Source organism: Oncorhynchus clarkii, chromosome 13, assembly GCF_045791955.1.
Source record: "Oncorhynchus clarkii lewisi isolate Uvic-CL-2024 chromosome 13, UVic_Ocla_1.0, whole genome shotgun sequence".
In the NCBI taxonomy this organism is placed as follows: Eukaryota; Metazoa; Chordata; class Actinopteri; order Salmoniformes; family Salmonidae; genus Oncorhynchus; species Oncorhynchus clarkii.
The window spans coordinates 31114755-31403112 of NC_092159.1; the positions used below are offsets into that span (position 1 = coordinate 31114755).

General features: G+C 42.1%; 5 protein-coding genes across 9 annotated transcripts; 1 reads left to right on the forward strand and 4 right to left on the reverse strand.

Moving 5' to 3' along the window:
• Window positions 1-71357: 71357 nt before the first annotated feature.
• Window positions 71358-183699, reverse strand: LOC139364537 (signal-induced proliferation-associated 1-like protein 2). 4 transcript variants are annotated; one of them, XM_071101343.1, is made up of 23 exons: window positions 183489-183672; window positions 139202-140917; window positions 135739-135866; window positions 133858-134046; window positions 130318-130492; window positions 124639-124742; window positions 122036-122193; window positions 115354-115933; window positions 113505-113779; window positions 106859-107074; window positions 98948-99097; window positions 96864-96961; window positions 96195-96292; window positions 94322-94740; window positions 90119-90343; window positions 84523-84634; window positions 83193-83433; window positions 81343-81474; window positions 78998-79024; window positions 76506-76568; window positions 74342-74462; window positions 73338-73419; window positions 72071-72778 (listed from the first exon to the last, which is right to left on the reverse strand). In XM_071101343.1, the coding sequence occupies exons 2-23, from the start codon at window positions 140586-140588 to the stop codon at window positions 72629-72631; spliced, it is 5130 nt and encodes a 1709-aa protein (XP_070957444.1). In that variant the 5' UTR covers window positions 140589-140917; window positions 183489-183672; the 3' UTR covers window positions 72071-72628. The 4 variants fall into 4 exon arrangements, with proteins under 4 accessions (XP_070957446.1, XP_070957445.1, XP_070957444.1 ...); XM_071101345.1 differs by lacking the exon at window positions 78998-79024 and having other exon boundaries at window positions 71358-72778; window positions 76524-76568; window positions 183489-183699; XM_071101344.1 differs by lacking the exon at window positions 78998-79024 and having other exon boundaries at window positions 71358-72778; window positions 183489-183683.
• On the reverse strand, window positions 164445-171669 carry LOC139423542 (RNA polymerase-associated protein LEO1-like). Its single transcript, XM_071175139.1, has 2 exons — window positions 171500-171669; window positions 164445-164943 (listed from the first exon to the last, which is right to left on the reverse strand). Exons 1-2 carry the CDS (start codon window positions 171667-171669, stop codon window positions 164445-164447), a joined length of 669 nt encoding a protein of 222 aa, XP_071031240.1.
• Window positions 183700-184260: 561 nt separating the features above from the next.
• On the reverse strand, window positions 184261-216923 carry LOC139364538 (myosin-10-like). 2 transcript variants are annotated; one of them, XM_071101347.1, is made up of 19 exons: window positions 216138-216923; window positions 211255-211419; window positions 210787-210905; window positions 206642-206756; window positions 206255-206332; window positions 205432-205547; window positions 201276-201429; window positions 200826-200968; window positions 200633-200726; window positions 200173-200325; window positions 197298-197447; window positions 196866-197075; window positions 195844-195996; window positions 192901-193118; window positions 192534-192717; window positions 192185-192343; window positions 191505-191837; window positions 187787-189487; window positions 184261-185784 (listed from the first exon to the last, which is right to left on the reverse strand). In XM_071101347.1, exons 1-18 carry the CDS (start codon window positions 216624-216626, stop codon window positions 187811-187813), a joined length of 4710 nt encoding a protein of 1569 aa, XP_070957448.1. In that variant the 5' UTR covers window positions 216627-216923; the 3' UTR covers window positions 184261-185784; window positions 187787-187810. The 2 variants fall into 2 exon arrangements, with proteins under 2 accessions (XP_070957448.1, XP_070957449.1); XM_071101348.1 differs by having other exon boundaries at window positions 184261-185623; window positions 189035-189487; window positions 216138-216912.
• Window positions 216924-225494: 8571 nt separating this feature from the next.
• Window positions 225495-229460, forward strand: LOC139364520 (ribosomal RNA processing 36). Its single transcript, XM_071101309.1, has 8 exons — window positions 225495-225623; window positions 226199-226637; window positions 227002-227134; window positions 227387-227453; window positions 227767-227871; window positions 228089-228166; window positions 228262-228379; window positions 228780-229460. The coding sequence occupies exons 1-8, from the start codon at window positions 225621-225623 to the stop codon at window positions 228914-228916; spliced, it is 1080 nt and encodes a 359-aa protein (XP_070957410.1). The 5' UTR covers window positions 225495-225620; the 3' UTR covers window positions 228917-229460.
• Window positions 229461-284407: 54947 nt separating this feature from the next.
• LOC139423879 (transmembrane protein 264) lies at window positions 284408-285542 on the reverse strand. Its single transcript, XM_071175518.1, has one exon. It carries the CDS (start codon window positions 285540-285542, stop codon window positions 284514-284516), a length of 1029 nt encoding a protein of 342 aa, XP_071031619.1. The 3' UTR covers window positions 284408-284513.
• Between the last annotated feature and the right edge of the window lie 2816 nt (window positions 285543-288358).

Here is a 288358-nt window from a genome sequence, read left to right on the forward strand (position 1 = left end):
TTTGTTAGCGAGCCAGTTTCAACCTCTCAAGAGCCCTGTCAGACCTCGTTTTCCTGCTACCCTCATAAATAAGAATCAGAGTTTAGCGATTAACGCTTTCATCGATTCAGGTGCCGATGACAGCTTCATTGATGCCGACTTAGTGTAACAGCTGGGGCTTTCCAAGGAGCAATTACCGGAAGCCATTGAAGCAACCACTCTGAACGGCAGTATTCTGGCACGGATCACTATGAGGACTGAACCGGTTAAGATGTTGTTGTCGGGGAATCATTCAGAGGTTATTTCTTTTTTCATTTTGCCTTCTCCCCATGTTCCTCTGGTTCTTGGATACCCCTGGCTAAGAGAACACAATCCTTTGTTCAATTGGGTGACTGGTAAGGTAACTAGTTGGAGCATTGAGTGCCATGCTAACTGCCTCAGGACTGCCTGTTCTCATGCTGTCCCCAGTCGGGTCAGTGAGTCGGCTCCTCCTGATTTGTCCTTGGTTCCTGAAACATATCACGAGTTGGGTGAGGTGTTCAGTAAGCAGAAAGCTCAGTCACTTCCTCCCCACCGACCTTATGATTGTACAATTAAGCTGTTCCCTGGAGCTGCCTTTCCCAAGGGACGGTTATACAGTATTTCTCGACCTGAGCGGGAAGCCCTGGAGACCGTCGTAAAGGAGTCTCTTGCTGCAGGTCTCATTCGTCCCTCGTCAGCACCCCTGGGAGCTGGATTTTGTTTTGTGAGTAAGAAGGATGGCTCTCTTCGACCGTGTATTGATTATCGGGGGTTGAATGATATTACGGTCAAGAACAAGTACCCCTTGCCCTTGAAGAGCTCAGCTTTCGATTCTTTACAGGGTGCTACTGTGTTTACGAAGCTTGATCTACGCAATGCGTATCATCTGGTTCGGATCAAAGAGGGGGACGAGTGGTTGACTGGATTCAATACACCTATGGGACATTTCGAGTACCAGGTGATGCCGTTTGGACTTTCCAACGCTCCAGCAGTGTTCCAAAGTTTGGTGAATGACGTGCTGAGGGATATGATCGGTCTGTTTGTGTTCGTTTACCTGGATGACATCCTGATTTTCTCCAAGGAGCTTTCCAGCCACATCCAGCATGTTAAGCAGGTCCTGCAGCGGTTATTGGAGAACCGTCTGTTTGTGAAGGCAGAGAAGTGTGATTTTCACGCCCACACTACATCCTTCCTCGGGTACATCAACTCCAGGGGTGAGATCAAGATGGACCAAGAGAAGGTTCGGGCGGTTCGGGATTGGGCCCGGCCCGGTACGAGATTGCAGCTCTAGAGATTCCTGGGATTTGCGAACTTCTATCGGAGGTTTATCCGTGATTACAGCCGGGTGGCCGCCCCCTTAACTGCTCTGACGTCTTGCACCAGAATTTTCTGTTGGACTCCTGAGGCAGACCGAGCATTTCTGAACTTGAAGAGCCGATTCACCAACGTGCCGATTCTCTCTCAACCTGACACTTCCCATCAGTTTGTTGTTGAGGTGGACGCGTCTGATGTGGGGGTGGGCGCCATCCTGTCCCAGCGTAGCTCCACTGACGGTAAACTCCATCCCTGCGCCTTCTACTCTTGTCGTCTTTCACCAGCTGAGAGAAACTACGATGTGGGTAACCGGGAGCTTCTCGCTGTGAAGCTTGCCTTGGAGGAGTGGCGTCACTGGTTGGAGGGAGCGGAGCAACCGTTTGTGGTCTGGACTGACCACAAGAATCTGGCTTACGTGCAATCGGCTAAACGTCTCAACTCCCGTCAGGCCAGGTGGGCTTTGTTTTTTGGACGCTTCAATTTTTCCCTGACGTTCCAACCTGGGTCGAAGAACGGCAAAGCGGACGCCTTGTCCCGGATGTTCTCCAAGACGGATGAGAGTGGGGCCAAGACTGAGACGATTCTTCCCCAGAACCTTGTCGTGGGAGCCGTTACATGGAGGATTGAGGAGGATGTGATGGCGGCCCTTCGGACGCAGCCCGGCCCCGGTCCACGCGGTCGGTTGTTCGTGCCTGAGTCGGCCCGTTCTGCTGTTCTTCAGTGGTCCCACGCCAGCAAGATAGCTTGTCACCCTGGCGTTGCTCGGACTATGGTGCTACTGCGCAGACGATTTTGGTGGCCTGCCATGGGAGAAGATACCTGGAGGTTTGTTGCCGCATGTCCTGTTTGTGCTCAGAACAAAAGTACCAATCGGTCCAGCTCTGGGCTTCTTCACCCCCTACCTATTCTTTGGCGACCTTGGTCGCATCTGGCCCTGGATTTTGTCACGGGATTGCCCCCTTCTGTTGGGAACACGGTCATTCTGACCATTGTGGACAGATTCAGCAAGTTTGCTCATTTTGTCCCTCTCTCCAAGCTTCCATCTGCCACGGAGACGTCCGAGATCCTGGTTAGGGAGGTTTTCAGGGTCCACGGATTGCCCAGTGACATTGTTTCTGACCGTGGTCCTCAGTTTACCTCTGCTGTCTGGAGATCCTTCTGTTTGGCCATTGGAGCTACAGTCAGTCTCACTTCTGGATTTCACCCACAATCTAATGGTCAGGCGGAGAGAGCCAACCAGAAGATGGAGTCCACGCTGCGTTGTCTTGTCTCCTCTGATCCCACCTCTTGGTCATCTCAATTACCCTGGGTCGAGTATGCCCATAATACCCTTCCTTCATCTGCCACTGGGATGTCCCCCTTCCAATGCCTGTACGGATACCAACCTCCCTTGTTTCCTTCTCAGGAGAGGGATCTTTCGGTTCCTTCTGTCCAGGCCCACATTCGTCGTTGCCACCGGACCTGGCATCGGGCCAGGAAGGTCCTCCTTAGAGTTTCTGACCGGTATCAGATCCAGGCGAATCGTCGCCCTATTCCTGCTCCCGCTTATACCATCGGAGATAAGGTTTGGTTGGCTACACGGGATCTTCCTCTACGGACTGAATCGAGGAAACTGTCACCAAAGTTCGTTGGTCCGTTTGTGGTGGAGAGAATCATTAACCCTGTTGTGGTCCGACTTAAATTGCCGGCAACGCTTCGAGTACACCCCACCTTTCGAGTCTCCTGCCTCAAGCCGGTTCTCCTCAGTCCTCTGTTGCCCCCTCCTCCTCGTCCTCCTCCTCCTCGGATGATCGGAGGTGGTCCTGCCTACACGGTGCGCCGCATAATGGATTCCAGATGGCGGGGTCGAGGTTTCCAATATCTCGTGGATTGGGAAGTATATGGTCCAGAGGAGAGGAGTTGGATTCCTCGGCGTCAGATCCTTGATGACGACCAGCTTCGTGACTTCTACCGCCTCCACCCTGGCGCTCCAGGTAGTCCGCCCGGTGGCGTTCAGGTAGTCCCGCTTCCTGAGTCTGTGTTTGCCTGTGTTTCTGTCCTGGAGTGTGTTTCCGGTGTCCTGGAACGCACCCTGTCTGGTTGCCGGGCGAATTAGCTTGTTGGGAGATCGATGTTCACCCGCACCTGTATCCCATCAGTAATCTGCACACCTGTCCTGATCATCACCTCTCCCCTTCAAAAGCTCTGACCTGACATCCATTCCCTGCCGGATCGTTAGCCATGAACAGTATGTTGTGCCATAGTATCAGCCTCAAGTTGGATAGAATTTGTTTTGTTGTTTTTTACGTATTGCTTGCCTTAAACTTACCTCCGTTTGTTCTATCTTCAGTTACTCACCCGGATCATTTACCCCATTCCCGCCTGGTCGTCGGAGGATTCCGCTACCCCATTGGATCCACCTATTTACTCCCATCAACTCACCACCGCTGCCCGCTACGCCACCTGGATATATCTACCCATTCACATTCACTTGTAAATAAATACTCACCTTCTTCCTACTCTCCTTGTCCTGGTCTGCTTCTGGGTTCGATTTTGAAAGAACGTGACATTTTAGGTTCTCTACCTCTAAAAACAGGGGGGGGAAGTAAGGAACTTGTCTGTCGGCCCTGCATTAATGGTGATTAAAAATGGTGATAGATGAAAAATATATACCAGTTTCATTTAAGGACCAACAAATTGACAGCTGTGCCATATAGATAGCAAAATAGTTGGGAAGAGATTTTCGATGTACCGATTCCATGGCACATGGTTTATGAATTGACATGCAATTTCCCGTTTATTATAACCTACTGCAGGCCTAAAACCTATAGGTTTAACCTTCTGAATTAATGACTAGATTGAAGATAGAAGCCGCCTCTTATTGAGTTCCGAGAGCCAGGCTGTTATCCAACGATTTATTATTATTATCAGTATTATTACTGAATGACAGAGCATGGGGACTGGTCTTGATAAATCAATCTGATTTTTATTTGGAAATGTTAGGATTGTTTTGCTCGTCACTTGCAGTCACTTAGTAACTTGTACAGAGCCGTATTTTCTGAACTGAAATCCTTAATTAAATCACTTTAGCCGTGAGTGTCAAATTAATCAGCTGATGCATTGTTCCAGAGACAGATTGTGTTGGTGGAGAGTCACGTCATTGGCGGAGAGTCAGGTGGAGAATGACGCGTTGAAGAGGGCAAGGAACGAGATGGAGTCACAATCCGTGCCAGGCACACCTGTGAGCTCTTGAACGCCACCTCCTGTTTGTTGACTTGATGAAAATACCTATCTATTTGTGGAAAAAATCACCCCGATTAACTCTTTAGTCAGATCACAGTTTACACATTTGCTTATGGTTTTGCCTACACCTAGCAACCTATTTAAATTATATGAGTGTCACGCCCTCACCATAGAGAGCCCTCGGGGTTCTCTATGGTGTTTTAGGTCAGGGCGTGACGAGGGGGGTTTCTAGGTATTATATTTCTATGTTGGTGTGTGTGTGTGTGTGTGTGTGTGTGTGTGTATGGTTCCCAATTGGAGGCAGCTGATGATCGTTACCTCTAATTGGGGATCATACTTCGTGTGTCCTTTTTCCCACCTGCGATGTGGGATATTGTTTTGTGTGAGTGCCTATGTGCGCTACGTATTTCACAATCATATTTTTGTTGTTTTGGAAGTTTCACCATCATTATAATGTGGAACTCTACTCATGCTGCGCCTTGGTCTAATTATTCATATGACGGTCATGACAATGAGCAAAAAATATATTTTATTTGAAATGGCAATCTAGACAAAATGAAAAGGGCCTATTTAGATCATGAATAATTTGAAATGACTTTACTATTTAATTTGAAATTACTAATTAATTATTATTAATTATTTATCAAGTGGAAGGGGGGAAAAGTAAGGAACTTGTCAGTTAGCCCTGCATTAAAGAACAAAATTGGTTAAAGAAAATTGTGAAAATAAAAGTACAGTGCCTTGCGAAAGTATTCGGCCCCCTTGAACTTTGTGACCTTTTGCCACATTTCAGGCTTCAAACATAAAGATATAAAACTGTATTTTTTTGTGAAGAATCAACAACAAGTGGGACACAATCATGAAGTGGAACGACATTTATTGGATATTTCAAACTTTTTTAACAAATCAAAAACTGAAAAATTGGGCGTGCAAAATTATTCAGCCCCTTTACTTTCAGTGCAGCAAACTCTCTCCAGAAGTTCAGTGAGGATCTCTGAATGATCCAATGTTGACCTAAATGACTAATGATGATAAATACAATCCACCTGTGTGTAATCAAGTCTCCGTATAAATGCACCTGCACTGTGATAGTCTCAGAGGTCCGTTAAAAGCACAGAGAGCATCATGAAGAACAAGGAACACACCAGGCAGGTCCGAGATACTGTTGTGAAGAAGTTTAAAGCCGGATTTGGATACAAAAAGATTTCCCAAGCTTTAAACATCCCAAGGAGCACTGTGCAAGCGATAATATTGAAATGGAAGGAGTATCAGACCACTGCAAATCTACCAAGACCTGGACGTTCCTCTAAACTTTCAGCTCATACAAGGAGAAGACTGATCAGAGATGCAGCCAAGAGGCCCATGATCACTATGGATGAACTGCAGAGATCTACAGCTGAGGTGGGAGACTCTGTCCATAGGACAACAATCAGTCGTATATTGCACAAATCTGGCCTTTATGGAAGAGTGGCAAGAAGAAAGCCATTTCTTAAAGATATCCATAAAAAGTGTCGTTTAAAGTTTGCCACAAGCCACCTGGGAGACACACCAAACATGTGGAAGAAGGTGCTCTGGTCAGATGAAACCAAAATGGAACTTTTTGGCAACAATGCAAAACGTTATGTTTGGCGTAAAAGCAACACAGCTGAACACACCATCCCCACTGTCAAACATGGTGGTGGCAGCATCATGGTTTGGGCCTGCTTTTCTTCAGCAAACCATTCAGAAGATGGTTAAAATGGATGGGAAGATGGATGGAGCCAAATACAGGACCATTCTGGAAGAAAACCTGATGGAGTCTGCAAAAGACCTGAGACTGGGACGGAGATTTGTCTTCCAACAAGACAATGATCCAAAACATAAAGCAAAATCTACAATGGAATGGTTCAAAAATAAACATATCCAGGTGTTAGAATGGCCAAGTCAAAGTCCAGACCTGAATCCAATCGAGAATCTGTGGAAAGAACTGAAAACTGCTGTTCACAAATGCTCTCCATCCGAACTTACTGAGCCCGAGCTGTTTTGCAAGGAGGAATGGGAAAAAATGTCAGTCTCTCGATGTGCAAAACTGATAGAGACATACCCCAAGCGACTTACAGCTGTAATCGCAGCCAAAGGTGGCGCTACAAAGTATTAACTTAAGGGGGCTGAATAATTTTGCACGTCCAATTTTTCAGTTTTTGATTTGTTAAAAAAGATTGAAATATCCAATAAATGTCGTTCCACTTCATGATTGTGTCCCACTTGTTGTTGATTCTTCACAAAAAAATACAGTTTATATCTTTATGTTTGAAGCCTGAAATGTGGCAAAAGGTCGCCAAGTTCAAGGGGGCCGAATACTTTCGCAAGGCACTGTATATACCAGTATAATTTGGATAATAAAGCATTTAAAGGCTAACATTGGTTGAAATACTTCTGACTGTCAAACTTCTAACTCCACCCATAACTTTTGGACTTTTAAAAATTCCCAGAAGGCATGGATTATTATTTTTATTTGATTTATTTAACCTTTATTTAACTAGGCAAGACAGTTAAGAACACATTTTTATTTACAATGAGCCCTTAGAAAACGGCCTCCTGTGGAGACAGGGGCTGGGATTATAAATATAGGACAAAACACACATGACAAGAGAGACAAAACAACACTACATAAAGAGAGACCTACTGCAACACAACATGGTAGCAACACAACATGGAAGTACTACAAACATTACTGGGCACAGACAACAGTACAAAGGGCAAGAAGGTAGAAACAATACATTACACAAAACAGCCACAACTGTCAGTAAGAGTGTCCATGATTGAGTCTTTGAATGTAGAGATTGAGATCAAACTGTCCAGTTTGAGTGTTTGTGGCAGCTCGTTCCAGTCGCTAGCTGCAGCGAACTGAAAAGAAGAGCGACCCAGGGATTTGTGTGCTTTGGGGACCTTTAACAGAATGTGACTGGCAGAACGGTATGTTGTATGTGGAGGATGAGGGCTGCAGTAGATCTCTCAGATAGGGGGACTGAGGCCTAAGAGGGTTTATAACTAAGCATCAAACAGTGGGTCTTGCGACAGGTATACAGAGATGACCACTTTACAGAGGTGTATAGAGTGCAGTTATGTGTCCTATAAGGAGCATTGGTGGCAAATCTGATGGCCGAATGGTGAAGAATATTTAGCCGCTTGAGAGCACCCTTACCTGCCGATCTATAAATGATGTCTCCGTAATCTAGCATGGGAAGGATGGTCATCTGAATCAGGGTTAGTTTGGCAGCTGGGGTGAAAGAGGAGCGATTACGATAGAGGAAACCAAGTCTAGATTTAACTTTAGCCAGCAGCTTTGATATGTGCTGAGAGAAGGGCAGTGTACCATCTAGCCATACTCCCAAGTACTTGTATGATGTGACTACCTCAAGCTCTAAACCCTCAGAGGTAGTAATTACACCTGTGTGGAGAAGGGCATTCTTCCTACCAAACCACATTACCTTTGTTTAGGAGCTGTTCAGAACAAGGTTAAGGGTAGAGAAAGCTTGTTGGACAATAAGAAAGCTTATTGAGGTGCTAAATGAGATAAGATGGTATCATCTGCATAAAAATGGATGAGAGAACTTCCTACTGCCTCAGCTATGTTGTTGATGTAAATTTAGAAGAATGTAGGGCCTAGGATCGAGCCTTGGGGTAATCCCTTACTGGCTGAGACAGCAGGTTTTCTGACTTTATACACTGCACTCTTTGAGAGAGTTAGTTAGCAAACCAGGCCAAATACCCCTCAGAGACACCAATACTCCTTAGCCGGCCCACAAGAATGGAATGGTCTACCACATCAAAAGCTTTGGCCAAGTCAAGAAAAATAGCAGGACAACATTGCTTAAAATCAAGGGCAATGGCGACATCATTGAGGACCTTTAAGGTTGCAGTGACACATCCATAACCTGAGCGGAATCCAGATCGCATACCTGAGAGAATACTAAAGACATCAAGAAAGCCAGTCAGATGATTGTTGACAAGTTTTTCCAACACTTTGATGAACACAGAAAAATAGAAATAGGCCTATAACAGTTAAGATCAGCTTTATCTCCCCTTTAAATGAAGGATGACCCGTGGCTGCCTTCCAAGGAATGGGAACCTCTCCAGAAAGGAGAGACAGGTTAAAATGGTCGGGGATAGGCTTGGCGATGATAGGGGTAGCAACCTTAAAGAAGAAAGGGTCTAAACCATCTGACGAAGATGTTTTTTGGGGTCAAGTTTAAGGAGCTCCATTAGCACCTCTGACTCAGTGACTGCCTGCAGGGAGAAACTTTGTAGCAGGGCAGGGGAAAAAGAGGGAGAAGTATTTGGGAAAGTCACAATGGAAGGGGTGGGAGATGAGGAAATGTTGGACGGGCAAGGAGGTATGGTTGAGTCAAATAGGAATCCTGACTTAATGAAGTGGTGATTAAAGAGCTCAGCCATGTGCTTCTTGTCAGTAACAACCACATCATCAACATTAAGGGACATGGGCAGCTGTGAGGAGGAGGGTTTATTCTCCTGGTCTTTACCCATTTTCCAGAACTTCTTGGGGTTAGACCCACAGAGAGAGATCTGCTCCTTAAAACCTCTTAAGGATCTCTAAAGATCAGCGTCCCACCCACGGGACGGTTGAGCTAATGTGCGCTAATGCAATTAGCATGAGGTTGTAAGTAACAAGAACATTTCCCAGGACATAGACATATTTGATTTTGGCAGAAAGCTTAAAGTCGTGTTAATCTAACTGCACTGTCCAATTTACAGTAGCTATTACAGTCAAATAATACCATGCTATTGTTTGAAGAGAGTGCACAGTTATGAACTTGAATAGTTATTAATACATCCATTAGGCACATTTGGGCAGTCTGGACACAACATCTTGAACAGAAATGCAATGGTTCATTGGATCAGTCTAAAACTTTGCACATGCACTGCTGCCATCTAGTGGCCAAATTGTGCCTGGGCTGGAATAATACCTTTCTCTTGCATTTCAAGAATTGTACAAAAAAACATTTTTCTTTGTATTTTCTTTTACATCTTTTCCTACATTAATTTCACATTTCCACAAACTTTTTTGTGTACCTTTATTTAACTAGGCAAGTCAGTTAAGAACAAATTCTTATTTTCAATGACGGCCTAGGAACAGTGGGTTAACTGCCTGTTCAGGGGCAGAACGACAGATTTGTACCTTGTCAGCTCGGAGATTTGAACTTGCAACCTTTCGGTTACTAGCCCAACACTCTAACCACTAGGCTACCCTGCCGCCCCAAACTTCAAAGTGTTTCTTTCCTTTCAAATAGTATCAAGAATATGCATATCCTTGCTTCAGGTCCTGAGCTACAGGCGGTTAGATTTGGTTATGTAATTTTAGGCGAGGTAACTAACTTTGGCCTTCTTTTAGCCTGAGTGTACTTATTTCTCATTTGCCTGAACAAGTGCCAGTCATCCTGAGTATGCTGAACCATTTGCCAAATGCAATTTTTGAGGTGGAGTAACTCTGCAAGATCACAGTTGACCCAGGGGCTGAATCCGTTTTTAATTCTCATTTTCTTTATGGGGGCGTGTTTGTTAACAATACCACTGAAAATGTCAAAAAGGAAGGTCCAAGCGCCTTCAACAGAGGGGATCAAGCTGATTCTATACCATTTTACAGAGGCCAGTTCATGAAGGAAGGCTTGCTCATTAAAGTCTTTTAGCAAGTGTCTATGACAAATCAGGACAGGTCATTTCACTGAGCAGCCATTGCGAACACAGGCTGTTAAACAGTGATCTCTAAGGTCATTACAGACAACACCACAGTATAGGTCACCTAGCAGGACAAATTCAGACATCGTGTAAGGGGCAAGGACAGAGCTTAGGGCAGATAGGGGTGCTTATGGAGGGCGATAGCACCCAGCAAGTCAACAAAGAGCTATTTGAAAGTTTAATGCTTTAAACCAGCAAATCAAATTGTTTGGGGACAGACTTGGTGGAGACAACCGAGCACTGAAGGTGATCCTTGGTAAAGATTGCCACTCCACCAACTTTGGAAGATTTGTCTTGCCGGAAAAGGTTATAACCAGAGAGGTTAACATCAGTATTCAATACACTCTTCCTTTTAACCACGTCTCAGTATTGACCAACCCACACGTTGATCCATTTTAGGTATTGACATTCTAATGTTAACCTGCAGAAAACCCAGGCTTTTATGAGAGCATAAATCAGTGACGCAGATATTAGAGCACAAGTCAGAATTGGGGACAGTAGATGGGCCAGGGTGTACATGCACATTTCCAGATATCATCAACAGTAATACAATCAAGGCACGGCATAGGACCGGGACAGCTCTGCAGTGCTGATTTCTGACGTCTGAATGTGCATCAGATGGCAACAAGATCACATTGTACATTAAATGAATCTGGTAACATGAATACAAAGCCGGCGAGAGGTGGTTAGAATAGGATGGGAGGTCAAAAGTCTGTGTAACCAATAGAGAGTCAGAGTCGCAAGTGTGGGAACAAACATTGTCTGTCCCACGGTTGGGTAAAGAAAGTGTGTAGTCCACAAAGTATGCAGGAGTCATGAGGCACATAGCAAAATAGCAAAAAGCAGAAGAAGAAATGAAATACATAACGACTTGGGGCTAGCCATTGTAAGTTCAGAGTCACCCGCCCCAACAGTGTGTGTGTGCTGGAGGCGAGCGAATGCTCGGGAAAGAGGGGGGAGTGTGGTGGGGGTACCTGTACCAGACGGGGGGAGACAGGCCAGGGCAGATGGTGAACAGATCGCCAGGTGGAATCCAAGCAGCAGTGCAGCAGGCAATGGGAGTAGATGTCAAACCCACTTGGGAGAAGCTTTTATTTCTGGAGGCAGATTTCTTGAAGAAAATGTCACAACCTCCTGCAGGCCTAAAACCTATGGGTGCAAACAATGTTTCCATGATGGGCTATTAGCAGGACAATAGTCTCTTCAACCTTTACAAAATGATAGCTCAGGCTAGGTGTGAAAAAAAACTCCCCCAATACTTGCAATGTATTAAGTACTCCGAAGCTTTACATTTCTAACAACAAACATCATGAAACCGCAAATTGTCAGGCAAAGGATATACTGTACAGTATTTCTTCATCAACATATTTATGCTTTCGTTAATAAAACATTTATACATTTTCTCTTTTAAAATGCAGATGTTTATTTCAACTATCAGCAGGACAATAGACTCTTGCCGGATTTAGGGACTTTAAATATATTAATGGATCCATAACGAATTACTATGGGAATAAATATCACTGAATGACATAGCATGGGGACTGGTCTTGATAAATCAATCAGATTTGGAAATGTTAGCATTATTTTGCTCTTCACTATCACAATATTATAAACTTTCAAATGCATTCATGCATTAAATTGCTTTAGCCGACATGTTGCGGTTCATCTGATGAATGTGCACATGGGCCTATTTATATAATGAATATGAAATCGGAGGGCAGAAATGATTAAATATTAAAGCATTAGACCTCTGAATAAAGGCGTCAGTCATACAAAAGTTATACTTAAATACAAACTGGTTTTGCAGCACGCAAAGTTCTTTGTTTGTCAGACGAATCATTGGGTCGAAACTACAGAGCAGTACAAAACAAGAGACACATGGTTGATGTTCTGGAAAAAAATACAAAAATATATAAAATGTCTTACAGAGCCTTTCCATAAGTCCACTTAAGTTTCTTCACCTGTCTTCCGACTGTGATTAGAGCGTTGTTTTTGTTTTTTATTTTTCTCCCCAATTTAGTGGTATCCAATTGTTGTAGTAGCTACTATCTTGTCTCATCGCTACAACTCCCGTACGGCCCGCCACAGGAGTCGCTGTTGCGCGATGAGACAAGGACATCCCTACCGACCAAGCCCTCCCTAACCCGGACAACGCTAGGCCAATTGTACGTCGCCCCATGGACCTCCTGGTCGCGGCCAGTTACGACAGAGCCTGGGCGCAAACCCAGAGTCTCTGATGGCACAGCTGGCGCTGCAGTACAGCGCCCTTAACTTCTTGATTCTACTTGAGACGCATATGTCTCAAGTAGGCACCTGGAAATGCAAATGCGCTACGCTAAATGCTAAATGTACTCGTTAAAACTCAAACCTTGATCAAAATTCACAAGCAGGGTATTGAATTAAAGCTACACTCGTTGTGAACCTAGCCAACAAGTCAGATTTTTAAAATGCTTTTCGGCGAAAGCATGAGAAGGTATTATCTGATAGCATGCACCACCTGAAAATGCCTGAATGCGACGTAAACAAAGACTCTGCTTATCCGACGCAGCACAAAACGCAGAAATAAAATATAAAACATTCATTACCTTTGACGAGCTTCTTTCTTGGCACTCCTATATGCCACATAAACATCACTATTGGGTCTTTTTTTCGTTTAAATCGGTCCATATATACCCAAAATAGCTTTCTATGGAAGCTGTGTCATTCAGAAAAAAACATCGTTTTTTAACGCTGCATCATTTTTTAAAATTAAAAAAGTCGACGATAAACTTTCACAAAACACTTCGAAATCCTTTTGTAATCCAACTTTAGGTATTAGTAAACGTTTATAATCTATCAAAATGATTACAGGGCGATGTATATTCAATAGCTCCTCGTCTGCAAATCAATGGCTGCCATTGTCCACATTTACAGCGTCCTGGTGGAGACTGGAAGAAACGGAAGCCAGATACTTGGATTTTCCAACAAAAAATTCTATTGAAAATGACGACAATGGCGACATCGTGTGGAATTTGTATGAATTGCATGCAGGTCGATATTAAATTTTGTCCTCTTTTAACAAGTGACTTATGGAAATTATTTTTAGCTTTCAGAGAGCAGTTTTTCTTGCGTTTTTCAATGAAACACACGATCTGTTATAGTCACAGCCGTGATTTAACCAGTTTTAGAAACTTCAGAGTGTTTTCTATCCACACATACTAATCATATGCATATACTATATTCCTGGCATGAGTAGCAGGACGCTGAAAAGTTGCGCGATTTTTAACAGAATGTTCGAAAAAGGAGGGGGAGGCCCTGATTAGAGCGATGTTGATGTTGTGTGGTGATGCCAGCAGATTACAGATTGCCTTTGCCTACCGCTCATCATCTTCAACTATCAGTGAGTCGACGGCTTGAATAATCTCGCTGGAAATGGAATTTCACGGTAGATGCTGTGTTTTTGGTTGATGGCCAATATTAAAAACAGTGGAATGCATTTGTGAATTCAATCGCTTTATTGTTTAATTAATTAAGGCTCCTTTCTCTTCTCTGTGCTGGAGTTATTTTAAGAATAAAGTAGGCTAATGAAGGCAACAAATCCTTGCTTACTGGAACACCCAAAGTTATCCAATTGTTATAATAGGATTTGAAGCAATAGCCTACGCCCGTGTGGTCAACTATTTCAGCACCGGAACTGGTCTTGATAAATCAATGAGATGTTTATTTTCACTTAATCTCCATTTGGGTATTGGTTAACCTACAATTAGGGTGTGGAAATATTAGGATTATTTTGCTCTTCACTCGCAGTCACTTAGTGCCTACTCCCGACCGGTCACGTTGTACAGCGGCAACTTTTGAAAGCTAGTCACCGCGCTCTCTTTCTTATTCTTAATTTTCTCATCGCTAAGTAAAAGGTACTGTAGTTGCCCAGATACTTCCCACCTTTCCTTCAGCTATACATCCATGGCTCTTCCTAAAACATCTGCCTCCATCTAATCCTTGCTTAGTGTTACTGAATCAGGCGCTGTCTGTCAGATGTATAATTTTTCATTTTTCTTGGAATAGAAACACCATAATCTAATTAATTAAGCTACATTTCTTAAAATCAATCCCATATATTACGTACAATAACAAAAAAGGTTTTAAATTCTCTATTACAGACAATAGTAAAAACAGTCAAACGCTTCTCAAAGATGCCCTCTGGTGGTCAAACTAGCACTATAAGCAGCATTAATGGCAACAATGGCTAACACTTTAATAACATGCCATATAATTCTGCGGCAAGCTGTGCTGCAGTACGACGCAACTTTTAAAGGAAGAACCACCACCATGTCGCAAGTCTTCACAGGAGACTAGTTTTAACGTATTTAATTTTTTAAATTCTGGAACTTTCATGTGAACTTTCATGTGCCTTTTAATAACAAACATGTATGCCATCTGTAAATACGGACAAAATGGTTTAATTACGTGCCTTGTTGGTTAAGCCACAGAAAAAGTCAGCAAACCTTCTCACTAGACATGATTGGCTGAGATAATGAATGGGCTGGACATACAGAGAAAAGAGTTCGGATTGGTCTGCCATATAGAAGGCTGCTGTCTATTTGAGCTGGTCAGTCTGTGCTGGTAATCCTGTCAAACACGGCTTTTAAAAACATGCATTGTGTGGCGCTGCATAAGTGTTGCTCTCCACTTTCTGGAGGATCAAGTTTTGAAATCAGTGGAACTTGAGTATGATACAACCTCTCCCTCAATGTGAGCAAGACAAAGGAGCTGATCGTGGACTACAGGAAAAGGCAGGCCGAACAGGCCCCCATTAACATCGACAGGGCTGTAGTTGGGCGGGTCAAGAGTTTTAAGTTCCTTGGTGTCCACATCACCAACGAACTATCATGGTCCAAACGCACCAAGACAGTCGTGAAGAGGGCACAACACCTTTTCCCCCTTAGGAGACTGAAAATATTTGGCATGGGTACCCCAGATCCTCAAAAAGTTCTACAGCTGCACCATTGAGAGCATCCTGACCTTTTGCATCCTCGCATGGTATGGTAACTGCTCTGCATCTGACCGTAAGACGCTACAGAGGGTAGTGCGTACGGCCCAGTACATCACTAGGGCCAAGCTTCCTGCCATCTAGAACCTATATACTAGGCGGTGTCAGAGGAAGGCACAAAAAATTGTCAAAGACTCCAGTCACCCAAGTTATAGACTGTTTTCTCTCCAACCGCACGGCAAGCGGTTCCGGTGCGCCAAGTCTAGGACCAAAAGGCTCCTTAACAGCTTCTACCCCCAAGCCATAAGACTGCTGAACAATTAATCAAATGGCCACCCGGACTATTTACATTGACACCCCCCCCATTTGTTTTTAATACTGCTGCTACTCGCTGTTTATTATCTATGCATAGTCACTTTAACCCTACCAACATGTACAAATGACCTTGACTAACCTGTACCCCCGCACACTGACTCTGTACCGGTACCCCCTGTGTATAACTCTTTCTTGAACTGCACTGTTGGTTAAGGGCTTGTCAGTAAGCATTTCACGGTAAGGTCTATCACTTGGTTGTTTCATTTCAGAGAGACGAATAACGTTTTTTCAAAACACTACTGTACACATCCGCCTCACACTCAGAGAAATAAGTAGTACTGATAGGTTTTACACAGTCAAATGTAACAAATAACTTACATTTTTTTTATAAAGAACTGTAGAAATGATACATTTGTAACAAATATTTAATACAGTAATATTAGATGTGTATGTAAAACATTTACATTTGGAATTTTAGTCATTTAGCTGGATAACTGGATAACCACTGTGGATAACCACACTGGATAACCACTGCGTGAAGCCAAGACACAGTGGTAAAAAACAAAAGTCTGAGCACAAAGTAACTTCACTGTAATAAGACAAAATGTTAGACATGAGGAACACATAACTTTTCTGTTCACGCAATTAAAATTAATAGAATAGAATTTGAATTTCTTTCCAAACACAGAGTAGGGGACCACACGCTAGTCCCCAAAGGCCTTCTTCACTCAAGGACACTCCAGTCTAGATTTCTCTACAGTCTTTCACCAGAAGCTCAATCCAATTGCAATGATTAAGATATCAGTCTGAGCGCCTGCACGTTTTCAAGTGCCCACCAAAAACTACTCGATATCTGGCAATTCAGAAAACGCCCTGTATCCCAAATGACACCCTATTCCCTATTTAGTGCCCTACTTTTGACCAGGACCCATAGGACTGGCAAAAGTAGTGCATTACAGGGAATAGGGTGCCATTTGGGACGCAACCCACTTGCGTGTTGATGAATCAAAAAACACCAGATGGTCATGTACTATCAAGCCATGAAAAGTGATCAAAACAATGCAGCCAAAGTGCTTGGAAATGTTCTAGTGGTTGTACTGCTGATTCTGGACCAAGCATGTCCGCCTTTGTGACGTGAGTTTGAATCCCCAATTGGCAACTTTCAATTCTGTCATTTCTGCTCTATTTGTCTCATATCTACCATGCCAACTGTCGCAATAAAAATAAACACAGCCATATTGATGAAAGGAGACCTATAACAGAGATTTTGCTAATTCTATCAAATTGACTTCAATTTGATATTTACATTTTCAAGTCAATTCAAACAATGATTTCAAAAGACCTTATGTGAAATAATCATGAATCATGATTTGAATTTGAATTTAGCTCCTGAATTGACTTTAGAGAATTGAATTGACCCAAACCCTGGCTAATTACGGAAAAAGTTATTTCACCTTGTCTTGACCTGGGTTTTGGATAAAGCGCGATTTTGTCAAACTGTGCCTAAAATGTTTGAATGATCTTGCAGCACAGCATGCCATCTCTTGGGCACCGTAGTTTCAGTTTGTTAATATGATCTCACACCTCTAATTTACACTTCGTGGCACACCAATAGTCACACCCGGTTGTGTTACACACACACACACACACACACACACAGGTACTAACACCCAGACCGAGGGTTGCCATAGTAACCTAAACATAATTCACTTCTTTCAAAGGTGTTAGCAAAACCCTAAGTGAGGTGATAGGAAGCCAATTATCTATAATGGGGTATTTCACTTTCGTTGTCTGAAGGTTGAAATTAGATTACCAGAGAATATCTCATGGCTATGTCTGGGTGGATTATAATAAGGTAGATATTTTGGCCACCCATTGCCTATTCACATACATTTCTTGATTTACTCCATTGCCTCAAAGCAGTGACAGGGACTAAAGTGAGTCGGAACCACAAATTGAAATGGGTTATTTTTGCTAACTTTTGATGTGAACACTTAAGTGTTGATTACAGTTTTTCGATTGCTTGAGCACATTTGTCCAAACATAATTAACTTTTTCAAAACAATTAACACTCAGCCCCAAACAGAAACATGTTGGCCAAAAATGACACATTTCACTTGCAAAATGCATTATGACTCTCAAAACAGTAAATACATGACACAAAAATGTATCTAATGAAAAGTTATTTCAATCTATCTTTACACAATGGCCCAATAAATACTAACTACAACTATCAATATACCCTAGCATGGTTAACCCTCTTTTATATGTCTGTGCCATTTGTTGATACTATAATTATAGCATACACCAAAAAAGGCAGGTTAACATAATATCAGCATGGGCTATAATCTTCTTTCTCTAAAATGATTTTACCAAAAGTGATCAATGAAGAAAGAATGTCACTCAAGAGCATGAAGATCCAGAAACAAAAGGCTGTATTGGACATTTTTCCATTTTAACTGGGAGCTGAACTATCTTCCTCTATGGGTCCCTTCTTTGTCCTTGCCCTCGGCCTCTTACTTGGTCCATTCATGCAAAAAGCAACTCATAGGTGACCTCTTTCATGCATGAATAAGGAATGATTGCTGATTAAACATCTGTGCAAAGTTTTTGCACAAATGCAGAAGAGGTTCACAGTCATGGGAGTAATTTGTATCAGCTGTGACCAAATGTTTTAATTTAGTTTGACATGATTTACTCAACTGACTTTTGTGTCTTTTGTAGAGAGTTGTGTTTACTCTTTGCAGAAATGTGTTTAACATTTGCATTGTGTGTGAAAGCAATTAGAAATGAATTACAGTTTTGCAAAAAAGAATACTGTCTTGCTCATTAGGTTATGATACAGATCAAGTGGACCCCAGTTTCATTCAAAGTGTTTTAGCAATCGAGAAAAGCTGTAGTAGGCACTGTCCCTGTCAAATAAACAATTTAGCAAAAATATAGTTCGAATTTGGTTTCCTGATTATCTGGGGTCATTAAAGAGCCTGTACCTCTTCTTAAATGGGTAAGAGTGTGATTTGATCAATTCTTGTTCTGGATGCCCATTGAATAAACGGGGTTGTGTGGACAACAAAAACGTGTGTTTCAAATACCTCTTGTGCCGGCCAGATGGCAGACAGCGTGTTTGGTGTCGTGTGGGCAAACAGCTTGCTGATGTCAATGTTGTGAACAGAGTGCCCCATGTTGGCGGTGGGGTTATGGCGTGAGCCGGCATACGCTATGGACAACGGACACAATTGCATTGTCTCTATGGCAATTTGAATACACAAAGATGTGTATGAGATCGTTGTCGTGCCATTCATCAGCCACCATCACCTCATGTTTTACCATGATAATGCACAACCCCATGTCACAAGGATCTGTACACAATTGCTGGAAACTGAACATTTCCAAGTTCTTCCATGTCCTGCATACTCACCAGATATGTCACCTATTGAGCATGTTTGGGATGCTCTGGATCGACTTGCACGTTCCAGTTCCCGCCAATATCCAGAAACTTCTCACAGCAATTGAAGAGGAGTGGGACAACATTCCACAATCAACAGCCTGATCAACTCTATGTGAAGAACATGTTGCGCTACATGAGGCAAATGGTCACACCAGATACTTACTGGTTTTCTGATCCATGTCTTTTGTTAAGATACCGGTGACCTACAGGTGCATATCTGTATACGCAGTCATGTGAAATCTATATATTTTTGTTCAGTGTAAAATTAATAAACAGAAAGGAAAGATATTGCAGTGAAATGCTATTTGAAAGGACAATTTAAACGTGCCCATTCGAAATATCCAAAACAATAAATGTTTCACATCTCTACTAAAGATGTATTAATCTATTAAAGGATTGGATAGGCATCAGCAAAATGGTAATAGCACCACTTCACCTTCTGATAGGCCAAGAGAAATGAGACCAATTCAAACCTTTCAGATCTACACAAGTGCCTAAAGGCCCTGGTGGTGGGAGCAGGGCTATTGACTGACAGCAACTCTCAACTACCTTGTCTCACTGTCCTTAACACAGCTCAGGATATGACCCAGATGCAGACACAGGAGGCAGACAGTTAGAATCTCAGATGTTTATTACAAAACAGGGGGCAGGCAAAAGGCAGGCACAGGGCAGGCAGGGGTCGGTAATCCAAGAGAGCATCAACCAGGGACTGAATGGCAGGCAGGCTCAGGGTCAAGGCAGGCAGGGGTCGGTAATCCAAGACAGCATCAATCAGGGACTGAATGGCAGGCAGGCTCAGGGTCAAGGCAGGCAGGGGTCGGTAATCCAAGACAGCATCAATCAGTGACTGAATGGCAGGCAGGCTCAGGGTCAAGGCAGGCAGGGGTCGGTAATCCAAGACAGCATCAATCAGGTACTGAATGGCAGGCAGGCTCAGGGTCAAGGCAGGCAGGGGTCGGTAATCCAAGATAGCATCAATCAGGGACTGAATGGCAGACAGGCTCAGGGTCAAGGCAGGCAGACAAGAAAACAGAAACTAGAGATACTGAAAAACGGGAAAACACGCTGGTTAGACAAGACGAACTGTCAACAGACCAACAGAAAACACAGTTATAATTACACAGGGGATAATGGGGGAAAATAGGAGACACCTGGTGGGGGGTGGAGACAAGCACAAGACAGGTGAAACAGATCAGGGTGTGACAGTCCTGTCAGTGCAGTAACCAACTAATGGCTATGTTCCACATCAATCTGTGTGCGCACACACGTGCTTGTGTGTCCAGTTAAGTAATTAGGCAGGTTTCCATTAAACCCAGGGTATTTTCGACAAAAATAATAATATCAAATAATATATTTTTTGTCTCACCTAGGGCGGCAGAATGGCCAGAACAGGCCCGGTTAATTGAACTTTCTTTACTTAGACAAATAATGATGGAAAATGTGTTTTTATCGACACAAGATAGTTCAATGGAAACGCACCATAGCAAGCAATTGTCTCATTTACTTTCTATGCAAAATATCTAAATGTAGACCCCCCCAAAAAATCAATGGACAAGGTCATAGAAACATAGCTAGTGTCAGTTTAATAAGGGCTTAAGGCAAGGGAAAGAGAAGAAGTGATTCGGAGGGTGTCTACTTGGCTCTGCAAGCCTGCAATCAGATGTATCCAAGCAAACAGCTGGATTTAATCTTGTACTCCCTTCATCTGGGTCATGTTCACTGGGCACAAAATGGATGAAAATGGAGAGGTATAATAAAACAGGGAGGTTTATAACCTGAACTCATCCTATGAGAAACAGTTATTACCGTTGCATGTTTTTATTTAACCAGGAAAAGCCCATTGAGACCCAGAGTCTCTTTTTCAGTGGAAACCTGGCCAAGAAGGCAGCAACAATCAATACATTACATAGTTAAAACATACAACATGATCCAGCCTAAAAAAACAACATTTACACTCCTCTATAACGGAGTCTCCCACCAATATTTAAAAATGTTGCTATGGTGTTCTCTAATGAATACAACCTACAGTAGTTGTGTGTTTCTTTCCCTGTGTGTTTCTTTCCAATATTGTAAAGGATAATCTTTCTCTGTTGGGTCGTGCTTGGATGTGAACTATATGTGACTGTTTTTATTTTTCTTCCCACGATCAGATTGAGCAAGGGTCAGTTGTGCTAGCACAGTATATTTTTAATTGTGTTGTGGTGTGTTGTGTTGGACTTCAGTCATGGAGCTACGGATATATTGCTTTACATCTATGCAATAAAAATGATTAAAGACGTTTGGGTCCACAGTATATAGATCCTTGAGATCCAGGTTTAGATTACAGCATGTTTTCCTTCACGACACTACTACTAAGAGCAGTCTATTTATAATTCATAATCTATCTTGGCACTATGGACGCAGGGACAGTTATTTTTGTTAGTTACTGAGAGAGAGGTGTGTGTAGAGAGGTTGTCAGTGGGTCACCCAACTAGCTCAGAAGAGCTTATTTAGTATGACATCCCGTTCCACAACAATAAACACAGCCAACATCCTCTTAGCTTGGGCCCTGAACCCTCCCTGGTTTTACTTATTAGTCTTCCTCTGATGGAGGGAGGTGGGAAGTTGAACTCAACTAGTGAACACTATGTCTGGACGCAGTAAGCCCTGGGCCACCCTCCCTATCTTCCACAGTGATCAGCCAAATTAAGCCTTACCATCATTCTACTCAGTTCTGTCCGCTTTAGCCAGCACTGGGCTCTGCTGAAATATGTGGTCGAAGGTCGCACAAATGTTTTGGGTATGACCCCTTCTTCAGCGTTCAAGGCAACGCCAATCAATGTCACAACAATAATATCGTATAGGTGGGCATAATTATAAATTCACAGTCAGTATTGGCCCAATCAAGAGATCCCAGCAGAGGGAGCTGTGGGGGAAACATAAAAATCAAATAAAGATAGACACACAATATAAATTCATTATGATGCAATTACCTAAATGTTTGGCCTATTTATAACCTACTACAAAAAACAAGAAAAAGACCATTCCTCATTAAGGCCTGCTGGGGCCAGAGTGCCCAAACAATCTAGCCAATATGTATCTCTTTGGAGAAGTAATTTATCCTTATCTCTTCCCATGTGTGGCACCTTCAGCAATTCAATACCTGTATTAACGTAAGGCACTTAAGTCCATGATTATGGCTATTGAAATGCCTGGCAACAGGTGATTTTTTTCATCATGGTTGCGAATGGAGCTCTTATGCTCACATATCCTTGTAATAAGTTCACGTTTGGTCTTACCCACATAATAAGTTACAAGAACACTTATATACAACATATTTCATGTTACATGTTATTCTACCTAAACTCTTGATCAACTGACCTGAATGGGGATGGATAAGAGAGTTCCCTCTGATCATGGCATAACAGTGGACACAGTTGTGACAAAGGAAATTGCCATCGGGAATGATAGATATAAAATGTGATGCTTTTTTTCTTAGGCACCTTACTAAACAATCTCGTGTCTAGCGAGCAAAACCTCAGAGGGGGATTCAAACGCCATTCCAAAGCTGGGGTCACTATGTCAAATGTGCCAAAGTCTATCATTAATTTCCTTGATCGACCTTGAAATAGGACTAGGAGGTGGACATCAAAGTTGGAGAGGGATTCCTTTGACGTGGTTGCAATAATGCATTCCGATCAGTTTTTCCCAATTGTTTTGAATCGTTCACATAGAAGGCGAGGCCCCCAGCAGACTATGTAGGGAATGAATGGATTAACGTCAGTGACATCTATAGCTTCATAGCCTTTAGGAAGGAACATGAACTACGCACTGGGCAAAACTGGTTGAATCAACATTGTTTCGCCGCCATAAAAAAAACATGTGATGACGTTGAATCAACGTGGAAAACTGATTGGATTTGCAAAAAGTCATTGACGTAAGGCAATTTGGTATTTTTTTTCACAAAACTCTTAACCTAAATCCAATGGCAGGGTGACATTTTTTAAAATTAATTTCACATTGAATTCACATTAGTTGACAACTCAACCAAATGTAAATCAAAACTAGATGTTGAACTGACATCTGTGCCCAGTGGGTAGTTTTCAACGCAAAGACGCCTTTGCGCCACTTCCTGGACGTCAACCAAGTCAGGAGGAGAAGTGGAAGCACTGGCAGGTGAAATCCTCAATGAACATTGAGAAGAAGTTCTGGACAGAGTGGCTGACAAAGATGTCGACTGCTTCATTGAGAGATATTGCACCATTCCACAGCCAGCTGTGAAGCCCATAGATAAGTATGGTAGCTGGTACAAAGTGAGAAAGTACAGGGTGAAGTTGAAGAGGGTAAGGACGGGAGAGCTGTCAGAGGTGCTGAACACAATCGCCTTGGGCCCCTACAGTCTTAGGGTTTTCTACCCCGGACATGTCCTATGCTGCTTCATCTGTAACCTTGCTGACCATCAAGCCAAAGAACTCACAACCATCAAGCGCAAGCGCTGTGGATCCCTTGGCCACAAAGCCAGAAAATGTAACACCACTAGCAAATGCACCCTATTTGATAAAACCAGCCACTTCTTCATCGACTACCCAGAGTCCTATGCAAATAGGACTATATACAGTGGGGCAAAAAAAGTATTTAGTCAGCCACCAATTGTGCAAGTTCTCCCACTTAAAAAGATGAGAGAGGCCTGTAATTTTCATCATAGGTACACTTCAACTATGACAGACAAAATGAGAAAAAAAATCCAGAAATCACATTGTAGGATTTTTAATGAATTTATTTGCAAATTATGGTGGAAAATAAGTATTTGGTCACCTACAAACAAGCAAGATTTCTGGCTCTCACAGACCTGTACCTTCTTCTTTAAGAGGCTCCTCTGTCCGCCACTCGTTACCTACAGTGCCTTGCGAAAGTATTCGGCCCCCTTGAACTTTGCGACCTTTTGCCACATTTCAGGCTTCAAACATAAAGATATAAAACTGTATTTTTTTGTGAAGAATCAACAACAAGTGGGACACAATCATGAAGTGGAACGACATTTATTGGATATTTCAAACTTTTTTAACAAATCAAAAACTGAAAAATTGGGCGTGCAAAATTATTCAACCCCTTTACTTTCAGTGCAGCAAACTCTCTCCAGAAGTTCAGTGAGGATCTCTGAATGATCCAATGTTGACCTAAATGACTAATGATGATAAATACAATCCACCTGTGTGTAATCAAGTCTCCGTATAAATGCACCTGCACTGTGATAGTCTCAGAGGTCCGTTAAAAGCGCAGAGAGCATCATGAAGAACAAGGAACACACCAGGCAGGTCCGAGATACTGTTGTGAAGAAGTTTAAAGCCGGATTTGGATACAAAAAGATTTCCCAAGCTTTAAACATCCCAAGGAGCACTGTGCAAGCGATAATATTGAAATGGAAGGAGTATCAGACCACTGCAAATCTACCAAGACCTGGCCGTCCCTCTAAACTTTCAGCTCATACAAGGAGAAGACTGATCAGAAATGCAGCCAAGAGGCCCATGATCACTCTGCATGAACTGCAGAGATCTACAGCTGAGGTGGGAGACTCTGTCCATAGGACAACAATCAGTCGTATATTGCACAAATCTGGCCTTTATGGAAGAGTGGCAAGAAGAAAGCCATTTCTTAAAGATATCCATAAAAAGTGTTGTTTAAAGTTCGCCACAAGCCACCTGGGAGACACACCAAACATGTGGAAGAAGGTGCTCTGGTCAGATGAAACCAAAACGGAACTTTTTGGCAACAATGCAAAACGTTATGTTTGGCGTAAAAGCAACACAGCTGAACACACCATCCCCACTGTCAAACATGGTGGTGGCAGCATCATGGTTTGGGCCTGCTTTTCTTCAGCAGGGACAGGGAAGATGGTTAAAATTGATGGGAAGATGGATAGAGCCAAATACAGGACCATTCTGGAAGAAAACCTGATGGAGTCTGCAAAAGTCCTGAGACTGGGACGGAGATTTGTCTTCCAACAAGACAATGATCCAAAACATAAAGCAAAATCTACAATGGAATGGTTCAAAAATAAACATATCCAGGTGTTAGAATGGCCAAGTCAAAGTCCAGACCTGAATCCAATCGAGAATCTGTGGAAAGAACTGAAAACTGCTGTTCACAACTGCTCTCCATCCAACCTCACTGAGCTCGAGCTGTTTTGCAAGTAGGAATGGGAAAAAATTTCAGTCGCTCGATGTGCAAAACTGATAGAGACATACCCCAAGCGACTTACAGCTGTAATCGCAGCAAAAGGTGGCGCTACAAAGTATTAACTTAAGGGGGCTTAAAAATTTTGCACGCCCAATTTTTCAGTTTTTGATTTGTTAAAAAAGTTTGAAATATCCAATAAATGTCGTTCCACTTCATGATTGTGTCCCACTTGTTGTTGATTCTTCACAAAAAAATACAGTTTTATATCTTTATGTTTGAAGCCTGAAATGTGGCAAAAGGTCGCAAAGTTCAAGGGGGCCGAATACTTTCGCAAGGCACTGTATATTAATGGCACCTGTTTGAACTTGTTATCAGTATAAAAGACACCTGTCCACAACCTCAAACAGTCACACTCCAAACTCCACTATGGCCAAGACCAAAGAGCTGTCAAAGGACACCAGAAACAAAATTGTAGACCTGCACCAGGCTGGGAAGACTGTATCTGCAATAGGTAAGCAGCTTGGTTTGAAGAAATCAACTGTGGGAGCAATTATTAGGAAATGGAAGAAATACAAGACCACTGATAATCTCCCTCGATCTGGGGCTCCACACAAGATCTTACCCCGTGGGGTCAAAATAATCACAAGAACGGTGAGCAAAAATCCCAGAACCACACGGGGGGACCTAGTGAATGACCTGCAGAGAGCTGGGACCAAAGTAACAAAGCCTACCATCAGTAACACACTATGCACCAGGGACTCAAATCCTGCAGTGCCAGACGTGTCCCCCTGCTTAAGCCAGTACATGTCCAGGCCCGTCTGAAGTTTGCTAGAGAGCATTTGGATGATCCAGAAGAAGATTGGGAGAATGTCATATGGTCAGATGAAACCAAAATAGAACTTTTTGGTAAAAACTCAACTCGTCGTGTTTGGAGGACAAAGAATGGAGGACAAAGAATTTTGAGTGAAAACCTCCTTCCATCAGCAAGGGCATTGAAGATGAAACGTGGCTGGGTGTTTCAGCATAACAATGATCCCAAACACACCGCCCGGGCAATGAAGGAGTGGCTTCGTAAGAAGCATTTCAAGGTCCTGGAGTGGCCTAGCCTGTCTCCAGATCTCAACTACATAGAAAATCTTTGAATGGAGTTGAAAGTCTGTGTTGCCCAGCAACAGCCCCAAAACATCACTGCTCTAGAGGAGATCTGCATGGAGAAATGGGCCAAAATACCAGCAACAGTGTGTGAAAACCTTGTGAAGACTTACAGAAAACGTTTGACCTCTGTCATTTCCAACAAAGGGTATATAACAAAGTATTGAGATAAATAAGTATTTGGTGAATAACAAAAGTTTTCCACCATAATTTGCAAATAAATTCATTCAAAATCCTACAATGTGATTTTCTGGATTTCTTTTCTCATCTTGTCTGTCATAGTTGAAGTGATGAAAAATTGATGAAAATTACAGGCTTCTCATCTTTTTAAGTGGGAGAACTTGCACAATTGAAGGCTGACTAAATACTTTTTTGCCCCACTGTATAAGAGGGAGACCGAGCAAGACCACCAAGAGCCCCCCCCAACCAAGAGAGGAAAGGCAGCTTCCAGCGAAGAACCAGCAGAACAGGAACGCAAGCAGCCAAAGCCCGAAGACAAGCAACCCGAGAGAGAGCAAGCAGTCAGTCATTGAGCGAGAAGGAGAGTGACAGTGTGGAAGAAGAAGACAACTACGAAAATAGAGACACTTAAAAGCCAATGCCAATATTACTTTAGAACTCTCCTTGAAAGATCTAACAGAAGTGGACCAAATTTAAAAATGAGTCAAAGGAAAATCTGAGTTTGGAACTTTTACGCGTAGGGTATACGGTCATTAAGGGTTACCCCCTTTTTTTTCAATTATCACCTAAAATGACATACCCAAATCTAACTGCCTGTAGCTCAGGCCCTGAAGCAAGGATATGCATATTCTTGGTACCATTTGAAAGGAAACACTGAAGTTTATGGAAATGTGAAAGGAATGTAGTAGAATATAACACAAACGATCTGGTAAAAGATAATACAACCGTTCTTTTGTATTTTTTTATTGTACCATCATCTTTGAAAGGTAAGAGAAAGGCCATAATGTATTATTCCAGCCCAGGTGCAATTTAGATGTTGGCCACTAGATGGCAGCGGTGTATTTGCAAAGTTTTAGACTGATCCAATGAACCATTGCATTTCTGTTCAAAAATGTTGTATCAGTACTGCCCAAATGTGCATAATTTGTTTATTAATAACATTTCATGTTCAAATGGTGCACTCTCCTCAAACAATTGCATGGTATTCTTTCACTGTAATAGCTACTGTAAATTGGATTAGATTAACAAGAATTTAAGCTTTCTGCCAATATCAGATATGTCTATGTCCTGGGAAATGTTCTTGTTTACTTACAACCTCATGCTAATTTTTTAGGAGGTGATCTAATACTATAACAGAAACTAATGACCGGGAGGCAAGGTAGCCATTGAAATGAAGTGTGGAAGGGGGGAACGATGGGAGATTCTTGTTTTTTTAATTCCTTAAAATCAATTCTCAATACTTTTTGTATTATTAGTGTTAAGGTTTTCTTCCGGTGAAGGGGAGGAGGACCAAAATGCAGCGGGGTTATTTCGATTCATGTTTAATAAAAAGATAAACACGAACAATACAAATAATAAAAGTATCGCGAAAACCTAAACAGCCTCTCTGGTGCAAACAAACACAGAGACAGGAACAATCACCCACGATACACTCAAAGAATATGGCTGCCTAAATATGGTTCCCAATCAGAGACAACGATAAACACCTGCCTCTGATTGAGAACCACTTTAGGCAACCATAGACTTTTCTAGACAACCCCACTATACCACAATCCCAAAACCTACAAAAACCCCAAGACAAAACACACCACATAATAAACCCATGTCACACCCTGGCCTGACCAAAATAATAAAGAAAACACAAAATACTAAGACCAAGGCGTGACAATTACATGTACAGTACCAGTCAAACGTTTGGACACACCTACTCATTCAAGGGTTTTTCTTTATTTTTACAATTTTCTACATTGTAGACTAATAAGGAAGATATCAAAACTATGAAATAACACATATGGAATCATGTAGTAACCCAAAAAGTGTTAAACAAATCAAAATCTATTTCATATTTGAGATTCTTAAAAGTAGCCACCCTTTGCCTTGATGACAGTTTTGCACACTCTTGGTATTCTCTCAACCAGCTTCATGAGGTAGTCAGTCACCTGGATTGTATTTCAATTAAGAGGTGTGCCTTGTTAAAAGTTAATCTGTGGGATTGCTTTCCTTCTTAATGCGTTTGAGCCAATCGATTGGGTTGTGACAAGGTAGGGGTGGTATACAGAAGATAACCCTATTTGGTAAAAGACCAAGTCCGGATTATGGCAAGAACAGCTCAAATAAGCAAAGAGAAATGACAGTTCATCATTACGTTAAGACATGGTCAGTCAAGGCGAAACATTTCAAGAACGTTCAAGAATGTCAATTTCTCCTGTCTGAAAGTGGAAGAGAGATTGACTTCAACACTACTTTTATTTATGAGAGGTATTGACATGTTGAATGCACCAAGCTGTCTGTCTAAACTACTGGCACACAGCTCAGACACCCATGCATACCCCACAAGACATGCCACAATAGGTCTCTTCACAGTCCCCAAGTCCAGAACAGACTATGGGAGGCACACGGTACTACATAGAGCCATGACTACATGGAACTCTATTCCACATCAAGTAACTGACGCAAGCAGTAAAATTACATTTAAAAAGATTTTAAAAAACACCTTATGGAACACCTTATGGAACAGGGACTGTGAAGCAACACAAACATTGGCACAGACAAATGCACACACACACACACACACACACACACACACACACACACATACGATAACATACGCACTACAGATACACATGGATTTTGTACTGTAGATATATGGTAGTGGTGGAGTAGGGGCCTGAGGGCACACAGTGTGTTGTGAAATCTATGAATATATTGTAATGTTTTAAAATTGTATAAACTTCCTCAATTTTGCTGGACCCCAGGAAGAGTAGCTGCTGCTTTGGCAGCAGCTAATGGGGATCCATAATAAATACAAATACAACGTTTCTTCAAGAGCATGAGTACCGCTCTCATGAGTACCGCCACAGGAAAGGAAGACCCAATATCTGGTATGAAGGTAAGACCCAGATGCAGACACGTTGAATTAACAATGGTTTAATAATCCAACAGGGGCAGGCAATAGAAAGGTAAGGGAAGACCCCCATGAAATGGACAAAAATGAATGGCAACTTATTGCCATTGAGTGAAACATATACACAATCGCAAATACCACTCAAATGGATGGCAAGTGGCATATGGCAAATGCCAAGTGTCATACAAAAAAAATCCCAAAGATGGCGAGCGCGCTCCACCATAGATTTTCATATTGCAAATGGACATAAATTCAAGACCAAAGGGTCAAATTTGGAAAATGTGATTTTTTAAAAATGTATTTATTTTATTTCACCTTTATTTATCCAGGTAGGCAAGTTGAGAACAAGTTCTCATTTACAGTTGCGACCTGGCCAAAATAAAGCAAAGCAGTTCGACACATACAACGACACAGAGTTGCACATGGAGTAAAACAAACATACAGTCAATAACACAGTAGAAACAAGTCTAAATACGATGTGAGCAAATGAGGAGATAAGGGAGGTAAAGGCAAAAAAAGGCCATTGTAATGGCATTCTTCCTCATCTTCTGAGGAGGAGTAGCGAGAAGGATCGGTGCGCAGCGTGGTAAGTGTCCATAACATTTATTTTAAGACATAAACTGAACACTATGAAATACAAAACAATAAATGTGAGCATGAACGAAACCGAAACAGTACCGTGTGGCAACAAACACTCACACGGAAACAAACACCCACAACTCAAAAGTGAAACCCAGGCTACCTAAGTATGATTCTCAATCAGAGACAACTAACGACACCTGCCTCTGATTGAGAACCATACTAGGCTGAACTCAAAACCCCAACATCGAAAAACACACATAGACTGCCCACCCCAACTTACGCCCTGACCATACTAAATAAAGACAAAACAAAGGAAATAAAGGTCAGAACGTAACAGCCATGGTGGCAAAGTAAATACAATGCAGCAAGTAAAACGCTGGAATGGTAGATTTTCAGTGGAAGAATGTGCAAAGTAGAAATAAAAATAATGGTGTGCAATGGAGCAAAAATAAATAAATAAATAAAATAATATAAATACAGTAGGGAAAGAGGTAATTGTTTGGGCTAAATTATAGGTGGGCTATGTACAGGTGCAGCAATCTGTGAACTGCTCTGACAGCTGGTGCTTAAAGCTAGTGAGGGAGATAAGTGTTTCCAGTTTCAGAGATTTTTGTAGTTCGTTCCAGTCATTGGCAGCAGAGAACTGGAAGGAGAGGCGGCCAAAGAAATAATTGGTTTTGGGAGTGACCAGAGATATATACCTGCTGGAGCGCGTGCTACATGTGGGTGATGCTATGGTGACCAGCGAGATGAGATAAGGGGGGACTTTACCTAGCAGTAGGTGTGTAGGTGTGCAAAGTTTCAGACTGATAACTTCAGGAATGGGTGAGCTACATGACATTTAGCATGAAGTCACCCAGGTGTCCCACACAAGTTACCCAAATGTACCCAAGTGGCCGAATTGGTGAAATGACCTATAACTACATACAACAGTGCAAATAACTATATACAACATATCAAAAAGCAATTTTAACACACACACAAAAAATATGTTTAGAAAATAAATATTTTTTAAAAACAGTACACCCTTTGGAAGACCTCTACACAATATTTTGCTGCCTGTGCCATGTCCCATAGCAGTCTCTTTCTGGTGTAAAGCAGAGGCAAACTGAACAAGTGGTGCAGTTCAGGCAACACAGAACACAACGACGCCTCCATGCTGCGCCCTTTTGGCCCTTGAGGCACAGTCATGCCTGCAGTAATGAACTGTGGCATATGAACACTACTGGGGGCAGAGGTAGAGCGGGCAGCTTGGCACCGGGGGCTCCCAGTCGGAGTCGCTATCACTGTGAAAGAAAACATAAAAAATTATTTTTATTGTATGAGCCTTTTATCATCACATAAAATAAACAGATATGTATTGTATAGAGCAGAGGGAACAGTCACTAAGGTCAAGTGCTGTTCCATTCAACTCCAGCCATTGTTGTGGGCTTGCCCTCCCCTGAACAGCACCCAATGGCTATTTCATATGGAAATGGAGAGGAGTAGCAGGCGCAGTGCCCATGTGTGTGTTTGCTGTTCTACTCCATTCCATTTGAATAAAAAAATTGAAAATATATGTACAGTATATGTATATATACATATATACATGCTCTAATATACTGCAGAAATGCCAAATTGACTGGCCCATTGAACTTGGGATGGCCGGGCAGTGATAGTGGTTCCTCTCTATCGCTCGTTGGTGTTGATTTCAGCATGTCAATATGGTGATGGTTCATCACTGTTTAAACGTATTGCAAACGGACAAAATCAGCCATCAAGTCAGCGTCCATCAGTCAATAAGATATCATTCTGACACCAAACTGATACATTCTGACACCAAACCCACTTTGTCCAACACGTTTAGAAGCCAACTATCACATTTTTCAGAGCAGGCCCAAAACTCACAGCGCCATCTGTTGAAACCATAATAAAAACTTAAAACACGTAGTTATGTTCTAGCTGCGGGTCCAGTTCTGATATTATGTGTAGGCCTAGCTGAGACGAATCCCAAGATTCGGCTCGATAGCTCATTCGGAGCCCGAGCAGCGACCTTAATTAGTGCTGAAAATCCACTTTTCCGGTTATTGCTACGAGGACCTTGAATGAGCTATCGGAAAGAAACTTTAGGGTCTGTCGCTATGGGCCGAGGCGGTTTCAATGCACCTAGTCTTGTGACTCTGGGACTTTGCTAAAACTCTAAATGTTATTTTCGCAATGGTAAAAATGTATTGAAGTCATTGCGAATGTACGAGGCTGTTTCTCAGCCTGAGAACCTTCTAGAGCCTTATAACTCACTGTGCACTATTGACTTAAGCTCTAGAACAGATTTATCAAGTTTCAGAGCTCTAGTTCTGACGGTTCTTTGATGGTGCAAACGCCGGTATCTATTGCAGGCTCTGTGTGTCTGTAAGCCCCACACTGTGTTAATCCATCCATGCTGTGTGTGAGTTCAGAAAATCACAGAAAATCACAAAAATCATGTAGAGCACCGAAACCTGCCTTAACGGATTCGTCTGAAAACACCGCAACTGGATCTGTAACTTTTTTGGAAAAGAAAACACGTCTTTAACCATCACCAATTGTACATTGTACGATTTCTCGTAAATTCCGATAGATAAACGTCTGGTTCTTTTTTTCCTTACACCGTAGGTTCATGTACTTTGACGTGAAGTAGTCAAATTAGCGCTCTATTACCATTTTTGACCTTTAATCCCAGAAAATGGGCCTTAACTCAAAAAGAACTGAGGCTTTGATGCCAACTTGTTTCTGGGCTAAAAGCCCATTTGGCCAAACCTGTGCTCACCGAGTTTCATCTTCAAAGTCTTTTCCGTTTAGGAGAAATGGCCATGTCACTTTGGTGATGTTTTGTCCATTTGCAATAAGCAGCCAGTCGCCATCTGGTGGTATTTTCCAGAACAGTTCAACAATTCAAAATGGTATAAAACGGAAACCAAATGTCCAAGATACTTTATTTGATGACTTGCCGGAAGACCTGACCCTGGGGAACGACCTGAGGCCATCGGCCTATTTTTTAAGCATTCGTGGACATCTACATTTTCAATATGGAGATCCTCATCAATCATACGGGAAATGCCATCCCTATGTAAGGTCGACGCAGGCAGGGGTCAGTAAACCAGAAGTAGGGAAATGGTACCAGATGGCAGGCAGGCTCAGGTTCAGGGTAGGCAGAGGTCAATAATCCAGAGGTGGGGCAAAGATACAGGTCGGCAGGAGGCTCAGAGGCAGGGGCAGGCAGAGTGGTCAGGCAGGCGAGCTGTGGTTATGGCGCTCAGCCAATGTTTGGACCCCATCCATTAAGACCATGAAGCAATTCCTTGTGCCTACCAATGGAGGCTCCTTGGGAGGAAATGGCGTTGCGCCTGCTGAGTCATGGCCAGTTCGTACTATCAGGTATGAAGGTAAGACCCAGATGTAGACATGTCGAATTAATAATGGTTTAATAATCCAATAGGGACAGGCAATAGACAGGTCAAGGCAGGGGTCAGTAAACCAGGTGGGGCAATGGTAACGGAAGGCAGGCAGGCTCAGGTAAAGGGTAGGCAGAGGTCAATAATCCAGAGGTGGAGCAAAGGTACAGGTTGGCAGGCAGGCTCAGAGTCAGGACAGTCAAGGGTCAAAACCAGGAGGGTGAGAAAAAGAGAGACGGGGAAAAGCAGGAGCTGAAAACAAACATGCTGGTTGACTTGATGAACTGGCAACAGACAAACAGAGATCACAGCTATAAATACACAGGAGATAATGGGGATGATGGGCGACACCTGGATGGGGGTAGAGACAATCACAAAGACAGGTGAAACAGATCAGAGTGTGATACCCAGAGTTACCTCTGCTGCAGAGGATAAGTTAATTAGAGTTACCAGCCTCAGAAATTGCAGTCCAAATAAATGCTTCACAGAGTTCAAGTAACAGACACGTCTCAACATCAACTGTTCAGAGGGGACTGTGTGAATCAAGCCTTCGTGGTCGAATTGCTGCAAAGAAACCACTACTCAAGGACACCAATAATAAGAAGAGACTTGCTTGGGCCAAGAAACACAAGCAATGGACATTAGACTGGTTGAAATCTGTCCTTTGGTCTGATGAGTCCAAATTTGAGATTTTTGGTTCCAACTGCCGTGTCTTTCTGAGACGCAGAGTAGGTGAACATGTATGGTTCCCACCAGGAAGCATGGAGGACGAGGTGTGATGGTGTGGGGGTGCTTTGCTGGTGACACTGTCTGCGATTAATTTAGAATTCAATGCACATTTAACCAGCATAGCTACCCAAGCATTCTGCAGCTATACGCCATCCCATCTGGTTTGCACTTAGCGGGACCATCATTTGTTTTTCAACAGGACAATGACCAAAGACACACCTTCAGACTGTGTTTAGGCTATATGACCAAGAAGGACAGTGATGGTGTGCTGCATCAGATGACCTGGCCTACACAATCATCCAACCTCAACCAAATTGAGATTGTTTGGGATGAGTGCTCAGCATATTTGGGAACTCCTGTTGGAAAAGCATTCCTCATGAAGCTGGTTGAGAGAATGCCAAGAGTGTGCAAAGCTGTCATGAAGGCAAATGGTGGCTACTTTGAAGAATCTCAAATATAAAATATATTTTGATTTGTTTCACACTTCTTTGGTTACTACATTATTCCATGTGTTATTTCATAGTGTTGATGTCTTTACTGTTATTCTACAATGTAGAAAATGGTCAAAATAAAGAAAAACCCTTGAATGAGTAGGTGTGTCCAAACTTTTTACTGGTACTGTAAATGTAATGTTTTGTATCAATGCTTATTGCCTTTTTTGATCCCAAAAACTATCAAAATAACAAAAAAATACAAAGCCTTTTGAATCTGAAATAAATATTTTTAATACACAAAAAACAACAAATCAAGAGATGATGCAAAATAACAGTCTGTATCTCATGAAAGAGAAAACTAATCAGAGAACTATGTTTTTAAAGCTGATCTTGTTCAAATCAGTCATATAGAGTCATTTATGCCCACAGCCTTCCGTGGAAATCGTGAGTTGTGCTCTGCCCCCCACCTCATCCCTCCATCTGTCTCTGTAAGAGAGAGAGAGAGATAGAGAAAGAGAAATAAGAAGCTTGGCTAAAATAACAAAGCAATAGGCAAAGGGGGCGGAAAGGAAAGGGGGGGGGGTTGTTTGTTTGAGGAAGGTTACTGTGCATTCCAAATGGCACCCTATTCCTTATATACTTTTGAACAGAGGACCCTGGTCAAAGAAGTACACTTTATAAGGAATGGGGTGCAATTTGGGACGCAGGCTACATATCCGCTGTCTTCCTCTGAAAGGGAGACACAGTAAAGGTTTTAATGGTAGAGTTAGACGGACAGTGTTGTTTGTGATGGCCTACAAGTGCCTCGATCTCGACACAGACAGTGTGACCTCTATTGTCTGGTTCTAGCTGCAACATCTATCGCCAAATTTGGTGACGTGAGAAGGGGAGAATACGGGTCTCTTGGGCACCACAAGAATGTGTTAGCCCTCTGAGCCAATGCCTAGTCATTTGCTTGGGGAGCTAACATGAGTCTTCAGGTTAATGAAGATGGTAATTTTGCACATTAGAAATGTTGAATGGGATGCTCTTTGTGACCATGTTAGTTATCACTGCTACCTTTTTTAATTGGGGAGCAAGGTTGCTGTTACCTCAGCATCTAGGAATTCTATATATTTTTTGATACCATATGTTATTATTCGCTGTCTGCTTAACCTTGTGAAATGAAATACAGATAATTGGCTCAACATGATAGGTGTTCCAGCGTGTTGGGATTATTTTTAAATGGGTTTGTGTGTGTATATGTGAGTGTGTGCTGTATCTTTAATTACAATTGCTTTTCAAAAATAACTCCTGTTGCCTGCTGCTGCCTGAAGCCTCAGCCAATCTGTCGGCAAACAAGCAACCATGATTGACTTCAATTGCCGGAAAACGCTGTTAGTTTCATTTCATTTACACCTGCGAATTTCCATTGTCCTGTTTTCCTTACATTGTTGTTGGAGGCATTTGCAATATCATGTTAAACCTGTCTAACAATGTCGATTTTTTTCTTCTTTCCGTTCCATATGACAACTGTAGATAAAATAAGTGGAGTTGCAGAAAGAAAATCACTGTATTACAAGATAAATATTTCCATGCACCTGTTTGATTCTCATGATCTCAAAAATAGTAGCCATTCTTGCTCTTCTACTCAGCCAACAGCAAGTCTCAGTTCTTAGCTTAATAATTGAATGTACAAATATGACGTGTCTACTCTTCACAGGATAAGCTGGCACTGGGCATTTGGAAACTCTTCTGTTCAAAGCGAAACACTGCTTTGAAGTCAAACCATTCTGACAGCGGGGGCATTTTGCTACTTAACACATGGAAATGTGTTCTATTTAGGGCCCAGATAGCCTGGCTCCACTCATCGCTCCTCGTGCCCCTCCTCACCTTTCTTTTTAGGCTACTGTTCAGTCCCCAGACTTCTACTCCTCCCTTCTGCACCTTTATCCGTCATCTCAAATCCTCCTCTCTGTCAATGACTAATCCATCAGCCAGGAGCTTAGATATGTGGATGGAGAGAGAGAGAGAGAGAGAGAGAGAGAGAGAGAGAGAGAGAGAGAGAGAGAGAGAGAGAGAGAGAGAGAGAAAGAAAAGAGAGAGAGAGAGAGAGAGAGAGAGAGAGAGAGAGAAAGAGAAAGAGAGAGAGAGAGAGAGAGAGAGAGAGAGAGAGACGTCCCCACGCAATCTTCTGTGCAAACCCAAAGCAGTCGTCACCGGTCTCAATTTCATATTTCATTAGATTTATTCGATATTAAAACACTTGAGAAGTTATTAAACCTACTATATAAAAAAAAAAAACGTTTCAGATGCTGCGAAAATTGTGATATACTTTCATGCTACAATAAAAAAAATATAAAAAAATAAACATAAAGTACATTATAATGATATATTTGACTTTATAGGGACTGAATGCTGAGTTAAGGCTCCCAGGCTTGCAAGGACAGACCAGATACAACTTCCAATAGCACAAAGGTGCGAAGTAAAAGGTGTCGAGGCCTTTTGATCCAACAAGTGGCAGGAGTCTTCTGAAGCCCCATGCTGCTGTTCAAAGACCATTCACTGGCATTTTCTACAAGAAATCTGCCTCCAGAAATGAAAGCTTCTCCCAAGTGGGTGTGACATCTACTCCCGTTGCCTGCTGCACTGCTGCTTGGATTCCACCTGGTGATCTTTTCACCATCTGCCCTGGCCTGTCTCCCCCTGTCTGATGCAGGTACACCCACTACACTCGCCCTCTCTCTTCTGTGCTTTTGCATGCTTCCAGCACACACGCACTGTTGGGGCGAGTGACTCTGAACTTTGAACTCTGAACTCTGAACAATGGCTAGCCCCAAGTCGTTATATATTGAAAAGTTTTCTTGTGCATTTAGCTATTTTGCTATGTGCCTCATGACTCCTGCATACTTTGTTGACTACAAACTTTCTTTACCCAACAGTGGAACAGACTGTTTGTTCCCCCACTCGGGACTCTGACTCTATACTGGTTACACAGACTTTTGGACTCCCATCCTATTCTAACCACCTCTCGCCGGCTTTGTATTCATGTTTCCTGATGAAATTGCTGTACAATATGATCTTGTTGCCATCTGATGCACATTCAGATGTCATAAATCAGCACTGCAGAGCTCTCCCTGTCCTATACCATGCCTTGATTGTATTAATGTTGATGATATCTGGAAATGTGCATGTACACCCTGGCCCATCTACTGTTGCTAGCCCCAATTCTGACTTGTGCTCTGATATCTGTTTCACTGATATCTGCTCTCATAAAAGCCTGGGTTTTCTGCACGTTAACACTCAAAGCTTATTACCTAAAATGGGTCAATTGAAAGTGTGGGTTCACAGCTCCAATCCAGATGTGTTGGTCATTACTGAGATGTGGTTAAGGGAGAGTGTTTTGAATACTGATGTTAAAACCTTGTAGGGCGCATGAACCGCTAGCGGGACACCTACGACAACATCTGGTGAAATTGCAGAGCGCAAAATTCAAAATACAAAAATCGTAATATTAAACATTCATGAAAATATAAGTGTCTTACATAATTTAAAAGCTTAACTTCTTGTTAATTCAACCGCGTTGTCAGATTTCAAAAAGGCTTTACGGCAAAAGCATACCATGCGATTATTTGAGGACAGCGCCCCACATCAAAATACTTTTTCAACCAGCACAGGCATCACAAAAATCACAAATAGCGATTAAATAAATCCCTTACCTTTGAAGATCTTCCTCTGTTTGCAATCACAAGGGTCCCAGCTACACAATGAATGGTCATTTTGTTATATAAAGTCCTTCTTTATATACAAAAAAGTCTGTTTAGTTGGTGCCAATGATCTCAGTAATCCACTCGTTCAACATGCATACAAACTAATCTAAAAAGTTACCGGTAAAAGTTTGTCCAAAAAGTCAAACGATGTTTCTAATTAACTCTAATATATAATTAAATTATAATATAAAAAAAACATACATATATATATATATATATATATAGCTAGACGGTACACTACCCTTCTCTCAGCACATATCAAAGCTGCAGTTAAAGTTAAATCTAGACTTGGTTTCCTCCATCGTAATCTTTCCTCTTTCACCCCAACTGCCAAACTAACCCTGAATCAGATGACCATCCTACCCGTGCTAGATTACGGAGACATCATTTATAGATCGGTCAGGTAAGGGTGCTCTCGAGCGGATAGATGTTCTTTACCATTCGTCCATCAGTTTTGCCACAAATGCTCCTTATAGGACACATCACTGCACTTTATACTCCTCTGTAAACTGGTCTTCTCTGTATACCTGTCGCAAGACCCACTGTTTGATGCTTATTTATAAACTGTCTTAGGCCTCAGTCCCCCCTATATGAGATACAGTGGGGCAAAAAAGTATTTAGTCAGTCACCAATTTTGCAAGTTCTCCAACTTAAAAAGATGAGAGACCTGTAATTTATCATAGGTACACTTCAACTATAGGCCTCTCATATTTTTAAGTGGGAGAACTTGCACAATTGGTGGCTGACTAAATACTTTTTTGCCCCACTGTATCTACTGCAGCCCTCATCCTCCATATACAACAGCCGTTCTGCCAGTAGCATTCTGTTAAAGGTCCCCAAAGCACACACATCCCTGGGTCACTCATCTTTTCAGTTCACTGCAGCTAGCGACTGGAACGAGCTGCAACAAACACTCAAACTGGACAGTTTTATCTCAATCTCTACATTGAAAGACTCAGTCATGCACACTCTTACTGACAGTTGTGGCTGCTTGTGTGATTTTTTGTTGTCTCTAAGTTCTTGCCCTTTGTGCTGTTGTCTGTGCCCAATAATGTTTGTGCCATGTTTTGTGCTGCTACGATGTTGTGTTGCTACCATGTTGTTGTTATGTTGTGTTGCTGCCTTGCTATGTTGTTGTCTTTAGGTCTCTCTTTATGTGCTTTTATCTCTGTTGTGATGTGTGTTTTGTTCTATATTTATATTGTATTTATTTTTTAAATCCCAGGACCCCATTCTCGCAGGAGGCCTTTTGCCTTTTGGTAGGCTGTCATTGTAAATAAGAATTTGTTGTTAAAACTTCTTAAGGCTAGGGGGCACTATTTTCACATCCGGATGAAAAGTGTGCCCAAAGTAAACTGCCTGCTACTCAGGCCCAGAACCTAGGATATGCATATTATTAGTAGATTTTGATTTAAAACACTCTTTCAGTTTCTAAAACTGTTTGAATGATGTCTGTGAGTATAACATAACTTATTTGGCAGGCAAAACACCAAGGACAAACATCCAGGACGTTTTCATTGGGAATCTAGAATTCTAAGGCAGTTGCTTGCAATTCCTATCGCTTCCACTGGATGTCAACAGTCTTTAAAAATTGGTTGATGTTTTTCCTTTGAGAAATGAATAAGTAGCCCTGTTCAGAACGAGGGTTGGGGGAAGTGTGCTGTTTGATAGAGGCGCGTGACCTGAAATGCACGCTCCACTTTGTTTTCCTCCGGTATTGAACACAGTTTATTCCGTCTTAAATTTTATTGATTATTTACATTTAAAAATACCTAAAGTTGGATTAGGAAAGTTGTTTGAAATATTTGGATCAAGTTTACAGGTAACTAATAAGATAATGTGTAGTCATGTAGCGCAAGTTGGAACCAGTGTATTTTCTGAATCATACGCGCCAAATAAATTGACATTTTGGATATATAACGACAGAATTTATCGAACAAAAGGACCATTTGTGATCTTTAATGGACATATTGGAGTGCCAACAGAAGAAGATCTCCAAAGGTAAGGCATGCATTATATGTTATTTCTGACTTTTGTGTTGTGCCTGGCGGGTTGAATTATGATTTTCATGTGTATGTTTGCTGGGGTGCTGTCCTCAGATAATAGCATGGTTTGCTTTTGCCGTAAAGCCTTTTTGAAATCTGACACTGTGGCTGGATTAACAAGAAGTTCATCTTTAAACCGGTGTATAACACTTGTATGATTTAGGAATTATTATTATGAGTATTTCTGTTTTTGAATTTGGCGCGCTGCTATTTCACTGGATGTTGTCAGGGCGCGAAGGGATCACTAAGAGGTTGACTTGCCTAGTTAAATAAACGTATCTTTCTTTCTTTGATTGGTGTACCTTTAGGTTATGTATTTCGGCCCAGAATGTAGAGGTCTGTGTCTGTGAGTAAAGAGGCTCAGCTGTATCACCATGTCTATGGTTTCATTAGAGAGACTATTAGGATGAAGCATAGGCGGTAAAATACTCGACATGTGGTGATATTGATGTCAAGACCTCTTTGTAATGGACTCAACTATTGAGAAACACTGTAGAAGGGCCGTGACCCTGCTCAAATACTAAAGGTCGTATTGGATCCCTAGGCATTTAATGGCAGGTTGGTCTCAATTTTCAAAAGGTACTGCTATCATGACACAATTCGAGACCCAGATGCAGACACAGGAGGCAGATGGTAAGCCTGGAGAAACGAGCCCATTCCAGGACCCGGGACCGGACTGATAGGGACGAACAACTGCTTGGTTAACTGGTCCCCCTCCAGTGGCAGGCAGGGAATGTTGTGCCTTGCGGACCAGGGTCTCAATACCCCAGCCCACAGAAGCTGCAAAGCATGAGGTAGGGAGGATGTCTCGGAGTCAGAGGATGTGGAAGCGGGACTGTATAGGCAAGACAGGGCATCAGGTTTAACATTCTTAACCCTGGGTGATAGGAAATTGTGAAGTTGAACCTGGTGAATAACAGAGCCTGCCAGGCACCTGGCTGTGCGGAGATATTCCAAATTCTTGTGGTCGGTCCAAACCAGAAACGGATGTTTTGCTCCTTCCAGCCAGTGTCTCCACTGCTCTCCTCTTGACTGCCAGGAGTTCATGGGTTACCCACGTTGTAGTCTCTTGCTGCAGAGCTGAGACGATGGGACAGGAAGGCACAGGGATGGCGCTTTTGGTTCTGGGCGGATCGCTGGGACAGGATAGCGCCCAATCCAATGTCAGAAGCATCGACCTCAACCACAAACTGATGGGACGGTCCGGATGAGGATGGGGGCTGTAGTGAACCCGACGCGTCAGGTCCACAAAGGCTCTGTCAACAGCTGGGGACCATGTGAACAGTACTTTGAATGAAACGGCGGTAGAAATGGTCAAACCCCAGGAAACATTGTAGCTGCTCCCTGCATGTAGGTTGGAGCCAATCCACTACTGCTATCACCTTTTCCGGGTCCATCTGGACATTTCCGTCAGTGATGACATATCCCAGAAAGGAAAGGGTAGAACTTGCACTTCTCCGCTTTCACAAATAACTGATTCTCCAGGAGGCGCTGAAGGACTTGTCGAACTTGTTCTTGGGCAGAACGGGGAAAAAACAGGATGTCGTCGAGGTAAACAAACACGAAACTATTTAACTTTTCCGGGAACTCATCGTTTATCAGGGCCTCGGTGAGTACAAACGGCATGACCAGGTACTCATAATGTCTACTGGCAGTGTTGAAGGCTGGCTTCCACTCATCCCCTTCGCGTATCCAAACCAGGTGGTAGGCATTCCGAAGGTCCAGCTTGGAGAAGATTGTAGCCCCCTGGAGAGGTTTGAAAGCAGAGGAGAGGTAGGCGGTAATGATTCTTGATCGTTATGTAATTAAGACCCCAGTAGTCAATGCACAGACACAGGGTCTTGTCCTTATCCACAAAGGAAAACCCTGTGCCAGCAGGGGTTGCAGAGGGACGGATGCCTCCAGCAGCCAGAGAGTCCTCAATATACTCCTCCATGGCCTTGGTCTCCTGGCCGGATAGGGAATATAACCGACCACGAGGCGGTGCCTACAATTGTAGGGACAATGTGGGGGAAGAGAAGTAGCCCGTGCCTTGCTGAAGTACCATGGTACATGGTACTAATCCAAGGCTTGACTTAAGCCCAGAGGAGGACGTCTCAGGGAAGGCTGCTTTGAGGAAATGGGAATAGCAGAACTGACTCCAACCCAGGATTGAACTCGTGGTCCAGTCAATAACGGGGTTGTGTTTTTGGAGCCAAGAAAATCCCAATACAGGAACATGAGGGGAATCCATGAGGAGAAGTTGTATAGTCTCACTGTGATTTCCTGAAAACTACAGATTAATAGGCACAGTGCAGTGGGTAAGGAGCGGCCGTTCAGTGCTCTAGCGTCCATGGGAACAGAGAGGAGCTGAGTCTGGATACCTAATCCAGAAACCAGAGTAGCGTCGATAAAACTCTCATCCGCCCCAGAGTCAATGAGCACCCAGAGAGACTTAGACTGGTCTTCCCACAGCAGTATCACAAAAAAGCGAGTGCGGGTGATGGGAATTAGAGGATTCCCAGTTTGGCCCACCAGAATACTTGTACCTACAAACGAAATAGGTCTCTTAACTGGGCAGGTGGCTATATAATGTCTGTCCTGTGGGGCTGCGGGACAACAGTTGGCGCTCAGCCTGCGGGAAATTACCTAGGAGATAGTCCAGCTCTGCCCAGTTGCATAGGCTCATGGGTAACCGACTCACTCATCGCCGATGAGTCTCGAGGGAACTCGGGTGGCTTTGGCTCTCCTCGGAAGTGCACACTTCGGGAACTTCCGGATTCCTTTCGGAGGTGAGCAGGCAGCAGGGGATGAGCGAATGTTCCTGAGACCCGACCTCCTCTCACTTCTGCGTTCTTGTAGACGCCCATCAATCTTAATCATGAGGGCGACGAGGGAATCGAGGTCCAATGGTAACTCCCGCACTGCGAGCTCATCATTTATTTCCTCTGACAGACCGTGAAGGAAGGTATTGAATAGAGCCTCCGGATTCCAGGCACTCTTGGCGGCCAATGTGCAAAACTCTACCGCGTAGTCTGCCACACTACGGGAGTTCTGATGTCCTTTCAGTAGTTTTTGGGCCGCTTCTCTTCCGGAAACCAGAGAATCGAATACCTTCTTCACCTCTGCCATGAAATCTTCCAGGTTATGACAAAACTGCGTTTTGTTGCTCCCAAACGGACATCGCCAAGGAAAGCGCCCTTCCTGACATTAGCGTAATTAGATACTCTATCTTCAATCGATCTGAAGGTAACGAAGATGGCTGTAGCTCAAAAATGAGGGAGCACTGGGAAATATCGCTCCGGCGGAGGTAAGCGGGGTTCAAAGTCTGCTGGGTCGGTCATGGCCAATTTGTTCTATCACGACACAAGGCGAGACCCAGATGCAGAAACAGGAGGCAGATGGTTTGAGCTTTGGTATTTATTATAATCCAAGGGATAGACAAAAGGCAGGTTGGGGACAAGCAAGCATTCATAGCCAGGGCAGAGTCCAAAACGGTACAGGGCGGCAGGCAGGCTCGAGGTCAGGGGCAGGCAGATTGATCAGGCTGGCGGGCTCAGAATCGGGACAGGCAAGGGTCAAAACCAGGTGGACGAGGAAAAAGAAAGACTGGAAAAACAGGATCTGAGAGAAAAACACTGGTTGACTTGGAAAACAAGATGAACGGACACAGACAGACAGTAAACACAGGTGTAAATACCCAGGGGATAAGTGGGGAAGATGGGCGACACCTGGAGGGGAGTGGAGAGAAGCACAGGGACAGGTGAAACAGATCAGGGTGTGACTACTGCAATTCTTTCAGATAAAGAGAGAAAGAGTGTGTGTCATGCCCTGACCTTAGAGAGCCTTTTTATGCCTTGGTTTGGTCAAGGTGTGATTTGGGTGGGCATTCTATGTTCTGCTTTCTAGGTTTGTGTATTTCTATGCTTTGGCCGGGTATGTTCTCATCATCATACTTGGGCAGCCTTTTTCCCTGTTGGTAGGGTGGGAGGTTGTCTTTGTTAGGGATACTATGCCCTTGTAAGCCTCACGGTCATTTTTGTAATTTCTTGTTTTTGTTGGCGACATTTGACTAAATAAAATAAAATGTACACTCACCACGCTGCACCTTGGCGTCTTCAGGAGGACTGGACATGGGAGGACATCCTGGATGGCAAGGATCCTAGACATGGGAGGAGATCCTGGCCAGAAGGGATCGCCTTCCATGGGAACAGGTGGAAGCAGCTAGGAAGGCGGAGGCAGCAAGTAAAGGGGTCCAGCCTTACAACGGGACACGGCTAGCACGGAAGCCCGAGAGGCAGCCCCACAATTTTTTGGGGGGGGAGGCACACGAGGAGATTGGCTGAGTTAGGTTGGAGACCTGAGCCAACTCCTCGTGCTTACTGTGGGGAGAAGCGTGGTACTGGTCAGGCACCGTGTTATACGGTGGAGCGCACTGTGTCTCCAGTGCACGTTCACAGCCCCGTGCGCTACATCCCAGCTCCCCGCATCTGCCAGGCTAGGGTGAGCATCCAGCCAGGACGGATGGTGCGGGCTCAGCGCCTGTTCTCCAGTGCGTCTGCACAGCCCAGTGCATCCTGTGCCAGCACCCCGCATTTGCAGGGCGAAGATAACCATCCAGCCAGGACGGGTTTGTGCAACGGATTTGTGCAGGCTCTACGCTCGAGACCTCCAGTGCGCCTCCACAGCCCAGTGTATCCGGTGCCTCCGCCAAGAACCAAGCCTCCAGTAAGTCTCCCCAGCCTGGTGAGTCCTGTGCCTGCTCCCAGAACCAGGCCTCCTGTATGTCTCCCCAGCCTGGTGAGACCTGTGACAGCTCCACACACCAGGTTGCCCATACGTCTCCTCACTCCAGGGATGATCCATGGCACAAAGCCTCCAGTGATGATCCATGGCACAATGCCTCCAGTGATGATCCATGGCACGAAGCCTCCAGTGATGATCCATGGCAAGAAGCCTCCAGTGATGATCAATGGCAAGAAGCCTCCAGTGATGATCCATGGCGAGAAGCCTCCAGTGAAGATCCATGGCAAGAAGCCTCCGGTGAAGATCCATGGCACGAAGCCTCCAGAGACGGCCTCCAGTCCGGAGCTCCAGCGACGGTCTCCATTCCGGAGCCTCCAGCGACGGTCTACAGTCCGGAGCCTCCAGCGAGGGTCCCCAGTCCGGGCCCCGCAAAGAGGGCCTCCGGTCCGGGGCCAGCAAAGAGGGTTCCCAGTCCGGGGCCCGCAGCGAGGGTCCCCAGTCCGGGCCCCGCAAAGAGGGCCTCCGGTCCGGGGCCCGCAACGAAGGTACCCAGTCCGGGGTCCGCAGCGAGGGTCTCTAGTCTGGGGTCGGCGACGAGAGTCCTCACACCAGAGGCGCCACCAAAGTGGGGTGAGCCAGAGGTGGAGCGGGGTCTACGTTCCGCACCAGAGCCGCCACCGTGGATAGATGCCCACCCGGACCCTCCCCTATAAGTTCAGGTTTTGCGGCCGGAGTCTGCACCTTTGGGGGGGGGGGGGGGGGGTACTGTCACGCCCTGACCTTAGAGACCCTTTTTATGTCTCTATTTGGTTTGGTCATGGTGTGATTTGGGTGGGCATTCTATGTTCTGTTTTCTAGGTTTGTGTATTTCTATGTTTTGGCCGGGTATGGTTCTCAATCAGGGACAGCTGTCTATCGTTGTCTCTGATCGGGAATCATACTTAGGCAGCCTTTTCCCTGTTGGTAGGGTGGGAGGTTGTCTTTGTTAGGGGTACTATAGCCCTTGTAAGCCTCACAGTCGTTTTTGTCATTTCTTGTTTTTGTTGGCGATATTTGACTAAATAAAAGAAAATGTACACTCACAACGCTGCACCTTGGTCTTCCTTTAACGACGCCGGGACAGTGTGTGTGAGAGAGAGGGGGATATAAAGAGAGAGAGAGTGTGTACACACACACACACACACACACACACACACACACACACACACACACACACACACACACACACACACACACACACACACACAAACACACACAGACAGCCCCGGACATCAATAACAGTGAATGGAGATGGATACTCTCCCTAGAGGGTTGAGAAGCATATGGTGATGGCCTTGCTCAGAGGACATCTCTCAATGCAAACACTGCAGAAACGTGTATGACAGTCAAACCCCACTCGGAGTCTCAATAGTCAGCAAGGCATATAAAACAGCAGACTCAAGTATGCTGAGCAATGGCAAACCGCAATAAATACCATGTATGTTAGCCTACTTGTGTCTAAAGACATAAGTTTTGTATTCTTTCATTAGACTATTTCAAAAAGTTGCATAAATATATTTACCATGTTTCATGAAAAACAGTGACATTCCGTACTGACTTATGAATGTCAAATTTCCATAATATGGACTTGGTCTTTTACCAAATAGGGTTATCTTCTATATACCACCCTTACCTACCTCATCCCTATATTTGTTTATGTTTTTCTGCTCTTTTGTACACCAGTATTTCTACTTGCACATCCTCATCTACACATCTATCACTCCAGTGTTAATAACTGCTAAATTGTCATTACTTCGCCACTATGGCCTATTTATTGTCTTACCTCCTTACTTCATTTGCGCACACTTTATACAGATTTTTCCATTGTGTTATTGACCGAACATTTGTTAATCAGGTTGCAGTTGTAAATGAGAACATGTTCTCAACTGGCCTACCTGGTTAAATAAAGGTGAAATAAAACATTTAATAGAAAAAAGCTGGTTGAGAAAACGCCAAGAGTGTGCAAAGCTGTCCTCAAGGCAAAGGGTGGCTACTTTGAAGAATATAAAATATATTTGGATTTGTTTAACACTTTTTTGGTTCCTACATGATTCCATAGGTGTTACTTAATCGTTTTGATGTCTTCATTATTATTCTGCAATAAAGAAAAAACCTTGAATGAGCGGGTGTGTCCAAACCTTTGACTGGTACTGTATGTACCAAGATGTTCAAATAAACTTAAACCTAAATTGTAATTATTAACGTGTGCGTCCCAAATGGCATCCTAACTCTTACCTTACGAGGTCCGGAGCCTGCTGGTTCTCTGTTCTACCTAATAATGAATTGCAAACACCTTGAGTCCCAGGTCGAAATCAGTCCCTGATTAGAGGGGAACAATGAAAAAATGCAGTGGAACTGGACCTCGAAGCCAGTCCCACTGCATTGTGTCATTGTTGAGTTTGAGGGCCCTACATAGAGCCATATGGGCCCTGGGCAAAAGTAGTGAAATATACATGATAGGGAATAGGGTGCAGGGATCTGTCTGCATAAGATGCTCCAAATGCCAAGGACAATGATTTCAGCACGAGAGGGTTAGAGAAAGCAGGCACAGATGGTGCTAGCACACCCTTAGACACGTACGTACACACACACACCAAAAGCTGCATACATTTGTATCAAACAAGGTTACCCAAGTTGAAATCCGAGCCTGTTATCTTATTACCACATTTAGCAGACTTAATTTAGCTAGGGGGGGGGGGGGGGGGGGGGGGTCGTATCAGAATAATAGGTTAGTCTTTAAATGTTAGATGATTTCAGTGTCATAAAACAAACCCTTTATTCGGCTTATCCTTTTCATTTTGGCCTGCCATAGATCAGAGGTCAACTTAGTTTTTTATTTAAAACCTGGAAGTACATACAGAATGCCACCAATGCCAGTAGGATCCCCATATGTATGTCCCAGTCCACCACAGCTGTCAGTTGACAGAACAGCTTACAATAAGCAGCATAACCTCGGGCTCTTGGAATAGGTGTAGCTATATGATATATTTTGATTATATCCATTAGTTGTAGCAGAAAATAAAAGCAACCTCACTTAACGATATTGCATTAAAAAGCTGAGCAACACACTATGATTGGAGTAATAATATCCTATTAGAGCTGCACAGACCCATTCCTTAACTTGTAACAATAAAATGGCAGCCCCAGCATTTGATATGCTATGAAGAGCATTTAAAATTATCACAAAGTAAGCCTTTAAAACCATGTGATTTAATAATGTACAAGCTGTGAGCAAGGGCGTCATAATCTTTCATTCTATCCCTAACCCTGGCTTAACCTAGGCGTGACCTCCTCAACCATAGGATCAGTGTTGTATAAGCAGTCTATATATTGATGATTCCCGCTTGTTTTACATGGATAGTTTCATAGAATCATGTCATTTGTAATACAGTTGAAGTCGGACGTTTACATACACCTTAGTCAAATACATTTAAACTCAGTTTCACAATTCTTGACATTTAATCCTAGTAAAAATTCCCAGTCTTAGGTCAGTTAGGATCACCACTTAATTTTAAGAATGTGAAATAATAGTAGAGAGAATTATTTATTTGAGCTTTTATTTCTTTCATCACATTCCCAGTGGGTCAGACGTTTACATACACTCTATTAGTATTTGGTAGCATTGCCATTAAATTGTTTAAACTGGGTCAAATGTTTCAGGTAGAACTCATTTTACTGTGGATATAGATACTTTTGTACCCGTTTCCTCTAGCATCTTCACAAGGTCCTTTGCTGTTGTTCTGGGATTCATTTTCACTTTTCGTACATTCATCTCTAGGAGACAGAATGCATCTCCTTCCTGAGCGGTATGATGGCTGCGTGGTCCCATGGTGTTTATACTTGCGTACTATTGTTTGTACAGATGAACGTGGTACCTTCAGACGTTTGGAAATTGCTCCCAAGGATGAACCAGACTTGTGAAGGTTCACAATTTTTTTCTGAGGTCTTGGCTGATTTCTTTTGATTTTCCCATGATGTCAAGCAAAGAGGCACTGAGTATGAAGGTAGGCCTTGAAATACATCCACAGGTACACCTCCAATTGACTAAAATGATGTCAATTAGCCTATCAGAAGCCTCTAAAACAATGACATAATTTGCTGTTTAAAGGCACAGTCAACTTAGTTAATGTAAACTTCTGACCCATTGTGATATAAGTGAAATAATCCATAGAAGCCTATGCATTACATAAGTGTACATCATGCGGACTGGGAATGTCACGACTTCCTCCGAAGTCGGTCCCTCTCCTTGTTCGGGCGGTGTTCGGCGGTCGACGTCACCGACCTAGCCATCACTGATCCATTTTTCATGTTTCATTGGTTTTGTCCGGTCTTCCTTCACACCTGGTTCCAATCCCATCAATTACATGTTGTGTATTTAACCCTCTGTTTCCCCTCATGTCCTTGTCAGAGATTGTTTGTTTGATTGTATGTGATGTGGAGGTGATGTGCAAGTGATGTGTTGTTATTTTGTATATTTTGTTTTTTGGAGTTTTGTCAGCACTTCTTAAATGACTCCGTTTATACCAAGTTCTTTCTCCAGCGCCTGATTTCCATGCCACCTACACGCAACCTTTACAGGGGGCTACTTCTGTTTTGGTGCATGGGCGCTAATTCCATGCTTTTCAGTCGTGTGATCTCCCAGGTGAATGCATTGCTAATAGAAGGTAGGATAGGGTGCTGTTTCAGGTGGTCTTTTCTGACATCACTCGGTAGAAATGATCAGATCACACAATGTCTAATCTGCACAGCACAACTCAACAAACAAAAAAACCTGAAACGCCACCAAGGTGGTCTTGCACGTTGATCTCCTCGACAATGTTAAGTTCATGTACTGTGTTTTGGTTGGTATGGCATCCAACACCCACTGCTAACATGTTTGAGTGTATACCACAAGGCTCTGTAATCCGACTTGTAGATTTTACATAGTAGCCTACGACGAAGTCAGTGCCATGCTCAGGGATAAGCACAAATAAGCACAAACAATCCCCAGAGCAATACATTTAATCTAAAGGGCAAACAGAAATCTATCTACAGTGAAAAAATCTATAAGACATCAAATAGATTAATGCCTGTTGGTAGTGCCCAAATTAACATGTGAGAAAATAGGTTGCAAGAGGGTGTTTTGTTCTCCTTGGATCATAGGGGAACACTAAAGGAACATCAGAAGACAATGAAGATCCCTGAGGAATGTCTTTACTACTATCTTCTAGTACACTGAAGCACTTAGGGAAGACATGAGTTATATGCCCTGGAAAATGTGTCAGAGAGAGAGACTGCCTGACAACAGCTGAAGACAGCCTGACCTATATACGAGATGCGATGCGGACAATATCCCAAGGACACAGGCAGATCACCCCGAGGAGAACGTCTGCATAACGTCCAGCCATTAGGCAAAAAGCAGTAGCAAGGGGCATCTCCAAGAGAGCAATCCTCCATCCGGCAGCCCTACTCTCACTGACTACAAGAGAAGAAACGCATTCCATATCAATCTCGCTAGAACCATTTGTGTAAGGTAAGGTGTGGTGTGTGTCAGGGGCGTCATGCCTACTGAAACAGAGTTTGTATCCATTTGTATGCTGAAAATACAGATACTATTGTTTATTTTGTGCTGAGTTGATTTCCAAGACATCCTACTATTCATTGTTCGTTACTTACTTCATCCTCCTTCATCCATATTGGGACATACGGCAACAATGAGGCTCCCTCCACTTCTTTATGTCCTTGGCGTCAAGTTCCTTGTTCATTGGTTTGTCTTAGCTAGCTGGCTAACAGTGCTGGGTGTGTAAAGCCCCTATGGGACCCCCTGTCATGGCCGACTAATTGTCTCAATGCCAGAAGGGGTCACTCTGACTCTATCAATAAGGTGTCTGCTCGTTCCAGCAATGGAGATAGGGCCATTTCACCACCTCCTTCTCAAGGCTGTAGGGACTGAGTGAGAATGTGTGTTTGTTTTTGTCAGTGTCTTGATCTTTTAATGACAACATATTGAATTAGCACTGATAAGCAATAATCAGACGTTGTTAATATAAACATCTCTTATGTTGTATATGCTACAATATGCTGCAAGGTCATTTTCTTCCTCCAAAAGTCATTTATATATTTCATTGGGGTCATGGTGTAGCTTATTGACTTGTCATTGGTACTGACCTCTTGGAGTCACCTCTAATCAAGTTATTAATTACCTGATGTAAAACTTGAGTGATTTTATTGCTATGCATCGCCAGCTAATTCAAGCTTGGCCTTGTCGCTCTTTGAAAGCATAAGCATTGGCATATGATTTCAATGACCTACTACTGTATAGAGTGAAAGTGTTTAGGATGTAGTAAGTCCCAATGGTAGAATATCTGTGTCGGTAACACAAGCCTATAACAAGCCTATATATATCACCACAGAGTTCTTAGTACTGCAGATGGCACCTGCATGCAATTGAATAGGACAACATTAGAGCAGATTCATACAACAGCCCTTGAGATGGAAAAGTTATACTTTTCCACATAGAGGACATTTCCTCCAGGCATGTTCATGAAACATTAACGTCATCATTAGATCAGCCCACCTGCTTCTTCCCCAACTAACAAATGAGTCATATGATTCATCATAAGTCTTTTTTTTTTTTTTTTACATTTTACAGACACACTTATTCAGAGCAACTTACTGTAGTGAACCCACAACCCTGGCATTGAAAGTGCCATGCGCTACCAACTGAGCCACACAGGACCGCATGGCATCGCCCTCACCAATGTACAGCACAGTATTGGTAACACCATAATGATAACTAGGCCTCCATTCCAACTGGAAAAAATACATAGTACATAGTAGGTACAGTATGGGCTGATTTTCTGTTTTCAGAATAAAAGGTGCCTCGGTAGATGAGCAACTTCAAGAAAAATAGCCAACTACTGGCCAATGATTGCCTACTGTATGTATAAATAATAGCATGCAGCTCATCTAGTATTCTATGTGAAATGTATTGAAACCACTTGACATAGCTCTGTGTGCATCCCACCTGACACCTTATTCCCTATAAAGTGTGCTACTTTTGATGAGAGCGCTATGGGCCCTGGTCAAAAGGAGTGCACTATAAAGGGAATAGGGTGCCATTTTGGGACGCTATCTCTCTGTCCTTCTGCATAGTGTAGCCCTCTCCCTTGGAGCTTATATGGTTTATTCAATTTGTCTCTAAGGGTTAGTGAGGGTTAGTTGGGTAATATTCTGTAAGAAGGCTTGCCATTTACTCTGCTCTGACTCTTTGTCTTCTGTGTCTTTGGTGTGTATTACATATTTAATTGTGTGGTGTATCTTCTAACATGCAACGACTACATGCAAAAAACTAACAGGAAATTCCCTGTTTTTTCATGTGATTACTGTACAGTACCAGTCAAAAGTTTGGACACATCTACTCATTCAAGCGTTTTTCTTTATTTTTACAATTTACATAGTAGAATAATAGTGAAGAAATCAAAACTATGAAATAACACACATGGAACCATGTAGTAACCAAAAAAGTGAGGTAGTCACCTGGAATGCATTTCAATTAACAGGTGTGCCTTGTTAAATGTTAATTGTGGAATTTCTTTCCTTCTTAATGTGTTTGAACCAATCAGTTGTGTTGTGGCAAGGTAGGGGTGGTATACAGAAGATAACCCTATTTCGTAAAAGACCAAGTCTATATTATGGCAAGAACAGCTCAAATAAGCAAAGAGAAATGACAGTTCATCATTACTTTAAGACATGGTCAGTCAATGAGGAACATTTCAAGAACTTTCTTCAAGTTCAGTCGCAAAAACCATCAAGAGCTATGATGAAACTGGCTCTCATGAGGACCACCACAGGAAAGGAAGACCCAGAGTTACCTATTTTGCAGAGGATAAGTTAATTTGAGTTAACTGCACCTCATATTGCAGCCCAAATAAATGCTTCACAGAGTTCAAGTAATAGACACATCTCAACATCAACTGTTCAGAGGAGACTGTGTGAATCAGTCCTTCATGGTCAAATTGCTGCAAAGAAGTCACTACTAAAGGACACCAATGAGATGAAGAGACTTACTTGGGCCAAGACATTAGACCGGTTTAAATCTGTCCTTTGGTCTGATGAGTCAAAATTTTTGATTTTGGTTACAACCGCTGTGTCTTTATGAGACACCGAGTAGGTGAACGGATGATCTCCGCATATGTGATTCCCACCGTGAAGCATGGAGGAGGTGTGATGGTGTGGGGGTGCTTTGCTGGTGACACTGTCTGTGATTTATTTAGAATTCAAGGCACAGTTAACCAGCATGGCTACCACAGCATTCTGCAGAGACATGCCTCCCATCTGGTTTGCGCTTAGTGGGACTGTCATTTATTTTTCAACAGGACAATGACTCAACACGCAACCAGCCTGTGTAAGGGCTAATTAACCAAGAAGGAGAGCGGTGGAGTGCTGCATCAGATGACCTGGCCTCCACAATCACCCACCCTCAACCCAATTGAGATGGTTTGAATGAATTGGACCGCAGAGTGAGGAAAAAGCAGCCAACAAGTGCTCAGCATATGTGGGAACTCCTTCAAGACTTTTGGAAAAGCATTCCAGGTGAAGCTGGTTGAGAGAAATCCAAGGGTGTGCAAAGCTGTCATCACAGCAAAGGGTGGCTATTTTGAAGAATCTCTAATATAAAATATATTTTTGATTTGTTTAACACTTTTTTGGTTACTACATGTGTTATTTCATAGTTTTGATGTCTTCACTATTATTATACAATGTAGTAATAATAAAGAAAACCCCTTGAATGAGTAGGTGTGTCCAAACTTCCAAATCTATATTACTATTCTATATTCTATTCTACTCTATATGCATCTAGTCCTCTACAGATGGGGTCCCTGGAGCAACCACACTATGTTTGGCTGTAAATGAGTGTGAGACAACCTGGTCTCACTCAAGCCAATGCCTCTCGACGGGAGGGTGGCTAAGATGGGTGCCTGCCTACACACATCTTATAGCAAGTACACAAATGTCTAGAGGCAATGTCCTAATGGTGCTGCTCAGTAATCAGTATACGCACGCACGCACACACGCACGCACGCACACACACACGCGCACACACGCGCGCAGACAGGTGCACACACACGCGCAGACAAGTGCACAAACATACACACACACAAACACACACAATTGTTGTTCTTGGCATGCACCTGTAGTTTTCTTTTTGGTTGGATACACTGCCGTAAGTGTGGATAATGTATTCATGCTGTGTCAAAAAAAGACTCCCACCGCTACAATGTGTCGTTTTAACAGTTTTGGCTTTGCAGTGTTCATATATAATTGTTGGAATGTTAATTCCAATGCTGCTGGAAAGCCAAACAGACAGATGTGTCTATGTCTCAATCTAGGGTTGCACACTACTTGGGCCCATATTCTCACTCTAATCAATATGATAACTCAGTGTGACCGACTGGATTAGAAACGGGGTGTGCTGTATGCCACAAAACTGTGTTACCTTACTGAGCTAATGGAATTCTCCAGGTTATAGGCAAGTTTACTTATCACATGAGAGTGGCTCCACATGCCCCCTCCGTTACATTAGGACATTTCATAAATCAACTATTGTTGTCATGTGTGGTGTAAAGTACTTGTGTGGTGTAAAGTATCTGTACTTTACTTTAATATACTTAAGTATATTGTAGCGATTACATCTACTTTTGATACTTACGTACATTTAAATCAAATACTTTTAGACTTTTACTCAAGTAGTATTTCACTGGGTGACTCACTTTTACTTGAGTCATTTTCTGATAAGGTATCTTTACTTTTACTAAAGTATGACAATTGGGTACTTTTTCCACCACTGGCAGAAGCATCAGAAGGGACCAGACTGAATGAATGAATATTCCATGTAATAAAATGTAAACAAACACGAATGATCACACATTCAGAATAATCTGACAAAGAATTAATGCATTGCTATAAAATGGATCCATAGAGACGGAAAACCCGCCGACACTACCTCTTTCCCATGCCTGCCTATTCAGACATTACAGTACGTTTGTTTATGCTAATTTGCGCCATGCAAATGACCTCCACAAAGCAAACAGAGGTCTACCCCCATCTCACAAGAATCTAAACTGAAGGGAAAGACAGAGAACATTTTTTTCCACAATCTCCACACAAACTCTGACAGATTAACAAAACCCATATGCAAACGAACCAGGATGCTCAGTCGGAGGAAAACCGCAGTGTCACCCAAAGGCCATTTCTCTCCTCTGCTTTGCGACAGCAAAATAAAGAAATGTTCTTTTATTTCTCCTCATCAACCGGACCAGGGAATGACAAGTTTACAAAGGAGAATGCAAGAGGGGAGCATCCTAAAAAAGGAAGCCATTGCGGGGTCCTGCTGAGCCGGTCGTAATGCCAGTTGCACAATAAACAGAGGCAGTATGAGGAAATGGAAGGAAGCGACATTACATATCGATCCCATGGCAACTGTGAGTGGCAGCCATGCTATGTTCCTAACTGGATAGCAACCAGTGCCTTAGGGCAAAAAAGGGTCGCTTAAATTTGTCCTTTGGTTGTGCTGCCCATGCACGTCTGTTTTAAAAATGTTGGGCCAGTCTTTTGGAGAATGGAAAGAGAGAGGGCCTTTTTTAGTGAGTGAGAAACAAACTGTAACACTGGAGCAGTTTTTTATTTTGTCATTGTATTCTCCAGCCACTATCCTACAGAATTACTTTGACAATATCAGTAGGTCTCCAATATTTCTCATAGGATCTTTACAAAATGGCACAAATTCTTAAAATTAAATACGGATTCATTGAAAAAGAAGAAAAGATAAACGTGACGACAGCAGACCATGGGAGAGGAGTTCCAAGAAGAAACACAGAGACAGGTTGATGTCTTTGAGGATAAATTATTGGAACAGACAGGAGACTGGCGGCTGAAACAAGGCCTGTGGCTCCTTTGATTGGCAGGTTAGACGGCATGGGGGCATCTCAGTTCCTCCAGGCACTAAAGACAGCATTCTTAGACCCCTTACCAGAGCCCAGTATAGGTCCTATAAGAGTAAATGTGTGTGTGCGTGTGAGTGTGCCTACCTCCCCTGGGTGGGAGACGTTTTCCTCATCAACCTTGTACTTGTCAACTAAGACCAGAAGTAGAGACCATTTATCTTCCTAAAGGTGCATCATCAACCCTCTAAAAATAACAGCTACAACTGACCCCCATTTTTCTCCTGTTGAAAGAGAGAGAGAGAGAGAGAGAGAGAGAGAGAGAGAGAGAGAGAGAGAGAGAGAGAGAGAGAGAGAGAGAGAGAGAGCTCTCCGGTCCATTTTTCTATGTTCTGTCTCTCTCCCAGTTATTTTTAGGATGGTTATCTGTCAATGCTTTGTGGTGCTTCGTGACAAGGCTGGAAATTAATTTGTTTTGTTGTACACAGACAGCTCGAAGAATCACTGTGCTGCGCTGGCCTTCAAAAGTTTCTTGCTCTTGGCCAATGACCTTTGCCAAGCTGTTTGTTTGAAGTAGTTACATGTATTGGATTTGACAAATGGGAGTTTGTCTACCAAAATATTAAGAAGAGAGAGCGCTTACGCTAAAGACCTGCAAAGGAACAAATAAAGTTTGGAAAGATAATTTTTTTTTAAAAAAGAGTTAAAGGGACACAATATTTAACACAAATGTAATATCTCCAGCATCATACCAGTGTCTACACATTTGACAATGATGATTTTCTAAATTCTTTCACATAATGTTGACACTGGTGGTGCTTGAGATACACTAATGATGTGTCTCTTTAACATTCAGTAGTAAGAGCCATGCAAAAAATGAAGTCATAAATCAATGTTCTAAACCACAGCATGGTTATCATTGGACATGGGAAATGAATTTAGACATATTAGCATGGTTTTATACTAGCATGGTTTCTATTACGAGGACAACTGATTCAAAATGTGCTCCCCAATTAAGGTGCCACCAACCTCCTGTGCTTAATACACACGGGAAACTGTTGAGTGTGAAAAACCATGGCACCTACTACCATACTCCATTCAAAGGCCCTTAAATATGTTGTCTTTCCCATTCACCCTCTGGAAGGCACACACACAATCCATGTCTCAATTGTCTCAAAACTTAAAAATCCTTCTTCAACCTGTCTCCTCCCCTTCAATCTACACTGATTGAAGCGGATTTAACAAGTGACATCAATCACCATTAAAGGATAATAGCCTTCACCCGGATTCACCTGGCAGTCTGTGTCATGGAAAGAGCAGGTGTTCTTAATGTTTTGAACACTCAGTGTACATTTTCCATCACTCCTTTTCCTTCATGAGGATTTCTATCGCTCACTCTCGAAGCATCAATATTCTATATCGCACCATTCCATCAGTTCCATCTAATTCAATCTACAGTATATGTTGAGGGGAAATGGCCTTAGAAACAATTATTTTAATTTTTACCTCGCTATAGAACATTCTACAGAACCATGAAAGCAGGGTTCCAGCTACATTGGTTCTTGGCGAGCATTAAAGAGATGGTCCACTCAAAAATATCCAACATGATTTATCCACTTATCTTGGATGAATCACAAAGCATGAATCACTATTCACACAGTTCTTTGCCTGGGCCAGTTCATGTGGCCCACGGTTTACTGATGGAGGTGACAGAGACACATGGTCAAAACATGACAACACAGGAATGGGATAATTTACTGTGCTTGTCACATGTCATTTGTTAATACTGTAAATACGTGTGGCCTCTAAATGTGGCCTGTTACTGTGATCATGGGATCAGAATCCTCCGGAGTTGAGGCATTAGTGACTATGGCACTGTAGATAACTGGGATGCGCCTGTACGTGAGGAGCCTGTATTATTGAGGAGCCTTTATTATTGAGAATCAAACATGTGGTCAACATCATCTCACAGAGGAATCTGAACCAGTTTCAGATTGTGAAGGTCTTGAAATATGTAACACAGCGGGTTAGTTGCGCTGTCATCACCTTTATTCCTCGAGTATTCCAACAACTACAGGCAATTTTTTTGTGTGAGAACACGTTGGGGGGGGGGGGGGGGGGGGGGGGGTTTGCAGGTACGATATACACATACATATAATTTCATATTCAGTTCATATTGTATTTTCCATTCTTTAATTTACATAAACTGTATATATACACCTTTGCCCCCCCCGCCAAAAAAACACAGATATATATATATTTTTTTACATAACTACAAAGTATTGATCCCTTTGATCATGTTAGAGAGTTAAAGGTAATTATAAATGTAGCATGTAAATGAAGGGAAACAAAAAGAAGTGAGCCTCAACCCAAACCCATTCCCTCAACCGCAGCCATCCAACATGTCTCCTTCCAACCAACCATCTCCTGCGGCAGTGCTGCCTGCCAGCAGGAATCATCTCTGATTGTTTTAGAGATTCATGGAGCTATCATCGTTAAGTAACATAGTAGAGTCAAAGCATTGAATATTTACATTCCTGCACTTACACTCATGCATTCTGTTTTATTTCCAACTATCTCTCACGGTCTCAGGTCACAATTAGACGTTCACCCATGATTCTCAAACATCAAATTTCAAAGTTTTTGCAAACGTAAAATTGTTTAAGGTTAAGTTTAGACAACTCCGAATGGTTAACATAAGGGTCAAGGTTTGGGATAGGCTTAAAACAAGAATTGGCTAGGCTGCAAAAGGCTAGGCTGCAGAAGGCAATCAAGCCATCCGTCAAAACCTATTTCATTTACTACTCCAATTGCTTGTGAGCGATGTAACGAAACATTACAGTTAGCCTAAAATCCCTTGAACATTGGTCAGTGTATTGAGCTGTTTTGCAAAAAGCCAAATTAATTTTCATGAATAAGTTAAGGATGTGCAGTACAAATTATATGTCAAAAGCCTGTAGTTTAGTGAAGCCTAAAGTGGAATGTATCAGAGCCCTTTGAAAAGAAGCGTTGGGGGTGGACAAAACTCTCCTCATACGGAGCACTAAAAATGATGTTTTCTGTAAAAAAAAATAAATGGGCAAACGTAACCATTCCTAAAAAGCCAGCTTCGATGACACATTGGTGAACCATGAAATTAGATAAGAAGCCTTACAGGCTGAATAAGGCCACTGTGGTACACAGAGTAAGTGGTTTTGGAATAGTTTGAAACCTCTGTAGCGCAGTTGGTAGAGCATGGTGCTTGCTATGCCAGGATAGTGCACGCATGACTGTAAGTCACTTTGGATAAAAGCGTATGCTAAATGGCACATATAAACTGAGGGTGCAAAACATTAGGAACACCTGCTCTTTCCATGACAGACTGACCGGCGAGTCAAATCAAATCAAAACAAATTTGAGGGCAAAGGGGGTGCAAGTCAATATTAAGAAGTTGTTCCTAATGTATACATGACGCTATGACATTACATGACAGAAGGCATTAGCAAATGTGAGTTTCCTGTGAATGAAATGTTTCTGCAAGGCGGTGTGACTTCTCCGCATTCAATTCTTTCAGCCTTTCACTGTATGTTGTATTCCTCTCTGAAATCCATGTGTAGCAATGCAAATGCCTTGTAAATCTAGCCCTGTGGATGTGTGCGTGTGTAAGGGAAGTGGATGTTGTGTTTTGTGCTGTATACCGACACAATGCTCAGGGGATGTGAGAAGACGGCCTTGTCTTTGTGGCAACTTCATTGCCGATTACATGATTTGTTGGCACAGTAACCAGGTCACCCGCAGGATATGACAAACAAAGTTACAGTCAGCCTCCTCTGGTGAGTTAGATTGCCACTTTGCATCCCTCACTGTTTGCACTTGAAAATTGGCAGACTATTTGTTTCAAGTCTGCTGCTTGTTTCAACAATGCAAAGTTGTTAACCATTAACAGCGGCACCGTGATTACATCAAATGGTTGTTTTATGGAGTAGAATATGGTTTTTAGAACACTCTCATCTGTGCGTGGTCTTCGGAGTTGGGCCTCTTGAGGCCGACAGTGGATTTACGATGCCTTCTGTGATAAAAACCTAAAGACTGTATTCCATAGCATGAGTTGGTGTTTGTGTGCCAGGAGGTACCAGGGTGGAGATGGTTCGGGTATGGATAATGACCGAGGGCCTGAGAGGAGAAACTTACTAACCCAACTCGTAGTCGGCTCAAGTAGGCAACGAAAGACCCAGCTGACATTGTGTTTGCGAGATACCAGACAAAAGGCCATTTGTAACCATCCTGTGACTCATGCGGTGTCTACAGACATCCCCCAAACAAACAAAAACTGACTCTCGGAGAATGAGTGCACAACTGGTAAATAGTAGCTTAACCCTCCTGTTGTGTTCGTTTCATGTTATTTAATTCTGTGTTCCCGGTCCAAAATGACCGCCCCATTATAGCTGATTATAAAATCATAATAGTACATACATTATCACCTAATGTTGTGCTAGATCTTTTTATCACCTTAAGTTCTTGTGAACATTACAAGTTTTAAACTTCTATTTGCTATTTATGGTCTGTAGGCCTCATTGACCTGAGCTCATACAACTCATTTTTGACTTTAACAAATACTCAGATGAAACATAATGCGCTATTTATCACAGACTACTTTGTGTTAAAGGACTCTCCTCCTCACCAGTGTCATGATCAAAGAGCCTCACATACAGTATATCGTTTGGTCATTGTGCTGCCACAGAATTAATTGTGAGCAAGGCCTCAAAAAAGCTTTATATACCAGAGCTGCGAGAAAAGTTCTATATCTGTCTGTCACGTTCGTCATAACGATGAGACCAAGATGTGAGTTGTGCGTGAGATGAATACATTATTTTATTAAAATGAAAAACGCTTAAACAAAATAACAAAACGAACGTGACGCTATAAACACTAGTGCTGACATGCAACTACACAGACAATAACCCACAAAATACCCAAGGAATATGGCTACCTAAATATGGTCCCCAATCAGAGAAAACGATAAACAGCTGCCTCTGATTGGAAACCAATCTAGACAACCATAGACATATAAAAACGCCTAGACATACAAAAACCCCTAGACAATACAAAAACTACACAAACCACCCTCGTCACACCCTGATCTAAGCAAAATAATGAAGAAAACAAAGATAACTAAGGTCAGGGCGTGAAAGTACCCCCCCAAAGGTGCGGACTACCGGCCGCAAACCTAAACCTATATGGGAGGGTCTGGGTGGGCATCTAACTTCGGTGGCGGCTCTGGTTCTGGACGCCGCCCCCCTTCTTTACACTGAGTCCTTACCGTTCATCCTGCGTTGTTTCCACCTGCCTCCATGGTAGGCGATCCTCTGCTGGCAAAATATCCTCCTACGTCCAGGATCCTTTGCCGTCCAGTCTTTCGTCCCAGGTCCATTTTTCCACCAAGCGCTGTTCCTCCCTTTCACGCTGCTTGGTCCTGGTTTGGTGGGTTATTATGTCACATTCGTCATAACGATGAGACCAAGGCGCAGCGTGAGATGAATACATTCTTCTTTTATTAAAACGAAGAACACTTAAACAAACAAAATGAACCATGAAACAATATGGCTAGTGCAGAACAGGCAACTAAACGTAGAATAACAACCCACAAATTATCCAAGGAATATGGCTACCTAAATATGGTCCCCAATCAGAGACAACGATAAACAGCTGCCTCTGTTTAGCGTTGGCAACCATAGACATATAAACACCTAGACTAGATAAAAACCCATAAACATACAAAAAACCCTAGACAATTAAAAAACTACACAAACCACCGTTGCCACACCCTGACCTAACCAAATAATAAAGAAAACAAAGATAACTAAGGTCAGGGCGTGACACTGTCACATACACTGCCTTCAGAAAGTATTCATACCCCTTGACTTCTTCCACATTTTATTATGTTATGTTTATTATGCCTGAATTCAAAATGGATTAAATATTTTTTTCTCTCACAATATCCCATAATGATAAACTGTAATGAAAAACTGTTTTTAAGACGTTTTTAGACATTTTTGTTAATTTATTGAAAATTAAATACAGAAATATCTCATTTACATATGAATTCACACCCCTGAGTCAATACTTTGTAGATGACTTTTGGCAGCGATTACAGATGTGAGTCTTTCTAGGTAAGTCTCTAAGAGCTGCATTGTGCAACATTTGCCCATTATTCTTTTCAAACTTTTTGTTGATTATTGCTAGACAACCAATTTCAGATCTTTCCATAGATTTTCAAGAAGATTTAATTCAAATCTGTAACTCGGCCATTCAGGAACATTCACTGTCTTCTTTGTAAACAACTCCAGTGAAGATTTGGCCTTGTGTTTTACGTTATTGTCCTGCTGAAAGGTGAATTCATCTCCCAGTGTCTGGAGGAAAGTTTCCTCTAGGATTATGCCTGTGCTTAGCTCCATTCCATTTAATTTGTATCCTAGAAAATTCCCCAGTCCTTAAAGATTACAAGCATACATGATGCAGCCACCACTATGCTTGGAAATATGGAAACTGGCACCCAGTAATGTGTTGTATTGCATTTGCCACAAACATAACACTTCGCCAAAATTGTATTCTTTACAAGCCTCCTTTTCACTCTGTCAATTAGGTTAGTATTGTAGAGTAACAGCAATATTGTTGACCCATCCTCAGTTTTTTCCTATTACAGCCATTAAACTCCATAACTGTTTTAAGGGTCACCCATGGCCTCATGGTGAAATCCCTGAGAGGTTTCCTTCCTCTCCGGCAACTGAGTTAGGAAGGACGCCTGTATCTTTGTATTGACTGGGTATATTGATTTTATATTGTCATTTTATTTAACCTTTATTTCACTTTAAGTTGATACACCATCCAAAGAGTAATGAATAACTTCACCATGCTCAAAGGGATATTCAATGTCTGATTTTTGTTGTACCCATGTACCAATAGGTGCCCTTCTTTGCAAGGCATTGGAAAACCTCCCTGGTCTATACAGAGTCCATGCAACATATTTTGTGACTTGTTAAGAAAATGTTTACTCCTGAATTTATTTAGGCTTGCCATAACAGCATTTCAGCTTTTCATTTTTGAAAAACATAATTCCACTTGGACATTATGGGGTATTGTGTGTTGGAAAATAAATAAATAATATAAAATCTTTTAAATTCAGGCTGTAACACAACAAAATGTGGAAAAAGTAATCTCCTTATCTTCTGCCTTAACAATGCAAACTAAGGAATAACTCTGGATACAGATGCTAGAGAAAAGCAAAGACCAGACGCTTCCTGGGTTTTTTCTTAAGAAGTATTATGTGAATTCGGGCCCAGATGTTTTCAGCAGGAAAAAAACAGATGGAACAGGCGGTATCACCATGGGGCTTTATTATAAGCCTTCTATTTCTCCAGTCCAGAGGAGACAAAGACATCCACTCTCCGTCACACATAAATGGTGTCGATTACAAAACCCACTGGCTGATGCGGAATTGCAGCACACCCAGAGGTGTTATGCCGCTCAGATTTGTCCTGTTTCTTAATTTTTCAGATGTTAAATTAATTACTAAACTTAATTTTTAAGCCCACGTTTGATCACAATTATTTATAAAAATAATATCTGTCAGGGTTTCTTCCAAGGTGCACCACGGAGCAAAGGTATGCTAGGCAGGACACTAGATTCTCTAATGTGTGCATACACTATCATCAGTGGAGGGGGAGAGAGAGTGTTGAGTAACACACACAGCATTTGATTTGATTTTAGCTGCCAGTGATGGGCAGGACTCCCAGGAGGTACGTTTGTAAATGAAATTGATCAAGCTATGTTAGCCTATTGGTTCCTTTTTGATGAATAAATAAAACCGTTTTGGTGTTTCTCTGAAATACCTCGCAATTTTATCAAGTTGGCTTTAACTAGCCAGGTAGATAGGTTCCCAATCTCCCAATCTCATTACTAGCTACCAAGCCATTTCAGGCTATCAATCCAGTTAAGAGTAGCTTGTCTAAGTATCTTAGCTGGCATGCTTGCTGGCAAGGTTGCTAGACTTTGGAAAATAACAAAATTGCTTTAATTCTTGGGTTATGATAGTATATATCAGTGTGGCAGCTGTACTAAACTACTAAGGGCATAAACGTTGTTAAATAATCAATGTGGATCATTAATTTAAATGACAATTGAACAGGTAAAGACCTATGCTTAGATAACCTATGCAGAAAAATAGATAGAAATATGTACTGTACACAGAGACATTGACATCTGGACCTGTGGTTGTCTTGATTGGATTGTCGCCATGTGTGGACCGGTATTGTGGTTGTGAGAGACGCTGACAGTTTTCAATGCATTGATGCCACAGTAGAAGCCATATTCTTTTTATGTGTTCTAGTCCCGATTATAAAAGGAATGCTGTGTTTCTATGGTGATACATCCTGTGGGAAAGTCAAAGTACAACAACTCAGAGCAGATCGAGTTGATGCTTTTGTTCAAGTCGTGATCACATGCATGTATAGCTCACAACATAAGTCTATTAGCGACTTTAAACACTTTATTGAAAATATGGGTGCCACTTTAAACGGAGTACGGCTTCATAAGCACTACATAAATGCTTCACAAGTCATCTATAAGCCTATGTCATACCCTATGAATGCTGTAGAATGTTAGATTTGGCAGTTCACCATACTGCGGAAATTGTTATGTACCCTTTATACACGATTTATAGAGTATGACATAGGCTTATAGAATATTTGTGAAGCCTTGTTGTAGTGCCTATGAAGCGTTTATCTTTATGTGTGCTATATAAAATTATACTTTGTTTAAAGTGGGACCAACATGTATTTCATTTTATATGAGGCAGTAGCCTCAGGCAGGCCAGGAAACAAAGGGTTGACGGGGAACAATCTGGCGGGAGTGAGGTGCCACCTACTGCCGTTATGCCAATGAGTAAGGCACTTAATCCATAAACTGCTAAACTATATTATTATATACTAATACAATTGATCAGAGAAATAGATTCTGTTAATCAAGTAATATAACATATTTCAAAAAGATATCAATACTGCAGCACCCTCCTAACACTGAGCCGTTTTCTAAAATGTTTTATGAGATTGGAGAACACATTGGGAGGGATATTACACCTCCATCCAGAATCTTTCCAGATCCTTGATATCCTTCATCTGTGCTTATGGACTCCGTTATGTCCATAAGTAATGTACATATGTCCATATGTAATCAATGAAGAACTCTTCACAACTCTACTGACAGATAGCTTTGGGAATTTTTCATTCAGGGCACCGGACCAAACTGTCAACATGGCTAACCTTGGTAGTAGAGCTGCTGAATTCTCCCTGTAGGACCGTTGGGAGATGTGACTTTGCCTGAACCTTTTCATGAGTCTGGCCTGCCCTAAACCTCTGTTGGCTTTGCGATTTTCTGAGAAGATAAGACATCAACGTTTTTCAATCCTGGTCCTTGTGTACCCGAAAGGTTGCACATTTAACTTGTTCTGTTTTATCCCATTTGAACTGTTCCAACCACTCAACTTATCATCAAGCCCTTGATTAGTTCGGGGGAGAAACAATGTTCCAACTTATTTGAAAGGACTGCGCAGTGAAAAGCAACGTTGATGGAGCCCTAATGATGCTTAGATTAAGCTTCGATACACAGTCGGTCACATACACAGCAATATGCTTCAAATTACCATTGCATTCCCATGATTATTATTAGAAAATGTTCTCATTTTGACCTAAAGCTCACTGCTGAGAATACACTCTGGCCTAGAAAGCCCAAACCTTTGGGGCACCACAGCTGAAACCATTGCACAATTTGCATTTTAACCCCGAGCCATAGAGGTCTCTGATCTTTCTCTACACTTCCTGCTTTCCATTGTGTGTGTAGAACTCAGTGAAAAATACCAATGCATTGATCTTTTTTCCCTCTCTCGCAGCATTTTATCATGAAATCAGGTCATCGAACCTATGAATTATAGATCCCTCTCCATGACAAACTCCGGCACTTACAACATTGCATAGCTTTCTTTTTCCCTTCGGTTGAACGCTTCTGTTCGGGATTTAGCGTGCCTTGTGCTTTGCAAGCATCTTTGTAAAGTGTTGTTCCATTAAGTCAACTCTTCGTTCAAAACATGGGATCATTGGGAAGGATGGGACACAGCATCTTCTCATTTCGTGTCACACTTCTCGGGTCGGGGCTCTCATTCTAAAAGCACTTTGTCATGCGGCAGGTGCTCTATCCGTTTCCCACGCAACCACCAAAGTGCTCAAAAATACTCTGATCGGCTCCACTGAGGAGAACGCTGGGGTTTTGAAATGGAAGGTGAAACATGAGCTAGAGTAAAGGGGGTGACAATGGAGCTCCATTCAATATTCAGCACTCCATCCATCCAATTTTTCTTCCATTGATCTTTAAAAAAAAGCTAACTTCGAACTCTTCCACTGGCCCATTTGTCTTCCCCTACTTGCAGGATGCCTCTCCTGTTTGATCGCTCTTCTCCTCCTGTCCTTCTGTTTCTCTCGGGCCCTGATTTTTTAAAACTCTCTTTTTCATCTCCAACCAAACCTTGCTACTCCTCCTGGACTTCAACGACGTGCATGCGTGTGTCTGCTCCCAATTGCATGTGTGAGTGGGTGTGTGTCTCTCTCGGTTCCTCCACTTTTTACATATGTGGTCAAACCATATGACAGAGAAGATGGCACCAAAGAACACTGCTGAGGTTTTACATTCTGCCAACCAATTGTGTAATTTTGTTATTTTTTGTGTGTTTTGTGTAACTTATTATTTTTTTTACTTATTGTGTACATAATGTTGCTGCTATTGTCTCTTATGATCGAAAATAACTTCTGGATAACAGAAAAGCGATTACTCACCGCGGACTGGAATAAACTTTTTCCTTTAATGAATCCGACGAGAAGGATATCCTGCTTTTTCCGGAACAGGCCCAGATCCACGCCTTTTGCATGAAGAAAAGACGCCAGAAAAGAGGATGCAGATCAGGCATCCTTCTGAGAATCCAGAGGTGAGCGAGCAAACTCCCATTCTCCTTGCTAACATGCAATCGTTGGAAAATAAAATTGATGACCTACTATTAAGATGATCCTACCAACGGGACATTAAAAACTGTAACATCTTATGTTTCACCGAGACGTGGCTGAATGAAGGAATTGACAATATAGAGCTGGCGGGATATTCCATGCACCGGCAGAACAGAGACACTACCTCTGGTAAGACGAGGGGTGGGGGTGTGTGTCTTTTTGTCAATAACAGCTGGTGCGCGATGTCTAATATTAAAGAAGTCTTGAGGTATTGCTCGCCTGAGGTAGAGTACTTTATGATAAGCTGTCGACCACACTATCTACCAAGAGAGTTATCATCTGTATTATTCGTAGCCGTCTATTTACCACCACAAAGCAAAGCTGGCACTAAGACCGCTCACAACCAACTCATTAAGGCCATAAGCAAAGACGAAAATGCTCACCTAGAAGCGGCGCTCCTAGTGGCCGGGGACTTTAGGCAAACTTAAATCAGTTTTAACACATTTTTACCAGCATGTCATGTGCAACCAGGGGGAAAAAAATCCTAGACCACCTTTACTCCACACACAGAGATGCATACAAAGCTCTTCTCCGCCCTCCATTTGGCAAATCTGACCATAATTCTATCCTCCTGATTCCTGCTTACAAGCAAAAACAAAATCAGGAAGTACCAGTGACTCGCTCAATACGGAAGTGGTCAGATGACATGGATGCTACACTACAGGACTGTTTTGATAGCACAGACTGGAATATGCTCTGGGATTCATCCAATGGCATTGAGGAATACCTCAGTCATCGGCTTCATCAATAAGTGCATCGATGACGTCGTCCCCACAGTGACTGTACGTACATATCCCAACCAGAAGCCATGGATTACAGACAACATCCGCATCAAGCTAAAGGCTGGAGTGGGACACTAATCCAGACGCTTATAAGAAATCCTGCTATGTCCTCAGACGAACCATCAAACAACAAAGCGTCAATACAGGATTAAGATTGAATCCTCCTACACCGGCTCTGATGCTCGTCGGATGTGGCAGGGCTTGAAAACTATTACAGACTACAAAGGGAAACCCAGACACGAGCTGCCCAGTGACGCGAGCCTACCAGATGAGCTAAATGCATTTTATGCTCGCTTCGAGGCAAACAACACTGAAGCATGCACGAGAGCACCAGCTGTTCTGGATGACTGTGTGATACCGCTCTCGGCAGCCGATGTGAACAAAACTTTCAAACAGATCAACAATCACAAATCCGCTGCGCCAGACGGATTACCAGGACGTGTACTCAAAGCATGCGCAAACCAACTGTCAAGTGTCTTCACTGACATTTTCAACCTCTCCCTAACCGAGTCTGTTATACCTACATGTTTCAAGCAGACCACCATAGTCCCTGTGCCCAAGGAAGTGAAGGTAATCTGCCTAAATGAAGTGCTTTGAAAGGCTGGGCATGGCTCACATCAACAGCATTCTCCCGGACACCATAGATCCTCTCCAATTTGCACACCGCCCCAACAGATCCACAGATGACACAATCTCAATCGCACTCCACACTGCCCTTTCTCACCTGGACAAAAGGAACACCTATGTGAGAATGCTGTTCATTGACTACAGCTCAGCGTTCAACACCATAGTGCCCACGAAGCTCATCACTAAGCTAAGGACTCTGGGACTAAACACTTCCCTCTGTAACTGGATCCTGGACTTTCTGACGGGCCACCCCCAGGTTGTAAGAGTAGGCAACAACACATCTGCCACGCTGATCCTTGACACTGGGGCCCCACAGGGGTGTGTACTTAGTCCCTTCCTGTATTCCCTGTTCACCCACGACTGCGTGGCCAAACACGACTCCAACACCATCATTAAGTTTGCTGACGACACAACCATGACCGACAACGGTGAGACGGCCTATAGGGAGGAGGTCAGAGAACTGGCAGTCTGGTGCCAGGACAACAACCTTCCCCTCAATGTGAGCAAGGCAAAGGAGCTGATCGTGGACTACAGGAAAAGGCAGGCTGGACAGGCCCTCATTAACATCGACAGGGTTGTAGTGGAGCGGGTTGATAGTTTCAAGTTCCTTGGTGTCCGCATCACCATCAAACTATCATGGTCCAAACATACCAAGACAGTCGTGAAGAGGGCACGCCAAAAACGTTTCCCCCTCGGGAGACTGAAAAGATTTGGCATTGGTCCCCAGATCCTCAGCAGGTTCTACAGCTGCACCATCGAGAGCATCCTGACTGCATCACCGCTTGGTATGGCAACTGCTCGACATCTGACTGTAAGGCGCTACAGAGGGTAGTGCAAATGGCCCAGTACATCACTGGGGCCAACCTACCTGCCATCCAGGACCTAAATAATAGGTGGTGTCAGAGGAAAGCCCATAAAATTGACTCCAGTCACCCAAGTTATAGACTGTTTTCTCTGCCACCGCATGGCAAGCGGTACCGGAGCGCCAAGTCTAGGACCAAAAGGCTACTCAACAGCTTCTGCCCCCAAGCCATTGGACTGCTGAACAATTTATGAAAATCATCACCGGACAATTAACATTGACCCCCCCCCCCCTTGTACACTGCTGCTTGTTACCTATGCATAGTCACTTCCCCCCACCTACATGTACAGATTACCTCAACTAGCCTGTACCCCCGCACACTGACTCGGTACCGGTGCCCCCTGTATATAGCCTCGTTATTATTCTTATTGTTACTTTTTATTTTGGCCTACTTAGTAAATATTTTCTTCTTCTTGAACTGCACTGTTGGTTAAGGGCTTGTAAGTAAGCATTTCACTGTAAAGTCTACACTTCTATTCGGCACGTGGCAAATAAAGTTTGATTTGATGTGGAGAGAGGTGAGGTAATGGGACCTAAATTAGGTGGCTGGGTGCTGCAGGAGAGGCATCTGGGACATAGGCCTACTGTTGTAGACAGGCTGGGCTGATATCTGTACAGACTTCCCCACCGTACCACAGGATATTGTCCCTAAGGGATGGGAATGTTCTCGATCTGCCATACATAATGGCTCATCTGTTGGACACAATGAGAGTATGTTGCCTTAGTTGGACATGATAGGGATCCACCCCTTTTGAAAATGTTCACCAAAATGACATACCCAAATCTAACTGCTCAGGACCTGAAGCAAGGACATGCAAATTCTTGATAACATTTGAGAGGAAACACTTTGAAGTTTGTGGAAATGTGAAATGAATGTAGGAGAATATAACATAGATCTGGTAAAAGATAATACAACATAATATTTTTTTTGTACCATCTTTGAAATGCAAGAGAAAGGCCATAATTTATTATTCCAGCCCAGGTGCAATTTAGATGTTGGCCACTAGATGGCAGCAGTATGTGCAAAGTTTTAGACTGGTCCAAAGAACTGTTCAGAATGTTGTATCAAGGCTGCCCAAATGTGCCTAATTGGTTTATTAATAATTTTTCAAACAATAGAATGGTATTCTTTCACTGTAATAGCTACTGTAAATTGGACAGTGCAGTTAGATTAATAATTTAAGCTTTCTACCAATATCCGATACGTCTATGTCCTGGGAAATTGTTTCCAGAATCTATTCAAGGTTTTCATAAGAGACTAGTCCAATATGTTAAGTCTAGTCCGATTACTATCGTGTGAATTCTCCAGTACAAGACACAAGTTTGACAGCTATTTGCACTGAGCAAAATTTCACTTGTGTCACCTTGCCATAAGAGCTGATAGCCCTACTCCCCAGAGACCTCTGAGCCAAATACTTTACAGTACCATCATTTTGGGGCAAATATATATTTTTTTATTCGTTTAATATGGCTCCAGGATCCAGATCTGAAAATTCTATTGCGAAAGTATTATAATGATATTTCTTCCAATCCATGAATAATTCAAAAGGTTTATCTAGGTGATGCTTGTGGACACTGCCGGCCCATCTGGATCTAACAAGATTTGATGATCGTGTGCTACACTCCAGAATACCTGTTTCCAGCCAGCCAGGCATCACTTTTGCTAGATCCTTTGGAGAGAGGAGCTGTTTTGAATAATGGCCTGACCTATAAAAAAGGAAGGCACTGTGCGGATTCCCAATTGTGCCGAAGATATGATCCCTGTACAAGTGTTACCCATAATTCAATACTCTAAACGACTGCATGCCACTTATCAAACAGTGTGTAGCACTGATTATAGTCAGGGGCATACTATAGGATGTCTGTTTAAGACATAATTTGTCTGCAAAACAACACGAAAACATTACCAAAAAAAATACCTTAATACTCACAAACGTTGTCGCTGGAATTAAATGTCACTGTTGAGTCCATTTTGTTTTTCCAACATCCTACATTTATTAAAAAAGCAAACCTTTTGTCCCATCTTTAACAAAACATCTTACAAAGAAAGAAAGTCTTACAAAACAACAGGCTGTATTCTAGCAGCATCCAAACGTTGGGCTTCCCAGAAATAACCCTTTATAAGTCTATAGTATTTATATCTCATCTCTTGCCAACTATACAGACGACATTGCCAATAAGGAGCCATTAATTGTTTTAGTGCAGAAAGGATCAAAATACTCAATATTAAAATAAACAATTTGGAGGGTAAATTTAAATAAAGAGTGTTAAATACAAGACACTTTCTCTAAAGTACTGTACAAATAACATCAAACACACTTTGGCATTGAAAATACATAATTCGTACACTTGGTGGTACCTTATGTACCTGCAAGTGTTCAGGATCGACTGCATAAGAATACTTTTCTCTGTGGCAAAAAGAAAAAGGTCATAAATCATGGTAGACATCATTAGTGAGAGTGGTGGACAAGGCGTGGGGTTGGAAAAGGATGAGGGACTACAACAACAGAAAAGACTACAGTATCCATACACCACTGGTTAAAGTCAGGCACGTTTTTGTTCCTGCAAAATAAACACTTCCAAGTAATCCAATACAACCGCAAATTCGACAACACCACAATCAGTGCTAACCATTAATAACAGTTTTGTGACTATCACCATATTTATTGCTAGGACAATTTCATTTTTTTGTTCAAAAGTGGAGTATTTACAAAACTTATACAAGAACCTTGTAACACCTTAGTTATTTCCTGGTTATTATATAATGCATTAAAAGTCAAGGTAAAGTTGAGTACATTTATTTGGGTGAACTTGTTTTCATTGTTGTTTACTGAGGGAACCGATAAGTTTACACTTGCCTTATTCGACAAAAGAATATAGATTTCACATAAGTTACATTCATTTGTTTTTTTTTATTCACATGTTCCTTCCTATAACCAAATATCCAAAAAACATGAGATCTGAAGCATTCTTCCCTTCCCCCCCTTTATTTTAACCTTCTATAAATGTATCCCTTTAACCTCCCCTGTCCCCTTGGTATATTTACAGTAATTCATGTTGTTGTTTTGATTACAAAACAATGCTACTAGCATTAGCACGCTAACTCACAACTTCTCGCACTCACGCGATGGCTATTCACTTTGAATCACTGTAGACATCGTCCCTCTTGACATGCCACTGGCTCAGATAATGTGGAGTTAACGGCCATGTTGCAGTGTGTGTCAGTGTTTTTTTTTGTTGCTCAGGGCTTCTTGTTGTCGACCGAGTTTAGGAACCATTCGCTGAACCTCCTGAGCTGGCCGGCTGCCGTTTGGCTCTCCTCGTGGAGACGCATGTTGTCCTGACGCAAGTGCTGGACCTGCTCCTGCAACATGGCCTTGTCCTCTTGCTCCTGTGGAGAGGGAACACACACACACACACACACACACAGGTTATTACGCAACCTGGCATGATGACATTAGCTATACATATGATCACCATTTGGCACAGTAGACCAGATTTGGCTTCATTGTGACATAAGTGTCTGGTTGTACACTGGTTTTCTGAATGAGAATACAAAATATAACCAGATTACAAGCAACTGGTCTCTGTTATAGCCAGGTAAAGATGCATATTATATGACGACGTCACCACATCATGGGAAAGCAAATCATATTCTTGCTGTTTATCTGGTCAGTCCTTTTACAATCAATATTCCACCTGACTATGACAACTGGTTATCGCTGGGGTTGTATGATTTACAACACACACCAACAGAGAAGGGTACATTTTAAAACCACAGCTAGTTGTACAGACCATTTTAGTGTATCATGGTAGTATACTGATTCACGTGTTAGCTGCACATCCCTTTGGATGAAAGTAATCAGCTAAATGACCGTGTTATTATTGTTATACATGCTAAGCGATTCACTGGACACATTGCTGATGTGCTTTGAGGGAGTTGACTATACCTTTCGCAGGTCGAACTGAAGCTGTCTGAGGATCTCTTCCAGTTGGATGACTTTGCCAGTGAGCAGAGCAGGAGAACCATCCCTATAAAGAGACAGCGAGACAGGCTTCTTCATGTTTTGCGAGTCTATAGAGCAGTCTATAGAATTTGACCTCTTTGTTATGTCTGTCTTTATTGGTATATGCTTTTATACAGCATCGATTACACCACACACTTGAAGTGGAGTATAACTACCGACAAAAAACGGCATTGTTTACTAGCTAACTTCAGGTGTGACCAGGTCACTGACTTAAAACATATTTAAGTGAATAGTGTTGTAGGTCCACACTCAAGGTCATTTATGTGAAGTGAAAGTCATTTATGAAAATGTTTACATAGTTATTAACCTTTTCTGGTTAACAATTAAGCACCTTGCTGTGATTGTTTTCAATTAAAATAGTCAAAAATAAACAAAAATAGCTTCTTAGCAAAGAGCCATTTTTCCAAGAAGGACTGCTAGGAGTGTCTGGGAGGGGTCTGAGTGGGGAGGAGAACATTGAAAACTAGCTGATATTGGCAGAGAGGTCTGGAACTCTTTCTTATTGGTCTATTAGCTCATTTGTGTTGACACCAGGCAGGCCAAAACTCCATCCCACCAAAACAGGCAGAAATTTTAGGCAGTCTTTCAAAAAGCTCTTACACTAGAAAGGCATTATCATATTTTTCACAATTTCACAGTATTACTCCAACCACAATGTGATTTTTTTTTAACACACACACACACAGAGAGAAGGAAAAATCACATTTTTGACTACACTGGGCCTGTAATCAGAAACTTTTGATCATAAAAGTGATTCCTTTAGAGGAGGATGAACAATATTTCGGCATTCATGCTATTGTCAGTGCATTCAGTCAGCAAGTAGTGTTAAACATGCGCATATGTAAGACCTTCAATAACTAAATCCCTTCTCTACTAAGTCAAGCTCCTTTAACTGCCTGCCCCACCCAAAGGCGCAGTACACCTACCCTGCCTCCAGAGCGGCAGCCTCCGACGCAGCCACCCTCCGACTCAGCTCACGGGACAGCTCCATGGCCTGCTGGGCCTGCTCCACGTCCAACATGGAGCAGAGTGAACCCTGGTCCGCTGCTAAAGAAAACACACACACACACACAATACTATTAAAGCCGCAATAGGTAACTTTTTTTGGGGGGGGGGGGGGGGGGGGTAGATCTGTTCTATGTGCTCTATTTCTATGTATCCCTTTCTTACGTTTCGTTTTTTTGCGACCTTTAGTTAGTTTTGCACACCAGCTTCAAATGGCTGAAAATACAGTCAACAAAAACATAAACGCAACATTCAAAAATTTCAAATATTTGACTGAGTTACATTTCATATAAGGAAATCATTAGATTTTTTATTATTATTATTATTATTATGTCCTAATCTATAGATTTCACAGACACACAAAAAAAGGCATAGGCGTGGATCAGAAAAGTCAATATCTGGTGTGACCACCATTTGCCTCATGCAGTATGACACATCTCCTTCGCATAGAGTTAATCTGGCTGTTGATTGTGGCCTGTGGAATGTTGTCCCACCCCCTTCAATGGTTGCGTGAAGTTGCTGGATATTGCCGGGAACTGGAACACGTGGTCGTACACGTGGATCCCGAGCATCCCATACATGTCTGGTGAGTATGCAAGCCATGAAAGAACTGGGACATTTTCAGCTTCCAGGAATTGTGTACAGATCCGATGACATTGGGCCGTGCATTATCTCGCTGAAACAGCAGGTGATGGTGGAGGATGAATGGCACGACAATGGGCCTCAGGATCTCGTAAAGGTATCTCAGTGCATTCAATTGGCCATTGATAAAATGCTTTTGCGTTGGTTGTCCGTAGCTTATGCCTGCCCATACCATAACCCCACTGCCACCATGGGGCACTCTGTTCACAACGTTGATATCAGCAAACCGCTTGCCCACACAACGCCATACAAATGGTCTGCGGTTGTGAGGCTGGTTGGACGTATTACCAAGTTCTCTAAGACGCCGTTGGAGGCGGCTTATGGTAGAGAAATTAACATTCTATTCTCTGATAACACCTCTGGTATACATTCCTGAAGTTAGCATGCCAATTGCATGGTCCCTCAAAACTTGAGACATCTGTGGCATTGTGTTGTGTAATTTTAGAGTGCCATTTTATTGACACCATCATAAGGTGCACCTGTGTAATGATCATGCTGTCTAATCAGCTTCTTGATATGCCACACCTATCAGGTGGATTTATTATCTTGGCAAATGAGAAATGCTCACTAACATGGATGTAAACACATCTTTGCACAAAATTTGAGAGAAATAAATGTTTTGTCCATATGGAACATTTCTGGGATCTTTTATTTCAGCTCATGAAACATGGGACCAAGACTTTACATTTTTGTTCAGTGTACAATGTTTTTGGTTATGGAATATACATTTCACAGCAGTTTAGATGGTACATTGATTCTCTACACTACACTTGCTTGTTTTGTCACAAACTGAAATTTGTCAAATTATTAGAATTTTAGCAACCGGGAAATGGCGGAGAGATTTCTGCATAGTGTAGCTTTAAATACCATGACACACATCTCAACTTCAATAATGTTCTTAACTGCTGGGAAATGCCAGATTAGAAGAGGAGAGCAGTTTAATCAGGCGTGTTAGTGCAAGGCTGGAACAAAAGTTAGCAGGAGAAAACATCACAACAGAAGAAGTGGTTGAGGTAACACTAGGCAGAGGCACTAGGCAGAGGCACCAGGCAGAGGCACCAGGCAGAGGCACCAGGCAGAGGCACCAGGCAGAGGCACCAGGCAGAGGCACCAGGCAGAGGCACTAGGCAGAGGCACCAGGCAGAGGTACTAGGCAGAGGCACTAGGCAGAGGCACTAGGCAGCTAGAAGGTGGTGATAGATGTACAGTGGTAGTAGTAGCTGCTGTAGTGTTACAGAAATGCTCGTAAAAACCCTCATTTGATTTGGTTTCAACACTAAATAAATTTGTAGCAGTTGTGGAGGTCCCATAGTAGTAATAGCAAAAGCACCAACGGCAGTAAAGGTGAAAGAAGCTTTAATGACAGTAACTAACTAGTGGTAGTAAAAGTCAAGGAATTCCAGTGAAGAATAGAGTGCCTCGCGGAGCAAAATGTCATGTCACCTAGTGAGTCTTTCGGACAGTCTTTATCACACAGACGACTGGTATCCTTGTCGAGCTGCAGACCTGAAAACAGGAGACAGCACATCCCTCAGGTACAGTTCAGTTACCCACACTGTGTACGTTCAGTGCAAATTAACCTACAGTAGCGCTTAAATGCTCCAAAAGCAATGTTCTAAGGAAAGGCACATTCTGGTGCAGCCCTTTTAAGCAGTCCAATCTTGCAACCATGAAGGTGGAGAGCGTGACTAATAGGGAGTGATGTAGAGTAGAATGGATCCTGTGGAGGTGCTATGGTTAGCTCCCATCCCTAAGCCTTTGCCAGAGTCTATCCTAAAAGCAACAATTATGGAGCTACTTTCTAATTTTCGCTATTTTTGCATATTTTTTTTTATACTGAACATTATCAGATCTTCAACAAAACCTAATATTAGATAAAGGTTTAAGATCTGATAACATTCAGTATCAACAATGTGCAAAAATAGAGAAAATGAGTAAGGGGGAAAATACTTTTCACAGCACTGTATTTCCCACCTGGATCCACTCTCTCGGGGGGGTGAAGAGGGCACGAGCAGGCTGCGGGTTAAATATGAGAGCAAACTGGATTTCACACAGTTAAGGCCCCACTCACAGTATAATACACAGTGCCTTCGGACTGTATTCAGACCCCTTGACCGTTTCCACATTTTGTTACGTTACAGTCTTTTAAAATTGATTTTTTCTTAAATGTACAAAAACTCAGCAATCTACACACAATACCCCACAATGACAAAGTGAAAACATCTTGAGACATTTTTTTTTACAAATGTATACAAAATAAAAAAAACAGAAATACCTTATTTGCATAAGTATTTAGACTCTTTGCCATGAGACTCGAAATTGAGCTCAGTTGCATCCCGTTTCCATTGATCATCCTTGAGATGTTTCTATAACTTGATTGGAGTCTACCTGTGGTAAATTCCATTGATTGGACATGATTTGGAAAGGCACACACCTGTCTATATAAGGTCCCACAGTTGACAGTGCATGGCAGAGAAAAAAACCAAGCCATGAGGTCGAAATAATTATCCGTAGAGCTCCAAGACAGGATTGTGTCGAGGCACAGATCTGGGGAAGGATACAAAAAACATTTCTGCAGCATTGAAGAACACAGTGGCCTCCATCATTCTTAAAATGGAAGAAGTTTGGAATCACCAAGACTATCCTTAGAGCTGGCCGCCCAGTTAAACTGAGCAATCGGGGGAAAAGGGCCTGGGTCAGGGATGTGATCAAGAACCCGACAGGTCACTCTGACAAAGCTCTTCTGTGGAGATTGGAGAACCTTCCAGAAGGACAACCATCTCTGCAGTACTCCACCAATCAGGCCTTTACAGTAGAGTGGCCAGACGGAAGCCACTCCTCAGTTAAAGGCACATGATACCCTGCTTGGAGTTTGCCAAAAGGCACCTAATGGACTCTCAGACCATGAGAAACAAGATTCTCTGGTCTGATGAAACCAAGATTGAACTCTTTGGCCTGAATGCCAAGCGTCACCTCTGGAAGAAACCTGGCACCATCCCTATGGTGAAGCATGGTGGTGGCTGCATCATGCTGTGGTGGTGTTTTTCAGCATCAGGGACTGGGAGACTAGTTGGGATCGAGGGAAAGATGAACGGAGCAAAGTACAGAGAGAGCCTTGATGAAAACCTGCTCCAGAGCGCTCAGGACCTCAGACTGGGGCGGAGGTTCACCTTTCAACAGGACAATGACCCTATGCACACAGCCAAGACAACACCGGAGTGATTCCAGGACAAGTCTCCGCATGTCCTTGAGTGGCCCAACCAGAGCCCGACTTGAACCCGATCGAACATCTCTGGAGAGACCTGAAAATAGCTGTGCAGCAACGCTCCCTATCCAACCTGACAGAGCTTGAGAGGATCTGCAAAGAAGAATGATAGAACCTCGCCAAATACAGGTGTGACAAGATTGTAGCATTTTATCGAAGAAAACTCAAGGCTGTAACTGCTGCCAAAGGTGGTTCAACAATATACTGAGTAATAGGTCTGAATACTTATGTAAATGTGATTTAATTGTTTTTATTAATTATTTTAATAAATTTGCAAAAATGTCTAAACCTGCTTTTGCTTTGTCATTATGTGGTATTGTGTGTAGATTGATGAGGGGAAAAAAACTGTTTAATAAATTCATGCTGTAACCTAACAAAATTTGTAAAAAGTCAAGGGGTCTGAATATTTTCCGAAGGCATTATAAGCCAGTGATTCTCAACTCCAGCTGTAAAGACCCACATGACTGCACATTTTTGTTCTAGCCCACCAAAACTAACACACTCGATTCAACTAGTCAACAACTCAAACAGCCCGTGGCTAAGTTGAATCAAGTGCATTAGCACTGGGCTAGAACAATAAAGCGCAAGTCAGATGGGTTGTCGGGTGGAGAAACACTAGAAGCCAGTACCCTTCCTTAGTAACTGACATGGCACAGCACACTATTGTTACCTTCCAGATAGAGAGCATAGGACAATTCTGGATAGGGAAGAAGACAAGAAAAAACAGACTAAGCATGTGAGAAGTCAGAATAGCCTAGCAGATGTCCAAGTGGGCATCACATATCAATTTAGAAAGCCGGGGAAAGTGAGGTTGGGGAAAGTGAGGTTAAGTTTCTTGCGAAAGGGCAGCACCAACCATCCCCCACCTGCATCTGTCTTCTCAATATTTGGATGGCGTTGAGAGGTGACGTGGATTTGGAATGTGGTATTTGATGACAGAAAGGAGGGAGAAAGGGAAAGGGATGGGAGCTGTTCTCACTAAGATTATTCCCGCTAAAGGAGTGAGAAGAGGGGAGAGAGAAAAAGGGAATTGCGAGAGAGGGGTAAAGAGCGAGAGGGACGAGAGATGAAAGTGGTTCTCACTAAAGATAAGTGTCTCACCGAAGGTGCTTCTGAGAGCCAAGCGAGAGACTGACGCTTTGAAAACCACCCATAATTACACGTCCCTCTTTCTTCCTTTTAACAGTCACTCCGTTCTAATTGAGTCTCAACATTGACTGAAGTAAATCACAGGTGAAGTGATTATCATAGTGGAAAACAAAGAACACAAAATAGGGAAAGGGGGAAAGTAAAAGAGAGAGATCTAGAACAGAGCCAGGTATTCCTTTTCCTTAAAAAGACTAGCCTATAGCGAGTTGGAAACAACTAAAACACCCCATGACATTCTCTCTGTAATGTTCAATATGGAAGACAAACAGTCCAAGATAAATCTCGAGGTTAAGTTTATCATTGATAAATATGATTACAACTGAGGAATGAGATGCACAAGGAGAGAGGAATGTCTGTGTTGTGTCTGCTCCGCTGCACTCTTGACTGTGAACCATTTGTCCTGTTCTAGTATGCGTAGGTCTACGGTAACATAAATAATGCTTGCTTGTTGCTACTAATGCTCACCCTACCCCTTTCCCCCAGCATGCTAATGAGGGCTAGCATGCTAGAGTCTCTGCGCGCTTAGCAACACTGCCTTGAGAGCACACAGCGAGCGACACGAAACAAAACAAGCCAATTAAACGACACGGCATAATAACGCCAGGGTCAACACTACCACGACTCTCCAAGACAATGAGTTCCCCCTCTTTTCTCTGGTGTTGACTTCTACACAAATCGAAGGCTGCTGTGCAGCCCGATGCTAATCCATGTCCCCGGCCCCGCCCCTCGTTGCTCAGGGTGAAAAAAACGTGGTCAACGGGTCCAAACTATCCAGTCTATAAACATCTGTTGGTCATGAAGGAAGCAGAAGCCATTTGCAGGAAAAAACAACATTGTGAGTACATCACCCTGTAATTCCAGATGACCAGAAACACAGTTGGACGAGGTAGCTAGGCTATAATTGCCAGAGAAAGTGTGCAAGCAAGAGGTGCAATTACGGCGCGAATTGGCAAAATGGTTCCTTGCTGTGCGCTCCATTGTCATAAAGCTTCGTTTCTCAAGTCCCCAAATACTCTCTCTCTCCTTCCACTTCCTGCTAATTAGCACCTCGAGGTAGACACAGACAATGGGAGAGACTGAGGATTTTGACTGGGTCAAGATGATATTGGGGGTCAATTTGAATTCATGTCAAGTCGCTTCAGCAAATGAATTTGGCAGACTTGAATTGGATGACGGACATTGAAATCCCATCTGAACATTAAGAGAAAAGAAAAACAACTTTTATAATGGTCTTTTCGCACTTTGAATGTCACGCCAAAATTAGATACCTAAATTGACCAGAGTGGATTTAGACACTGAATAAAGGCCAGGAATTGTTGGCAGCAGCTAATGGGGATCCATAATAAATACAAATACTGAGTGAACAAAAGGGTAACAGTTCAAGCGCTGAAAGCCTGATGAGAACTGGGGACAAAAGATTTGACAGCTTTTGACAGTATGACACCTGACAGGAAGAACCTTGGTAGCAGCAAATGTTAAATCAGGTACCACTTACACCTAGCTAACATTTCTGCATTCCCAGAACATTTCTGCTAGGTAGGGAGATAACGTTTATGGTCGGTCAGAGGATAACATTCCCATAACCTTTGTTGGTCCAGCTTTTAAGTGCTTTAAGAAAGTCTGTCCAAAGGGATATTTTCCTTTTGACATCGTCCAAACGTATCATTTCCTAACAAATGTGAAGATTCCCCTTCTGATGTTCTCACATCAAAACCAAATGGGTACCTGACAAAAAAAAAGCCCATACTGTTCTAGGCCACGTTAATTGTTAGCTGGGTAAAGCTTTTGGGGGCATCAAAAGGTCAAACAGTGAATAAGTACTCAGTTTTGTTTAACGATGATGACGAATCTAGACGTTGTCCTTACCTTCAAAAGCCCTTGCGGCATCAACAAGATGGGACCAGTCCAGGCCAGACACTGCTTCCGGGAGAGGCATCAGACTGCCATCAGCCATTTTGCAGCGGTCGGCCAGGGAGCTGTCAGAGAACCACAGCTCATCTGTAGAGATGAGACATTTCGGTTTAGATAAGTGACTGACAAGCTCACCGATTTGGTTCTCTCTCCCTCTCCCTTCTGTCTACCGATAATTAGACATCAGTGCTCATCCATTCTCCACAGGAACACCTGCTCCTATATTAAGCCCAAACTGCTTGCAGATTTCCGAAGTCATTTCAGGGTTTTAGGTTTCAAAGTCAGTAAAAACACAAGTAGAGTTTAAATAAGATGATACTCTTAACGAATGAAAGACAGGCACTTTCCACCAAAGCGTAAGACAAACATCACAGAGTTATCCATACGACTTGTATCACCTTAACAGACATTTTTAGAGACATCTGGAATTCCCCTTGAAGTAAATACAATTCAGCCTTTTCAATTTGCACCAAATTGACTGTGCGAGACAAACCCCCAACCAAAATGTGTAAAAAAAAAAGCTAAACAATTACACTCTCAAAGTGCACTTCTGCTTGGAAAACTGCCAAGAACATGGTTACTTTTTTAAAACCCCAATGTCAGTCTGTTGAAAGCTGATCAGAGGACGGAGACGAAGGGGGATCTTCCCCCCGTCAGACAGACAATTCACCTGCATCTAGGGGACATCCACAGGGGTCAGCTTTGGAGAACATACTCACACAAACCTTGGCATACAAATGTGTGACAGCAGCCCCCCACACCCCCATAGAGTTAAGGTGATCTGAATAAGACACAGCAATTACATATCCACACACACAACCTCCACCCTCCAAGGTGTGTGTGTGTGTGTGTGGGGGGGGGGGGGGTATTCAGCCCCTGTGTGTCATTGCGAAATACAACAAGTGGTTAGAATGTTTCAACAAAGAACGCAAGGACAGACAGTGAAAGGGTTAATATCTTGCATACTCAATGAGCACATACTGGGATGTTTTTCCCAGTGGAAAATATACAATATCTTGCTGTGTTTCTTATGAACAGAGTAAACTTTAAAAAAAATAGGTTTGCACAAGACAGATGGGAAATTGAAAGTGGCATATGCTGTAGCTATTACAATGGGTCTAGTTCAGCTTCAAGTTCAGCTTCAGACTGGCAAGGGCGTTTGCATTTAATTGACCACAATGAGCTCGCAGCTAGATATTTTTTATTTCTATGGCCTTAATTTGAAAATCAAAATGGCTGCCACTTTGTTTACTATAAAGCTGAGGAATGAGTCTGGAGAAATATAAAAGTGGCTGTAAATATCACAGAGTAGGCCTTTAAGTGCTTTTCAGGAGTAGGTGAATGCAGCTGTCCACTGTCCATATAATGCGTTTGTCCATTTGCCCTGTTTGCGTTCCATCTTTGGCAGATACATTAATGATTTCGTAACATGTGTTCCATTCCTAAATGAATGTCTGAATCAATGAAATGTACTCCAGGGTTTCCCTAATACATAATCAAATGTAGGGCAAATGTGGTACTTTTACACTGACTATACAGTTTGGACATATTTAGATTTTCAGGTAAAAGGGGCCTTGACGGTATTAGCGGTATTAGCTGAATATGGTGAGTTCGAGCCGGGATGGAAGAATATATATACATCCTGTAGCTCTCTAGGTGAAAAGTTGGCCATCCCTATTACCTCTCAACCACAGATATAGATTAAAGTATATATTATCTGTTCTATTAGATTCTGTTTTCACAACTGACAAGAACTAGCTAGAGAGAGACTACGCCACCCCTACCCTAAACGGGCAGACACTCACTCTTGTGTAGCGGCGCCCCATGGCTGTGGCCGAGGTTCACGCGAGGTGGCAGGGTGCTGTGGTGTGGCTCAGTGGGGGTGCTGAACAGGATATCGTTGGGTAGGGCCTGGTCCAGGAGAGAGCTCCGAGAGCTGACCAGGGACAGGTTTTTCCTGTAGCTGCTGCACAGGCTCTCATCCGACAGGGTCCGGTACAGGGACCTCCGTGGGGACATGGGGAGGCCGCCAGGACCAGTCAGACTCTGCGGGAAGGGATGGAGAAAATGAGGGAGGGAAAAAGGGTGACTGAAAATCCTGAGACATTTTACATCTTGGAGGGCTGCACCACGGAAGAGGTGATTCAAGCTCCAACTGGTTGTGCTAAACTAGGAAAAAAAACTGCCTGAATCTTCCACAAAATTGGCAAAACAGTAACTTCGGTCTACCACAGTGCCAAAAATGAGAGCCGATAATTTCCCCTCAATTTTCTGACGATAGCTTCCCTGCGCATAGTAGTTAGTATCAATGCAGGGCATCAGATAATAATGAAAGACTTGCATCTTCCATTTATTACAGGAGGGTATGTCAAGACTATTGACTATTATGTTGCTGGCAGCCATTTTCCTGTGATGTATTTTCAATCAGTGAACAAAGAGGACTGAAGAGCAGCTTGCTAGCTCCCAGATCAAATCCATTTGTATCAACCCCTTCCCATTCTACCTCCACCCTTGTTTCCTGGCCACATTGTCTTCTTCTAATTACCCAAGAGCCTTTACATCAAGTGGTGGTTTTTTTTCTGACGCTAGGCCAGTGGTATTGAACGATAGATGTCTAAATTAACCTTTCGACAGGCGGAGGGAAGCTGTGCTAGAAAAAGGTTAGCCCAAGTCTGGCACCTTATAATCCCCCTTGGTTTTAATTTCAGTTCATTTGAAAACGGCGGCGGCCTTGATTTTTAATATCACAAGCAATCTGAATGGATTATGTCAAGCGGAGGAAGGAGCCGACTGAAGGAGGGAAGGAAATTGAAGCAAGACACTCATTGTCAGGGGAGGAAATGGCTAACACTACACTAGATAATGCTGTCAGCTCTATTTATTACATTTCTATCTGCGACGTTCAAACATTTCCTTTAACTGAACACAGCCCAGACAGCATACGAATGAACCACAGAGTCAGAGTGAACCAAGTAGAGTGAACTAGTGAACCAAGTAGAGTGTGGAGAAAAACTAGCGGGAGCAGGGGCTCACCTTGCCACGCCCCCCCTCCCCAGGGGGACTGTCGGGCAGCATCATCTTGAACTAGTGAACCAAGTAGAGTGTGGAGAAAAACTAGCGGGAGCAGGGGCTCACCTTGCCACGCCCCCCCTCCCCAGGGGGACTGTCGGGCAGCATCATCTTCAGGAAGGCCTCTCTGGTCAGGCTGGGCTGGACCTGGCTGTCTGCACCCAGCATGGCCCGCAGCCTGCTCCCCAGGGGAGGATGGGGGATGCAATGGAGAACGGGAGGGAGGGGAAGACAAAGAGGCGGAAAAGAGAAAAGAGATCGAGATAGAGATGAGTGAAAAGGGGTTAAATGAAGAACGATGGTAAGGTAGAGAATGTAACGAGACAGTGAGGGTAGAGAGAAAGTGGGGTGGAGAAAGGAGGGAAGAGAGAGATCGGGATGAGAAACGGGCAGAGAGAGGGTGTATATTGGGGGCAACAAAAAAAAAAAAGGTAAGAGAGATGCATTAGAGACAAGCTTATCAGTTTCACTGAAGTTTCTTGTGAAAGCTATTGTACAAGGGTAGGTGGAAGGCAGCCTCTCCTGAACAAAGAACAGGTGTCTAAAATTCCTGGTCAAACGCAGTGCACGACATGTGGAATAGGGGGTCATTTGCACACAAAGGTGCGGTAGAGGGGGCATAGTGACACGTGTGGGAGAGTAAGGACATTACTGAACAGTAAGACCGAAAACAGTAAGACATATATAGAAGCATAAAGCTATCAAAAGTAAGACGAGGCAGCACATTACACTGCTCTTTGGGAAGGACAAAATAATACAACAAGGTCATAAGAAATAAGTATACTACCAGAACTACTGTAAAGGGTTATTGAAAGTTGAATATCAACACACACACACAAACAGGGGGGAGTAATTTATTACAATATGCTGTCCGGAACCATTCAATCACAGTGCTTCAACTGGAGGGCATCTAGTTTGGGGAGTTGCCGTTTCCAGGTAAACACACAGAGTGGGGGTGGGGTGTCACGGAAGGCACAGTTTGCATTGTGTACAGACACCATGCGAATGACAAAGTGGGTAGACTTATTTTACCAGCCCATTTCAACAGGGCTCTGTCCAATATTTATTAAGAACTTACGCACTTAACTTGGAGACTTCCACACAACCAAATGGTGATTTTAAATCTCAAGAAACAGGTAAATATTATATCATCTCAATTTTACAATGTCATTTCTTAGTAAATACAAAGTAAATAGTGGACTGTAAAATAAAGCACACGCAAGAGGTTTATTGAACCAAAGAGGGTTCCGTAAAAGCTAGTGTACCTGGATCTCAGTGTTAGAGTCTTTAGTAGGAAAGACAATACGCCTTCCATTCCACTGATGTAGAAAACCCCAAGTGAAAAAAGGAGGGAAATAATGTACATTGAGATGTAAACAAAAGCTGTATACATGGCTGATATGCAAGCATATTGCGGTCAAAATTGTTATGCTATATGGTCATACCTCAAATGACATTGGCCTTATAAAGCAGACTATGTTATAAAACTGTTACTTTTGTGTTAATTGTTTCTGTACAGGGGTAAGTACACCAACTACTTGTTCTTGCATACATAGTACAAACTAATTACATACAGTGGGGCAAAAAAGTATTTTGTCAGCCACCAATTGTGCAAGTTCTCCCACTTAAAAAGATGAGAGAGGCCTGTAACTTTCATCATAGGTACACTTCAACTATGACAGACAAAATTAGATTTTTTTTTCTCCAGAAAATCACATTGTAGAATTTTTAATGAATTTATTTGCAAATTAAATATTTGCAAAAGTTTATCTCAATACTTTGTTATATACCCTTTGTTGGCAATGACAGAGGTCAAACGTTTTCTGTAAGTCTTCACAAGGTTTTCACACACTGTTGCTGGTATTTTGGCCCATTCCTCCATGCAGATCTCCTCTAGAGCAGTAATGTTTTGGGGCTGTTGCTGAGCAACACGGACTTTCAACTCCCTCCCAAGATTTTCTATGGGGTTGAGATCTGGAGACTGGCTAGGCCACTCCAGGACCTTGAAATGCTTCTTACGAAGCCACTCCTTCGTTGCCCGGGCGGTGTGTTTGGGATCATTGTCATGCTGAAAGACCCAGCCACGTTTCATCTTCAATGCCCTTGCTGATGGAAGGAGGTTTTCACTCAAAATCTCACGATACATGGCCCCATTCATTCTTTCCTTTACACGGATCAGTCGTACTGGTCCCTTTGCAGAAAATCAGCCCCAAAGCATGATGTTTCCACCCCCATGCTTCACAGTAGGTATGGTGTTCTTTGGATGCAACTCAGCATTCTTTGTCCTCCAAACACGACGAGTTGAGTTTTTACCAAAAAGTTATATTTTGGTTTCATCTGACCATATGACATTCTCCCAATCTTATTCTGGATCATTTAAATGCTCTCTAGCAAACTTCAGACGGGCCTGGACATGTACTGGCTTAAGCAGGGGGACACGTCTGGCACTGCCGGATTTGAGTCCCTGGCGGCATAGTGCGTTACTAATGGTAGGCTTTGTTACTTTGGTCCCAGCTCTCTGCAGGTCATTCACTAGGTCCCCCCGTGTGGTTCTGGGATTTTTGCTCACCGTTCTTGTGATCATTTTGACCCCAAGGGGTGAGATCTTGTGTGGAGCCCCATATCGAGGGAGATTATCAGTGGTCTTCTATGTCTTCCATTTCCTAATAATTGCTCCCACAGTTGATTTCTTCAAACCAAGCTGCTTACCGATTGCAGATTCAGTCTTCCCAGCCTGGTGCAGGTCTACAATTTTGTTTCTGGTGTCCTTTGACAGCTCTTTGATCTTGGCCATAGTGGAGTTTGGAGTGTGACTGTTTGAGGTTGTGGACAGGTGTCTTTTATACTGATAACAAGTTCAAACAGGTGCCATTAATACAGGTAACGAGTGGAGGACAGAGGAGCCTCTTAAAGAAGAAGTTACAGGTCTGTGAGAGCCAGAAATCTTGCTTGTTTGTAGGTTACCAAATACTTATTTTCCACCATAATTTGCAAATAAATTCATAAAAAATCCTACAATGTGATTTTCTGGATTTTCTTTTCATTTTTTCTGTCATAGTTGAAGTGTACCTATGATGAAAATTACAGGCCTCTCATCTTTTTAAGTGGGAGAACTTGCACAATTGGTGGCTGACTAAATACTTTTTTGCCCCACTGTATCTACTGCAGCCCGAATCTTCCATATACAACAGCCGTTCTGCCAGTCACATTCTGTTAAAGGTCCCCAAAGCACAATTGGTGGCTGACTAAATACTTTTTTGCCCCACTGTAATAGCTACCTTGGAATAAGGCCAATGTAAAGTGGTGATAAAAATACTGCTCTACTCTTAACCTCCACAAATCATAAACATTACAATGAAACCTGCCATGATATAATATAACAACAAAAGAATGACAACTATCCACAAATGCTATTTCTACACTATATATACAAAAGTATGTGGTCACTCACCATTTTAAATGAGTGGATTCGGCTATTTCAGCCACAGTTGTTGCTGACAGGTGTACAAAAATGTAGCACACAACCATGCAATCTCCATAGACAAACATTGGCAGTAGAATGGCTGAAGAGCCATTTACTGAAGAGCTCAGTAACTTTCATCATAGGATGTCACATTTCTTTCCTGCTAGAGCTGCACCGGGCAACTGTAAGTGCTGTTATTGTGAAGTGGAAACGTCTAGGAGCAACATCGGCTCAGCCGAAGTGGTAGGCCACACAAGCTCACAGAAGGGGACCCCCGAGTGCTGAAACCTCGGTTGCAACACTCACTACCGAGCTCCAAACTGCCTCTGGATGAAACATCAGCACAAGAACGGTTTGTCTGGAGCTTCATAAAATGGGTTTCCATGGCAAAGCAGACGCACACAAGCCTAAGATCACCATGCACAATGCAAAGCGTTGGCAGGAGTGGTGTAAAGCTCACCGCCATTGGACTCTGCAGCAGTGGAAATGCTTTCTCTGGAATGATGACTCACCCTTCACCGATGGATGTGGAATATCTTTCCTTCTTAATGCGTTTGAGACAATCAGTTGTGTTGTGACAAGGTAGGGGTGGGTACACAGAAGAAGGCCCTATTTGGTAAAAGACCAAATCCATATTATGGAAAGAACAGCTCAAATAAGCAAAGAGAAACGACAGTCCATCATTGCTTTAAGACATGAAGGTCAGTCAATGAGGAACATTTCAAGAACTTCGAAAGTTTCTTCAAGTGTCATCGCAAAAACCATCAAGCGCTATGATGAAACTGGCTCTCATGAGGACCGCCACAGGAAAGGAAGACCCAGAGTTACCTCTGCTGCAGAGGATAAGTTCATTACAGTTAATTCCATAAATTAACTTTCAACAAGGCACACCTGTTAATTGAAACGCATTCCAGGTGACTACCTCTTGAAGTGCAAAGCTGTAATCAAGGTGTAGGGTGGCTACCTTGAAGAATCTTACATGTAAAATATATTTTGATTTGTTTAACACTTTTTTGGTTATTACATGATTCCATATGTGTTATGTCATAGTTTTGATGTCTTCACTATTATTCTACAATGTAGAAAATAGTCAAAATAAAAAAAAAAACGTTCACAATTGAAAAAAAATGTGTATTAGAAATTATGCAGACAATTACATTGATGGAAGCTATGCTCGCAGGGCGCCAGTTGGGGAAACATGTTCTAGATTAATCATACTTCACCATCTAGCAGTCTGACGGACCAATCTGGGTTTGGTAGATGCCAGGACAACGCTACCTGCCCCAATGCATAGAGCCAATTATAACGTTTGTGGAGGAGGAATTATGGTCTGGGGCTGTTTTTCATGGTTCGGAAGCAAGTCCCAGCAGCAATGTTCCAACATCTAGTGGAAAGCCTTCCCAGAAGAGTGGAGGCTGTTATAGCAGCAAAAGGGGGACCAACTCCATATTAACGCCCATGATTTTGGAATGAGATGTTCGACGAGCAGGTCTCCACATACCTTTTTTCATGTAGTGTAGCTGCAGCAATCCAAACTTGTTTTGTATTATCTATGTGCAGTCCCATCTTAAATTATATGTTTATTTTGGGGGCTCTTTTCCCACTACGAAGACTGTTTTGTGAACTGAAAATATCAGAAAAGGTTGCACTAGCCGATGGACACTTGACACTAGCTAAATGAGAGACTGTACTCGAGAACACTGCTTCAACTCCTACTTATCAATAAGATGGGACATGTGTCAAGAGGATTCTGTCAGAGCATCAAGTAATCAGAGGTTACTTTTAATATGGCTGTCCCCTTTGATCAGAACCTGCCTAAAATGGGGGCCTTTGGTCCTGTTGAAAAGGTGGCAAGCCATACTAATCAAAGCAGGCAGTTTGTCAGCTCGCCATCTTTCTTTCCAGTTCAGTTAACTTAACCAAGAAAGACCGTCAACCTGGCCAAAGGCTAGCAGGAAAGTACTAGTAAAGTTGACACGCGTACGCACTTGTGGCTTCTTTATTAAAATAGGACGATGGGGTTTATTTCAACGGGTTACGTAGAGTCGAGGCTGAAATCGTGTCAGTCTGGCAGGGAGAAAAAGTATGTGTGGCACTGGCAACTATTATGATGCTATAGAGCATATTGACAGCGCTCTAGGAGCAAGTTACATGTCCAAGTAAGAATACAACCGCACAAAACACTGCTTATTTTCTCACCCGTAGTCTTTTGGCCTGCCCAGATCCTCCATTGGAGAGCCATCCACGGCTTTCTTCCAGCCAATCAGATACTCTTTGCCTGGTGATTGGCGGGCGTGGATGGGATCATTAAGCCCCGCCCCTGTCACCGTGCCGCCGGAGGAGACGATGTAGACTTTGGAGGAGTCGACCGAGGTGGAGGTCTTAGGACCACGTTCCGAGGGGCTGCCTGAGTGCCGCGAGCCACTAGGAAAACCGAGACAGAAACATGTGATCACAGTTGGCCAATTACGTCAAATATGAGTGGCTAGCAAAAATCCAAGGTTTGGGATCAGTCCATTTTATATCAGTAAAGTCAGGGGATAATCAGGAGGGATAAGTATGCCTCCTGAACTGAACTGACCCAAACCCTGCTACCCATATCAGTGGTTCTCCTCACGATGGGCTCTGTGTGGTTCTCGGAGCAGGTTTTGATCCTAACTCCTATGACTCCACTAGCCTACTTCAGCAGAATTCATGCCAACCCTGCCTATGCGGACAACATAGTGATACGAATTGGGGCATGATGATACTGCACTGTTGCCGCTGGCAGCGAAGGGCAAATGTGTCACACCTCATTAAATGCTGCTTTGTTCCCACTGCGGGGGGAGGCAGGATCATGCCATGGCCACAGTGAGCCTGCCACAACATGGCAGACCGGTCGTCAACCTTTTAGCATAATCTTGTTCCCAGACACTTTCACCCCAAATGCACAAAGAGTCTGGTGGACCAACGCGTCAAACTTAGCCTTTGTTAGCCAATACAGAGAGCCTGGAGAAACTCCCAGCGCAGGCATTGGTTTAAATAGGCTTAATCTACCAACCAATCATCTCCCAGAACGCTTTCCCCTTCACTATCCCCCGTATACTAGCACACCACAAGCACAGAGCCACGCCTCGCAGTCAGGTGATTCGCTAAAATTCAATTACAAATACTTTACTCAGTAGAGCACTCCCATAGAATTCTATGGCCACTCCCATTAAGGCCAATTTAGAGTGGTTGATATCCCAGGATTATATAGGCTGGGCACAATAGCCAGAGGATGAGGTTACTTTTATTCCGGTAGGAAACTGCACTTTGGCTCATCCAGTCTGACTTAAAATGGAGAACCTGATGTCACCGCTGAGCCTGGCACAGCATGAAAATGAAGACTATATCTGGTCTACCTGACCCCAAAATGGAGGTACTGGTGTCACCTCTCAGCCTGGCCCAGCAGGAAACTGCAGACTATATCTGGTCTACCTGACCCCAAAATGGAGGTACTGGTGTCACCTCTCAGCCTGGCCCAGCAGGAAAATGAAGACTATATCTGGTCTACCTGACCCCAAAATGGAGGTACTGGTGTCACCTCTCAGCCTGGCCCAGCAGGAAACTGCAGACTATATCTGGTCTACCTGACCCCAAAATGGAGGTACTGGTGTCACCTCTCAGCCTGGCCCAGCAGGAAACTGCAGACTATATCTGGTCTACCTGACCCCAAAATGGAGGTACTGGTGTCACCTCTCAGCCTGGCTCAGCAGGAAACTGCAGACTGGTCTACCTGACCCCAAAATGGAGGTACTGGTGTCACCTCTCAGCCTGGCCCAGCAGGAAACTGCAGACTATATCTGGTCTACCTGACCCCAAAATGGAGGTACTGGTGTCACCTCTCAGCCTGGCCCAGCAGGAAACTGCAGACTATATCTGGTCTACCTGACCCCAAAATGGAGGTACTGGTGTCACCTCTCAGTCTGGCCCAGCAGGAAACTGCAGAGTTGGGCAGGAAACTGTCTACGCCGTTTCATTCTGTCTGATCCAAAAATGAAGGACATGAAATGTTGGAAAGGTAACCTTGACTCCAGGCTACTGTGCACAAACTTCGGAGAGGACGTGCGAGAATAATGGATTGGGAATCTGGTGGGGAGATTGTGATGATGACACCGGTGGTTTCTGCTTAGTCGCTGGCTAAAGTAGGTTAGCTGGCTACTTTAGCTGCGTCATTATCGATGGGATGTGCCCAGTGTCTATGTGAATTAATAAAACAATCTATTGTGCAGGCACAGAAATGACCTATTTAGCCTTACTCACAGTAATGGACTGGCCATCTGGAGCACCGAAATGGCTAACACTAGAGAATCATGTCAGCTCTATTTATTACATTTACATCTGCAACGTTCCAAACATTTCCTTTCACTGAACACAGCATACGAATGAACCAGAGAGTCGGAGTGATAGTGAACCAAGGAGTGTGGAGAAAAACTAGAAGGAGCAGGGGCTCCCGTTCACGAGAAGTTGAGCTATCTATCAAGAGAAGTCCACCCAGGAAAACTCCCAAATCAACATGAAAAAGTAACACCACCACACAAAAGAAACGCCGGAAAGTTAGGGGACAGTGCCAAAGCTAACGTCAACGTGCATGTAAGCCCATTCCGAGGAGGATGCCACAGCCCCGGGTCATTGCCTAGCAGAAGAAGACAGCGACAGCATAGTTGACGATTGTGAGCCTAGCACCAGCAAAAGTCAGTGCAGCCGAAGCGCTTAGGCAATGGGGATCCAGGGCAGGGAGGGAGACATGGGTAACACAACATCAATATTGGGAAAACTAACTAGGCTAACTAACTATACCAGCAACATGATACCAGCCAGACCGTTTCTTGATTAATGTACATGCCAGCCGTGGTCATTTCAAGCCCTATTCCTCAACTTTTGTTGAATAGGAACAACAACATATGATTTCATATTTGAATCACATTTTTATTATGTACTTGAGCTTGTGTCTTTAAAAGTGAGTACAGCTCGGCAATTGATAACTATTTTTTTACCTGAAAGGTGCGATCTTTATCTTTCTTGGAGTATGCGGCATTACTAGCTATTGTTTTTGGCACTCATGATAAATAATTACTTTTGGGAATGTATATTTAGGCGGAATTCTACATTTTTACATTACATTCAACAGGTTCATGTTTGTTTGAAGCCCTACAATTGACATTAGTCAAATCAAATCAAACTTTATTGGTCACATACACATATTTAGCAGATGTTATTGCGGGTGTAGTGAAATGCTTGAAAAGGCAGCCTTTGACCTAGCACAGCTGCCTTTTATTTATACATTTTATGATGATTAATTCTGACTAAACCTATTGCTTCCACTATGTTGTTATATTTATAGTCTGTAGCTAAAACAACTATGAATTACAACTGAATGGTTGTGCTAAGCTAGAGGACAGTGAGCTGCTGAGAAAACTGCTCGTCCAATAAGGTAGCCAGGACATATTTTTCTATAACTTGCTTACTTACCATTCTCTTTACGCCCAAATTTGGTGTGTCTTTTTCTGGTTCACTGTGCTGTCTGTAGTAGTGTTGTCTACTGCTTTGACAGAGTGAAGCCAGCCAGCCCTCTCTGAAAACTAGCCAGCCAGTGCTCTGTCTCACTGAGTATTCTAGCTACTATATATCTTCTCCGTTTTATTCTAGGCTTCAGATGATGGGATGTTGTTCAATCATGACAATTTCAGTATGTGTTCTGTAGAACTCCTTTAACAGCGTACAGCGTGTTCTGTAGCACTCTGAAAATAGTACTGCATTAGTGTACAATAGCTGTGATGCAGCTAGGTGGTGGTATTAGGGGCTGGTGTGTGTACGTGTGTGCGTAGGCGGTGGAGTATCCGAGGACTGGTTGTGGTGGGGCAGTCTGCGTCAAAATCCAGGGCCGTTTTTATGTCCTAGTCCGTCCCTGCTTACTCATCATGATAATGTGTAATGTGTACATGCCTAGAGCAAAAATAACTCACATCCAATAATGACAGACACTGAAAACATGGGCAGTTTGACCTCACATTACTTAGCCTGATGATGTGTTTGAGCATTGCCTGTGGTTGAATTGGAATGAAAAAGGTACCAGTACTGATTTACATTTTCCAGTACCAGGGTTCATTTTAGAGTGAATATTCTACAAGAGGTGCCGATGATCAAGCAGAATAACATGTCAGATGCTGCTACTGCGTAACTGTGAGTCGTTGTCAACAATTCAAGTGCTGGTCATTGGTCAGATAAAAGGGATCCAGTCAGCCTCTTGGTGTATGGTGATGTTGCCCCTAGACACTGATCATGGGTCAGTTTGGCGGTTTCCCCACTAATGTATTGGGAGAGTGGAAGCTGATCCTAGATCTGTCATTTGGGGAACTTTATTTTGAAGCTACACCTTACCTGGACATGGAGGAAATCTCACTCAGGTCGCCCAGGCTCCCGTCCGTTACGTGCCCAGCCGAAGTGGCCTGGGTGCTATAGCCTTGTGACGTCAATCCTCCTTCCGGCGTCCCCGCTCCATGGTAACCCCCCGCCCCGTGGTACTCCAGCACCCACTGTTCCCCTCGGGCATTCTGGGGGACTGGCCGGCCAGCCGAGACCCCCGGTACACCACCTCCGCCGCAGCCGGGTAGAGGGGGAGGTGGCGGGGGCATGCAAGGTGCCGTGTCGATGCCGCTGTCGGTAGACGCGCCCTTGATGTAGATGAGGCCCAGGGCATCGGGGTCCATGGGGTCACCAGAGCCAAAGCGCTTGTCGTCGCTGCTGCCGCTGGAGGCATTGCTGGAGAGCGTGTTGCTGCTGGAGTGGCTGGAGCCAGACTGGGGGAAGAGATGGCGATCAAAACACAACAACAGTTAGTGGTTAGCAGCATTCATTTGTGTCTGAAAATTAGTGGTTAAATCCTTGCTTCGTCCATTCTTGTTTTCTCAGTTCCTCTGAAAGAGCATTGGAGTAAAGGATCCAAGACCTCGCCCTCCGACCTCCAATGACCTTTGAGAGGAATTGAGGAAACAAGGATTCGGCAGCTAGTATACATAGGCTGTGTGTCCTTACACCACAATTCAATCAAATCTTAAATAAAATCGGAAAAACACATTGTGTCAGTTTATTCACTGGTTCAGAATGTATTGACCCCTTAACTTGAGAATTATGAAATTGGGGCCCTGGAAATGTTTGGTACAATTTACTATTGTAATTACTCATTGTTACAATGTATTTACAGCAGTAAATTACTCTACTCCTAACCCTAATCTAATCCACCAAGTCGTGTGGGAAAATGACCAACGTACCACTTCACAGGCCTTTTAGTGTAACAAAACTGCATTTCAGTTAAAACATAATTTTCTTGTTGCTAGACTATATGTGGTTTGGACTTTAAACCATTCGCATTTTGATTTAATAGAGCTATCCAGTCAATGAGCTTCCTACTCCTGTTAAGAGAGCTATATTCATAGCCGACTTGGGTCCCATTTCAACTACACCGTAGTAAAATAAATTATTCCCGAAGCTGCAATTAATTGAAAATCCCATAAACCAAGCCATTCCAAATGGGTTAGGAGGGCATATGAAACTTTAATGCGCTCTGCATAGGAGACAAGTACATTCTACCCCTCTTTCTGTTTATCCAGGGCCAATTGTTGGGAAGCTTCCTCATTTGTAGTAACACTAATGAAAAATAAACAACGCACATTAATCGATATTCACCATGCGTCGCCATTACTTGCAATACACTTTTACAGCTGGGTAACCAAGCCGTTCTCTACTGCTATAGGTGTGACCCTAAAGATCAGATGACTATACGTACGGTATCACGACCCATCTGTCTAGGGTGTCGTGTTGCGGTCCAAACCCGAAGACCATGCATGTTGCTGGTAGGGTATAAGGTGCTCTGCGAGCGCATAGCTAGGTCTACCAAAGCCTTTATCGACTGACGGGACTCCTATGGGATACGTTCACCAAATGGCCATGATGTTCTGTCATTGGATGACATCAATGCTTTCATATGAAACATTTGATTGGTTAAGGTATTCCTTTGTTTATTTAAAGGGTCTTACGACTAACTGATTTTGTCCTGAAAAAAAAAGTGTTCCAAGACACACTTTCCATTGATGCTCAAATGTAGGCATATGTATTGCATGAGATGACATAGACGCAACAACAAGCTAACCCAAATCCAGCATGACAAGAAAAAAGCGTTACAGTGTAAAATTACATTTAACCTGGCAACCCTCAATAAACATTAAGATAACTCTTTCCAAGTATGAGTACTCACATGTTGGTATTTATTGGGGGAGTCCTTTGCTCCTGGTCTCGGCTGGCTTCTCTCCCTCATGTTCAGAATCTTTGTGGAGGGATGGTGCCACTTGGCCTCTGCAAAAGAGGAATAAGACCATTTGTGAATTTTTTTTTTTTTTAGATATCATTTTCTCATTAAAATACTTGTGGTGCAATTTCTATGATTATTGTCCACCAGAGTTGATGTCAGGAACTATTATATATTCACTAGGAACCAAACCGATTGAAGTGGGGAGGGACTACCTAAATGTGTCCAATAAGAAACGCCTGTTTTCCTTTCCCTAGTTGCCATTACTGGCATTTTTTCAATGCAGTTCGTGAAATGCCAAAAAATGAATTGGAATGGCAGTTATTTGGTCATTCTATTTTGTGTTATAGGCTATGCAAGCGCATTTGTCATTTGTTGACATCACAACATGACACATTTGATAACACTTAATGTGAATGACAATCGTGAATCTGTAAGAATGACAGTTAATATTGCTTTCTGTTTTGTCTGTCTCCAGCTGACCAATTCGCTAAAGTGCATTTCTACTGACAGGCGAGTGAGTCTCTTTCATAGCACAGTTGATAATGATGATGAAAATGATATTGGTGAAACATGATGCTTATGATGGTGCTGGTGATGAAGAAGAGTAACTCATACCTGCAGATCTGGTCCTCTCCAGCTTGGGCTCCCTCTCTCTCCGGCCCTCTCCCTCCTTGTCGCTCGGCTGGTCCAGGAGCAGTGCAGGGGACTGGCATCTACAGGTGCACGAAAGAAGGATATGACAAAGCTAGCGGTATCAGCAAACTGGTTTAAAATCTTCAAAAGTGGGAGGAAATATATGACGTCTTTGCTGAACATTCTAACCATGAAGACAATCAGTGACGCACAGGTCAGCCATTTTTTTTTTTTATTTGCCCAAACAAACTCAGTTAACTGAACCCGCACCTGAATGATCCAATGTAGAGCTGCCAGTTCTTATTACAAGGGTTGGCAACTCTTGTCCTGGAGTGATGTAGGAACTTCAAATGTTTTTGATTTAACCGACCTGGATGACCAGGTGTTTTGCATTTAGACAATCATTTAACTGACCATTTTACCTCAGTTGGTCAGGTGTGGTACCTAATCGGAGAAAAATCCTGCGGCACTCCAAGAACAGGGTTGCCTACCCATGCCTTACCTAATCACAACTGTATCAACTTTCAATGCAATAATTTTGTCAAATGAGAACTGTTGTCCTAAACTCAGGCCTCAAAGAGAAAAGAGAATGCTAACCAGCATAGCATGGCTCCCAAACATTACAATTGAGAAAATGTGTTCAAATTATAGTCTTCTCCCACAGCATCCTCAATGCTTTGCCATTGCTTTAGAACCTTTTAAGTGCATTGTAATACTTATCAACCCCACTTCCTGCTTTTCACACCACTGGCCATTGTTTCACTGTTTCTCACCACTTGGCTAGTCGCACTGAGCTATTTCAAACCTTTCCCTTGGTGTGTAACAGTATCCGTTAAGCTGCGGCCGCCCAGACACATTTCCACAACGGATGCTGTGGGGATATTGAAGGAATGCCTTACAACCTGAGAGCCAGGGTCCGGCTGGGGCCTCTGGCCTGGTGACTATAACCTGGTCTGGACTGCCGGAGGTCAAGGAATTGGGGTCCTGGAAGAACCAGGATGGGGGGGTAGTAATGGTATCGTTTTGTGCTAGATAGAGGAGATGGCCTATCATATGACACAACTGGTCCCACTACATATACTGAATGTATGGGTCACTGTATTGAATATATACACTATGCTGAATATATGGGCCGATGTACTGAATATAAACACTACACTGATTTTTCTGCATTGTTTGGTCTTTGGTGTTTTAGGCTGGGTATCTGTAAAGTACTCTGTGACAACAGCTGAGGGATAAAGGGCTTTTAAAATAAATGTGATTGAATTTGATTGATTCATATACAGTATGAGTCACTGTGAATGCTGAACAGTTATGAAAATGGCTTTGGATACAAATGCTAAATGACCATAGTATTGTTATAGTCCTCTTTCTCTGTAGATTATGTGCCATCTACAGTATGCCCAGGAGGGAATAGTCTGGTTTAAAGGAGTATAAATATGGATTGAACTTTCGATGTAAATATATAGCCTGTAGCATTATTTATATGAATTTGAATTGTGCATTATTATGTGTTTCTATATATTATGTACTTTGTCTTTTTAAGCACATGACCAAATTCATTTCCCCCTGTTGTGATAATAAAGTTGATCTAATCTAGGAGCAAAGAAAAGCACCTAATTGCATTTTATTAGATGACAGCCATCTCTCCCATTTATTTGTGCTTGGGGTCTGTAGACTTCTCCTAATGCTCATAGCTGTAGGCCTATCTGTAACCGGGACACACAACAGATGCCATCAAATATGGACTTGATTATATTGAGAAAGTAAACATCCAATAAACTTTGATTTTGGACTAAACTATCCCTTTAAACAGAATGGTGGGCGGGGTTTCCACTTTTGCTACTATTTCATTGGCACCATTGCCCCAGACAAGCTAAATCAAGCGCAGATACAGTATTTGAATATAATTGTATTCAAACCCAGTCTGCTGTGTACGTAACTCTCCATGGAAGGGTGAGGCTTGAGGTTGAGAGTTTCCTAAAATGTACACCGTAGTTGTCCTAAAATATACACCCTAGCTGTCATAAAATGTGCACCGCAGCACTGTGCTCTAATGCACTTACCCGTTAATGCATCCCGCCTTCTGGGACCAGGTGCCACAGGGTCCGGGGTCACTGGACGTGGACTGGTTGCTGGGGGAGCTGCAGTACAGTTGTCCTGGTTCCCGACTGCTACAGGAGGCCGTAGGGGAGATCTCATATTCCTGCAGTACCCTGAAAAAACACAAAAATAACATTTAGGGGACATGTAACCAAAATGGGCCTCAACCGCTAAAGTGCCCCACCTGTAGGCTACAGCGCCAATGGCCCTATTAAATGGAAAGGGTTAGTTGTTCGTTTGATTCTCAAAAGGGCCACACACTAGGTCTCAGGAAACGATTTGACTGTACCTAGCAGACCAAACTAAATTGGCCACTGGGTGGGTCACTTGGGATAAATGCATCTGCTAAACGACCATGTTATCACTCCTATTATTCTCAGAGTTGTGAAAACAAAATAAAAAGAGCTGTCAAGACAATGTCAGGCGTGTCAATACAACTCATCACCCAGTCTGGACGTATGATGCATGTGCTCCTGATGTTTGTTTGTTTAGTATATCATTATGTGTATTATGCCAAAGGTCAAACTACACAGTGTAGATAAGAACGTTTATATATTTTTAAAAAGGAGGGTTTATACAGACAATACAAATAGTAGGTCAACCGTTATACTGTGATGATAAGTAGTAACTGGACTACTAGAATCCCATCCATTTATGAAGAGTGCTTGGGGAAATACTTGCGGAACATAGCGTAAGTAAGCAGTTAGGCAAGGCGTTATTCTTAGCCTGAACACACTGTTCCAAGCCTCCGGGGCGTGGGAGATGCTCGAGCCTCCGACTCGTGAAACCCGACTCTCCTGCCAGACCGGGAAGAACGCTGAGACCTCGAAAAAAACACGGAATTACACATCATATGGAAAAGCTGAGATGGGATCGTAAATGTGCAATGGAGAAGCTCGCATAATGGAGGTTATATAGGGCAGGGAGGGAGTAAAGGATGAGGAGGTGTGAAAGGGATCTTCAATGCTGCATCTACAGCAGCATTGGAGCAGGCCTGCTTTACAAGGCGTTGGCAGCTGCAAATTGAGTCCCGCTCCCTCTTAATTAGCTGGCAAAACTCCGACTAGGAGTAGAAGCCACAAAGTGTTTGAATTCAAATGATCCCCACACAATAAACATATGCAGTGTCTCCATGTATGTTTCCCTTAGGAAAACATGTCACCTTAATGGTTCCATTGTACAACCTCAGAGTCTATCACGTTTTTTTGTAGAACCCAGGCAAAGTGTTACATATGACAAATATGGTATGGTAAAAGTGTGCGGGAAATGTAATGTTACATAAATCATAACCCAGAAATCAGTTTTTATATTTCCTGCTGGTAACGGTGTGGTGACTCCCGGTACGCTCCACAGTGCAACAGTTTGGGCTGCCTGGCTCATTGCGAACTAATTTGCCAGAATTTTACGTAATTATGAGATAACATTGAAGGTTGTGCAATGTAACAAGAATATTTAGACTTAGGGATGCCACCCGTTACATAAAATACCGAACGGTTCCGTATTCCACTGAAATAATAAACGTTTTGTTTTTTCGAAATGATAGTTTCCGGATTCGACCATATTAATGACCAAAGGCTCGTATTTCTGTGTGTTATTATGTTATAATTAAGTCTGATTTGATAGAGCAGTCTGACTGAGCAGCAGCAGGCCCGTAATCATTCATTCAAACAGCACTTTCGTGCGTTTTGCCAGCAGCTCTTCGCAAGCACAGTTAATGACTTGAAGCCTATCAGCCTAATGGCTGGTGTAACCAATGTGAAATGGCTAGCTAGTTAGCTGGGTGTGTGCTAATACCGTTTCAAACGTCACTCGCTTTTAGATTTGGAGTAGTTATTCCACTTACGTTGCAAGGGCTGCGGCTTTTGTGGGGTGATGGGTAACGATGCTTCGAGTGTGGCTGTTGTCGATGTGTTCCTGGTTCGAGCCCAGGTAGGGGCGAGGAGGGGGACGGAAGCTATACTGTTACACTGGCAATACTATAGTGCCTATAAGAACATCCAATAGTCAAAGGTACAGTGGGGCAAAAAAGTATTTAGTCAGCCACCAATTGTGCAAGTTCTCCCACTTAAAACGATGAGAGAGGCCTGTAATTTTCATCATAGGTACACTTCAACTATGACAGACAAAATGAGAAAAAAAATCCAGAAAATCACATTGTAGGATTTTTAATTAATTTATTTGCAAATTATGGTGGAAAATAAGTATTTGGTCAATAACAAAAGTTTATCTCAATACTTTGTTATATACCCTTTGTTGGCAATGACGGAGGTCAAACGTTTTCTGTAAGTCTTCACAAGGTTTTCACACACTGTTGCTGGTATTTTGACCCATTCCTCCATACAGATCTCCTCTAGAGCACAGACTTTCAACTCCCTCCAAAGATTTTCTATGGTGTTGAGATCTGGAGACTGGCTAAGCCACTCCAGGACCTTGAAAAGCTTCTTACGAAGCCACTCCTTCGTTGCCCGGGCGGTGTGTTTGGGATCATTGTCATGCTGAAAGACCCAGCCACGTTTCATCTTCAATGCCCTTGCTGATGGAAGGAGGTTTTCACTCAAAATCTCACGATACATGGCCCCATTCATTCTTTCCACGGATTAGTCGTCCTGGTCCCTTTGCAGAAAAACAGCCCCAAAGCATGATGTTTCCACCCCCATGCTTCACAGTAGGTATGCTGTTCTTTGGATGCAACATCTTTTTAAGTGGGAGAACTTGCACAATTGGTGGCTGACTAAATACTTTTTTGCCCCACTGTATATGAAATACAAGTGGTATAGAGAGAAATAGTCCTATGAATACTATATTCTACAACCTAAAACCTCTTACCTTGGAAAATTGAAGTCTCATGTTAAAAGGAACCACCAACTTTCATATGTTCTCATGTTCTGAGCAAGGAACTTAAACGTTAGCTTTTTTACATAGCACATATTTTACATGGCACATATTGCATATTAGCACATATTACTTTCTTCTCCAACACATTGTTTTTGCATTATTTAAACCAAATTGAATATGTTTCATTATTTATTTGAGGCTGAATTGATTGTATTGATGTATTATATTAAATTAAAATAAGTGTTAATTCAGTATTATTGTAGTTGTCATTATTACAAATATATATAATATATATATATATATATATATATATTTTACATAAAAACAAAAACAATTGGCCGATTAATTGGCATCGGCTTTTTTGGTCCTCCAATAATCGGTATCGGCGTTGAAAAATCATAATCGGTCGACCTCTAGTTATTATATTAACTGGTCTGGTCCGAAACGTAGACTGAGAAGGCTAGTGTCTTGGAAATACGTGGTCATTTAAAATGTGATATATGTTTTTATTTTCAAGACATTACGGTCACATTGAAAATTCTAACTTGGTTCTAAAATCTTTCCCCCTTAAGCGTAGCACAAAGCGCTAACTAAAACCCACATAATAAAAAAGGACAATGACTAGTTGGTCAGGACTTTAGGTGCACTAAAGCCTTAGATGGAGTTTATCATAGCACCCTGCACTTTATTATGGGCGGCAATTTTAGTACTCATCACTGCATTCTCTACCAGAAAGGTTGTTGGCCCTCTGATGTCATGTAGGTTGATACATTGCTATGTTTTAAGTGGGACTAACATATTCACTAAACTTTCGCCACCCGGTCTCAGGGATGGCGAACTCTGATAATTCCTTTGGTAACTCAGCTTTTAGTTTTCTGGCACCTTATTTTGTGGAACAATCTTTAACATTTTCTTAAATGTGATGTTTAGGGTAGGGTAATTCAGAAAGCTGATTGAGTACCTTATTACTGATGAATGTGTTTGTTTTCTATGACCGTGTTTTCCTTTCTGCTTGCATTTTGTATTTCTATTTTGATGTTGGTATTTTCTGCAATTCAGGGTGTCATCTGTAAAAGAGATCTTGGTTTCAGTATGAATTAGAGGTCGACCGATTATGATTTTTCAACGCCGATACCGATTATTGGAGGACCAAAAAAAGCAGATACCGATTAAATTGGCCGATTTTTATATATATATATATATATATATATATATATATATATATATATATATATATATATATATATATATATATATATATATATATATATATATATATATATATATATTTTATATTTTTTATATATATATAAAAAATATATATATAAAAAAATATATATATATAAAAAAAAAAAATATATATATATATATATATATATATATATATATATATATATATATATATATATATATATATATATAAAAAATATATATATATATATTAAATAAAAATAAATTTAAAAAAAAATATATATATATAACATTTTTGTTGTTGTTTGTAATAATGACAATGATACTGAATGAACACTTATTTAAACTTCATATAATACATCAATAAAATCAATTTAGTGTCAAATAAATAAATTAAACATGTTCAATTTTGTTTAAATAATGCAAAAACAAAGTGTTGGAGAAGTAAAAGTGCAATATGTGCCAAGTAAAAAAGCTAACGTTTAAGTTCCTTGCTCAGAACATGAGAACATATGAAAGCTGGTGGTTCCTTTTAATAGTCTTCAATATTCCCAGTTAAGAAGTTTTAGGTTGTAGTTATTATAGGACTATTTCTCTCTATACCATTTGTATTTCATATACGTTTGACCATTGGATGTTCTAAGAGGTATTTTAGTATTGCAAGCCTAATCTCGGGAGTTGAAAGGCTTGAAGTCATAAACAGCACAATCCTTGAAGCACAGCGAAGAGCTGCTAGCAAATGCAGGAAAGTACTGTTTGAATGAATGCGTATGAGCCTGCTGCTGCCTGCCACCACTCTATCAAATCATAGACTTAATTATAACATAATAACACACAGAAATATGAGCCTTAGGTCATTAATATGGTCAAATCCGTAAAATATCATTTAGAAAACAAAACGTTTATTCTTTCAGTGAAATACAGAACTGTTCCGTATTTTATCTAACGGGTGGCAACCCTAAGTCTAAATATTGATGTTACATTGCACAACCTTCAATGTTATGTCATAATTTTGTACAATTCTGTCAAATTAATTACAGTCTTTGTTAGGAAGAAATGGTCTTCACACAGTTTGCAACGAGCCAGGCGGCCCAAACTGCTGCATATACCCTGACTCTGCTTGCAAGAGAAGTGACAGAATTTCCCTAGTTAAAATAAATTCATGTTAGCAGGCAATATTAACTAAATATGCAGGTTTAAAATATATACTTGTGTATTGATTTTAAAGAAAGGCATTGATGTTTATGGTTAAGTACACATTGATGCAACAACAGTGCTTTTTTTTGCGAATGCGCTTGTTAAATCACCCATTTGGCGAAGAAGGCTGTGATTCAATGATAAATTAACAGGCACTGCATCGATTATATGCAACGCAGGACAAGCTAGATAAACTAGTACTATCATCAACCATGTGTAGTTAACTAGGGATTATGTTAAGAGTGATTGTTTTTTATAAGATACGTTTAATGCTAGCTAGCACCTTACCTTGGCTCCTTGCTGCACTCGCATAACAGGTAGTCAGTCAGCCTGTCACGCAGTCTCCTCGTGGAGTGCAATATAATCGGTGTCCAAAAATGGCAATTACAGATTGTTATGAAAACTTGAAATCGGCCCTAAATAAATCGACCTCTAGTCTGAATCCCTGATAAAATAAAGATAAAATAAATTCACTATTTGGTGCCAAGTGGGGTTGACATCTTAACTCATGACATATTAAGTTTAATGAGAGAAATTTCACAACAACCAGACTGCCACCAGAAGAGTTTGTAGCGAAGCAAACCACCCATTTTCTTTAACATGTCTATAATATACACTGACTGTACAAAACATTAAGACCACCTTCCTAATATTGAGTTGCTCCCCCCCCCCCTCTCCGTCAGAACAGCCTCAATTCGTCGGGGCATGGACTCTACAAGGTGTCAAAAGCATTCCACAGGGATGCTCGCCCACGTTGACTACAATTGTGTTGGAGTCAATAAGGGATCAAAGCTTTCATCTGGATTCACCTGGTCAGTCTATGTCATGGAAAGAGCAGGTCTTCACAATATTTTTGTAAAGTATTTCATAACAGACATATACAAGGACACTCCAATCTGAAAATAGAGTTCTCTCCTGAGAGGCCAATCCATGCCGCAATCAATCCTGTGAAACCACTGACTAGAAGGGAATCACTTAATCTCAATTTTCCACCAGCCAACAGGCTGTGCTTTTCTTTCTACAAAAGGTCAAACTCATCCCACACAATTGCACTACTCCCACATATACCGGTATGCTTGCATGCGCACACACAGTTTGTCACACAGTTGTAAATGGACATGCACACACTGATTAGATGTAACACCACAGATACGCATGGCATGGACACACACGCGTGTTCAACCTGATATGTAATGCAACACTACCCTGAAAGACCAATGCTGAGGTAGCCTTACTGTAGCTGTGTGTGTGTGTGTGTGTGTGTGTGTGTGTGTGTGTACAGACAATCGTGGACAGTCCACAGCAGAGGGGCAGTGCAGGGCTGCAAACAAGCACCTCGACACTCCAGAGCTCAATAAAACATTCACACGCCATGACACCCTGCTAGCTAACACTCCCCCCCTCCCCCCATGCTGTGTGCCATGTTAAATAACAGGGGCACAACATGGAGGTCGATCCTCAACCCTCAGACAGAGTGAGAAACATACACTCTAAATACAGGGTAAAGAAAGTTGATGCTTATGGAGTGATATTAGTGGCAACAAAATGAAACATTTCATAACACAAATTCAACATGATTAAATTCTGATAAAAATTCTGTTGCCACTAAAATCACTCCATAAAACATGACCCAACATAAGAGCAAAAATAAAACACTAGGAAAAACCTTATAGTTTATTCTGTTTGTTTATCTGTTATTATTATATCACAGTGCCAAAGAGCTCTTCTCATCTACATTCAGCATTGATTCAGTTGTTTTCTCTAGTCCTGGGACCCACTGTGTGTGCAAATACCATCTGAAACACTGATTTAAGTATAGTAGCCACAGTATGTTAGAGTTGGAATTAGAGCTGGGTTGAGTTCATTAGGCATGAACGGTAGAAAACAGACGAACAGGGACAATTTACCTAGACTTGTCAAATAAAAGCTCATTCCCGTTTTCCATTGTAAATCATTTTAAAACACTTTGTTGGTTTCCCTAATGCCCCTTCCGCCATCTTGTTTTTCTTCCTGTCAGAGCCCAGTCTCAGTTTCCCAGTCATGTATTTGCCACTTGCTAATTTTATGCTAATCAAATTACAAAAACATTGACCTCATTATGCACAGCCTATGCTAATATCGTGCAGTGTCAGTGATACTAAGGATAGAGGTGCCATTGTGTTCGTCGAGAAAATTATACAATTTCACTGACAAAAACAAGTCGGCAATGAGTCCCATTCAATTATTTGTACAGGTTCTTGGGATGAGTCAGACATGGTTGGCCAGCAAATCTGTATATGTACATGAAAATATTTTCAGAATTGGAGTGACTCTTCATGCCAAGCAAAGAAGCATGCTTGATGTAATATAGCTCAAGTCTCTTTTGGTGACACACTTTGAGCATGATTATGAGTGTCAAAGGCAGGGATACTAAAATCTGGCCTCAAGACAAGAAGTACTGCTGATGTAAATTCTTTGCTCTAAGCAGGGACTGATTAAGATCGAGATTCCACTCACTAGCACTAACCAAACAGTGACAATGAGTTTACTCTGTTCGAAAATAAATAAAAAAACATCAGGACTCTGGCGATCCAGGCTCAAATGTGAGTACCTCGGATCTAGGGTGCTGGAACTAGGAACTATGAGTCAATTGAGTGGGTGCTGAGGTGTACCTGGTCCCGTCCTGTTGCTTCCTGTCGAAGGAGGTGCTGCGGGAGATGGCCCCCTGAGCGTAATGGAACATCTGCTGCCCGGGGCTGGGGCCCTGTGTGGGGGAGGTCCGGGACATGGATGGGCCACCACCCGGGGCTGCCGAGACGCGGTGCCAGCCGGCAGCCGTGGTGGTCTTGTACTCCACCACGGGGATGCGGTACATCTCCGAGCAGCTCCTGATAGAACAAATCAAAAAGACACATTAACAATTGAGCGTCTTATTATACTGTAAGAGCATGTGTAGGTGTTGTTACATGTTATTATGTGCATCTAATGTAAAAAGAAAAAGTGTGACGCAATCCTCATAGGTAAATCTAAGTCAATAGGAGATTTATGTGGATGTTTGGCAGATGGACTGCATTTTAAGTGTTAGGTTTTTTGAGATGTTTCACTGCCTGCTACTTGATACGTCCGTTTCCAAAGAGGTACAGCCACGTTCCACCTCTTTCTTGCTCGCTTGATTTAACCGTCAGAAATGTAGCATTAACCCAATATTCTGGGTGCGAAAGAGATGACCAACTTTCCATTACATTTGGGAACAGTCGCTGCCAACTTGTGTCCAACCTCATCCAAATGTACTGCTACTTTGCTACAGTCAAATATGTTCAATATTTGCTGATGGATATGAGCTACATTGACTAAGCCTGTGGCCGATTGACATCAATAACACTGGTATTAGTATTTGATTAGGATCCCTATTACCGTAATTTCCGGACTATAAGCCGCTACTTTATTCCCACACTTTGAACCTCGCGGTTTATACAATGACGTGGCTAATTTATGGATTTTTCCCGCTTTCACAAGATTCATGCCGCCAAAAAACTGAGCACCGTCACATAATGTGACGTAAATCGAGCGCGCGCAAACTTCCCATCATTCTGATTGCGGTAGTAATTTTGTCACCCTCATCATGGCAAAGACACGGAGAAATGCATATGATGCAGCTTTCAAGTTGAAGGCGATCGATTTGGCTGTTGGAAAAGGAAATAGAGCTGCTGCACGGGAGCTTGGCCTTAATGAGTCGATGATAAGACGTTGGAAACAGCAGCGTGAGGAACTGACTCAGTGTAAAAATACAACAAAAGCTTTCAGAGGGAAGAAAAGCAGATGGCCCAAAGTATTTGCAGCCACTCGACATCAGTGTAAATCGTGCATTTAAGGTGGCGCTCCTTGTTCAGTGAGAGGCTTGGATGACAAGTGGGGAGAAATCACTCACTAAAACGGGCCGCAGGCGAAGAGCATCTTATGGTCAAGTCTGCCAGTGGGTCCTGACAGCGTGGAGCATTGTAAAAAATTCCACTATCATCAACGGGTTTGTTTCGAAAGGCTGGACTGCTGTGTGTTGAAGGGGCAGCATGAGCTCAGCGGGGTATTTGCCTCTGGATGAAAGTGATGAGAGCGACAATGAAAATGATCCAACATCGGATTAAGCAATTCTGAGGCTATTCAACTCTGACACCGAAGGAGATGACTTCAGTGGTTTCAGTGCACAGGAAGAGGAAGGTAGTGAACAATTACTTTCTTGGTAGGCTACTGTTTTAATTTTTGTTACAAGCCGTGTTTCGTTAAAGCCTATTTATTTTTGTTACAAGCTGTGTTTCGTTAAAGCCTATTTATTTTTGTTACAAGCCGTGTTTCGTTAAAGCCCATTTATTTTTGTTACAAGCTGTGTTTCATTAAAGCCTATTTATTTTTGTTACAAGCCGTGTTTCGTTAAAGCCTATTTATTTTTGTTACAAGCCGTGTTTCGTTAAAGCCTATTTATTTTTGTTACAAGCCGTGTTTCGTTAAAACCTATTTATTTTTGTTACAAGCCGTGTTTCATTTAAAGGCTGTGTAAAGTTAATTTGTTTCAATGTACCGGTAGGCACCTGCGGCTTATAGACATGTGCGGCTTATTTATGTACAAAATACATATTTTTTAAATAATTCAGTGGGTGCGGTTTATATTCAGGTGCGCTTAATAGTCCAGCAATTACGGTAGCTACTCTTCCAGGGGTCCACACAAAACACAGCATAGTACATAACATTAACAGACAACATTGATTCATTTAACAAGCCCATTCGGTCATGACTACAGAGATAATTAGCTATATAGGCCTGAGTCCCAAAAGGCCCCCTATTTCCTATACTGAAGAAAAATATGAACACAACATGTAAAGTGTTGGTCCCATGTTCCATGAGCTAAAGTAAAAGATCCCAGAAATGTCCCTTACGCACATATCGTACAAAACTATGGATCATGTTTTCTCCTTCACTCTGGTTGATTCCTGTTAAAACATGATTTGGCAAGTCTCAAGATCTCAGCCAACCCAAACGACGGCCTTGGAGTGTCCCAAAAAATGGCACAGCACGAAAGCCCTGTCTTGATTCATACATGTTGGATTCATAAGTCTCAAATGGCACCCATTTCCATTATAATGCACTACTTTTGACCAGGGACCATATGGCTCTGGCCAAAAGTAGTGTGCTATAAACACAGTACAAAAATGTAAAACGCAACATGCAACAATTTCAACGATTTTACTGAGTTACAGTTAATATAACAAAAATCAGTCAATTGAAATACATTCATTAGGCCCTAAACTATGGATTTCACATGACTGGGAATACAGATATGAATATGTTGGTCAAAGATACCTTAAAAAAAAGGTAGGGGCGGAGATCAGAAAAACCAGTCAGTATCTGGTGTGACCATTTGCCTCATGCAGCACAACATCTCCTTCACTGTAGAGTTGATCAGGCTGTTGATTGTGGCCTGTGGAATGTTGTCCCACTCCTCTTCAATGGCTGTGTGAAATTGCTGGATATTGGCGGGAACTGGAACACGCTGTCGTACACATCGATCCAGAGAATCCCAAACATGCACAATAGGTGACATGCCTGGTGAGTATGCAGGCCATGGAAGAACTGGGACAGCTTCCAGGAATTGAGTACAGATCCTTGCAACATGGGGCCCTGCATTACCATGCTGGAACATAGTGATGAATGGAACGACAATGGGATTCAGGATCTCGTCGCGGTATCTCTGTGCATTCAAATTGCCATTGATAAAATGCAATTCTGTTCATTGTGCGTAGCTTATGCCTTCCCATACCATAACCCCCACCACCACCATTGGGCACTCAGTTCACAGTGATGACATCAGCAAACCACTCACCCACAAGACGCAACACACGCCATCTGCCCGGTACAGTTGAAACCGGGACTCATCCGTGAAGAGCACACTTCTCCAGTAAGCCAAGGACCATCGAAGGTGAGAATTTGCCCACTGAAGTCTGCTACGACGCCGAACTGCAGTCAGGTCAAGACCCTGGTGAGGGCGAGCTTCCCTGAGATGGTTTGACAGTTTGTGCAGAAATTCTTTGATTGTGCAAACCCACAGTTTCATCAGCTGTCCAGGAGGTTGATTTAAAATGATCCCGCAGATGCAGACGCTGGATGAGGAGGTCCTAGCTTGGGGTGGTTACACGTGGTCTGGGGATGTGAGGCCGGTTGGGTGTACAGTCAAATTCTCTAAAACGAAGTTGGAGGCGGCTTATGGTAGAGAAATTAACATTCTCTGGCAACAGCTCTGGTGGACATTCCTGAAGTCAGAATGCCAATTGAAACGCTCTCTCAAAATTTGAGACATCTGTGGCATTGTGTTGTGACAAAACAGACTATTTTTGAGTTGCCTTTTATTATAAGGTGCACCTGTGTAATGATCATACTGTTTAAATCAGCTTCTCGATATGCCACACCTGTCAGGTGGATGGATTATCTTGGCAAAGGAGAAATTCTCACTAACAGGAAGGTAAAAGAATAGTAGTATCTATTCTATATGGGAAAAGATCGATATAAATGCTCCTGCTAAAAACATGAGGTACAGTTGAAGTCGGAAGTTTACATACACCTTAGCCAAATACATTTAAACTCAGTTTATCACAATTCCTGACATTTAATCCTAGTAAAAATCCCCCGTTTTACGTCAGTTAGGATCACCACATTATTTTAAGAATGTGAAATGTCAGAATAATAGTAGAGAGAGTGATTTATTTCAGCTTCTATTTCTTTCATCACATTCCCAGTGGGTCAGAAGTTTACATACACTCAATTAGTATTTGGTAGCATTGCTTAACTTGGGTCAACCCTTTCGGGTAGCCTTCCACAAGCTTTCCACAATAAGTTGGGTAAATTTTGGCCCATTCCTCCTGACAGAGCTGGTGTAACTGAATCAGGTTTGTAGGCCTTCTTGCTCGCACACGCTTTTTCAGTTCTGCCCACACATTTTCTAAGATTAGGATTGAGGTCAGGGCTTTGTGATGGCCACTCCAATACCTTGACTTTGTGGTCCTTAAGCCATTTGGAAGACCCATTTGCGACCCAGCTTTAACTTCCTAACTAATATCTTGAGATGTTTCTTCAATATATCTACATTATTTTCTTACCGCATGATGCCATCTATTTTGTAAAGTGCACCAGTCCCTCCTGCAGCAAAGCACCCCCACAACATGATGCTGCCACCCCCGTGCTTCACGGGTGGGATGGTGTTCTTCAGCTTGCAAGCCTCCCCCTATTTCCTCCAAACAAAACAATGGTCATTATGGCCAAACAGTTCTATTTTTGTTTCATCAAACCAGAGGACATTTTTCTAAAAAATAAAATTGTTGTCCCCATGTACAGTTTCAAACCGTAGTGTGGCTTTTTTATTGCGATTTTGGAGCAGTGGCTTCTTCCTTGCTGAGCGGCCTTTCAGGTTATGTCGATATAGGACTCGTTTTACTGTGGATATAGATACTTCTGTACCCGTTTCCTCCAGCATCTTCACAAGGTCCTTTGCTGTTGTTCTGGGATTGATTTGCACTTTTCACACCAAAGTACATTCATCTCTAGGAGACAGAACGCGTCTCCTTCATGATCGGTATGACTGCTGCATGGTCCCATGGTGTTTATACTTGCGCACTGTTGTTTGTACAGAAATACATCTACAAGTACAACTCCAATTGACTCAAATGATGTCAATTAGCCTATCAGAAGCTTCTAAAGCCATGACATCATTTTCTGAAATTTTCCAAGCTGTTTAAAAGGCACAGAGTCAACTTAGTGTGTGTAAACTTCTGAACCACTGGAATTGTGATACAGTGAAATAGTCTGTAAACAATTGTTGGAAAAATTACTTGTGTCATGCACAAAGTAGATGTCCTAACCGACTTGCCAAAACTACAGTTTGTTGACAAGAAATGTGTGAAGAGGTTGAAAAACGAGTTTTAATGACTCCAACCTAAGTGTATGTAAACTTCCGACTTCAACTGTATTTAACATTTGGTTAAAAGGGGACATTATACTGATCAATAAAATGTTTGAGACTATGGTAAACATTAACTTTAGTTTGTTGTCAGAATTCCTTCAGAACACCGAGTACAGCAGTGCCGTCATAACTTGATTGATGTGACGGCTAACATGTTCTGGCAGTTGTGCAGGTGAGCCATAACACTGTCAAGAGACATTATTCCACTGTGAAGACAGGGGAGTGCAAGCCACTAACAGGAATAAGAATTATTGATGTAAAACCCCAAAGTTATAGTGGTTGAAATCGTGGGAAATCGATGCAGCAATGATACTAACAATGTTTAAAATTGCAATTTGTCATTTTTATTTTGCCAGTGACAATTTAAGATACTACAAACATCCAAGAAGCAAAGTTAAAAATAAAGGGACATACTCACCAAGACCCAAACCCTGCCCTTTTGAGAAAAATTAATTTACAGATTAAACCTTTAAAGATTGAGTTGGTTATATACTGAACAAAAATATCAATGCAACATGTAAAGTGTTGGTCCCATGAGCTGAAATAAAAGACCCCATAAATGTTCCATATGCACAAAAAGCTTATTTCTCTCAAAGTTTGTGCACAAATTTGCTTACATCCATGAAGGTGAGCATTTCTCATTTTCCAAGATAATCCATCCACCTGATAGATGTGGCATATCAAGAAGCTGATTAAACAGCATGATCGTTACACAGATGCACCTTGTGCTAGGGACAACAAAAGGCCACTAAAATGTGCAGTTTTGTCACAACACAATGCCACAGATGTCTCAAGTTGAGGGAGCATGCTAACTAAAGGAATGTCCAACAGAGCTGTTGCCAGAGAATTGAATGTTAATTTCTCTACCATAAGCCGCCTCTCCAATGTCGTTTTAGAGAACGTCCAACCGGCCTCACAACCACAGACTACGGGTAAACATGCCAGCCCAGGACCTCCACATCCAACTTCTTCACCTGCGGGATTGTCTGAAACCAGCCACCCGGACAGCTGATGAAACTGATGAGTATTTATGTCTGTAATAAAGCCCTTTTGCTGTGAAAAACTAATTCTGATTGGCTGGGCCTGGCTCCCAAGTGGGTGGGCTTATGCACTCCCATGGCTGTGCCCCTGCCCAGTCATGTGAAATCCATACATTAGGGCCTAATAAATTTATTTAAATTGACTGATTTCCTTATATGAACTGTAACTCAGTAATATCATTGAAATTGTTGCATGTTGCGTTTATATTTTTGTTCAGTGTAAGAATAAAACAGAGCTTAGTTTAAATGCAAAGGAGCTGGTGGTGTTTAACCTACCTCCTGGGCGTGCCGTCTTCGTGGGGCTGGACGATGACCACACTGACTGTGTTGGACGTGCGCAGCAAGTCGATCATCTGCTCGTGGGATAGTGTGGCCACAGCCACCTTGCAGATCTCCATCAGCCGGCTGCCCGGACGGAGACCCACCTGCCAGGCGAAGCCGAAAGGCTCCACGTCCGCCACCACGCCCTCGAAGTTGACGTGGAATCCCAACTGGCCCAGACCGTTCCGCCGAAGGGTCATCTCCACTGTCTCGCAGCCCCGGGTGACAATCTAGGACGACATTACCAAGAGAGTCAATTTCAGCCTACTCTGATCTAATGGCTTTATTAGGGATTATCCATGTTGGCAACTGTTTTGATAAGTTATGAGCATTACCTTATAAAGCCTACTGTAGATCAACCTTTACCCCAGTTAACCTCATGGAGGGGCAGTAATTAGCAACTTTGTGGTTTGATCTACTCCACACAAACACAAAACTTTAAAATCGCACCAAAGCCAATGAGAACTTAAATCATTATCCCTTTCCAAGATAAAGTTGGTTGAAAAGACTAAAGGGCTCCATTCAATCAAACTTGGCAACAAAAACTAAATATAGTCCAAAAGTGGCCTGAGCTGGCCTCTTGAAGCGCAGGAAACAGTTACGGGATTTGACAAAAAAAGTTTGCCAACAACAGAAGAAATAATTTCAGAATAAACCAAACAAAACACAATGTGAAGCTCTGCAGAGATTAGGGTCGTCAACATGCCAAAGGAAAAAAAAAACGGCATCTCTGTTTGGAGTGGCAACATGTTACTATTTTTCATCCAGACTCCCCAGTTCTTCACCCCTTTTTGGCGTCTTAAAGCCTGGGCGTCTGAGGCTAATGGTATCAACCCTAGCAGATGCTTTAGACACCTTTGGATTATCCCATTTAACTGAAATTTAGAGGGCCTGGGACAGAGCGCTCAGGGACACCCGACCCCATACGACCTCTCGTCTCCCCCAAAATAACACAATTATCAACCAAATGATTAAATCAATTCCAGGCCCCGGCAGGCGTTTATTACAAACAGTGATTCAAGAACAGTAACTTCTAACAACAAACATATTGTTGTGAGGCTGATGTAAAGTGGCGGTATAATGGGGGACATCTGCTGACTAAACTGCTGTGACTTGGGCCGGCTCCCAGGACTTGAGTAATCTTCTCACTGCAGCGTTAACCCATAGTAAACCATTTAACCTAACAAGATCTTTTCACATCAGATCTTTTACAGATCTGATTGGTCAAAACACCAATTAGTGAAAAAATATCAGAATTGGGCTGCCTGTCTAAACGCAGCCAAATACTAAGGTAGAAGGTTTTATGCAAGTGTCTTATGATATTAAACTAGTTCAAAAGTTTGGGGTCACTTAGAAATAGTCATTTACAACATTAACAATGTCTACCCTGTATTTCTGATCAATTTGATGTTATTTTAATGGACGAAAAATGTACTTTTCTTTCAAAAACAAGGACCCCAAACTTTTTAACGGTAGTGTATGTCTCGGGCAGAAGTGGCCAATCTTCTCTCTGGGCCAGTGTGGGTACAGCCAAGCAGTAACAAACCCAAACCCAATTTTCAAGTGATAAACTAAACCTAGTCTTCAGTAAATACTTGGAGAAGTTGAATTATATATGTTCCTTGTGGGTCCGATTGGCAACCACTAGTTTAAAGGACTTTAACACTTAAGCCTGGACTAAATATCATTCTCAATGGAAGATCTTAATTGAAAATACTGCTTTAGTCCAGTAATAGGCTTAACCTGTGTACAGGATGTGTAGCACTGAATGATGTTGTCTTTTAGCCTAACACAACCTTCTTACCTCCAACCTCTGCATGATCTCCCGGACGTCGTCCAAGCATCCTTCCTGCGTGGAGAACACCACACACTCGCCTCGCTCGTAGAAGAGCCGGACGCTCCCAGATGTTGCGCTCCAACCAAGGACATCGCGGCAGTAGCAGTTGAACACCACCTCCTTGGACGCCTCTTCGATCAGCACCACAAACTCATTGGAGACGGCCAGCAGGCAGCCAATGTCCGCCGACTGGCCAAAGTCCCGGGCCACCACGGCCCAAGTGACCGCCCCGTAGCTCTGGAGGTGGGCGTTCCGCCGGGGTCGGCTGCGCTCCTTCTTCTTGACACCCAACGAGATGAAGCTAAACTTGGCCGCTGAAGAGTCCACGGGGTTGGCGCTTACAAAGTTCTCGGACAAATCTTTCAGGTACTCTTGGCGCGTGCGCATGGCCATGGCGCGGAACTTGTCCGACTTATGCACCGCATTCTCACCGTTCATCATCTTGGCCAGAAGGAAGTCCCGGAACATGGCCGACTTTGGGAAGAGCACCCCCTGGGGGATGGGAGGACCAAAGGCGGGCACGTCTTTAGATCTGGTGACCGCCACACTAAAATAAAGACAAACAGCTATTTTAATCCCTCTGTCTTTTCCATCACAATATTTTATAAGTAACAAACAGGTCAAAACAATACATCTGAGAGAGAATTGTTGGGGGGGAATTTGAATTAAAGCCACTCCCCGGAAATGAAAAGGTAACAAACAATCCGGAATATATATATGTATATATATATATATACACACACACACATATACACACACACACACACACACACACACACACACACACACACACACACACACACACACACACACACACACTGGGGCAAAAAAGTATTTAGTCAGCCACCAATTGTGCAAGTTCTCCCACTTAAAAAGATGAGAGGGGCCTGTAATTTCATCATAGGTACACTTCAACTATGACAGACACTATACATACACATACACACACATATAAATGGTGTAAAGGCAGTATGGACATTATTGTCCAGCAGTTGATATATAGGTTGAGCCATGACTAGAATACAGTTTGAGTGCATTCGGAAAGTATTTTTTTGCCAAATTTTATTATGTTACATCCTTATTTTTTCCCTTATCAATCTACACACAATACCCCATGACAGGTTCACACATTTTTATTTATTAAAAATTAAAAAACGTAAATATCACATTTACATAAGTATTCAGACCCTTTACTCAGTACTTTGCTGAAGAACTTTTGGCAGCGATTACAGCCTGGAGTCTTCTTGGATTTGAAGCTACAAGCTTGGCACTAGAGGTCAACCGATTAATCGGAATGGCCGATTCAAGTTTTCATAACAATCGGAAATCGGTACTTTTGGGCGCCGATTTAATTATTATTATTTTTTAATACCTTTATTTAACTAGGCAAGTCAGTTAAGAACCTATTCTTATTTTCAATGACAGTGGGTTATAACTGCCTTGTTCAGGGGCAGAAGGACAGATTTTCACCTTGTCAGCTCGGGGGATCCAATCTTACAGTCCTTACAGCATAAAAGCATACAAGTACTTAAGTATCTGACAGTGGTGGTAGGCAGAAGCAGGCGCGTAAACATTCAGGGAGGAGCGAGGAGAGGGATGGAAGCTATACTGTTACACTGGCAATACTAAAGTGACTAAGGTTAATGAAATACAAATGGTATAGAGGGAAATAGTCCTATAATTCCTATAATAACTACAACCTAAAACTTCTTACCTGGGAATGTTGAATACTCATGTGAAAGGAACCACCAGATTTCATATGTTCTCATGTTCTGAGCAAGGAACTGAAACGTTAGCTTTCTTACATAGCACATATTGCACTTTTACTTTCTTCTCCAACACTTTGTTTTTGCATTATTTAAACCAAATTGAACATGTTTCATTATTTATTTGAGGCTAAATTAATTTTATTGATGTATTATATTAAGTTAAAATAAGTGTTCATTCAGTATTGTTGTTATTGTCATTATTACAAATACATTATTTTTTTTAAATGAATCGGTATCGGTTTTTAGGTCCTCTAATAATCGGCATTAAAATCATAATCGGTCGACCTCTACTTGGCACACCTGTATTTGGGGAGTTTCTCCCATTCTTTTCTGCAGATCCTCTCAATCTCTGTCAGGTTGGATGGGGAGTGTTGCTGCACAGCTATTTTCAGGTCTTTCCAGATATGTTCGATCATGTTCAAGTCTGGGCTCTGGCTGTGTCACTCAAGGACATTCAGCGACTTGTCCAGAAGCCACTCCTGCATGGTCTTGGCTGTGTGCTTAGGGTCGTTGTCCTATTGGAAGGTGAATCTTGGCCCCAGTCAGAGGTCCTGAGCGTTCTGGAGCAGGTTTTCATCAAGGATCTCTCTGTACTTTGCGCCGTTCATCCTACCCTCAAATCCTGTCTCCCAGTCCCTGAAAACATCCCCACAGCATGATGCTGCCATCACGCCTCACCGTAAGGATGGAGGCTGGTTTCCTCCAGACGTGACTCTTGGCATTTAGACCAAAGAGTTCAATCTTGGTTTCATCAGACCAGGGCATCTTGTTTCTAGTAGTCTGAGAGCCTTTAGGTGCCTTTTGGCAAACTCCAAGTGGGCTGTCCTGTGCCTTTTGCTGAGGAGTGGCTTCCGTCTGGCCACCAAAGAGTCCTGATTGGTGGAGTGCTGCAGAGATGTCCTTCTGGAAAGTTCTCCCATCCCCACAGAGGAACTCTGGAGCTCGGTCAGAGTGAGCATTGGGTTCTTGGTCACCTCACTGACCAAGGCCCTTCTCCCCCAATTGCTCAGTTTGGCAAAGCGGCCAGCTTTAGGAAGAGTCTTGGCGATTCCAATCTTCTTCCATTTAAGAATGATGGAGGCCACTGTGTTCTTGGGGACCTTCAATGCTGCAGAAATTTTTTTGGTACCCTTCCCCAGATCTGTACCTCAACACATTCCTGTCTTGGAGCTCTACAGACAATTTCTTCAGCTTCATTGCTTGGTTTTTGCTCTGACATGTACTGTCAACTGTGGGACCTTATATAGACAGGTGTGTGCCTTTCCAAATCATGTCCAATCAATTGAATTTGCCACAGGTGGACTCTAATCAAGTTGTAGAAACATCAAGGATGATCAATGGAAACAGGATGCACCTGAGCTCAATTTCAAGTCTCATAGATGATTTCCATAATTATTCAAACCTTTGTGACCTGTTTAAATTTGCAAAGTTTCCTAAAAACCCGTTTTCGCTTCATCATTATGGGTTATTGTGCGTAGATTGATGAGGAAAACAATTAATTTGATACATTTTAGAGTAAGGCTGCAACGTAACAAAATGTGGGAAAAGGGGTCCGAAAACTTTACAAATGCACTGTACATACAAAATGTGGGTTAACCAGTATGTAAACACAATTAAAAAAAGTGACCAGTGTTCAATGCCTATGTACATAGGGCAGCAGTCTAAGGAGCAGGGGTAGAGTACCACGTGGTAGCCGGCTAGAACAGTGACTAAGTGTCAGGGCAGGGAACTGAGTGGAGGCCGGCTAGTGGGGACTGTAACAGTCTGATGGCCTGGAGATACAAGCAGTGTCTCAGTTTCTCGGTCCCAGCTTTGATGCACCTGTACGGTCTCTGCCTTCAAGATGGTAGCGGCGTGAACAGGCTGTGGCACGGTTGGCTGAGGTCCTTAATGATCTTATTGGCATTCCCGTGACACCGGGTGAGGTAGATGTCGTGTACCCCCGGTGACGTGTTGGGCTGACCGCACCACCTTCTGGAGAGCCCTGCAGTTGCGGGCGGTGCATTTGCCATACCATGCGGTGATACAGCCCGACAGGATGCTCACAATGGTGAATCTGTAGAAGTTTGTGAGGGTCTAAAGGCGTCCTGCATGTTTCAGTTCGGCCTAAGTCGGAAAATGAGTGTGTTCGCATACTCCCTTCTGAACTGTTTCGTCTGGGAAGCATGCGGATGCCTTCAGGGACCAAGCTGAATTTTTTCAGCCTCCTGAAGTTGAAGAGGCACTGTTGCTTCTTCTTCACCACGCTCTCGGTGTGAAGGGACCATTTCAGGCTGTCCGTGATGTGTACGCTGAGAAACGTGTACTTTTCACTTCCACTGCGGCCGTTGATATGGATGGGGGAGTGCTCTCTCTGCTGTCTCCTGTAGTCCACAATCAGCTCCTTCGTTTTGAAGACGTTGAGATTATTTTCCTGACACCACTCCACCCAGTTCCCTCACCTTCTCACTGTAGGCCGTCTCATCGTTGTTGGTTATCAGGCCTACAATCGTCAGCAAACCTAATGATTGAGTTGGAGAAATGAGTGGCCACACTGTCAAGAGTAAACAGGGAGCACAGGAAGGGGCTGAGCACACACTGCTGTGAAGACCAGTGTTGAAGACCAACAACACCTCTGCCACTCTGCCTAACCTTACCACTTGGGGTCGGCCCGTCAGGAAATCCAGGACCGAGTTACACAGGGAAGGGTTCAGACCAAGGCCCCGAGCCTCTTTCATCATAGCGCTTGATGGTTTTGCGACTGCACTTGAAGAAACCTTCAAAGTTCTTGAAATGTTCCATGTTGACTGACCTTCATGTCTTAAAGTAATGGACTGTCGTTTCTCTTTGCTTATTTTAGCTGTTCTTGCCATAATATGCATTTGGTATTTTACCAAATAGGGCTATCTTCTGTAAAACCACCCCTACCTTGTGACAACACAACTGATTGGCTCAAACACATTAAGAAGGAAAGAAATTCCACAAATTAACTTTTAACAAGGCACACCTGTTAATTTTAAATGCATTCTAGGTGACTACCTTATGAAGCTGGTTGAGAGAATGCCAAGATTGATGACAGCTTTGCACAAAGGTTGGCTACTTTGAAGAATCTCAAATATGAAATATTTAGATTTGTTTAACACTTGTTTGGTTACTATATGATTCCATATGTGTTATTTCATAGTTTTGATGTCTTCGCTACTATTTTACAAAGTAGAAAATAGTAAAAATAAAGAAAAACCCTGGAATGAGTAGGTGTGTCCAAACTTTTGGGTGCCAGGTAAGGTAGAGGTGATAAGATCCTTAACTAGTCTCTCAAAGCACATCATGATGACAGAAGTGAGTGCTATGGGGTGATAGACATTTAGTTAAATTACCTTTGCTTTATTGGGTACAGGAATAATGGTGGACATCTTGATGCAAGTGGGGACAACAGACTGGGATATGGAGAAAAAATATGTCTGTAAACACTTCAGCCAGCTCGTCTGCTTTGAGGACGTGGCCCTGGCAGCCTTGCAAGGGTTAACACGCTTCATTTACTTACTTACGTCAGCCACGGAGGACGAAAGCACAGAGTCTTGGTGAGCGTCGGTAGCTATGTCAACGGCTCTATGTTGTTTTCCTCAAAGCGGGTGAAAGTGTTTAGCTCGTCCAGGAGCGAGGTGTAGGTGTCCACAACGTGGCTGGCTTTCCTTTCATAATCCTTGATTTTCTGGAGTCCCTGCCACATATATCTCATGTTGGAGCAGTTTAATATAACTCCACTGTGTAATGTTGTTTTGCCTCTTGATTGCGTTACTGAGGTCATAGCTGGTCTGCTTGTACAGGTCCACATTCCCAGTCACCTTGCCATGGTTAAATGCGATGTTTCACACTTTTAGTTTTGCGCGAATGCCGCAATCTATTCACGGTTTTTGGTTTAGATGAGTTCCAATCGTCACAGTGGGACAACATCCTCTATGCACTTCCTTATGAACCCAGTCAGTGTGTACATCAATACTACTATTCTAAGGAGGCGACCCGGAATATTTCCAGGTCCGCGTGATCAAAACAATCTTGAAGCATAAATTTCGATTGGTCAGACCAACATTGAGCAGTCCATACCATGGGGGCTTCCTGTACCCATTTTGCCTATAGGTGGGCAGGAGCAGAACAGAGGTGTGGTCAAATTTGCCGAAGGGAGGGAAGGGGATGGCCTTGTAGCCCACCTCAAAAGGGAGAGTAGCAATGATCCACAGTCCGTGTTGCTCATGTAGCACAGGAGATGTGTTGATTGGATTTCGGTAGCCTTTTCCTCAGATTTCCTTTATTAAAGTCCCCAGTTACAATACATGTGGCCTCAGCGGTTTCCAGTTTGCACATAGAAAAGTGTAGTTCCTTAAGAGCCGTCGCAGTGTCGGCTTGGTGGGGAATATATACGGCAATGACGATGACCGAATAAATGTATTTTGGGGGGTAATGCGGTCGGCATTTGATGGTGAGGTATTCCAAATTGGGAGAACGTTACCACAATCACACAGTTGTTAATCATGAAACTCTTTTTTTTGACTGTACGATGGCCAGAGAACCCTGCTGGCTGAATGGACAATATATCCGCAGAGTCATGATTCTGTAAAAAAAAGACTATGTTATACAGTCCCTGATGTCTCTCTGGAAAGAGATCATAGCCCTAAGCTTGTCTACTTTATTGTCCAAGGACTGAACTTTAGCGATGGAGGGAGTTGACACTTGATTCAACAATCAATAATAGAGGTACTTCTTAAAATGATTGGATTGCAGCCTTATTGAAATTGTGCCCTTGAGGTACATGAATGCTTGAATCAATGCAAGTTAATTGAAACCAGCTTTACACATCTCTCACACTATGTATTTTAGAAGTATCAGCGGTATGCTTTGCTCACCTGTAGCAAACATTTTCTGTGCAAGGGTTGTGAACTCTGACGATGATGAACACGTGCTGGAAGTGTGAGCGAATGTTTTTGGGGGTGAAGGGAAGAGCACCAGGTTCCTGGAAGATGACGGTGACGATGTCATTTCCAATGTGCCTCTTCCTCAGTAGCTAAATGGCAAGAAAAGGAAACGGAAAAGAAAAAGCACATTAGAATTCAGAAAAATAAATGCCCTTACAGTACATGAGAGACTAGGACAAGGTCTCAAAGGCTGATGAAGACCTAATTGATGGAAATCTATCCCACTCTAGAACACAAGTCAAGCTGTTAAGTGGTCAAGGAAAGGATATGGAGGACAGTAAAACATGTTTATTTGGAGTCTATCAGAGTGCCTGTGGGAGCTATAGTACTGTCAAATTGCTTATACCTCGCATATCCTTGCCAATCAACAGAAGTGCTAAAGGCAGTGGCTAGGGTCCAGGGGTTTCTAACAGGGCGATAGCCTCCTCACCAGGAGGCCATAATCTGTTAAGTCCCTTGGTGTAGGTGGTAAACAAACGGGATGAGGGGTGGAATTGGCTGGATAAAGGGGCTCAAGTAGTGGCAGAGGCTCTGCCGACCTTGGGGGGGCTTACGGCTAATCTCAGAAATCAAATGGGATCCCAGGGGGGGAATGAAACTTCAAATCCTAATAATCAAGGCCCAAGACACATGCGAAGCCCAAGACACTTGGCCCGTTCTGATTTCGGAAAGCTCAGAAAGACACTGGCCCTCGTTCCTGTATAGGTGGCTTTCTATGAACACTGGGCAGATTGCGGCATATGTCCAGGAATCAGGATTGCCAGATGGCCACAGCTTTAAGATGGCCTAAAAATCTTTATTAATGTAATTTAATTTCAGACTTGCAGAATAGTCCATTAATATTTTTTTTTAAACTGTGATCCGAATGCTGTTCCCAAGAGCTTTATGTAAGATACTGCTTACAACTGCAAAGCAAATAGAATCAACATGGTGCACGTGACAATTCATTTACAGGGCGTGTTGCTATGGTCCCGATAGAAAGACCCACCCAGGCATATTCACAGACACCAAGCAGAGTGGGGAATTGAATTGAGGAGTGCATGCGAAATTGTTGTCGTGGGAACATCTACAGAAATATCATTTCCAATTAACATGCCACTGACTGGGGGAAATTATGCGCAACTCTGAAATGATGAGTGCCAATTTCTAATATTGGAGAGCAGATTGTGACTAAAGGATCAACATGGCAAGCTACCTGTTGTAGTAAAGGGGTAGAAACTATAAGAAATGTTCATGATAATGATCACTATAATGATGATAAAAAAAAAGGGTTGCAATTTAGGAGTTAAATTCACTAACAAGTGATTTTTTAAAATATTCTTCACAGCAGCTTAAAAACTGAGCTTTACTTGAGTTTCTGGGGGGGAGGTTTACTAAGCTAACATATGGAATTGTTTTAAGATGGTCATATCAAGGATCAGTTAGCCATTTGATTTAGAATTTTAGAACCCCTTTAGGTATCCCCCCAAAATATTAAAAAATATTTGAAGAAACATTGAATTTGGGCTTACTGAATTTAGCCGATAGAAACACATTGATAACATAATCATACATGTAAAAACAGATCCTTTTTAGATCATTTTTTTACTAAGTTTGTTTTGAAGTGTCTGTCCTATATCTGAGTGATATAAGTTCAGGAAACTATTTTATTATTTTTGCCCATATTTACCCCATTATTTGGGCACTAAACTATTTCCATGTATACTTTAATTACATTTTGTAACTGGTACCGGGTTGCCAGTTAAACCCATGTAATAAAATAGTTGTATCTATCTTAGACGGATTTTGATGGGGATTTTTTTATTATGCCAATTATATTCTCGCAGAGTCGCGGAAATGAACTCAAGATGGTTATGTGCAGTGGTGTAAAGTACTTAAGTAAAAAATACTTTGAAGTACTACTTAAGTAACTTTTACTTTACTTCATTCCAACAGAAAATAATGTACTATTTACCCCATACATTTTCCTTGACACCCAAAAGTATTCGTTATAATTTGAATGCTTAGCAGGACAGGAAAATGGTCCAATTCACACTCTGATCAAGAGAACATCCCTGGTCATCCCATACTAAGGTATCTTTACTTTTACTCAAGTATGACAATTGGGTACTTTTTCCACCACTGGTTATGTGCACATTTCAAGTTTAAATTCAGCCCTTAATGTTTCAAATTGACCTACGAGATCCTTGTGTTAATTATCAAAAAGGTGTTAAATTGCTCTTTTGAAGTGGCACTCCAAAATCTGGCTTTAAGGGCAGTTACAACAATATTCAAATACCTGTGGCAGTGACATTTGCCAAGACCAATCTCTCAGATTACTTACACAAATGTTGGGGGCCCACTGTGTGTGGACACAGATTGACTAGAGCTGCTTTAAAAGGGATACTTTGGGATGTTGGCAATGAGGCCTTTTAGCTACTGTCCCAGAGTCAGATGAACTTGTGGATAAAAATGTTACTCATCCGTGTCCAGTATGAAGGAAGTTAGAGGCAGCATTGCTAGCAGATACCCATAGACTTCCAGAGTCCACTCACCTGTTGTCTGTTGTTGGGGGTGTAGGGGAGCAGTGTGGACACGTGGAACATCAGCTCATAGTCTTTGTAAGTAGTGTAGAGAGAATGTGTTCCAGTGGAATCCGCTGTAACACCCAAACAAAGAATTTAGGTCAGAGCAGCTCAGACAGACATTCTAAACAATAGAATTGAAAATAATGTAATACTGCAGTCTCCGGGAAAAATGATCTGCAATAAGATCATTGCATTCTGCAACAATAATCCTGTGGTGTTGCCAGGGACGACCCATTTGTTTTCGTGAGGCCCCCCATTATTTATTAGTCAAATAACGATAATACAGCGCAAATTATTTTTTTTAAACAAATGTACACAGGACCACTGGGCTGACCACCTATCTTGCATTTGCCTGAAATGTCCTATGGCCAGTCTATTACTGGGTATTTCTAAAAATGACCCGTTCTCTTTCCCTAGACCTCAGAAACGACACTGGCCCTGGTTCCTGTATAGGTGGCTTTATATTAATGCTGGGCAGATTGCGTGTTATGTCTAGGAATCAGGATTGACAGACGGACACAGCTTTAAGATGGCATAAAATCTTGATTGCTGTAACTGAATTTCAGACCTCCAGAATAATCCAAAAACAGTGATCTGAATGATTTCCCCAAGAGCATTACGCAACATACTGCTTAGAACAGCAAAGCAAATAAAACCAACAGGGTACACATGACAATAAATGTATATAGAGTGTTGCTATGGTTTAGATAGAAAAGACCCACCCGGGTTTATTCACAGAAACCAAGTCAAATCAAGCTTTATTTATACAGCTCATTTCAGACATGGAATGCAACTAAATGTGCTTCACAGGAAGAAAAAAAAAGAAAGAAAAAGAAGGAAAATAAAAGCTGAAATATTTACTACACAACAAACATAAGAATAAAAAATAAAAAGAGTGACAAACACTGAATGACTAAAAAGCACCCGAAGGAAAAGCAAAGCTAAAAAGATATGTTTTAAGATCTCATATACAGTTGAAGTCGGAAGTTTACATACACTTAGGTTGGAGTCATTAAAACTTGTTTTTCAACCACTCCACAATTTTCTTGTTAACTTCTTTGGGACTGGGGGGCAGTATTGAGTAGCTTGGATAATAAGGTGCCCAGAGTAAACTGCCTGCTACTCAAAAGCTAGAATATGCATATAATTAGTAGATTTGGACAGAAAACACTGAAGTTTCTAAAACTGTTTGAATGATGTCTGTGATTATAACAGAACTCATATGGCAGGCAAAAACCTGAGAAAAAATCCAACCAGGAAGTGGGAAATCTGAGGTTTGTAGTTTTTCAAGTCATTGCCTTTTTATTTTTATTTTTTATTTCACCTTTATTTAACCAGGTAGGCTAGTTGAGAACAAGTTCTCATGTGCACATACGACCTGGCCAAAAGAAAAAGCAAAGCAGTGTGACACAGACAACAACAGAGTTACACATGGAGTAAACAATAACAATAACAAGCCAATAACACAATAAACAAGTCAATGACACAGTAGAAAAAAGAAAGTCTATACACAGTGTGTGCAAAAGGCATGAGGAGGTAGGCAATAAATAGGCCATAGGAGCAAATAATTACAATTTAGCAGATTAACACTGGAGTGATAAATGAGCAGATGTTGATGTGCAAGTAGAGATACTGGTGTGCAAAAGAGCAGAAAAGTAAATAAAATAAAAACAGTATGGGGATGAGGTAGGTAGATTGGGTGGGCTATTTACAGATGGACTATGTACATCTTCAGCGATCGGTTAGCTGCTCAGATAGTTGATGTTTAAAGTTGGTGAGGGAAATAAAAAAGTCTCCAACTTCAGTGATTTTTGCAATTCGTTCCAGTCACTGGCAGCAGAGAACTGGAAGGAAAGGCAGCCAAATTAAGTGTTGGCTTTGGGGATGATCAGTGAGATATACCTGCTGGAACGTGTGCTACGGGTGGGTGTTGTTATCATGACCAGTGAACTGAGATAAGGCGGAGCTTCACCTAGCATAGACTTATAGATGACCTGGAGCCAGTGGGTCTGGCGATGAATATGTAGCGAGGGCCAGCCGACTAGAGCATACAGGACGCAGTGGTGGGTGGTATAAGATGATTTGGTAACAAAACGGATGGCACTGTGATAGACTGCATCCAGTTTGATGAGTAGAGTGTTGGAAGCTATTTTGTAGATGACATCGCCGAAGTCGAGGATCGGTAGGATAGTCAGTTTTACTAGGGTAAGTTTGGCGGCATGAGTGAAGGAGGCTTTGTTGCGAAATAGAAAGCTGATTCTAGATTTGATTTTAGATTGGAGATGTTTAATATGAGTCTGGAAGGAGAGTTTACAGTCTAGCCAGACACCTAGGTATTTATAGCTGTCCACATATTCTAGGTCGGAACTGTCCAGGATCGTGATGCTAGTCGGGCGGGTGGGTGCGGGCAGCGAACGGTTGAAAAGCATGCATTTGGTTTTTCTAGCGTTTAAGAGCATTTGGAGGCCACGGAAGGAGTGTTGTGTGGCATTGAAGCTCGTTTGGAAGTTTGTTAGCACAGTGTCCAAGGAAAGGCTAGAAGTATACAGAATGGTGTCGTCTGCGTAGAGGTGGATCAGGGAATCGCCCGCAGCAAGAGCGACATCATACAGAGAAAAGAGTCGGCCCGAGAATTTAACCCTGTGGCACCTTCATAGAGACTGCCAGATGTCCGGACAACATGCCCTCCGATTTGACACACTGAACTCTGTCTGTATTCATTCTGTATTCGCCTATTCATGAACTGAAGTTAAATTTCAAAAGAAATAGCTAGCCAGCTTCTTAACCTTGTTGCTCAAAGCTAATGTTATAAGCAGCCAGCTAGCATCATCTGGCTAGTGTGTTGTGAAGTTAAGGATTAGGCACAATAGTAGAATTTACGGGTTGGGTTGCCTTCAAAATAAAATAATGTAATTGACAGTGATGTAAATGAATACAAATAGTAGAATGATGCAAAAAAAATTATTTGAAGGTTAACCGTAAGGTCCACTCGTGCCTAATCCTTATTGTGGCTAGCTTCACATAAGCTTCACATAAGATCTGTCTTATAAATTAGGGTTATTTTAGATGGTGACACCTAGTTATATATTTAGCTAGCTAACTATATAGCTACTGAAACAGATGTCATTTTGCTATGTTTTTTCATGTTTACATCCATGAGCTAACTAGCTTTTTTTTATGTCCAGCACTGTAGGTGCGCGATACAACTTTACCAGCATCATAGCATACGTATCGATGAATCGTTGTGACATATGAAATACGAGTGGTAGTCTAATCAATGTGTATAATATATACGTTAAAAAATGTATGAATGCGTTAAATTATTATGTGACGTGCAGTCATAGTCAGGTCCTAATTGGTCAAAAAGCTTATTTGACACGTCAAATAGTATATTTTCTGACACGCAAAGACCCAAACAGTGTTCCATAGAAATCCTGGCTGAGAATGAAACGACTGAACAAACGAACCACGAAACAGCACAGTAAGTATGTGAAAGAAATAGGTTTTGATTATGTTTTACTGGTAATGGCGACATAAGTAAATGCCAACAAAATAACTTTTTGGTCAGTGTGTGTGTGTAACCTTTATTTAACTAGGCAAGTCAGTTAAGAACAAATTCTTATTTAAAATGATGGCCTAGCCCTGCCAAACCCGGACAACGCTGGACCAATTGTGCGCCGCTCTATGGGACTCCCAAACACGGCCAGATGTGATACAGCCTGAATTTGAACCAGGGATATATATATGCTAAATAACCCCACCGAACAAGAGCTTTGAAGAGGCTAAAGGCAGGTACCTCCAGAACGACAATTATTGCTCTAATATATATATATATATATATATATATATATATATATACACACTCATCTGCCTGAACGTGCCTTAGGCATGCTGCAAGGGGGCATGAGGACTGTAGATGTGGCCAGGGCAATAAATTGCAACGTCCGTACTGTGAGACGCCGCTACAGGGAGACAGAACAGACAGCTCATCGTCCTCGCAGTGGCAGATCACCTGTAACAACACCTGCACAGGATCGGTACATCAAAACATCACACCTGTGGGACAGGTACAGGATGGCAACAACAACTGCCCGAGTTACACCAGGAATGCACAATCTCTCCATCAGTGCTCAGACTGTCCACAAAAGGCCGAGAGAGGCTGGACTGAGGGCTTGTAGGCCTGTTGTAAGGCAGGTCCTCACCTGACATCACCGGCAACAGCGTCACCTATGGGCACAAACCCACCATCGCTGAACCAGACAGGACTGGCAAAAAGTGCTCTCCACTGACGAGTCGCGTTTTTGTCTCACCAGGGGTGATGGTCGGAGTCACGTTTATCGTCGAAGGAATGAGTGTTACACCGAGGCCTGTACTCTGGAGCGGGATCGATTTGGAGGTGGAGGGTCCGTCATGGTCTGGGGCGGTGTGTCACAGCATCATCGGACTGAGCTTGTTGTCATTGCAGGCAATCTCAACGCTGTGCGTTACAGGGAAGACATCCTCCTCCCTCATGTGGTACCCTTCCTGCAGGCTCATCCTGGCTCATCCTGACATCACGTTCTGTGCGTGATTTCCTGCAAGATCGGAATGTCAGTGTTGGCCAGGGAAGAGCCCGGATCTCAATCCCATTGAGCACGTCTGGGATCTGTTGGATCGGAGGGTGAGGGCTGGGGTCATTCCCCCCCAGAAATGTCCGGGAACTTGCAGGTGCCTTGGTGGAAGATTGGGGTAACATCTCACAGCAAGAACTGGGAAATCTGGTGCAGCCCATGAGGAGGAGATGAACTTAATGCAGCTGGTGGTCACACCAGATACTGACTGTTACTTTTGATTTTGACCCCCCCCCCTTTGTTCAGGGACACATTCCATTTCTGTTCGTCACATGTCTGTGGAACTTGTTCAGTTTATGTCTCAGTTGTTGAATCTTGTTATGTTCATACAAATATTTATGCATGTTAAGTTTGCTGAAAATAAAACACAGTTGACAGTGAGAGGACGTTTATGTTTTTTGCTGAGTTTATATACACATACGGGAATCAGTACCAATCAGTCCTGGTGTTGCCAGCATCAAGCAGAAGGCAACAACAGCTCTGAAGTTGGCCAAACTCATACAGTACCTCCATAGACTTTAGTCATATCTCCATATACAGTGGCTTGGTTTTCACATTCAATGATAACTTGTTTCACATACTCCACAATTTCAAAGCAAAGGAGAAACAAAGGATAGGAGCTGTGTGGGTTTGGGAAGGTAGTCCTTCGCTGCATTAGCAGAACTCTCCAAGGCACTTGTGTGTGTATATATATATTTTTTTAAAGTATTATTTTGTTTGCACTGTTTTAAATATCCTGGCCATGTAACTCCTTTTTCAGTGTACAGAGAGACATGGACTTTCTTTGTAGTTATTTTGCAATCTACCACATTTATTTAATACAGAGAAAAGGACTAACTTCCAAGTTTGCTCCTATCAAAAGATGTGTCATTCAAAACTGCATTATTCTTCTTTTCAGTTGGTCTGTACAAGATGATGTACAGTATGTGTCCAGCTGGGCCCTGATCCTCTAACTTATTGCACATTTATCAACCATATGATAAATCAAATGCGAATAAAACAAACAAATGATGTGTGTGTTGAGCTGTGAACTTACTTTTGTTGTCCAGCTGGGCCCGGTACTTGGTGAAGCCCTTCAGCCTGACCCTCTGGCCCAGCAGCTCCAAGAACTCCTCCAGGGAAGGGCTGGCACTCTCGTTGTTGTACATCTCCTCTTCGGTGCTCTGGCCCGCCTGGCAGTACATGATGCCCACCTTGTGCTGGAAACTCAACTGGAACCACAAAGAACAATAGGATCTGCCCAAAATCGGTTTATTCCATGCTAATGGGTGAAAGAACCTTGTAATATCGGAGTGGGTTAAAGAGACACCTATTGTCTGTTTATTATATAATAATATCAATTAAAAAAAAAATCTCAATTCAAATCTTATAAGGTTACTGGCATAACGATTGTGAAACATTTCTCAAAATGTTTGGGCTCATGACCAAATTATAGCAGGTGCTATTTTTCACAAGACACGTTATTTCAGCCCAAAACTGAGGTGGGCCATACAGTTTTCAACAATGCGTTCCTCCTTATCTGCACTCTTGATTGAAATGCTCTGTAGTGTCAGAGACGATTACCGGCGCCGGTCTATGGTGTCAAATTAGACTGAAACGCCCATGTAAGCACTCAGGGAGGAAGGGCTTTTTCAAGAGTTTTACCAGCCCAGTGGATTTTATCTCCTGCTATCAATACCTATTACCTGACACCCGGTGCTGAGATTGTTCATTTTGATAGCTAGTGCTAAGTGCACTGTGGAGCAGACACACACACACAAAAAGAGGAAACCATTAGAGTGTGAGTGGCCCTCAGACCACACCTAACTGTTGGTCCTGAATCATTTAATAATCTTAGAAATGCTATAGGATGAAACATTTTTTTGGGGTGTGTGGGGGAGGCTTGGGGTGTGTAGTGCGTGTGTGCAAAACCAGGGATCAGTAGACCCTTGTGAAACAAAAAGACAGCGGGGGTGCCCACTGCTCACAACTAGGCAACACGACGAGACGAGCGGTCAAAATAAACATTTATTAAAATCTAGAAAAGTCTCAATTTGCTTGGCTGGTCTCTTCTCATCTCTCCTAACACAGGAAATAAAGGAAATAAAGGGGCTCGCATCCTGGTGCCGCTGCGGCAGTTGTCGTGGCAACACTGCAAAAATTCAGTAGGAGCCGAGGCCATATCGTTTTGGATAAGGGGAACGGAAGCTGTGCCGCCTTAGTAAATTATTCACACTTGAGGGGGATGGGGGAAGTACTGCATGTAAAGCGATGTTAGATTGCCATTTATTGTTGTCTTCACTATATCTCCATGGTTGCTTAATGGAGTAGCTAAAACAATAATAGCATTCCAGTCCTACTTACAGTAGATATAACCGGTGAAAGCTTATTATGATATTATGAATATCACATCAATGAAAGGTAATGTAATTAAACTTAATTGAATTAAGGAACATGTAATTAAACTTAAATCGAATTGAGGAATAAGAGATGTGACCGCTAGATATTGACAGAGGTCAAGATTCCCCCCTCCTCGCTCTCCAATAGATTTACAAACCACCCGCCACTTTCCCCAAATGAAAGAGGCTTGTATGAAACGTGATATCATCAATACTCTTATTGCACACTGACGCCATTTCTCCCCCTGCTGTTACATGCTTTAGGGATCGATCTGTCTCGATGCACGTCTCTGGTTACCCAGATATCCAGTTACACGGCAATACCGCTTATTGTTTTCCCCCTGTCCAGAGTTGAGTGAAGCAATCAAAATCTGCAGTGTAATCCCTTGTTATAAGCGGAAATCCTTACTCATGACAACAGTGCCGTAGATTGTATTAGGATGTGTCATATTGTGCACTCATTTCCAATTCAAATACCGTAGTCATTTACACTACCGTTCAAAAGTTTGGGGTCACTTAGAAATGTCCTTGTTTTCCATGAAAACATACATGAAATTATTTGCAAAATGAACAGGAAATATAGTCAAGACGCTGACAAAGGTATAAATAATGATTTTTATTTAAATAATAGTGTCCTTCAAACTTTTCTTTCGCCAAAGAATCCTTAATTTTCAGCAATTGCAGCCTTGCAGACCTTAGACATTGTAGTTGTCAATTTGTTGAGGTAATGTGAAGAGATTTCACCCCATGCTTCCTGAACCACCTCCCACAAGTTGGATTGGCTTGATGGGCACTTCTTACATATTTCCAAAGGGTTCTGAAAATCCATAATTTCTTGTTCTCCCCCCCCCTCCCCCCTCACCGATTTGTTTTGTGGTTCTTCAATATCAAGCTGCTCCCACAACAGCTCAATAAGGTTGAGATCTGGTGACTGTGCTGGCCACTCCATTATAGACAGAATACCAGCTGACTGCTTCATCCCTAAATAGTTATTGCATAGTTTGGAGCTGTGCGTTGGGTCATTGTCCTGTTGTAGGAGGAAATTGGCTCCAATTAAGCGCTGTCCACAAGGTATGGCATGGAGTTGCAAAATGGAGTGATAGCCTTCCTTCTTAAAGATCCCTTTCATGCTGTACAAATCTCCCACTTTGCCTCCATCATGCTTGACAGATGACGTCAAGCACTCCTCTAGCATCTTTTCATTTTTTCTGCATGATGAGTTTCAGAATAAAGTTAATTGTTTCTGGCCATTTTGAGCCTCTAATCGAACCCACAAATGCTGACGCTCCAGATACTCAACTAGTCTAAAGAAGGCCAGTTGTATTGCTTCTTTAATCAGAACAACAGATTTCAGCTGTGCTAACATAATTGCAAAAGGCCTCCCGGGTGGCGCAGTGGTTAAGGGCGCTGTACTGCAGCGCCAGCTGTGCCACCAGGGACGTCCGGGTTAGGGAGGGATTGGCCGGTAGGGATATCCTTGTCTCATCGCGCACCAGCGACTCCTGTGGCGGGCCGGGCGCAGTGCGCGCTAACCAAGGTTGCCAGGTGCACGGTGTTTCCTCCGACACATTGGTGCAGCTGGCTTCCGGGTTGGATGCGCACTGTGTTAAGAAGCAGTGCGGCTTGGTTGGGTTGGGTATCGGAGGACGCATGACTTTCAACATTCGTCTCTCCCGAGCCTGTATGGGAGTTGTAGCGATGAGACAAGATAGTAGCTACTAAAACAATTGGATACCACGAAATTGGGGTAAAATAAAAAATAAACATAATTGCAAAAGGGTTTTCTAATGATCAATTAGCCTTTTAAAATGATAAACTTGGATTAGCTAACGCAACCTGCCATTGGAACACAGAAGTGATGGTTGCTGATAATGGGCCTCTGTACGCCTACGTAGATATTCCATCAAATAAAATGAGCAGCTTCCAGCTACAATAGTCATTTACAACATTAACATACACTGTATTTTTGATCAATTTGATGTTATTTTAAATGGGGGAAAAAAAGGAAAAAAAAGTGATCGTCTTTCAAAAACCAGGAAATTTCTAAGTGACCCAAACTTTTGAATGGTAGACTGACATACACTTTGAAAATATGGAGTAGTTTTATTGCCTTTTTACATAATTTAAGCCAGCAAAATGAAGACTGTGCAAGAGGTGTAGATACATTCATAATCGACTGTATGTCTATGGTCACTCACCCCCTGTTGGTCCAGCTTGAGGAGCTGCTCAGGGACCTTGGGGGAGCTGGTGGCCAGCCTGAGACACTGGATGTTCAGCTCTGGGACCACATACTCCAGCACCTCCTTCAGCGGTAGGCCCCTGGCCATTCCATGCTTAGCGGTGGAGGGCACGGCGTCTTCCAGGATGGCCCCTCGGAGAGTGGTGAGCTGGGGAGGACAGAGAGAGAGGCTGGAGGTTAGCTGGGTGTCTTGCCCTGACGGTTGAGTCGAAAGTTGCAAATTATAAGTAAGTATAGAGTTTAACCTCCTAGAGTGTATTGATGCACCGGTGCATCAAAATCTGTCAGTTTAAGCTAGAGCTGCATCTCAATCCACCTATGTCACCCTTCCACATCTGCGTGGAGAGTGGCCGATCTACAGTGCTGTTTGTCAGACCAGGAGACATCCCGAAGAAAAAATAAAATAAAAATCTGTCTTCTCCGTCTCTAGCATCCAAACAGTTTGTCACGGGACTCGTTTGAAGTCGGTAACACTAATGTACTAACGTTTGTCTATAGTGGCCGAGCCGTTTGGGCTACATATCACTGAAGAACTGTACGACCCTCACAAGTGTCACGGAATTCGTCTAAACGTAACAAATTAATGGAAGTATGAAGGTAGTTCTGTGCCCCAAAAAAATATTTCCTGAGCGTTCTTATCTCCTAGATCAAAGACAGACACTTCAAAACCTTATTCCTTGTGATTCATTTTTTGGGGTATTTTTGGCCATTTATAAATGTGTAATTCAATGCGTTTCTATGGGTTACAATAGTAAAGAATGATCCATGGTGTGACCTTCTTAAAACAATTCCATATGGCAGCTTAGAAACCCCCAACGGCTTAAGACTTAAGAATTGAGCACTTAGAAGTATTACAACCATTACAATTCATAGGGACTTAGATACAACATTGAAAGTTATTCATGAAGTGTAAGCATTTATAAAGGCTCATTCGTGAAAGTTGTTATTAAGGGTTCAGATTTGGTGCGGATGTCAGAATCTTTTCTGCACCCACGTTTTAAGAGCAACATGATCCTAAATAATGTTTGTAACACATTAAGTGAGTGGGAATCATTTAAGTGTTTGACTATCTTTAGTAATGTAGCTATGATGTTATTAAAGAAGTATTCCGTTTTGGGGAGGAATGCTTACAAATTATGAATAATATAAAAATGTTTTAACTACATCAGGAAGAAAACGTAAAAGACAAATTACTGTAAAACATAAGAAACGTGAGTGATATATGGAGTAGTAAACTAGGATACTTGTGATGAAAAGAGAGTGCCTCCCCAAACAGCTTCAATTTCCCGCTGCATGCAGTTAACCCAGTGAACCGGGAGAGAGACGTTTAAGTTAGGGAATTAGCTTTTAGTAAAACTAAATAGATTAGCTTTTAGCATTAGCGTGTCATAAGAAGTGCAACTGCGAACTCCCCACTTACAGTGTCTCATGGGAGAACTAACATATCGTGGGATCAAACTTTCCCTTTAAGAGTTTATCTTCCATTAACTTGTCTAATGTCCCATTGGTTTTGATCATACAAAAAGTCTGCTCATCTAGTTGACTGTGTATAGTTTCAGAACAGATGTACCTTTTGGTTATGTTGTGATTATCTAGAGTTGAACTTGGGGGTTCTGTGGAACTACTTGGTTAAGTTTGAATTCAATTTAGAGGTATTTCCTATTTCACACCATTTGTTGTGATATATTTAATTGATTATTCATTATGTATGAAGGTATGACAACATTCTACGACTTCAGCATATTCAGCAATGTGAGAGTCCACAGTAAGAACCTGTGTACATCATACATTTTAGGACACCCTCAGCCTTAAATGACATCTACCCTTTTCAATTATTTACCTCGCTAGTCCGGAAGGTTACCCGGTAGTTGTACTGTGCTCCCTCCTTTCCCTCATCCAGCTTTTCCCGGCGGATACTGACCGCCACGGGGCCCAAGTTCTCATCCGTGCCAAAGTAGTTCTGGTGATCTGAGGGTAAATGGTAAACGACGGTACAACACAAATGTTAGCTGTGGTTTGGATTATGATAACATAAGAAATCTTTATTTCATACACATAAAATAAAAATGTGGCTTTGGCACTCAGGTCAAATGTAAAAAATAAAATAAAATAAAAAAGATTTGCAACAAACACAGTTCAACTTAACATGATTTGCCTTTTGATTGGATGTTCCTTTGCATTCCTTAAACTCCATGAATAGGGCCAACACATCATAGATTATAACACTAGCAAAGCCAGAAAAGTAGATCAAATTCACCAAATACATGGACCCACTGACATTGCTAACCCATAAAGAGATATGCCTTAACCTAGTGTATCAATAAATCAATGATTAGACAGATACAATTCATGTAGTAATGCTCCCTTTACTGATGAATTGACATGTAGGCATATGACCTTGCAGGGTTCGAAAAGACATGTAACTACAGGCTCATCTCAATAAAACCTGCACGGACTGAAACCAGCACTGCCCAAAACCTACACTGAAGGAAAAACAGTCTTTGTAGTTCCATTAACTTCAGTACGGGTTTCATTAAATTCATCCCTAAAATGAAGTGCATAACAATAAACATAAAGTGGAAAGTAGAAAGTGTTGAAAGGGTAAATAAAAGGTGAAGGACCAGGGGTGTCAAATTCATTTTGCCCCGGGGGCCACATTCGGATTTCAACGAGGTCCGGCAGGCCGCACTGGAAATGTGTTCAATTTCCTCTGTCAAAATGTACTCCCTGACTGTCTAGCTTTAACTTATGTGATTATTAGCAAGCTGGACAAAGTCAAGAAACTGTATAAATGTAGGCCTATTAACATGTCTACACAGTTGCGATGTGGTTTTAGTCATTTAGTCAAGTACACTACATATACATATATATATATATATATATATATATATATATATATATATATATATATATATATATATATATATATATATATAAAACCAAAAGTATGTGGATGCATCTTCAAATTAGTGGATTCAACCATTTCAGCCAGACCCATAGCTGACACGAGTAAAAATCAAACACACAGCCATGCAATCTCCATAGACAAGCGTTGGCAGTATAATGAAGAGCTCAGTGACTTTCAATGTGGCACCGTTATAGGATGCCACCTTTACATCAAATTTCTATCCTGCTAGAGCTGCCCCGGTCAACTTGAAGTGCTGTTATTGTGAAATGAAAACATCTAGGAGCATCAACGGCTCAGCCGCGAAGTGGTAGGCCACACAAGCTCACAATGAATTGGAACGTCGACGGCAAGCCAGACCTAATCACCCAACATCACAGCTCGTGGTTGAATGGAAGCAAGTCCCTGCAGCAATGTTCCAACATTTAGTGGAAAGCCTTCCCAAAAGAGTGGAGGCTGTTACAGCATAAAATGGGCGACGAACTCCATTTTAAGATGTTTGACGAGCAGTGTATATAGTTTGTTTTCCCACAACAACAAAAATCCCAAAAGAGCTTCAATGGTCTATATTATTTATAAACTATACAGCACATTCGCAAAGTATTCAGACCCCTTGACTTTTCCCATATTTTGTTACAGACTTACTCTAAAATTGTTAATTTTTTTTAAACGTCCCTCAATTGGGGTGGCAGGTAGCCTAGTGGTTAGAACGTTGGACTAGTAACCGAAAGGATGCAAGATCGAATTCCCGAGCTGACAAGGTGAAAATCTGTCGTTCTGCCCCTGAACAAGGCAGTTAACCCACTGTTCCTAGGCCGTCATTGAAAATAAGAATTTGTTCTTAACTGACATGCCTAGTTAAAGGAAAGAAAAATACAATACAAATCTACACACAATACCCCATAATGACATAATTGAAAACAGGTTTGTAGAAAGTTTTGACAAATGTATTAAAAATAAAAACAGAAATACATTATTTACATAAGTATTCAAACCCTTTGCTACAAGACTAGAAATTGAGCTCAAGGTGCATCCTGTTTCCATTGATCATCCTTGAGAAGTTTCTACAACTTGATTGGAGTACACCTGTGGTAAATTCAATTGATTGGACATAATTTAGAAAGGCACACACCTGTCTATTTAAGGTCCCACAGTTGACAGTGCATGTCAGAGCAAAAAACAAGCCATGAGTTTGTAGGAATTGGCCGTAGAGTTGAAGCACAGATCCAGGAAAGGGTATCAAAACATTTCTGCTGGATTGATGGTCCCCAAGAACACGGTGGCCTCCATCATTCTTAACCAAGACTCTTCCTAGAGCTGGCCGCCTGGCCAAACTGAGCAATCAGGGGAGAAGGGCCTTGGTCAGGGAGGTGACCAAGAACCCGATGGTCACTCTGACAGAGCTCCTCTGTGAAGGTGGGAGAACCTTCCAGAAGGACAACCATCTCTGCAGCACGCCACCAATCAGGCATTGTTATCAAAGATCCCACCATGTCGAACCAACAATTTATCCGTCTGCCTTTCTAAAATAATATCGAAACTTCCTGTTTCCATCATTGCTGTCATGATTTTTATAAGGTATGACTTTACTCACATAAAAAGTGTGGATGGAAACATGGTTATGAGGAGTATGTTGACACCAAGATGTTGTCTGTATCATGTACGGACCACAGATCATAAGGTCTTACAGGAGGCATATAAAGGTCTAAAATAGGCCTAAAATGGCCACTTTCATCATGATTTTTTCATGATTGCGATACAAATGTAAAATGCATGTCAAACATTATTGTGAGAATTGCCAGAACAATCTGAGACACCCAAAAATATTTTCCAACTAAGCTGGCGTGGAATCGCCCATCTTCAAGTTTAGCTCAAGTCTGTAAAATGGCTGAAAAAATCTATTAGCAACATCTTGGGTTTGATGTGGATATTCATATGGCTAATATGAATTTATTTTCAACCTATGTATACTGACAAATGTAGAGGGAAAAACTACTGCACTGCAGTGACTCAACTGTGACTATAGTCATCTCAGGCAATGTCAATCACTGACATATAAGCGACATTTAAGTGCCTTTAAGTGCCCAGAAGTTATGGTCAACAAACAAGCTACACTTATGCCATCCAAAAAGCAGAGTGGAAAATTGCAGATTTTTAAATGTACCTGCAATCGCAGGTATCATGTTGACGTCTACTCCAGTAAATTCTTTCCTCATTCAATGAGCAGGTCATAGATTTTCAGCAACATTTAGCTACACATGGCCAGACTCTATGGCGTGTCTGCAAACGTTGTGCATTTGTAAACACTGCAAAGCACATCGTAAATGAACTTTCTTTAAGTTGCTACAGTACATTATAGTAAGGAAACAATTTAGTATTAGGAGGTAACCGCTCTTACCTTTATTGTAAAAGTACTTGTGGTAGTAGTAAGCCCCTTGGTCAATGTGTTCGATTATGTAGCGCTTGTACATGTCCCTGTGGAAAGCCTGGCTCTCCCTTGGCACCTCGAGCACCGACACCCCTGCGTTGGTGCACCGGGTGCTGAGCGATGATTCCACAGAGTAGCCTTGTCCTCCACCCCCATAGTTAGCAGCATAGTCTCCACTCCCATAGCTGGCGCTGCTGGCTTTGCTCAGGGCCACCTTCCTCTCGCCCTCGCCACCAGTCTCGTTTCGGAAGTACGGACAGCTGAGCACCAGGGTATTGCTCTTCCCATCCCCTTCATCTGCGTCCATGCTGGCCTTGTGGCCCAGGTCCTCGCAGCTGCCTACGGGTGACTCACAGATGGGCATGGGTGTGGCGCTGTCTCCCAGCCCAGAAGCCGGCGCCTGGCACTGAGAGGCAGCCGATGCCCCAGTGGTAGTGTTCTTCCTGCGACCCAGGTCAGCGCGGTTGGCCACCGCCTCGCTGATGTTGAAGAGGACGCTCTGCACATCGTAGTGGGCAAAGCACTTCTGGAAGCTCAGGGGCCTTCCGAAGCGCCCTCCGTACTCCTGGTCCAGGTACTCGCCCTCGCTCTTCACATTCCGCAGCCTCCGGAAGATGGAGGTGTCGGCCTTCTCCGCCTTCATACGTTGGATGAAGGACTTCTCCCGCTCACGGCTGTAGAGCAGGGAGCTGTCCACGTAGTCGTAGCCCGGGATGCAGACAATGTCACCTCGCGCGATCTGGGCGGCCGTCTGTAGGCTGGATGACAGGGTGGTGTTGAGACGCAGCAACTCCGGGAAACTCTGTGGAGGAGGAACGCGGGGTTGGTCTGAGCGGTCCTCCATGTGGTAGCCTCTCAGGGTTCCCACAAAGCCTTCGCTGGCGCCGGACAGACTCTGCTTGTCGAGAGAGGACGTGCTGCCATACTCACGGCGCAAGGTGGCCCCAGTGTTGGGGTTGATGGTGGTGTGATCCAAGTCTTCGGCGCCGATGTCACTAATGGTGACCTCGCTGTTGCTCCTCTTGATCCCAGGGAAGCCCTTCATTGGGGAGTGGCTCAGGAGGTCACACAGCGGATACTTGGTCTCTGGGAACTTGGCACTGAGTAACTCCTGGTTCTTTTGGAGGATGACCTCTGTGCTAAGATTTGACGGTCCCTTCTGGAAGGTCGGCACCAGGCTGTCATAGCGTGGTGGAGGTTCTGACTCCCAGCCGTCCTTTCGCTGGGGCCAGTCCGACACCCTCGCCCGGACACCCATCTTGGGCATGGCTGGCGTTCCTTGCACGTTGGCATTTGGAGGTCCCATGGGCCCCTTTAACGCTTGGAGTTTCTTGTTGAACAGGTTATCCGACTGCATCAAATGATTCGAGCCTTTGGTTCACCAGCTACTCCAGCAAGATTTGCTACGTCCTCAGTCCAGAGGCTAGGCGCAGGTACCTTACAGTCCCAAATTTCATGACTAGTTTCCAATACAAGCCATTTGCTCTGGAAACTGCGATCAGGTAGTACTAGGCAAAAACCCAAATCTGGGGTTTCACTTCACCAGGTCCATAATCCATAGAAAATGATTAGCTTGACAGATCTGCTTGGGTCTCTGAAGGACAGTGCAGCATAGAAGGTGAAGATCCTTTCCTGGTCCACATCAAGCCAATGACCGGCACATGGTGATCCTTTGTGGATTCAGATCTTAAAAAGTGAGAAACATAACATGGTTAATTTCATTCAATTATAACATCAAAAATAAAAACAGAACTAAAATTGCATTTTAACAATTTGTACAAAGGCCTAAACACAACAAACATCAATTGTCATTGCTATTTCGGTTTAATTAATCGGACCGAGGGCCTACAAACAATGTCCATGTACCAATATTAGAACAAAATACATGTGTTGCATTGATGGGGTTTTTGGCAGCTTTTAACACATTGGGAATTGTGTGGCTGAAAGATTAAAGGTCTTTTCAAGTTCAAAGGCTCATTTGCAATAATTTAGAATGAATTATTTCATGTCTCTGGGTGCTGCAAGCTACATGGCTGTAAATGGCCCACAACCTTGTTGAATTTGAAAGATTTATCGCAGGTATCTGATCTGTATTAATGTAACATGCCACACAGCCTATGCAAAAACAAGTAATGCCTCCTAGGTCTTACAGAAGAGTAACAATGTCACATGATATGAATCATCCTATCACTCTCAAAGTAAACTGTTTATCACACTGCCTCTGGACTGTGGAGTCATTAAAATGTTAGTTGTGGAGGGCAGGATTTCGGAAAACAGTATAAAACTGCCAACATTAACCAGTATTTGGTTAGTCATCTTGGAATGTGATTAACCGTGTGAACATGTGACCAACATTTCAACCTTCCTGATAAGTACTGTATGCATTTGAAAGTGTTACTAATTAGAAATGACAACATTACTGTGGAATTGCCCTTATTAAAAATTGTAAAAAAAAAGAGTGGAGGGAGTATGTTTATGTTAAGGTAGTTGCATTATTCAGAGGATTTATTTCAAAACAGGCTACAATATTTGTGAACAAGGACAAATGTATATCCGTACCAGATTTGAATATCCATAATTCACCATTTCCTATAGTAAACATCAACAGATTTAACACCAGGGGGTATATTAATACCATGTTGGAAAATACCAGTGTGAATATGTCCCAAATGGCACCCTATTCCCTACATAGTCCCGGGTCAAAAGCAGTGCACGATCTTTAGATAGGCCCCAAAACTTTGACCAGACGGAATAGTCCCCCTACCCTTTGAGGATAAACACAGGCCTTATCCTTTCAGCTGTCTCTTTTGCCTCATTGTATTGAATGTTGAATGGTTCTGATTGGATGCTCATTTGAACGTTAAGGTTACCTTAGTGTAAAAAATATGTGAATAAATAAAGAGTATGATAACTAGAATAAATAACATCATGGGTTTTTTGAATTTGTTATAGGATACTTTTGAAAGTGCCACATCCATTCAAACACCATGGACCTTTACTGACTAGTTTATAAATCAACACTCTTAGCAAGAGCCAGACAGACCATTGCACACTAATCAGTGTAGAAACACCTCTAACAGACAGCTGTATAAAACTAGCGTTAAGCAGTCATAACATCAAGGTGTAAAAGTCATTCACTACAGAGGCAGCCGTGCTATGATTGGACCCGGAACACTGAGGGGGCCCAAGACGCAGCAACCGATGCCAATGACGCCCTGCTCCATTATTAAAAACACCCCAATAAAATGAGGAGGAGATCAAAGTGAGAAAAGAGCCCTCATTAAATGCATGGCCTTAATGTCCGACTGCTTGAGAGCAAACAGATCATGAAAGCGTGAGATGAAAACAGCGTGTGACATACTTTCTTCCCCCTTCAGTCCTCGTCAGGAATCTTCTGAAAAGGTTCCTGCCTCGGCAAAAGAAGACAACTTTGGTTCTGAGGCTTGAGTCAGTTGTCTGATCTACAAAGCCGAATTAAGTGGATATGGTTTAGAAGTACAAGTTCATGCTGCTTTACATATCAGTATGTATACTTCCTATTGGCCATCAAAGGCCCGACTGATGCTGCAGTAGGGTCTGACTGATTCTGGAAGTTAGGACCAGCTAAAGTATGACGGTGCACTGCATCAGATGCTTGATTCTTCAATATGTCAAAGTTTGTGTTGTAATATGTCTCAAATTAAAAATACATTAAAAAAAAGCACATAGCACTCTATTAAGCGTTGCAATAAACTGCAAAAAACTGCAATAAACACATAGTAATTACCAAGAGTCAAATAAATTGCACAGAGCTGGCCACTCACCCAAACATAACGGTAATCAAATGAGGGAACAGTGCAAATGTTAGGGTAGTGACATGGGAGCAACATTTGGCTGGGAGGCAGAGTAGTGTTGTTTTGGTTGAAATCTATAGAACGGACACTATCTACCCCGACTGGGGTACAGTGAAGTGGATGTCAGTACTGGGTATTAGATTCTGTGATTTGGGAGAGTTTGAGATTAATGCTTCTACACCTGCATTGCTTGCTGTTTGGGGTTTTAGGCTGGGTTTCTGTACAGCACTTTGAGATATCAGCTGATGTACGAAGGGCTATATAAATACATTTGATTTGATTTGATGGTGTGTGGCATCTAGAAATGAGCCAGGCCTAACTCATTGCTGGCTGCAGAGGTTTGTACTTGTTATGTCTGTCTGTATGGCTCAAACCCATTTGACATACTGTTACACTGAACTATAGATTTGTGTGTGATCTGGACATTGTACTTGAGCTATTTTCCTATGTGATTAAGCTATTGTTTGCAGTACTACAGTTCAAATTCAGTTATTCAGTGACATTTTGGAAATGCTCATGCAGTCCCTGTATCATCACAGTTCATTAACCACGGGAACAAGCGCAAGTGGCGATGTCCTTCGGGAACACTGGGTAAAGATTAGGAAAGGCAGATAGACCTTCACTTTAAAGTATGATGAGGTAGATTTTTTTTATTTCTATATATATATATATATATACTTGCCTAGTTAAATAAAGATTAAGTAAAAGGTGTAATTTTATATGTATATGTATATATATATATATATATATATATATATATATATATATATATATATATATATATATATATATAAAATTACACCTTTTACTTAATCTTTATTTAACTAGGCAAGTCAGTTAAGAACACATTCTTTTTTTCAATGACGGCCTAGGAACGAGGCAGAACCTTGTCAGCTCGGGGGATCCAATCTTGCAACCTCACAGTTAACTAGACCAACGCTCTAACCACCTGCCTCACGAGGAGCCCGCCTGTTATGCGAATGCAGTAAGCCAGGGTAAGTTGCTAGCTAGCATTAAACTTATCTTATAAAAAAACAATCAATCGACTGTCGTTGCACCAATGTGTACTTGACCATAAACACCGATGCCTTTCTTAAAATCATTACACAAGTATATATTTTTTAAACCTGCATATTTAGCTAAAAGAAATCCAGGTAGCAGGCAATATTAACCAGGTGAAATTGTGTCACTTCTCTTGCGTTCATTGCACACAAAGTCAGGGTATATGCAACAGTTTGGGCCGCCTGGCTCTATTATGACATAACATTGAAGGTTGTGCAATGTAACCGGAATATTTAGACTCATGGATGCCACCCGTTAGATAAAATACGGAACGGAATAAACGTTTTGTTTTCGAGGTGATAGTTTCCGGATTTGACCTAAGGCTCGTATTTCTGTGTGTTTATTATAGTTAAGTCTATGATTTGATATTTGATAGAGCAGTCTGACTGAGGGGTGGTAGGCAGCAGCAGGCTCGTAATAGTCAAAGGTATATGGTTTAGAGAGAAATAGTCGACGCATTATAATTCCTGTAATAACTTGCGGCTGAACTTGAAAGGGGTTCCTTCGTTATTTTACCGTTCATGTCTTCCATAATAGAGAATGTCTTGATCTACTTCAAATAAGGTCTGTGTTTCGTTCAGGCTTAAACCACCTCGGCGTTTTGATACCCATGTAGATCTCACTAGGATAAGGTAACGTTTGTCAAAATATTTTCATAAATCCACTCTACAAAAAAAAAAGATCTTTGCTTATATTTAGCCAATATTGATCAGAGTTACCTTGTCCTATGGATATCTACACAGTTATAAAATTGGCAAGGTGGTGTAAGCCTACACGAAACACAGACCTTATTTTAATTGAATCTAAAAATATCCTATGGAATAAATGAATGAAGGAACCGCTTTTCAGATTTTGCTAGAAGGTGTCATGGGAATTATGACTCGCACTTTGGTAGTCAATTCTTACCATGTCCATTATTAAAATAGGATTTCCTGCATATAGAAATTACAGTTTTTGTTTTCAACATTCATCACAGGTAACTTAAACTCTATTTTTATTCAAACAGTTGAGAGTATTTGTCTCCTAAGCAGACTCTTCAGTGTCATTGTCACTTCAGAGCTGTGTGTGTCTTTTACAGATGGCAGAGAAAAACAGAGCACCAGTGTGGGACTATTACATGGAATTGGCACCAGGGAAAGCAAGGTGTCTTATTTGTGATAAAGATGTAAGCATGGGGTCAAGCAAAGGTTAAATAAAAAAATACCACCCTGTGGAATCACCTTAAGAACACCCATCCAAAAGCTGATATGTATTATATTAAGTTAAAATAAAAGTGTTCATTGTTCATTCAGTATTATTGCAATTGTCATTATTACAAAAATGTGTGTATGTATATACACATTTTAAAAATCGTCCGATTAAATCGGTATCAGATTTTTTTTGTCCTCCAATAAATCGGTATCAGCGTTGAAAAATCATAATCCGTGGACCTCTAATGAGGTGGACAACAAAATAAATGACAGAGAAAGGAGGTCAGTGAGCAGTGGAAGCTTTGCAGCCAGTTCCAAAACCCCCAGAGACAGGCAGACAACCCCATCATTCCTTTGTTCTACTTGACAATGTGAGCTTTATCTTTACCATTAAAAATGATTCAGGAAAGTAAAACATACTGTATATATTTGGGGGGGGGGGGGGGGGATTTCAAATCGAGATTCAAATTCACACCAAGGGATTGGCCGCAATATGCCTTGAAGCCTTCGAATCAATGGGCTCATGTGTCTCCAACTGCTGACTGGGCCCGTATCCAAACCAAGGGGCAAGAAAATAAGGGCGTCTAGCCTGCTTCCAACACCGTACATGGGTGCATCCCATTAACTGGCAACCCACCCTGGCATTCACATAACCTCACACATCAATAAGACAGAGCTAAGATAGCAGGGACCCCATCCATCTTCCCACTGCTTGTCTGCTTTGCCTTGTTAGGTGCACTAGCCTAAGTACCCAGGCATTCTAAGCCCCTGGAAGAACTATGAGATACTCCCAGTCACAGGGCCTAATGCATTCCATGCCAGGGGAAGTTTCTCCAGGATTTATTCCAAGCGGAGGCAGGCAGGATGGGGTGGGGATCAGTTCACATACACATTCCAGTGCGGTCCTCCGATATGCACTCCACCACGACATACATGCGTACGTTTGATTTTGATTTCCTGAAGCAGAGACAAATCAGTGTGTGTTTACTTTAAAATGACTACTCCCTCAAGAAGGCAGGTTGGTTGGGGGGTGGGAGAGGTTGGTCAGCCATCGAGAACACTGTGTGGCTGTTTAGTTGTGGGGCTGTAGCTAGTGAAGAGGGGCAGCGGTGGTAGTGGTAGGTGGGCCAAATGAAGGTATGGAGAAAGGCCATAAATAAACAAAAAGAGAGGAAATGCAGACATCAAGGAACTGAATGTAAACACTGGTGGCTCTGCAGGAGCTAAATGAAAGACGGACCCCTGGGAAGATCCCAGGGAGGCACATATGGGTGGGTTGTGGGGAGGATAGTGCATCTGGACATTAACATTGGTTTTGTTATTGTTGTGGCTATTTCCTCTTCTGCTGGTCTCTCTGTTTACTATATAAAACAGGCCAGCTAACTTTTCTAATATTTTTTAAATAATTTGAAATGGGTATGGTTTAATCGACGTAACAAAAAAAAACACAAAATAAGTTGTTTAACTGACTTTGTCAGACATAACCTAGGTACAGCAGATCCATTTATTGTATGGGACACTTAAAATGTGCCTTTAGAGGCCATGCAAAACAAAAGCAATTTAGATTAAGAGTCGATATTAACAAAGGAAATTGAAGGACTAACAGTACAGTTAGATAGCAATAACAACTGTACCATAGCGACACAGAATACGTTAGAGGAAAAACAAAAAGAAATGGAGGAACTTATTCAAGATAAGATACAGTGCAATATATTATAAAAATAAAGCGAACTGGATGGAATATGGGGAAAAATGCACCAAAATCTTTTTCAATCTTCATTATAGAAATGCTACCAAATTGTTTTTATTGAAACTTGTTAAAAATGGAGTCACGCATGATTCACCGAATTATATTTTGAAAGAGGAAGTAAAGTACTTTAAGAATAGATTTTCGTTTCAGTCTCCTCCATCTCCACTAACCAATGCTAATTGTATGGATTTTTTCCTAATAATAATGTAAAATTCACATGAGTCTTTCTGTACAGATGTTAAAGCCAAATTACAGAGGAGGAACTTCTTGATGCAATTAAAGCCTTTAAGGCTGTGGAAACTCCAGGGCTGGATGGCATACCAGTGGAAGTATACCAAACTTTTTTTGATATACACAGAGGACCACTATTAGCATGTTTTAACCACTCCCATATAATGGTAGATTATCAGACACGCAAAAGAAGGTCTGATATCATTATTACTGAAACAGGACCCAAGTGGTATATATAAATATCCAATCCATAAAAAAAATTGGAGGCCTCTTACACTTCAGTGTTCTGATGCAAAAATCCTAGCAAAATGCTTGGCGCATAGAATTTAAAAAGTCAAATATTATTCATCCTAATCAGACAGTTTTTTACATGGAAGATACATTGGAGATAATATAAGACAAGTACGGGAAACAATAGAATACTATGAAATATCGGGGACACCAGGTCTGGTTTTCATAGCCGATTTTGAAAAGGCTATTGATAAAGTACGACTGGAGTTTATATATAAATGCCTAGAATATTTCAATTTTGGGGAATCTCTTATAAAATGGGTTAAGTTATGTATAGTAACCCTAGGCGTAAAATAGTAAATAATTGCTACATCTCAGAAAGTTTTAAACTGTCAAGAGGCGTAAAACAAGGTTGTCCACTATCGGCATATCTATTTATTATCGTCATCGAAATCTTAGCTATTAAAATGAGATCCAACAATAATATTAAGGGATTAGAAATCCAGGGCTTAAAAACTAAGATGTCATTGTACGCTGATGATTCATGTTTTCTTTTAAAACCACAATTAGAATCCTTCCACAGCCTCAGAAGATCAAGCTCGTTTTCGGTCACATGTCCAGGAATGGCTGAAGAATTGCAATATTTGCCTAGAACTAAACGCTGCAGATAGCAATACTGGGTGATTTGAAAAGCCATAGTCAATCAATCAATAATATAATAACTATTTTAGCAAAACTGTTTACCTTTAATTTACAATCTGCAGAAGCTATAAGAATAGAAAGGATCAGAACTTTTGTGAAGCATCACAGCAATGTTGAAAAATGTATGGCAAATAGAAATCCAAAGAGGATGGTGTTGGGAGACAGATGGGTGGGGTTGAATGGAGCTGAAGGGTGGGACTAATAACAAGATAACCAATGTAAAACATACAGGGTCTGTAAAATGTATATAGTTTTAGAAATATTGTTAAATGGCACAGTTACAAGTGGAGATCAAACTGGATGGACATCAGAAAAAGAGGATGGACTAAAAACAAACAAGATATAACTATTGTAAAATAGATTGTTTGTAAAATGTGTATAAGATGTATGGACTGAAGGTAGAAGCCTGAGTGTTGTTGTTTATTAGTTTGCTCCAATTGGGGGAAGGGTGGTGGGGTTTGCGGTGAATAATAAAGGTATATTCAAAAAAAATGTATGTATATGAATGTTTATGTATGCAAATGTATGGGCATATACAGTCTGGAGAACAAGTATTTGATAACTTGCAAAATTGGCAGTGTTTCCTACTTACAAAGCATGTAAGAGGTCTGTAATTTTTATCATAGGTACACTTCAACTGTGAGAGACGGAATCTAAAACAGAAATCCAGAAAATCACATTGTATGATTTTTAAGTAATTAATTTGCATTTTATTGCATGACATAAGTATTTGATACATCAGAAAAGCAGAACTTAATATTTTTTACAGAAACCTTTGTTTGAAATTACAAAGATCATACGTTTCCTGTAGATCTTGACCAGGTTTGCACACACTGTAGCAGGGATTTTGGCCCACTCCTCCATAGACCACCTCCAGATCCTTCAGGTTTCGGGGCCGTCGCTGGGCAATCCCTCCAAAGATTTTCTATTGGGTTCAGGTCTGGAGACTGGCTAGGCCACTCCAGGACCTTGAGATGCTTCTTACGGAGGCACTCTTTAGTTGCCCTGGCTTTGTGTTTCGGGTCGTTGTCATGCTGGAATGCTCTTACTGAGGGAAGGAGGTTGTTGGCCAAGATCTCTCAATACATGGCCCCATCCATCCTCCCCTCAATACGGTGCAGTCGTCCTGCCCCCTTTGCAGTAAAGCATCCCCAAAGAATGATGTTTCCACCTCCATGCTTCACAGTTGGGATGGTGTTCTTGGGGTTGTACTCATCCTTCTTCTTCCTCCAAACACGGCGAGTGGAGTTTAGACCAAAAAGCTCTATTTTTGTCTCATCAGACCACATGACCTTCTCCCATTCCTCCTCTGAATCATCCAGATGGTCATTGGCAAACTTCAGACGGGCCTGGACATGCGCTGGCTTAAGCAGGGGACCTTACCTGCGCTGCAGGATTTTAATCCATGACGGCGTAGTGTGTTACTAATGGTTTTCTTTGAGACTGTGGTCCCAGCTCTCTTCAGGTCATTGACCAGGTCCTGCCGTGTAGTTCTGGGCTGATCCCTCACCTTCCTCATGATCATTGATGCCCCACGAGGAGAGATCTTGCATGGAGCCCCAGACCGAGGGTGATTGACCGTCATCTTGAACTTCTTACATTTTCTAGTAATTGCGCCAACAGTTGTTGCCTTCTCACCAAGCTGCTTGCCTATTGTCCTGTAGCCCATCCCAGCCTTGTACAGGTCTACAATTTTATCCCTGATGTCCTTACACAGCTCTCTGGTCTTGGCCATTGTGGGGAGATTGGAATCTGTTTGATTGAGTGTGTGGACAGGTGTCTTTTATACAGGTAACGAGTTCAAACAGGTGCAGTTAATACAGCTACTGAGTGGAGAACAGGAGGGCTTCTTAAAGAAAAACTAACAGGTCTGCGAGATCTGGAATTCTTACTGGTTGGTAGGTGATCAAATACTTATGTCATGCAATAAAATGCAAATAAATTACTTAAAAATCATACAATGTGATTTTCTAGATTTTTGTTTTAGATTAGAAAACCTGCAAAATTGGCAGTGTATCAAATACTTGTTCTCCCCACTGTATATACACAGTATATCACACAAGTGAGTACACCCCTCACATTTTTGTAAATATTTGAGTGTATCTTTTCATGTGACAACACTGAAGAAATTACACTTTGCTACAATGTAAAGTAGTGAGTGTACAGCTTGTATAACAGTGTAAATTTGCTGTCCCCTCAAAATAACTCAACACACAGCCATTAACGTCTAAACCGCTGGCAACAAAAGTGAGTACACGACTAAGTGAAAATGTCCAAATTGGGCCCAAAGTGTCAATATTTTGTGTGGCAACCATCTCCATCCAGCACTGCCTTAACCCTCTTGGGCATGGAGTTCCCCAGAGCTTCACAGGTTGCCACTGGAGTCCTCTTCCACTCCTCCATGACCACATCACGGAGCTGGTGGATGTTAGAGACCTAACGGCTGTGTGTTGAGGTATTTTGAGGGGACAGCAAATTTACACTGTTATACAAGCTGCACACTCACTACTTTACATTGTAGCAAAGTGTCATTTCTTCAGTGTTGTCACATTTAAAGATATACTCATATTTACAAAAATGTGAGGGGTGTACTCACTTTTGTGATATACTGTATATAAAAAATATCAAAACTATATATATTTACCCCAAAAATATATGGGGGATTGGGAATGAGAATTGCAGAGAATTGCATTGATGGAAGCAACAATTTTGCCGCAATATTAAGCTGATCCACCCCAAAAAATAAAACATGTTTAGATTTAGATTTATTAACCAGAAAATCTAGTTATATATGGTTGTTTATGAAAGTTAGCTGGCTGAAGCAGTGATCCTGCTTTGTAGTATACCCCTCAGCACCTACCCTGAGCTACTTGAAATCATGGTAGCATTGAGTAAATATGCCTTTACCCCAATAGCCACATAAAATCACAAACTAATGGTCTTGGGTACTGGAGATATACAAAATAGACCCCCCTCACATGGATGCTTTTAGTGTAAAAAATAACGTGTGTACATGTAGTAGCTTTTTTTTTATGGCAAGCTGTTACTGAATTAGGCCCATTTGGTCTGTGATGAGTGAGATGAGAAGTAAAGAAGGAGATAGTTGACTGTGTCAGTACATCCAGTATATTCAAGTGATTAAGTGAAATATTTTTTCTAACAATCTGAAAAATCAATTTTCATATCACTACTCCCCGGTGGGCAAAACTGGGCTGTGCTGGCTGAAATGACGCAGTTACAGGTTCTATGTTTATTGGATTCTCACAGTGGTTGCTCTTCCATATCCTAAACGTATATGGTATAGCTATCCAGGTTGGAGTATGAAGTACTGTATCATTACTTTCAATCAGCCTATGTCAGCAATCTCTAGCAGTTTTTTTGGCAAACCAAGTGGTCAACGTTAAGGGCTGCCAATAAAGCTCTCGTTGAGTTTTTTTGAAAGTGGGATGGCCATGCTCTGGCTCTGCTGACTGGCCCAGTTGACTTGGATCAGCTGTTCAAATAAATCAATGCCAGAACGCACCAGAAGCCCTTTTCAACCTGTGAACCTACCCCCCAGCCAACAGAACCCTTCACAGCTGAGCTCTAGGCAGGCTGCCACATGGAACCAAGATATGGGGTTTTTGTTTGCATAGATAAAGCACTGATGACATCTTTAAACAAGTTATGGGATTTATGGGAACTGTATGTTGGGCTGTTGTTTGATATAGCAACATGGTGCTCCAGGCTCGATCACATCGAGCCCACGCAAGGAGCTCCAGCTGAGATGGAACTGCTGGACTAGGACAATGTTGACTTTTGTTTGTTTCATTTAGGGGGTCTGACATTTTGTTCAACTCCCCCATCTGGACTTCTCATGCTGGGAAACACTCCCACGTTGTTCTCCTTCTTTCCCTTAAGAGCAAGCCTTGGAATTCGGGGGCAATTAAGTGTGCCAAGGCTCAGTTATTCTAATTTCTAACTTTTAAAGTAATACCTACCATATGCCTTGCAGCATGCAACAATGCCACTCTTCGAGGCTAAGGACCAAGCGGGGATGTGACTGTGTCATTACCAAACAACTTGGGACGAGTTTCCTACATATAGCACAAGGATGGGTTGCTGTGTCTATCTATAAAAAGGCTCAAAAGGCTCATGCTCCTCCATGCATTCCCCTTTTCTTTTTTGTTAACTTCAGCATACGAAACACTGAACCCAAACTCAGTCTTGGAGGGCCACTATGGAAGCACTAGACTCTTCAAGAGATGTCTTAAATGTATGCAAATCGTTGGGGAAAAAATGACAAAATCAAGAGCATAATTTTTAAAATATGAGTTGAAGACAAGACCAGCATATACAGCAGTCTCTCAGAACCAGGTTGAGAGGGAAAAGGCCATGTTTGTGAAGGGGACATGGTCTGGAATGAGACTGAGTAAATGGACAACAGGTGAGCCTAAAGATGCAGATTAAAAGGTGCGCAGGTTAGTCAGGCATTGTTTGGAAAGGACCAGTGCTCGAGATAAGACTGTTTACTGTGTCACTGCATCCTACCACTCGTCTTACAGACAAAAGCGAGGAAAACAGTAGTAGGACCTCGTCATCACCAAACAGTACAGCTGCAACACCAATATGATGTTAACAGCATACACAGGCCTGTGGACAAATGTCTCTGCGTGATGGTAACTGTTAGCTGAGTAACAAGAAACACAAAAGAAATGGGTCAGCCCTCGGTTCATGACATCAGTTGTTTTTTTCACCTTTATTTAACCAGGTAGGCCAGTTGAGAACAAGTTCTCATTTACAACGGCGACCGAGACAAGATAAAGCAAAGCAGTGCGACAAAAACAACAGAGTTACACATGGGATAAACAAACGTACAGTCAATAACACAATAGACAAATCTATGTACAGTGTGTGCAAATGTAGTAAGATTAGGGAGGTAAAAGGCCATAAAATAGGCCATAAAGGCAAAATAATTAGCATTTTTTATTGTATCTTTATTTAAATAGGCAAGTCGGTTAAGAACAAATTCTTATTTTCAGTGACGGCCTAGGAACAGTGGGTTAACTGCCTGTTCAGGGGAAGAACGACAGATTTGTACCTTGTCAGCTCGGGGGTTTGAACTTGCAACCTTCCGGTTACTAGTCCAACGTTCTAACGACTAGGCTACCCTGCCGCCGCAATTAACATGGATTGATAGATGTGCAGATGATGATGTGCAAGTAGAGATACTGTGGTGCAGAAGAGCAACAAAAAAAATAACAATATGGGGATGCGGTAGTTGGGTGGGCTATTTACAGATGGGCTGTGTACAGGTGCAGTGATCGGTAAGCTGCTCTGACAGCTAATGCTTAAAGTTATTGAGGGAGATAAGTCTCCAGCTTCAGTCATTTTTGCAATTTGTTCCAGTCTTTGGCAGCAGAGAACTGGAAGGAAAGTCGGCCAAAGGGGTGTTGGCTTTGGGGATGACCAGTGAAATATACCTGCTGGAGCGCGTGCTATGGGTGGGTGTTGCTATGGTGACTAGTGAGCTGAGATAAGGCGGGGCTTTACCTAGCAAAGACTTATAGATGACATGGACCAGTGGGTTTGGCGACAAATATGTAGCGAGGGCCAGCCAACGAGAGCATACAGGTTGCAGAGGTTGGTGGCATATGGGGCTTTGGTGATAAAACAGATGGCACTGTGATAGACTACATCCAGTTTGCTGAGTAGAGTGCTGGAGGCTATTTTGTAAATGTCATCGCCGAAGTCAAGGATTGTCAGTTTTACGAGGGTTGCCACTCATAACTCGGCTGGTTTTGGGCTCTTCCAACTTGTTGCTGTTGCAGACACTTTGAATCTGGGCACATAGGAGGGTGTGAACAAAACACAGAAGGACAAGCCATGTGCACGCACACAGCCTTGGTGTTCTCTTTCATTTCTATATTAATTTTATCAAATCAAATGTATTCGGCACATGACAAATAACAACAGGTGTAGACCTTGAAATGCTTACTTACAAGCCCTTAACCAACAATGCAGTAGAGAAAATTACCTGAAAATAAAAGTAACAAATAATTAAGAGTAGCAGTAAAATAACAATACCGAGGCTATATACAGGGAGAACCATGTGCAGGGCACCGGTTAGACAAGATAATATATACATGTGGGTAGAGTTATTGAAGTGACTAAGCGTAGATAATAACAGAGTAGCAGCAGCGTAGAGGAGGGGGGGTGCAAGTAGTCTAGGTAGCCATTTGATTAGATGTTCAATAGTCTTAAGGCTTGGGGGTAGAAGCTGTTAGAAGCTTTAAGGACCTAGAATTTGAGAACAGTTTATGACTAGGGTGGCTGGATTCTTTTACAATTTTTAGGGCCTTCCTCTGACACCGCCTGGTATAGAGGTCCTGGATGGCAGGAGGTTTGGCCCCAGTGATGTACTGGACCGCAAGACACTACCCTCTGTAGTGTCTTGCGGTCTGAGGCTGAGCAGTTGCCAAACCAGGCAGTGATGCAACCAGTCAGGCAGTGATGCAACCATCACCATGCTCTCAAAGGTGCAGCTGTAGAAACTTTTGAGGATCTGAGGACTCAGGAGACTGAAAGGATTTGGCATGAGGGGGAATAGGTTTTGTGGTGCCCTCTTCACGACTGTCTTGGTGTGCTTGGACCATGTTAGTATGTTGGTGATGTGGACACCAAGGAACTTGAAGCTCTCAACCTGCTCCACTATAGCCCCGTCGATGAGATTGGGGGCGTGCTCAGTCCTCCTTTTCCTGGTCCACAATCATCTCCTTAGTTTTGATCACGTTCTTGTCCCGGCACCACACGGCCAGGTCTCTGACCTCATCCCTATAGGCTGTCTCGTTGTTGGTGATCCTCTCATACATGTTTCAGTGTTACTTGCCTTGAAGCGAGCATAGAAGTAATTTAGCTCATCTGGTAGGCTCGGGTCACTGGGCAGCTCTCAGCTGTTTTTCTCTTTGTCGTCTAATAGTTTGCAAGCCCTGCCACATTTGGCGAGAGTCGGAGCCGGTGTAGTACGATTTGATCTTAGTCCAGTATTGACGCTTTGCCTAGTTGGTGGTTCGTCGGAGGCCATAGCAGGATTTCTTGTAAGCTTCCGGATTAGAGTCCCGCTCCTTGAAAGCGGCAGCTCTACCCTTTAGCTCAGTGTGGATGTTGAATGTAATCCATGGCTTCTGGTTGGGGTATGTACGTACATTCACTGTGGGGACAACGTCATCGATGCACTTATTAATGAAGCCAGTAACTGATGTGGTGTACTCCAATGCCACTGGAAGAATCCCGGAAGATATTCCAGTCTGTGCTAGCAAAACAGTCCTGTAGTTTAGCATCTGCATCATCTGAACACTTTTTTTATTGACCGAGTCACTGCTGCTTCCTGCTTAAATTATTTGTATGTAAACAGGAATCAGGAGGATAGAATTATGGTCAGATTTGCCAAATGGAGGGCGAGCTTTGTACACATCTCTGTGTGTTGAGTAAAGGTGGTCTAGAGTTGTTTTCCCTCTGGTGCACATTTAACATGCTGATAGAAATGAGGTAAAACAGATTTAAGTTTCTCTGTATTAAAGTCTCCGGCCACTAGGAGCGCCGCTTCTGGCTGAGCGTTTTCCTGTTTTCTTTTGGTGTTATACAGCTCATTGAGTGCGGTCTTAGTGCCAGCATCAGTCTGTGGTGGTATGTAGACAGCTAAGAAGATTGTATGAAAACTCTCTTAGTAGATAGTGTGGTCTACAGCTTATCATGAGATACTCCATGAGACTTCCTTAGATATCGTGCACCAGCTTTTGTTTACAAATATACATAGACCGCCACCCCTTGTCTTACCAGAGGCTGCTGTTCTATCCTGCCGATGCAGTGTGTAACCCTGCCAGCTGTATGTTAATCATGTTATTGTTCAGCCACGACTCAGTGAAACATAAGATATTACAGTTAATGTCCTGTTGGTAGGATATATGTGCTTTTAGTTCGTCCAATGTATTATCCAGCGATTGTACGTTGGCCAGGATGGCAAAGGCAGATTAGCCAATTGTCGGCGGATCCTCACAAGGCATCCCGATTTCTTCCGACATATCTCTTCAGTCTTTTTCTCCTGCGACTTAACCTCGCCGGGTGTCTGGAGTAAATCCTTCTCGTCCGATTCATTAAAGAAAATGAATCGGACGAGATTATTCGTCCAGTTCAAGGTGAGTAATCTCTGTTCTGATTTACAGAAGCTCTTTCCAGTCATAAGAGACAGTAGCAGCAGCATTATGTACAAAATAAGTTACAATTGTTTGTTTTTTAAAACTAAACAAAATGGCACGGTTGGTTAAGAGCCCATGAAATGGCAGCCATGGCTCTCCGGCGCCAGTGCTAAGGGCAGTGCTATGTCCAATGGCAATGGTAGCAGAGACAGAGTAGGAGAGTGAAACAAGGACAGTTTTTCGCAAGCCTATTTTCCCGCCAGGATTTCCCCATAGAGCTTGAGGAAAGCAGTCTGTTGCATTGTCTGTTGACAAAAAAATGAACCCCATTGGGTGGAAGCGAGGAGGAATCATCATCATTCATTCTGGAATGCTAATGAAAAAGAAAACGAGGGAAAGAGAAGCGGTAACTGAAGTCTCCTATGAATATGAAAAAGGAGAAGGAAAAAAAACAGAGCAGCAGGTAGCTTGATTGCATTTCAGTCGCTCTGCTTCTCTTGAATGAAGTCAAGTCAGTCATCCCATATCGGGCTATAGCTAGGCCTAGTTGTCGAACAATAACACCTTTAAGTACATCCATCCACCCCCAAATTTCGACCATCTGGTGACAGAAGGAGCACTGAACAGAGAGCTAGTGAGACTCCCCTCACACCCTACTGTGAGAGGGATGGGATGTGTAGCTAGCTATCCCCGGGTGTCCTTCCCTGAACAAATGCCCACACTCTCCAACTGCCGAACTGATTGGGAGGCATTAGCATGTGTATAGAGAAAAGGGACACCATGACATTCAGTTTATCAGGACGGCAGATACATCCTGATTGTGTCGCCCCAAAATAACCCCGGTCTACGTTGCAACACCCCCAACTTCTGAGGGACTGAAAGGGTCTTTAGAGGGGGGGCAACGGGATTGAAGAAGGGCCTTTCAACGTATTCTGGGGGGACACAATAAAAGAACGGAGCCCCTTTAAGTTCTGGAGGTTCAAAAAGAAAAATGCAAAGGAGGCAAAGGATCGGGTGCTTTCAGAGCCTCCAATAGGACCTTCTCTGGGCTGCATATTTTTTGACTTCCTGTGGATTGCAGCGAAAGAATAGGACAAAGGTATGGAGGGAGAGTGATTTTTCATAGAGATCAGAATGTACAATTCAGTCTCGATTTCGGCCTGTGTGTATGGGTATACATGCGGGTCTGTACATGCATGCGTGTCTGCATCTGCACTCAATTCATCTAACCACTCCCTTTCACTTGGGAGCTTGTTTTGAAAGCATTACCAAGTCTGACAAGATCATCTGGGATCAACCAAAGTCTAAGAGAAACATCCTCGACAAGAGCTTGATGCTTCTGCTTAATCCTTAAGTGCACCGCCACCAGTGCCTCTATTTAGACAGACTAGAGCGATCGGTCTCTAAGTCAATAAGTAACCCTTCCTAATCTCTTTTACACTGGTCTTAACTGTATAAACGTCTTACAATGCAGGGTTTGATGCCGAGTGCTTGATTCTGTGTGAAAACGTCTGCCTGGTGCAACCTAAACAGGCAAAAATAGAAATCTTGTTCGGTTTGTTTAGACTCTAGGGTGGGGGGCTCTAAATAATGCTAATTTAATAATTATCCGACATGTTTAAAATGCAGTGGTATGTATTTACAGTGGTAAATATGAAAACAAATACCCCCACCTCTCAGTCATGGTTTAAACCATATTTGTATGTGGTGGCGTTGTCCAATCAGTAGTGCTGAATTTCGGCCACAGCTGAGCTCCTTTACACAGTTTCCTGTGTACTTCCTCCTTTTTCGCCCATTTGTTTGCAATGTGTCCTTAAAAAAAAATGCCTATGATTTTATTCCAAAGCATTAGATTTATCCTTTGATATATCATTGTTTGCTTTTGTCAGTCAGCTGTTAAGAGTGCTCATTGCTTTGTGTTTCAGGTGTACTCCGTGCCCAAAAGTAGATTTGTTTAAATAAATATTTGTTTTCTTTCAGCTGATGGTTGACAATATCACTAGACAACTAGCCAAAAGCTGGACACCAATGCGCATCCAATCCATCCAACAAGTATACGTTAATTACAGTAGGCGTACAGTTAACTCTTTCGGTTAGAAGCATTCGATTTCGCAATGGCATAGGCCTAAATTATTTTGGATTTGTGTACACGAGAACTGTTTTCATGGTGAAACATTATGTAGGCATAGTTACACATACAGGACATTTTCCGAGACCTCTAAGATCAATGATTCATACAGGGTTTAAGTTCAATTGTTAAATGCTTAATAATGACAAATAACACTGTCAAAATTGTAATTAATGTAAGGAACGGTAGTGTTTTATGTCACACAATCTGTAAAGACTCCAAGCATTAATACATTAAGCACTATTTATTTTTACCAGTACACACTGGCTACCAGTAGTCCTATTTGAAGAAGTTCACAGTAATACACATTGTAGCCTTGTTTAGTAAGTTGATCGTGTGTGTTACGGTGACCATCACGTTTTCCCCAGGACAGTTTGACGTATTTTAGGTGTCCCGACTTATCAGACCACAAAAAAAAAAAAGAGTCAATTTGTCTATTAATGTAACAGATGTCCATTTACAGTCATAAAATGGTGCAAGTATACACGCAGTTTGTATACTGGAATTATTTTAGAGTGGATGAACATGCACAGGTAGCCTACTTTTTTAATTGATTTGTTTGACAGTCAGATGAAAATATCATGACTGATTGTGTTCATGCCAGAATAAAAAGGTCATTCATTTTTACTGTTTAAATTAGGTGTTGATTATTAGGCTCAGACCACCCCCCACCCTCCCCAATGTCACGGTGTATTTCGCACTCTGCTTAGGGGTCACACGTGACACCAAAGGTCGGAGTCCAGGAGCTGACGCAATATTAAAACTAGCGTTAATGTTACTTATCGTTTCAGAGTGTATCAAAACGCCACACAACAATGGTTTAAGCATCAGAAAAACGTCAATGAAAGGCAGTCCCAGTGGTTACAATTGTATGATTACTTTGTCAGTCTTTTGCTCAATCACGCAACAGCAGAATGCGTGAAAAGCCTAGAAGGCTTGTCTCATCAAAACCCATTTTGGTTGAGGGTAAGACACCTCTCTCATTGGTCGTAAAATATGTGGTTCCCATGATACTAATCCATATTTAACACAAACACGAATCACCAGCGGTTGTTCTCCACACCCCATTGAAAACTTTCTAACAGACAAGTCTGTATTTTTAAAATAGATCTCTGTGGGTGAGACAGAGGAGGTGTGTGTGTGTGTGTTCGGGGGGGGACTGCCAGCGTTTCAGTCTGGTGGAGTGCTGTAGATCACTGCCTCCCATATCAGACAGCTGTCAATTATGTGTTGTCTGTGGGCAGAGAGAGGACAAGAGACAGAAATAAGAACGAGTGAGGCCGAAATGGACCGAGGCAAAGTAAAGAGAAGGAAAGCAATATGAGTGGGAGTGATAAAGATGGACAGAGGGAGAAAAAGTAATATGGGGAATAATAAGAGGGGGAGGGATTCAAATGGGAGACCGAATGACAGACATGGAAGGAGAGAGAGAACAGGAGAAAGACAGTCTTTGGATCAACCCTTTGTCTCCTAACACCAAACAGATCCTAACACATATATGGACACGTTCACTCTGCAGCCACAACAACCAGAGACTAACACAAGACCCGAATGACCCCAGATTGTTTATCAACATACACTACATACATTACACCGGTCCAGCTGACACTTGGCATTGCGCATGGTAATCTTAGGCTTGTGAGTGGCTGCTCAGCCATGGAAACCTATTTCATGAATCTCCCGACAAACCGTTATTGTGCTGACATTGCGTCCATAGGAAGTTGTCACTCAATAGTGAGTGTTGCAACAGAGGACAGATGATTGTTACACTCAGCTCTTCAGCACTCGATGGTCCCATTCTGTGAGCTTGTGTGGCCTACCACTTCGCAGCTGAGTCGTTGTTGCTCCAAGACGTTTCCACTTCACAATAACCGGACTTACGGTTGACCGGGGCAGCTCTAGCAGGGCATACATTTGATAAACTGACTTGTTGGAAAGGTGGCATCCTAAGACGGTGCCATGTTGAAAGTTAATGAGCTTTTAAGGAAGGCCATTTTCCTGCTAATGTTTGTCTGTGGAGAATGCATGGCTGTGTACTCAATTTTATACACCTGTCAGCAAATGGGTGTGACTGAAATAGCCAAGTCCACTAATTTGAAGGTGTCCACATACGTTTGTGTATATAGTACAGTTTCCATTTGAAAGAGGGCGTGGCAATGTAACTGTGTGTCAGTGATGTTAATGGACAAAGCCATCAATCACGGGACACCATTCATTTCTATGTGAAGCAAACCAAATTAAAATCGGTTAAGATGGCATCTCATGGAAACATAACATGAGCAGTTTGAGCTACTCCAGAAAGTGAGGTTGCAGACTTGCTCTGCGTTTCCCCTTCTCATTGAGTAACTCAAGGCCGACCAGGGTACTGCAGGGCGCCATTACAAACTCAATTATCCTCATAACTTCTGTGTGCGTTCGGAAAGGATTCAGACCCATGATCTATTTCCACATTTTGTTACGTTACAGCCTTATTCTAAAATTGATCAAATAAAAATAAAAAACATTCAATCTACATACAATACCCCATAATGACAAATCGAAAACAGGTTTAGAAATGTGTGCAAATGTATTCAAAATACATGTAAATGCCTTATTTACATACAGTGGCATGAAAAAGTATGTGAACCCTCTGGAAATACCTTGATTTCTGCATAAATTGGTCACAACAATAGACAAACAGTCTGCTTATACTAATAACACACCAACAATTATATGTTTTCATGCATTTATTGAACACACCGTGTAAACATTCACAGTGCAGGGTGGGAGAAGTATGTGAACCCTTGGATTTTATAACTGGTTGATCCTCCTTTGGCAGCAATAACCTCTACCGAACATTTTCTGTTGTTGCGGATCAGATCTGCACAACAGTCAGGAGGAATTTGACCATTCTTCATTACAAAACTGTTTCATTTCAGCAAAACTGATCTTCAATTGGCGGGCAGATAACCTTACATTCTGCTGTCTTGATAAACTTGGGAATTCATTTTTCCGTCGATGATAGCAAGCTGTCCAGACCCTGAGGCAGCAAAGCAGCCCCAAACCATGACGCTCCCTCCAACCATACTTCACAGTTGGGATGATGTTGGTGTGCTGTGCCTTTTTTCTCAACAGACAGTGTAGTGTGTTCCTTCCAAACAAAGTTCACATCAAGCATAGTTCACATCAGGCAATGCTTCTTGTGAATAGCAAACTCACATTTTGTGAGTGTTTTTTTATAGGTCAAGGCAGCTCTAACCAACATCTCCAATCTCATCTCATTGACTGAACTCCAGGTTAGCCGACTCCTGACTCCAATTAACTTTTGAAGAAGTCATTAGCCTAGGGGTTCGCATACATTTTCCAACATACACTGTGAATGTTTAAATTATGTATTCAATATAGACAAGACAAATACAATAATGTGTGTGTTATTAGTTTAAGCACACTATGTCTATTGTTGTGACTCAGATGAAGATCAGATCAATTTGATGACCAATTTATGCAGAAGTCCAGGTAATTCCAAAGGGTTCACATACTTTTTCTTGCCACTAAGTATTAGGACCCTTTGCTATTAGACTCTAAATTGAGCTCAGGTGCGTTCTGTTTCCATTGATCATCCTTGAGATGTTTCTATAACTTGATTGGAGTCCACAAGTGGTAAATTAAATTGATTGAATATAATTTAGAAAAGGCACACACACCAGTCTACACAAGGTCCCAGTTCACAGTGCATGTCAGTGCAAAAACCAAGACGAGGTCAAAGGAATTGTCCGTAGAGGTCCAAGACAGGATTTTGTTTGGGCACATGGGGAAGGGTACCAAAACATTTCTGCAGCATTAAAAGGTCCCCCAAGAACACAGTGGCCCCCATCATTCTTAAAATGGAAGAAGTTTGGAACCACCAAGACTATCCCTAGAGCTGGCCGCCCGGCCATACTGAGCAATCGGGGGAGAAGGGCCTTGGTCAGGGAGGTGACTAAGAACCTGATGGTCAGTGACAGAGCTCTAGAGTTACTCTGAGAAGATGGGAAAACCTTCCAGAAGGACACCCAACTCTGCAGCACTCCATGAATCAGGCCTTTATGGTAGAGTGGCCAGACGTAAGCCACTCTTCAGTAAAAAGCACATGACAGCCCGCTTGGTTTGCCAAAAGGCACCTAAAGGACTCTCATACCATGAGAAACAAGATTGAACTCTTTGACCTGAATGCCAAGCATCATGTATGGAAGAAACCAGGCACTGCTCATCACTCTACGGTGAAGAATGGTGGTGGCAGCATCATACTGTGGGGATGTTTTTCAGCGGCTGGGACTCGGAGACTAGTCAGGATTGAGGGAAAGAGAAACAGAGCAAAGTACAAAGAGAACCTTGATGAAAACCTGCTCCGGAGTGCTCAGAACCTCAGACTGGGGTGAAGGTTCACCTTCCAATAGGACAACAACCCTAAGCACACAGCCAAGACAACGCAAGAGTGGCTTCGGGACAATTCAGTGTGGACCAGCCAGATCCCAGACTTTAACCCGATTGAACATCTCTGGAAATGGCTGTGAAGCATCATCCAACCTGACAAAGCTTGAGAGGATCTGCAGAGAAGAATGAGAGAGACTCCCCCTCAAATGTTTTTCCATTCACTATAACGGAGGTTCCTGTTGTTTTCTGCTAACAATACATGATGTACCGCTGTCGGCCTTAAACTGCCGTGGCTTCAATGAGAGGGGGCAGTCCTTCTCCCCTGTGTGCAGTTGGCCACCACGCAATGCAAACATTTTGCAATGGGAAAAAACGGTTTCTTATTGGACAAGTACAGGTCGTGCCTCCCTGTTTCAGTCTGTGTTATTCTGTTACCTAATGAATATGACCTAGTTACCCACCATTTGCAGAGGAAAGCAGTGCCAGCCACAAGTTGAGAGATCTGTTGGACTGGTGACCGAGTGTGATAGCAAAAATTCACATAAGTGAAATAGTGCAGGAAAGAGGGATGGGTAACAAAATTATTAGGCAATAATGGAATGGGGAAGAGAGTGGAAGTATATGAGGTAGAGATAAACCAAGAGAGATGGAGATTGTATGGTCACAGTGAGTATGTTTATGCCTCTCTTCTTCCGTCTCTAGGCAACAACCAACCAATTGGACTATTTTCTTCAGAGACAGCAACCGGTCGGCTGGGAAGGCGTGCACCGTATCATTGAAGAGGAATTTGATTGACAGAATGTGCCTCTCCGTTTGGCTTAAGGCCTGTTGGGAAAACATTTTAGAGGGGGATAGACTGTAATTTAAGGCTCTTTCAAGCCTGCATAAAGTGTGGCATTGCTTCAACACATCTGGTGGTTGGGTGTGTGTGTGTGGGAAAGAGTGGGAGTATTGGGGGGGAAGGGGGGTGGGGGTGGGGTTGGCAGGGGGGATAGCCAGCAGATGTTTCTACCACCTGACACTCCCATGTTAAAGAAGTGACGTGCCAACTGTTTTGCAGCCCGCTGTGCCAAAGTCAAAATTATACGAGTTTGTGGTCCACTTGAGTAAAAACAGGGCGTGTTGCATTTGTGTGAGAGTGTTAAAGGGGTAGTGAAGGGGGGAGGCGGCAGCTTGGTCCAACAAAATTACACACAAATGATCATAAACTTTGTAACTAGCTGAATTAAATGTTTTGCTCCAGAGACAGCATAACTGTCTAGTTGAATGTAGAGCAAGTTATTTCCATTCCTTTGTATGCTAGTGGAGGGGTATGGTATGTCCATTCATCATCTAGGGAAAGAAGAAACGGAGCAGTCTAACTTTACAAAGTCAACTGTAGGTTTCATCAACCAGGCTTGCTTTATCATCATCCAGGCTTGCTTTATCATCAACCAGGCTTGCTTTAATCATCATCATCATCATCATCCAGGCTTGTTTTATCATCATCCAGGCTTGCTTTATCATCATCCAGGCTTGCTTTAATCATCATCATCCAGGCTTGCCTTATCATCATTCAGGCTTGCTTTATCATCATCATCATCATCATCATCATCCAGGCTTGCTTTATCATCATCATTCCCCAGGCTTGGTTGATCATCATCATCATCATTCAGGCTTGCTTTATCATCATCATCATCATCCAGGCTTGCTTTATCATCATCCAGGCTTGCTGTATCATCCTCATCATCATCATCATCCAGGCTTGCTTTATCATAATCATCATCATCATCATCCAGGCTTGCTTTATCATCATCCAGGCTTGCTTTATCATCATCATTCCCCAGGCTTGGTTGATCATCATCATCATCCAGGCTTGCTTTATCATCATCCAGGCTTGCTTTATCATCATCCAGGCTTGCTTTATCATCATCCAGGCTTGCCTTATCATCCAGGCTTGCTTTATCATCATCATCATCATCCTCATCCAGGCTTGCTTTATCATCAACCAGGCTTGCTTTATCATTCAAATATCCTCTACTGTACAGTGATAATACAAATAAAACGCTTCATTTGTTTTCACGGACTCTCAAAGCTCCCATCCTAAATCCTATCTCACACACGCACAGGGTGCGAGCGAGGTTGGTTGCATGCAACGCTAACGACGTAAGCAATTTAGCTATCGCTAGCTTTAATTACAGTCTCTCCCCTCCGTGGAGCCAGAACACCTGCACTATGTAAGCTCTGAAGTGGATGGGAAGCTTGATGCTAATGACAGACAGACTGGGGGTTCTCTTGTGGTGGTTACAGCAGCGTATTAGACATTGCTGAATGACATTTAGGTCTCGCTGAGAGAGTACAGTCGGCCTTTGAAGGGACTGGAGCTTTCTTTAAGGCGAGACCCAAAGCATTTTAGTTGGTTGGCCTCCAAGCTCTAGCCTGTTCGCACGTTTGTCTGAGCTGTAGGCTGTGGACAAATTCTGTGGTGGTCGTCATGGCCATAGAAGTTGGCAAGGCAGCAAAAACGTAGTCTTTGTTTTTACAGGTCACACATGTACAAGAGTGGTGCGAAAATGGAAAGGGTGTTTTTTGCATATAGCAATGAGACACCCGCATAGAGTGGGTCACGGCCAGGGATCAGACATTACTGATGGCTACCCTGGAGCAATTAGGCATACGTGCCTTGCTCATGTGCAGATCAACAGATTTTTCACCTAGTCAGCTCAGGGATTCAAACTAGCAAACTTGCGGTTACTGGCCCAATGCTCTAACCGCTAGGCTATCTGCCGCCCTGAGATAGGGTGCAGAGTGAGACAGGGTGTGTGTGAGTCGTGTGTGAGTCACTGACTGGATTTTCAGAACTCCCTTTTACAGTGTTTGTTTTCCTGTTCCAGACTGATAGCAAAAGAGTACATCTGTACATGGTGAATTTGTACAGCCGAACAGATGATGTTTCTACAAACTGACCAGTGGCCATTGCTGTGTTTTCCACAAGCACATGGAGTAGCCAGCCAAATAGAAATAGTAACCAGCCAGGCTCCCCCGGGTTGGGGGGGGGTGATTTTCTTTGCAGAACAAGCTCTATTTTGGTGGCCTCTGGAACATTCAGGAAATGTGGGATGCGCGATATGTCGGTGAACATATCAGAATCGTCCAATACTAGCAAAAAATGCCAACATGGACCCGATGTCTAGTTTAACGCCGATGTGCAAAACTGATGTCAAAGCATACCTATATAAACGTCGGTACATTGAGGAATGACGCCACGTAAAATGTAGCTCTACGCGTGCAACACAGCATTCCTCACCTAGCCCATTGTCTGCTGTGTGGATCGAGCGGTCAACAAGTCGGGCAGTCATTTGAAAGAGTAAGAACATTTCAGCGAGACAACTCAAATTGGAAATCCATTAAAACCAAGATAATTGAATTCATTGCCCTTGACAATCAACCGTTCTCTGTTGTGGGTGATGTTGGCTTTTGCAGACTGATCGAACACCAGTACACACTACCAAGTGCGCTATTTTTCAGATGTTGCCCTACTGTAGTTACACAGTAATAGCGTCACTGCAATTAGCTTCATGACTGACATGTGGACCAGCAATATCGGCCCCATGAGCATGCTGAGTCTGACAGCACAGTGGGTCGTCGAGGATTTCGTACTGAGGAAAGTCGTATTGCATGATCATGAATATGCTGGTTGGCATACCGCTGCTGCCATTTCAGTGGCATTTGAGAACAGGTTTGAAGCATGAACACACTAGCTAGCTCCAATCAAACAACTGACTCAAAAAAATAAGCTCACCGACTGCTCCTGCAGCAGACGTGATACCCTGTCATGGCATTGAAACGCCTGCTCAACAAAACTGCCGACACAGGCTGTGAACAAGCGATTCGGTGACATTCTCGTTTTACTATGTCGCCACCATGCTAGATGCTATGTACAAGGACCACCACTTCGATACAGACAAGAAACCAGGGTTTACGTGAAATGTTACATACACAGCTGGACACGATGGAAACGGACACAGTGACAGTGCGCACCGAGAAAGAGAGTCCATGGACAGACAACTGAAACTGAACTGCTTGACATGTATGATGAAATCCTGGTTGAGAATGAAAAGACTGAACAAATTAACAACGAAACGGCACAGCAAGTAAATGAAAGAAATAGGTTTTGATTATGTTTTACTGGTAATGGGGACATACGTAAATGCCAACAAAATAACTTTTGGGTCAGTGTGGTGTGTGTGTGTAACCTTTAATACCCGCCCTCAAAAACCTGGCAGCCCGCCGCACCAATGTGTCAGAGGAAACCCCGTTCTACTTATTGTAGTGTGGGAATAAGCTTATGCCAGACTTAGCCTACGTTTAACCTCTCCCTTGTTAATTTCAAAGGATGTTCATGACCCAATTCATATAAATCATGTCAAATGAAACATTAATATTAACCCCTCCTACAGAATATGCTTTGGCAAGATTTTGAGTGATGCAAAGACTCCAGTGGTCATTCATAATTCATAGATTCACCAAACATCTTTATTATTATTAGTATTATTATTATGTGTTTCATTTTTCCTGGTAGATACTACTGGTTATGATTGCAGACAGAGCTCAGAGGAGTAGTAGAGAATGGATTTTTTGTTTGTTTGAATTTTACCCTCCCTTTCAACCCAATTTTGTGATCGTAACATGGTGTAACATATGTTCACAGATGAATTTGAATGTTTATGTTTCACGCATGGCTTTTCTTATGATCCTAACAATTTCCGTATGGATTTTCTTACGATCCTACTGATACAGGAGTCCTATCAATAGGTCGCTAGAAGATGCATATCTTTCGTTTTAGCGGGAGAAAGTATGGCGCGAGATACCTAACAAAGGTTGAACATCATAGGATGTTCATGTCAGTCACAGTGAGTGACAACAGTGAAACATTGCTGGTTTGAGTCTGCTGTCGATCCTACCTCTCTTTACCTGGGTGTGTTGTGTGCGCTGTGGTTACTTTAACATTTCTGCACTGAGCGTGATAAAATAAACATCTTTAATTGTTTTTTTAAAAGCTAATGATGTTCAGTGCTGTGAAAGTATTTTCCCCCTTTCTGATATTCTCTAATTGCATATTTGGTTTTTATACTGAATGTTCAGATCTTCAACCAAAACATAATATTAGACAAAGGGAACCGTAGTTTAAAAAATTAATAAACACACATTTTTTATTTTATTTACAGGAAGCATTTGGTTGCAGTCAAAGGTGGCACAAACAGTTATTTTTTATTTTACCATTATTTAACTAGGCAAGTCAGTTAAGAACAAATTCTTATTTTCAATGACGGCCTAGGAATAGTAGGTTAACTGCCTGTTCAGGGGCAGAACGACAGATTTGTACCTTGTCAGCTCGGGGGTTTGAACTTGCAACCTTCCGGTTACTAGTTACTACCACTAGGCTACCCTGCCGCCCCTTATTGAATGTAAGGGCGCAATTACTTTTTCACACAGGGCATTCGATATTGCATAACGTTGTTTATGACATAAGTATGTAATTGTTATTTGTTCACTGTTTCCCTTTATCTAATATTAGGTTTTGGTTGAAGATCTGATAACATTCAGTATCAAAAGAATCAGAAAGGGGGGAAATACTTTTTCACAACTCTGTATGTGATATTTTCGAAGATGTTGATATATGTCTAATGATCTTAATCCAAGTGTTGACAATGGAGTAGTCATCTACTGCTTTCTGTGTAGCAAAGCCCATGCTTAACACCTGTATTGCAAATAGCTTAGAAAATGCATCTTAAGAGGAAGCTTGATGCCAGACTCTTCTGTTTTTATATGATATTGTACAACAGCTGATGCAAGTAACACTGTAAAAGTGTGAACATTTGATCAGTGTTTTTTCCTCTAGTGATGCACCGATATGATGAAATTCGACAACATACGGTGATCGCTACATAAATAGTCATATTAAACATTCATGAAAATACAAGTGTCTCACTTGTTTCGAAAGCCTAGAATCTTGCTAATCCAACTGCGTTGTCAGATTTAAAAATGTTTTTACTGCAAAAGAATACGATGCAATTATCTGAAGATAGAGCCCCATTAAAACAACTATTTCAACCAGCACAGGCTTAACAAAATCACAAACTGCAATAAAATAAATAGTTTACCTTTGACGATCTTCCTCTGTTTGCAATCCCAATGCTCATTGTTACACAATGAATGGTCTTTTGTTTGATAAAATCAATTTTTATAGCCTATCACGAAACATTTTGTGAACCGCTTGTGTCGTGAATTCCGTCTCGTTCCTTTTTCGACGACACATTCAACACACTAAACGTGACTTTTCCAGTCATGTTTGGTTTCATTGCAATCAACTGGTTTGTTTGTAACACAACCAAACCTGATGGGTCATTTTGCGGGACGTATTGACTGAAAGAAACCGATTTGAAGACAACAAGTAATGACATCACTGTGCACCAATGATATGACCTCTGTTTTGTTGATTGACTGACTGTATTTTAACCCAATGACCACTGATCGTCTTGAAATCTAGCTGGGTAGATAGCCAACGAGCTGAGGTAAACGGCAATATGTAATGCTTATGTGTTGGAAGACCAACCCATGTAGTAAACTCCGGCGTAAAGAGGTTAATTCGCCATTGAAGATTCATACCGGAAGGAGCCACGCATGTTACGCACAGCATTGTTTTGGTAAAGCGCCTCTTCAGCTGTTTATATATCAATCAGTATGGTGACTAAGTCAGGGAAAGCTAAATCTAAGTCTAGATATACAGATGTACACACAATTTTAGAAATTGATCGGGAAAGTGAGACCGAGATTGTTGGAGGATGATTCATTTAGCGATTCCCAAATGGAGGAATATTTTTTGAACGGAGAGGACATCGTTTTGGACTGGTAAGTTTTTCTCATGCCAATGCCGTTGTTTGAAATTAATAATAGCCTATTTGAGGGGAGGGCAGGCCCACAACAATGGCCAAAGTAAAATGGAGACAGTAGATCTAGCTGCTCTGTCATAATATAAATGAGACAGTAGATCTAGCAGGTCTATAATAATATATTCAACCTTATGTTCCCTGTACTCTCTATATATCTGTTTATTATACCTGCTGATACAGGGCTCATATGTGAAACTATTCTAACTGAACATTTTCTTTCACAGTGACAATGACTCCGAATGGGATCCCCCAGTGCCAAGGTGTCCATCCCCCACTGAAGCTGGTTCATCCAGCTCCTGCCACAAGTGGTGTTCATCTGCCCAAATGTATTTCTGCAGGCATGGATGTGCCTTAGGGCCAAAAGGGCACAGCATGGAGGCGTCGCTGTGTTCTTTGCAAAATGAAGTCCCCCATCACCTGCACCACATGCTTGGTGACCCTCTGCTTTACAGCAGAAAGAGACTGCTATGGCACCTGGCATCAGCAGCACAATATTGTGTAGAGGACTGAGGGTCTTGTTATTTTGTAAATGTATATATTTTTTTCATGTTTTTTCTCCCCCCAATTTTTTTTGGGGGGGGGTGTGTTAGAATACCATTTTGGTATTTTGTATATAGTTATTCCATTCAAAATGTATAACTTCACCAATTTGGCCACTTGGGTACATTTGGGCTACTTGTGTGGGATACCTGGGTAAATGTCATATAGCACACTCATTTTGGAAGTTATCATTCTGAAACTTTGCACAAGTACTGTTGCCCTCTTGTGTTTTTCACTGAAGTTGTCCCCATCATCCTATCTGAATTTTTGTTTCGTCTTGTTCATTTTAAAGATGATGATACGACAATAAAAATGAACAAACGTATGGTTTTTTCATTGTATTATCTAAACCAGATATCTTGTGTTGTATTCTCCTACATTCAATTCACATTTACACACACCTCAGAGTGTTTTATTTCAAATGAAACAAATCCTTGGTCCTGGGCCTGAGCTACAGGAAGTTAGATTTGGGTATGTCTTCAGGCGGGAAATTGAAAAAATTAGGGGGGTAGCTGTAAGAGGTTGAAGCACGGTTTGGCGGGTCAAGTTTCGGAGGACGTATGACTCGACCTTCACCTCCCGACCCCGTTGGGGAGTTGCAGCGATGAGACAAGCTCGAAATTGGGGAGAAGGGGGGGGGGTAAAATTCAAAAAAAAAATTTAAAGGGAAAAGTGCAGTAGCAAGAAAAGTAGAGGTCAGATTGAGAGAGAACTGAGCATCTGAAAACAGAGAGAGAAATAAATCATTAGAGTGAGAGAAGACGCAGCAGACAGCCATTGAAAAAATAAAAAAGATTGAAAGAGTGAGGGTGAGAGGGAGAGAGCAGACTAAAAGCCTCAAGAGACGAAGAGCAGAAATAAGACAATGACAGAGGAAGAGTGGAGAGAGTGAGTGAGTGAGTGAGTGAATGCATGTTTAATGCCCCATTGGGTACATCAGAGCCCTTCCCCGACTGGAGGCGGTCACATCAGTAGATTCTAGGAAGCAGGTTTGGGAAGCCTCAACCAAGACAGATTGAACTACTACCCCCCCCCCCCCCCCCAAACTGTGCTCCTCCATCCCCCCATGTCCTCTCTACCTCTCCCTCCACCCTCCCCCTTACCCCCCCTTCTCTCCTCTACTCAGGGAAAAGCATGCAGGGGTGGGCGTGGGGCCTGTCTGCATCGAGGCTTCCTTCAGCAAACATGTCTCCAGGAGCAGTATGTCTAGTCTCTGAAGAGTCACCTTTGACCTCTCGAGTCTGCCAGAGCCAATGATCTCATGAAAAGACATGCCTTTTTAAAGGAGACAGGTACTCAGATAAAATGTGTATCCTGGGTTAGGAAAGAAAGAGGGGAAAAAAGCACACAAGTCTTTTGGGAAATGCTGACTTGTTATATAGAGCAGAATAGTTCAAGGCAGTGACGACTATAAGAATAAAATATTTCTCTGGTGTTATATTACTAGTTGAAATGCCTGTGTGTTTTGGAGCTACTCTGAAAGTGCACAATGAGTGCTGAGTAAGGGAAGATTAGTCAGCCCTACAAATTCCTGCGCCCACACCATATATAAACCAGATACCAAAACACAACAGTCTAGTAACAAACAGACATATGCCCGAACACCCACCTAACACATGATTTTCCAATTACGACAAACTCACACATTATGACCCAGTCATCCAACAACACATGGACCATATACACACACACGAAAACCCGGGCCCCATGAATGATATCAAAGAGTATTTCTGCCCATTATGGAGTGAATTTGAACAGCGCCACTGGCTCTTTCTGCGTTTTGACCTATGGCCTTTGAGTGTTCATGGCCGTATTGGCCAGAAATGTCCATTGAATAATCACGTATGAAGACACCATCATCCTAAATCCAAAAAGTCGTACTTTTGGGAGTGATTACTATTGCAAACTACGCAAAGGGCATGTTATCCGGTGATCACGGTCACTACCCATTATCTGCAGTTGCAACTAATTAAGCCTGTTGAAACTGCTCTCGGGTCCACGTCGCCGCTCTTGATTAGCGACCAGAATTCCAATTAACCTCGAAACGGATGGGGTCATCTTCCATCTAATGGTTCCCTTTGTAGAACGGAAAACTCCCCATGTGATGGCACACGAGAGACGGCACCGGTAATCGGTTCATCAGCGGCTCGTTGTGAGGGCGAGTTCACTATATAAATTCCCCCAGTTGCCGGAATGGCTTCGAGTGGATGGCCGAAGTGGGATATCGATGGGCTTCCTGGTTGGCGGGGTCAACTTGGGGTCAATGTTACCCGGCAGGATGTGGGTGGCAGAATTGTGAAGCTGGCGATACGCATTCCATGAATTATGAATTAAATCCATAGACAAGCCTAAGTGACAAGCCATAGACAGAGCTCTTGGTGAGTAAGACACGGAGAAGCACTTTTAAAAGAATTAGCTTCTCTGTTTGAAGCCTATGGTGGAATCACTGGACAGACTTTTTTTATAAATAAAAATAAAAACAGCTCTTCCTGTGTGGTTGAGGCCTACTGTGCTGAGTACCCTCTACAAATACATCCAAAGGGAGCAGAGACGCTGCTCCCAAAAGCGAGGAAGATTTAGAAGACGTAGGTACGCAATAACATTTCAACTGGTCGGTAGCTAAAATTTGTGTTATTGTATCCCCAAAGCTTCTTACAAAATCCCTTTTGGGAGCAGCAAAGAGTTTAGTGTGGTGGCAGGGATAAATGTTTGAAGAATTGAAAAAATAAAAAATAATAACCAAAACACACAGATGGTGAAAACAAAACATAATACTTTAAAACCTATAAGGAAACTGTAATTTAAAAAGCATGACAACAAAAATAGGACTCGATACCAATCCAAAGCCACTAGTCGGTCACACTGTTGGTAAATGACTACATAACGAAACATCGGTCATGAGGTCTTATGACTGGTTGGTAGTAAAGCTGGGTGAAATGGCCTAAAAATCATATTTAGATTTTTTCCAAATTGATGGAAAATATACATCTCAATTTCTTGAACGTTTTCTCTAAATAAGCTTTGTTGGAAAATTTAAAAAAGGTCAATGCACTGCATTTCAAACAGTCAGGAATAATCTAATGAATTCAGGGCGTGAAACATTGTACCTAGGCTAAATAAGCATTCCACAATCATAACACACACAAATAATTGAATTATTTGATCAAAATAGTTTAATTATTAACCTGCTTTTTTGCAATAATCACAGATCTGGCTTTCAAGTCAGTCTTCGAAAATTAGATTGTTGGTTACAAATTTAACCTGAACCATGCACATCCACTAGTAATGACCACCCTATGGCAGGCATTGTAGAAAATGAACACGTCTCCTACACAACCTCTCAAGCACAAGGTCACGTTCTAGTGAGTAGCAAGCTAAGTAGCCAGACAACTTGGATCTATTTGCTTGCTAACAAGGTAGGCCAGTTGAACTATTGGGAATTGGTGTCTGTGTGAGAGTGGGAAGGTGCACAGTGCACACAGAAGAAGTGAAGAAGACAAGACCAAAAACACACAACACTCATGAAAACTAATGATTCTTGCGATACAGGCATTGCACTAAAACATACATTTGAATTCATTTATGATACATCGCCCGGCCCCAGTTGGTAGTCATGCATTAGTCTGACGATATTGCCTGATTCAGAACATTCCTCTAACATACAAGCCAACATGGTGACAGTAATCAAAACCATTAGAGCCAATATGGTTGTTTAGCATCCAAAGCCACTTAGGCCTCCTAAAAGGGAATCAAACCCACACCCTTGGTGTACCAAGCACCATCCTCTAACCAACTAAGTTCTTCTTGGTTCCTATAACTGAACCACCAATATGCTGTCATCTTTTTCTGCCTTTTGACTTGTCTACCAAAAATGTTCAAAGACAATTTGTGTTTGCTAGTAATCGTCCTTTAAAACAAAAAAATAAATCGGCAACAAACAACTTATCAGCACATCCATAATTTCCCTCAGCCAGCTCTGCTCAGTGGGACTTGATCAGATGACTTCCCATCCCAATTCATAAATGACATCAGCGGAGATAGAAGAGTCAAGTGATCCAGGAGTGTCAAAGGAGATCCCCGAGGGCTTCCAATTGAGATGTCACTTTCGCCTCAGTGAGGAGAAGGAATGCAGGGAGGGTAGGCCGGTAATCTTCTTTTTATCTCCCGTTCGAGGCTGGGGCCAGTGAGGTCAGTACCCGGCTTCTGCTCTGGGCCGGAGAAGACACAACACATCCCCCCAGGTTGTTTCGCCTCAGAGGGGCTGCAGTTAACCGTAGCACGGCCAGAGGGGTTATCACAAGCTTGAGTTCAGGGTCATTGACATGGCAGACTTTTGCTTTCCTGACGTTGTATGAAAATATCTGGTACGGTGGGCTTAGTTTTTATCTGAAAGATTGAACAATACAACAACTTTTTCATGGTGTCCTTTATGTTAGCCCTTGCCCTTTAAAATGTTTCAGTCATTGAACGGTCATTAAGCCAAATGATACATAAGAAAAACAAAGATCCTTCTCTTCATCTTTCACAAATATATGGAAGACATCTGGTAGATGTCTGGTAAAGCTGCCCCTGCAACTAACCGACACCAAGGGGAGAACTTCAGTGCCGTGATTGGTCATTTACAGGATTTTTACTTTTGACCTGCAAATCCTCCGAGAATCTGAGGATTCCCAGGGTTATACAAAGGTTACACTAGTGACCTATCATAGGTGGCGGATGTCAAACTATAGGGATGAGGTGAGAAGACCTCTCTGGGAGCCAAACAGAAAAGGCTTCATCGCAGCCTTTTGATTGAGTTAAACCTCTGATTGGATCTGGCTGACCCAAACATCTGTCAACTTGGTTCATTGAGGCCACTTGCACCGTAACCCCCAAAAATCACCCCATGATTACAATTGGGTGCGGTGTACAAATGGGTCTAACAATGCCATAACCCACCCATTGTCATTCTGTCATTATCCCAATAATAATTCTAAATGATAGTGTATCCCAGAAAAAAAAGGACATTGTTGTACTATTATTTATCACCATCCACTAAACGACGAAGAATAGCAATACTCGAAGACGACAGATTTGTTATGAAAGCAGTCAGAGCAAACTAATCTTCCTTTACAGCACGAGAAAAAGGTTAAGGAGGATTACATAAATTAAATCAAGCATATCGGGCTCATCATCCACCCACACAAACGAACCCACAAAGAAAAATAGAAATGCCATGGGATATCACATCAGTGTAATATGGCGGGAATTGTCGGCCACAAACAACATCATTTGTACTCTGCTGTCGAGGACATTTAGTCTACATCCTCATTAATTCTTAGACAAATGGCTCGAAAGTGATCTCCTCTGGCAATGAAAAATGGAAATACCAAATGGTTCCCCAGGTCGTTGCTGAAATAACACAAACTGTGGGACTCCCATTTGGAGTTGATAGCTCTGAGGGACCAAATATAATAAACTATGATTAGTAAATCGAGCAAACAAATGATGCAAAGCATAGAAATGGAGAGTAATGTCCCCAAAGGGCTAATGTATGCATTAATACAACAACAAAGTCGCTTGTCATTCACTAATAATTGCAGAACCATTGTCAAACTGTCATCTGAAAAAAAAAGCCTTGCTCAATCCTCAAATGCATTAGTAGTGTTGAAGAGAAAAAAAACCACAAGAAACTTGTCAGCACAGCTGCCAAGATCCAATAGAAAACTTCAACGAGACGGTGACCAAATATGACATGACCAGTTAAGACAAGCCCCAGATGATTGTCGATGTAGACACCCACACTACTGCGTTGTAGCTCGTCGCTACTCGATAGTTACGAAGGCCTCCAAGTGTCATAACACTCTAAATAAACCCGTCTTGTCTTTTGATTGCATACACCTCAATGTTGCTTTACCAATCTTTTGACAGGTGTTTCTACAATAGCATAAAGGCTTCTCATTCTTTCTTTTCATAGACCCATCAAGCTCGATTCGTTGTTTTGCATTTCCCAGATGGACACCAACCAAGGATCAATTAGAGGTTATTAAGAGGTGAAATTAATCAAATTTTCACCCGGAGGCAATTGCTGACATCCTGAAAACAGCTTCGACCTTGGGGAAATTAAAGGTGGCCGTCTACTTTAAACACAGTTTGTTTTAAGCAACGTTTCACTTGTCTTTGTTAGTAGTTTGATGTAAAAGTTCAAAATGTCTAAGATCTTAAAAGTTACTTTCACTGAGAACTCTGGAAACAATGTGTGCACTTAGCAACTGTATCAGCCCTGGCCTACTATTACAACTAACTCAAAGATTCAATAGCTATAAATTCAGCCAAATTAAAATGTTGCGAAAATAATCTCTCAGCACAGTCAAAAATACCATTTTGCGCAAACCAATGAAACAAATACACTTACAAAAGGCCAAAAGTCCTCAATTATACTTGTCAGCAAGATTGCACACAGCATCCATTTGTCACATCTAATTTGAAACGCATCCGAACCGGGAGGTTGATTCAACACCGCCCCAGCTAAAGGACACAAGCATTCAGGCACACTTGATTGGTCCACAGTCATTTTCAAATATTAAACATGTTTTCAACAGATTATTTTCTGGGTGAAAATAAAAGGAACGTGTGGATGTGACTCCTATGAATGGAGATCAGCGATCTATTCTATTGGTGTGGTAGATAGTGGTGATGCTTTGTCGTCAGTTTTTAAACCGTCTTTAATAGGAACAAACGCGTCTCTGAGGAGAAGTCGAATTGGATCTCAGTGTGGGCTATGGTGTCAGGTGTCGAGGCAGATGGCTGCATGTTTGGAAAAGCGCTTGCCAGCAGCTTGATCCACTCCCTTGAGAGTATGTGGTGCTGGATAGAGAGACTTTCAGATGATAGCGTAGAGGTTCCAAAATGTTACAGAGACTGGGAAGGCGGTTACAACACACGAGCAGGCTAAACGGTATCCTTCCTTACAGGAGTGTATGAGAATAGCAGTAGTGTTTGATTCAAGCCATTCATATTTTCCCAAGGATCCACTGAGAAGAAACTCTAAAAAGTAGAGTTGTCCCATCTAGAAAGTTCATCAAAAAAGGTTGCTCCAGTATTTAAATATTTAATTGGCTTAACTCCTTACGCTTAAGTCAATCCACTTAATTGACCTTAAACCTTGACTGTGGTCCGTGACCTAAGTCAATCACCTGACCAGTTTATGGCGCCAGCCCAAACACCACGCAGGCCCAGTCACCGTAGAGTAATTACAGCTAATAATAGATTAAACACACAAACGAGTCGAGTGAATAAAGCCGTCCACACTGGTAAACCTGTTAATCCCATTTTTCAACCTGCAAGGGCTATGCCCCCCCCCCCTGACTGACTAGCTGGGCTGGCTGAAAAAGTAGGGTGCTAAGACCAGGTGATTCACGTTTGAATGTCACCGCGTTCAGTAGAGCGGAAGTCAGAGGCCTTTCCCCGAGCTGGCTTTGCCTCTTCAAGGGCTCTCTGCTGCTATCATGGGGAAGGATCCGTTTTAATTTCCATCGACCTGCAACTAAACTCTCTATGGGGTTTACGGAGGAGTGGCGCCTGCCTGGCCACGGACTCCTTTCACCTGTGGTATGGAGAATTGGGAATGAAGGGAGGTGATTGTGGAGGCAGCTCCTCCCTCCAGCTTCACGGTGAAATCAAATCATTGAAGACCACAGGGTGGCCCAGATGAAGGGAGGTCAACGGGGAGTCCAGCAGAGACTTCCGGACTCCATGCAGGGACACCAAGAAAAGGCCTGGCTACCGCTGTCCATCTCACAGATGGCCCCGGCTAGCTAATCCCAGTCTGCGTCCGTGCATTCCCTTGTTACCAGATACCGGATCACAAGAGTTGATGAAGGCCCTTTAAAAATGTGTTTACCCAGTCCTAAAAACCCCTTGTCTGTAACACTATCATGCAGCCTTTCTAGTCAGGCACGTTGAAATAGGTCTACAAGCTGGCCTGCGGTCAGGTTACACATGTGGATGATTCGATGTGCAGACTATCGCCAGTGGCCATTTTCCTGTTCTGCACCACACAGGATGTGTGTACAGAGAAAGAAGTGTGCGGCACAAAGTTGCAGACACCTGGTTAGGAATTGAAACATGTGCAGTACACTACTGGGCAGGGTAAGAAAAAGGTCAAGTGAAGGACAAGAGGAGAACTTGTTTAGTCTACAGCAGTATGGCACCGAGTCCGTCCTCTCTTGACCTTGTTTGGAGGAACACGAAAACACATCCGGATTGATTCTCTCACTTCATTATCTATAATCATGCAAACCATGCACATGATCTTTCCTGCCAAGTAGGATACTGGCGATGAGCTCACACTCCAATTATTTAACCTCCCCGGGGGAACCAAAGAAGCAGAGTACAAGGAGGTGGGGAATATGGAGATGAGTAGAGAAACCTGACCCGCAAACAACAGATCCAGATAACATTACACCCCAATGCCCTACAGTAAGGAGTACTGAGTTTCCAAATATCAAGAGTGGAAAGGAGGAAAAGGGAACGCAGATAAGGATTTACTTTCATCTACAGTGAACACCTTGCTGAGGGACGACTTTCCTTGGCCTGCTCAAGGGGACCTTAATGCAGACAGAAAATACCCTGAATACACTGCTCTGGAGTGTGGGCTGCATCTATAAACGGGCTTGGCTTGTCTCAGCTGTCCAGCATTCCAGGAACAGGATTAGAAAACAAAAGCTGTGCCTTTTAATTAGCTGCCTCCAGTAAAGAAAGTTGGAGCCCCATTGAGCGGGCTTGAGTGCTGACAGGTACTTTTGCAAGTTCAGATAAAAGGAGCTAATCTGGCCAAACAAATCACCCATAAGCTTGTCCTCTCAGGCGCTTGGCAATACAAATGCTATTGATTTTAGCCATATGAGGAGGGTATGCAAGTTAGAATTGGTTGCCAGTTTTGAGCATTTTAGGCATGTTGATGAGTGGAAGTATTTTGGGAGCCAAAGGACCTTGTTTCCATAGCCATTTTTTAGGGATTCTTGTGTGTTTTGGTGACTTTATATTTAGGAAAAAGCTAATCGAGGCTAATGTATTCTTGGCTGCCTCTTGAACTACCAAGGTCTATCCTGGAGAATACGACTCCCTTTTTTCAAAGTTGAGCATTTCTGTCAGATTAGTTTTCTCATGGCCGATAAACCACTTCACAAGTCATGGTGTTTGACATCTCAAACACGCAAAGCATCAGCGAGCTATAAGAAGATGTACTTAGCAGGCGTTTCTCCAAAAGTCTGAAATCAAAAGTACCGCGTTGTAGGCTGATGAAGACAACAGCTGGACTGTCAAGGTTAACACTGCCACACCAGGTAGAAGAAACAGACTTAGTTTCAATATAAACCAAACCCTTACACAGGTACCAACTAGTTTAGTTGACAAATTGTCCTAATATATGCTTGTGTGTATGAGACTTATTTTAATAGCATAATAATATCATCATCCTCATCATCACTACGCTATCAAAACACAATTTTTAGCACCAGCCTACATACTTAGGATAGTTTAATTAGAAACTATACAAAATGTCTTGTAGAGCAAACTTAGCCAATTTGAGAAAGCATACTCAGTGGTGTAGTGGAGGGTATACGCAAGTATATGGCGTATAACCATTTATTTTCAATGGTCATTGCATATACTCACTTCTTAATGCCCAGGATACATACCATCAGAGATGGAAATATCCATTTGAAATGTAGAAAGTGATCCAAAGATGCAATAACCATCATGGGTTGCCAATATGACTAGGATAATGCTTTTGGTTACTTGACAATAAAATAAAGTTGAAAGAAAACTAATTGAACAGAATAATACTTATGAGGAAGGCTTTATAAAATAAATTGCCTCTACATTTCTATGGTGGAATTTTGGCTATAGGCTACTTTGAAGCTAGGTAAGAAATGCCTCATAATATGAAATAAAATGTCCAGGTTTCAAACAATTAAGGAACAGGAAAAATATAGCAATGCTAATGATGGGCCTATCCGTCCTCAGGTAGATGGAAAAGCTTTCCCAAAAACCTTCTCAGTTAAATGTTAACTAGCTACAAAGTAGCCTATGCCTACCTTGCAAAATAATATCATGATTATTATTATCAATCCAGTGGCCATTTGTTTTGCAAACTCCATCTCCTGTGCAACAAAAACACCACTAACCACAGTGTTTAGGTACCTGAGCCTTTGAATTAAAGGGAAACTACACTCAAAAATAAAAATGGCGTACATTTTTTCCCAGGTCTCAAAAGTTGTCTCCTGATGTGGTTTCTGCATTGTTGTGGACTTAGAAAAACAACAAAACTAAATATTATATTTAAAAAGGTGTGAGAGCGTAAACCTGAGAGAAAAAAACAAACATGGGGCAAATCTGAAACCTGTGAATTTCTGACTCTGTTGACATACTTATCTGTTTCAATAGTAGGCCTACTATTAGCAAGCCCAAGATGTACTCTTAAGGAGCCTAACATTGCCGTTACTCCTAAAAGGTCAAAGGACCTTGTGTTATTTTCGGAGGTAGACTGGCTCTGGCTGCCAAAACAGCCAAATGCTCCATCCAAACAGGAATTGATTCTCAATTGCAATACGATTCTAGAAAAACAAACCGCTTTACTTTCCTATCCCAACAAAATACTTTCACAAATGCAAAAGAACACACTGTTTTAACCAGCTTTATCACAGTTGTAGCTGACAGTATTTTTTAGAGACATTTCTGGCGTTACACACAGGTGTTCGGCGCATGCTAGATAGCACAGTGGTCCCTCTCTCTTTCGTATTTCTTCTGTAAACACAAACCCCATAAGAAGGTTGTGTATAAATTGAATTTTTTTTGCTGATATGAATGATTAAGTCATTGTACTTCCAAAACTGTACCACAAGCAATGCTTGTCAATGTTCAGAACGACTGTTAGGGCTCTTAACAAAACTCCCCAGTACAGATGACACCTTCATCCAATGACTTGTGTGTAATGTAAAGGAACGGAGTCATGATCAAGGGCTAACTATTAAGGTTTCCTCATGCTTCAGTGCGGCTGGCACCTAGCCAAACGAGTGTGCTCACATATTCCCTTTAAAGACCTTCACTTGAAAAACAATAATAAAGCAGCAAAAGTACTGTTTGTCCATCTTGAGGCGCCATAGCCAGTAGCCATTCACTTCCTCAAATAGTCCGAATGAATCTTAGATAACTCAAGAAATCTGTGATTCATTTTGACTTTTTAGTCAAGGAGATCGTACTCTCGCAATTTGACATCCATCTAAGTTTTTTGGTGCAGTCTTTCTCAAGTGAAAAAATCTGAATGAAAACGTGTCGTCTATCGTTAAATGACAAACACTTCATTTAAGAATCCCTACTGCTGAACACAATGACTGACGAAGGGGCGTAAACTTCGACTACCGAAATTCGGCTCATCTCAATTTCTTTATTTTATTTACCCCTTTTTCTCCCCAATTTCATGGTATCCAATTGTTTTAGTAGCTACTATCTTGTCTCATCGCTACAACTCCTGTACGGGCTCGGGAGAGACGAAGGTTGAAAGTCATGCGTCCTCCGATACACAACCCAACCAAGCCGCACTGCTTCTTAACACAGCGCGCAACCAACCCGGAAGCCAGCCGCACCAATGTGTCGGAGGAAACACTGTGCACCTGGCAACCTTGGTTAGCGCGCACTGCGCACGGCCGCCACAGGAGTCGCTGGTGTGCGATGAGACACCCCTACCGGCCAAGCCCTCCCTAACCCGGACGACGCTAAGCCAATTGTGCGTCGCCCCACGGACCTCCCCGATTGCGCCGGTTACGACAGAGCCTGGGCCCGAACCCAGAGTCTCTGATGGCACAGATGGCGCTGCAGTACAGCGCCCTTATCCACTGCGCCACCCGGGAGTCCTCGTCTCAATTTTTTGTGTGTGCACGAACAGACGAAGAAACCCTTGCTGAAGTCCAAAATGAACATAAACATCACAAAATGTTGTCATAATATATACACAAACTGTTTCCGAATATTTCTCCACTGGAAGCATGCGGGCCTTTAAGCCTACTGCATGCTTCTGCTAGGAGTCCCAAACTAGGGTGCTTCGCTAGAAAAACTAGAAAAGCGACAATAGTACTGTTTGTCCATCTTGAGACACCATAGCCAGATACACTTCCTCAAAATAGTCTGAATTAATCTAAAATAACTGAAGAAATCTGTCATTATTTTCACTTTTCTGTCAAGGCGATCATAGTTGGGCAATTTTACATCTAACTATGTTTAGTGCAGTTTTTCTCAAGTACATTTTTTTGCATAAAAAAACAATTAGTCTCTCCTTGAATTACAAACACTTAATTGAACAATCCCTACTGTTGACCAATCCCCAATCTTCCTCAACCGAGTTCGGCTTGCCTCGAGAAAAAAAATATGTGGACGAACAACCAGAAAAAAAACCTTGCCGAAGACCGAAAACGTCACAAAATGTCGTCATAATTACATGCAGGAACTGTTCCAGACGGGAAGTATGCGGACGCCTTTAGCTTGTCCTGACTTAAAGACCAACATAGGATGTATCATTTTAGGTGTGTATGTCACTGTTTCTCATAGAATTCTTCACAAAAAAAGTTAGTATAATTTTGGCTAAATGTTTGTATACCAACTTCACACCACAGTCGTTTTTACCTCTTCCCTTTGAATCCCAACATAACATGCAGTGAGTTTTGCAAACAATCAACATTTGACTCAAAGGAATGAAGTTGAACTAGCGCTGTTATTTGTACAATATCAAGAAGCCGTATCGTATCAATTCTGGCTTCAAAATATCAGTCCAGTTTACAATTTATGAACGGTGTTTAGCTTCTAATGAAAAGTTAATGTAATTTACGCTAGAGAGCCCGCTGTTGAGGGCGAACTCACAGCACAATAGAATCGCAGAACCTTTTCAGATCTCGCTGTTGTTTTTACCATTATACACCAGATTTAGATGGTCAGGCCGACTTTTAAAGTTGCATTCGGTTATGATACCATTTGAACAATACCAATTCATGCCAAAGTGTAATTCTTATAAATGTGGCTACTTTAATCGAATTACTTAAACAACAAAAAAGATCTTACCTCAGACGAGATCTAGATAACTCCAATCCCATTTTATCCAAAACGATTAACTTGAAGGCTTAACATCCTAGTTGAAGAATAAACTGTGTTTACCAATGACTTTTTGCAATTGCAACTAGACAAAGCCCCGTCCCTACAATTCATGAACTGTATCAATAGGCCTAGCTGTGTCTGTCTATACAACTAGTTTCTGTTGAGTCGCGCTGGCAGCATCGGCAGAAGTCCCGCCTATCCCATGCGGTCATTTGTTTAGGGATAGGCTGGCCTACCGTGACGTTATTGCTCGTTTGTTCTCTGAGATGTCAATCATCACTTGTAATTGCTGAAACATAGACACAAATAATGTAGAAAGAATGAGTAAAATCATACAGAATACAGTAATGAAAACATGAGCATAAGTAATAGTAGTGACACATTATCTTTCCTGTACTGCTCGACAATGAATTCACATTGGTCCACATTGTGTCCACATAAAGTAGCCTATCTAAATGAAGGCTCTTAAATGGTCTATTACTGGCCCCAACTGGAAGTTTGCACAGCCACAAATTGGACTACAAGTTGTCTTGCTTTTTGTAACAATAATAAAGTGAATATATCTGAGCCTGACCATCTAAAATGTCTACTCGTAAAGGCAATCTTCCTAGATACTTCAAATTCATTGAAAGAGTATGAGAGGTTGAACTTCTTCGTGATAACCTGAAATAGGTTTCTCTATTACAACTAATAAACGGACAAACCACTTCAATTCAATATGAACTGAGACTGCAAATTATCTTTGACTTATTTATTTTTTCTTACAAAAGTGATTACAATTATAAATGATAGTCTACTGTACAGCAGATTAAAATAGGTATCAATGGCAGTTATTTCTTTATGTGCCCTGCATGCAATTCATACACAGTTGAAAGAAATCAGACACCAAGTGGCATTAAAGAGAAGGAGCAAATACATTTTGATCGTCTTGTATGGTATTCAATGGGGTAAGTCTATTCAGTTCAGTGTATTGCACTATTTGTGACCCTGCATCAAGTGTCTGATTGCTTCAATACAGTAATGTGTATTGTATGTTGTATCAGGCAGTCAAGTCATGGTAACAGCCAGTAACCAATGTAAAGAGTCACAAAGATTGTAGTGCTTCGGCCCTCCATTGTCCATTGACATCCATCAATTATTGAGTGGAAATCCATCTGTGGTATGGGACGTTTAGTATGGGATGTCCTGACTCTCTGTGGTCTCTAAAGATCCCATGGCACTTATAAGAGTAGGGGTGTTAACCCCCGATGTCCTGGCTAAATTCCCAATCTGGCCCTCATACCATCATGGCCACCTAATCATCCCCAGCTTCCAATTGGCTCATTCATCACCCCCTCCTCTCCCATGTAACTATTCCCCAGGTCGTTGCTGTAAATGAGAATGTGTTCAACTTACCTGGTAAAATAAGGGTTAAAAAAAAGGGTTGAGGATACCAAGTCAAAATCACAGGTAAGAGTTTAATATGGAGAATTCTGTCTAATTTCCCTTATTGAAGAACAGTACATGCATGACTACTTTGGTCTTGTATGGATGTTTTCAGTCTCCTGTAGTGAGATTCTTGCAGACTGCTTGCAGGTGGTGTAAAGTACTTAAGTATTTTGGGGGGGATATCTGTACTTTACTATTTATATTTTTGCCAACTTTTAATTTTTCTTCACTACATTCCTAAAGACAATAATGTACTTTTTACTCCTTTTGACACCCAAAGTACTATCCGTCAATTAAAACATTTTGTTTTATTATTGTGCCATCTGGTTTGCTTAATATAAGGAATTTGAAGTAGTTTATACTTTTACTTTTGATACTTAAGTACATTTTAGAAATTCAATTTCCTTTTATACTTAAGTATATTTAAAACCAAATACCTTTTGGACTTTTACTCAAGTAATAGTTTACTGTGTGACTTTGACTTGAGTCATTTTCTATTAAGGTATGACAATTGAGTACTTTTTCCACCACTGCTGCTTGCACACGATAGTCCTCTAATGTCACTGAGACAATGTGAAGTAAAAGTCCATTTGGAGTCAAGATTGGAAAAGGGGGAGAATAAACTGATCATAGATCTGGGTCCGAATCCCACAAAGCATCTCAGAGTAGGAGTGCTGATCTAGGATCTGTCATATCTTATTCATTATGATCTAAAAAAAAAAAGCAAACTAATCCTAGATCAGCACTCCTACTCTGAGACGCTATACATTTAGGGACACTTTAATCTCTGGCTGGTTGGTCACTGGTCTGTGCTTCAGTGTGGCATGGGCACCACCTGGTGGGAGAAGAAGGAACATGAGAATACATTGAAGATTAAAATTGAGTTGTTCAAGGCAAAACCAGTTCAATCTCTTTCAGACAATTGTTCACTCAGAATGTTCAGGCTGTATCAAAAGGTGTTATCTGTGTTAAAACAGACATGCATACACTTCAAGCTTTTCCTAATGCGGTGTCCATGTAGAACTTGATTTAGAATTGAAATGTAAAAGTCTGATATCTAAATCAATGTTACTTACAGTGGGGCAAAAAAGTATTTAGTCAGCAACCAATTGTGCAAGTTCTCCCACTTAAAAAGATGAGAGGCTTGTAAATTTTCATCATAGGTACACTTAAACTTTGACAGACAAAATTAGAAGAAAAAAATCCTGAAAATCACGTTTGTAGGATTTTTTATGAATTTATTTGCAAATTATGGTGGAAAATAAGTATTTAGTCACCTACAAACAAGCAAGATTTCTGGCTCTCACAGACTTGTAACTTCTTCTTTAAGCGGCTCCTCTGTCCTCCACTCGTTACCTGTATTAATGGCACCGGTTTGAACTTGTTATCAGTATAAAAGACACCTATCCACAACCTCAAACAGTCACACTCCAAACTCCACTATGGCCAAGACCAAAGAGCTGTCAAAGGACACCAGAAACAAAATTGTAGACCTGCACCAGGCTGGGAAGACTGAATCTGCAATAGGTAAGCAGCTTGGTTTGAAGAAATCAACTGTGGGAGCAATTATTAGGAAATGGAAGACATACAAGACCACTGATAATCTCCCTCGATCTGGGGCTCCACGCAAGATCTCACCCTGTGGGGTCAAAATGATCACAAGAACGGTGAGCAAAAATCCCAGAATCACACGGGGGGCCATTGTGAATGACCTGCAGAGAGCTGGGACCAAAGTAACAAAGCCTACCATCAGTAACACACTACGCCGCCAGGGACTCAAATCCTGCAGTGCCAGACGTGTCCCCCTGCTTAAGCCAGTACATGTCCAGGCCCGTCTGAAGTTTGCTAGAGAGCATTTGGATCATCCAGAAGAAGATTGGGAGAATGTCATATGGTCAGATGAAACCAAAATATAACTTTTTGGTAAAAACTCAACTCGTCGTGTTTGGAGGAAAAAGAATGCTGAGTTGCATCCAAAGAACACCATACCTACTGTGAAGCATGGGGGTGGAAACATCATGCTTTGGGGCTGTTTTTCTGCAAAGGGACCAGGACGACTAATCCGTGGAAAGAATGAATGGGGCCATGTATCGTGAGATTTTGAGTGAAAACCTCCTTCCATCAGCAAGGGCATTGAAAATGAAACGTGGCTGGGTCTTTCAGCATGACAATGATCCCAAACACACCGCCCGGGCAACGAAGGAGTGGCTTCGTAAGAAGCATTTCAAGGTCCTGGAGTGGCTTAGCCAGTCTCCAGATCTCAACCCCATAGAAAATCTTTGGAGGGAGTTGAAAGTCCGTGTTGCCCAGCAACAGCCCCAAAACATCACTTCTCTAGAGGAGATCTGCATGTAGGAATGGGCCAAAATACCAGCAACAGTGTGTGAAAACCTTGTGAAGACTTACAGAAAACGTTTGACCTCTGTCATTCCCAACAAAGGGTATATAACAAAGTATTGAGAAACTTTTGTTATTGACCAAATACTTATTTTCCATCATAATTTGCAAATAAATTCATAAAAAAACCTACAATGTGATTTTCTGGATTTTTTAATTCTCATTTTTCTGTCATAGTTGAAGTGTACCTATGATGAAAATTACAGGCCTCTCATCTTTTTAAGTGGGAGAACTTGCACAATTGGTGGCTGACTAAATACTTTTTTGCCCCACTGTATTTACTTAGGCTACACTTTGCAGTATGAAATCAGCTGGTTTGTGTGTGGAAATATTAATGCAAGAATGTATGTATATTACACTATTGCAGATGCAGTGTGTGTGTGTGTAATGAGTGCAGATATATACAAATATAAGATGGACACTTTTGTTGATCTAAATACCTCGTATTTTTGGACCACAGTAATTCAAGGCGCTCTTTCCCGGTCTGTGCCATTCCAAATATCCTCCAGCTCCTCTTCCTCCTCCTCAAACTGCCAATGATCAGGATGAATATGATCTGGTTCTCTTTTGGGTGAAGTTTCTTTTTCCAATACCATCATTGGTGTGGAGCTGTCGGAGCACACGCAACAGTTGTCCTCAGAGCACACAATGACTCGTCCAGACCTGCGCACACCCATCCATGTGGAGTCTTCAGACACAGTAGACAAGACCTTGATCTCTACAACTCGAAGTGCACTTTGGAAAGTGAATTGCCTCTTTGCAGAAGGGAAGTATATGTGGTTATTGAGGTCTTGAATCTTAGTGTGAACACTTAAACAGTTGTGCTTGTGGTTCTGTGACGGTTCAGTGCGGGTGTGGTCATGCATCGAGCTCCTGCAGTTTGGTTCAGTGCGTTGCTTGTTAGAGTCCAAAATGGCCACTGGAATAGAAACCTCAACCTTATCCTCATCGTGGATACCAACAGTGCTGGAGAAAATGTTCTCATGTCCAGCTGCAAGGGCAGGACTCCTTGTGGCGCATCTTAGGTCGTGATAGACGTCATCTTTCTCAGGAACCAAAAGAGAAACAGACTCTGCGCTCACCTTCTGCGAGTCCTGCCTTGCTGTTTCGCAGCTCCTTTCCTCTTTCGGACTGAGGGTGAAAGTATGTCCAATCACTTTGTGAGTCTGACTGAGTGTGTTTGAGTCTGCCAATTTGTATAGATTCAAAGGTGAACCATTTTGACCAGCAAAGTCCCCTGTTTTGCAGATACTTTCCTCCCCTGGACTGAGGGTGAAATTCTGCCCAATCACTTTCTGAGTTAGACTGAGTGTATTTGATCCTGGCGGTCTACACAGAATCGAAGGTGAACCATTCGGACTGTCATGTTCCCCATCAGCTTCAAGATGCCTTTCCTTCTCTGGACTGAGGGTGAAAGTCTGTCCAATTACTTTGGACGATTCGTGAGTCTGACCGAGTGTGTTTGAGATATACAGATTCAAAGGTGGACTGGCATGGTCCCCATTGGCTTCAGAAGGCACTTTCTCTGTTGCGAGGTCTTTTGCACCTATCTGTGAGATTTTCCCCCAATCCTTGGGTAGGTCAAAGCTCAACATCGACCCAAGAGGGATAACGCCATAGTGGCTCTTGTCTTGCCTAATGGTCATCTCATTGGGCCCATGCAAGAAATGCCCCTGGATGGTAGGAACGGTAGGAATGCTTGATGTGTCTGAAGAGTTTCCATCTATGACACTCACCACAGAATTATTTTTGATATACAGTTGGAGTTCTGTATTAACTGGACTCCCTTGTTTGGCATGGCATTTCTTCTTATCCTCCAGTGGCCAGGTGTAGGCTCTGTGTGTGGCGCCGATGGGCACGGTAGTAACCCCCTCCGGCTGGGGCATTCCGACAATGCCAGTCACAGTGTGCCTGTGTGTAATTTTCTTCCTCCTCTTCATCGGTCCCTTCAGGTTTAAGGTAGAGGTGGAACTGGTTCTGGGTAAGGTGGGGAGCAAGACAGTCCTGACTTGGGGTATGAAAGTGGCGTTGGTTGAGCTTGTGGAAACGGTGGTCGACACGTGGCTCGTGTCTGTGATATGAGGCGATGCCACCTCTTCAAAAACAGGACTTCCATCTGTGACTTGCAGATAGGTGCTCACCTGAAAAAGATTAAGATAATTGGATGTATTAAAATACAAAACTCAGCAAAATGAGACTTTCATTATCCTTGAAGTTAAATGCTTATGCAACCATGATCAAAGACATCTTAGATTAATTTACGAAGAATCAATTTGATACTCGTGCAAACTTTATGAAATATGTAGTTGAATCTGTAGGAAAATACTGTATGTTATTTTAAGACATTACTTCAGCTGCAAGCCTTCAAAGTGGGATCACAAATTCTGCAAAACTTATCAAAATCACATGGAGATGAGGTGGTCTCATACCCAGCTGCAGTGGCAATGGCTTGACCATGACTAATCCAGTGTGAGTGTGAGCCAAGTTGATGAAACACCACTTCTGGAATGGGGGACCTTACAGAAATCTTACAGCACATTCCTTTACTAATAGCTGCTCTAGGCCATTAGGATCAGCTCTCCCTATCCCAGTCTAAAGCTTTTTAAGATAAACACAATAGAAATGTGCCTGAAAGTCTTGAGGTTCTACTAGATGTTTTGTGTTAAAATACACTACATGGCCAAAAGTATGTGGACACCTGCTCGTCGAACATCTCATTCTAAAATCATGGGCATTAATATGGAGTTGGTCCCCACTTTTGCTGCAATAACAGCCTCCACTCTTCTGGGAAGGCTTTTCACTAGATGTTGGAACATTGCTGCGGGGACTTGCTTCCATTCAGCAATAAGAACATTAGTGAGGTCATGCACGGATTAGACCTGGCTCGCAATTGGCATTTCAATTCATCCTAAAGGTGTTCGATGGGGTTGAGTTCAGGGCTCTCTGCAGACCAGTCAAGTTCTTCCACACCGATCTCGACAAACCATTTCTGTATGGACCTCACTTTGTGCACGGGGTCATTGTCATGCTTAAACTGGAAAGGGCCTTCCCCAAATTGTTGCCACAAAGTTGAAGTTAACCAGTCATCTAGAACAGAGGTGGGCAACTTCAATCCTCTGGGGCCTGATTGGTGTCACACTTTTTCTACATCCCTAGCAAACACAGCTGATTAATCAAATTGCATTCTAAACTGAAGATCATGATTAGGTGATTATTGGAGTCAGGTGTGTTAGCTGGTGCAAAACTGTGACACCAATCAGGCCCCCGAGGACTGGAATTGCCCACTAGAGTGTCTAGAGTGTCATTGTATGCTGTAGGGTTAAGATTTCCCTTCCCTGTAGCTAAGGGGCCTTGGTTGAACCATGGAAAACAGCCCCAGACCATTATTCCTCTTCCCCCAAACGTTACAGTTGGCACTATGCATTGGGGCAGGTAGCGTTCCCCTGGTATCCGCCACACCCCGATTTGTTTGTCGGACTGCCAGATGGTGAATTGTGTGTGTGCAGCTGCTCGGCCATGGAAATCCATTTCATGAAGCTCCCGACAAACAGTTATTGCGCTGACGTAGCTTCCAGAGGCAGTTTGGAACTCGATAGTGAATGTTGCAACCAAGGACAGACGATTTTTCCGCGCTTCAGCACTCGGCGGTCCGTTCTGTGAGCTTGTGGGGCCAACCACTTTGAGGCTGAGCCGTTGTTGCTTCTAGACGTTTCCACTTACAGTTGACCAGGGCAGCTCTAGCAGGGCAGAAATGTTCAAACTGACTTGTTTGGAAGGTGGCATCCTATGACGGTGCCACATGGAATGTCACTGAGCTCTTCAGTATAAGCCATTCTACTGCCAATGTTTGTCTACGGACATTGCATGGCGGTGTGCTCAATTTTATACACCTGTTAGCAACAGGTGTGGCTGAAATAGCCGAAACCACTAATTTGAAGGGGTGTCCACATACATTTGGCCATGTTGTGTATTTGTGCCTTTTAGGTAGACTTGACAGTATAACATCATCGTACACGTTAGGTCAACTACCTGCTTACAGACATCTACAGCAACATAATTCAAATTTGACTGTTGTCCAAAACTTTGCATCCTCCCTTTTAATTTGGATGATGTTGTCTTGTGGTATGTAGATATGAATATGTGGTGATCTGTACTCACCCTATGCACAGGTTCCACTGCCTGCCTTGCCTCCACTGGCCCCTGCTGCAGACTGCCCCCTGGTGGCTGTTGGTCAAAACTGAGGATGAGGTTGATGCTGCTGCCCAGTGGGGTGACAGTAGCACAGGGCTCTTCAAGGATAATGCTGGGCGAGTTTACTGCCACAGCCAAGGGGACGTGTGGTGTGACGTTTACCAGCTTGGCAAAGTTTTCTCCATGGTGACCTATCCCCGGTTGGGATCTTTGTGGTCCTTCAAACCGGCTCGCCACCATCAGCCTGTGCTTTGTGGACAGTCTTTCCGAGGACTTGTGTTCTGCCAGAGAGAATAGATTCTGCAAAGAAAACCAAAGAACTCCTATTTCAAGTATTTTTTAAAATTATTTTTAGGTTTTGTGCAATAAGCCTTGATCCTTAGGAGCATATTTTGCCAAGATTTGGGCAGGTTGAATATCGTCAGAAAGCACTTGGTCTTCTATACACATTACACATGTATGCAGTAGCTTCACCACAGCGATGTAGTTCAGTGCATTAAATGTGTTGAATTCTAATAGAGAACAGTGGTATTGTTCTGAAATAATTTGTTATAACAAATAAATATTGTATTGACGTGAAAGCAGGGATATCCTTTTATTGTTTATTATTATAAGACATTTTTTAAGGAGTAGCAGGGATATCCTACCTGGGGTTGGCCTTGTGAAAATCTGCTTGCGTCTCCCTGAGGGGTATCACTTCTTCTTGAATCCCCTGACCTCTCCCGACCCAGCTGGTCTTTCTGTGCCCTCCAGTACACCAGGATCCATCCCAGCATGCTTTGCAGTTCCTCAGTCCTCTCCTTTATCTGTAGAAACAGTTGCCAGATAATTTCAGTCCCTTCTAATGGTTGGGTCATTTTGGGGTTTGTGCAACTAGACTAGTTCCATTTTTAAAACAAGTGAAAGTACAAAATAATTGTATTAATCACAGTCTTTTCAAAGGCTGTGGTCCACAGAGCAAAATATGTTTGTGACCCCTGTTGTAAAATAACTCACAATATCTGCCAAGTGATGTCGCTCCTTGATAAGCTTCTGCCCAGCAGCAGCGAGCTTGTCAAACTCGTCAAACTTCTGCTCTATCCTCAGATCCAGCTCAGATGGAACACTCAATTCTGCCAATCTCCACTGCTGGGCTGAAGCCTCTGAGAAAATGCAAGTCTGTGTGTCCTCTGTCCATGAGCTGTATGGGAGGGAGAGGAGAGGGGGGGGGGGCTCCGTAGGTAAATTGGTTATTACAATAAGCATTCATGAGCACTAAACATATACATGTACATTATTCAGGACAAAACAGGCACAACATTCCAGTTGAACCAATTGTACCAAGAACAATATTTGACATTACACTGTATGTGTAATCCCTTACATCATGGCCAGGTAGGCCCTAAGAAAATCTTGCAGTTGCCGAAATTGTTGGAGGTTGCATTGGTTCTCTGCGATGCTCCAGCCCAACTCCTGCCAAGCTTGCTGGGTCGCATGGACGTTCTCCCCCAAAGCCCCTGCCATCTCAGGTAGGAGGACCTGTAGTTGCGAAGCCAGTCCCTCAATCTCCTCCACCTCCTCTTTTATGACCTGATAGTCCCTCTGAAAGAAGATCATACTGTATGTTTTATACTGTATGTGGAACAATTACACTCTCGCAGGTGAGTTGAATATTTTTGTATCAGAGTTTAAGCCTGACAGAGGTTCAAAACCAATCCAACTAATAACGCATGTCATTATCTTATGATAGATAATGGACATAGGGTTGCATTCTGCTATGAAAACAAAATCTATATTTTTTTCTGGTCTTTCAACCTGCAGAGGGACACCATGGCTAGTATGATTGAACTCATCATGCATCATGACTGGATAGCCAAGATTACACTATTGACAGCTTATGCTGGATAGTTTGAGAGAACTATCCTTTATTAATGATGTTCGAAATTTTAACACAGGTGTAAAGTCTATGACTCTGAGATGAGATCTGACAATCCTATAGTTTTTTTAAATACAATGCTATGGAGCGTTAAAGCAAGCTGAATGCAAACACAATATCTCTGAAGACACTGGACTAAACAGTGCATTCAGAAAGTATAGAGACCCCTTGACTTTTTCCACATTTTGTTACGTTACAGCCCTATTAAAAAAAATGTTTGCAAATGTATTAAATAAAACATTGAAATATAACATTTACATAAGTATTCATACCCCTTACACAGTACTTTGTTGAAGCACCTTTGGCAGCAATTACAGCCTTAAGTCTTCTAGGTGTATGATGCCTTATTAAGCTTGGCACACCTGTATTTGTGGAGTTTCTCTCATTCTCTGCAGATCCTCTCAAGCTCTGTCAGGTTGGATAGGGATCGTTGCTGCACAGCTGTTTTCAAGTCTCTCCAGAGATGTTTGATCAGGTTCAAGACCGGTCTCTGGCTGGGCCATTCAAGGACATTCAGAGACTGTCCCGAAGCAACTCCTACACTGTCTTGGCTGTGTGCTTAGGGTCGTTGTCCTGTTGGAAGGTGAACCTTCGCTCATTCTAAGGTCCTGAGTGCTCTGGAGCAGGTTTTCATCAAGAATCTCTCTGTACTTAGCTCCATTCATCTTTGCCTCGATCCTGACTAGACCCAGTCCCTGCTGCTGAAAAACATCCCCACAGCATGATGCTGCCACCACCATGCTTCACCTTAGGGATGGTGTCAGGTTTCCTCCAGACATGACGCTTGGCATTCAGACCATTCAGATTTCAATCTTGCTTTCATCAGACCAGAGAATCTTGTTTCTCATGGTCTGAGTCCTTTAGGTGCCTTTTAGGTGCCTTTTGGCAAACTCCAAGCGGGGTGTCATGTGCCTTTTACTGAGGAGTGGCTTCCGTCTTGGCCAATCTACCATAAAGGCCTGATTGGTAGAGTGCTGTAGAGATGGTTGTCCTCGTGGAAGATTCTCCCATCTCCACAGAGAAACTTTGGAGCTCTGTCAGAGTGACCATCGGGTTCTTGGTCACCTCCCTGACCAATAACCTTCTCCCCCGATTGCTCAGTTTGGCCGGGCGGCCAGCTCTAGGAAGTCTTGGTGGTTCCAAACTTCTTCCATTTTAGAATGATGGAGGTCAGCCTCCCGAATGGCGCGGCAGTCTAAGGTGTCACTACAGACCAGGGTTCGATCCCAGGCTGTGTCACAGCCGGCCATGACCGGGAAGCAGGGTTGGCAGGGTTGCGGCTTGGCAGGGTTGTGTTTCGGAGGACGCATGGCTCTCTACCTTCACCTCTCGATGGAACAAGACTGTAACTATCAATTGTCTATCACAAAGAAACATAAAAAATAAATAAATAGAATGATGGAGGCCACTGTGTTCTTTGGGAACTTTAGGTTTTTAAATCATTGTCAGCTCAAGCGATCTCAAGCAAAACCCATTACCCAAAACCCATAGAACATAAATGTCTTACTATTAGTTAAGTATATAATCGTTAACTATTAATATCAAAAAAAAATGTGATTTTTGGTTCCAACAACTGTGTCTTTGTGAGACGCAGAATAGGTGAACGGATGATATCCGCATGTGTAGTTCCCATGGTGAAGCATGGAGGAGGTGGTGTGATGGTACTTTGCTGGTGACACTGTCTGTGATTTATTTATAATTCAAGGCACACTTAACCAGCATGGCTACCACAGCATTCTGCAGTGATACGCCATTCCATCTGGTTTGCGCTTAGTGGGACTATCATTTGAATAATGACCTAAAATGCACCTCCAAGCTGTGTGAGGGCTATTTTAACAAGAAGGAGAGTGATGGCGTGCTGCATCAGATGACCTGGCCTGCACAATCACCCAACCTCAAACCAATTGTAATGGTTTGGGATGAGTTGGACCACAGAGTGAAGGAAAAGCAGCCAACAAGTGCTCAGCATCTGTGGGAACTCCTTCAAGACTGTTGGAAAATCATTCCAGTTGAAGCTGGTTGAGAGAATTGCAAGAGTGTGCAAAGCTGTCATCAAGGCAAAGGGTGGCTACTTAGATTCTTCAAAAATATAAAACCTATTTTAATTTGTTTAAGACTTTTTGGGTTACTACATGATAATAAAAATAAAGAAAAACCCTTGAATGAATAAGTGTGTCCAAACTTTTGACTGGTACCCTATCAGATGACAGGTCCTGGGAATCAAACCCACTATTCTGGCATTGCAAGCACCATGCTCTAACAACTGAGCTACAGAGGACCACATCCAAATCGAAAACTGTTCAGTCAACCTGACTCCTAAGTTCTTTGATGTCTTGGACTTTGATAGAGGGAATGTCCTCTTTTTAACACACATACATATACTGTATATACCTCTAGCTCATCCTGTTGCTCCTGCAGTCCCTCGAGTTCAGAACTATTGGGCTCACATCTGACCGCCATGTCTGTCTCAGTGTCCAGAATGTCCATGCTGAACTCTGCACACCTGGACAAGAGCTGGTTGATGCGCAGCTTCAGTGTTGATTGCTAGTAGAGGAGAGGAGAGGAAAGGAGAGAAGAGAGGAGAGGGGGCATTGCAGATTTTATTTTAGCCCATAGGTAAAGAATGACTTTGTGCTTGTAGAGTTTCACAAACTGAACAATAGTAGCAGAAACAGCCTGACTTTACTAGCATTGACTGGTTACACTACTTCAACCAGTCAATGCTAGTAAAATCAGTCTCTACAAGCACAGTGTGCAAATTTGTGGTGTTTTTTATGTTAAAAGCAACAGAAAATAATCATATAATATATGCTATTTAGCAGACACTTTTATCCAAAGGGACTTACAGTCATGCATGCATATTTCACTTACAGGGGTTCCTGGGAAACAAACCCACTATCCTGGCTTTGCAAGCACCATGCTCTACCAACTGAGCTACAGAGGACCACATCCAAATAAAAAACTGTTCAGTTAACTCCTATCTGACTCATAAGTTCTTGGATGTCTTGACTTTAATAGAGGGAATGTCCTCTTTTCTGCACTGCTTCACCAAGATCCTCCAGGACCCCCACCAATTCCTCCATAGGGTGGTCCATGCACCCCTGGTCATCCATTTGTCCAGTAAGGGTCTGCCATGATACTCAAATAAATTATTCAGTATTTTGGTAGATTGTGGCTGTATTAATCTAATTGAGTTATCTGATGATAGAATTGGAGTGTGGTTAGCTTTGCCTGCAAGGCCAGTGACCATGTCTTGTTGAGGTCTAATGGGAGGTTTAGTGGGAGTGTATGTATCTAGAAAAAAAACACACCCCACCTTCCTTTTACGGAGGTTTGAGGAAACGGACTTGCAAGGAGGACATTAATAAAGTGGCATTGGAAAACCACGTGAACGGAAAAAGCTGAAACCTTACCTGTTCCTCTACCTCACAATGATCAAAGTTTTCATCCTGGTCAAGACACCTAAGCAGCTCTGTCAGCATTCCTCTGTCGTTTTCCTCCAATGTCTCAGAGAGATCCTTGACTTCTGGGACGCTCCAGAATTCCACGTTTTCCGTGGTTGCCCTGTATTCTGACATGCGTCCTTCGAGCCGATCCTTGTCTGTCTCATGATTGTCATCCCTCTACAAAGGATAGCATGGATTTGTCTTCAATACTGCATACATTGCCCTCTGGAGACCAAAGAGTGTCTCAGAATAGGAGTGCTGATCTAGGATCAGGTCCCCCTATCCATATAATCTTATTAATATGATGTAAAATACATAACTGATCCTACATCAGCACTCCGACTTTGAGACACTATGAATACAGGCCCAGATCAGTATATAGACACCAATAATCAATACCTCCAAGTTGAGCCTCTCAGAGCTGTTTGCATCAATCATGCTTCTATGATGTCTTCTCCTCAGAACTTCCCATAGCGTCTCCACTTGACCAAGGAGGTCCTCCATCTTCACACCACCTTTGTGTTGGCCTTGGGTTGACCCTGGCTTTTCCTGTACCAAAGCATGGAAATAAATCTTTGCTCTAATCTATTATGTCATTTTGTAGGATAAAATAGAATATTTTCCATTTTAACAGTCACATTTATACATTTCTGAATTGTAAATTCTATTAGTGAATAGGAAAATAATGAAAGTAATGTTCAATTTAAACCCTTTGCCAGAATTAAAGACCCCAACTCTGATAGCCCCTGCAAATCTCATCATACATATACTGAACAAAAATATAAACGCAACATGCAACAGTCAAAGGTTTCAATAAGTTACAGTTCATATAAGGAACTAATTAAATTGAAATAAATGAATTAGGCCCTAATCTATGGGTTTCACATGACTGGAAATACAGATATGGATCTGTTGGTCATAGATACCTTATCAGAAGGATCAGAAAACCAGTCAGTATCTGGTGTGACCACCATTTGCCTCATGCAGCGCAACACATCTCCTTCACATTGAGCTGATCAGGCTGTTGATTGTGGCCTGTGGAATGCTGTCCCACTCCTCTTAAATGGCTGTGCAAAGTTGCTGGATATTGGCGGGAACTAGAACACGCTGTCGTATTCCCAAACATTTCATCTGTGACATGTCTGGTGAGTATGCAGGCCATCGAAGAACTGGGACATTTGCATCATCCAATAATCGTGAACAGATCCTTGCAACACAGGGCCGTGCATTTTAATGCTGAAACATGAGGTTATGGCGGCGGATGAATGGCACGACAATGGGCCTCAGGATCTCGTCATGGCATTCAAGTTGACATCGGTAAAATGCAATTTTGTTTGTTGTCTGTAGCTCATGCCTGTTGACATCAGCATAACAGCATAACCCCACTGAGACCATGGGGCACTCTGTTCACAACGTTGACATCGACAAACTGCTCACCCACACAATGGCATACACGCTATTTGCCATCTACCCAGTACAGTTGAAACCAGGATTCATCCATGAAGAGCACACTTCTCCAGTATGCCAGTGGCCATGGAAGGTGAGCAGTTGCCCACTGAAGTCAGTTACAACACCGAACTGCAGTCAGGTTAAGACCCTGGTGAGGATGACGAGCACTCAGATGAGCTTCCCTGAGACGGTTTCTGACAGTTTGTGCAGAATTTCTTTCAGTTGTACAAACCCAGAGTTTCATCAGCTGGCCGGGTGTCTGGTCTCAGACGATCCCGCAGGTGAAGATGCCGGGTGTGGATGTCCTGGGTTGGCGTGGTTATACGTGGTCTGCAGTTGTGAGGCCGGTTGGACGTACTGCCAAATTCTCTAAAACTACATTGGAGACAGCTTATGGTAGAGAAATGGACATTCAATTCTCTGGCAACAGCTCTGGTGGACTCTCCTGCAGTCAGCATACCAATTGCACTCTCCCTCAAAACCTGAAACATCTGTGGCAGTGTTGTGTGACAAAACTGCACATTATAGAGTGGCCTTTTATTGTCCCCAGAACAATGTGGACCTCTGTGATAATCAGTGGCAACCCGTCATTCACGGCAGGTGGCCCACATTTGCAAAAAAATAAATATATATATATATATATATATATATGATATATATATATATATATATTATTATTATTATTATTATTATTCTTATTTTTCTTTTGGGGGGGGGGGGCTTGCCTGTTTGCATGTTCTTTTGGTAGGCTCACGGTCATTAGCCACAGAAATTACATCAAATCACGTTCTATGTCCAGTAGCTGTGATTGGACTGATCATGTTAATGTCTTACTTTCATAATTTTAGCTAGCAGTCATCATCATGATTCGTGAATCAAGTCTACTGGCAAATCCTTTTTAATCCTTGTCATATGAAGAAATATAATGATGAGAAAATATAGATAAAACGTATCGGTGCTCATCGGCCATTGGACAATTTGGAAATAGCAAATTCAACAATGAGTTGTTTGGAAGTAATCAGTGAAGCAAGCATTGCAGCTGGGAAGTCAGACCGGGAAAATACGTTTTGAACGGTCATCCAACTCGGAATTGTAAATCATTTTTATTGATGACAAAATTTGCCAAAGAAGGACCGGCGTGTACAACAAGGTGATTCCAAAAATGTTTTATATGCTGCTGCATAATTTATGTAATATGCCCGGGTGATATGGTCAGCCATATCAGCTTTGTTTTTTAAAAGGCAGTAAACGAGGCTGAATGAATTGTGTCGCTGCCAGACAAGGCTCCGCTGATAGCCAGGTGTAGCAATGGCAAGGATTCACTCCATTGTGCTCGAAAGAAAGCTCTGCTATTGTGACAGCTTTATGTAGGCCCTCATAGTTTGTGGGCACCACTTGTCGCCATTATAGTGCAATTAATGTATTGTTTAGTGTTGTTTTGTGTAGTAGCTTTGCTGGCATGCATTTTTTTTTTAATCGTTTTTGTTTGCCCCAACAAGATTTAAATGCTAAAATCGCCACTGGTATTGATCATGCTGTTTAATCAGCTTCTTGATATGCCACACCTGTCGGGTGGATGGATTATCTTGGCAAAGGAGAAATGCTCACTAACATGGATGTAACAAAGAAATTATGCTCAAAATTTGAGAGAAATAAGCTTTTTGGATAAATTCTGGGATATTTTATTTCAGCTCATGAAACATGGGTCCAACACTTTACATTTATATTTTTGTTCAGTATAAATTGCCCAATGTAAAACTTTCTGAATACGACAAGTACCGTCGCAAAGACTGCATATTATGCAAATAAAAGCTACAAGACTTACTCCCTTGGACAAGTCTAAGCAAATCGTGTTTGAAACAACATTGTCCCCGTAAATATCAGCTGGCAGGTTTTTAGTCACATCTGGACCACACAGACTGGCTGTATGGTGGCTGGGGGTTGACATAGCAAGGTTGTCTTTCAGCCATGACAGAGTCTTCAACCAAGGAACAGGACGTGAGGAAACGGAAGAGGAAGAGAGAAAACAAGAGGAGGAAGTGACGTTTGGTTAACCCAGTGGGATGCATCCAGGCCCAAATTCAATCGTTTGCAGATGAAGGAAAACTACAGTACACTGGGGGTTCACTCTCGATGTTTACATCGTATCAACGTTGTAAACCCCGTTAAAATCAACACACCCTGTTCATCTCGCGGACATTGTCATTGGATATTTACTCTAAAGTATTAGTACTGGTACTGTAGTAGCAGACCACAAGAAACACCAGAAATCAATCCATAGCTACCTTATCAGCAGATGTGGTAGAATTTTGCAACTGAGTACCAAGTTCTGATTGGCAATCTGGAGAACAAGTGTTCAAATGTGTTGTCTGGTCCTTTCTGCAAAGCAAGCACATACGTTAACTTAATGTTCTGCTTAAAGTGTCATCAACAATTGAATCTGGTTTCAAAAAACAAGAAGCTGATGAAAGTCTATACCCTTGCCTCTCCACACGCCGTCTTCCAATCAAGTCATCCAGATTGCTGGTGGTGTCACAGGAGACTCGAGCATAGCTTTTGAAAGGCTGTTCTTCAACTTGACAAACAGTCAGCTTCCTGGGGACACCACAGTCTTTCATGTTCTAAAAAAAAAAAGGAAATTACATAGGTCATTAGTAGGTCATATAATTAGAGTTCAAATGCTATTTTACAGAGGTATCAAGTACCACCTATTCTGATGATTTACCCGATTCATAACAGTTCACCCAAATTACACCCCATATTACAAAATTACATATTCGTTTTTAATCGACTGCTTTAAAGGTAAGGAAACCTATATGTAATGTTATAATTTGGGTGAACTATCTTCATTTTGTAATTTGAGTTAACCATCCCTTTAACTACTTTTAAAGAGAATTTCCTAGTCATTTGAAAAATGGATCTGCTGACCTCGAACCCTTTGAGACGGTTCTGTTCCTCTTTGATGTCCTTTCCTATGGTCCTCTGGGCCTCATGTTCCGTATCTCTGGTTGGACTCAGTGAGCCAGGTTCATCACAGGAGAAGTCTATGTCAAGGGTGGTGGGCAAATCTGGCCACTTGCTCCTGCATGGCAAAACATTATGGGTTACTTATTGTAACCCTGGTTCTATCAATGATGGTGACCCTACCCTACTTCATCCAGAAGGCCAGTTGATACTCTCAGTGCTAGGTTCATTGGTAATGAAATAGAACAGTTAATGTGAGTGACTGGGCTAAAATCATGTGATTGTGGTCAAAATTGTCTTGAGAAAAGACACTGTCCGAAATGCTGCCAACAATAAACATGCAGAGGTAGTCATGTGTCCGGGAGTAGTCTTTTACAATGTACGATATTATGCTCATTCTCCACAGCAAACATTGGTGTACTGTATCCACCCCGGTGATATACTAGGGAAATTGTGTTTCCTGAGGCTTCTATTTTCAGCCCCACAAAGAAGATGAGAGAAAAGCAGTGTTAAAATAAAACACATACTGCATTTTAGTGCTTTTAATGTAGGCAGATTGGAAACAAAGGGGTAGATAGATATGGGGGAGAGGTCAGAAGGGTGGACACGAAGGTTGAACTCTGGACTCCAGGGCTGTGGTACATAGTGAAGGGAGTGATACCACTTAACCACGGCTTAGCACGTATTGTCATGCATTAGAGACAATATGTCCAAAGTGGATAATTTGTGGCAGCTGCGGATGCCTGTTAATCAGTTTTACTGTATATTCTTTAGGGTTTAAGTCATACCCACAAGTTTTAGCACTCCTCAACATGTCTAGAGCGCTTCTGCTTGGAGACGTGTCACATGACTCAGAAATCCCAGGATGAACAACATTGACTGGATCCACCAGATAAGCTGAATTAGCTAATGACATGTTATGCAACCATGACAATCTGAACAGACAGAGGGCTTTGTCCTTGGAGTGACTGACTGGGGCTGGCAGGGGTATAAAGTAATGATGTCACCCCCCTCTGAAGGGGTGAGGTCATGGTTTCAGGAAAGTGCTTTTGTTTTTGAAAGAAACTATAAAATAGAGAGGGAACAGCTGGGAGGAGTCAGAAATCTTGGAATCAAAAAGGAACACTTTGTGTATGTCGTGTCTTGTCGGTTGTCTTTAATTCGAACGTTCTTTCTCGCTGGCGCCCGTTAAGGAAATCTATTTCCAGTTTTGACAGAAGAGAGCCCATTGCCGCCCTTACAACAAAAATACAACGTTTGTGATACTGATACTCACTGGACAGAAATGGGCACACCTCTCCACACAGATGCTTGGAATGTGGGTCATCTCTTTATATTTCAAAGGTTTGATACCCTAAAATGTTATGGTTCAATGGGTTAAGAAATGTGTTAATGCGTCTGTAAACCATACAGTTTAAATCCAAAATCTGAGGTAGAACATTTGTAATTAAACTTCCAAAATGTAACTTTAAAGGCAGAAGTGCATTTAACCCACAATCGAATGACTAACATGGTAACTGACCAGTATACTTCTGTTCATTAAGCTTTATAAGCTACATCCGTTTGTATCCCTGGTCACCAGGCCATACCATACTTATGAGGCACCCTGCACACATCTGCTGAAGAAATTAGGAGCAGATTTATCGTATAGTAATCTCCCCCCAAAATGTCTTTCTCGATATTCATCCATATCTCATTTTGGCACCAGCTCCTACACAGAACACTTTCACTGTGACACAGGGGCTTGCGCAATCCATGTCATGTTTAAAGTTGGAGCATTGCATAATACAAAGAGAATGTCAAGAATGAATTCCCCTGAATTGATTCCATGGCGATTATTTGGACAGCATTTGTTATGAGTGAAACTCAGACTATGGCTTATTAGGGCAAGAATCATTTCAATGTCGGCTTCAGTTGCCATTAGGGCATTGGTTCTAATGCCAGAATGTCTTGTTAGTTACGCAACAAGAGTGTTAGTAGAAAAACAATCATCTTATTCACCGAGTATGTTTTCCATTTAATCCAATTGTAAACATCAAACCTTTTCATCTGGAATACATATCCCATGAGTTCATCCAGACGTAAACTGTTAAGCAATGTTTATCAACATGTTGAAAAGTTCCGAGTCGACGTGTGGGTTGGGTCAAAAGGGCTGCCCATTTTGTATCATTATACTGTAGCAATGGCTCGCTAACTCCGTTATTGGTGACCTCCATTGATGACTTTATTCAGCACTGCCATATGTAAGTGATTTTATGGAGGGAAAAATAGCAATGGTGTGAAGTACTTAAGTAAAAATAAAAAATACATTTTTGGGGTAACTTTTACTTCACTACATTCCTAAAGAAAAAATGTACTTTTTACTCCATACATTTTCCCTGACACCCAAAAGTACTCGTTACATTTTGAATGCTTAGCAGGACAGGAAAATGGTCCAATTCACACACTTATCAAGAGAATATCCCCGGTCATCCCTACTGCCTCTGATCTGGCGGACTCACTAAACACAAATGCTTTGTTTGTAAATGATGTCTTAGTGTGTCCATGGCTATCCGTAAGTAAATAAAAAAACAGAAATTTTGCCATCTGGTTTGCTCAATATAAGACATTTTAAATTATTATTTTTATTTGTTATTTTTTGATACTTAAGTATATTTTAGCAATTACATTTACTTTTGTTACTTAAAGTATTTGGTTTAAGACTTTTACTCAAGTTGTATTTTACTGGGTGACTTTCACTTTTACTTTAGTCATTTTCCATGAAGATATCTTTATTTTTTACTTAAGTATTGCAATTGGGTACTTTTTCCACCACTGAAAAATAGGCTACAGGTAAGCAACCTGGTTGTCAGACTGTGGTTTCAGGAGTGAAATATACACAGTCTTCAATAAACCAATAGGGTTGAGTGATGCAAACACATCCTCACTTGAACATTTGAACCTTGCCCCTAATTTAAATTGTATTTGTGAGTGTTTATTTCTATGTTAATTGTATTCCATGGTTCCTACTTAACATACATTATTCATATCATGCCATAGTTGAGATCTGATTCCACCAATTCACCTGAACCAGTTAAGTGTGCAGTAATTGAGTGTTTGTGTCTGAATTGGTATTGGCTCAAGAGGTAATTGTAGGCCCCTCCCACTAAATGAGATAATGAGCTACAGATGTTTTAAATGTTTGTGGGAGAGTGCCATTGGGGAAGAGATAGACCAGTGAAGATTATTATTTTATTCTGGGGCTTAAATCTTTTAGTCCATGTTTTTACCATTTTAGCGCTGCCATTTTGAGGCCTGTTTTTGTATTTATATATTTATTGAAAATAAATCTCCCAATTTGGAAGAAACCGTTCCAGTTCTTTTAGTAAAACCCTTTTTATGTGAAGGGCATTGGCCAGCCCTGTCACAGTTAAATCAGGTGTTTCAGGAGTTATGTTACAACCAGCGTTCTCCAACCAAACAGGAACCATGTGTGAACGTTGCAAACATTCTCAAAATCCTTTGATGTTAGTATTTGATCTTACATTTATAGCAAATATTGCCATAATATATAGATACGATGATAGATGGCATCCTTGTAACACACCCCTAGATAATGCGATATTAGATCAGTGTTTCCCGAGTTCCCCCAACAACACACATTGTGGCCCTGGACAAGCACATCTGATTCTACTTAAGTAATCATCAAGTTGAATCAGGTGTTTTTGTCCAGGGCTACAACAAATGTGTGCTGTTGGGGATACTCAAGGCCTGGAGTTAGGAAACACTGTATTATATAATAAAAGGACTTTATAGGGTATCCTGAAATGGCACCCTATTCTCTATATAATGCACTACTTTTGACCAGAGTCGCATGGGCCTTGGTCAAAAATAGTGAACTACAGTATATAGGGAATAGGGTGCCATTAGAGCAAGGTTTCCCAAACTTGGTCCTCGGGACCACAAGGGCTGCACATTTTGTTTTTTGCCCTAGCACAAGACAGCTGATTCAAATAATCAACTAATCATCAACCTTTGATCATTTGAATTAGCTGTGTAGTGCTAGGGCAAAAACCAAAATGTGCAATTTTAGGAAACGCTGCATTAGAGAAACATTATGGGCTTTAGGACCCTTATTTACCCACTACCGTCCTGGAGAAGGCCCCAGCTCTCCTGCACCTCAGCCTGCTTCCGTGTCACTCTGGCAGCCAGGGTAGGGTGGAGGTCCGAAAGGCGGGAAACAGTCTCGTTCAGCATCTGGAGAGAGCGTGGTCGAGGAGGGGAAGGGGGTAGTGGATGGAAGTGACACAATTCATTTACAGTTGATTTACAGTCTTGGAAAACGACCCACGCTCTTTAAAATGGAAGTCTATGGTTAGATTTAACACAGAAGTGTAACACCACTTCATAGAAGGCTTCTTCTATGGTTAAGGGGGAAACACCCCCAAAAAATTCAGAAAAGGTCTAGGAAGGAGTAGTCTAGATTTTAGTGTTATGTTTCACTGTCTTGTGATAGTTTCTCTGTGTTTCTCTCTACTTAGGATTGAAGTAGTATTGAGTACTGAGCAGGTGGCCAAGTGGTTAGAGCATTGGGCCAGTAACCAAAAGGTTGCTAGATCGAATCCCTGAGCTGACACGGTAAAAATCTGTCGTTCTGCCCCTGAACAAGGCAGTTAACCCACTGTTCCTAGGCCATCATTGTAAATAAGAATTTGTTCTTAACTGACTTGCCTAGTTAAATAAAGGTTACAAAATGTGCTTACACCATACACTACAGCTGTAGTGTATTCCTTTTAAATTCCTATTGGAGTACATTTGAGTATTTTCAATGATAACATTTGTAAACGACCAGTATTTCACTTGAAATGGAACTGAACACAACCCTGACGTATGAATGATGCATTGCTGCATTTCACCGTAAATGCATGAATTATTCTGAGCTACATTCCCCATGTGCCACTCACCATGATTTGGCTGGCAATATTGTAGATCTCTGTCTGACCGCAGCTCCCCTGGTTATCGGATCCAGACAGGACGCTTCTCTACCAAACAAACCAAATAACATAGTCTATGTGTAATAACGTGTAATTACAAAACAATGATAATCTGCACAACCTTGGGACCACATTTTCACATACCATTCAAATAATAAAGAGGAACTATGGAGTAAAACGATCTTATATTTGGGGTTATGATGTTATGATGGGGACAGTTGTACTAAGCTCATGGCGCATATATTTTTCGAGAATCAATCAAACTTTTAACAGCATGTAAATATTGCAGATTGTACCTTTAAAGGATCACTGGTGCAAAATAGGACTCTTGTCCAAATTCCTATTCTGCCTTTTTACCTTCCTGTTGATGGTGCAGATGATGGTGTCAGCCTGTTGGTAGAAGGAGGAGACGTCCAGAGCCAGTTTGAGGTCTTGGTGATAGTTTCTTAACAGTGACTGGAACCTCAGCCAGCTACCAAAGAGATACAGTATCTAGTTCAGTGCTTTGGCAATGGGATCACAATGGGGTCAAATTCCCAGATATGACTTGAAATCCAAGATGGATGTGAAAGTAATTCAAGTCAGACCAAGTACTGTTACATAACATGGAAAGCTGTAGTTACATAGGAGTAGATAGGAAAACAACATGTTAACGGTAGCCATAACAAATATACAGTGCCTTGCGAAAGTATTCGGCCCCCTTGAACTTTGCGACCTTTTGCCACATTTCAGGCTTCAAACATAAATATATAAAACAGTATTTTTTTGTGAAGAATCAACAACAAGTGGGACACAATCATGAAGTGGAACGACATTTATTGGATATTTCAAACTTTTTTAACAAATCAAAAACTGAAAAATTGGGCGTGCAAAATTATTCAGCCCCCTTAAGTTAATACTTTGTAGCGCCACCTTTTGCTGCGATTACAGCTGTAAGTCGCTTGGGGTATGTCTCTATCAGTTTTGCACATCGAGACACTGAAATTTTTTCCCATTCCTCCTTGCAAAACAGCTCGAGCTCAGTGAGGTTGGATGGAGAGCATTTGTGAACAGCAGTTTTCAGTTCTTTCCACAGATTCTCGATTGGATTCAGGTCTGGACTTTGACTTGGCCATTCTAACACCTGGATATGTTTATTTTTGAACCATTCCATTGTAGATTTTGCTTTATGTTTTGGATCATTGTCTTGTTGGAAGACAAATCTCCGTCACGGTCTCAGGTCTTTTGCAGACTCCATCAGGTTTTCTTCCAGAATGGCCCTGTATTTGGCTCCATCCATCTTCCCATCAATTTTAACCATCTTCCCTGTCCCTGCTGAAGAAAAGCAGGCCCAAACCATGATGCTGCCACCACCATGTTTGACAGTGGAGATGGTGTGTTCAGGGTGATGAGCTGTGTTGCTTTTACGCCAAACATAACGTTTTGCATTGTTGCCAAAAAGTTCAATTTTGGTTTCATCTGACCAGAGCACCTTCTTCCACATGTTTGGTGTGTCTCCCAGGTGGCTTGTGGCAAACTTTAAACAACACTTTTTATGGATATCTTTAAGAAATGGCTTTCTTCTTGCCACTCTTCCATAAAGGCCAGATTTGTGCAATATACGACTGATTGTTGTCCTATGGACAGAGTCTCCCACCTCAGCTGTAGATCTCTGCAGTTCACCCAGAGTGATCATGGGCCTCTTGGCTGCATCTCTGATCAGTCTTCTCCTTGTATGAGCTGAAAGTTTAGAGGGACGGCCAGGTCTTGGTAGATTTGCAGTGGTCTGATACTCCTTCCATTTCAATATTATCGCTTGCACAGTGCTCCTTGGGATGTTTAAAGCTTGGGAAATATTTTTGTATCCAAATCCGGCTTTAAACTTCTTCACAACAGTATCTCGGACCTGCCTGGTGTGTTCCTTGTTCTTCATGATGCTCTCTGCGCTTTTAACGGACCTCTGAGACTATCACAGTGCAGGTGCATTTATACGAAGACTTGATTACACACAGGTGGATTGTATTTATCATCATTAGTCATTTAGGTCAACATTGGATCATTCAGAGATCCTCACTGAACTTCTGGAGAGAGTTTGCTGCACTGAAAGTAAAGGGGCTGAATAATTTTGCACGCCCAATTTTTCAGTTTTTGATTTGTTAAAAAAGTTTGAAATATCCAATAAATGTTGTTCCACTTCATGATTGTGTCCCACTTGTTGTTGATTCTTCACAAAAAAATGTGTCCCACTTGTTGATTCTTCACAAAAAAATACAGTTTTATATCTTTATGTTTGAAGCCTGAAATGTTGCAAAAGGTCGCAAAGTTCAAGGGGGCCGAATACTTTCGCAAGGCACTGTACATCCATAGCACCAAGGACAAAGTATATGTAGCCTAGTCAAGGACTCTAACCCAGATGCTTATAAGAAATCACAGTATGCCTTCCGACAAACCATCAAACAGGCAAAGCGTCAATACAGGACTAAGATTGAATCGTACTCCACCGACTCTGACGCTCGTCGGATGTGGCAGAGCTTGCAAACTATTACGGACTACAAAGGGAAGCAGAGCCGCGAGCTGCCCAGTGACACGAGCCTACCAGTCAAACTAAATATCTTATAGGCTCGCTTCGAGGCAAGCAGCACTGAAGCATGCATGAGAGTATCAGCTGTTCCGGATGACTGTGTGATCATGCACTCCGTAGCAGACGTGATTAATACCTTTAAACTATTTAACATTCACAAGGCCACAGGGCCAGACAGATTACCAGGATGTGTACTCTGAGCATGCACTGACCAACTGGCAAGTGTCTTCACTGACATTTTCAACCTGTCCCTGACCGAGTCTGTAATACCAACATGTTCCAAGCAGACCACCATAGTCCCTGTACCCAAGAACACCAAGGTAACCTACATAAATGACTGCCGACCCATAGCACTCACGTCTGTATTCATGAAGTGCTTTGAAAGGCTAGTCATGGCTCAGATCAACACCAGTATCCCAGAAACCCTAGACCCTCTCCAATTTGCATACCGCCCCAACAGATCCACATATGATGCAATCTCTATTGCTCTCCACACTGCCCTTTCCCACCTGGAGAAAAGGAACACCTACGTGAGAATGCTATTCAATGACCACAGCTCAGCGTTCAACACCATAGTGCCCTCATCACGAAGCTAAGGACCCTGGGACTAAACACCTCCCTCCAACTGGACCCTGGACTTCCTGATGGGCCTCCCCCAGGTGGTAAGGGTAGGTAACAACACATTGCCACGCTGATCATCAACACGGGGCCCCTCAGGGGTGCATGCTCAGTCCCCTCCTGTACTCCCTGTTCACCCATGACTGCATGGCCAAGCACCAACATTAAGTTTGCCAACGACACAACAGTGGTAGGCCTGATCACCAACAACGTTGAGACAGCCTATAGGGAGGAGGTCAGAGACCTGGCAGTGTGGTGCCAGAATAACAACCTTTCCCTCAACGTGATCAAGACAAAGGAGATGATTGTGGACTACAAGAAAAGGAGGACCAAGCACGCCCCCATTCTCATTGACGGGGCTGTAGTGGAGCAGGTTGAGAGCTTCAAGTTGCTTGGTGTCCACATCACCAACAACCTAACATGGTCCAAACACACCAAGACAGTCGTGAAGAGGGCATGACAGCATCTAATCCCCCCCAGGAGACTGAAAAGATCTGGCATGGGTCCTCAGATCCTCAAAATGTTCTACAGCTGCACCATCGAGAGCATCCTGACTGGTTGCATCACCCACCGCCTGATATGGCAACTGCTCAGTCTCCTACCGCAAGGCACTACAGAGGGTAGTGTGTACGGCCCAGTACATCACTGAGGCCAAGCTTCCTGCCATCCAGGACCTTTATACCAGGCGGTGTCAGAGAACGACTCCAGCCACCCTAGTCATAGATTGTTCTCTCTGCTACCGCACGGCACGTGCTACCGGAGTGCCAAGTCTAGGTCCAAAAGGCTTCTTAACAGCTTCTACCCCCAAGCCATAAGACTCCTGAACAGCTAATCAAATGGCTACCCAGATTATATACCCAGATTATTATCCATTCATAGTCACTTTACCTCTACCGACATGTACATATTATCTCAATTACCTCAGCTAACCGGTGCCCCCTGTATATAGCCTCGCTACTGTTATTTTATTGTTGCTCCTTTTTTTTTTTTTTCTATTTTTCTTATTTATTCATTTTTTACTTCAGTTTATTTTAGTAAATACTTTTTTTCTTCACTGTATTGTTGGTTAAGGGCTTGTAAGTAAGCATTTCAAAGTCTACAAAGTCTACACCTGTTGTATTCGGCGCATGTGACAAATAGAATTTGATTTGATTAAGCCATAGAGAGAAAAAAATAAACTATAATAAAGCACGAGTGGCCATGATTTATCATGAGTATATCACAGCCTAGGGGCCTCGAATGCCTTACTGTTATTGCTTTATTTTTTAATTAAAGTAAGGTGTTATTGATGCATCTTGCTCAAACAGTCAAAAATGGGACTTACGTTTGGTTAACGGTGTTCTCTCCAGAAGGGATTTTGTTGCCTTCTATTTGTTGCAGTCTCTTCCTCTTCTCTCCCTCGTGGCCGGTCTCCACGTCAAGCGTCTCGTACTGATGTCCATCCTATAGAGGACATTAGAAAGGAAGAATCTGTGAACCAGTACACTCAATGCATGGTTCTGACACTTGAGGGCATGTATGTGGATACATTACAATATTGTAGGAAGTAAATGTAATCAATGTGTAGTGCATAACATTTCTTTATCCATTCCAGGGTGCACATTTTTGTTTTAGCCCAGCACTAACACACCTGATTCAACTAATTAATGGCTAACTTATCAGTTGAGTCAGGTCTGTTAGTCCTTGGCTAGAATAACATATTTTTTATGGATTGAGATACACTGAATTATGAGTTATACCACATCATGGACCATCATGGACTACACATTGATTCATTCATTGAAGCACAAACCTGTTTTATGTCCAGACTTCTCGTCATCTGTATGAGGGAATTCTCAATGTCCTTTAGGTCTCGCTGTTGGGTCGGTGACGCGTCCTCTGGGTCCTGCAAAGGACATCCAAGGACACTACAGCCATACTTCAGATCCCGAAGCTTCCTCTTGAACCAAGAGTCCACCTGTGTAGAAACACGATTGAGTAATAACAAGTCTTTAAAATCAAGTTGATACGAAATTAGTTCAAGGGATTTTCACTGTAGCAGATATGGTCTTACAATAAAGTATCTATCCATGATGACATGATTACATTTGATGAGTACTGTGCCTTTAGTGAGGAGATTACTGTTTATAAATACAGAAATATACTGAAAAGAGTATATAAAAAATATACTGGAACACTGATTTAGGTGTTTGGCTAACTAAACAGTTTGGAACCCGGGATTAAACATCTGGAAGTGAGCAAGCAAAAAGGAGTAAATGTACTATTATTGATAGTCATTTGTTACAAAGTAAATCTGCAATATAATCATGAAATATATTATTGATAGTCAAAACAGAACAAGCCTGCAATATATCATGAAATACATTCCTTTACATTTCCCAATATAATTTCTAGAGACATGTCAAATTGCAAGCATTGCAAGTGCACTGAGAGACAGTTGCAAGCCTGTGGTACTCATAATTCTTGTGTTTCACAATTGCACAAATAATTGAAAAAGAAGTGATGAAGTAAAAAGACGACTCTAGCTCCCACTCCTTACATTTCTTATTGGACAGTTACATTTTATGACAGTCTGTAAACAAGATGAATTGGTCCCATGTGGGTAATATATATATATATATATCAGTTGAAGTCGGAAGTTTACATACTTCTTGTTGACAAATTATAGTTTTGCCAAGTCGGTTAGGACATCTACTTTGTGCATTTTTTCTAACAATTTGTTTACAGACAGATTATTTCACTGTATCACAATTCCAGTGAGTCCGAAGTGTACATACACTAAGTTGACTGTGCATTTAAACAGCTTGGAAAATTCAAGAAAATGATGTCATGACTTTAAAAGCTTCTGATAGGCTAATTAACATAATTTGAGTCCATTGGAGGTGTACCAGTGGATGTATTTCAAGGCCTACCTTCAAACTCAGTGCCTCTTCGCTTGACATCATGGGAAAATCAATAGAAATCAGCCAAGACCTCAGAAAAAAAATTGTAGACCTCTACAAGTCTGGTTCCTCCTTGGGAGCAATTTACAAATGCCTGAAAGTACCACGTTTATCTGTACAAACAATAGTACGCAAGTATAAACACCATGGGACCATGCAGCAGTTATACCGATCATGAATGAGACGCATTCTGTCTCCTAGAGATTAATGTACTTTGGTGTGAAAAGTGCAAATCAATCCCAGAACAACAGCAAACGACCTCTTAAAGATGCTGGAGGAAACAGGTACAAAAGTACTGTTTGGCCATAACGACCGTCGTTATGTTTGGAGGAAAAAGGGGGAGGCTTGCAAGCCGAAGAACACCATCCCAAACATGAAGCACGGGGGTGGCAGCATCATCTGATAGAACTAATTAGCCATAATGACCATCGTTATATTTAGAGGAAAAAGAGGGAGAATTGCAAACCGAAAACACCATCCCAACCGTGAAGCATGGGGGTTGCAGCATCCTATTGTGGTGGTGTTTTGCTGCAGGAGGGACTGGTGCACTTCACAAAATAGATGGCATCATGAGGCAGGACAATTCTGTGGATATATTGAAGCAACATCTCAAGACATCAGTCAGGAAGTTAAAGCTTGGTCGCAAATGGGTCTTCCAAATGGACAATGACCCCAAGCATACTTCCAAAGTTGTGGCAAAATGGCTTAAGGACAAAAAAGTCAAGGTATTGGAGTGGCCATCACAAAGCCCTGACCTCAATCCTATAGAACATCTGTGGGCAGAACTGAAAAAGCATGCGCAAGCAAGGAGGCCTACAAACCTGACTCAGTTACACCAGCTCTGTCAGGAGGAATGGGCCATAATTCGCCCAACTTATTGTGGGAAGCTTGTGGAAGACTACCCAAAATGTTTGACCCAAGTTAAACAATTTAAAGTCAATGCTACCAAATACTAACTGAGTGTACGTGAACTTCTGACCCACTTGGATTGTAATGAAAGAAATAAAAGCTGGAAATAAATAATTCTCTACTATTATTCTGACATTTCACATTCTTAAAATAAAGTTGTGATCCTATCTGACCTAAGACAGGGAATTTTTACTATGATTAAACATCAGGAATTGTGAAAAGCTTAGTTTAAATGTATTTGGCTAAAGTGTATGTAAACTTCCGACTTCAACTGTATATACACACTACACTGTATATACACACTACAGTTCAAAAGTTTGGGGTCACTTAGAAATGTCCTTGTTTTTGAAAGAAAAGCACATTGTTTGTCCATTAAAATAACATCAAATTGATCAGAAATACAGCTTCATTAAATAGTACCCGCAGCAAAACTACCGTTTCCAGCTACAATAGTTATTTACAACATTAACAATGTCTACATTGTATTTTTGATCAATTTGATGTTATTTTAATGAACAAAAAATGTACTTTTCTTTCAAAAGTGACCCCAAACTTTTGAACGGTGGTATATATACTGAACAAAAATATAAACACAACATCTAAGGTGTTTGTCCCATGTTTCATGATCTGAAATAAAATATCTCAGAAATGTTGTGCCATTCATCTGCCGCTGTCACCTCATATTTCAGCATGATAATGCACGGTGCCATGTCGCAAGGATCTGCACACAATTCCTGGAAGCTGAAATCATTTTCTGCCAGCTCCAGAGCACTACTCTTCTCCATCTTTGCGATTTCATAACCTTAACCTTAAGCTTGAGGAACCTTTTCCCTGTCTGTCGCCGTTCTCCCTTTGCCATGCCAATGCATTCTGTACTGATGACCTCATGCAAAACGTTGAATGATGCATATTATCTTTCCGAGACCTCTTACATCAATCATCACAGTATGTAGCTAAATCATGGAGCAACCTGCTGCTGGTTCCCTACGGTCTCCACAATAATCTGAAACTTGTTAGGCCTGCCTGCTTTTCATCTTAGAAAGATGTTTGTTTTCCTGGAACGTAATGTACTGTATTTTCTGCAGTGAAATACACACTTTGGTAACAGTTTACTTAAAGCTTGCAGTTATAATGCAGTATGATGCGCTGATAAGCTTGTATATGAGCTTTTACAATGTTTTACAATAATGCGTCTCTGTAAGCCCTGTTGAACAGGTTTCATGTAAGAACTGTAACACAAGTTTCACCATGTTGCAAGATTTCCATGTGCCTTCCACAGGTTGGCTACAAAAGACCACAAAACGGAATGCACATACCCCATAGTATTTGGATAGCTTGCCTGGCTATAAACAATGTGTCTATTTAGTCTTGGGCCCTTGAAAAGTTGAAAACTTCGAGAGATGTAGACATTGTCATGCGAAACAGGGAAATGTACAGACAGATGCACAGAAACGGACCCCCAGAGCTATACTCAATCCTGGTGAAAAATGGAACTTGTGTACTAAACACACTGATGAGATCACGCAGGCTTTGTGTGACTCAGCCAGCCCACCTACACAGGGCCGAGATGAAGAACGAAGAGAGCCAAAGCCATGATCTCATCTCAAAATAATTGCTCCTCTTCTCGCTGTTCCTTTTCCCCTCCCACTGTCCTTTTGCTAGTTGCATGCTCAGCATTGAAAACTGTAACCATTGAACTGTTGTCTGTATAAATATCTAACTTAATTTTCCGTTTTTTTTCCGGTTCTTCAAATGTATATCATGCTTTCTGAGTGCATAAAATATGCATCTTAACATGGTATGTGATAATAAGTACACGATCTTCCTCATATGTCAGCTTATTTTGGCATGCCCATGCCACTGGAGTGGAACTTATGGAACGTGTGGAGTTATATTTCAAAATAGTTGTTCAATGTCGCCATTAAATACAATCAGGATCCCCTTAAATTCCTAAAGGTACTCGCAAATATTGAAATAACCTGTTTGCCAGCTGTGGATCTGGAGAAACACTTAATCACAGGTACAACTTCAGTTTGGCATCATTATATCCACCAACGCAATGTGCCTGATTGCTATTTTTATCATGCAACCCCTTCAATTATGGAATTGGGAGTCGTTTATTCTGTGGAAATAACCAGTTCATCCGAAACGTGGCCTTTTGCCTAGCTTAATGAAAGCCTGCTGATGATCTCATAGCTCGAGAGTACAGTGTGGATAATGCAACACTGAGGTAATAGTGCACACATTGTGTGTGTGTGTGTGTGTGTGTGGAGGTTTCGTGCTGGAACAATGTACGTTATGGTGGTGTTTATATCATGTTGCTTTTGGTAACAGCCGATAAAACAGTATCTTGTGTTGCAGGGTGGAAGGCGCCCAACGGAAAGATTCTGATGTTGTTACTCAGCTTAGTCAGTAACACAAATCCAGTAATTATTAGTATGTTAAAAAACACTTATGTAATGAGAGCATTACATAGTATGTGAAATGAGGGAGAAAAACATTACTTACACTGGGTTTTGTGGTTATGGATTTAATTCCCAATCCTCCTATTGCCTTTTGGCTCTGGACTTACTTTCTTTAAAGTAAACAAGTCAATTAATTTGCTTTCAGAAAGCTTGAGAATGGTTAACACGGGCCACATTGACCAACAGAAACAAAACAAATGTCCATAACACTGGTTGAGACATTCACCATTTCTATTTCAAAGTCAATTGATTTGAACCAGGTGATTTGAAATGTACATTAGTTGGTGCTGGCTTGTAGCCTATCCCAACTCAATAACATGTGAGACACCATGAATAAAACAACTGTAATCCAAGGTTACCTTAGACTGAGAGTTGGACCTCTTATCCAAGTCGTCCTCTACCATCAAGGATGGCGGTTTTGGGTGAACACTGTTGTGGTTGCTTCGGATGGTCTCCGACGTGGATCTAACGGAAGTGGCCAGGTCAGAGTCACACAAGGACACGTCGGGGGCTGTCTCAACATTCCGGCAAATAGCAATCTTCCTGATGGATCTAGAGGATGCAGTGGGGGACACAGAATTCCTGTCCTCCTCCACTCTCTCATCCTGATGTCCCTCTGGTGTTGAAGCGTAGACCTGAGTGGCCACTTGTGGGAGTTCCGAGTTCCCAGGCCACCCCTGGGACTGGCCCATGTAAAGGGACATTTGGTCGTGTAGCTCCAACTTGTTCGGAGCAGCAGACTTCGGCAGATAGACGTCCACGAACTCCTGGCATTTGGCTTCAGAGGGGACAGACAGCCTGGTCCCAATGGTAAAGGGTTGGATTTTTCTGACGATACCCTCAGACATGGTTTTTGATAGCTGTGCAGTTTAGTCTAGATGGGCATACTGTGACAAGAGTCACAAAACAATACAGATATCTCACCTCATGTACGGCAATGTCCAGTATCAGAAGTTCAGAATGAGAGGAAAAACAAGATGAATTCTCGAATAAACAACGCTCTTTTCCCCAAAAAAATTGTCAAAAGCAAAACTCACTCAAAAAGCCACCCGCCTCCTTGCACCTCATGGAGAGGAAGACAAGTACAGGACACACAATAGAACGTCCCCTCCTGTCTGTTTCGAAGTTATCAACTGAGCTACAGCGCCTGTGTCATGTCAGGGAAAACCAATATGAGAAGGCGAGGAGGGAGGAGTGCCTCTTCTGAGCAACCACCAAGCCAATGGTGAGAGAGAGAGAGAGAGAGAGAGAGAGAGAGAGAGACAGAAAGAGAGAGAGAGACATCTGAGTGAAAAGGGAAAGTGTCTGGCTTGCTGCCTGGGTGCTCTCTTAGAAAAAAAGAAAAAATAGGAAGGGAAAGAGAGGGGGGAAGTTTCATTAAAGAGGAGTGAGGTCACCACTTTCTGTCAAGGGCTGGGCAGAGTCAGAGTGACTGAGGGTTGTAAACTGGTGCTGTAAAAACTTCCTCCCCAAACAAAAAGCTCCATGCTCAGATATGAGTAGAGTAACAGAGGGGTAAAATGCTCCTCTTGCTCTCTCTCTCGCTCTCACTCTCTCTCATTCTGGTCTCGCCTGCTCACAGCTGGACAATGAGGTAATGCTTTTAACAAGAACAACAAACATGAAGCACCTCTAGATCTCGCGTCTGCAGTCTGCTCTCTCTCTCTCTCTTTATCTCTCTCCATAACTGGTCAAATTGTCAAATGTTTGCTCTACAAAGACTAAAGGTCAGGGTATTTGCTTGTTCTCAAACATGCCTCAAGAATCAGTTGTCTTTTCTAACAGTTTTCACACTTTTTCATAACAATCCCTATGAGTTTGTTTTGAGGAGTAACAAAATCCAATGCAATTTTCCACTTATTTTTCTAATTCCACATTCACAGTCCAAACATTTACAGACACACATAGGAAACACATTGTGCTTACTCAGGCCTCAGGCTTCCACTTTATTTGAACCAGGTGTCCTATCAGGCTACTGTAACATCCTCTGTACTTCTTTGGCAATCAATTACAGGTATTTTCCACATTATAAGCCACAGGCCTATACTGTATGTGGACTGGGACTTATACAATGTTGTTTGTTCTTACAGGAGAAAATACCTGTCATTGTTTCATGAAGATGGATTAGGGTTTTGTAGAAAGAAGATTTATTTTTGTTTTCTCAAATATTTCACTGTGTAATCCTATACTCTGGTGGAACTGCGTTCACATATTTGCCTTGTACAAGATGTTGGGGAATTCCCTCGTTGATTTATGAACGCATCACAATTACACCATGCTAACTTGCTCACTCTCACAAATGAACACTTCTCATGTTTGTATTTTACCCTTACACCCCATGCCCCCTTTCTCTCGAGGCTCAACTGAAGTCAACTGACTTTGGGTCAACCCCATGAGGACCAAAAATACTTAAGGTATGAAACAGCCCTGTCCATTTGCTGTTCCAAGAACCAACCGTCTTATGTACTGTAGCTACATGACCTCAAATTCCTATGGCTATAGCTCACCCCTTACAATGACAGATCTTGTTTTGCTGATAGCAAGAACAAAGAGTTCAGTCACATACTCCTGCATTTTCAACACTTATTCCAACATGGGTTACTAGACATTTACATTTTTCCATGATGCTAATGAAACATTAAACATTTCAGAATAAATGTCAATATGCAGTATCTAAATATAAATCTGACCATCTTGATCCTACCATAAAACAAACTCTATGGGGCGGTTTTGCGGACACAGATTAAGCCTAATCCTAGACAAATGTTCACTTTTAAACTGGACAAATGTATATTACATTTCTCAGACATGGTTTAAAATAGTCTCAGAGACTTGCCCAAGTCTAGATTTAAAAAGTCTGATTTCCAGAAAGATGATTATAATTAATCTAGATCTAAGTGAAAGCTTAAATTAAACCTGGCCCAAAAAATGTATTACCTGGACTATTTCAATGATGATCAACGAGCACCACCAAGGCCAGACAGAAGGGCGATTATAGACAGGAGCAACCCATTTTGATTAAATCAATTTTCGTGATCGTTTCCGTAAATACAAATAAAATGCAGCTGACATTGAGGTTTTTGGCATCTGGAACCTTCCACTGTGAAACAGGAGATTTGTGTGGTGCAAGTGAATAGACAGTTTGCAGAATAGTCCACAAAGTCTACAATGCGAACTGAATGACAATTACATGAAGTTATATTATGCTGTTACCCAAGCCAACTACAAGGTAGAGTTATATGAATATGGGAACTTCCCTGGAGTCATTAGCTGTATAAATGGAAGTCATATTCCCTTCTACAGCAGATGCTGAGAAGTACAGGAATCTTAAAAACTGTACAAAGTGTGTGCACTCCCAATTTGCAGTTCTTCAACATTGTTGCACGTCGGAAAGGTGCAACTCCAGAACTCCTCTTTGTATGCTCAGCTTGAAGGAAGACAACATAGTGGAATCATACTTGGTGACAGCGGGTATGCACAGACCAACTTATTGTTCAACCCCTATCTTCCTGCAATAGGACCTGAGCAACAACGGTACAACCAAGCTCATATTCGCACCAGAGGTACAGTGGAGCACATTTTTGGTATATGGAGACTTCAGCATGCTTATAGAAAAGGGAACTCAACATGTACTGCACTGACACAAATTACTGTACTGTTAGATTTCAGTGCATCTTTGAAATTATTGACCATAACATGTTGTTGAAAAACATATGTGTTATGGCTTTTCATCCTCTGCCATATCTTGGATTCAGAGCTCTCTATCTAATAGAACTCAAATGGTTTTCTTTATTGGAAGCTTCTCTAAAGTCAAACATGTAAAGTGTGGTGTACCTCACAGCAGCTCTCTAGGCTCTCTACTCTTTTATTGTTATCAATGACCTGCCACTGGCATTAAACAAGGCATGTGTGTCCATATACGTATCAGCAACCACAGCTAATGAAGTCACTACAACCCTTAACAAAGAGTTGCAGTCTGTTTTGGAATGGGCAGGCAGTAATAAACTGGTCCTGAACATCTCTAAAACTAAGAGCATTGCATTTGGTACAAATCATTCCATAAGTTCTAGACCTCAGCTGAATATGGTAATGAACAGTGTGGCTGTTGAACACGTTTAAGGTGTTACCTTAGATTGTAAACTGTCATGGTCAAAACATGTAGATTCAATGGTTGTAAAGATGGGGAGAGTTCTGTCTGTAATAAAGAGATGCTCTGCTTTTTTGACACCACACTCCAAAAAGCAAGTCCTGCAGGCTCTAGTTTTGTCTTATCTTGATTATTGTCCAGTCGTGTGGTCGAGTGCTGCAAGGAAATACCTAGTTAAGCTGCAGTTGGCCCAGAACAGAGCGGCACTTCTTGCTCTTCATTGTAATCAGAGGGCTGATATAAATACTATACATGCCAGTCTCTCTTGGCTAAGAGTTGAGGAGAGACTGACTGCATCCCTTCTTTTTATAAGAAACATTCATGTGTTGAAAATTCCAAATAGTTTCCATAGTCAACTTACACACAGCTCTGACACACACATTTACCCCACCAGACATGCCACCAGGGGTCTTTTTACAGTCCCAAAATCCAGAACAAATTCAAGAAAGCGTGCAGTATTTTATAGAGCCATTATTGCATGGAATCTCATATTGCTCAAATGAACAGCAAACCTGGTTTAAAAAAACAGATCAAGCAACACTTCACAGCACAATGCCTCTTCCCTATTTGACCTAGATAGTTTGTGTGTGTGTACTGACATGTAGGCTGTGTGACTTTAAAATATTTTTGATGTAGTTCTGTCCTTGAGCTGTTCTTGTCTATGAATGTTCTATATTATGCCATTTTTGTGTGGACCCCAGGAAGAGTAACTGCTGCTTTTGCAACAGCTAATGGGGATCCTAATAAAATACCAAAAATACCAAATGGAAGAGTCGTTTCCAGTGTCTCAGAAACACATTGCACTTTCAACCAAGAAGATGCAGCATTGTCATAATTGCAACAGCAGTGCTTCATAATTACCTCAAACAGCATGGCTGCCCAGATCCTCGCACTGAAGATGAAGATTACCCATTTGTTTCTATGGCTTGAGACAGAATCTTGACAGAAATGGACAACCCTGCAGAGATGCTTTTGCTATGCAGCACTTCTCACAACAAAGACAGCTCAAGTGATTGAAGCAAACAATAGCCATGGATTGGTAACAAAAAGGTTATTATTCACAAATGGAAATATTTAGATCCCAAACTGGTGCTGGTTCGAGAAGAACCTGCTTCTGGTTTCCCTACAAACGGTAGTTCAGGCACTATTTTTTATTGTTTTCTGTTGATGAATCATGCTGTTTGTTCTCGATAATTGGGTGGTTTGACACAATTCGCTTCAAGAGGGTTTTTTCAGTCACTGAAATTCTTTTAATGTTTTCTTTTACCTCCATCCATTGCTTGGTTTAGGTGACTTGCTTATGTATTCGTGTCCCATCCTTGATTTTTGAAGCAGCCTCAGGTCAGCAACAAGTGCACATCATTAATCTAATTAGGCTTCACAAAGATTAACTGGTTAGTCCTTATTTACCTTAGTCTGAGACTCCCCATAATTAATTCATCTGAAGTTAAGCAACATCTCAGAAAGCTATTTTTTTAATCTGGATTAATTTAAGAAGAATTAGTTTACTTACCTGACTTAAATTAAACTTTGTCTGGGAAACTGCTCCTATAAATGTATGTTTACTTTTCACAGCTACTGTCATGACTTCCACCGAAGTAGGTCCCTCTCCTTGTTCGGACGGCGTTCGGCGGTCAATGTCTTCTAGCCATCGCTGATCCACTTTTAATTTTCCATTTGTTTTTTCTTTGTTTTCTACACACCTGGTTTCATTCCCCAATTACATGTTCATGTATTTAACCCTCTGTTTCCCCCATGTTCCCCCACGTTATGGCTGGTTTTCGACGGGTGCTGTTTTCATCCGTGCGTAATTGATTACCGTTTATTGTTGGTCAAGTGTATTGTTACCTTGTGCCTTTATTTTGAGTAAAGTACGTTGCTCACTCATTCTGCTCTCCTGCACCTGACTTCATGCACCAGCTACACCCACCTTCTGACAGAATCACGCACCCAACCATATGGTTGCAGCAGGAGCAGACACCCCCGTATTAGGGGTAGAGGAGCACGTCCAGCAGCATGCGGCCATGCTACAACATCTCGGCACCGCCATGGATCGCGTCCTTCAGACTATGGATCGTTGGGAGAGAAGAGGAGCTCCTCCAGCGCCTCCACCAGCCCCACCAAGGGCACCACTACTCACCCCTCCTTCACCCGGTCCCAGTGGGATTCGGCTCACTCTTCTGAGGGAGTATGATGGGACGGCTGCGGGATGTCAGGGGTTCCTACTCCAGCTGGAGCTCTACCTGGCAACCGTCCACCCGGCTCCTTCGGGCCGTGAGAGCGTGTCCGCCCTCGTCTCCTGTCTCTCAGGGAAAGTGGAGTGTGCCAATGCCGTACGGGGGAAGGAGAAGCGGTGTTGGACCAATTCAAGGATTTCACCCGCTGCTTCACCTGAACTTCTCGTCCACCTTAGGCAGGGGACGAGGAGCGCACAGTAGTTCGCTTTAGACTTTCGGACCCTGGCCGCCGGCACGGGATGGAACGAAAGAAAGGGACAGGGCCGGATAGATCACTACCATTGTAGTTTGCGCGAGGTTGTCCGTCGGGAGTTGGCCTGCAGGGACACCACTCTCACCTTTGACCAGCTGGTGGACCTGTCCATCCGGTTGGATAACCTGCTGGCTACCTGTGGACGTCCAGATTGGGGTCTGTAGATCCCATCCCCCATTACCACCGCTTCTACGCCCATGGAGCTGGGAGGTGCTGCACTTAGGGCGACCGGAGGAGGGGCCGGTCCATGCACCATCTGTGGCCGCAGAGGGCACACTGCCGGTCGGTGCTAGGGAGGTTCCTCTGGGAGTTGAGGCAGTAGGCAGGGCACTCTCGTGTCACCCCAGGTGAGTTGGTACCAGGCTCACCCAGAGCCCTCTGTTACACACATGTTTTTGTATATTAATTTTCCTGAGTTTTCCCCGCATTCCCAGCGTAATTACGGTGCTCGTAGATTCAGTCACAGCTGGGAACTTTATAGACAGATCATTTGCCCATAGTTTAGGGATCCATATTGGTCACGAAAGTGCTCGGGGAGGTGTTTAGGGGTTTCCGTTGGTGATACTACGGTGGAAAGTCCAGACCAGGTCTCCACCGTGCGCATCCCTTCTGAAACAGCCGATTTGGCTCTCGCCTTCTGTAAAAAAGGGGCCGACTCAAATACGGGGGGATTGTGCGATAAATCTCCTGGTAGACGCAGCACTTCCCAGGAGTCACGTGTATCCCCTGTCACAGGAGGAGATGGAGGCTATGGAAACCCTGGGGCAGGGGTACATTTGGTCCTCCACTTCACTTGCCTCCTCAAGTTTCTTGTTTGTGAAGAAGAAGGATGGAGGTCTGTACCCGTGTATTGACTATCGAGGTATCAACCAGATCACTGTTAGGTACAGTTACCCGCTACCTATCATAGCCAGTGCGATTGAGTCAGTGCACGGAGCGCGCTTTTTCACCAAATTGGATCTCAGGAGTGCTTACAACCTGGTGCGTATCCGGGAGGGAGACGAGTGGAAGACGGCTTTCAGTACCACCTCTGGGCGCTATGAGTACTCGTCATGCCGTACGGGTTGATGAATGCTCCATCAGTCTTTCAGGCCTTTGTAGATGAGATTTTCAGGGACCTGCACAGGCATGGTGTAGTGGTGTATATTGATGACATCCTGATATACTCCGCTACACGTGCCGAGCATGTGTCCCTGGTGCGCAGGGTGCTTGGTCGACTGTTGGAGCATGACCTGTACGTCAAGACTGAGAAATATCTGTTCTTCCAACAGTCTGTCTCCTTCCTAGGGTACTGCATTTCCACTTCAGGGGTGGAGATGGAGAGTGAAAGCATTTCATCCATGCGTAATTGGCCGACTCCCACCACGGTAAAGGAGGTGCAGTGGTTTCTAGGGTTTGCCAACTACTACCGGAGGTTTATCCGGAGGTTTATCCGGGGCTTTGGTCAGGTAGCAGCTCCCATTACCTCACTGCTGGCTGAGGCGGAATGGGCTTTTGGTCAGCTGAAAGCTCGGTTTACCTCGACTCCCGTGCTGGCTCATCTGGATCCCTCTTTGGTGTTCATTGTGGAGGTGGACGTGTCCGAGGCTGGGATAGGAGTTGTGATCTCTCAGCGCTCGGGTATGCCACCAAAGCTCCGCCCTGTGCCTTCTTCGCTCAGCCCGGCGGCGCGAAACTATGACGTGGGGGACCGGGAGCTGTTGGCTGTCATCAAGGCCTTGAAGGCGTGGAGACATTGGCTTGATGGGGCTAAACACCCTTTTCTCATCTGGACTGACAAGCGCAATCCTGAGAACATCCGGGCGGCGAGAAGACTGAACCCTCGCCAGGCAAGGTGGGCCATGTTTTTTACCCGGGCGTTACGTACAGAGCCCAATCCCCACCCAATCCCCTCCAATGTCCAGCTGGGCGTCTGTACGTTCCGTTGAGCAGGAGGAAACATAAACCCTCACGTCCTTAGCCAAAGTGGACCACCAGTACTTCCCATTAAGACAGCGCACTGTCTGACCGATGCCCGGATGACCAGAGGAGGGTGACGTGTGTGCCTAATAGATCAGCCGGTCGCGGACAGCAGACCAGACATTGAAGGCGATTGGGCTCTGTACTTTCCGTCTGTGTGGGTGGGGGGTGGTGGGTGGGGGGGGGGGGGTACTGTCACGACTTCCGCCAAAGTCGGTCCCTCTCCTTGTTCGGGCGGTGTTCGAAGGTTGACGTCACCGACCTTCTAGCCATCACTGATCCATTTTTTTTTTCATTGGTTTTGTCTTGTCTTCCATCACACCTGGTTCCAATCCCATCAATTACATGTTGTGTATTTAACCCTCTGTTTCCCCTCATGTCCTTGTCGGTAATTGTTTGATTGTATGTATTGGTACTAGTTATGTTCTGGTGTGCGACAAAGTCATAATTATGGCTAAACCCTACCCATTTCCACAATTTCCCTTCTTAAAATGTGATTTTAAACCTAACCCTAACTAATGAAGGCCACATTTGATTTGTTGGACCTTCCGCACATTTGGGCATAAGTGTCTGGGAACGAGATTAGGTGTAATGTGACAAACATGACTACACTTCAAAGCATGGGCCATCCTACAGCACAACATGTCACATGTTTATATCATATTCGACATAAGTGGGTTATGTCACATTTGATAATGGTGATTGTCACACAGTTATGCCACAATAATGAAGCCTGTATAATGCATGACATACGGTTATAGATTATTTGTAACACATTCATGTAGTGTTTATGAAGGCATTATGAAGCCTTTATAAACTGAACATCATTTAAAGCGGGGGTGTTTTTTTTTTTTCACTCTGCAAGTGAGCCTACCTACCAATGAGAATGACAAAAAAGTTTGAGCAGTGTTGTCCAATTTTATCGAGAATAAAGCTCTGAAGTGGATCGGGGGATGATCAACACATTCTTGTTAGTATAGACAGAGAAAGGTGCCTTGAATTAGAAAATGTCAGCATTGTAACAAGGTCAAATTTAAGGTAACACATACATCTTTGGGCCCGCGTCTGCCTGTATCTCAATACCTATTCAACAGTGCCCCCCGTTGGTCGATTAAATATTGCACGGGAATCAGTCAGACTCAGAGTAGCTAGCTAGCTAACAGTACACAACTAAAACCCACGTGGATAACATCTTGGGCTGGTTGCTATTATAGTTCGTTTCTAAGTTAGGATCGTCGTTCATATAATGGTAAGTCGTTAACGTACCTACTTAACTCTTTCGCCAAAAACAATACCGTGTTATATTCACCGTTGTTGTTGGTTTGACTTGTTATTGCAAGCTAGCCACTATAGCTAACGTTAACTAGTAACATTAGCCATGCAAGACAAGGCCTCTCTAAAGCCTGGTACTCGAGTTGTGTTCTATTCGGGGGGAGAGTGAACGCCGGGGACTTGCGTTGAGAGACATTATTTCTGGAGTGGCTTTCCAATGTAGAGTGGCTTTCCAATGTAACGCACGGCAATTTGTTTTAGGGGTTTTATGTAACCTTTTTCAGCATAGGCAGGTGAGCCAATCAATCACATTGATTTATAAAGCCACCGTTTCTAAGGAGTCTAAATAGGCGTGCTGTTTCTGGTACCTGTTTGTCTACGTGTTGCTAGAACGTGCCTCATAGCAACATGTTATGTGTAGAGGTGTTTCACCCTTTGTGTTATTGTTTCAAATCGACTATCTCAAAGTAGGCTACCTAAATCTATGTCAGGCCCCATACACTTTGTAAGCGAGTGAGCTAAGGCTTACAACTCCTATGTGTCTTTTCACAGTCCACAATGTCCTCCGGGCACCAGAAAGCAACTATGAAGCGAAAGCAACATCAAGAAGTGGCTGTCACTGTGTCTAGGTTGGATAACAAGTCAAAAAAGACCAAAAGTCTGTCAAATAAAGCCCCTGACAGTAGTGGTGAAGACTCTGAACTGGAAGAAAACTTTGCCTTACTCAATAAAAAGAGCTCCTCAGGTATGATCGAGGAAGACCAGGAAGAGTCTGAACGAGAGGAAGATGAGTACAGTTTGAGTGGTGGAGAAGCTCTTGAGGATGCCAGTGAAGAAGAGGCTAATGATGAAAATGCAGAGAGTGATGGTGTTGACCAGACAGGTTTGGGTAGTGACACTGAGGACTCTGAGGATGTCGATGATGACGCAGAACAACCGGAATCGGTAAACAGCAGTGGTGAAATACAAACAGAAGACGACATTAAAAAAGGTAAATCGTAAGCATAGTTTCATTAACTGCAGTTGATCTTCCAGGAACAAATGTCAAGGTATTTTATTTATTTAACCATTATTTAACTAGGCGAGTCAGTTAAGAACTAATTCTTATTTACACTGACGACCTAAAAGGTCTATAGGATAGTTTGGTGTGTTCTCCATCTCATTTATGAAGAACAAATCCTATATCCATACAGAACTATAACTATACAATTTGTAAGCAAATGGAAATGGTCTGCATTTGAAGTTTCAATTTATAATTTATACATAATAAGGTTATAAAATATTCTCGACTAGTGACATGTCATGTATTCTAAGCGAGCCAGTGAATCCTTCATTTTTCTTAATGGCTTTTACAGAGCTTTCAACAATGTCTTTTGAGGACATTATGAAGCTTCAAAACAAGGTGGGGACAAAGGTCTATAATGAAATAGCCTACGGAACAACCAAGGCAAAACAAACTCCCACAAAGAAACGCCTCAACAAGAATAGGTAATGTCCAATTGTCTGTTCACCTTCATGCATTAGAATAAGGCCATTCCAATAGCTGAGTTGGAGCATGGATTGCACTCTAAATATGTGTTATGGGTTTTTGATTTCTTTATGAACCTCATTTTTATTCAGTATCTGTATGTGTTGAGTGTAAGTCATTTTGGAGAAAATCTGTTATTTCTTTACTGTGGGGATGGTGTATGTATTTAAACTCCTAACAATCCTTTCTCATACGTTGTTTTTCTTTTTAAGGCCCATGGAGATATCAGCCAAGAGGCCAGCCCCTTTTCTCAGACAAGTAGTTCCTGTCAAGAAATCAGTAAGGCACTTCTGAAGTATTTTGTAGATTGACATCTCCATCTCTTGCTTTTTTGCTTTTGACCTCTCAAACCATCTTGTTGCATGCTGTCTTTTATTTATTTAACTAGGCAAGTTAGTTAAGAACAAATTCATATTTACAATGACGGCCTACTGAGGAACAGTGGGTTAACTGCCTTGTTCAGGGGCAGAACGACAGATTTTTACCTTGTCAGCACGGGGATTCGGTTGCTGGACCCAACGCTCTAACCACTAGACTAACTGCCGCCCCAGGTGTAATTGTAATTGTCTGTCACTTTCCCCTTCCCCCCCAGGTGTCAAGAGATCCTCGATTTGACGATCTGTCTGGTGAATACAAACCGGAGATCTTTGAGAAAACATACAGATTCATCAACGACATCAAACAGCACGAGAGAGATGTGTGAAAACGATCAATTCTAATCAGTCCATATTTGTCTAGTCCATATCAGTCCGTTTTTCATTTTAGACAACATACATTTGAAATAGGACTTGTTTTGCATTATCTCTTGTACAACATGGTCCTGCTTGTCCTCAAGATTTTTTACATTTGCCGATCAATGAATTTAATTGTGTTCATTCTTTGTGGCGTGTGTATATATATATATATATATATAGGTAGTGCAGAAGAAGCTCAAGAAACCACTAAAGAGCAACCAAAAGAAGGAGAAACTTCAGTTCCTGTTGAAAAGAATGGTGAGTTAATTGTTGAACACACACAACCATGCAAAGCAGTTTTAGAATGAGGGCTTCTTTTCTATATAATTCACCCGATTCCTTCTCATATTCAGGAGAACCAGGAGCGGGCCCGGAAGAGCCGGGAACAGCAGCGTGAGAAGGAGCTAGAGTTCAAGAGGAAGCAGAGAGAGATGGCGGGCCAGGGACTGAAGCCTTTCTTCCTCAAGAAATGTAAGTTGGGATGTAAAGCATGACATTCTATTCTATTTCTTGTACTCTGAAGCCTATTTATTCTTCTCTATAGACATTATTTTTCTATGTTGTAAAGCTCTTAACTTCAGATATGGTACAGTTCTAGAATCAAGGCAACAACAATGCAATATTGTTGAACCCCTCAGAATTTGCCACTAGACTATAATACATTGCTGCACCCTGTTTGGTTGGGTGGGGAATCTCTTATGTTTTTTTTTCACATTGTAAATCAGAGATATTACAATGGAATAAGAGACTGTATCGCTGTCCAAACGCCATCTTCATTGACCACAAGACTCTGGTTGTAGAAATGCCATTACGGTGAAAGCGCAGATAGGATACTCAAAAACCTTACTCTGCTCTCTTAACCCTCTCACAGCTGACAAGAAGAAGCTGGAGCTGGCGGAGAAGTACAGCGAACTGAAGAAGAGCGGCAAGCTGGAAAACTTCCTCAGCAAGAAGAGGAAGAGGAATGCTGGCAAAGACCGCAGGAAGCTGCCTTTCCAGCAGAAGTGACTGGCCCAGGAACAGTCTTGCTCTTTTGTTTGTCCTGATGATGATGATGATGGTGGGACATTTTGGTCTCAGAAGCTGTCCCAGCAACAATTTACACTGCTTTGTTTTTACTAAGGGCCAATCTACCCAGGGGCCGCTCTTCTATCTTGAGATTCATGTGAGTAACTGAACTGGTCTGAATCCCATTAACAATGTATGATTTATGTGAGAGTCTAAGATGCTTGCATGCATCTTAAGTTTGGACTGAGCCAATAAGGTTAGGAGAGGGCTGACAGAGACCGAAGCCAAGCGAATGCGGCCCTATCATGGCCATGGAGGTGTCCCATGGGAGAGGACTTAATCACAACTACGGTATACTATCTAGTACTTCATATCGTCTTCCCGTATTTGCTCACCGGCGAGGAATTTCTGAAAGCACACTATTGATTTTGTATGTTTTTATGAGGACGTCCAATGCAAATACGTATGGTTTGTATTTATGATGTTATTTCATTGGAACATGCAGAAGGGTCATTTTTGTATTAAATATATACGTCATTGCCAATATCATGTGTCAATCCTCTCCTCAACCAAACCTAGCATCTATGTTATGCTCATTCATTGACAAACTTGGTTGGATGGCACTTAGTGGGGAGAACAAGTATTTGATACACTGCCGATTTTGCAGGTTTTCCTACTTACAAAGCATTTAGAGGTCTAATTTTTATCATGGGTACACTTCAACTGTGAGAGACAGAATCTAAAACAAAAATCCAGAAAAATCACACTATGATTAAGTAATTAATTAGCATTTTATTGCATGACATAAGTATTTGATACATCAGAAAAGCAGAACTTAATATTTGGTACAGAAACCTTTGTTTGCAATTACAGAGATCATACGTTTCCTGTAGTTCTTGACCAGGTTTGCACACACTCCTCCATACAGACCTTCTCCAGATCCTTCAGGTTTCGGGGCTGTCGCTGGGCAATACGGACTTTCAGCTCCCTCCCAAAGATTTTCTATTGGGTTCAGGTCTGGAGAGTGGCTAGGCCACTCCAGGACCTTGAGATGCTTCTTACGGAGCCACTCCTTAGTTGCCCTGGCTATGTGTTTCGGGTTGTTGTCATGCAGGAAGAACAAGCCACGACCCATCTTCAATGCTCTTACTGAGGGAAGGAGGTTGATGGCCAAGATCTCGTGATATATGGCCCCATCCATCCTCCCCTCAATACGGTGAAGTCGTCCTGTCCCCTTTGCAGAAAAGCATCCCCAAAGAATGATGTTTCCACCTCCATGCTTCATGGTTGGGATAGTGTTCTTGGGGTTGTACTCATCCTTCTTCTTCCTCCAAACACGGCGAGTGGAGTTTAGACAAAAAAGCTATATTTTTGTTTCATCAGACCACATGACCTTCTCCCATTCCTCCTCTGGATCATCCAGATGGTCATTGGCAAACTTCAGACGGGCCTGGACATGTGCTGGCTTGAGCAGGCGTAGTGTGTTACTAATGGTCTGTGAGAGCCGGAATTCTTACTGGTTGGTAGGTGATCAAATACTTATGTCATGCAATAAAATGCAAATGAATTACTTAAAAATCATACAATGTGATTTTCTGGATTTTTGTTTTAGATTCTGTCTCTCACAGTTGATGTGTACCTATGATAAAAATTACAGACCTCTACGTGCTTTGTAAGTAGGAAACACTGCCGATTTTGCAGGTTATCAAATACTTGTTCTCCCTACTCTAAGTGCACTCACTTTGTCAAGTCAATGTTTTCACCAATGATGAGTCCCATCTGATCCATTTTGTGTGTAGTTCAAGACTGTATCCTGACTAAAAACACTTTGTTTATTGAATGGGTTTACTTGCAAGAAAATGGGTTAGATGGGTCATTTAATGGGTTTACTTGCAAGAAAATGGGTTAGATGGGTCATTGAATGGGTTTACTTGCAAGAAAATGGGTTAGATGGGACATTGAATGGGTTTACTTGCAAGAAAATGGGTTTACTTGCAAGAAAATGGGTTAGATGTGTCATAAACATCTTTAAATTATTTGTTGAGTACTGAACCACTAAGCTCAGCCATGTACTTCTCCCCTGTACACATGTGGCATTCCATTAGGTGCATGGAGCTGTTTTTTATTTCCAAAGTCCCTCAGTGCTGGCCTATACTACTCGTGATTGATTGATCTGTTGTTAAGACTTCTCTAACCCTTGTGCATGTTGTGTTTTGATGTAAAAAATCTAGATAATCTTGATCCCACTGGAAGGGTGGATTTAGAAATGTGAAAGGCACTAAAACCAACACATTACTGTAAGGTGGGGAGGTTTAAAAAACCTAAAAGGAAGGTGCAGTGTGTTAAATTGACTGCTGTGTAGGTATGTGGTGTCTTTGGCTATGCCGGATTAAGTGATATGACATGCTATTCTATAAAATCCTTTCTCTGTAATTAATATTACCTGACTGAGCTAATCATGTAAATGTAATTAACTAGAAAGTCGGGGCACCACAAAATAATATTTATAGAGCTGTTATCTTCTGAATAAACTCTTAAAGACCGAGTAATAATTTTCATCAATAGCAGTCAATATTAATTGTCAGTTTATTTCAGTCTCATCTGAAATATTGTAAATTATTGGTTATCTTCACAAACCCTGGCAAACAAGTTGAATCAGCAATACAAAATTGGGTTTAATTATTTATTTACTAAATACCAAACAGAATTACATATACACAGAATGAATCATACCTTGATTACATATTACGTCATAAAGGAAAACGTCCCTAGCGGGCGGAACAGATATGACAGCTGGTTACGCAAAGAAAAGGGGTCTGGGTTTGAGTGAAAGAGCGGGAAGACTGAGGAACAAAGGGAGAAGTGATGTCTCTATCGTAAATACAGTATATTATGCATTCTAAATTTACCGCCCATTTGGAAAAGGAAAATGCAATAAGTATTTACTCTGAGCTGCGCTTCGGTAGGTTGGTGGTAGGTGGAAGGCCGTGTTGCCCAACAGAGTCCTTTGTCCTTTGAAGAATGTATCTGCTGGTAAATTGGATACGTTGTAGTAACGTCGTTGTGTGGTAGACGGGATACTCTGTCTGTTCTTTCCTAGCCCACGTTTGCAGCTGCTGTTGCTAACTCAACGGCTAGGAGGTATCACTTCTGTAGTGAATAAGATTTCAAAGTTCATACCATTCGCAACCAAAGCTCACGCTGAGGTTGGCTTCGTTCTGTAGTTATTATCTGAACCATTCTGACATCGGACCGTCGTCCTCACATCCTCGGAACAGGAGGTTACATTCTCTATATAGTGGAGGGAGAAGGGTGTGTTTTCACAGTTTTATAACCCATGTCTCTTCACAGAGGCGGGCCACTGATTGAGAAGAGCCCTAATCTTATGAAAACCCAAATCTCTCATTTGGAAGCTAAAATTACATTTCATCTCTTCACCAATAATTTTATATTCAAACATTTAAATTGAACAACTACAATGTGCAGACTTTCCACTGTAGAGTTTGTCATCCTATCATTGATGAGAATGTCTCAACCGAACTGACATCATATTCATTAAGTACCAACGCATATGTTCAAGTGGTCGGATTACCAGAATATGGTTCATTTCCTCCCACCTTCTGATGTTCCCAGAATCTCTTATGTTAACCAAAGGATTTTCAAATGTCACATCAGTAGGGTAGAGAGAGGAAAAAGGGGGGGAAGAGGTATTTATGACTGTCATAAACCTACCCCCAGGCCAACATCATGACAGTGGTCAGTATAATTTAATAATTGAGTCCTTGTAGTTTACTTAACTGTTTCCCATGACAGTGTAGAAGTAGTAACAACTTGTCAGTAGATGGCAAGGTGTAGGCCTGTTCAAAGCACTGAACATCTGTTACCTTCACATTGTGTTATCTGGATCAGATTGACCCCATCCTTTTCTGAAAAACTCATTCGGAATGATTGATCTGATCCTGGATTGCAAAATAGGGGATTACAGAATCTGGATCATTCTTTGACAAATTAAAAACAATTAAAAACGGGGTTCTGACAGGTCACTTCCACCCTCAACTGCTTTCTGACTTCTTCACAGACTGAACCAATTGGACCATTGGTAAATTATTTTGAAAGGAGGAGAACATGAGGTTAGTCTGCAGAATGATTCCCTATTGTTGTAATTGCCACTGCTCTAGGACACAGGAGTTCAAATACTATTTGAAATATCAAATACTAAGGCTGTTCTTGATTGAGCCTGCCTGTTTTAATGGAACCAGTGATCCCAAAAGTACAAACTCCAGGCAGGCTAAAGCCAACTCTGAAATAATTTGAAAGCTTTCAAATTGTGTTAGTGAGTGAATCTGTCCCATGATTATGAGATTGAGAGATTAAGTTAAAATATTCCAGTATATCCCCCAAAATATGGAGGTATTGATGTTCTTGTTGCCAGTAGTTGTATTCCTTACATGTTGTCACAGACTTGTTGATGCTGATGGCGCTGACTGAAGAGCAACTAGAAAGATTTCAGCCTGTAGCCTGAATTTCCTGTAGGAAGCCAGCTAGAGAACAATGTCAGGCAGGACACGGTGATGGAGAGCTACCGTGATGAGGGGACAGTAAAGATCACCTTGGACGTCCTGGTAAACTTGAAGATAAACCGGAATTACATAGCTGAGAGATGTTACAGGTCAAAAGGTTTAGAACACCTCATTCAAGGGTTTTTCTTTATTTGGACTATTTTCTACATTGTAGAATAATAGTGAAGACATCAAAACTGAAATAACACATGGAATCATGTTGTACCCAAAAAAGTGTTAAACAAATCAAAATATATTTTATATTCTTCAAAGTAGCCATGATGACAGCTTTGCACACTCTTGGCATTCTCTCAACCAGCTTCATGAGGTAGTCACCTGGAATGCATTTCAATTAACAGGTGTTCCTTAAAAGTTAATTTGTGGAATTTCTTTCCTTAATGTGTTGTTTGAGCCAATCAGTTGTGTTGTGACAAGGTAGGGAGGTATACAGAAGATGGCCCTATTTGGTAAAGATGAAGTCCATATTATGGCAAGAACAGGTCAAATAAGTAAAGACAAATGACAGTCCATTATTTAAGAGATGGTCAGTCAATACGGAAAATTTCAAGAATTTTGAACGTTTCAAGCGCAGACGCAGAAACAATCAAGCGCTGTGATGGAACTGGCTCTCATGAGGACTGCCACAGTAATGGAAGACCCAGAGTTATCTCTGCTGCAGAGGATAAGTTCATTAGAGTTACCAGCCTCAGAAATTACAGCCCAAATAATTGCTTCACAGAATTCAAGGAACAGACACATCAAAACATAAACTGTTCAGAGGAGACTGTGTGAATCAGGCCTTCATTGTCGAATTGCTGCAAAGAAACCACTACTAAAGGACACCAATAATAAGAAGAGACTTGCTTGTGCCAAGAAACACGAGCAAGGTCCATATTGAGAGTCCAAATTGGAGATTTTTGGTTCCAACAAATCAAATGTATTTATATAGCCCTTCTTACATCAGCTGATATATCAAAGTGCTGTACAGAAACCCAGCCTAAAACCCCAAACAGCAAGCAATGCAGGTGTAGAAGCACGGAGGCTAGGAAAAACTCCCTAGAAAGGCCAGAACCTAGGAAGAAACCTAGAGAGGAACCAGGCTATGAGGGGTGGCCTCTTCTGGCTGTGCCGGGTGGAGATTATAACAGAACATGGCCAAGATGTTCAAATATTCATAAATGACCAACATGGTCAAATAATAATAATCACAGTAGTTGTCGAAGGTGCAACAAGTCAGCACCTCAGGAGTAAATGTCAGTTGTCTTTTCATAGCCGATCATTGAGAGTATCTCTACCGCTCCTGCTGTCTCTAGAGAGTTGAAAACAGCAGGTCTGGGACAGGTAGCACGTCCGGTGAACAGGTCAGGGTTCCATAGCCGCAGGCAGAACAGTTGAAACTGGAGAAGCAGCACGGCCAGGTGGACTGGGGACAGCAAGGAGTCATCAGGCCAGGTAGTCCTGAGGCATGGTCCTAGGGCTCAGGTCCTCAGAGAGAGAGAAAGAGAGAATTAGAGAGAGCATACTTAAATTCACACAGGACACCGGATAAGACAGGAGAAATACTCCAGATATACAGTGCCTTGCGAAAGTATTCGGCCCCCTTGAACTTTGCGACCTTTTGCCACATTTCAGGCTTCAAACATAAAGATATAAAAACTGTATTTTATTGTGAAGAATCAACAACAAGTGGGACACAATCATGAAGTGGAACAACATTTATTGGATATTTCAAACTTTTTTAACAAATCAAAAACTGAAAAATTGGGCGTGCAAAATTATTCAGCCCCCTTAAGTTAATACTTTGTAGCGCCACCTTTTGCTGCAATTACAGCTGTAAGTCGCTTGGGGTATGTCTCTATCAGTTTTGCACATCGAGAGACTGACATTTTTTCCCATTCCTCCTTGCAAAACAGCTCGAGCTCAGTGAGGTTGGATGGAGAGCATTTGTGAACAGCAGTTTTCAGTTCTTTCCACAGATTCTCGATTGGATTCAGGTCTGGACTTTGACTTGGCCATTGTAACACCTGGATATGTTTATTTTTGAACCATTCCATTGTAGATTTTGCTTTATGTTTTGGATCATTGTCTTGTTAGAAGACAAATCTCCGTCCCAGTCTCAGGTCTTTTGCAGACTCCATCAGGTTTTCTTCCAGAATGGTCCTGTATTTGGCTCCATCCATCTTCCCATCAATTTTAACCATCTTCCCTGTCCCTGCTGAAGAAAAGCAGGCCCAAACCATGATGCTGCCACCACCATGTTTGACAGTGGGGATGGTGTGTTCAGGGTGATGAGCTGTGTTGCTTTTACGCCAAACATAACGTTTTGCATTGTTGCCAAAAAGTTCAATTTTGGTTTCATCTGACCAGAGCACCTTCTTCCACATGTTTGGTGTGTCTCACAGGTGGCTTGTGGCAAACTTTAAACTATACTTTTTATGGATATCTTTAAGAAATGGCTTTCTCTTGCCACTCTTCCATAAAGGCCAGATTTGTGCAATATACGACTGATTGTTGTCCTATGGACAGAGTCTCCCACCTCAGCTGTAGATCTCTGCAGTTCATCCAGAGTGATCATGGGCCTCTTGGCTGCATCTCTGATCAGTCTTCTCCTTGTATGAGCTGAAAGTTTAGAGGGACGGCCAGGTCTTGGTAGATTTGCAGTGGTCTGATACTCCTTCCATTTCAATATTATCGCTTGCACAGTGCTCCTTGGGATGTTTAAAGCTTGGGAAATCTTTTTGTATCCAAATCCGGCTTTAAACTTCTTCACAACAGTATCTCGGACCTGCCTGGTGTGTTCCTTGTTCTTCATGATGCTCTCTGCGCTTTTAACGGACCTCTGAGACCATCACAGTGCAGGTGCATACGGAGACTTGATTTTTTTTTTTTTTTTTTTTTTTTTACCTTTATTTAACCAGGCAAGTCAGTTAAGAACAAATTCTTATTTTCAATGACGGCCTGGGAACAGTGGGTTAACTGCCTGTTCAGGGGCAGAACGACAGATTTGTACCTTGTCAGCTCGGGGGTTTGAACTCGCAACCTTCCGGTTACTAGTCCAACGCTCTAACCACTAGGCTACCCTGCCGCACACAGGTGGATTGTATTTATCCTCATTAGTCATTTAGGTCAACATTGGATCATTCAGAGATCCACACTGAACTTCTGGAGAGAGTTTGCTGCACTGAAAGTAAAGGGGCTGAATAATTTTGCACACACAATTTCTCAGTTTTTGATTTGTTAAAAAAGTTTGAAATATCCAATAAATGTCGTTCCACTTCATGATTGTGTCCCACTTGTTGTTGATTCTTCACAAAAAAAATACAGTTTTATATCTTTATGTTTGTAGCCTGAAATGTGGCAAAAGGTCGCAAAGTTCAAGGGGGCCGAATACTTTCGCAAGGCACCGTAACATATTGACCCTAGCCCCCCGACACATAAACTACTGCAGCATAAATACTGGAGGCTGAGACAGGAGGGGTCAGGAGACACTGTGGCCCTATCCGATGATACCCCCGGACATGGCCAAACAGGCAGGATATAACCCCACCCACTTTGCCAAAGCACAACCCCCACACCACTAGAGGGATATCTTCAACCACCAACTTACCATCCTGAGACAAGGCCGAGTATAGCCCACAAAGATCTCCGCCACGGCGCAACCCGGGGGGGGGCAACCCAACCCAACCCACCTCCAGGCTGTGTACGGGCTATTTTACCAAGAAGGAGAGTTATGGAGTGCTGCATCATACGACCTGGCCTCCACAATCACCCAACCTCAACCAATTTTAGATGGTTTGGGATGAGTCGGACCGCAGAGTGGAGGAAAAGCAGCCAACAAGTGCTAAGCATATGTGGGAACTCCTTCAAGACTGTTGGAAAAGCATTCCAGTTGAAGCTGGTTGAGAGAATGCCAAGAGTGTACAAAGCTGTCATCAAGGCAAAGGGTGGCTACTTTGAAAAATCTCAAATATAAATATATTTTGATTTGTTTAACACTTCTTTGGGTACTACTTGATTCCATTTGTGTTATTTCATAGTTTTGTTGTCTTCACTATTATTCTACAATGTAGAAAATAGTAAAAATAAAGAAAAACCCTTGAATGAGTAGGTGTTCTAAACTTTTTGACTGGTAGTGTAGATGAACATGCAGTATAAACTGTGATCATTTACTTTCAGACATTTTGCAGGCTCATTATAATGAATGCAATGGTATCAAACATGGAAACCAGGACCCGTGTTCACTAAGTGTCTCAGAAAAAGTCCTAGGAATTCTGTTAAAACCTGTTTTAAGACTAGAAAAAAAATCCCATGTCAGAGTCATTTTTAGGATGATGTTATGACACTGCTAAGACAAACTCTGAGCCAGGAGTAAAATCACCCCCCCCCCCTGTTTTTAATATGATAACTGATGATCAAAGGGCCCCATCCCGGTTGGTAATTCGACCAGGGTGCTTACTACAAGTTTAGATAGCTGGCCACTAGACTAACTTACCAATCAAGACAAATTTGCGGACATGGGTTAATTGAGTGACTGCTGATGCACAGCCAAATTTCAAATGTGTACCTTGTGTACTATACTGTTTCACGTAGGTCTAGATTATGTAATGGTTGATCATATAGAAATACCAAAACATTCTTTCAACAACTCCAAAGCAATTGCCTGTCTATGGCACAAGGAACTACTAACTCACTGCCTTTTTCTATTTTCAAGACATCTGCTGATAACACTTAACCCCATAAAGTTGTTTTTCACTACCTTGACATTTTGGCTTCTACAGGCATTTCTGTAATGAGCGCCATGAAGTGTTTTAAATCTATTGATTCAGCACACTGTCAGCTACAATAAATATAATGTCAAAACAAACTTTTGAGAAATTTATATGAGCGATAATGTGCCGTAAATGCAAAAAATGAAAAAAATGATGTTGAATTTCTACGTTTTTTTATTGTGAAAAGCACTGCAATACATTATGAACAAGATATCCGATGCAAGACTGGTTTCCCCAGGTCTTGATTACCTCTAAGTTTTAGGTGCCACAGTTGACAGTGCATGTCAGAGCAAAAACCAAGCCATGAGGTCGAAGGAATTGTCCGTAGAGCTCTGAGACAGGATTGTGTCGAGGAACAAGGGTACCAAAAAATGTCTGCAGAATTGAAGGTCCCCAAGAACACAGTGGCCTCCATCATTCATAAATGGAAGAAGTTAAGAACCGCCAAGACTTCCTAGAGCTGGCCGCCTGGCCAAACTGAGCAATCGGGGGAGTAGGACCTTGGTCAGGGAGGTGACCAAGAACCCGATGGTCACTCTGACAGAGCTCCAGAGTTCCTCTGTGAAGATGGGAGAACCTTCCAGAAGGACAACCATCTCTGCAGCACTCCACCAATCAGGCCTTTATGGTAGAGTGGCCATACGGAAGCCACTCCTCAGTAAAAGGCACATAACAGCCCGCCTGGAGTTTGCCAAAAGGCTCCTCAAGGACTCTCAGACTATGAGAAACAAGATTCTTTGGTCTGATGAAACCAAGATTGAACTCTTTGGCCTGAATGCCAAGCGTCACATCTGGAGGAAACCTGGCACCATCCCTAAGGTGAAGCATGGTGGTGGCAGCATCACGCTGTGTAGATGTTTTCAGCGGTCTGGGAGGATAGTCACGATCGAGTGAAAGATGAAAGATGAATGGAGCAAAGTACAGAGAGATCCTTGATGAAAACCTGCACCAGAGCGCTCTGGACCTCAGACTGGGGAAAAGGTTCACCTTCCAACAGGACAACGACCCTAAGCGCACAGCCAAGACAACGCAGGAGTGGTTTTGGGACAAGTCTCTGAATGTCCTTGAGTGGACCAGCCAGAGCCCGGACATGAACCCGATTGAACATCTCTGGAGAGACCTGAAAATAGCTGTGCAGCGACGCTCCCTATCCAACCTGACAGAGCTTGAGAGGATCTGCAGAGAAGAATGGGAGAAACTCCCCAACTACAGGTGTGTCAAGCTTGTAGCGTCATACCCAAGAAGACTTAAGGCTGTAATCTCTGCCAAAGGTGCTTCAACAAAGTACTGAGTGAAGTGTCTGAATGCTTATGTAAATGTCACGTTTGATTTATTTTTATAAATTTGCAAAAATGGCTAAAAACCTGTTTTTGATATGTCATGAGGTATTGTGTGTAGATTGAAGAGGAATAAAAACAATTTAATCAATTTTATAATAAGGTTGTAACTTAACAAAATGTGGAAAAAGTCAAGCGGTCAGAATACTTTCGTAACAAAAGTTTACTTTTGAGGTCTGAAACGCATCACTTTACATGGAAAGGAAGCGGTTAAGAAGGTTACACCTGCTTAAACTCACATCAGTGTGTATATCTAACAATCTAGCTTCATCCTTTGCCCTCCAGTGGATGGTAGCGTTACTACACCACAGAATGACAACACTGTCTATGCTCAATTTTCATTGGCTTATGAAAATAAAAGCCCGAGATCGAGTTCCATATGTGGTACCACTGTTTTCAACTCGACCGTAATTCAATTTTGGTATAAGTATAAGTAATCCTTAATGTACTGTCATGCACCTTCTATTTGGAACGATACTTGGAAAGGACTGAAATGTACAATTGTAATGCATTACTCATTTGATACTCAAGATTTTTATAGACAAAATTGTGCGGCTTTCTGTGGATCTAAGAATTTAATAGTCTATTCTCCATGGCCGTCTCCACACAAAAAAAAATCCGGGCATAAGCAAATATAGGTGAAAAATCTGTATTCTGGTCATGTTCACATTGTAACACTGAATAAAACATAGAATAAACAATATTATGATGTAATTGAAACACTCATTGGGACATTAGAGTACTTTAGAGGTCTGAAAAATGTCTGATACAGAGTTGAATGGGGGAACCTGGTTACCGACATTTACAGCCCAAAACCACTCCCTTTTCCCAGGAAAAAAATAACTTTGAGAAACCATTAAATTATAATAAATGATTTATATGAACAGCATGGCGTGAAATGGAAATGTTAAATTGTATGCAAATGTCGAAATCTGGCTTCTCTACGGCCTCTGCATGATGAATCATCAATGCTCATGGTGGGGACAAACAGCTCATCTCAGTGTGGAGCGCAGTTCACAATGCACGTGGACCCATCATTATATCACGGTAACGTTTTTTCTTATGACAGGTAGGCCTGCATTTGCTGCAACATAGTGTATGCTACAGTAATATAAAGACCGAATGCGGGTCTAATTTACCCATCTCCATCTGGCTGTCGGGAATCACATTTTGACTTTATTTTATTGCAGCTGCAGAGTTTTAAAACGGCCTAGCACTCAAATGTTGTTGCTTTAAATCAGTGCACGCGCGAGCACTCTCTGGCAGTCTTTCTCTCCGTCAACTCCATTCAAATTGCATCCAAAATAGATAATCCTGTTCTAGATTAATATAAAGCTCTATATATAGATGTCCTAGCCTACCTCTTTCAAGTAATACATTCAATGCAGTATTAGCCTTATATTTAGCTAATTAATGATGGGTTCTGCATAATAGACTTCTAATATGACAAATACAATTTTATTTTATTTAACTTATCGCCTCTGTCTCTTGCGCAATACGCATGCACCTGTGCTCCGCTGGTCTCTATCCTTAAAAAACCCTCCTTAGCTCTTGGAGTCCAATGCAGGGAAACCTAGACTATAATAGCTTGCTGGACAATATTGTTCTTAGCATTTATTTTACCAATAGACTTTTCGAAGAGGGACGCAAGCTCTTGTTTGCTGGATGTGAAATACAGCAGCCAATAGAACTCAAGGAGAGTTTGAAAGAAGAGCGAGCGTGCAGTATGCTATAGCAGTTATTTATCCAGACCCATAACCATTCAATCCTCGTGAAGAGAAGTGAAAGCCTTCTGCGTCTAATTCTAGTCCTATATTATTTAAGGATGTCTTTAGAATGATGAAGATAAGGACATCAAAATGTATTTCATTTAACTGTTGAAACCGAGGAAGGAATGAAGCAACAACAGAGATAGTCGGCTAATAACATTAGGGGAAATATTACGAAAGGTATATATGCGTCAGCCTCAGTGGTGTAAGGGTGTTGGTTAGGGTGTTGATACACCAAGTTCTTAATAAAAGAACTCCAGCACAGAGGAGAGAGAAACATAAACATCACATTTGACAAAAAGGTAGCTTATGCAGAGGGTGTGCAGTTAGTTTGATAAAGATGGAATGAAGGTTTTATTACAGGCTAAGAGCAGTGAATATTTGATGAATACAAAAAAAGGAAACATTTGAGTCACGTGGTGAAAAGAACGCATGGGACATTTACTGTAAATCCGATAAGGCGCTTTTGATTAATTTATTTAAGCCTATAGCTTTATACATATTTTCTGATAAAAGTATTGCTAACCATGACCAGAAAATGTTTGACTGTCCATGGGTAGGATATACCTGAAAGATGTGAAACTTGCCCCCCTTCCGCAGGTGAGGAATGATTATGAATAGAGAGAATTGTGACACTGGTCCCGTTGGCCGACATATCAAAATGCATAGGGAATATGTAGTTTGGATAGCGTTTGCACATTGGCGAGATGTGCCAATTAAAATCAGAATAAAATGTTGATGCCTGGCCGACATATAAACGATGTAGAACGCTATTCATACTACATCTTCCCGATGTATCATGTATACATCGTGACTACGTTGGGAAGACTTATGTGTGCTATCTGGGTCCTAATTTAGATGTCTACATGATCTACGGCCAACACAGTGATGCTGAGCGCGCCTGCATTAAGACCTCCCACACTCACAGACGCCCTCCCGCCGACCTTCTAAATGGAACGCGATCTACTAACGATATAACGCTGTCAGGTCAACATCGGGAAAATGTATGTGTGCTGTCTGGGGGGCTTATCACCACTTTAGGGCACCACTATCCCGATGCCGATAGAGGGCGGCTTCAAAACATTCATAACAATTGCATGACGTGACCGAGTGATGGAGGTGCAACCTATGAATACCTTGGGTTATAGGGAAATAATGCACCCTCTAGAATGCCCTTCAAGCCAATAAGAAAGGTGTATTCAGCAATGCCATGGTATAAGTACATATACATGGTATAAGTGGGACTTATATTATATTATAAATATTTATTAGGCAAATTTGATTTGATTTGCTGCGGCTGCCGCTTAAGACTGCTTCCCTGCAGGTTTGACCTGGTTCAGGGGCCTAGCCCTGAGTTTTGGCAGACTGCTGCGCTGCCAAAGTCCCCCAATTCCAGCTTGTGGCCCCCTCCCAGCTGTGAGGCCGGGGCATGAGGCAGAAATCAACAGGCTGCCTGCCACGTGGCCCAGGTCTGTGGGGCAGGCAAAAGTTAAAGGCCTTCTTTATTGCACCCATCACACTTCTGCTTCATGGTGGTTGGTCCAGATCAATGCCACCCAACTCATTGACAGCTTTACTTTAGGAGGCGTTTATAAGCGAGATTTGGTTTGCCTGGGCTACAGCAAGGTCAGTGTACTCGCAGCCAGGCGAACAGCCAGAGGATCTCTTCCCTAAACTGCTTGATGGTGGTGCATTTAGGGCAGACAAATCCTAGTACGTTTTTCAGTTCCACCATATCCTCCTCTTGTAATTATGTGGAAATCATCTCACACATAACGCATTTGTGCCCAGCCATGGATTTTAAAAAATCACCTTGTCCCAGATACATTTACACCGTTATCAAAATGTCACACCAGGGTAAGCCTACACAAAACAGTCGTAAAATGCCCTATGGGGAAAATGATTGGGGCAAAAATGATTGGAACCATTTCCCTGTTTGACCACTAGGTGTTATGGGTAATATGACACCTCCACTGTGGGTCTCTATGCCTAAACAGTTTTACCAAAGCAACAGAATTGTGACATTCTGGGAGAACGACTGTGTTTGGTTAACTTCAAATAATTTATCAGTGATAATTCAGTAACAGAGTCTCTTTCACTCATTGAGGGATGATTGACTGATATACTAGCATTACAGAATTTAAACTGAACTACAAATGTATTGGGGATGAATGGGCCATGCCCCAGAATTTTGGCCAACCAATTGCAGCACTCCAATGGATAGCAACTGTAGTCAAGTCTGGCACATCAGACAAGTTCATGTTTAAATCCTATGAAAGCCAGTGAGGGCTATGGCAAAAAACTACATTTTCTTTCAAAAATAAAATGTTTTAATGGTTAAATATACTGAACAAAAATACATGTAGTGTTGGTTTCTCTCCAATTTTGTGCACACATTTGTTTACATCCCTGTTAGTGAGCATTTCTCCTTTGCCAAGATAATCCATCCCCATGACAGGTGTGGCATATCAAGAAGCTGATGAAACAGCATGATCGTTACACAGGTGCACCTTGTGCAGGGACAATAAAAGGCCACTCTAAAATGTGCAGTTTTGTCAAACAACACAATGTCACAAGTTTTGAGGGAACATGCTGACTGCAGGAAAGTCCACCAGGGCTGTTGCCAGTGAATATAATGCTAATTTCTCTACCATAAACGGCTTCCAACGTCGTTTTAAAGAATTTGGCAGTACGTCCAACCGGCCTCACAACCGCAGACCACGTGTAGCCACGCCAGCCCAGGACCTCCACATCTGGCTTCTTCAGATGCGGGATCGTCTGAGACCAGCCACTCAGACAGCTGATGAAACTAAGAATTATTTGTCTGTAATCATTTTTGTGGGAATAAAACTCATTCTGATTGGCTGTGTAGTCTGTGTTTAATTTCATTGTGTATTAGAAACACAGTTTGAGATCATTGTGAGGTGATTTCACCTGTGGTTTAATGGGGAATTGGGCTTCCTGGGAAAATGTTGCCTGAGTGCAACAGTAACCAAGGTGGGTTGGGCTTACCGAAGGGTCAACTCTATGGCACGATATAATGTATAGGCCTAATTTTCCACCTGCACCTTTAGATCGAGCCAGAGTGGAGTTGTACATTTCCATAGACAAGCAACTGTATTCTAATACCACTGTAGACTGTTATTTTCATACCTATTATAGCAACTGAATTAGACTATTCTTCACGTTACAAAAACATTTATAAAAGCGCTCAGCAGCTCAATATCTCCATCCTCCACAGCGCTGTCCAGATTGAATAGTGGACTGGTGGTGGGATGGTTACCCTATATGATGTCCAGCTCTGAATAAAAGTGGCATTGGGTTCTCCTGGTCCCACTCCTGATATTACAGTCCTTGGTCTTTCTGTACAATGTTTTCCAATATTATTATAGAGGTATTATTGTCCATAACTACTACCTCAACTGGCCAGTGTGATAATTTTTTTTAGTGTGGGACAACCATGAGATCGGCCAAATTGAAATGCTTTCATTGTCAGGATTCGTTTACACTTCAAGGATATCCGAACAAGATGCGTCTTCGACTAACTCCAAAGGTGGTCAGGATGATCGAATCACAATCAGTTCACAATGCGTCTTTTGATTGTCTACACCTGTTGACAAATGTGGGCACAATCAGAAAATGGACAAGATCAGGACAACTGACATGTTAGAACTAGGTATAAATGGGTCTAGAGAGAGGATAAACTGCCCCTGTGCAATATCAACAATATCTGGAAAAGGAAAGGGAAAGAAATGCTAAAAGAAAGGAAGAGGGAAAGGTAAAATTATTAAAATATTTATCTGAGAGGGAGAAGCGAGGTACACAAGAGCGAGCAGGAGGTCAAGTCAAAGACAACACATCGCAGCAATGAAAAGGCAGAAAGACACATACAGAAAGACAAAGTGATGTAACTTATCATGTGATTTGTCAAGCCACATTTTATTTCTGGACTAATTTAGGCTTGTGTAAACAAAGGGTTTGAGTACTTATGCAACGACTATATTTTCATCATGATTTTCTAAATAGAAAATAAATAAATCACTTTGAAATTTCAGAATATTTTGTGTAGATTAATTCAATCCATTTCAATCCGACTTTGTAACACAATAAAATGTGAAGAAATCCAATGGGTCTGAATACTTTTGGCTCACCGGACAGTTTATTAGGTACATCAAGTACTGGGTCGGACCCCCCTTTGCCCCCAGAACAACCTGAATTCTCTGGGGCATTTTACAAGGTGTCGGAAACGTTCCACAGGGATGTTGGTCCGTGCTGACGCGATGGTGTCACGCAGTTGCTGCAGATTGGACGGCGGTACATTCATGCTGTGAACTGCCCGTTCCAACTCATCCCAAAGATGCTCTATTAGGTTGAGGTCTGGGAACTGCGCAGGCCACTCAAGTAATCTGAACTCGCTGTCATGTTCCTAGCGATGTTTTTCCATTCCCAAATTGTTCAGTGTCTGTGATCGGTTTCCCACTGGAGCCACTTATTCTTGTTTTTAGCTGATAGGAGTGGAACAATCATGGTCAATCGTGGTCGTCTGCTGCAATTGCCCATCCGTGACAAGTACTGACGAGTTGTGAGTTCCGATATGCCGTTCTGCACACCACTGTTGTACTGCGCCGTTATTTGTCTGTTTGTGGCCTGCTTGTTAGCTTGCACGATTCTTGACATTCTCCTTCAACCTCTCTCATCAACGAGCTGTTTTCACCCACATAACTGCTGCTGACTGGATGCTTTTTGTTTGTCGCACTATTCTCGGTGAATCCTAGACCAGCGGTTCCCAAACTAGAGGTCGACTGATATGGGGTTGCGGGAGAATTTCCAAAATAATTCAAATAAATATATACACAAATAAAGAGTATAATATCGTCTTTGTATCTCAAAATCATTGTAATTGGGTCAACCTTAAAATTCTAAATGAAAATTATTCATATCTAAAAGATACATTCCAAGCAGAGAGCACCCTTAGATCATGGGAAAAGGTCACACTTGACCGTTGCACTTGAATAATTCCCACGGTGAATGGCTAGGCCTGCTACAGGCTTGCTACACTATTGCAAAGACTCACATCAATACCTTTGTCAGATAACGCTGTTAAACAAAGAATTTATGCTATTCCTAGCAATCAAGAGGAAACCGACTGAACGATTCAAAAACTCCCCAGTTTATGCTCTCCAAACGGACGTTAGCTGTGAGGGCCGAGATGCCCACGCATTGACTTTTGTTCGCTATACATGTCGGGGGATGCTATTGGCGAGGACATATTGTTCTATCTCACAATTCCAGAGCATGCAACGACACAGTGTGGTGGGTGACTACAAAATACCAAAAACAGATTCCATGGGATCGAATGGTGGGCTTTTGCACAGATGGGGCTCGAATGGCGGGACGGCGAGCAGGCCTCGATACTTTAGTTATGAATGTATCTCCTTCTGCCAGATGGACGCATTGTATGATACACAGAGCAACTGGCAGCAAAATAACTGAGCACAGAACTCAGAGATAAGCAGCAGCAGGTAACTTCGATTGTGAACTACTGCACATCAAACCACATCCACTGTGCACACAGCTGTTCGCAGAACTATGTGGAGATATGGGATCAGAGCATGACAATGTTCTATTTTACCGAGGCTTGGTGGTTAATGAGGGGGAGTGTTGGAAATATATTTTTGCATTGAGAGAAGAACTGTTGTCATTCATAATGGATGTAAAAAAAACGGACTGGTTGACTTTCTGTGTAATGAACTGAAAGTGTGTCTCCTTGCTTATGTAACAGGCATATGCAGGGGAAAATACAAAAACATTCCACAAAACCTTTACCTGTGACTTGTTCCAAGAATTCATGCGGAGAAACGGGATTCGTCATGTCCGCAGCGTTCCTTTTCACCCGGCCTCAAATGGCTTCGAGGAGCAGGCTGTGCAGACACTGAAAGAGGGACTTAAAAGGATGACTTAGGGAACCATCACAACTAAGCTCTCTCAGTTCTTGTTCAAGTACTGCATCACGCTGAACACAACAACAGGACCGGCTCCAGCTGAGATGTTGATGGGCAGAAAGCCAAAAGCTCACCTGGATCTACTGCGTCCAGACATCAAAGCACGAGTGGAACAAAAATAGAGACATGACCACCACGCGAGGGAGAGACAGTTGAAACCCAATGACACTGTCTACATCCGCAACTTCACAAACAGCAGCCAGTGCTGGTTCCCAGGTATCATTTGGAATCAGAGTGGTCCAGTCTCCTTTGTGGTCAAACTGACTGATGGTTGAGTCATGCGCAGACACCAGGACCACATCCGCCTGCGCTATGACAAAGAAAATACCATGTTTTCAGACAGAACAGCTGCGGGTGGTAGTACACAAGTTGAAACCCCCACAGGAAACAGTATCTGAGGAACAGACCTAGCTTCACCGGTACATACCTTACCTGTGTCTCGTGGCACACCAGGAGTACTGCACAGATCAGATCATTACAATTGGCTCATTCATCCCCCTCCTCTCCCCTGTAACTATTCCCCAGGTCGTTGCTGCAAATGAGAACGTGTTCTCAGTCAACTTACCTGGTAAAATAACGGATATATAAAAAATATAAAAAATAAAATCACAAGGTAGTCACAAGCCTCCTGAAATAATTTCTCTGTAGTTGAGACTGAGAGTCTCGTGGTGTTAGTGTTTGGTTGGAACAGCAGACCTAGATGAAAAGAAGTAAGGACTGTCATATTTTTTTGTTTGTTTACATTTACAGTAACACTAGCAGAAGTTCTAAAGTGTTGGGAAAAAGAGAAAAGAAAACACTGATGTGGTTGTCTGGTTAACCTTATGTTCTTTCCTTACAGGTGGGGTTGAAATTAAAGGGGGAGAAGTGTTATAGTGTGGACTCTATATTACATTCAATATGTATTGTACTTACCGGCAGTACAGTATAATTGCTATTTATGTGTGCATGGGTATTATAAGCATTGCCATTGACTGTGACCTTTCCCCTTTGATGAGGTCATCACCCAATGTCGGATCTGTTCAAGGCGACTATCACATGTTGAGGAGTTATATAGAAATGCATGTGGGCATTCCTTGTCAAGTTACTACAATATGGAATGAAGGTTTCATTACAGGCTAAGAGCAGTGAATATGTTATGAATATATTTACAGAAAAAGGTAACATTTGAGCCATGTGGTGAAAAGAATGCATGGGACATTAACTGTAAATCAGAAAATGCACTTTTATTAATTTATTTAAGCCTGTAGGCTTTATACAAATTCTGATAAAAGTATTGCCAATCATGACCCAAAAATGTGTGACTGTCCATGGGTAGGCTATGCCTAAAAGATGTGAAACGTGCCCCGCGGGCGAGGAATGATTATGCTTCGAGAGAAGGCAGCATTGTGGCACTCCTCCCCAGTCAGCACACACACCTTCGGACGACGTATCAAAATGCGTAGGGAATATGTAGTTTGGAGAGCGTTTGCACATAGGCAAGACGCCGCCGAGACATCAGAATAGAATATGGATGCCTGGCCGACGTATAAACGATGTAGACTTTAGAATGTAGGCATTCAAAATACATCTGCAAGACGTCTTGCCAATGTCCTAACACTCTCCTTACTACATCTTCCTTTGATGTATCATGTACACATCGTGCCTACGTTGGGCAGACGCGTGCTATCTGGGTCCCAATTTCGATGTCTACACAATCTACGGCCGACTCTGTGATGCTGACCTCCCACACTTACAGCCCCCCTCCTGCCGACCTTCTACATGGAACGCAATCTACTAACAATACACTGCTGTCAGGGTCCCCACATTTGGATGATAGAAATATTGTTCCAGTGTTCACTTTTAGACGTTAGAGTTTTTGGACAGCAAAATGTCCAATCACCACTACTGAAGACCAAAAGAAAAGTCCTCTGCTGCATACGACCAGGCGTGAGGTGTTATAAAACCCCCACATCAATCCCTCTTCCCGCTGCGAGTGAGAGGGGTTTGGTGAAAGGCAGATACATTGTAAACCTGATCTTTGGATCCTCACAGGAGTGTCATGGCACAGCCTAGTGACGGAGGTGCAACCTATGAATACCGTGCGTTATATGGAAATAAAGCACGCTCTAGAACGCCCTTCAAGCCAATAAGAAAGGAATATTCAGCAATGCCATGGTATAAGTACATATACAGTGGGGAGAACAAGTATTTGATACACTGACGATTTTGCAGGTTTTCCTACTTACAAAGAATGTAGAGGTCTGTAATGTTTATCATAGGTGCACTTCAACTGTGAGAGACGGAATCTAAAACAAAAATCCAGAAAATCACATTGTATGATTTTTAAGTTATTAATTAGCTTTCGCCAAAAAGCTTTTTTGAAATCTGACACTCCATGTGGATTAACAACAAACTAAGCTGTATTTTGCTATATTGCACTTGTGATTTAATGAAAATTAAACATTTTTAGTAAGTTAATTTGAATTTGGCGCTCTACAATTCAGCGAATGTTGACGAAAATGATCCCGCTAACTGGATGGGTGCACCAAGAAGTTAGCACCATCCATTTTGGATTTCTATTTGCCATATATTTTTCAACTGTGCTGTGATGCTTCAGAAAAGTACTGAACCTTTTTATTCTCATAGTTTCCACAGATTGCAAATTAAAGATTTTTTTTTTTTGCTGAAATAATAATTATATTATTAATTGATTGACTATGACATGTCAAATCACCCAGTATTGCTATCTGCAGCATTAGTTCTAGGTAAATGTTGCCATTCCTGGATTTGTGACCAAAAACAAGCTACATATGGACATTACCAAAATAAAATGATCTAATGACTCTGCGTCCAATCTTCTATTGGTTGCAAGAATTTTGTATTATAATTTAAATTGAAAAATTCAAAGTTTTGAATCCGTCAATTCATAAACCATGTGCCATGGAATCGGTACATAGAAAATCTCTCCCCAACTATTTTGCAATTAAATGACACAGCTGTCAATGCAGTGCCGACAGACAAGTTCCTTACTTTTTCCCCTTTTACTTGCCTCTTCCATTTTTGGGGTTGTAATTTTGGGTAGAGCAGACATTTCCATATGTCTGTGTTAGCTGCATGTGTGACATAACTCCACCAAATCAAATCAAAGTTTATTTGTCACGTGAGCCGAATACAACAGGTGTAGGTAGACCTTACAGTGAAATGCTTACTTACAGGCTCTAACCAATAGTGTGAAAAAAATATATGTGTGTGTGTGTGTGTGTGTGTGTGTGTGTGTGTGTGTGTGCGTGCAAGTAAAGAAATAATACAACAGTAAAAAGACATTTGAAAATAAGAGAAGCAAGGCTATATACAGCCACAAGTTAGTCAGGCTTATTCAGGTAGTACGTACATGTAGGTATGGTTAAAGTGACTATGCATATATGATGAATAGCAGTAGCGTAAAATAGGGGTTGGCAGGTGGTGGGACACAATGCAGATAGCCCGGTTAGCCAATGTGCGGGAGCACTGGTTGGTCGGGCCAATTGAGGTAGTACGTACATGAACGTATAGTTAAATTGACTATTCATATAAGATAAACAGAGAGTAGCAGCAGTGTAAAAGAGGGGGGGGGGGGGCATGAGAATGGGGGCGTGCTTGGTGCTCCTTGTCCTGTAGTCCACAATCATCTCCTTAGTCTTGGTTACGTTGAGGGATAGGTTGTTATTCTGGCACCAGTCTTATATATGATATAATTTACAAAAATTATACTTTTTTTAAACATCTTATCAAAAAATATGTTTTTTTTAATCAATTAGTATATTTGAATTTAACCACAATATTTGTTGTATTATTTGTTCTGTATTTTCAGGTGGATTAAACTGAATTTGCAACCAACCTTCTAAGGCTTGTTGAAAAAATAACGATATTTTGGAGGTTATTTTGTTTTCAAATATCTGAAAGTGAGCAGGTGTAATCTGAATAAAGGGAAAAAGGCCGCTCTTGAGACATTCTTACTAATTTACTAGAGAACCAATCCAGATTGAAGTATAACGTTTGTATGACTGATGCCTTTAGTGAGAGGTCTAATGATTTAATATTTAATCATTTCTGCCCTCCGAATTCATATTCGTTATATAAATAGGCCCTTTTAATTTTGTCTGGCTTGCCATTACAAATAAAATGGAATATTTTTTGTTCATATAATTTAAAAGCAGCTCACTAGGTGTAGGCAAAACCATAAGCAAATAGGTAAACTGTGATGTGACTAAAGAGTTAATCATGGTGATTTTTCTATAAATAGACAGGTATTTTCCTTTCCATGGTAGCAAGATCTTATCTATTTTTGCTAACTTTCTATAAACATTTATTGGAGTGAGATAATTTCTTTCTTTTAGGATTTGTATACTGAGTATGTCCACATCCCCGTCAGACCATTTTATTGGTAAACTACAGGGTAATATAAAAGTAGAATTTTTTTGTGATCCAATACATAATATATCATAATTTAATTTTAATCCAGAAGATATTAAAAGTATCTAGATCCTCTATGAGGCTGTGTAGGGAATATATCTGACAATACCTTTTTAATTCCATGCGCCAAGCATTTAGCTAGAATTTTTACATCACAACACTGAAATGTAAGAGGCCTCCAATATTTTTAATGGACTGGATATTTATATATACAACACTTGGATCCTGTTTCAGTAATAATGAAATCAGACCTTGTTGTGTGTCGATAATCTAGTGTTTATATAGGAGTGGTTAAAACATGCTAATAATGGTCCTCTGAGTATATCAAAAAAAGTTTGGTATATTTCCACTGGTATGTCATCCAGCCTTGGAGTTTTCCCAGCCTTAAAGGCTTTAATTGCATCAAGAAGTTCCTCCTCTGTAATTTGGCCTTCACATGAGTCTTTCTGTACAGATATTAATTTTACATTATTATTAGGAAGAAAATCCATACAATTAGCTTTGGTTAGTGGAGATGGAGGAGACTGAAATGAAAACATATCCTTAAAAGTACTTTACTTCCTCTTTCAAAATATAATTTGGTGAATCATTAATCATTTCTCAGATTATTACCAATCCCACAAACTATGACTGCAAACACCTAGAAAAGGCTACTCTCCTCGATGTTATCCTCACCAATAATCCTGATAGGTATCAGTCTGGTGTTTTCTGTAATGACCTTAGTGATCACTGTTTTACAGCCTGTGTTCGTAATGACTGCTCAGTGAAACGACCTGTCCTGATTTGTCATAGACGCTTGATAAAAAACTTTAATGAAAAGTCTTCCTTTATGACCTGGCCTCTGTAAAATGGTATAGAAATCAGCTTGATCCCCTCCGTTGAAGACGGTATTGTTAGCAAACACGCCCCCATACATTTTTTTAAATTAAAAAACAGGTTCAGCCCCTGGTTCGACTGTGATCTTACAGAGTTACCTCACCTCAAGAATTGAATTTGGCGAAAGGCTCGGCACACGGATACTCAGGCTGACTGGCTCTCGTTCAGGCAAATGAGAAATAAGTACACTCAGGCTATTTGGAAGGACAAAGTTAGTTATTTTAACCTCTCTTGGGTAGGGGGCAGTATTTTCACGTCTGGATGAAAAGCGTGCCCAAAGTAAACTGCTTGTTACTCAGGCCCAGATGCTAGGATATGCATATACTTGGTAGATTTGGATAGGAAACACTCTAAAGTTTCGAAAACTGTTAAAATTATGTCTGTGAGTATAACAGAACTGATATGGCAGGCGAAACTCCGAGGACAAACCATCCAGCAACAAAAAAATAATTCAGCCTAACACTGTTTCCAATGGCTTTCATGTTTGAGGCAAAGTCCTCCCAGATTGCAGTTTCTTGGGCTTCCACTAGATGTCAACAGTCTTTAGAAAGAGTTTCAGGCTGGTTTTTGGAAAAATTAGCTAGAAGTTGTATTTTTTCTAAGTGGCTCCCATTTTGGCTGTAGTGTTTCCATGCGCTTGGATGAAAGCACATTCTTTGTTATTTATCTCCGGTAATGAACATACTATTCTCCGTCTTAAATTGTATCGTTTATTTACCTATTAGGGTACCTAAGGTTTGATTATAAACGTTGTTTGACTTGTTTGGATACGTTTATTGGTAACGGTCGGGATTCATTTTGTATGCATTTTGAAGGAGGATTATTGAATGAAGCGCGCCAACTAAACTGAGTTTTTATGGATATAAAGAAAGACATTATCGAACAAAAGGACCATTTGTGATGTAACTGGGGCCTTTTGGAGTGGCAACAGAAGATCTTCAACGGAAAGGCATTTTTTATATCGCTATTTCTGACTTTCGTGTGTCGCACCTGCCTGGTTGAAAAATGTTTTTCATGCTTTTGTATGCGGGGCGCTGTCCTCAGATAATTGCATGGTGTGCTTTCGCCGTAAAGCCTTTTTGAAATCTGACACAGCGGCTGGATTAACAAGAAGTTGCGCTTTATTTTGATGTATAATACTTGTATTTATATGAATGTTAAATATTTATATTTCTGTAATTTGAATTTTGCGCTCTGCAATTTCGCCAGGTGGGACGTTACCTGCCCATAAGAAGTTTACCTCTATGGGATCGGTGTCCCTCCCACGGGACGGTTGAGCTAACGTGCGCTAATGTGATTAGCATGACGTTTTAAGTAACAAGAAAATTTACCAGGACTAGACATATCTGATATGGGCAGAAAGCTTCAATTATTGTTAATCTAACTGCACTGTTCAATTTACAGTAGCAATTACAGCTATTGTTTGAGGGGAGTGGACAGATATGAACTTGAAAATGTATTAATAAACCAATTAGGCACATTTGGGCAGTCTTGATACAAATCTTGAACAGAAATGCAATGGTTCATTGAATCAGTCTAAAAATACACTGCTGACATCTAGTGGCCAAAATCTAAATTGTGCCTAAACTGGAATAATACAGTGTGGCCTTTCTCTTGCATTTCAAAGACGGAACAACAACAAAAAAACGAATGCTTTTTTCTTTGTATTATCTTTTACCAGGTCTAATATGTTATATTCTCCTACATTCCTTTCACATTTCCATACACTTCAAAGTGTTTCCTTTCAAATGGTATCAAGAATATGCATATCCTTGCTTCAAGCCCTGAGCTACAGGCAGTTAGATTTGGGTATGTCATTTTAGGCGAAAATTGAAAAAAAGAGTCTGATCCTTTTAATTGACTTGCCTAGTTAAATAAAACGTGAAATACATTTTTTTTTATGTATGCTGCCACGTCGTATTGTAATTCATAAGAATGCCACTGAGTACATAGTCCTTGGAATTTTCTTAGAAAATAATTTAAGTTTAACTATCCAATATCTGGTAGAAGGGGGATCTGAAGTATGGTGCAAATGCAATACCTGGCCTAGAGCGTATCCAGGCCAAGATAACCTGGTGGAACTAATGTCAGGCCTTCACATAAGACTGGATTGTATCAACATCGATATGCAAAACAACATTTTTAAAAAGGCATTCTGGCCTGGAGCACCAGGTCAGGTGTAACGGTCATTAGAGGTCAACCAGGTTGTCTTACTGGGAACTCATAATATTGGCTACTCTTGGCAGAGAACACACTCTAGGCCAGGCATCTGCCTCCTACTGAACATCAACAAAAACACATTAATATATATATTTGCAAATTTCTAAGGACCATTTACCCAGCAGCATCTTTCCTATCCAAATTGAAAGGAAATGGATACAGCATTCTATAAACACAGTCCTCAGAGCAACCACTGTTTGTGGAACCCTGCTTACAATAAAGATAGAGTGCAGATTTCTTGATTCTTGTTATTAATTGTGTACTTGTTTGACATTTTTGCTGCATTGTTAGGAGCTATTAACACAAGAATTCAGCTGCATCCGTTATAACATCTGCTAAACTGTGTATGCTACCAACAAACTGAGTTTATTTTTCTCTCTCTGTGTGTGTGTGTGTGTGTGTGTGTGTGTGTGTGTGTGTGTGTGTGTGTGTGTGTGTGTGTGTTTGTGTGTGTGTGTGTGTGTGTGTGTGTGTGTGTGTGTGTGTGTGTGTGTGTGTGTGTGTGTGTGTGTGTGTGTGTGTGTGTGTGTGTGTGTGTGTGTGTATACGTGCGTGCGTGAATGCGTGGGGATGGTGACTGGGCCCATCTTTGCGTCTGTGCATGTTGACACTGAGGAATGAAGTAACATGGTGTGAGAGATTATTTGATACATGTAGTCACATGCCACTGTCCTCCCTTCCACTGGCATTCTGTTATGTTCAGCTGATAACTTTTTTCTTTCTGTCGTCTGGGGGTCAAAGCAAGTGTTAAAACTCTGGACTCTCTCTCCCTCTCCCCATTTACTTTAACTAGCATCCTCACCCACTGAGCACCAAATGACACCGGATGTCCATGGACGTTGAAAAGTAGAAATTTGGTAAGTCCGCCCTTGCCATGACTTCAATGTCCACATATGGAACATTTCTGGGATCTTTTATTTCAGCTCGTGAAACATGGGACCAACACTTTACATGTTGCGTTAATATTTTTGTTCAGTTTTTCACATTGAAATAGCATGGTGTGACCAGTTGGTAGACTATTTAACTCAACCTGGGTATGAGTATAAGAAAACTGTGGTAATATAAGGCACACATACACCAATTTATAGAAGGCAACGCTGCTAAGTGGTCCATTCATTTCAATGGGGCGGTGAAACCCTAGGAATTACATCAAAATACACTTTTAAAGTATACTTTAAATACATATGGTAAAATAAAATGTGTATCTTTAAATGCATTGAGTACCACAGTATGAGTCATAATAATATAAAACCTAGCGGTAGAACACAGAAATGGTTCCAATAGTTTTTTCACCATTCATTTTTGCTTCTGGGATTTTAGAACTACTTCATATAAGGTTTGTGTTTCGTGTAGGCTTACCCTGGCATGACGTTTTCATAACCGCACAAATCTCTGTTGGACAATGTAACTTTTATTTATATATTCACCTGTAATTTTGCTAATGGCTATCATACAGAACTGTTGTTAGCTATAGTAGGTGCTTAGGACATTTTTCTAGATAACCACAAACTGTAGTAAAAAGTAAAAAGAAAACCAGCATAGGCTAGCATTAATGACTGTTGTGACTTTTTTACTGACAAGTCTTTAGTGAGCTGTGAGGATGATTATATTTTCACCAGATCATCCGGTGAGGCACCCAGTATCCCAGACCCCATGACCCAAAGCCCAGACTCCTGCACATCCATCCCTGTAGCCATTTGCCTTGATGCGTAACCGGATGGTCTGGTGCCCTCCTCTTTGTTATATGTGCCCTATTTTACAGACAACACCCCATCCAACGACTGAGGACCCTTTTTAGCAGCGGAGAAGTAATTAACTTGGCTCTAACCACTGCTCCATAATTGCTGGCCACCAACCTTTCTCTACTCATAGTGTGCCAGTTGGGGTTGGTGCGCTGTTCAACTGTTGCCTGCCAGCCAGGATGCCTTCATTTCCCAGGTGCCCTTGTTTTTTATAATGCCTGGTACAGACAGGGATCGCAGGGAGGGTAGCGGTTGTTCTGGCTCAGATTCAAGAAGAAATGGCTTCCTGCACTCGCTTTCCACATCTGTATGGCCGATATTGTGAACCGCCAAAATAGGCTGCATGGCTATACTTATGAGCTCCATGGAGGCATTTGCATGTAGTACAGCCCCTCGTCACCTATATAGACTTGGCCAGAGGAAGGATGTTAAGTGCCACATGCCTTTCAATGCATGACTTTGAACACCTTGAAAAGCATTCGTTGTAAGACATGTGCTATATAAATAAAGCTTGATTTGATTGATAACAATACAGCTGTACTGTAGAATATTTAATAAACACATTTTGATAACTTGAGATTTGATCATTTGACATATCAATCACATTTTATTTTATCTTTATTTAACTAGGCAAGTCAGTTAAGAACAAATTCTTATTTTCAATGACGGCCTAGGAACAGTGGGTGTTCAGGGGCCTGTTCAGGGGCAGAACGACAGATTTGTACCTTGTCAGCTCAGGGGTTTGAACTTGCAAGCTTCTGGTTACTAGTCCAACGCTCTAACCACTAGGCTACCCTATAAATCAAGACTGTGAATGCATGTACAACCCCAAATAAATAAATACTGCCTTTGAAGATGTGTCTCTGGTCATGAAACTACAATACATGCTGAATGTCAATAGATTTTTTTTAAATTCATTCTCATCAATGACAACATTCTAGAACGCCGTTATCACTCATCGAAGTCTGTCATCCGGGGCAATCTGGTTAATGATTATTATATTGATTAAGTGGGCTCTTTCCTTGTAGAATGTCGACAGCTGTATAGAAATCACTGTATTGCTAAGCTGCTCAAACTTAACTTACTAGCTACACTCACCAACACAGGATAAACTTTATCCCTCATGCTGGTCCTGACCAAACCGGTAAATTGCCCCTCACTATAGCTAGACTTCTCCACATGGCAGACTTATTATAGTGGTCTTCTCCCCTTTAAATGCTCTTATGCTCAGCCTTAGAAAAAGTTTTGAAATAGACACCAAAGTCGACACACTGTATAAACATTTATCTAGGCTAAGTAAAACAAAATCATTGTTTGACCTACTGCTCTGCTAACTAGCTACCAGTTCTCTGATCGCGCTGGTGAACAGTAGCTGACAGTGTCAACTAGAGATGATGCGCAGGATGCGCATATTTTTGAGAGTAAAGGAGGATATATTAATAAAACTCACCTTGTACAAGAGAGAATTACACGGTTATCAAAATGTCACGCCAGGGTAAGCCTACTCAAAACACAGACCTTATATGAAGTAGTTCTAAAATCCCAGATGCAAAAATGAATGGTGAAAATATGATAGGAACCATTGCCTGGTTTTATCGCTAGGTTTTATGGGTATTATGACGCAACCGCTGTGCCAGACTATATATCTATATATTAATGAATCACTAATATTGTTTAATACTTAAAGTGTTTATAGATGTGTAATGTCTGTTTTATGAAGGTATGATTCATGTCAATTGTTACAGAGTAATAATGCTGATTTCCTGTGCATATAGTTTTGGTATGCAGGCTCAACTTTCAATTAGATGGTTTCTAAGGAGTCATTTCTTTCAAGGTCATATAATGTCGACGTTGAATGCTGCGTTGATAATGGGAAAAAATATTTTCACAAACCAATAAATGAGAATTCATTGACACTCATTGTTTTTTCACCTCGAATCATGGTATCTTGTACACACCATTCTAACAACCTTGCATTTAAGGAGCACTGTAATGCGATGCAACATTTCATAGATCATTACATTTGTACTGAAATCATTTTAAAACTTTGAAATCCTGGCACCAGTCGCTGTAAAAAGTGACCCACTTGGGTTTGTGGATGACTTCCTATACCTGAGCAGCCTCAACAGCAAGGACAGCAGGGCTCAAAAAGGGCATCAAGGCAAGATTGAGAAAAGCTCAGGGTGTCTTCTCCCAACTCCATCTGGATGTCCAAACAGTACAGCCTTAAAGCAAAGATCCACCTATACAACAGCAATGGAAGATATGTCCTGTTGTATGGGTCTGAATGCTCGCGGGTCGTCAAAGTAGACATTAAGAAAGTTGAGGCATTCCATAATGGATGCCTCAGAAGAATCTGCTGCATTTTCTGGCCAAATAAAATCACCAACCTCGAACTCTACAGGAAGACTAAAAGACAGAATATCACCCATCAAATCAAGATCAGAATAATGCGTTGGCTTGGCAATGGTTTCCGGGTGGAGCAGAATCACAATCCCCAAAAGTCCCTAAGGTGGATTCCACCAGGGTCAAGAGAACCTGGTAGGCCTAAAGCTAACTGCACCAGAACTGTGGTGGGTGAGGTGGCCAAGATTAACCCCTCGTAGGGCGAGGGGCAACACGGGCCTTATTGTAATCTCATGTCCCATAGTGGTTGAGTACACTATTGAGTACACTAAGTACACTATATATAAAAAAGTATGTGGACACCCTTTCAAATTAGTGGCTTTGACTACTTCAGCCACACCCGTTGCTGTCGAGTGTATAACATTGACTTTCAACGTGGAAGTGACTTTCAACGTGGAACAGTCATAGGATGCCACCTTTCCAACAAGTCAGTTCTGCCCTGCTAGAGCTGCCACGGTCAACTGTAAGAGCTGTTATTGTGAAGTGGAAACATCTAGGAGCCACAACGGCTCAGCCGCGAAGTGGTAGGCCACACAAACTCACAGAACGGGACCGCCGAGTGCTAAAGTTAGTTTGTCCTCAGCTGCAACATTCACTACCTAGTTCCAAACTGACTTTGGAAGTAACGTCAGCACAAATTTTGTTCATCTGGAGCTTCGTGAAATGGGTTTCCATGGCCGAGCAGTCGTACACAAGCCTAAGATCACCATGCGCAATGCCAAGCATCGGCTGGAGTGGGGTAAAGCTCGCCACCGTTGGACTCTGGAGCAGTGGAAACGCATTCTCTGGAGTGATGAATCACGATACACCATCTGGCAGTCCGACGGACAAATCTAGGTTTGGCTTATGCCAGGAGAACCTACCCCAATGCACAGTGCCAACTGTAAAGTTTAATGCTCTGGGGCTGTTTTTCATGGTTCGGCCTAGGTCAGTGAAAGGAAATATTAACGCTACAGCTTACAATGACAGTCTAGACGATTCTGTGCTTCCAACTTTGTGGCAACAGTTTGGGGAAGGCCAAATCCTATTTCAGCATGACAAAGCCCCTGTGCACAAAGTGAAGTCCATAGAGAAATGGTTTGTTGAGATCGGTGTGGATGAATCTGACTGGCCTGAACAGAGCCCTGACCTCCTTAAATGTGAAGACTGTTATTTTATCATCAATTCTCTGTGTAATTATTATTACGTAATTAAACTAATCATGTAAACTTTAATTAAGTAGGGACATTTTTTATAGATTCTCTATTTCCTGAATTGACTCTTCAGATATTTTCACATCTTATAGATTAGTCTTCTATTAACGTATCATTATTACCTCATCAGTTCTCATTACTGAATGTCGCAAACCCTTGGATATCTGCATGAACCCTAGCCTAAATGATGAATCAGCGATATACAAATTGGCTTAATTATTTATTTACTAACTAAATAATCACAGAAATATATAACAAATAAACAGTAGATATTGGCTACCAACACAATGCATTGATAAAGTCCCTAGCGGACAAAATAGATATGACGGCTTGGTAGACAAGGGAAGGGGGTGTGGACCGCTCAAGAGCGGGAAACTCATAGCTGATAACTACACTCATAGAAATTGCTAATACTTTACATAAACGACCGCTCATTCGAAAATGCATTTCAATTTACATATTTACGAGTGTATGTCTTGTTGTCTCTTTCTGTGGTCGCCGGTCCGTCTGCTGGAGAGAGTCGACAGAAAAGTCTCTGGTTGCGTTCCCCAGGAGTCACAGTGTGTTGTAGTTGTTACAATGGATGCTTCAGAGGACCATTAGGAACTGTTCTTAGGTCGAATGCGTTTACCAGAATAAAGTATTTACAGCTGCAGTCTGCAAAATTGTTCTTTAGTTTGTTGATTTCTTTGCCATTTCAACGTGAGAATGATCTCCGCATTCTCTGTTCTTGTCCTTGGTTGTAGCCATTCAAATGTGGGGACTCCGTCTCGGTGTTCTCTGACTTAATGTACATTTTGTAGGAAGTGGGTTTTACACTCTGTGGAAGAAGGGGTTATATGACGCCTAATGTGATGTCTGGCTTCACGACTAGTTAAACGTTATATGAAAATCCATACTATCATTTAGAAGGCTAACATTACATTTAATCTTTTCACAAATAGTTTCATATGAAATCATATGTTTTACACAATATTTAGATGTAAACCCCATAATTAGGAAGTGTACACAACCAAAGACACAGTAGTGAGTGTTTCCTGTCTTTCATGAGACCACCAAATTAAACACACTCGTCATGACTGTCCCTTAAATGTCCACGGACCACTCCCACATTCTCAAATATATAAATATTGTTTAATTATTCAAACTTTTGATGTCCAAGGGTCTCTCGGTGTTCCACAGTTTACATTCCAATCTTGAACACTACAGAGCATGGAGGCAGCGTATTTTATGACCGCCCATAAAACAGCCGACTTCCCAATCTCCCCCTCTACAAGAGAGCGAGCAAGCTGTAGAGCGGACCCACTGATCCTTCAGATCGTCACAGGAGAGTTATGACACCTCATCCGCATTGAACACCTTTGGAATGAATTGGACTGAGAGACAGGCCTAATCGCCCAACATCAGAGTCTGACCTCACTAATGCTCTTGTAGCTGAATGGAAGCAAGTCCCTGCAGCAATGTTCCAACATCCAGTGGAACGCCTTCCCAGAAAAGTATAGGCTGTTATAGCGGCAAAGGGGGGACCAACTCCATATCAATGCCCGTAATTTTGGAATGAGATGTTCAACATACTCATGTAGTGTAAGTAATATGGCAAACCTCAAGTTGAAACGGTCTAATTGCTTACTGTATATCTTTGCTAATATATTTTTTAAGGTTTAAGTTTGTGCCAGTGCAGAATACAAAACAATGAAATTGTCAATTTGCTATCATATTACAAGCCAAGCTGAAGAAAGAACAACCTACAGTTTATTCAGCAGTCCATTATATACAGTGCCTTGCGAAAGTATTCGGCCCCCTTGAACTTTGCGACCTTTTGCCACATTTCAGGCTTCAAACATAAAGATATAAAACTGTCTTTTTTTGTGAAGAATCAACAACAAGTGGGACACAATCATGAAGTGGAACGACATTTATTGGATATTTCAAACTTTTTTAACAAATGAAAAACTGAAAAATTGGGCGTGCAAAATGATTCAGCCCCCTTAAGTTAATACTTTGTAGCGCCACCTTTTGCTGCGATTACAGCTGTAAGTCGCTTGGGGTATGTCTCTATCAGTTTTGCACATCGAGAGACTGACATTTTTTCCCATTCCTCCTTGCAAAACAGCTCGAGCTCAGTGAGGTTGGATGGAGAGCATTTGTGAACAGCAGTTTTCAGTTCTTTCCACAGATTCTCGATTGGATTCAGGTCTGGACTTTGACTTGGCCATTCTAACACCTGGATATGTTTATTTTTGAACCATTCCATTGTAGATTTTGCTTTATGTTTTGGATCATTGTCTTGTTGGAAGACAAATCTCCGTCCCAGTCTCAGGTCTTTTGCAGACTCCATCAGGTTTTCTTCCAGAATAGTCCTGTATTTGGCTCCATCCATCTTCCCATCAATTTTAACCATCTTCCCTGTTCCTGCTGAAGAAAAGCAGGCCCAAACCATGATGCTGCCACCACCATGTTTGACAGTGGGGATGGTGTGTTCAGCTGTGTTGCTTTTACGCCAAACATAACGTTTTGCATTGTTGCCAAAAAGTTCAATTTTGGTTTCATCTGACCAGAGCACCTTCTTCCACATGTTTGGTGTGTCTCCCAGGTGGCTTGTGGCAAACTTTAAACGACACTTTTTATGGATATCTTTAAGAAATGGCTTTCTTCTTGCCACTCTTCCATAAAGGCCAGATTTGTGCAATATACGACTGATTGTTGTCCTATGGACAGAGTCTCCCACCTCAGCTGTAGATCTCTGCAGTTCATCCAGAGTGATCATGGGCCTCTTGGATGCATCTCTGATCAGTCTTCTCCTTGTATGAGCTGAAAGTTTAGAGGGACGGCCAGGTCTTGGTAGATTTGCAGTTGTCTGATACTCCTTCCATTTCAATATTATCACTTGCACAGTGCTCCTTGGGATGTTTAAAGCTTGGGAAATCTTTTTGTATCCAAATCCGGATTTAAACTTCTTCACAACAGTATCTCGGACCTGCCTGGTGTGTTCCTTGTTCTTCATGATGCTCTCTGCGCTTTTAAAGGACCTCTGAGACTATCACAGTGCAGGTGCATTTATACGGAGACTTGATTACACACAGGTGGATTGTATTTATCATCATTAGTCATTTAGGTCAACATTGGATCATTCAGAGATCCTCACTGAACTTCTGGAGAGAGTTTGCTGCACTGAAAGTAAAGGGGCTGAATAATTTTGCACGCCCAATTTTTCAGTTGTTCACTTGTTGTTGATTCTTCACAAAAAAATACAGTTTTATATCTTTATGTTTGAAGCCTGAAATGTGGCAAAAGGTCGCAAAGTTCAAGGGGGCCTAATACTTTCGCAAGGCACTGTACCAATACCTAAGGTAATGTCAGAATGGAGTGATATTAGTGCCAACAGAAAATTATTCTGAATTGAAAATGATACAAAATTCTAAACTAAATTTTCCATGAAAAAAATGGTGGGACTTCCTTTAGCTCTTTAAACTTATTTTTGTGGTTGTGTGATTAGAACGCTTATTTACAACGTCCAGTTTCGATTGACGCAATAGTCAGCATTTGAGCTGGCCACTGTTTTTTTCACAGAAACATTTTGCACTAACACAGTCCTTACAAAGTTATGTCCTGAATGTGACCTGTTAATTTTTGGACGCAATGTTCAGACATTCACAGAAGTGACACCCAGAGCGTGACACCCAGAATGCATTGTATAATGTCCACAAACATGGCGCCACACATAGCTGGAAAATAGCTTAGCATTAGCTCATTATAATCATTACAACCTTCAAAAAAGTATTTTACACACATCATAGGTGTCCATTATAATCTATGCAATAATCAGAATGCATTAGTTGTCACCAGTACTTGAAAACATGGTGAATAAAACTGTAAATGCCAGCCAGAAAATGTGCCAGTTCGTGCAAGACTGCGCAAATGTCTGCATACTTGATCTGCGGAAACACTAGGGAAGTGCTTGGGCTCTCCTCAAAGAGAGAAGTTTGTCCGGCTCTGTCACGTTCTGACCTTTATTTCCTTTGTTTTGTATTTATTGAGTATGGTCAGGGCGTGAGTTGGGTGGGCAGTCTATGTTTGTTTTTCTATGTTTTGGGGTATTTCTATGTTTCGGCCTAGTATGGTTCTCAATCAGAGGCAGGTGTCATTAGTTGTCTCTGATTGAGAATCATACTTAGGTAGCCTGGGTTTCACTGTGTGTTTGTGGGTGATTGTTCCTGTCTCTGTGTTTTGCACCAGACAGGGCTGTTTTTGGTTTTCCACGTTTGTTGTTTTGTAGTGTTCGTGTTTATCCTTTTTGTTATTAAACATGAATCAATATAATCACGCTGCTTTTTGGTCCGCCTCTACTTCACCACAAGAGAACCGTTACAGGCTCAGTAAAGCCTCAAACATAAATTGTCCGCAAGACTGAAATGGGATACTTCTATGTAAATTAATGACGAGGCGGAACACACCTTAATTCAAACTGTTGTTAGGAAATAAAACTTGTTAGAAAATAATTTGAAATTGACAAGTTGAAACATAGCCTATAGATAATTATAAGGCAGCACGTGTTAATTGTCCTGTTTTGCTTAACAATCATATTTTGGAACAGTGAGTGCATTCTGACTTCACGTGTACGGAAAATAGTATTTAAGTCCCATTAATGATTAAATTCACAGTCAATTTTTGTTGCAACTAAAATCACTACATATGGCAGCCCCCACCCTTCAGTCCTTGTCATCGCTTATTGTTGTTGTACAAGGAGTACATGCCTCTCTGTGTTGGTTCACTGATACTGTTATTACTGGAATGAAAGGTAACTATAGCAACATGACAGAGACCCATGAGAGCAAGGAGTGCCGACAGTAAGACATTAGATTCCAATCTCAGTGAAGTCGGTGATGACTCAACCCATGACTAGGGTGAACAATGAGGATGATGGGAGGGAGAGTCAAGAGGATGACTCAAGACAACCGAACTGCTGTTGATGAGTTCACTCTGCAAGTTTGTGTGTGCGAGTGTGCGAGCCCCTTCCATGCCCGCAACATTCAGACCCTACCCTACCTATTGCTTCTGCCAAAATTAAATAGCTGCTGGTCTCGCTCTCTCCCCAGCTCACTGCGCTGCCCCCTGCTCCCTATGCTCTGTGTGTGTGAGTATCCATAAATGGGTGGAATGTTTACTTACCAAAATCATGTGCGCTCATCCAAGAGTTAGGAAACAGATGGGGTTGGTTTACAATCATGTGATTATTGACATGTAATTTATATTTTGTCTCCAATTTTGTTTTGAAAACAAATACATTTGCACAATAAGCACTTCTTGGCTCTAAAATAAATCGTTACCTTTGTTGGTTAGCTACCTAGCGAATTTGAGTCATATTAGCACAGATGTGACATAACTCAAAACAACTCAACAAGATAAAAAAAAGTGAAAAATTCCATATGAATAAAAAAATAATAATAATTTACTGCATTTATACACAATTTAAAAACTCTTACATGCAATTTGGAGAACAGCAAAAACAAGTGTGAACCCTCTGACATCAAAAACTACAAACTGATGTCCCTTCTTTATTTTCTTTCCAAAACACTTGAGAATAATGTCTCTGACCAACTCTCTCGTTATCTCTCTCAGAACGATCCTCTTGACCTTAACCATTCAGGCTTCAAGGCAGCTCACTCAACTGAGACTGCTCTCCTCTGTGTCACAGAGGCTCTCCACTTTGTCAAAGCTAACTCTCTCTCCTCTGTTCTCATCCTCCTAGACATATCTGCTACCTTCGACACTATGGACCATCAGATCCTCTTCTCCACCCTCTCAGGGTTCGGCGTCTCAGGCTCAGCACATTCCTGGATTGCATCCTACCTAAGCAGGTCGCTCCTACCAGGTGGCGTGGAGAAGATCGGTGTCTTGACCACGTGCTCTCACTTCTGATGTCCCCCCAGGGCTCGGTTCTAGGCCCTCTCCTCTTTTCTTTCTACACCAAGTCGCTCAGCTCTGTCACATCCTCACATGGTCTCGCTATCATTGATATGCGGATAACACTAAACTACTCTTCTCCACCCCCCCCCCCCCCCACACACTTCTGACACCCAGGTGGCGACGCATTTTCTGTGTGCCTGGCAAACATCTGAACTTGGATGTCGGCCCACCACCTCAAGCTCAACCTCAACAAAACAGAGCTACTCTTCCTCCCGGGAAAGGCCTGCCCACTCCAAGACCTCTCCATCACAGTTGACAACTCCACAGTGTCCCCCTCCCAGAGTGCAAAGAACCTTGGTGGGACCCTGGACAACACCCTGTCATTCTCTGCAAACATCAAAGCAGTGACTCGCTCCTGCAGGTTCATGCTCTACAACATCTGCAGAGTACAACCTTTCCTCACACAGAAAGGGGAGCAGGTCCTAATCCAGCCACTTGTCATCTCCCGTCTAGACTATTACAACTCTCTGTTGGCTGGCCTTCCCGTTTGTGCCATCAAACCCCTGCAACTTGTCCAGACTTGTCCCCAGTCCACAAAGCCGCAGCCCACCTGATGTTCAACCTTCCTAAGTTCTACCATGTCACCCCCTACTCCGCACATTCCACTACTTCCAGTCAAATCTCGCATCATCTTCAAGACCCTGATGCTTGCCTATGGAGCAGCTAGGGCAAATGCACCTCATTATCTTTATCACACTCTGGTGTCTTGGCCCTCCCATCCCTACGGGAGGGCAGCTCCGCTCAGCCCAGTCAGCTCTTCTCTGTCCCTGCACCCCAATGTTGGATCTAGCTTCCCCCTACTGTCGTAACCGGCCGCGACCGGGAGGTCCGTGGGGCGACGCACAATTGGCCTAGCGTCGTCCGGGTTAGGGAGGGCTTGGTCGGTAGGGATGTCCTTGTCTCATCGCGCACCAGCGACTCCTGTGGCGGGCCGGGCGCAGTGCGCGCTAACCAAGGTTGCCAGGTGCACGGTGTAGCCTCCGACACATTGGTGCGGCTGGCTTCCGGGTTGGATGCGCGCTGTGTTAAGAAGCAGTGCGGCTGGTTGGGTTGTCCCTGCTCATATTGCTAAAACATCCACAAACCTACCTCCTTGAAGAGTATCTAAAATAACTCTCATGGTAATCAAGATATATTAGTGTTTTATTTTTCCTCCACTTTGACATAACACTGTATTTTGTGTAGATCGTTGACAAAAAAATTACAATTTTAATTAATTTTAATCACATTTTGTAACACACAAAAAAAAGAAAAATAAATAATAATAATAATAATAGGTGCAGAAGCATATGTAGGTGAATGTGTATGCGTGTGCGTGCGTGTTTATGTGTTTATGTGTGTGAGAACAGAGACCTGAGAGTGTGCATATAGTCAGTGCAGATAGTATATTAATGAGGGTGAGCAGCCATCGGTTAGCTGTTCAACAGTCTTATTGCTTGGAGATAGAACCTGTCTCTGAGTTTGTTGGTCTGAGACCTGATGCTCTGGTATCGCTTGCCAGACAGTAGCGGAGAGCACAGTGCATGGCTGGTTTGGCTGATGTCTTTGGGTATTGTCCGGGCCTTCCTCAGACATCGCCCGATATGAATTTCCTGGATATCCAGTGATGCACTGAGCCATCCGCACCATTCTCTGTAGAGACTTGTGGTTGTGAAAAGTGCAGTTGCCATACCAGGTGGTCATGCAGCCAGTCAAGTTGCCCTCGATGGTGCAGCATTAGAACTTCTTGAGGATCTGAGGGCCCATGCCAAGTCTCTTCAGCCTCATGAGGGAGAAGAAGCACCCTCTTCACGACTGTGCCAGTGTGTGTGAACCATCTGTTATATGGACACAAAGGAATTTGAAGCTCTTGGCCTGCTCCACTGCAGACCCGTCGATGTGGATGCGGGCATACTTGTTGAGGGAGAGATTGTTGCCCTGGCACCATACTGCAAGGTGTCTGACCACCTCCCTGTACACTAAAAATAAAAGGTTTCTGGATAATTGAAGGTAAATCAATTTACTTAAGGTTCCTGTATGATCCCTTACGATAATTTAAAAGTAACCTTAGGGTCCATTAAATAACCCATTCTCTAACACCAGTTATTTGTAAACCTTTGTAAACGTAAGGGTTGCTTTGAAGAATAAAGTGCACTTGGTCAAAAGATGCACTTGAAATAGGAAGAGCTTGGATGGTTGGATACACAACAGGTGAGAGACTGCAACGGATCGACATGGAAGTTGAGTAAACATTAGCTATTCGCTAGCTAAGATAATAATTAATAATAATCAAAAAGATATTTAAAAAAATGCCTAATGTAATGTACCGTAAAACGTAAATTAAATCACTGAACACAACGGGTGCTTATTAGAGACAGGCTTCTATTTGAGCCAGGCATCTATTTTTATTTTATTAAATATATATATTCCATGTGTAACTCTGTGTTGTTGTATGTGTCGAACTGCTTTGCTTTATCTTGGCCAGGTCACAGTTGCAAATGAGAACTTGTTCTCAACTAGCCTACCTAGATTTTGATAATTTGCTTAGTTAATTGTTTAATTCCAGCATTCACTTCCAGCATTTTAATAAATGTCTTCATGTCCTGCACTAATGTGTTATCATTTACACACAATTTGTCACGTTTCTTCTGTCTTAGTATGCCTCTATAAAAAAAAAATGTTTCCTTGACAGAATAAATATTCTCCTCTTTGACTGTGCATTTTCGGCAGTTCTTACTTTCGCTATTGGTCGATTTCTAGGGGTCTGTACTCCCGAAGTTGTTGACTGTTTTTGTTCTCACCTGTTAGCTAGCAGTTCTCAGCTGTTAGCAGCAAATGGCTAGCAGTTTCTTACTGGTGATAAAAACAGATGATAATTTTTTTAACTTTTTTGAGTCATTACTGAATTATTTAATGTAGCAAATCAAACATTAAACCTCATAATCAATTCAAGGTAATTCATTTAGAGCCCGTATTTATTTTTGAGACTGCGTTTTAAGTTTTTCATCAGCTAGCCAAGCTACATACCCTGTAATGTTACCTGGTAATTGTTGCATAATTGTTGGTATGTTTTAGCCAACGTTAGCTAACTCGCTAGCTAGCGAGTTAAAGTTTATGTAATGTTAGCTAACTTTAGCTAGCTAATTTATATTCAATATTGAGAAATGTTAGTCCTCATTTAAACCCATGATTCACTCTTTCCATCTCCTTCCATCCTCCTTCAGTCCCCATCTTATTCTGCCCCTGTCCAGTTAAATTGTAAAGTTTGGGTGCTGTTACTCCTGTCCTCCATACTCTCCTTCTCTATATTGTCTTGTCATAATCACTGCAGCTAAGCATAGCACATACTCAACTTTTACTTGATGATAATCAACGGCAACAATCAATATAATTTGTATTACAGACAGAATTGTTAGTCTAAATGTAATCTTGTATGTTTCTCTTTTGCTTTATGTACTCCACTACCCGGCAATACATGGATGTGTGCACAGCGCTCATTCAAAAGTACCCCTCGTTGAGAGACCAGACGGGAAGGGAAATGCCAGAATTCTTCAAATGTCCTACTCACATTAATTCACACACTAATAACCTTTCTACATCATTGTGACTACCCAGACCATAATGTGTTGGCGTGGATGTTTTCCTCACATTGTTATTCCATCACATTTCCAGCAGCATAACAAGACCATCTCTAATTATGTAATTGACTAAGTCTGTTCCTCTGACCTCGGTCCCAATAATCCGTCATGACATTTCTTATGTAACGTTACGCCAGGGTTCCCACGGGTCCATGAAATCCTTGAAAGTTTGTGAAAATTTGAAAAAAAATCAAGGCCTTGAAAGTTTTTAAAAATAGACATAAATAGACATTGGGTTATTGAAAGTCCTTGAATTTAGATATTATATTTTGTGCAAGAATAGAAATTTAAGTTCTCTAGATATTTTTTAAAAACTTAACCTCAGTAATAGGCTACGTTCCGCTGTCTGCATGTGTGTCTCCCGCCGTCTGTGCGTCCTTGTTTCATGCGCTACCTGCCCCGAGAAAGTGCGACCGTCACGTGCCTGCATGAGTGATTGAAGTCGAATGACGCAAGTTAAACAGCGGCAAGCAAGCGACAAAGCTAACCTTCAGCCATGCCTAGAAAATGTAAATTCCAGGACTCGTGACTCACCAAAGACTTTTACAAAGACTGGCTTGTTAAAGATCCGCGGGAAATCTATATGGCCCGATGCAGAGCCTGCAGCAAATCAATAAAAGTTCACGCCATGGGCGAAGCACCTGTGACGAGCCATGCTGCTGGAGCATCACACAGGACGGCACTCTGCAAGTTAAGGCAAAAAGCCAGAGAAAATGCAGAGCGCCAAATTCAAATAAATTCCTATAAAAATCTAACTTTCATGAAATCACACATGTAAGATACCAAATTAAAGCTACACGTGTTGTGAATCCAGCCAACATGTCAGATTTCAAAAAGGCTTTCCGGCAAAAGCAAACGATGCTATTATCTGAGGATAGCACCCCCATAAGCAAAAGAGAGATTAATTCCGTCCATATATATCCAAAATGTCCATTTATTTGGCGCGTTTGATCCAGAAAAACACTGGTTCCAACTTGCGCAAGGTGACGACAAAATATCTCAAAAGTAACCTGTAAACTTTGCCAAAACATTTCAAACTACATTTGTAATACAACTTTTGGTCTTTTTTAAAGTAAATAATCGATACAATTGAAGGTGGGATGATCTGTGTTCAATACAGGAAGAAAGCATGCTTCCTGGTCATGCGCCTCTATCAAACAGTACACATGAAGTGACCCTCGTTCAATATGGCCGTACTTCTTCATTACACAAAGGAATAACCTCAACCAATTTCTGAAGACTGGTGACATCCAGTGGAAGTGGTAGGAACTGCAAGAAAGTCCCTTAGAAATCTTGATTCCCAATGAAATCTCATTGAAAAGAGGGTGACCTAAAAAAAAAATCTGAATGGTCTGTCCTCTGGGTTTCGTCTGCTACATAAGTTCTGTTATCCTCACAGACATGATTCAAACAGTTTTAGAAACTTCCGAGTGTTTTCTATCCAAATCTACTAATAATATGCGTATCTTAACTTCTGGGGATGAGTAGCAGGCAGTTGAATTTGGGCATGCTTTTCATCCAAAATTCCAAATACTGCCCCCTACCCTAGAGAAGTTCAAAGCAGGTAGGTCCTACCCCTGGTAACATGTAGAAAGGAATACAACAACCATACTTAGTTACTAATGTTAATTAATGAGCTAGATTATTCCATCTCTTCGTGGTTGGTAATTAATTTCAACGTACAGTATTATTCTGTCAAATTAACGTTTGCTATGTTGTTGTCAGCTAACTTATCTAGTTGTCTCAGTCAGTTCTCCCACAGAATCACACCTGTCAATATAGTGCTAGCTAGCTAACGTTAGCTAAGTTGTTAACGTTACGTTGACCAAGTTGTGGCAAGCAAAGCTGGACAGTGAACATTTTAAAATAAACGACAGTTTGCTAATGTTAGCTGAAAGTTTACATTTAGTTAAAGGACCTTCACTAGAGTTGTTAGTGACAATGTTTCATGATTAATGCTAGCTAACGTTATCCAGCTAGCTAGTCATTCATCAGACTTGGACACTTATTTTCTTACAGCTCCCACTCTATTGAACTATGTGGAAAAGTTATCGTCATCTACTTCACCACCTAGACAATCTTCTACAACCACATTCACCACCTCCTCAAGACAGTCCGTCATAACTGGCCTTCCCAAAGAGGACACATTGCGGGCCGAGACATTGTGGTGTCTGAATATGATGGCGTCTCACTACTCTTTCCACTCTAGTGAACGCACGGGTGAGTGGCATGGTTTATAAACTGCACCTGTAACATAAAATTATTTTTTAGGAACATGTTATGTTTGTTTTCATATTTCATATTATCTCTCTGTGACACACACACACACACACGTTTACACACAGGCTAGAAACAGGAATGTGTCTGATTTCAAACTTTTTTTTTACTCTCAGGTGTGCTGATCTCAGTGATGTTCCCAGACAGTGCAATAGCCAAGACCTTCGCATGCGGGGCAACAAAGTCCAGCTATGTGTGCACACATGGCTTGGCTCCTCATTTCAAGCACTTGTAGTCTAAAAAACTGTCTGCTGGGGAGGAGGACTATGTACTTCTTGATGAGAGCCTTAACAGAAAAACACAGTCAAAGCAGTGTGACTTTCACATCCGTTTACGGGATGAGGACACAGTTGTGAGGAGATTTTATGATTCTAAATTTATGGGACATGCGACTGCGTTGGACCTTAAAGCGGTCTATGAGAAGAGCACCGAAGATCTACAAAAGAAAAACATGGTTCTGATCTGCATGGATGAACCAAATGTAAATTGGTAATTTTACTCAAAGGTTGAGAAGTCACTCCTAGATTTTGATGTACACCTTTATAAACGTTGGCAGTTGTGGCCTCCATATTGTACATGGAGCATTTCAGAAGGGAGTGGAAGAAACAGAGTGGAAAGTCGACAGTGCTATGTACCAACTTCTGAAGGATAATCCAGCCCGCAGGGAGGACAACTTTAACATCATTGGATCATCAGATCCCCCAGTGCCACTTACGTTTTGCCAGACATGGTGGTTGAAAATGCGCCCGTACTTGAAGAGCTTTAGAGTTTTTACCCCATATGGCAACATATGTGAAGGCTGTAGAGAAGAGATGTTCAAATCCAGGCACTAAGTCCTTTGAGGTGAAGGACCCTCTCAAGGACCCTCTCATGACAGCAAAATGAAATTCATCTTGTTAGTGAGCAAAGAAGTGACACGATTCCCCACACGCTACCAGACTGATAAGCCCATGGTGCCGTTTCTCTCTACAGACTTGTTCAAGTTGCTTAAGAGCTTGATGAGCAGATTCAATAAGCCAGACCTCTTGAAGGAAGCGAAGACTTCTTGATGTCGAGGTGAGCCAGTCATCTAATCACATTGACTCCTCACAGGTCAACTTGAGCTTTGTTACTCGAAGAATTGTGAGAGACTTGTCCGCAAGGAAGAAAATTCGACAGAAAACATTGGACTTCAAAATCGCTTGCAAGAAGTATATGCTCACAACTGTTAACCTCTCTTGGGTAGGGGGCAGTATTTTCACGTCCAGATGAAAAGCGTGCCCAGAGTAAACTGCCTGCTACTCAGGCCCAGAAGCTAATGTATGCATATTATTAGTAGATTTGTGTGGAATCGATTCCACACACGCTACCAGACCAATAAGCCCATGGTGCCATTTCTCTCTACAGACTTGTTCAAGTTGCTTAAGAGCTTGATGAGCAGATTCATTAAGCCAGACCTCTTGAAAGAAGCAAAGACCCTCTTGAAAGAAGCAAAGACAAGGTGAGCGCTACCATCAGTCCTGTGTCATGCCAACAGTAAAGCATCCTGAGACCATTCATGTGTGGAGTTGCTTCTCAGCCAAGGGAGTGGGCTCACTCACAATTTTGCCTATGAACACAGCCATGAATAAAGAATGGTACCAACACATCCTCCGAGAGCAACTTCTCCCAACCATCCAGAAACAGTTTGGTGATGAACAATGCCTTTTCCAGCATGATGGAGCACCTCGCCATAAGGCAAAAGTGATAACTAAGTGGCTCAGGGAACAAAACATCAATATTTTGGGTCCATGGCCCAGGAAACTCCCCAGGCTTTAATCCCATTGAGAACTTGTGGTCAATCCTCAAGAGGCGGGTGGACAAACAAAACCCCACAAATTCTGACAAACTCCAAGCATTGACTATGCAAGAATGGGCTGCCATCAGTCAGGATGTGGCCCAGAAGTTAATTGACAGCATGCCAGGGCGGATTGCAGAGGTCTTGAAAAAGAAGGGTCAACACTGCAAATATTGACTCTTTGCATCAACTTCATGTAATTGTCAATAAAAGCGTTGGACACTTATGAAATGCTTGTAATTATAATTCAGTATTCCATAGCAACATCTTACAAAAATATCTAAAGACACTCAAGCAGCAAACTTGGTGGAAATTTATATTTGTGTTATTCTCAAAACGTCTAGCCATGACTGTATTTTGTGAAGTGCACCAGTCCCTCCTGCAGCAAAGATCCTCCACAACATGATGCTGCCACCCCGTGCTTCACGGTTGGGATGGTGTTTTTCGGCTTGCAAGCCTCCCTTTTTCCTCCAAACACAACAATGGTCATTATGGCCAAACAGTTTTATTTTTGCTTCATCAGACCAGAGGACATTCCTCCAAAAAGTACGATCTTTGTCACCATGTGCAGTTGCAAACTATAGTCTGGCTTTTTTATGGCGGTTTTGTAGCAGTGACTTCTTCCTTGCTGAGCAGCCTTTCAGGTTATGTAGACATAGGACTCGTTTTACTGTGGATATAGACAGTTTTGTACCTGTTTCCTCCAGCATCTTCACAAGGTCCTTTGCTGTTATTCTGGGATTGATTTGCACTTTTCGCACCAAGGTACGTTCATCTCTAGGAGACAGAACGCGTCTCCTTCCTGAGCAGTATGACGGCTGCATGGTCCCATGGTGTTTATACTTGCGTTCAATTGTTTGTACAGATGAACGAGGTACCTTCAGGCGTTTGGAAACTGCTCCCAAGGATGAACCAGACTTGTGGAGGTCTACAATTATTTTTCTGAGGTCTTGGCTGATTTCTTTTGATTTTCCCATGATGTCAAGCAAAGAGGCACTGAGTTTGAAGGTAGGCCTTGAAATACATCCACAAGTACTCCTCCAATTGAGTCAGGCTAATTGATATAATTTATCCGATGCTTCTAAAGCCATGACATCATTTTCTGGAATTTTCCAAGATTTTTAAAGGCTGTCAACTTAGTGTATGTAAACTTCTGACCCACTGGAATTGTGATACAGTGAATTATAAGTGAAATAATCTGTCTGTAAGGAATTGTTGGAAAAATTACTTGTGTCATACACAAAGTAGATGTCGTAACCGACTTGCCAAAACTATAGTTTGTTAACAAGAAATTTGTGGTTGAAAAATGAGTTTTAATGACTCCAATCTAAGTGTATGCAAACTTCCAACTTCAACTGTAAATGGAATGGTATCAAACACATGGTTTCCATGTGGTTGATAGCATTCAATTGACTCCATTCCTGCCCTTATTATGAGCCGTCCTCCCCTCAGCAGCCGCCATTGATATAGTTATATCTCTATCATATTGAGATGTCTAGCTATAAAATAAACTAGGTGTCTTCGCTTGACAAACACGCAGTGAGAAAAAAAGGGTGAAAGTGAGAGAGAGGTGGGAAGGGAGTGGAAGACAGAGAGATGGAGAGAGAGAAAGATGGCAGTGCAAATATACTTAGACTTTAGTATTTCAACAACTCTTCTCTTCCAACTTGTTAGGCAATCGTAGCTACCTAGTGCCATCCGTTTTATCACCAAAGTCCCATACTGGTATTTATTTATTTATTTATTTTGATCCTTTGCACCCCAGTATCTCTACCTGCACATTCATATTCTGCCGATCTACCATTCCAGTGTTTAATTGCTATATTGTAATTACTTCGCCATCATGGCCTATTTATTTCCTTAACTTACCTCATTTGCACTCACTGTATATAGACTTTTTGTTTTCTTTTGTTCTACTGTATTATTGACTGTATGTTTTGTTTATTCCATGTGTAACTCTGTGTTGTTGTATGTGTCGAATTGCTACGCTTTATCTTGGCCAGGTCGCAGTTGCAAATGAGAACTTGTTCTCAGCTAGCCTACCTGGTTAATAAATAAAGGTGAAATACCTACGGGGGTAGGATGGCCAGCCACACAGGATGGTGATTGTTACTAAGGAGGAGAAGGAGGCCATGCTGACAGAAATGCATTTTGGACATTTCGGGGTAAAATGCATGAATGCCAAATTCAACCTATGCTTCTTTTGATGGGGAATTGTCAAGTGGGTAGACAGCTGGGCAAGTGAAATAACATTTTTGTTTATCAACCACATAATATTATATCTGAAATTATTATGATTTCAATGAATATATCAGAGAGCACACAATGATTAAATTTGTCACTTTTTGCTTAAAGGTCAGTACCATGTCTAGCCTGCCAGAAGTTTGAGAGGGCGAAGACTGTGGCGCTGCAGTTTGAGCCCATCAAATTTATCTCACCATGGACCATGGCACATGATCGGTAAGTGTCCCAATTCAAATTTTGCCCTGATAAATTGTTTTGTAATGGTTTCTTCATTTGACCACAGCAGAGTTCAATATTATAGTGTGTGTGTGTGTGTGTGTGTGTGCGTGCGTGCGTGCGTGTGTGTGTGCGTGTCAGTATCCTTACAAATACGAAAATCTTCAGACTGTATAACACAGATACGGGTAAGAATAAAGTCATCTTCTCTCTAACACTTTAAATGTTAGGGGTTGACCTCACTTCACAAAATCCAGGAATGGAAACAGCTGGTGCCTGCCTGCGACTGATCACTTTACCAAGTGGATGGAGGCAACACCCATTAATAAGGTCAGTAAAGGAAGAGTATGTGATTACCTCTAAATTCCCTTCTGTAACCCGTTAAAAATAGATTTTCGTTTTGAATAATACCCATTAAGGACGAGACTTGTGAGGCCACTTCCAAGGCGATGGTGGACTATCTTTAACACCCACGGTTCTCCTGAGGTCATCTTGAGTGACTGAGGTCATGAACGCTGGAACAAGGTACGGCTGTTAAAGGTTATATTCTATCATCAATGGTTTGTTTTATTAATTTTTTACAATTAGTTTTTCCATGCTACATAATCAGACATATTTCAATATCTTACATTGTCAATAGATATCGCTTTCCTACCCCATCCTCTAGGTTTGGTGAATGGACCAACCAGACTGCCATGGGCTAGTCCCTAGATTGGTAGATTGGGAGAACAACCTGAAGGTAATTCTCTTTGCACACAACAGCAGCATCCAGGCCAGGTATGGACGGGAGCCGCAGCTGTTGACTGAGGTAAACAATACAATTATACATATAATTATTGCATATACTGTAGTCTTTCAAGTGTGTGATATGACTTAGTGTCGTTGTTTGTCTATTGCTATTTTTGTAGAACGTACTTTCAGATCATTGAAACCCCACCTGGTGTGGTGGAAATTGTCCAACCAGATCAGAACGCCTTTGAGTACTACCTTCAGGCACGGACTGAGAAGGAAGTGGAGGTTTTATACCAGATAAAAATGATTGCCCGCTGTTAATAACACTACACTAATCCATCACATTTTCTCACAGTAAAGTGCAACCTGTGTGTTCGCTTGTTTACGTCTCCTACCCTGTTCCCTTTAACTCTGCTCCTGTTCTCCAGGACCTAGGGGTTCTGCCCAACACCCAGATGTGGATCCACCTGATGTTCTCCATTAGCTGTTCTCCAGGACCTAGGGGGTTCTGCCCAACACCCAGACGTGGATCCACCTGATGTCCTCCATTACCAACCACCCTCCCAACTTTTCATTACATCATCTACAGCTACGGTTGTTGTCATTATCTGCTAATAAAGTTTTCTTGCTCTATCATACTGGGCACATAATATGTGAGATACACAGATGAACTAAAAACGCTAGCACTCTGCAAACACTCAGAAAAAAAGAGAGCAGCAGTGTCTGGACAGTGCAGTCTCCCTCTTCAAGTCCCCCTTCTGAGACTGGCTGCCTGTTGAGAACAAGTGACAGGCAGAATTTCACACACCAGAATTCAGTATTTTAGTCTGTGACTGCCATGTAAAAACAATCTGTACCAAAACCTAACAAAGTTTGTATTAAAATCTTGCCAGGTTGGTTTTCATAGCTGTTTCACAAGGTGTTCATTATTGTAAGTTGTAAGGTGGTATTCCACATTATTCATTGCTGAATCCTAGGACCTAGGATCCATATATGAGCTATACGAGAGAGAAAAAAAATCACAATAGAGGAATACTGAAATGATATTATTTCAGTGTAGACAAGGGAAAGGCAGGTTCAAATATAAAAATGACAGCCAGACAAACCAGTGTTTGAATCAAACTGATTTGCATATGAATGGAGTGGAAATTAGCCTTATTTGTGATCTGTAAGGTAAGTAACTTTAATGTGTCAAGCAGATTACACATTTTCTTTGCCATTTCCCGAAATGTAGAAATGTCTAAGACATGGATTTCATGTTGTAATGTTAACAAGGTACCAAAAGTAGTTTGAATTAATGTTTTCATTTTATTAACTAAACTTAACTGGTTTAAACAGTGAAATTGCTGCAGAAATCAGCCTTGTTTGCATAAGGCTGTAATGATCTCCAGAATGCTAATCATTAGTGTCACGTTCGTCATAACAAGGAGACCAAGGCGCAGCGTGATAAGAATACATTCTTCTTTTAATGAAGGAAAAACATTAAACCAACAAAAAACAACCGTGACACTGCACTAACAAGTGCTGACAGGCAACTACTCATAGACAATAACCCACAAAACCAAAATGGAAAATGGCAACCTAAATAGGATCCCCAATCAGAGACAATGATAAACAGCTGTCTCTGATTGGGAACCAATTCAGGCCACCATAGACCTATAATAAACCTAGACTAACAAACACCCCTAGATATACAAAAAACCCTAGACAGGACTAACATACCCACCCTCGTCACACCCTGACCTGACCAAAATAACACATAAAACATAGAAAACTAAGGTCAGGGCGTGACAATTAGGTCATCACACCGTTGTTATAGCAACGCTAATAGTTTATCAAATTCTATTGTGACGTAGAGGGGGACACTATTTGGCCAGGGGACATTATTTGGCATGACAGGCCCCGTGTTGAGGGTCAGTGTGGCGGAGGTGTTGTTGCCTACCCTCACCACCTGGGTCGGCCTGTCAGTAAGTTCAGGATCCAGTTGCAGAGGGAGGTGTTCAGTCCCAGGGTCCCAAGCTTGGAGGGGACTACAGATGTATGCTCTTCATTTGATCACTCTGCTGTTGCTGAGGATTTACATAAATTCATGAACGCTGAGCTGTAGTCAATGAACAGCATTCTCACATAGATATTCCTCATAGGTATTGGGTATTTTGACTGCAGACTTGCAGTGTGATGTTTGTGTCTTTCAGGCAAACATCAGTTTTTGCAGTGAAATTATGGGTCAAAAGAAAAACTTGCACAAGGTAATGTAACTTCCTTGGTGATGATGAGGATGAATGGCATTTGTTATTGAAATTTCTTTCAGGCGATTTTGACGCAGGCGAGTGTGGCGTGCCGTGCCGTGATGCAACGCGTGCAAAACAATACTGCATCTGTATTTGTGCGTATATAATATGTGTGAGTACGGGTCATATTTGTACCCGTCTGAGGACCTCAAGACCACTCCACTTTCATTCACCCATTCCTTATAGACAACCTCAGCAACATATGCCTCCAAAAACATAAACAACTGCCAAGCAGCAGTGTACATTTTGCCCTTGATCATATTTAAATGAAGTTTATCATATTTTATTATTTTCCCCTAAGGGTCCAAAAAGCGAGGGATGAATTGCGAGTTGAAATATTTAGTTGGAACATTGCCTGCATATTGTAATACTTACCCTATAAATAATGTGCTTTTAAGGGTTCAAAGCGTAACCTCAAAACAAAGAGTGCTGTTGTAAAGGCATTGTAGAACAATATCAGAGAACAATACAGAAGGAAACGTAATGATCTCGCTAGCGACAGTTATATAATCACGAACTTATCTTCCTCATACTGCAGATATCAGTCATTACAAGATATTGGGTAGCCATGGATACCACACCAATTATGCAGCATGGTCTTTCTGAGAAAACTGTAAACAGAATTTTTATATGGTGTATTGGGCATTTCTCAAACATAGAGCTCATACTGTTCGGAATATATTCGGAATATATTCTCTAGCCATTCTGAATGCAGAGGGGTCATGCCCTTATATTTTGAGGGAGCACTGATTGCCAAATTCAAGGTATTTGGATTAATTATGCACTTGATATAGTTTTTCTTATATACAGTGGGGAGAACAAGTATTTGATACACTGCAGATTCTGCAGGTTTTCCTACTTACAAAGGTCTGTAAGGTCTGTCATTTTTTATCATAGGTACACTTCAACTGTGAGAGACAGAATCTAAAACAAAAATACAGAAAATCACATTGTATGATTTTTAAGTAATTAATTTGCATTTTATTGCATGACATAAGTATTTGATACATCAGAAAAGCAGAACTTAATATTTGGTACAGAAACCTTTGTTTGCAATTACAGAGATCATACGTTTCCTGTAGTTCTTGACCAGTTTTGCACACACTGCAGCAGGGATTTTTTCCCTCTCCTCCATTCAGACCTTCTCCAGATCCTTCAGGTTTTGGGGCTATCGCTGGGCAATACGGACTTTCAGCTCCCTCCAAAGATTTTCTATTGGGTTCAGGTCTGGAGAGTGGCTAGGCCACTCCAGGACCTTGAGATGCTTCTTACGGAGCCACTCCTTAGTTACCCTGGCTGTGTGTTTCGGGTCATTGTCATGCTGGAAGACCCAGCCACGACCCATCTTCAATGCTCTTACTGAGGGAAGCAGGTTGTTGGCCAAGATCTCGCGATACATGGCCCCATCCATCCTCCCCTCAATACGGTGCAGTCGTCCTATCCCCTTTGCAGAAAAGCATCCCCAAAGAATGATGTTTCCACCTCCATGCTTCACGGTTGGGATGGTGTTCTTGGGGTTGTACTCATCCTTCTTCTTCCTCCAAACACGGCGAGTGGAGTTTAGACCAAAAAGCTCTATTTTTGCCTCATCAGACCACATGACCTTCTCCCATTCCTCTTCTGGATCCTCCAGATGGTCATTGGCAAACTTCAGATGGGCCTGGACATGCGCTGGCTTGAGCAGGGGGACCTTGCGTGCGCTGCAGGATGACGGTAGTGTGTTACTAATGGTTTATTTTGAGACTGTGGTCCCAGCTCTCTTCAGGTCATTGACTAGGTCCTGCCATGTAGTTCTGGGCTGATCCCTCACTTTCCTATGATCATTGATGCCCCACGAGTTGAGAGCTTGCATGGAGCCCCAGACCGAGGGTGATTGACCGTCATCTTGAACTTCTTCCATTTTCTAATAATTGCACCAACAGTTGTTGCCTTCTCACCAAGCTGCTTGCCTATTGTCCTGTAGCCCATCCCAGCCTTGTGCAGGTCTACAATTTTATCCCTGATGTCCTTACACAGCTCTCTGGTCTTGGCCATTGTGGGGAGGTTGGAATCTGTTTGATTGAGTGTGTGGACAGGTGTCTTTTTTACAGGTAACGAGTTCAAACAGGTGCAGTTAATACAGGTAACGAGTGGAGAACAGGAGGGCTTCTTAAAGAAAAACTAACAGGTCTGTGAGAGCCGGAATTCTTACTGGTTGGTAGGTGATCAAATACTTATGTCATGCAATAAAATGCTAATGAATTACTTAAAAATCATACAATGTGATTTTCTGGATTTTTGTTTTAGATTCTGTCTCTCACAGTTGATGTGTACATATGATAAAAAAATTATAGACCTCTACATGCTTTGTAAGTAGGAAAACCTGCAAAATCGGCAGTGTATCAAATACTTGTTCACCCCACTGTATACTGAAATTGGACTTTTGAAAAATGAGAACCCATCTTCCAACGGTGAATTTAGGAAGTGAAGAGAACAGCCATGCCTCAATTATACAAAAATATGTAGTTTTCACAGGACAGAAGTTGTCTTGTGATTTCTCTGTCTGAACACGAATGTGTGCAGAATATCTCTCTTTGATAAAACGTCTTGTTGTGGAATTATTCTAATCAAAAGGAGAGACTTTTACATTTCTTCAAAACAAGTCAACTTTATTATTTAATTACTGCAGTAATGGAGCTTGCCAACAACCCTCCTGTAGGTGATTCTCTGAGAGCCCAACCAGCAGGACTAAGCCACAGCATTTTATAGAAAAGTCCATCCTCCTGGATGTTCATGACAAATCACAGATGTATGATTGGGTCACAAAGTTTGGATTTGTATGAAAGATACTAATAATTCACAGCAAACAGTATCTGCTGTAAAGACTATTCTCATTGTGTAGAGACCAGGGTCTGGCCCCCAACTCCACACTGGAGCCATCTCCCTCTGGTACCCCAGTATAGAAACATTAACTCATGCTATGGTCTTGTTAGGCTTATCACCCAAAGACATCGTAAATCTTCTGTCAGTTTTCAATCTCCCAGAATCCCATCCTCAGTAGAACACATACAGATGAAAAAGTTCTAAAATGTTCTTGCATAAAACAACCATTTGACAGCATAACAGTATTATAGTATTAATAACAGTATTATAACATAATCTTGTAATTTCTCCACCATATTCTTCTTTCATTACAAATGTCTGTCTTTGTAGTTATACACATACAACTAAGCTGAAAAGCTCAGCTTCATAAGGACGTGTCAGAACAAGTTAGCGGGCATCGGCCATTTTCATTTTCAATACATATTTGATAAAGGCCTATTTTCGGAGACACATATACCAGTCGCATTAAAGTATTTTCTTCAATCTTATTTTGTTGACCACAGTGAACAGTAAGAAATTGTCTAAGAAAAAAGTCAACTTCTCTTAGCAAAATAAAACATTATTGTAAAAGAAAATGCTTCAAATTGTTCCTTTTTCTTTTAAAGCTCTTCAGTGTTACGCATATCGCTTAATCGAATGCAAAATACATAATAATCACAACCTGAACTCTTTCAATGCAGGGCTCATTTATCAAAGACAAGTCAGTCAATACAAATGGTTCACATTGACACTCAAACAGCATTAGAACAAAAACAGTTTGGAAAGGAGGACCGGTCAGAGTAAAAGTACTCTACTGTTCATTGAACTGCCTCTACAATGCAGAAATAAATAATAAACACAGACATTTTCAGTAGAGTGTGCGAGATGTCTTTCATTTACTTTATCCAGAATCCAGCACATTCATATTTTTAGGTAGTTTTACAGGTGCACAAAGAGACACAAATCATCCCTAAGTTAAAAGATACATCATACTTTGTTCTGCACATCTTATTAAAATATAAGTATCCCTTTCCTCTAGGGGATCGGTGTCCCTATACCGGGACGGTTGTTGCTAACGTGCGCTAATGTGACTAGACTGACGTTGTAAGTAACAGCCAACTTTCCAGGACATAGACATGTCTTATATGGGCAGAAAGCTTAAATTCTGATTAATCTAACTGAAGTGTCCAATTTACAGTAGCTATTACAGAGCAAAATACCATGCTATTGTTTGAGGAGAGGACACAACAACAACAAAAATGTATCACGGCAACTGGTTTTATACATTCAACCTCAGAAGGTAAATAATGTAGTTACATTCAGTAATCTTGCTGAGGGTCCCAGAGATCAAATGTAGCGTAGTTTTGTTTGATAAAATTCATTTTTATATTCAAATGTAGGTACTGGGTTCTACAATTTGAACCCTGCTGTGTCTGGGCCAACACACCTGGCCATCTAGATGTGTGAAGGTTAGTGTCTTTTCTTTAGGGAAGCTAATTATCCATCATTTATAACATTCCTGGGAGTGTGTAAATTGAAATATTTTATTACCATATCATTGTTGAATGTTCTCTATAGTTATGTACTTGAAAATATATAAATTGACCAATTTGGCACATTTGGGCAGACTTGATACAATTGCATTTTGATACAATTGCATTTTGTGCAGTAATATAATGCTTCATTGGATCAGTCTGAAACTTTGCACAAACACTGCTGCCATCTGGTGGGCAAAATCGAAATTGCGCCTATACTCCTATGCGATTTATTGGCCTTTCTCTTGCATTTCTAAGATGATGGAACAGAACAAAAAAATTGAAAACACATGTTTTTTTGTTTAACATCTTTTACCAGATCTAATGTGTTATATTCTCCTACATTAATTTTACATTTCCACAAACTTCAAAGTCCTGAGTCCTGAGCTACAGGCAGTTAGATTTCGGTATGTCATTTTAGGCAAACATTTAATAAAAGGGTCCGATACTTAAGAAGATCCTTTCATTTTTGATTTTTGTTCTCCATTAGATCATCATCATTGGGGGGGGGGGGGGGGACACATTCACTTCTCCCTATAGTCATTTTCTCCCTTGTCCATGGAAATGGTGCAACACCTTGTTGTGACCCTACACAGTGCTTCCTTGTGTCAACTGTTCTGGTAACACTTTACTGAAGCCCTGCAAGCATCATGCTTAATAACTTGTTATACGCATGAATTAGTCTTTTATAATGTCCTATAATAAAGCTTATAATATGTTATGTATCTTTATCACTTTCTCACCAAGACCTGTGTCACGTTTGCTCAACCTCTGTGTCACTCACACACACCATCTCTTCAGGAAACTTTGTGAAGTCTTGAATCACTACTTGGGGTGGCATGGGCATCGGCATGGGCACAGGCATAGTCACTTTCGGGCCGTGGACAATGCAATTCTTCTGCATCTCTACCCCAAGAGCGGGAGACGGGACCTCACTGAGATGCCTCCGATACTGGACGAAACTGCACGTCTTAAGAACAATGGCGATCACATTTTTACCCATCAGTATCCCAGACACCCTGGAGTCCCTATAGAAAACCATGTTCCCGCCTCGAATGAAGAGAGTGATAATGTTAATAGTCACCAGGCTGAGAATCGGGTAGAGCATCATCTTATGGGGCACAATGTTCACCCCTTGCATGCTGATCTCGCTCAGCGACACGCACGGCAGCACCAGCAGCAGGATGTAGCAGTAGAAGAACATGAGTCCCTCCACCCATAGGGGGAGCCCTCTCCTCTGAGGCTCCCATAGGTTGGCCTGCACGTCCAGGACGTCGAGCAAGTCCACCACCACCCAGAAGAGTCGACACCGGATCTCCTCCTTCTTCTTCTGCGGCCGCACGTACTCCATGTGGTCGATGGCCACCAACGTGATGTAGACGACGGGAACGCAGATGGACAGAAGCAATGTCAGCGCCTTCCGTGCCACCCCGTCCACGCCGCCGCCAGTCCAACCGTCCAAACTTGCCCTCTTCCCGTCCTCGGCCTTGTAGTTCTGGTAGACAAAGTAGACCTTGATCTCCAGGACGAAGACATAGAAGAACCATAGGATCATGGTGTAGCCACGCTTGGAGGTCCGCACCTCGGAACCCACCCACACAGCCACGTAGCGTAGGACGAGGAGGAAGCAGATGTCCCCCACAAGGACCATGATGCACACACCAATCTTCCTGGGCCCCTGGTTCTGCTCCACCAGGTAGGCGTCTATCAGCGCCATGCTACCCATGATCAAGATGGCCGACAAGCACACATGAGGCTTGTTGGTGGGCGGTGGTGGCACCATTACTGACCAGGTGCCGAAGGTCAAAGAGAAAAATAGGTCCAAGAAAGAAGTGAAACCAATGTAATAAAATATCAAATAAATGAAGGTTGTGGGTCAAAGCAAAAACCTGGGTTCAAAGAGGGTTGTGTATTATAATAAACGTGTGGTAACTGTCTCTGTTCATCAGTTCATTTTAGTCCTGTTGGTTGAATCAGGTATATACCACCAGTTGGTTCAGATAGTTTTAGTCCTATCAGATGAGTACAAAGTCAGGTCCACTTGCATGACCTGCCATCAGTTCCCCCAAAATACCCTCGTAAATATGAATAGTTATCCTTCAACCTCTATTCAGTACTTAGCAAGCAGGGAAACAGTCAAGCGGAGTAACTTTGAAACCGCATTGCTGCCTAGGGACTGTAATAAAAAAAATCCTTACTGCCAATAGTTTTTGCCCTAACTCTAAAACTCTACCCTCTAAACACAATACCTCCACGTCATTGATTTGTAGTCCTTTAGTATCTTCAGTAACTGGGAATTGCTCTACTTTAATTGCTCTACTTTAATTGCTCTTACTTTAATGTTCGTGTAATTCTGTCAGTGGTTGATATCATTTTAGATGTTGGACATTGTAGATAAGCTGCCGCATAAAAAGCTCTTCCCGAGCAGTAAGAAAAAGCGCCACTGGTTTCAGCAATGCACTTACACTTACGTCTCCAGTCACAATCAATCATAAGGATTCGAAGCGTTACATTTCCGGTTGGATGGCAATGTGGAATTGGGAACTCCAGCACAAATTCCATACAGTGGCACGGAGTGAAATAACATGATTGATATGGTTCATTATTTGAGTATTGAATGTCCACTGCCACAAATGATAGGTTTCGTCTCCATTGTAATCCTCACACGTTCCCAACACTGTGGTATTCCCAATATATTGTGTTGACAAAAGGAAATTAACAACTGCGATTCCAATTTTGTCTTTCCGCTGACGCACAAAATCCTCCCCCGAACTCCCCCTTTTGAGTCACAAAAGGGAACAGGGACCTGTGTGTGCAACCTCAAAAAGAAAGGACTGATAAAAGTTTATCTTTCAAGTTGAATCCCTGAAAACAACAAGCTTCTTGTCCTTTTCAATAACAAGTGCTCTCACTTCAAAGATGCTCTCTCCCCTTGACAACCGAAAGCTCTTCATGCGGAACGATAAAAATAATGTGTCCCTTTGATAAACTATCTGTTCTAGGTGAGTGTCCTAGAATGTCCACCGGAGTGCGGTCAACCCTCGAATGCCGGACGTGCCCTACTGCCCATTGAGACACACACACGGCCATCAACGAAAAGCCCTTTTCCCTCCTTTGTCATCTTCTTTCCCCCTCCGAAAAGGAGTTGCGAATGGCCATCACATTGCCACAGCATTGTCAAATCTCCCTGTTTCAAATGTCCTCTAATGTGAAAATATATAAATATTTGCCCTCCTTGCTCCTACTCGAGGTTCTGTTTGTCTGTGCCTTCTCAAACTAGGTCTGCTGGAATCTCTTTTCGCCCCTCCTCTCTTGCCTCTCTTCCTTCCCCCACTCGTGTGCGCTCAGCCGTTGGATGGCGAAGAGGCATGCTCAGAAAGCCACAGCTGCAGGACGAGAGAGAGAGCGAGGGAAAGAGAGATAGGGGTGTAAGGGAGCGATGGTGATGGTCATGTGTGAGCTGCTTCCTGCCATCAAATGCTCTTCTCTTTTTTCATCCCTTGTTTTCCCCTCCTGGCCCATGCTCTTTAAAGCCCTCGTCCCTCTCCTTCAGAGTGACTGATCCCTGCTGTGAAGTCCACCCAACCCCTCAGATGTCGAGATCCTCCTTTTATCAGGGGAGGGCAAAGACGCTCGGGGGGGGGGGGGGGGGAATTCAATAACATACAAATCACACACACACACTCCACTGAGACGAGTGACACACACCCCCACACACACAAATCACACACACACTCCACTGAGACGAGTGACACACACCCCCACACACACACAAATCACACATACACTCCACTGAGACTAGTGACACACACCCTCACACACACGTCCCCTCCAGCGGCCCCCTGTGTGTGTGCCTCCTGTGTGTGTGTGTGTGTGTGTGTGTGTGTGTGTGTGTGTGTGTGTGTGTGTGTGTGTGTGTGTGTGTGTGTGTGTGTGTGTGTGTGTGTGTGTGTGTGTGTGTGAGAGAGAAAGAGAGAGAGAGAGAGAGGAGAAGGGGGAGGCTAAGCCTTGGCTGCTCTTTCAGAACCTTTGCACTGATTTCTTCAAGGGAACACAGGGATGAGAGACAAGAGATACTCAGAGCACTTAATATATCACCATCCATCCAAAATGTGTGGTGCAATTATACACAATTTATAACAATAACGACAGGGGAGCATAGAAATAGAATCGTCAATAACTTAGAAATAGAATCATGGAACATTGACCTGAACATTGACTTAAATGAGGATGCCTGTTCCAGAAATCATATTTCTATGGCTGATAATACATGCCTTACTCATTAGAAGCCATAACCTGTACCTCAACATCACAATCTGTCTTTTTGGAAAGACAGGCTCTGTCATTATTGATGAAAGACTTCTCTTTTCAAGAATTAACAGAGGGATCGTCAGGCGTAAATAATAAATGGGCAAGAGGGAGGGCTAGCAGTGTGTTAAGGAGCTAGCTGCCTAGTCCCAGCGCTTCGCTAGGCTAATTAAGCATGTAATAATAAATGGGGATGGAGAGATGGAGGGCTGGCGCCACACTAGGTCTTTGAGCCAGTGTGGGGGAGCGTTAGCCCCAGCGCTAGGCTACGCTATGCTAATAAGGCATGTT

Excerpts from the sequence above, each read along its gene's own strand:
- LOC139364537 (XM_071101343.1), bottom strand. The coding sequence starts at position 140,588 with ATGCAGTCGGATAACCTGTTCAACAAGAAACTCCAAGCGTTAAAGGGG. Across the intron at positions 122,194-124,638 it reads CCCCCAACAACAGACAACAG|CTACTGAGGAAGAGGCACAT; the intron begins GTGAGTGGACTC and ends CTTGCCATTTAG. Across the intron at positions 83,434-84,522 it reads GGGAGGGGGGGCGTGGCAAG|AGTCTGACTGGTCCTGGCGG; the intron begins GTGAGCCCCTGC and ends CCCTTCCCGCAG.
- LOC139423542 (XM_071175139.1), bottom strand. The coding sequence starts at position 171,669 with ATGTCTTTTCATGAGATCATTGGCTCTGGCAGACTCGAGAGGTCAAAG. Across the intron at positions 164,944-171,499 it reads AGTAGAGGAGAGAAGGGGGG|TAGAGGATATTTGAATGATA; the intron begins GTAAGGGGGAGG and ends ATCACTGTACAG.
- LOC139364538 (XM_071101347.1), bottom strand. The coding sequence starts at position 216,626 with ATGTCTGAGGGTATCGTCAGAAAAATCCAACCCTTTACCATTGGGACC. Across the intron at positions 200,326-200,632 it reads CTACCACATCTGCTGATAAG|ACTCTGTCATGGCTGAAAGA; the intron begins GTAGCTATGGAT and ends CCTTGGTTGAAG. Across the intron at positions 197,076-197,297 it reads CTGAGAGGCTCAACTTGGAG|AGGGATGACAATCATGAGAC; the intron begins GTATTGATTATT and ends TATCCTTTGTAG.
- LOC139364520 (XM_071101309.1), top strand. Across the intron at positions 226,638-227,001 it reads AGAAGACGACATTAAAAAAG|AGCTTTCAACAATGTCTTTT; the intron begins GTAAATCGTAAG and ends TGGCTTTTACAG. Across the intron at positions 228,380-228,779 it reads GCCTTTCTTCCTCAAGAAAT|CTGACAAGAAGAAGCTGGAG; the intron begins GTAAGTTGGGAT and ends ACCCTCTCACAG.
- LOC139423879 (XM_071175518.1), bottom strand. The coding sequence starts at position 285,542 with ATGGTGCCACCACCGCCCACCAACAAGCCTCATGTGTGCTTGTCGGCC.